Source organism: Danio rerio, chromosome 12 (genome assembly GCF_049306965.1).
Source record: "Danio rerio strain Tuebingen ecotype United States chromosome 12, GRCz12tu, whole genome shotgun sequence".
In the NCBI taxonomy this organism is placed as follows: domain Eukaryota; kingdom Metazoa; phylum Chordata; class Actinopteri; order Cypriniformes; family Danionidae; genus Danio; species Danio rerio.
The window spans coordinates 26,961,296-27,206,762 of NC_133187.1; the positions used below are offsets into that span (position 1 = coordinate 26,961,296).

General features: G+C 36.5%; 4 protein-coding genes, 1 long non-coding RNA gene and 2 other non-coding genes across 15 annotated transcripts; 3 read left to right on the forward strand and 4 right to left on the reverse strand.

The window, feature by feature from the left end:
• Positions 1-16,837: 16,837 nt before the first annotated feature.
• On the reverse strand, positions 16,838-21,316 carry cox7a2l (cytochrome c oxidase subunit 7A2 like). Its single transcript, NM_199974.2, is given in 3 exon segments — positions 16,838-17,189; positions 19,356-19,490; positions 21,142-21,316. Coding segments are annotated over 3 exon segments (348 nt in total). The 5' UTR covers positions 21,214-21,316; the 3' UTR covers positions 16,838-17,048.
• On the forward strand, positions 21,315-34,589 carry LOC141376807 (uncharacterized). Its single transcript, XR_012388007.1, has 4 exons — positions 21,315-21,459; positions 25,191-25,297; positions 29,555-29,743; positions 33,624-34,589. It is a non-coding gene; the product is annotated as an uncharacterized lncRNA (long non-coding RNA).
• On the reverse strand, positions 28,812-37,043 carry kcng3 (potassium voltage-gated channel, subfamily G, member 3). 2 transcript variants are annotated; one of them, XM_068218684.2, is made up of 3 exons: positions 36,179-37,043; positions 30,222-30,295; positions 28,812-30,143 (listed from the first exon to the last, which is right to left on the reverse strand). In XM_068218684.2, exons 1-3 carry the CDS (start codon positions 36,799-36,801, stop codon positions 29,650-29,652), a joined length of 1,191 nt encoding a protein of 396 aa, XP_068074785.1. In that variant the 5' UTR covers positions 36,802-37,043; the 3' UTR covers positions 28,812-29,649. The 2 variants fall into 2 exon arrangements, with proteins under 2 accessions (XP_068074785.1, XP_694001.2); XM_688909.8 differs by having other exon boundaries at positions 28,812-30,295.
• Positions 37,044-43,983: 6,940 nt separating this feature from the next.
• Positions 43,984-109,013, forward strand: mta3 (metastasis associated 1 family, member 3). Of its 8 annotated transcripts, none has more exons than XM_073917258.1 (21): positions 43,984-44,108; positions 44,285-44,350; positions 47,715-47,782; positions 51,074-51,167; positions 53,157-53,283; positions 60,029-60,092; positions 60,167-60,284; positions 71,874-71,976; positions 75,181-75,280; positions 75,379-75,567; positions 79,750-79,824; positions 79,958-80,016; positions 82,678-82,802; positions 83,269-83,426; positions 86,987-87,209; positions 91,655-91,747; positions 91,823-92,005; positions 92,086-92,117; positions 95,888-96,012; positions 99,789-99,808; positions 104,644-109,013. In XM_073917258.1, exons 2-20 carry the CDS (start codon positions 44,323-44,325, stop codon positions 99,793-99,795), a joined length of 1,971 nt encoding a protein of 656 aa, XP_073773359.1. In that variant the 5' UTR covers positions 43,984-44,108; positions 44,285-44,322; the 3' UTR covers positions 99,796-99,808; positions 104,644-109,013.
• A 2,902-nt stretch (positions 109,014-111,915) lies between these two features.
• On the reverse strand, positions 111,916-116,060 carry hcar1-4 (hydroxycarboxylic acid receptor 1-4). The gene is made up of 3 exons (XR_012388008.1): positions 115,101-116,060; positions 112,915-114,676; positions 111,916-112,789 (listed from the first exon to the last, which is right to left on the reverse strand). It is a non-coding gene; the product is annotated as a hydroxycarboxylic acid receptor 1-4 (transcript).
• On the forward strand, positions 116,053-116,146 carry trnai-uau (transfer RNA isoleucine (anticodon UAU)). Its single transcript has 2 exons — positions 116,053-116,090; positions 116,111-116,146. It is a non-coding gene; the product is annotated as a tRNA-Ile (tRNA).
• Positions 116,147-201,711: 85,565 nt separating this feature from the next.
• On the reverse strand, positions 201,712-205,107 carry zfp36l2 (zinc finger protein 36, C3H type-like 2). The gene is given in 2 exon segments (NM_207055.2): positions 201,712-204,141; positions 204,877-205,107. Coding segments are annotated over 2 exon segments (1,122 nt in total). The 5' UTR covers positions 204,919-205,107; the 3' UTR covers positions 201,712-203,061.
• Between the last annotated feature and the right edge of the window lie 40,360 nt (positions 205,108-245,467).

The window sequence follows — 245,467 nt, forward strand, 5'->3', positions numbered from 1 at the left end:
TTTGCCAAGATCCAAAGAGCTGTCACTATCAGTCAAGCAAGCCATCATTAGGCTGGAAAAAAACATCAGAGAGACAGCAAAAACATTAGGCATGGCCAAAACAACAGTTTGGAACATTTTTAAAAAGAAAGAGCGCACCAATGAGCTCAACAATACTTAATGACCCGGAAGACCACGGAAAACAACTGTGGTGGATGACCAAAGAATTCTTTCCCTGGTGAAGAAAACACTCTTCATAACAGTTGGCCAGATCAAGAACACTCTCCAGGAAGTAGGTGTATGTGTGTCAGAGTCAACAATCAAGAGAAGACTTCACCAGATTGAATACAGGGGGTTCACCACAAGATGTACACCATTGGTGAGCCTCAAAAACAGGAAAGCCAGGTTAGAGTTCTAAAGAAGCCTTCACAGTGCTGAAACAAGACCAACTTGTAACATAGTGATGGGAAGAGAAGAGTATGGAGAAGGAAAGGAACTGCTCATGATCCTAAGCAGTGAAGCATGGTGGTAGCAGTAACATGGCGTGGGCATGTATGGCTGTCAATGGAACTAGTTCTCTTGCATTTATTGATAATGTGACTGCGGACAAAAGCAGCAAGATGAATTCTGAAGTATTTCAGGCATTATTTTCTGCTCATATTAAGCCAAAAACATCAGAACTCATGTTCACATTGCTTCACAATATAGATGGAGAATGGCACAAAGCATACTGCAAAAGCAACCAAAGAGTTTTTGAAGAGAAAGAAAGTGGAATGTTATACAATGAGTCAATCCCCTAACCTAAATCAGATTGAGCATGCATTTCACTTACTGAAAACAAAACTGAAGGAAAAATGCCCTGCAAACAAACAGGAACTCAAGACAGTTACTGTAGAGACCTTTAGGGATGAAACCCAACATTTGATGATGTCTATGCGTTCCAGCCTTCAGGCTATAATTGACTGCAAAGAATTTGCAAAAGTATTAAAAAGTGAAAGTTTGATTTATGATTATTGTTCTGTCCCACTGCTTTTGGACCCTTAACAAGTGGGAGGCACATATGCAACCTGTTGTAATTCCTACAGCTTTCACCTGATTTGAATTTGTTCATTTCATTTAAAATCGATTTTGTTGATGTATAGAGCTAAAAATGTTAGAATTGTGTCAATGTCTAAATATTTATGGACCTAACTGTATCTCTCTAATCTAATTACTGTAAAATATCTGCAGATTTTTAAGGTCATCGAACCAGAAAATGCTAGTAGTTCCCAGATCCAAATTGAAGAAGAAAGGAGATTGAGCTTTCTCTGTAGTAGATCCTAAAATGTGGAATGGGCTACCTATGTCCATTAGAACAATTTCCAAAGAATCTTTGTTCAGAGAAAAACTTAAACTAGACCTTCTAGAAAGAGCTTTTTAATAGGGAGAACATTGACCGTATTGTACCTATCCTGTCTTGTTATTTATCATTGATGCTGTATGGTATGTTGGATGTATTTTATGTTGTTTTATCTGTTGCTGTCTGTTTTTGATAATTTGCTTTTAGGTTTGTACAGCACAATTGTCAACAACTGTTGTTTTATTGCGCTTTATAACTAAACTAAACTAAATTAAACTAAACTAAACTAAACTAAACTAAACTAAACTAAACTAAACTAAACTAAACTAAACTAAACTAAACTAAACTAAATTAAACTAAACTAAACTAAACTAACTAAACTAAACTAAACTAAATTAAACTAAACTAAACTAAACTAAACTAAACTAACTAAACTAAACTAAACTAAACTAAACTAAACTAAACTAAACGAGGGACTCTCCTATATATGCTGTGGTCTTGCCCTGACTTGTTAGTTGTAGGTATAATAATGTGCCTAGAGAGCCTAGACCTACCCTCTTAGGGGATTCCACAGTACTTGATCAACAAAGCATTATTTTGAGATTTGTCAGATTAGCCCTACTAGCAGCCATAAAATGTATATCTTTGAGATGGAAGGATTCTGAACCGCCTTCTACTTTCAAGTGACATATGCCTTTGGAAAAAAAAATATGTTTCGTTTGAAAAAGCAGCAAGATTTGTTTGTCAAATACTGGGGCAGCTTCATTTCTTACTTGGGTATAACATGACAGAATGCTTAGAACCTGACATTGTTATGTTTTTTGCTTATTGTTATTCATGTTTTATTTGTGGCACTACGGGTTGCAGGCTTGGGGCATGAATAGGGCAGTATGTGTGAAGATGAAAGATCTACAAATTCATCATTATATGGACTACAAGATCCAGTCATGCACTGCACACACACACACACTGGTTCCTAATCCTGGCTGATTGCTAACCCACAAAGCTGAAGCTGTTCATAACTGATTACATGGACCATAAAGAGAGCACTCACACACACTTCTGTGCTGAGTCTTGTTATACTGCTTTTGTGAACATTACATTGCGTTTCCTTACCTTGCCTTGCCTTGTTTGTGACCCTCACCTTGTTTATTTGTTTACGTTGCCTGCTGCTTTATAATAATAAAATATATTCTGCTGGCAGCACGGTGGCGCGGTAGGTAGCACGATTGCCTCATGAAGATCGCTGGTTCAAGCCCCGGCTGGGTCAGTTGGCATTTCTTTGTGGAGTTTGCATGTTTTCCTTGTGTTGGCGTGGGATTCCTCTGGGTGCTCTGATTTCCCCCACAGTCCAAAGACATGTGGTATAGGGGAATTAAATAAACTAAATTGGCCATAGTGTATGTGTGTGTGAATGAGTGTGTAAGGGTGTTTCCCCAGTACTGGGATTCAGCATGGAAGGGCATCCTCTGAGTAAAACATATGCTGGATAAGTTAGCAGTTCATTCCGTTGTGGCGACCCCGATGAATAAAGGGACTAAGCTGAAGGAAAATGAATGAATTAATGAATATATTCTTTTTTTAAGTAAGTTTACCAAAGGTCAAAATAATCATATAAATCCAAGATTAATCATTAACAACTTATTAATTTTCTATTGATTAATATTTTTAATATATAGCCACAAATAGTTTTAACAGTTCTTCATTTGGCAAATAGTTACCAGTAACCCTTGATGTTTGATTAGCTTTATCCATGATGTCAAAGCAGGTAAAGTTTACACTCGGATCAAAGTCCCATTGATTTCTCTCTGTATGAGAGCAAGCATCTCATAAATGTGATATTTCTGAGGATTATGATGTGAGATTACAGACCATGTAATAAACTTTGTTTTACCATTGTTGCCTTATGCCCATTGTGGATTGCATGATTTTTATTGTACAGTTGTCTCTTGAGCAGACTCTTCGGGCTTTGGCTTGTTATGTGGTTGTGGGTGTTTGTCCTATGAACAGTTGGTGTGGCTCCAAGCCAGCACAAATGCTGTAGACTGACACCCCATCCTCCCATTCCCCCGAGAAAACTGTCAGCACGAGTTAATGGATTCTAGGATTCTCAAGAGTTTCTCAGTTGTTCTCCACATTTTCAAAAACTGTGATGGCATGAATGAAAGATGAAACTCAAATGATAAGAACCATATCCATCAAGAGACCAGAAAAAGGTCACATAAGCCTGATCGTTGAAAGACTTTGTTAATAAAATAGTTACTATTTGGTACATAGTAGATATTAACAAAACGTTTTTCTGACTACATTTTTGAAACCACAAAAATGTACATTAACACACATTTGACTGCAGTATTTAGATAAAATGAATGATACAGGGTTGCATGACAACAACAACTTTTGTGCCTTTTCACATAAATGATATTTACAAGGACATATTATCTATGAATAAAGGGGTTTTCCATGCAGTTTTCTGATTTGAAATCAAATATGTTTGTCTCTGTAATGAATTTCACGGCCCTTTGGCCGCTGGGAAGAAGGAGGCGGAGAACCGACACAGTTTTAAATGATTTATTAATAACAGGGACGCCAGTTCCTCACAGAGACTGCTGTCTAAACCAAAACAAACGGACAGCAGCTCCTCACGGAGATTGCCGTCAAACTAAAAGCAAAAGTAAAACAAAATGCCCGGGCCCGGTCCTCCCTCGGCTTCCTCTGCCATCGTTCCTCTTCTTATAATCCAGAGCTCCTTCCAAGGGATTCGAGGCCGGTGCGCACCACAGGTGCATCCATTTACGCGCGGCCTCATTCCGTTCCCACAGCTCTCTATGATGCCCCCTCGCCACAGTCTCACTTTTCTATCTCAACCCAGGCTCAATCTGATTATGTTCCCACATACATTTCTGAGGAGAGCTAAATTTGTTCCAGGAGCTACTTTTATTGCAGTTTTTGTGAATCCACCAGAGGTCGCTGTGTATGCTTTTTCAGATCTCAAATTGTTGTGCCATTCACGCCTGCTGTTCTTGCGTTGTCGACTGACTGACCAACTGACCGATCCCCCACACCCTCCCCTTTCCCTAAACCCAACCAATATTGTTTTAAAAAGCACCAATTGACCTGCCGACCCACTTCCCTTAACCCAACCAACAGTTTTTTCAAAAGCAATTCAGAAAAAGAAAAGCCCATTGATTTTTACAACAATTTCAGATTTTACCACATTCTCACCCTGTTATTTACTTGTTTATTTGATTTTTTAGCTTTTGTTTTTATCTTTCCTTCTTTCTGGAACCATTCTTCATCGGACTAGAACCCCATTGTTGCGGTCAACTCCTCTCTGTATCTCAAGTGCGCCGTTGTACGCGTCGAGCTACCAGAAAAACTGATAACAGTGGAAAAGCCGTTCATATGAGGGTAAGCTGTCATCTGGTAAGTGAGAAAACGAAGTAACGTTCGTTTTAAAGATGAAATGCAGCCATGCGTATTTCTGGCTACATAATTCATGCTCTTCAGAAATGTATATAAAGCTACGTTTTCAGAATGAGCCTATGTTGTTCTATCTCTATATGGACAATTTTTCTGACATGGTCTGTAGCTCACTTTGTACTGTGTTGTACTTGTGATGCAAAGCATATAGGTTCCAGTTTGGTGTAGCACGATTTACAAAAGATATAAAACCAATGTACAATCAAGGTAAAACAATGTGGTTATGGTGGACTTTTCTTTTATGTTTCCTTTTGAAAACACTGGTAGGTTTATTTAGAGAAGTATTTTGGTCAAACTCAGTCCTGAAGGGCCAGTATCTGGCAGAGTTTAGCTCTAACTCCAATTCAACACACCTGAACTATATGCTCAAGCTCTTATTTGGTACACTGTAAATTTCATGTGTGTTATACCTACTCTCACCTGCAGCTTCTCCAAGATGAACGTCCAGCATTCTCCAGCCTCCGACGCTTAGACTGCAGCTCTTCACAAGAAATTTGGCCAAAGGAGAAATGGTCATGCCCAACTGATCCTGGTTTCTCTCAAGGTTTTTTCCTTCACTTTTGTCACTTGAAGTTTTTTCCTCGCCACTGTCGCTACTGGCTTGCTTGGTTTTTGGGACTTGTGGAGCTGTGCAGTGTTTGGACTTTCTGCAGTGAAAATTACACTGAATCCACATTGAACTAAACTAAATTAAACTTCAAGGTTTAGCTGCTTTGAGACAATCTACATTTTAAAAGCACTATAGAAATAAAGATGAATTGAATTGAATATAATGACAATCACCAGTTTCACCAATTGCTGCTGGATTGAGTTTTGGGGCCGGTTGCACCAGCAGTGTGTAATTTAAAATGTAGCTTTGTTGCAATGTAAAGGAACACTACTTACAGACTATTAAATTTTTTGTTTTGCACCTTTAAATTAAGATTAAACGCAGCTCTACACTCATACTTAAAGCAGCCTCTGGCCATGAATAGCGCCAAAAAAAAGATGAGAGTAAGATTAGATTGCATTGATGAGCTTGTGATGATAATGATAATGAACAAGTTATCACTTCATCCATCTCTCTCTGCCTCCCAGCCTTTTGCTTTTATTTGGTTATTAAATGTCCTCCAACTCCAGTTTGTGACAGAAGAGTTTAATTTTCTTTCGAGGACAGTTTTATTTTTATAATAATTCCTTACATTTATATAGTGCTTTTCTGGACACTCAAAGTGCTTCACACATTTTTGGGGGGAATCTCCTCATCCACCACTAGTGTGCAGCACCCACCTGAATAACGCGACAGCAGCCATATTGCGCCAGACCACACACCACACACCAGCTGATTGGTGGAGCAGAGACAGAGTGATGATTGATATTATGCGATGATTAGAAGGCCATGATGGACAGAGACCAGTGGGCAAATTTGGCAAGGATGCTGGGGTTAATCCCCTACTCTTCAAAAGACATACTGTGATTTTTAACGACCACAGGGAGTCAGGACCTTGGTTTAACGTCTGATCCAAAAGATGGCACTCACTTAGAAGTATAAAGAGACCCCATCATTATACTGGGCCGTTAGGTTGTGTATACTCTGCTGGCCTCACTAACTCCACTTCCAGCAGCAACCTAGCTTTTCCATGTGGTCTCCCATCCAGGTACTGACCAAGTGCACCCTTGCTTAGCTTCAGTGGGCGACCATGTGAGACTTGCAGAGAGCTATTAGCGCATGATCAATCAGTTAATCAATAAATTAAAATTTCTTCATGGTAGAATGTTTCTCCTGTTCCTTTTCTCTTCGATGTGTAGGTTAATAAAATAATTTCAAAATTAATGTTTTAATTTTGATAATGTCATGTTCAGTTTATGTGCACTTCAGGCTATTTAAGGAATTTAAAGGCTTCTAATTAGGTATTACCTCATTCAGTGTGACTACACATTTCTTTTTACAGAGATTATGACCAACTTACTACAATCTGCCTTAAGAACAAGTGCTGTAACCAAGATAAGTACAAATTTTCTGTTACTAAGCCATAGTATGGACTTACATTCGAGTTTAAGAAATAACGTACAAACAGCTAGTGCAAGTCGACACTGGTAATTGTAGAACCATTTCGGTGGAATTCATTGACAAGCTCAAGAAAACAGATCAGCATCACAAGATAAGCACACTGTGGTCATAAAGGGATGGACATAGTCGTAATGATGATGATGAAGTGATAAACCAAAGGTCTTCAAGCCTTTTCCTGGAGATCTACCTTCCTGCAGAGTTTCGTTCTAACCCTGCCTGTAATTATCAAGCACTCCTTCAGATCCTTATAAGTTGTTTAGTTGCGCTCAATCAGGGTTGGAACTGAACTCTGCAGGAAGGTAGATCTCCACAGGAACAAGTGTGAGGACCTCTGATTTAAACGATGCTCAATTGGTACTAATGGGCTCAAAGTGTGCTAAGAAAACCTCCCACATACCGTTAAACCACCACCACCACCACTCTAAACCGTTTATACAAGGCTGGAGATATCCATGCCATCATGTCATTTGAACAGTAAATATATCTATATATTGCTTTAAGTGCATACCTCTCAGTGCTGCTTGCAATCGGAAAGATGGTCAGTGCAGAAAGCTGGAGAACGCTGTGTGTGAGGATGAAAAATGATCAGGAGACATTCACTGATGAGACAAAAGAATAGAGGAAGCCAAGACTAATTAAACATCAAACTCTTTTCATCTGTTTCATTACACAGGTCTGTAATTAGCAGGAATCACTTTGTCTGTTAATCCGTTTGGTCTTTTTTTTTCATTACAGCAGTGCAATGCATTATCTTGACTGAACAGCTCTCTGTTTTTTTTTTCTTTTCTTTTTTTAAAGAAAGTTGGTGCAACCAAGAAGTCAGCAGTGCATAGGAACTATAAAGCACACTGCCTTCTACTGAACCTCAAGAACTGCAGTGACACATGTGAAAGATTGCTAACCTACACACTATTGCCAAAGAAGAGAGGAAGCTTTGTTTAAAGCCAAGTGAGCAGCAGGGCTACAGATGGAGATTAACAACTGCTCTCTCTCTCTCTCTCTCTCTCTCTCTCACACACACACACACACACACACACACACACACACACACACACACACAGACACACACACTCTCTCTCTCACTTTCAGATTCACAGACTGGGGTCCTCACACACACAAATAAACACACTCCACAACACACACCCCCATAATGTCTGCTTTGCCCTTACAAATGTTCCCCAATGGGTCTTCATAGAGGACTTCATTTTGTAATCGATGGACCCTTTTCACAAGACAGTATCGACACGTTTTAAGGTCAACGGCATCCTAAATACTTGGAAATTGTTTATATTTTGATTTCTTTTTTAAATGTATGAACAGTTATTTGCATTCATGTATGCATTATATAATGTTTCCATAAGGTTACAAAAAAAACTACCTCTTATACAGTCAGGTCCATAAATATTTGGTCATTGACACAATTCTAATATTTTTGCCTCTATACACCAACACAATGGATTTAAAAGGAAACAAATAAGCCATGCTTTAACTGGAGACTGTAAGCTTTACTTTGAGGGTATTCACATCCAAATCAGGTGAACGGTATAGGAATTATAACAGTTTGCATATGTGCCTCCCACTTGTTAAGGGACCAAAAGTAATGAGACTGAATAATACTCATAAATACTTGGTTCCAAATCCTTTGCAGTCAATTACAGCCTGAAGTCTAGAATGCATAGACATCACCAGATGCTGGGTTTCATCCCTGGTGATGCTCTTCCAAGCCTCTCCTGCAACAGTCTTCAGTTCCTGCTTGTTCTTGGGACATTTTTCCTTCAGTTTTGTCTTCAGCAAATGAAATGCATTCTCAATTGGATTCAGGTTAGGGGATTGACTTGGCCATTGCATAACATTCCATTTGTTTCCCTTCAAAACCTCTTTAATTGCTTTTGCAGTATGGTTTGGGTCATTGTCCATCTGCTTTGTGAAGCACCTTTCAAGGGGTTCTGAAGAGTTTAGCTGAACATGAACAGATTATATTGCCTTAAACACTTCAGAATTCATCTTGCTGCTTTTTTAGCAGTCACATCATCAATAAATACATGAGAACCAGTTCCATTGACAGCTATACATGCCCACGCCATGTCACTACTACCACCATGCTTCATACTTGCATCCAATATCTCGTTTGTCACATGGCGAATGCATGAACTGTTCCTGAATGAAAATGAACCTGCAGTTAAAGTCTGAAAATGAAAATGAGACACTCAAAATTACATGAAACTTCAGAGGAAATGTGGATATCACAGTGACACAATGACGTTCATCAAATTATGTGCTATAACATGTTATAACATAACAAAAGCAACTCATGGAAACACCTTAATTATATTATTGTCTTATTCAGATTAAAGCAAATAATAATATGACTGATGTCCATGTATAAGCGTAGTCACTGAAAAAAAATGCATGTTGTCAAAACATTTGACACAATTAAGTTAAATTAATCGTTTTTACAAAGTTAGGTGGATTGAACCAAACTATAGAGTTGTCCTAAAAACTGAACAATTGTGTTGTTTCTACTCATTTTAAATAAGTAGCTTGAACAAGCAGCAAAAGGCAATTTACTGTTACATAACTGAACAAAAAATCTTGAAATGCAAAACAGACCTACAAAACAAACACAGCGGATGATCGAGCCCATTCTTCATTCATCTATTCAGGCTCAATTAGGCGAACAAGAGAGATCAAGAGAAAAGGAAGCAAGTGAATTAAAGACGAGCTCTGTGTTTCCTGTGGCTCCATTACAGGTAATGGGCACAAATCAATCACAACTCTCAACATGCGCTAGCAATCACGTTTACAATCAGACTAAAGCCGGTTGGTGTATTCTTTCAGATATGAATTGTACGTCATGGAGAGATGAATAATGTAAACAGAATTAAGCTCATCCCAGGAAATTTGTGCACACCTGGAAAGAGTCCTGCAGCTGCCATGGCGATGAGTGTTTCGACGTCACAGGTTTGAAGTAGAAAAGATTAATATTGATTGTCTTGGAAAAAAAGAAAGTCTATTACTAGAACAGCAGTTCTTGGCAGAGAGATTACTGACCTCTTTAAAATGCTCAGTGTGGCCGATCATTGCAGTCTTCAATAGTAAGCAGGGCGGCTCAAAGATTTTGCCGGGTGAATCACAGCCACTCATTGTCAAAGATTTGTTTCACTTTGCTTTGTGTTTCTGACAGCATATCAAGAGCCAGTGTGCAGTTAGACAGTCTGTCAGCCTCTTGTTGTGTTATTACCTCTAGACTATAAAGAAACGTGGAGAAATGGGATCTAGGAACAATGGAAATCCTTTCTTTGCAGTTCTGCAGAGCTCTGGCCATTAAAGAGATGGATTCAAAGGGATTTTTGGAAGTTCTTTTGTGTACAGTGTCTCCTGTTGCCATGCGAACAGCCTGAGATGGATATTCAAAGAGTTGTTCAAAAGGGGCTTTGTAAACTGTACACTGTACATTCTTTTTTTTTTTTTTGGTTGTAAATAAAGATTATTAGAGTATGTTTTTCAAGAAAAAGGTTACTATAGGTAAAAAAAATTTGTTATTATTATTATTATTATTATTATTATGTAAAAAATAATTATTAATCAGCCAGATTTCTTCACTATAAACATTATTATGAGTGGATTATGACATTACAAAAGGATCAGTAATCCCAATTTAAAGGTGCAGTATGCAAGTTTGACACCCAGTGGTTGAACTAGGTATTGCAGTTCTGAATCAAAACAAACGCAAGCGCAGGTTACCAGATTGAGGACCAACGGGAGCATCCCTGACAATTAAGCCTAAATTACAATGTAACTTGCTCACCTAATGTTTTAGTGTATAATATATATTTTATTTGCTAATTATTTTATATATAATATAATAAAGTGGAACTGAATCTGCGTCTTATTTCGGAGTCTGCTACTGTCCAACGGAGGTCGCATTTCGGTCACGGAAGCTTACTTTAAGAGCCTTTGAATGAATAAATGAATGAATGAATGAAATATGAAGTTTTCCAACAATGCAAGCCAGGGTGCTGTAATATAATTGGCTAAAGTGCCAGTGGGCGCTGGGCGGGTTAAAAGAACCAAAACAAAGACAGATGTTCTGTAACTCACATTTTCAAAGCACAATATCTGACTTTAGCGTTGCTTTTCAGATAAACGTGAATGTTCACTTAGCGTATTTCTTAAATATCTGCAAACATATTATGGTATTTTTATGTCTAAGAAGAGTCAAAAACGTAAATACAGCACTTAATGTAAAATGTCCTCAGGCTAATCAAGATTTGATTTAATTTTTTTCTTTTGTAGAATATTAAAAGAATAGTTCTGCCAAAACTAAAAATTCTGCCATCGTTTACTCAGCCTTTCCTTTTTACAAACCTGTTTGATTTTCTTTCTTCTGTTGAACACAAAACGAGATATTAAGAAAAATGCTGAAAATAACAGCAATTAACTGTCATAGAATTTTTCTTCCTGCTAAGGATGTTAATGGCTGCCTTTATTGTTTGCAACATTTTTCAGAGTATATTGTATTTTGTTAAACAAAGAATGATTATTACAAAGCTTAGGAATTTGAGTCAAGAATTAGAAAATGTTCTGTTTTTTAGTGGACTGAGCCTTCTAAAAATGTTTTTAGCTGAAACAGTGGTCCTTGATCTACTGTAAGTCAATGGCTATCAGCACTTTGAGAGTATAAGAAATACAGGCAAAATTCGATCAAAAACTTACATATCTGATGTTGCACTAAGGATTGTGCATGAAAAGTTCATTCATTCATTCATTTTCTTTCTTTTCTTAACTTATTTAGCACATGTTTTACACAGCAGATGCCCTTCCAGCTGTAACCCATCTCTGGGAAACATCCATACACACTCTTACACTTTGGAAAATTTAGCCTACCCAATTCACCTGTACCGCATGTCTTCGGACTGTGGGGGAAACTAGAGCACCCAGAGGAAACCCACGTGAACGCAGGGAGAATATGCAAACTCCACACAGAAACGCAAACTGACCCAGCCGAGGCTCGAACCAGCGACCTTCTTGCTGAGAGGCAACAGCACTACCTATTGCACCACCATGTCACTGTACATGAAAAGTAATTTAAGAAACTTTGTGCAGAGCTATTTTACCTCCCAATTATAACGTAACGACATCCTTTGAGGACAAATAAAATGTCATTTTTGGTTTATTTGTATGAGTTACAATTTTATATGGAATAAGTGAAGGGTTAGTAAATGAGAAATTTCTTTGTTTTGTTTAACTATACATTTAATTTGAATAAATTACCCTCATAAGAGTATTTTAAACATTCTGTAACTGCCATTTTAACCTTTTTGTACACAAGTCATTATGAAAACCAAAAACACCCAATTTTACCACAATAAAGGGTTAAATCTTTTTAAACAAAGAAAATGACTGAAAGTCTATATCTGGAAAACAAGCTATTTACAAAACTGCAAATGTTCACTCTTTATTATGCCTAAATCACTGCTATACAGTAGGCTAATGTTTATTGCTTATTTATTTATTTCCTTATTACACAATTAGGAATTTCATTGTGTGACAAATGATGCGATAGTCAAATGACAGAAGATAGCCAAAGGTATGCAGTTGTTTGCACTCCCTGGAAAAAAAAAAAAATTATCATAACAATTGATAAATATTGCTATTTTTAGTCATGTCATGCTAATTGCTTAACTTTTTTTGACTGGCCATCTCAAACAATAAGCTGGGGAAGCCATTTTGTATGACAATAATACCTAAAGCTATTTATTTATTCATTCATTTTATTTTCAGCTTAGTCCCTTTATTAACCTTAGGTCGCCACAGCCAACTTATCCAGCAAATGTTTTACGCAGCGGATGCCCTTCCAGCTGCAACCCATCTCTGGGAAGCATACACAATCATACAATATGGACAATTTAGCCTACCCAATTCACCTATACCGCATGTTTTTGGACTGTGGGGGAAACCGGAGCACACAGAGAAAACCCACGCAAACGTTAAGAGAACAAGCAAACTCCACACAGAAACGCCAACTAACCCAGCCGAGGCTTGAATGAGCAACCTTCTTGCTGTAAGGGGACAGCACTACCTACTGCGCCACCGCATCGCCTACTTAAAGCTAAGTGTATTTTAAACAGTCCCCAATGCTATGGCCCACTAGGAAATCTGTCATGGCTCCTGACCCGATAGTGCATTGATGTCTAATGAATCAAAATGGTCAGTGCAAGAAACCAAACATTATAACTTTAATTCACAGCCTTAGCAAACGCTCCTGAGGTGTTCATGACAGAAAGAGCAGGTAATGTAAATATTGCTTGCTTACTCACACAGATTTAACATGTTGCTAAACTTTATATGCTAACTTACGAGGTCTCAAATAATTTTGCACCGCAATATTTGTCTGAGCATTAAATCCATAACAAAGGCTTTATGCTTGTCTGATGCCAGTCTTTTAACTGCAGAGCCTAAAATCTGGGAAATTTTCTTCATTGGCACCTAAAAACTGTGAAGCACTCTGGTATTCAGAATGCAGAATCTCTGAGCATTTTTGAGTCATCTCTCAAAACTTGCTTTTTTAGGCTAGCTTGTATGTGGTATTTTTAAATGTGATTTTAAATATCTTTGTTTTACGGTGTCACAGTGGCACAGTGGGTAGCGCAATCGCCTCACAGCAAGAAGGTCGCTGGTTCGAGCCTTGGCTGGGTCAGTTGGCAGTGTGGAGTTTGCATGTTCTCCCCATGTTCGCGTGGGTTGCTTCGGGTTCCTAACAAGTCCAAAGACATGCGGTACAGGTGAATTGGGTAAGCTAAATTGACCACAGTATACGTGTGTGAATGAGTGTTCGGATGTTTTCCAGTAAAGGGTTGCAGCTGGAAGGGCATCCGCTGCGTAAAACATATGCTGGATGAGTTGGCAGTTCATTCCATGGTGGTGACCCCAGATTAATAAAAGGACTAAGCCGAAAAGAAAATGAATGAATGAATGAATGAATCTGTTTTATTTATAATTGTTTTGTTTTGTGTAGTCTTGCATGCATCTTTTACTTCTTCACTTTTTATGTTGGTAAAGCACTTTGAGATGCTACTTTTAAAGTCACTATATAACATAAAGCTTAATATTATTAAGATCTCATTGTACAGTCAGAAATCAATAGCTTTCATTTTGATTTGTCTGTATAATTTTTACTTTCCAAGTGCCCGTTAAAGTGAATCACCAAGGGTCATGGTTGCTGTGATCAAATTACCTGCAAATTTTCATTTCTGAGTGTACTATCCATTTAATTATTTTTTTCCTAACATCTTATATTATCCTGAATGTCAGACGTCCATCAGATTTAAAAAATAAATAAATAAAAAGAGCAAACAAACAAGCATATCAAAAGGTCATTCTTTTTAATTTGGTTCCGTGTTCCTTTCAATTAAATGCAAATCTCAGAGGCCCAGAACTTAAAGCAAATTAATGTCAATTCCAATAAGGAGCACTTTTGCTTTGCTTTACATTATAAAATGGTGCACATCAGCGGCACAAGACCTTGAGAATTTCAAATGACCATAGATAGCATTCATGAATGAAATGTTCATTGCAACAATTCCATTGACCTTGTTAGTGATTCTTTTCTGGAATATTCTGCACGTTAAAAGCCCTTCCTATAGATTTCTCATTATTAATTGGGGCTTCACCACAGCACACTTAGCATGCCCGAATGTGCAATAAACACATTACACCAATCAACACTGCTGTAAAGTGTGAGTCTCACCTTATTTTATCCTCTTCCCAACAATTTTCCATTACCAAAACATGATTCGCACAATCTGCCGAGCATCACACATCTGCTTTAAACCTTCCTGTGCTGATGAGGTTTAAATGGGGCTGAGAGTGAAGGGTTTTTTCTCTGCCAAAATAATAAACACTCCACAAGCCTGTTCAAAAAGTATTCTTTTTCATTTTTCATTTAGAGGGAAATAGAAGTGTTTTTTCCTCTCATTAACAAAATATAGTTACAACTAAAGAGACAGCAGTAAGACGATAGAAGGATGTAAAAAATATAGGTATGTTCAAATGCTTTGCAATTTGGCACTGCTCAAGTTATGGCACATTTATTTTACAGAACTTTGCAAACTAGATTGTACCTGTACAAAAGTGTCATTATTTTTTCTATAACAATTTTATTTGAAGAGTTAAGATGCAAAACCTCTAAATGCCATTTGATATTTTTTCTCTAAAATAAGCATTTTTCTCAGTTTCCTGAGTGTAGGCTCAGTAATCTTAATTTTATATTGATGAATGTTTTTTTTTTTTTCATTGGCTGTCATTTATATAGCGAAAAAAAATGAAGACAAATGTAGAAGGCTGAAGAAAAATTCTCATTTCAGGAGAACATTTCAGACAGCATTTAGAGACTTTTACATCTAAACTCTTCATTTGTATCTTTCAGCATTTGCTTTTACTCATTTTGGTTTGACAGATTTTACACAAAAAAAATATCCATGTAAAATAGGGGAAAGCCTTTGAGGCACACACCTATTACATATAGTCTTCACTGACCATTGATTTTTTGTTTAGCATGCAGGCAAGAGAACTGTTCTGGAAAGTTCACAATGACATTTCATACTCATGGGGGTATTCCCAAAAGCAGGTTATGGGACATAACTGAATAAGCAATGTAGATAACCTTAGCTTTGGGTGGTAAAAACAGAGGAAACATTCGTGTATAAGTTGCCATTTGCCCAGAACATTACCTGCACTGGGGTAGGATATATTTCAGGGTAGTTAACCTGTTAGTTGTGTATCTCAATATACTTTAAAGCATATGTTCTATGTTCTCAATAATACACTATTGAAATGTTTATTTGTACTCTTGTTTACTTAATTTATTCTTATTTACATGGCTGATTTGCATTATTGTTATTGAGAGGATGCTTTCAATAAAATGTATAGTTTATGCAATTTTATTATGGAATTATATTTCACCTATTTTTCATAACAAATGTAAATGCAAAACCAACTAACTATTAAAAATATACAAACCTAAACAGTATATCCTGCAAGCACAGACTGTTTTCCATTGTGACTCATGATTTCGGTCTTTTGAGTTCACGGTTTACATACTTTAAGTTATATGGAGTTGCTCCGAAGAGCGGTTATGAAAACTTGCATTAAAAACATCCCTCAAGTAAGCAGGTTTATGGTTAATCAACCCAGAGCTCAGGGTTGATCATATGGCAAGTTAACCTTGATTTCTGAAATACCCCCCTGGATTAAAACTCCTAGTGAACAGGATTTTAGCCTCATATTTTTTTTCTGTTTGATGTCTTTGATTTCACTTAAAGTAGATCAGCCTCTTGGACTATGCAGTTGTCCTCAATCAGAAAGTCTCAATGTGCACATGCACAAGTTATTATTTGCCTGTTAAAACTTATTCAGCAAAATTACTGATGCGATTATAAAAAATGCATTCAATCATTTTTACCATCCTGGAGAAAACCTTTTAAAATTTTAATTTGAGAATTATTATAGCACCAGTTTCTTTATACAGATGAATGAACATTATTTTACCAGGTCTACAATCCACACATTTTAAATAAATTACAATTTTAATCAATTTAAGTCATTTTGAGCCCCTGTGGGAAGTTTAAACTGCACCGTATTAAATTAAAAAGCTGAGATTAATAATAATAACATCTTTAGCGCCTTTAAATAAAACATGTTTTACTTTATCTCCTTTCTTTTTTAATGCCTTACCCTCCTCTATGTAAATATTGGTGATGAAAATCAGGTTTCGCTATTCAGAAATGAATACTACAAAAACTGTTTTCAGCAAAAACCCAAGGTCATGTTTTTTCTAAAAGAATCAACAGAATAAAACAAGCTCCTAACTAAAGGTAAAATCAAGGTTTCACATGTATTTTTGTTCTCTTTCAAGCAAAAGAAATGGTCAACAAAAATAGCACGTGTATAGAATGCATCAAGAATAACTCTGCATAGGGCTGGAATTATAAAGATTTAGAAGCATGGCTTTAATATATACAACTAACAGCATTTCACTTGTAAGAACACAAGCAAAACAGCATCAAGTGACAGAAGCTTTGTTAAGTGTCTGTTGATGGTGATTAATGGTGGGAGGCATACTGATATATTTCATGATGAACACAGCTGATCAAAAATGACATTTCATCAAGCTGATGAAAAGAGGATGGATACAGTTCACTTCTTTTTGGGCTGTGCTGCTAAATAAAGAGCCACGAGACAGTAAAGTACTCCTCCGACTGTCAGTGCCATGGTGGACCTGTACAAAAGTCTGTCTGGAACACCTCGCTTTAGATGGACAGGAATATTATCTGAGGCCTGGAAGAAAACAGAAGGAAAAAGATTACAATGTGTGCTGCTTTCTGCTATTTACTAAACTAATATCTAAATATGATATATCGGTCATAATTTAACATATGGGCTGGTATACGCATTTTCGTAGATGCAACTGGAGAAAGCTAAATAACAGTGTAAACATCTGAAAGGTTTTGAGCTAGTCTCTTTCAGTCACATCCAGCAGTAGTTCAAAACGCAGTCCCACAGTGTTCATCAATAGATAGCAAAATTATTTTATTTCCAACATTTTTCAAAGTATCTCCACTTATGTTCAACAAAAAAATATTAGATTTAAAATGACTTTGAAAGCTATAGTTGCTCTTGTTTTGCACATATAGTAAGGGAGGCATTGTTTTGTGGTTGTAGTAACTCTCCTCTGTAGCTCAGTTGGTATTCTTACATGAAATGCAAATGCACAGAAAAGCAACATTTTGCTGAATAAACAGAGCATTTGCCTTTGCCTTACTGATTCAATTGACTAATAAAATCACTTGACAGAATTTGTTTCTCCTAATATGGAAGTCAATGGTTACACATTTTTCAAAATATCTTCTTTTATGTTCAACAGAAAAAGATATGCGAGTTTGGTCATTAAATATGGTATTTTGACACACTTTCAGATGTAGCTGGTACACAGAGCCATAGTTTACCAACGCAAACAGCAGTCGTTAGCACAGAACTTTCGAATAATTTCATTACTATGTGATTAAATAATCTGAGATTATGTCCTTGATTTTGCTCAGCTTGTTATCAACTATAGCTCTGTGTAGTAAGCGCTGCTTTAAAAGCAGGTGCTGGAGACTTACTACTAGGGCAGCACAGTGTTTCAGCATTGATATTGCAACGTGTGTGTCTCCAATAGTCCCATCACAGGATATGCAATATTGAGTTGGAATAATAGTTGATTAACAATTGAGAATACATGAGATTTGTGGAGTTATTGCAAAGTAGAACCATAACAGAGTGAAACTTTGTGCTTTATAGGCATTACAAGAGTGTGAAGCATTCGACACAATAACGTACAACATTTGTAACTTTAATTAAAAATAGTTTTACTGAATTATTAATATAATGAAGACTATACCATTTTCTTTGACATTTTATTATTCCATTTCTGTTCCTGAATACTGATTTACTCTTCGGAAATCCATAAAACACTGTTTATTTTTTTACTCTTTGCTCTGGGGTAATTATTCTTGCTTGCAATTGCTTTACTATTTTTTTCACACCCTTATAAAATTGCCTCAATCAATATAATTTAATTATTTTCCCCCTAAATAGAGCAATTCAAGCCAATATGTTAAATTATTTTCATATTGCAATATATATCGCAGAAAAACTAAATCTTGCAATGTCAGATTTTTTTTACAGAACCTGCTTTACTGACATGCACATCTTCAAATAATTGTGAAGCCCTACATAATGTTGATATTTAGGGGTGGAATATCCATTTATTTGCACCATTTACTGTTTTACATTATACTGTATTTTTTGCACAATATACTGTTTGTATCTGCAAAACTCAGTTTGCACTCCTTGCCATTTGCCCTTAAGTGTAATCGTATTATTTACAAATGTTTACTTTTTTACTTCTATTTTTAGATTATATTTTATGTATAATTGTATTATGTGGCGAGGGGGCGTGGCCGAGAGCCATGGGAACGGAGTAAGTGGCCACAGAGTAAGTGGATACACCTGCGGTGCGCACCTGCCTCGAATCCCACAGAAGGAGCTCTGGACTATAAAAGGAGGAACGATAGCAGAGGAAGCCGAGAGAGGACCGGGCCGGGCATTTTGTTTTACTTTTGCTTTCAGTTTGACGACAGTCTCCGTGAGGAGCTGCCGTTCGTTTGTTTTGGTTTAGATGGCAGTCTCGGCGAGGAGCTGCCGTCCCTGTTATTAATAAATAATTTAAACATGCGTCGGTTCTCCGCCTACTTCTTCCCGGCGGCCAAAGGGCCATGAACTTCATTACATATGTATTGTAATTTCTTTTTAAAATTCTAATTTTTGTATTAACATTATATGTTAGGCACCTAGGGTCTGGGAGTAACACAATTTGCTTTGTCTGTATGTCCTGTACATGTGGTTAAATGAACAATAAAGCTGACGTTGACTAAATCACTCACATAAATCAAATACACACACCTGAAATATTCTCTGGAGGTCCGGAACCCTGTTTTTACCCATGTACTCCACTGTGGCACTCGACTCAGATACCAGCTTAGTTGGGGTGCCGAAGATCATAGCAGGGGATTCGGAGGGTACATTTGCCCTTAAGCCCTAAAGAAAGTTTACAGACAGTTTAAGTTTATATACATATTTTTTTCAGTAGCTCTACCTCATATATTTACTCAAAGCAACACTGAGTCCAAAATGCGTAAATGTGTAAACAAAAGTGTGAAGTAAGCAGAGTGGATTAAAGCAAAAGATGTCAATATTTCTAGAGATACACTAGACAAGAATGTACACAATAACAACAAAAGGCCAAGTTGCACTTGAATCTGGTTAAAACCTCAGGCTAAAACCTGGCGGGTGCGGGCGGAAGCGGGAGCGTTGTCATCCGGAGGTGTGTGTGTGTTTTTGTGTGTGTGTGGTATGGCGAGTACACGACTGTCTCCTTCGTTCGGTTATCCGTGGCACTATCCACTCGCCATAGTGTGGCAGCTAAAATCCACGCCTACACTATCGAGCGTGTATGAACTGTGATTACTTTTTAAATTGCTGATTAGCTATTGGCCATTTCCCTCTCTGACTGAAGGCAGTCGACCAATCGCGACAGACTGTCATCGGTCCAATCAGCGCAGATTAGCTCCGCGCTAAGGAGGGGTTTGGGAACAAATTAATCACTGGACGATTCATACAGGAGTCGCTGGGATAATTAGGTAAAAATAAATGCAGATTATAAGACCATGAAAGTGTTTTTTGACCTTGCATGCATATTAGACTGTTGTTGGAGACCCTTACAACCAAGATATGACCCTATTTCATGTATAATATGGGCTCTTTAAGTTGGGTTTAAATTTACACATTCGTTCAGCGAGAACTTGTAACACGGTGCCTACATTGTTTACCACAATACTTTAAATATTCAGTCTTAAATCGCATGTAAGAAAGACAACATTAGCACAATTTATTTGACAGTAAACAATGTTGTACCGTGATTGTCATTGGCTGCTAATATGATATCCCCATTTAGAATTAGCAAAGAAAGTTTTTTTGAAATAATATTAAGTAATAAGTCTGAATGTGAAAATATAAAATACATTTGCCTAAATACTGGAAAACAGGTCGTTCAACGAACTAATCCATAGAGTAGCAAATAAGTTAACCAGAGGGTCACCTTACCTGGATCCCTTCGTCCTTAAATATATTGGAAGGCAGATATGCTATCTTCAGACTTCTACTTGATAATATATATTGAAACTACATTTGTTTTATTTATTATATAACGTTACTAAGTTTTAACATTTGAATCTTTAATAATATTAATTTGTGGTCGAGGAGTCTAATTCCCACCGCTCATATGATGTGAACCACGTTGACTCTTCACCTGTTTTTTATTAAATCGGAACTGAAATGGTCTACATAACTATTAATATGTCGTTATTAACTGTTTAAAACGTTTTACGAACAATCAAGCAAAAATATTATTCGATGTAAGTTAACGTTATAGCTATTTAGCTTGTAGCTAGCTAACGTTAGCAAGCTATGGAATGAATCTTGGCTAGCAAAGTCACCTCTCAAGTCGCTTTTATATAGTAGCAATCATCATCTCTAGTTTTTACAATAAAGTAGGCTATAATATTACTAGATAAGAGCATTGAACGTGTCTAGTGAAACGTTTAACACACATCAACGGTCACATGGAGCAGACAGCGGAGAATCAAGGTCACTGAATAAACCTTTCAGAAACGGAATCACGCGCACGTACCTGAGGGCTGTAGGCGGTGGATGACGCGGCTCCCGTCAGTCTTTGTGTAAAACCACTAAATTTGTAATACATTTCGATTTTTAGGTGGTAACCGACGAAAACGAGGTGACAGTGACCGTCGGGCAGACGCAGCTCCACCGGCTTTTCCTTGTGCAAGAACGTGTCGCGTGAATATGACGTCACTAAGGCTATGTGGCTTTTTAGAAGAAGTATTTGCTCCAACATCTAAAAGCCAAGTCTCATTTCCAAATTTAAAAGCTGGCATTTTGTTGGATTTCGTTAATACGTTTTTGTCTAAGAAGCCTTTTCACTGTTAAGGTGCGTATGTTAATTACCATTATATAAACAACACAACTTTTTAATGAATGGATTTATTGCTACACATATTGCTACAGTTGGTAACGTTAAAAAACTCCCTATCAAACTTGCTAATTTTCACAAACAAGCTTTGGAAGCTGGCAAGCCACAATTTCCCCCCTCACAAATCTATAATGTGTAATAATTTGAATGTGCTGTGGAGTAAAATAATCTATTTTTATCAAAGAATGGGTGGACAGAGGAATAGTTTTCGATTTAGATAAAAAAGAAGTTACTTTTACTTTGAGTTTTCTGCAATTTACAAAAGGGATATTTCACCCAGAGTATGATTGGGTTATAAAATCTATTTCTCTAAAACTATTATATTTGACTAGAACCTATGCTTTACAGACTTAAAATGTGAAATGCCTAAATTAGCCATTGGAGGTGTGGAAATTACTGAAATTAAATGTAATCATTGATACATTAGAAGATTAATAGATAAATTTTTCATCATAATTTTAATCATACATTTTTTGTCAATAAGTTAAGCTTCTACCCTAAAGCATTTTATAAGTGGAAATTAAATTACCCGTTTTTGTCCACCATTTAAATTTGGCCTGGTATCAATATGTTTTTAGTACCTAATAAGATGAAAGAACTTTATTTTTAAATTCTTCATATTTATTACTCCTGTAATTTTTTACTATCTAAATTTAATATAAACAATTCTTTACAATGCACATTCTGTAATTCCAATCTGAAAACAATAGCACATTTATTTTTAGAATGAAATTTTGGAGAAAATTTTTTGAGAGAAATATTTTGGCTTGTTTTCTCAAAAACCTTTTTGATTTTATTACAATTAATCTATAGTTTTTGATTTGGGAGTCAGAATGTAAGGAAGTAGACAATGTGTTTCCATCTTCACAAATGTAGAGTTATTGAGTCTTTGCCTAATTTTAGAACATTTTGTACTGACTTATCACTTTATAAATCTTTCGTTAAATAAGAAAGCTGCCAAAACGACTGAACTGCTGAAAAAAATAATTCAACTGTTAAATTAAAATGACTTTTAAATGATCGGATCCCTTTTCGTACGCCTATGTAACACTCGTGATACTTTATTTATGCTTTGAGATATTTATGTTTCATTCTTTTTATTTTGTTTTACTTAAATATTTGTTTTTCTTTCATGTATTGGTTGTTTTTTTATACTTTGTAACATTTGTGTAACTAGCTGTACAATGAATATGTATAATTTGTATTCAGGTCACACAATATTAGAACAAATTAATGTTTTATGTATCCCCTGTTACTATAACGTTAATAATAAAAAAAAATATTGTTACAGTTAATATATCTTATGGTTTTGGACAGTTATTTGTATAACTTAGGGAAAATCAAAAGTCGTCTTTTTTATGCTTTGGACTAATTATTTTTGCATACTTTAATAAAATATAGTTGTAAATAATACATATAAGAAATTCAAAATTATTCTTAAATATTAGACCGGTCACAAAATCTTTTTTGTTGTACGATATATATTGCATCAAAATATATTGTGATAAATGCTATTATTGTCATTCTAAGACCATTTTATGCCACTCATTATATAATGCCTGAATGACTATATATATATATATATATATATATATATATATATATATATATATATATATATATATATATATATATATATATATATATGATTCTCAAGAATATTTTAATTAATCATAGTGATTTTAAAAATTGAATAACTGGTTATTGGAATCAGAATGTGAAAACGCATATCATAAAAAATTAAAACAGGGCTCAGCATATAAGTACACCTCTTGCAAATCTCTCATTTAAATTAATGTTTTCTATAGGAAGCTTTACATTATTATATTTGTGCATTTACATTAGTTTAGTCAGTATTGAAGCCAAATCTGGAGCTTATTTCACAAAATAACTTACAGTAATGGTTAAAAAATTTGTAACCTAAATTAATATGTTAGGGAAAAATGTAAAAAAAATGTTAAAAAATAGCAAAAATCAAGAGAAACAAAAAATATAAAATATGTATAAATATGTAAATCTATTTTGTATATGTAAATCTATTTTGTTAAAATGCACCAATTTATATATATATATATATATATATATATATATATATATATACACACACACACACACACACAAACACACACACACACATATATATTTTACCTATATTCACTGAGAAATGGATAAAAATATTCATTTTCAAAATGTGGTGTATTAATTTATGCATTGTATGTTAACAAAAAGGTGCAAGGTAAAAAGGTAACAGAGACTGCGATATCTGGTAGCCTACCAGATCTATTTTCAGTTGTCCGACATCCACAGGAAAATAAACTAAAGTAATTTATAGTGAATACTATAGTGTTTTTAACCATACTGACATCTCCATTTTCCCCATCTTTGCCATGACGACAGTAAATAATATTTGACTAGATATTTTTAAGACACTTCTTTACAGCTTAAAGTGACATTTAAAAGCTAAACTAGGCTAATTAGGCAAGTTATTGTATAATGATCTTTTGTTCTGTAGACTATCGAAAAAAAATTTGCCTAAAGGAGCTAATAATTTTGTCCTTAAAATGGTGTTTAAAAACTGCTTTTATACTAGTGCAAATAAAATAAATAACTTAAATAAAATAAATAATAACTGGACTTTCCCCAGAAGAAAAATATTATCAGACATACTATGAAAATTTTCTTGCTATGTTAAACATTATTTGGGAAATATAAAAAAAAGAAATGTCAAAAAAATAAAAAAAAGGTGTGCTAATAATTCTGACTTCAACTGTATTTTGCACCACCAAAAATGAATAAGATCATGTCCATGTGTTGTGCGATAAGTCAATATATTGATTATTGTGAAAGGCCTATATAGCTATGTTCTTTAACCTAATAAAAAATAAATAAATAAATAAAACGCTTATCCTAAGAAAAGACAGTTAAATGGCAGGTTCCCATTGTGTAACTCCATGTGACAGCATGGTCTGCTATTGTCAGAAAAGGTCAACATGTGTTCACCGAACTCAATCTTTTTTCCTGGGCAATAATGATGGAGATGTGGAACCTTTTGTTGCCAAGATTTCGAGGTTTGCAGAAACTGAATGTGAAAAAAAATCATGTAAAAACTAACACCTAGATCATTTCATCTTTATTAAGTACTTCCTTTGTGTTCTTCTTTCCGCATTAATGAAAAAATCCGGCTTGAATCATAAACATTTCTTTATTTTCTTCATACACATAAATATAACCTTGTCTTTAGCAATTACAATACATTTTAGGTTACAGTAGCTACATAAGATTTCATTTGCATCATTATGACCTTTCCAAATAGCCACAAATATACAAACTGCTAAAGATGTGAAGGCATACATCTTACAGATGCAAATAACAACCATCGTGTGGTGTGACATCAACTAAGCAATGTTTCAGCGATTATTCAAACAAGATCCCTATGTTGACATGACAATTTAGGCTAAAGACAAACGATGTCATTAGAGGATAACCTGAATTAAACAATGCACTCTATCTTAATGGTGACATTATCATCAATTTAGCTAAACAAATTGTAAGTTATATAAGCTTAATTCATGTTCTTCTTGACGGTACTTTAATATAATGAAATGTTATTACAAAATCTACTGTATATTCCCCAATAAATCATCACATATGCAGCGTCAAACCAGCAAAATTTCATGTTTTTATTACAGGAGACACATTCAAGGGCCTCGAGCGTGGAAAAGAGGTTTGATTTTGTGCTTGTATTCAAAGAGGAAGAAGGAAGCGAGTGACAGCCCTCCTACTGCTGAGCGTGTGGGTGAGGTGTTTGCTAATCAATTTAGTTAACGCCTCTTGATTCACACAGTCGTGTATGGACAGGTTGCAGTAATGTCGCTGTCTGGATGAACAGCTGATGTTTGTCTTTTTGTGACTTGGTAATATAAACTAGCATTCTCTGAGCAAGACCTTTAACTTTATTTGAAATTGTACGTTCGGAGGGTGACTTAAAAATATGTGCTTCACAGTATTTGCTTCCATGTCTGTTCTGCCACTTTAGTTCCCCTTGCTTTATTGGGAGCTGAATTAATGATTTAGCGAGTCGGAGGGACCTCACCATGGAAACATGAGAATTCGTGTAAGCTCTTTCTAGGCTGGAGCACTGTCAGGACACAAGGTCCCGCCAGATGCCCGTTCCAGGCAGCTTGGCCATCTGTAGTCGTCAAATGCCACAGTTGTCCATTTCATACGCAGGAAATGCTGTTGGATCGGTTTTGTTCGTTCACACGGCAAAGAGGGTTACAACACAAACATTGGCTTATGTATTTCCTTTGGATCGTAACGCTTTATTGTGCACTGTCCAGCTTTGAGCTGGGGATTTGTCTCTTTTCTCCTGTTCTGTTAAGGCCCCGATATACTTCAAGCAGAACTGAAAAATTAATAGGTGTGACATCACTTAGGACAAAAGAGTTTAGGGAGTTTGAAAAAAAGCCCTATCTGATAAACAACTTCACACTACTCTATGGTAATTTCATGATAGGTAAGGGCGGAAAACTTCACCAGTCTAATGCATCTATTTCAGGGATGCAACAATATTGAAATTTCAACCAGTTCAACAATAAGCAATAGCTATGCCCAAGTGAAATCTGCACATGCAGAAATCCATAGATTTGTAGCCCATCGTTGAGTTTATTTATTTACTTGTGTAAATGTAAGTACATTTTTATTTATTCAGTTTAGTTTCATTCATTTAATTTCAGTAATATTATTGACTAATATGAAAATGTTCATATCATAATACATCCTTTAGTAGATATCTTATATATAGATGTATTAAATTAGTAGATACTTGAGATTTGTTTTGTTTACAATTTAAGGGGATCTAATTGGATTTGCATTGTAAACATTAAATAAAAGTTAAAACAGGTATTATTTTTATTTCATTTAATAAGTTTTAGTTTCAGATATGATGCTCCCAATGTCATTCTGCATAAATCTGCATATTTTCTTTAACAAAATTCTCAGTAGAAATAGCTAAAAAAAATTCCAAAGATCTTGTCTGGCCCTATATAACTCTTTAAATTTAAGCTGATAATTGATATATATATATATATATATATATATATATATATATACACACAGTTGAAGTCAGAATCATAAGGCCCCCTGTTTATTTTTCCTCTCAGTTTCTGTTTAATGGAGAGAAGATTTGTTTAACACATTTCTAAACATAATAGTTTTAATAACTCATTTCTAATAAGTAATTTATTTTATCTTTTGCCATGATGACAGTAAATAATATTTTACAAGATATTTTTCAAGACACTTCTATTCAGCTTTAAGTGACATTTATAGGCTTAACTAAGTTAATTAGGTTAACTAGGCATGTTTGGATAATTAGGCAAGTTATTGTATAATGATGTTTTATTCTGTACACAATCGACAAAAAATCTAGTTTAATTAAAGCTAATAATTTTCACCTTAAAATATTTTTAATTAAGAACTGCTTTTATTCTAGCCAAAATAAAACAAATAAGACTTTCTCCACAAGAAAAAAATGTTGCTCTGTTAAACATCATTTAGGAAATATTTAAAAAAAAAAAGGAATTCAAAGGGGTTTTAATAATCCTGACTTCAACTATATATGTGCCAACAAACAAGCATCTTTCTGCTTATTCTAACTGCTTATTACTGCTTAAAACACTTATTTTGATGGTGAAAACTCCCACACTGTTGACATCTTGTGCTTTCTCCATCATAAACTATTCTAAACCACGTCTGCCATATCCCATCATGCAAAAGGCACCAATCACAACCCACAAGGCCAATGCATCTAAAGGGTATCAAGAAATGCATCAGAAATAATCCATAATTTATTAGCTTAACTTTATTCGCTACTCAGCCTATTGCAAAAAAAATCAAACAAACATTTTTTGCCCAACGCCATTAAAATGTCAAGGATTGACAATCTTTTTAGTAAGTCGAAGTCTGAGATTGATCTTTTAAACTAAAAGGGTGGCACGGTGGCGCAGTAGGTAGCACTGTTGCCTCACAGCAAGAAGGTTGCTAGTTTGAGTCCCGGGTGGGTCAGTTGGCTATTCTATGTGAAGTTTGTATGTTCTCGCTGTATTTGCGTGGGTTTCCTCTGAGAGCTCCGGTTTCCCCCCCAATTTAGGTATAGGTGAATTGGGTAAGCAAAATTTTCCGTAGTGTATGTGTGTATGTCCTAGTCCTCCAGGTTGGGGTTGTGTAAAATTTAGATGTTATGAAACACCAACATGGTTAGGTCTAAATATCAACTTGGATATAAACAGCCCTGAGAGAAAGTAGGTAAGTAATTTAAACTGAAAGAGACTTGACACTCTTTTTACATTTAATACTGTAAAGCTGCTTGATGTTAAAATGACATGTTATGTAAATGAAAGAAACATGACCTGAAGTGGGTGCCAAATTGCTTAGATTGTACAAACATTTTAGAATGTATTTTCTTTTTTTAATTTAGCTATCAAGAGCAAAGCATTTAGTACATATTTACATGTTCATATACGCGCTATTCTTGTTCCAACATACACTACGGGTCAAAAGTTTGGGGTCAGTAGAATTTTTTAATGTCAGTAAATAATCTTCTCTTTTTCTCCAAGGCTGCATGTATTTAATCAAAAATACAGTGCAAATTGTAAAACGTTATTGCACTATAAAATAACTGTTCAAAAGTAGTTTATAATTTAATTGAATCATTTATTCCAGTGATTTTAAAGATTAATTTTCAGATTCATTACTCCAGTCTTCAGACACATGATCCTTCAGAAATCACTCTAATATTATTATTATTATTATTATTATTATTATTATTATTATTATTATTAATAGCATTATAAGTAATAATGACAGGAGTAATAATTTTATTTAAAATTATATACAATAAGAAAGCAGTTATTTAAAAGTGTAATAAATATTTAACAATTTAACATTTTTTTACATTTAATAAATGCTGTCTTGATGAACAGAATACATTTCTTAAAAAAAAACTGAGCTCAAACTTTTGACCGATAGTGTATATTATTATGCAGAACAATATAACACTGCAAATAAACATTGAACTTCAAATTTTCCTCTTAAAATAGTTTACCTCAGTATGATAACAAATTTCCAACAAAAATGGAATACTGAACATGTATTTTTGTGCTCCTCCTTTGAAGGAACTCCTCGGCAAGAAACTAAGGATTGGAGGGGCGTGGCAAAGACAATTTTGCCCCACCCGTCAAACTGATGTCATCAGAGAATGATTGCCATTCCAGAGTGGAAGCAAATAATATTTCTGGTTTGATGTTGAATGTCTATTTAATATACTGAGTGATCAAAGAATTAATACAAAGAAAAGAGGTGCTATTTTTTAAGTAGACAAAAAAAAGATATAGATAAGAATCTGTTGCTTATGTTAAATCTTTTGAGATTATTAGGCAAGTTTTATATACACAAGTGTAAATGGTCGGAAGGGATGCCTAATATCCCCCTCTTTAAGGCTGATTTAAAAAATGATTTTAAAAATCTTAAAGGACTTTCAAGTCGTAAAGCAACCAGAACTGTAAATATACTCCAAAAACTCCTCTATGGTAATTGCTATGTATACCCACTCTTGTTCTTAGTTTTTTCTCTCTGTTATTTTACTTTTATGATTTATGCTAAAATTTAAATATCATATTGTAAGATTTGTCATGCTTTTTATTGAAAATGTTTAGCATATGTGATAATAATAATAATAATAATAAGTGTAAGCAAATGGCAAGATTGTGTTTTAAGATTACCAAAACAAACTTTTAAGTGGATTAGCTTGTGTGAATTAACTGTTCACCTTAAGACTAAATATGTGCACTAGCAAAACAGACATAGTAAATTTAGATTTCATGCAGAAGATCAAAAAGATAGTCACTCCCTTTGTATATCGGGGCCTTTTGTCTCAAATTGTTCCAGATTCAACAATGTATCCTTGAGTATAGAGGTACTTATGTTATTATTTGGATTGAAAAGGTTCGCACGGAAATTCTTAATGCTGATTTTTCCCCCATTTTCACTTTAGATCTTAGTACAAAAATAAAGGCACAGAAGAGCAGGTGACGTTGCCCAGCTGAAGACCAGCGGGTTCGGAGGATCTCAGGACGGACTCTGCTACGGTCAGTTGAGAAACTCAGAGGAGAGACTTCGCACACAGCGTGCTGAGCGGAATTTGAGTTCGTGGTAGCACTGCACGAAGCTGTGGTAGATGAAGGTAATGGGCAGAGCCAGCAGCACAATGCCACTCACAACGCACACACCACCCAGCACGCGTCCCGGAATGGTGATGGGATACATGTCTCCATAGCCGACGGTCGTCATGGAGATAATAACCCACCAGCAGGATGCCGGGATGCTGGCGTAGTCCTCGTTGCTAGTCTCCAGGTCAAGGCCGTGCTCCAGCAGCTGTGCAAGAGCGCTGAATATGGCCATGGCCACGCAGACGAACACCAACAGCATGACCATCTCACGGTAGCACCTGCGCAGCGTCAGTCCTAGCGTCTGCAATCCCAGAAAGTGACGCGCTAGCTTGATCAGCCAAAAGATGCGCATCATTCGCAGCACGCGCAGGGTGACTCCTGCTCGCTGTAGCTGAGGGTTTTCTCCAGTCAACGCTGTCATTGCCACAGACACGTAGTAAGGGGTGATTGCCAGCAGGTCAATAATGTTAAGGGGGCGGCGCACAAACTCACATTTGTCCCGCGAGACGATGAAACGCACTATGCATTCGGCGGTGAACCAGCCAATGCAAACTGCCTCGATGATCCTGCGGGAAATGAGGAGAAGAGAGAGAGAGGGGGATATGGGAAGAAAAATAAAAGAGTGAATTAGAACAAGGTAATCTTAGAGTTCAGTACTAATTAAGATCAACTGACAGCATTTGTGGCACATTGCTGATAACCAAGGCACACGTTTTTGCAAGCATTTGTTATATTAACTACTGCATGGGCAGAGTTTAGTGTGACATTTCTAATTATATATATATTTTTCCTTTATCATTTATTGTTATTGATTATTTAAGATGTAAAAATAAAAAAATTTTGTCAAGATTTTATTACTAGTTTACATTTTTATTCAAATAACATCAGTAAATAGAAACTCTGTAATTTAGGGATCATTTTTGTTATTGGCATTTAGAAAATATCACAAAGAGTTTGCACAAAAGGCTATTGACTACATTTCCATGCACCCTCATAATGCTATTATATGAGATTTTGGCCCCATTCCAATTTCTGAAACTATTTTGATTAAGCTCATAATTATAATTGCATTAAACTATTTGCCATTGGCTGATTTTAATCGCAACTAACAAGCATATAAACACCTTAATCACTTGGACCAAACAGCACATGTGCTTGGATGTACAGTTCACAGAAACAGAATACTGAGCAGTGAGTGTGTGGAATTTTATTGTAGCACTCCTCCTCGCTTTTTCTCACTCATAGCAAACTAATGGTTGTATTGTGGTGGAAAGCCAGTCTGTCAAACTGACATTATCAGAATTATGCCAATTATGGCAATGTGAGCTAACAAGTAGTGTCAATGTTTATTTCAAGACGGTTTTAATGTGTATGTATTATAGGGCTGCACGATATTAGACAAATCTAACAGTGCATATTGTTTTATTCTGCGCTATATATTGCGATATGAATATTATTTCATCAGATGACTTGAATATCTCTATTTAGAAAGAATTTATCATTTTAGATTGGGATGATTCTGTCAAACAATGGTATCGACAATCTGCAATTATAGATAAATTCAATAAAGAAAAGGATACAAATTTAATAAACAGTGTTTTATAGTTTTCCATGGAGTCTTAACACTATTCAGGTATACAGTAATTGAATAATCAGATGTAAAATAATACTGCTTTGTCTTCTTTGTGTAAATGATTCGATACAATTATTCATTATTAAAGATACAAACAGAAAAGTTTCTAAGACCTGAATGCTTTTAAATTCCTCACACAGTCACAGGCCTCAAAAAACACAAAATGTTCAAGTATAATCCAGAGTCAACATTGCAGATCCTGCGATGTGAGTATTGCGAATGTGCACATTCCAATATCGATGCTGAAACGATATATTGTGTAGCCCTAATGTATAATAAATCAAATTATGAAAGCCACTGTGTAAATTATTTAAAAAATGAATGATTAGACACAGAATTTCATAAATAGATTTAGGCTTTAATATGTTATTACGATTTAATTTAAGCAATAATGCGACTTATTAGAGCTCGTCATTTAACAATAAAACAATCACGGTTCCAGTCACTACAAAACAAACAGTTTATTTTTACTAAAACTAGATTTTTCCTGTGTAAAGTTATATTTAAAGTAGGGTTGTCGCAATATCATTAATTTATCTTACGATACTATACCAGTAGTCAAATACTTTACTTCATGTTATAATAGGTCTACTTACATTTAATTCATAATTCCCTTAATTAGAAATTTTTTTTATTTGCACGTCTTTTCATGTAAAATTTATTCATTCATTTTATTTTCTAGATAACTGACCAATAAAAAATACATTAAAATAAAGATACAAATTATACCAAATTAAATTTGTTACAAAAGGAGCATTTTCCAAAAACAATTAGGCTATATGAAGTGGTCAAATACTGTTTTAATGTTTGCTGTTGCTATTTTGGGTTTTTCATCTATTGTTTCTTTCAGTCTTATCAGGTAACAATGCAAAGTAATTTAAAATTTGACATTGTGAGTCGTTCTTTTTAAGAGATTGTTGCAGTTGTTGTAGCTAGTAAATCATATGGACAGGAACAGATATGAGCCGATTCAGATGTGCGTTCGAACTGAAACAATAGAAAACATGCATTATGGCTTCAATTAAAGGTACGCATTCTACACTTTTTGCAACATTAAAAGGCTTCACAGACTATTAAAATAAAATGGTCTATTGTTGCACAACCATGTGAGCATTTTAGTGACTTTTCCACATACAACATTATATATTGTAGATAAACCGTTAATGACGATACTACTGTTTACAAACTACAGTGGCACCATGGAGCCATAGTATTGCGATACTACCATACAGGTAAATCATGCAACTAAAAGTACAATTACTCAGCATAAAACAACTCTACAAATTGCAGCTTAAATTATAGACAGGTTTTAACATAAGAATGCTTTTTAAGTAAAACAATAAGATTCACATTTCTGAGACAAAAACAAAAATGGGAAGACCAAACAATATGCCACAAATGCTGTGGATTCAGCTTAACTTGTATTGAACCTTGAATTATCCTCTGCCAAACACTCCTTTAAATATTACCAGTGAGTGTGACTTTATCAACAATAACCTCTACAAATGTTGCTTAGCAGCCGTTGATTAAATTTGATCTTGTCCATGTAAATATGTCATGCAATGTAGTTAGATCAGATTCCATGCAACCATGCAGCAAATGTGTTTTATGTGGAAAAAGTCCTCTCATTGAGATTGTGTAAACAGCTCCAGTGTGTTGTTGACAGTGGGGTGTCAGCGCGTTTGGAAGCTGAAATGCAAGAAGGCACGCTTGCTAACTAGTCCTTGAACTTCTGATCCAAAAAAAACATCCAATTTAATAGATTTTTTAAATATTTGAGTGCATATTTGACTCAATGTCCATTTACTATTTGAACAAAGACAGGACTATTTCAAAAGGCTGCATTTAGAAAAGACTTTGCCCTTGGATTTGCTCTTTCACACTGAACGGTTTTTACTGTGTCTTTGAAAGCACATTTCTCAAAAGCGGTGACTGACTTGGAATTACAGTCAGTACAGTTGCTTTGGCAAGAAAACAGGGGCAGGAATTACTGTGAAATAAGCAGAGATGTGATAAAATATGTAAATGTGCCCGCAAATGCCAGAGTGCTGGGTTAACAGTGAGTGCGTATATCAACAGTTGGCATTATGAACACAAAAATGATACATTTGGACCTTTACAAGCAACAGATGAATGGAGATTTAAAGACTAACACAAAACAAGAGAACGATATCCAAATAAAAAAAAACATATTTGTGTCATTTTTGGAAAGACTATAAGACAACATGCATGAACTGGGTTTTATTTCTGTTTCTTACCAGCTCGTCAACACGAATGAAAACACATACCTGAACCCTGAGACAAACAGAGGCCACTGTGGAATATGGAATCAAGACTCTACTGGATACATAAAGAAAAAACCTTAGGCTGTACTCACACATACTTCCAGACAGAGAGAGACGGGGACAAGGGAATACCCAAAATGACAATTTGACAGGGAATATGAAAACAAGACTGGACTTTTTCATCTTTGATGGAGAGTATTATGTAGATGTCATGTCCACATGACAAAATGTCTGTACATGGAATATGGAAAAGCTTATTTTAATAATTTCTAAAACTGGTCAAAATGCAGAGGAGACATTGCATGGGAGCACTGGAAAAGAATTTGTCATCGCAACATTGTTTTTGAACTATTGAACTACATGGATGAAATTCAAAAAATACAATGTATCCAAAAAACTATAATGATGCACTGAAAAAAATGCTTTTCTAACTTATCTTTTTTGTCTTGTTTCTTGTCTACATATCTAAAAATTCTTCAATTAAGAAGCATTTTCTAGACAAGCAAAACAAATAGTCTTGTTTTAAGGAATAATGTGCCAAATTAAGAAAGCTTTTCCACAAGCTAAGTAATCTGCCACAGGGTTAAGCAAAATAATCTTATGTCAAAACAAGGAACAAGTATATTTTGCTTATTTTGCTGGATTTAAGGAAAACTTACTTAGTTTTGATATATTATTTATTAAAACAAGGCAATATTTTTTGCTTGTGAAGCAAATGATTCTTGATTTAAGTATTTTTTTGATATTTTGACTAGAAACAAGACAAAAAAGCCAAGTAAGAAAAGCATTTTTGCAGTGTGTCATTTAATAAATTTAACCTTGATTCATTTGATTTAAATAAAACAAATATGAAAAGCTCAAATATAGTCAAAAACTTATAAATGCCATCTGAAATGTTCTCGAATGTTCTCAAACTTATGTGTGACAGAATAGCTTATTTCCATGGCCTTTAAAGTGAAATAACTGAACATTAACATACAGTAGGATGCTAAAAAATGCTCTTCAAGAATTTATGAAAGAAATGTGACAATCATGTACTTAAAAAAGTAGCAAAACAACTCTTACATTAATTCATATTAATCATATATTAATGTTATAATTTATTTATCAGAAAAAAATTTATAAAAATTTTTTGCCATCAATTTAAATCATTTTAAATTGTATGATAGGAATAGGAGTGAAAGTGTGCATAATATATTAAAAATGCAAAGGTGTTTCCTGAATTGTCACATTCAGTTCTGAATTACATAAATAATTCAAATGATTAATTCAGTATTTTTAGACAAAATTGACAAAACAAAGCCCAGTCGGCAAGTTTGCGTCAGAGGATCTTTTGTCTATTATCAACAATTGATTAAAATGTAATTCATTTTATTGAAAAAATATTCATTTAACAATCTAAAACAGTTGTATATATTAAACAGAGCTACTTATATATTTCCTGTCACTGTTTCATCATAACACTAGGAATTTGTGTTTGGCCTGTCTATGAACAGTAAATCTCTTGGTTGTGCTATTTCAGTCATTTAGACATTTATGACACTTTTGGATCATTGAGGCAAACCAGAATAATAATCATTTAACTTTTAAAGCTTTTTGTCATCCTAATAACAAACAACATAATTAATAGGAAATACAGTGGGGCAGAGTTGCTTTGCAACTATTTTAGTACATGATTGTCACATTATTTTCATGCACGGTTAAATGATACAATGTTTTCAACTGGTGTAACAAATCACTCATGCAACGAGATACATAGCATTTTTTTTGCTTTTGTCATAAAATTACACGGTTGGGGAAATAAATATTACAGCTCTAAACTCATTTACACCAAATATAAGAATATTGTATCAAATATTGTGACGCATATAGCTTAAAATAGTCTACTGGTCTCCCCATACTGTATGTTGACATTAAATATTTTTAGCGACGTCTACTGGCCAATCAAAGTAGAAAACTAAATCTACATCCATATACTTTGCAGCAGCCCCAATAGATGAAACTAAAATATTACGTCTTTGTTTTTTTATTGCTAACATTATTTTACTGTAATGTTTTTAAATATAAATAATTAACAACAACAAAAAATTCTTGAAAAACTGAATTCTTATAGTTATAATTTATTACATCAGGTTGGGTTATATTTATATTCACAATGTCTTTAGTCACGTCAGTAGGTTTTTGACAGATAATTTCAACTATAATCATATCACTTGTTTATTTTCTCTATTGACATTTAGATCAGTTTAAGTTATTTCAACGCAACTGTAATATTTCATGGGGGAAAAGTGTTTTGAACGCAGATTGCAAATCTACTGAGCATAAGCCATGGAAAGAATCTCAAGCTAAGTTCAGAAGGACAGAATTGAACCGTTAGTAAATATTTTCAGCCATTATGTGTAGAAATTAGCAGTTTCTTCTAGCCTATTATATGGAGCTATGGAAGTCTATCATGCTCATAAATTTCCAGTGAAAGATGCATCTATAATTTTACACAACCCATACCACAGAAGTTGAATTCATGCGTGTACCTGTGTTCTTCCACTGTATTGTTTTTTGCTGTATCCCAGTCCGGCAGAGTGCTCGCACAGAGAATGACCATAGACATAATGACAAAAACCACTGACACTGATGCCAAGATCTGCGCAGCGATGGAAGAGGCTGGCTCCTCAAAAGTCCTCCGCATCCTCTCCAGCCACCGCGCGCTTCCTCTGTCGGGTGCGAACCTGCTGACCTGCTCCTCCTCACCTCTAGACTCCACTTCTGCCTTCATGTCGTCCTCAGAAAAGTAAGTGTATGTGTCAGACATCCTATCCTCCAGTCGTCGCTGGCAGCAAAACTCCAAATGTGAGCTCTCCAGACCCCAGTAAATCATCTCGTTGTAAAAAGACAGCTCGCACATTTGCGGGACAAACCTGAGCTTTCCCGAACGAACGTAAAGCATGATGAAAACAAACGCCTCCGAGTGCCTGTCGAAGAAAAACTCGTTCCTTTCTCGGTCATAATCATCACAAACCTCCAAAACCTCCTTTTCTGAAGAACAGCTGTGGAGTCTGCTCACTCTTCGCAGAGGAAAATCCTTGATAACTTCTCTTGTGAACGCGTACTTGGTGCCACCGACGTTTAGGATACATATGTTCTTCCCAAACTTCATTTTGGATCAGACTGACATCGCCGATTCGAAAGAAAAAGACTGGAACGACGTGCAATATGGCTTAATGGTAGTCATAGTTGAAATCCAGTATAATTCTGTAAGCGTGAGTAAAACAAACGGCTCCAAACTCGCGAATCCAACTCGTCAAGTCAGATTAGAAGAGGAATTTTCCAGATTGAGCGCGTGTCAGTCAGGAGAACCGTGGAAAAGTGACTTCTTTCTTTGTGCATCATCTAAACTCCAGCCTTCAGTGGGCTGCTTCATACAGTGATGTCACAGACCGACAAGCCTATTGCGCTCGGTTATGCGCTCCCGGTGAACGGGCGTTCCCAAGCCACAAGCGACGAGTTTTCCACGACGCGCGCATGTGTCTGGGATTTACGAGGTGAACTTGATATTTACTTTACTTCTCTGCTGATAGGAAGAGAATAGAGCCAAAGGGCGCACATCACACTAGAGAACTGAATTAAATGTTCAATAATAAAATCAATATTGGACGTCTGTTTCCCTCTGGTTGTCCATTCACACACCCTGAACAAATCAAGGGACCACAAAAAACTTTAAATAGGACTTCAAAAAGATATTAATTTTTATAATCGCTTAAACTTTAAAAATCAACCTCAAAAGAGTGATTTGTAGACCCAGAAATGCCATGTAAATTAATAAAATAAACTGGAATTAAAATCTAATTAAATTTTTATTTCATTTAAAGGGCACCTGATGAAAATCATCTTTTGCACAGAACTGTGTGTAAGTATAGTGTGTCCACTGTCATATGGGGGTTATATAAAGACACTAAGCCTCTTTTGACAGCAACGTAATAACATGTCTCCGTAATAATGCATATAATCATATCATTAAGACAGGACGTGCGCAAAGCAACTGGGATTAAAAAATCTGTTCAGCTCTCTGTGATAATCAATCATCATCAAATGTGATCAAGTATGAGTTTTGCAAGTTTAAAACGTTTCTGAAACAGTGCATGTTTGTAATGAATTACAGCTATTTTACCATCTTTATCACTAAAGCCGCATATCAGTACAATTATAAAAAGAAGACACTTCAATCCCGATTTGTGGACGTTAAATCAGGTTAATTTTGTACATTAACAATACGGATATCCATGTAGCAGTGTATATTAACGTTTATCCTGTCACATTTGCCGTGCAAAAGCAGTGCAAAGTAAATGTGTGCGCTATGTGTGTATGTGTCTGTGTGTGTGCGTGAACTTTGTAACGACATTGTGTGTGAATCATCGAAAGGCTTGAATAAACTCCACAACAAATACATCAAATAATCATTGGGAAAGTTCTTACAATAGTATTTCTCACAAACCTTACGAGAGATCTGCTTTCTTCATGTCTGTCACTGTGCTGTTTTTCTGACACAGCTGAGGCGGAGATTGAGTCACACTCTAACAGGCACATGGGAACAGTGGGCAGGAAGGACTAGCATTAAAGACACAGGCCACATTTTTAATAAATAATCTGATGGGTGTTTTGAGTTGAAACTTAACAGACACATTCTGGAAACACAAAAGACTTCTCAACTTTTTTTTAAAAAGGGGTAAAATAGGTGCCCTTTAAGACTCTATGTTTAATCGACATACATTTATTGGGTTATTCTAAAATATTTTATGCTAAATATTTTAAAGAATATTTAAAAGGCATTGTTTTCAGCATAAACTAGAAAATATTTAATGTGTTTTGGCCATTAATTTACTCAACTACAGTGTTTTGGGGTCCTTTGAATATGATAGCGTCATTGTCTCCATGCAAACCACACAAATGGAAATGATGTCATGCACATGCAAAGGATTTGTTAACTTGACAACCAAAACAACAATGCCAAACTACAGAAATGAGCTAAAGGTACTGAGTGACATCTTCAACTTACTGGCCTGGTATGCATAATACAGTATTTTTAGGTATTTTCATAGAGCAGTATGATTTTTTACATGTTTTTTTTTTCTGTATGCAAAACATTTTTTTTTAAAAAATGCAAAGTAAAAACATTTCTGTTACAAGTACACATCATTGCTGAATAGCCTAATACCCACCGCAATAACAAACTGTGACAGAAAAATACAGTTTTATTGTGTTACAAGGTCACTGACAAACTATTTCACTCAGCATTCATCTCTGAAACTTTGCTTTGTCAGGTATTTCAGTCATCCAAGAACAGCTTCTACCTCTTTAAATTAGGAAACATTCTTTAAAGAAATTTAGTATGCTTATTAAATTGTATTCTTGTGCTCAAATAATGTTACAAACAAAATGTCAAATTATATCTGCCAATGCATGTAGTCCCAATCACACATCTCAAAATGCAACTGGTGCTCCTTATGGCAGCTTCAGTGATGTTTAAAAGGCGGTACTTGTGTGCCATACTGTGTGATGCTCTTTCTACTCTTCATAAGCACTTGAGTGCGGCGTCTATAGTATGTTACCCCTGTTGGTTTTAATGTCTGTCAAATTAGTTTTTGCTGGGTGAACATGAATCTGTAGTGAGGGGAGCAATAAAGCTTTTCAAAACTCCCATTCAGTTGAACCAACTGCTTCGCTGATTTGAAGCGTTCCAAACACCACACGCTGGTGATGCCTGCTGGTCAATGTTGTGTAAACGCAACAAAAATCTATGCCAAACATGTATTTTGTCAATGGTTTGGCACCAGGGAAATCTCGGCAAACCTGCATGATTCAAATGTCTTCAAGTGCAGAACTATAGAAATTTTTAAAGAGTTATGACATAAGGAAGCATTTTTTTATTGAGATCAAACGATTTCTTTGGCACATTTTTAACTTTTTCTTAAAAAGTTTTAAATGCTGTAATTTTTGTAAAATTGTATAACTTTATCAAACAACTAATTGCTTCCTTTGTATTTAATACTTTTTTTAAATTGCAATGTATGCTTTTGGTTGGCTGTTTAGAATCAGAACCGGTCTATAAAGCATGGCCAAATATAAGTCACATTTAAACCCCTGGACACACCAAACTGATGGTCAGCCATGATATTGCCAAGTACAATGCGATCCTGAATTAACATCTCACAGGTGTCAGATCCAGTTCGTGGAGGGCGGCAGCTCTGCACAGTTTAGTTCCTATCCTACTTCAATAGACCTACCTGTTTCAAACAAGCCTGAAGGACTCAATTAGTTTAAACAAGAGTGTTAAATTAGGGTTACAGCAAAACTGTGCAGAGCTGCGGCTCTCCAGGAACAGGATTTGACACTTGTTGATCCTGGAACATCATTTTTTGTTCAAAAAAAGTAATCCATACCTATTGCCAAAAATTCAAGACGAATAATAGTTGGATAACAATCATGTTGAAGTGTGTAAACCAGTGGTCACCAAATTTGTTCCTGGAGGGCCAGTGTCCTGCAGATTTTAGCTCCAACCCTAATCAAACACACCTGAACAAGCTAATCAAGGTCCTACTAGGTATAGTTGAAACACCCAGGCAGATGTGTTGAGGCAAGTTGGAACTAAACCCTGCAGGGACACCGACCCACCAGGACTGAGATTGGTGACCTCTGGTGTAAACCATAAGTCTAACCTTAACATAAAGGGTAAGCGTATCCCTTCATTCTGATTGGCCGATTGAAATGCTATTCCAGGATCAACATAGATAAACATGTACAGGAACATGTGCTATTGCTGAAATCAGGTTAGTGGTGCTGGCATGATTGGGCAGAATCTATCAGCTGTTTTAGATTAAATCTGCAATGAATTTGTGGCAAAGCATGTAAACCAGGGGTGTGCAAACCCAGTCCTGAATGGCCGGTATCCTGGAGAGTTTAGCTCCAACTCTAATCAAATACACCTGAACCAGCTAATCAAGCTCTTACTAGATACTAGAAACTTCCTGGAAGGTGTGTTAAAGCAAGTGTGAGATATAAGCTGCGTCCCAAATGGCACACTATACACTATGCACTCATGCACTATGTACTTATGCACTTACACACTCAACAGGATAGTACATGTATGTAGTGTCGTCCCAAATGGCACACTAATGTTTTTTTACTAAACGGAAATTCAAACCGTTTCCCTGATGACGTTTGACGGTCGCCAAATCAGTGAAATAAACGACCGAATTATCAAATATTACCTGCCGTGAGTGTTGCCGCATTCACCATCCGGAGGCGCTATAATCACTCTCGTAGGAGAATTTTGCTTTCTCCATCCAAAATAAATAAAGTTATCCAACATGTGCGTCCGATAGCTCCGCCCCTTCCGCTACGTAAGCAAACCTGCGGTCGTTGAGTGCGTGAAGTGTCCATCATTACACACTTCATTTTAGCGGCTGAATGAGTGCATCATCCGGGTAATTAAAGTGCACTTATTATTTTAAGATTTTTCAGTGTGAACACACTACTTACACTATTTATACTACAAAATGGCGTAGAATAGTGCATAAGTATGCGATTTGGGACGCAGCTATACTCTCCAGGACACCAGCCCTCCTGGACCAAGTTTGGACACCCCTGATGTAAACGAAAAAAAGCACACACTGCACATGAGATTTGGCGAGTGGCCTTTATGTGCTGTGTTTCAGCTCCACTCTGTGACCCACTGACCTGCAATGTTTATTTCCAACCTCAGCGCCACCAGATGTAGAAGCTATAAGCTCTACTGCAGGGGTGTCGAAACTCGGTCCAGGAGGGCCAGTGTCCTGCAGATTTCAGCTCCAACTTACCTCAACACACCTGCAAGGATGTTTCTAGAAAGCCTTTAAGAGCCTGATTAGCTAGTCCAGCTGTGTCTTATTGGGGTTAGGACTAAACTTTGCAGGACTCCACCCACTGATTGGGGTTGGAACTAATCTTTGCAGGAGACTGACTCTACTGGATAGTGATGCCTCCAGGAGCATGGCAGAAGACCTCTACTGCAGGGGTGACCAACCCTATTCCTGGAGATGCCTTCCTGCAGATTTCAGTTGTAACCCATATCAAACGCACCTCCCTGTAATTAACAAGTGCTGTTCAGGTCTAAATTAATTGGCTCAGGTGTGTTTGTCACGGTTGGAGCTCTGCAGGAAGATAGATCTCCAGGAGCATGGTTGAGCATCCCTGCTCTAGTGCAACTTTTTTTTTTTTCGTCTCAACACAGATGATGCAGGTGGCTCAGTAGTTAGCTGTCGCCTTACAGCAAGTAGGTCACTGGTTCAAGTCCCAGCTGGGCCAGGAGATTTTTTTTTTTGGAGTTTGCATGTTCCCTCCGGGTGCTTTGGTTTCCCCCACAGTCCTAAGACATGCATGAATTGGGTAAACTTAATTGGCCTTCAAGAGTTCACACTTAACTTATAATCAATAGAACGTAATTGACATGCTGTCCCAGGAGAGAGCCCTGAGCTCGTAATATCCTCGAGCCCAGGGCTCCCTCCCGTTAGAAGGGCTAGAGGGGAGTTAAAGCTCAGGTAGGTCTCGAGATCTCCCCTGCTTGTAGCCGTGTGAGAAGTGTAAACTAAGGTTGTCTTGGGTTAATTTGGTTTAGTCGATTGGCTATGGTGTATGCTTTTGGATGGTGGGAGGAAACTGAGGAACCCAGGGAAAACCCATAAGAAAACGGGGAGAACATAGAAACTCCGCACAGAAAAGCCTACAAGCCCGATAGGAGGTTGGACCAGCTGTGTTCTTGCTGTGAGGCAACAGTGCTGGCCACTGGGCCACCGTGTCGCCCTATGGAAAAAAAGGGTGGAAAGTAGGGGTGGAAGGGGGGGGGGGGCTCCAAGACGAATATAACTGGAGTGAAAAACTTTGGTTATTTATAATGCTTCCGTAATCATCTAATAGAGCAGATTACAGAGCTAATGAGGTGCCAGCCGTGTTGATCATAAGCACAAGATCCTCTCGAAATTATTTTATAAATAAATCACACACAGTGAAAGAATGTGTGTGTGAATGAGAGAGTGTATGGGTCTTTCTCCTCACTGGGTTGCAGCTGGAAGGGCTGCATAAAACATATGCCAGAGTAATTGCCGGTTCAATCTGCTGTGGCGACCACTAATAAATGAAGGATAGTGAGTGAGTCAATGCAAGGCTATGTGTTGACTTTTCTTAATGGTTGGTCTTTGGTGGCTGTTACTTGCTCCCTCGCTCATCTTCTTTAAGCTTAGTTCCTGTTTTATCAGGGGTTGCCACCGCGGAAGAAACCACCAATTAGTCTGGCATATGATTTGGATGCCCTTCATACCCGCAACCCAACCCCGAGAGTACACTAATTCATGAACCCCTGTACTGGAAAGGCAGTTTCATTATGTTTATTCATTCATGATTTTACCAAAAGTGACTAATTAATGAGGACTATTTGATTTTTAATTAAAGCTGTCAATAACAGCATAAATAGGCCCAGCCAATCACACTGTCCTTATGTGTTTGTGGGAGGGAGGACCCAGGAAGAGAATGTCACTAACCATTTCTGCATATCTAGGTTAACAAGGGTTGATGGAGCATTATTTTATTTTGAAGGTGATTCAATTATTGGTGGGGATAGTTCAGTAATTGATAGATATTGGTGGGGACATATGCCCTCCATCCAGGCCAAATCTACACCTTTGCTCTGGACTGTGGGGGAAACCGGAGCACCTGGAGGAAACCCACACAAACACAGGGAGAGCATGCAGACTCCACCCAGAAATGCCAACTGACACAGCCAGGACTTGAATCAGCAACCCTCTAGTTGTGAGGCGATAGTGTTAACCACTGAGCCACTGTGCCACCTTAATGAGGTAAATAAAAGAAAAAATAAATAATAATAATAAATTCACAGCAGATTGAAAGGCAAGTACTTTTTCGGTTGTTAAATATATTATTATTTCATATACAATATATTGTTTAAACTATTAAAACCTCAATAAAAGTATTTTTTAAGAACAACAGACACAGACAGATAAAGTAGCATGCTAATAAAACCAAACAAAGTGTCAGCATTTATTATTGGTGTTAACTGGGTTTTGCCACTCATATAAATAGGTTGCTAAAACATTGTGCATCGGGTTGTGATATGTTCAAAACTAAATTAAACAGTGAATCAAGTATATCAATCTTGTTTTCCACAATTGACAGCTTTTAAAAGACACTTATTGTCATAACAAAAAAACTGGCAAAATATGAAAACGTTATTTTAAATGATTTAAATGCACATCAAAACCATGATTAATTGAATTCTGTGGGTAAAACAGTCATGAGTGTCGTGTTGAGGTTGCAGTCTGTAGACTTCATTCACCCTCCTTCTTCCTTCCCTCCTCTTTTCTCTCCTCCTCTCATCTCATCATCAGGAAGCTGCTGCGCTCGAGCCTTTTCTAGCGCGTGAGTGAGTTACTGTATTGTACTGTGAATCTCGGGAGGGGGGCTGCAAAAAAATCTCCTATTCTTACTGAGGTCCACCCCCCTTATTTAAAACTTCTTAAGCCAGATTGCTTTCCAACAGGTCACAGGACGTAGATGCCTTCTTGATTCACATATTTATTTTGTTTTTATTTTAGTTTATGGTTTGGTTTTTTAACACTCCGGGAGGGCAGAAATGGCGGCCAACATGTACCGGGTCGGAGGTATGTCCGTCTATATTCTGAATTAACGCAAGTCAAAACACAGGCACCACCGTAAGACCTGACTGGAAGGCAGGGACTCATTTCAAGCGAATTCCCGAAACCGGCCGCTCACTTTTAAACTCTTTAACACGTGCAGTGTCCTTGCAAAAGAAAACGATAACGTGGATGCAGAATATTTTGGGTTCTGATTTGGGTCAGGCCTCTTAAACTATCATAGCCGCACTAGCATTTTAGCAAGCAGGCTATGTTGCTAGCTAGCCACATCATAAACAAATAATCACTACTATATGTAAAACAATCGGAAACGCGCACTTAGAGCACGTTTCTCTTAGATTTACCCACATAGGTTAAAAGCGAGATATGCTTGCTATTTAACCATTGCAATTTTAGACGCCGATGTTTTTCTTTGTGATCATTTGTCTCATTTTTTGGCACGTATCCATTAGTTACGGGTTCTCATTCGGCATGCAAGGTAGCAAAGCGAGCTAGCATTTAACACCCCTCACTCGATTTCCTTAGAGAAACCACATTCAACTTCTGCCCACTTATTTGCCGAAGCGTTAAGAATTTGCACTGTTTTGATGTGCATTTGTTGTCACGCGTGTAATTAACAGCGTGTATTTAACAATACCGTCGCGTCGTTTGTTTGTGCAATTAGCCGGCTACATGCCGCGGAATTTGACATTGTTTCATGGCGGCGATAATGCAGTGCCATTGAAAATGCTTTTGCAGCTGGACGAGCAAACTTCCTATGAATTCACTGCAAATCTAATAGCATTTGTAATAATTGAATACTTTGCGCGGTTACCTTATGACATGCTCCTTGTGTGATGTTATGTGTTGATACATGTGTAAGAATGTCATTTAAATGGCAATGAAGAGAAAATGCTTGTTTGCATGAATGAAGTGTTTGTTAATGAATGCACATTCTTCACCTCGTCGTCTTGTTTTTGACAAATGCTATATATACAAATGTATCCCAGAAACAAACCATTTCTTAGCCTCAGTCAAAGGCCAAGCTGAAGGTCTTAGTGTCTTGTCAGGTCACACAACACAATTGGTAATGTTTTAGAATAGTAAAAAAAAACATTGCATTATAAAATGTGCCATTTCTAGGGATTTTCATCATTACCGTAATGTAAGTGCAAGAAGAATTCCTGCAATCGAAATGATAATGTTATCAGTTATGCCTAACTGTAAGGAATGTATCCTTTACCCAAAAATTCTTTAGTGTGCAAAATTGTCCGAGGCATATGCACAGTGCTGTGACTTGAAATACATGGTGTTTAAGTTTACATACATGCCTTTAGTTGCCATGATGGCATCAGGTAGAGAACTTATCGATGGAAAAAGTAAAATTTCACAAAAAATGTATGTTGCTGGTTTACGAATGTGTATGTCGTTGCCAACAGGGCAAAAATAGCAATAATGAGATCTGTTGGTGTTACTTCCATGCTGTTTTCTAAAGTGTGATATGATGTCACAAGTTTCAGTCGCAAATGTTTCAATCAGAATGTATAAAGCAAATAAACTGATGTTTGAATCTGATGATAGTTTTTAGATTGTGTAAACTGATGTGCAATTCGATTTAATTCATTTAGATGAACAGAAATTGGTGCATGAAAGCATGTCTGGTGTTTAATGTAGTTTTCTGGCTATAAAAGCAGAAACAAAACCTGCTTCACTCCTTATTTTCATGCTTAAATATATGGTCCACAAGCTTATATCACAATATTATATATAAAAATGACAAATGGCTCATTCATACATCCAAACATAGACTCTCTTAAATGTTTACATGTCTGTACTGCACTTCAATACTGCAACTAGATCGGCATGTGGCACATGTTGTAATTCGATTTCTGTTTAGTTCGATTATGACATTAATTGGATTGTTATTTTTTTATTGTGGTTTACATGGTAGACTCTTAATCAGAGTATTGTCTCGAAATGGATTATTATTATCCATGTAAACAATAATGGATGTTTAAATCCATCTCATTTGGCTACTTTACTAATTTACTGAAGTGGCCAAATGAGATGGATTTAAACATCAGTTATTGTTTACATGGACAACAATTATCTGATTTGAGACAATACTCTGATTAAGAGTCTACCATGTAAACCACAATAAAAAAATCTAATTAACGTCATAATCGAACTAAACAGAAATCAAATTACAACATGTGGCACATGCCGATCTAGTTGCAGTATTGAAGTGCAGTACAGACATGTAAACATTTTAATCAAACTGGTACTGTTGTGTAGGATTTTCGCCGCATTTTGCGTCAAGATACAGTAGTCTATACCAGGGATGGGCAAACTTGATCCTCGAGGGCCGGTGTCCCTGCAGAGCTTTGTTCCAACACTAGTCAAACACACCTGAACAAACCAATCAGTGTCTTCAAGATCACTAGAACTCTATGATGAGGTCTATTTGAATAAGGTTGGAGCTAAACTATGCAGGACACTGGCCCTCCAGGATCAAGTTTGCCCACACCTGGTCTATACACAAACACACGGCTGTTTGACATTATTCTTTGCACCTACCAAGTCAGTGAAGGACTACAGACACCTGCATCGTGAAATGCAGAGGTGTTTTTCTCAATAAGGTGTCTGGTATCAAATTTCATTAAAACAACACTCTTGCAGCAGTTCATACTCGCATTCAATATTTCGTTTGTCTAAGGGGGCATACATGAGATATTGTTGAATGAAAGTGAAGTGCCAAATTGCAGTTAAAGTCAACAAATTAAAAATAAAACTCCAGAGGAAATGTGGATAGTGTGGTGGCCCAACGAAATTAATCGAATTATGTGCTTTTAACATGTAAAACATAACAGGGACATTCAAAAAGCAACTCATGTTAACAACTTAACCATGTTATTGTCTTATTCAGATTAAAGCTAATAATTTGATTACTGATGTCCATGTAAACGTAGTCAATGTTCCCTCCTTTTTACTTGTGGACTGGTAAACACAAATCCTTCATAATACAATTTGTAAACCTTCTAATGAATAAATATCAGCGGGAACCAGTCGTGCCCCAGTTCATTGTTTCGAGTTGTATTTAATGTAATTTTATACAATGACAGGTTCGGGATTTCTAGTTTGCATTTGTTTGGTAAAATTTCTTATCAAAGAAGATATAGTGTCCCAATTACATCCATGTTTAGTATATAGAGTTAGATGAATTTGTACAATAGTATAGTGATGTATATAATAGTATAATGATGTTCACCATTTTCCTGTTTTTTTGTGTGTGATGTTGTTGTTTTTTTGTTTTCCGAGTCTCTGAGACATTTAACTATCATCCAAACCCAAGTTTTGACTTCCAACAAAAATTTTTTTTCTTCTTCTGCAGATTATGTCTTCTTTGAGAATTCTTCAAGCAACCCCTATCTGATCAGGCGAATAGAGGAACTGAATAAGGTACATTATTACCCTCAGGGCTGGGAGGGAGATGTAGCTAGTCGGACAGTGGGTGTACTAGTAGGGTGTCGACACAACATTGTCATGACATTGACGTAAAAAAGCTTAGCCACTTCACACAGAGCTAAATTACTTGCATTTCTGTATGCTTCTTCCGTCAGTCTGTTGTGTTTTCACTCCAAACCTTGTTTGCCGAGAAACCATATCTGTGTGAGATACGCAAAACACCAGACTGCATCCAGGAGTCCCTTAGAGAAGTAGGCTGTGGTGTGAAACCGACATCTTTTTTTCTCCCCCTGTAGGACGTCTGTATTATGATCAAAGAAGATTCAGCTCTTTAAATATTAAATGCTGAAGGATTTTTTAAACAGCCCTTTTTAAACACAATGCATAATTCAAATTAGTCTTTTGCCATTCTGCTTTCATTGTCAGCATACTCCTTGCACACTATTCTCATCGATTAGTTATTAGATCTACTATATTGATATATTTTTTCAAAAGATAGACCTCGCTGTTTGGCATATTCAGTTCTCTTCAGGTTTTTTTCTGCTTTGGCCTTGCACATAAGCTCTGTCGAGCATCCAAACAAATGATTTCCCTGCGGCCATTGAGATGCACCTTGTCTGCATTATTTTTTTCGGCCAGACTTTATGTATTAATAGTCCTGTCAGATAGTAGAAGCAAACACTATATGTATTGATTAGATACTATATAGTTGAATGATATTGAATTATGTTTTGACTGCTAATGCACTTGTCTTAGAGAATGAATTTATTAATTTAGACATGAAAATATTTATAAAATGTGACAGAAGCTCAAAAATAAATGTTTATGTAATAATAAAAAATAATAATAACAAAATTGAAAAAATGAAAAAATTTTACCTTGATACATTTAAAAAAAATGTTACACATTAAATAAATCTTTTATAATATGTATAAACACTAACAAAGGTTTGTCAATGTTCAAAAACTTATGTGTTTTGAATTTTAAGCAATCTTTTTTTGATAATCAGAACATTTGCCAATGGTGATCATTTAAAAACCATCTGCCAGATATCAGTTGGCTGCCATTGTTTGCAATTAAAAAAGCATATATATAAGTCACCAAATATGTTTGAATAAATGCATCTGCCAGTGCTCATAATTAAAATATCTGTGTTCTGATAATGCTTAAATAGTGCAGGTGCATGAGATGAAGTAGCTATAGGTTCTTGTAGAGTATTGTGCGTACATACAGGCCAAATGTACATTTCCAATGTGTTGCATGTATAATATATGTATAATTCATGACCAATATATAATTAATGTATAATTCTCATCCACTTGAATGATCTTGTCAAACCCATCCGAAATGCAAATACACTGACAGTTTTCAAGAGACATCTGAAATCTCTTTAGCACTTGACTATGTCTTTCTGACGTTTTATTTACTTATTTATAAACTTTGTATTACTAGTAATAGTTTTTTTTCTCTTATTGTTGTATCGTTTGTTGCTTTTCATAGAAGCATCTGCTAATTAATGCATGTAAATATTGAATTTTGGTATTTATTTTAGAGCTGTCAGTTTAACTTAATTCAGTGAAGCTATTTTATTTTCAAACATCACTCAAAAAATGTTTTGATGCTTGTTCAATCTACATATTACCAATGAGCTGAATCAACACATTTTTGGAGTCTTTTTTGAGACAACTTAATTCTTTTATGTTCAATTCATTTAAATTTGTAAAAACAATTATTTTAAATTAGGGCTGAGCTGACAAATAATATTATATCATATCGCGATTTATGTCAAAAACAATGATAAGCTCTGGACTTTTCTACTCTATATTAATCTAAGAGCCAATCACACAGCAAAAATGTACAACAATGAGAATCTAATAGTGTGTTTATTGAAGATGTATTGTATATTCAGCCACCAAAAATTTATCAGCTGAAAATTTGTTATGCCATTAAATGTACCCTCTATTTTTTTGGCTACAGTTATTGTTGTGGTACTCTTTTAAATGTGTCAGCATTAACAACTTACATTAAAATATATATTAGGCTTTGGTCAATAGAAGATGCCATTGTCCATCGCAGATGGCCAATAGACATCATGATGCTGAGCCAGCATTGCGATCCTCTGCCCCGCCCCCCATCGCAGCAACCCGTTCACGAAAAATAAACACTTAGGCCCTGTTTACACTCATACATCTTAGTTTTAAGATGGCATTTTAGAACGAAAACGATCAACATCCTCACTGTCGTTTTATCTAGCCTTTCTGAAAAGATGTACCACTAAATTGCGTCTCTCTATAGTTGTTAAACATGATATTTAATTAATCTTGTCTCCATCTAATGACTTGTTGGTCTCTCGAATCTATCAGGTAACATGTCACAGCGTGTGTACACTGCTTCAATCTTTCGCTTTCACGCTTGTACTTAGTCATTTTAGCGGAAACCTCAGAGACTGTTGGTTGGTTCCTGTTGGTTGTGCATCTTTTTTTACCAACGAAGTGTGTCGATGCCATTATAACGACACCGATCACTCTGCCTAATATTGCCCGCGTAAAAAGTGATTGACGGGTGGTAATTTGTGTGTAACTTATATTAATTATTTTTGATTTGTTTATGGGTTAAACAAAGACCATGCGGGTCAGGTAGTTGAAACGATAGGCTACAAAGTTAATTTATGAATTAATTAATTTTTCTTAAGTAATTAACTCACCACTGCCTACGATGACAATGCCATTGTAGGATGCCAAATTGGTTGAAAGCGCCCAACTCTAACATATATTGTTATCATTCAACATGGATAATCGAGTTTGCATTTTTGCCATATCATCCAGCCCTTAATTGATTCATGTTGGAAAAACATAAAGGAATTGTGTGGAACTCAGCATTTTTTTACAGTGAAAAAATGTCTTATTTAATATTTATTATATAATTGATATGATTAGTTTCATGTAGTTTTAACTCTTAAACAAACATAAATCTTTTGTATTTTGCGTGTTAGATATTCCATCTTTTCTGCTTTGTTTTATTAAACTACTTGAGTCCAAATTTAATCTTGTTTTTAACTGTCGTACACAGTCACAGTGTTGTTTTTTTATTCTAGTGTTTTTCAATTAACCCTCAAGAGTGCAGACGCAGCGGGTGTTGATAAATTCATCACCGCGCTGCTGATTAAACATAATAGACTGCAACCTCAGGTTCAAGCTTTTTCGGTATTGATTAACGGAGGTGTTAAATTCAACATCCCAAGATACAGCATGAAGTTTCTCAAGGTGACTTTGTGTCTTCTTTCAGACTGCAAGCGGAAATGTGGAGGCAAAGGTGGTTTGTTTCTACAGGAGGCGGGACATCTCTCAGAGCCTCATCCAGCTGGCAGACAAACACGCAAGTGAGTGAACACGAAGCTTTTCTATGCCAATGTCAATGCATTGTCAAGGAAACCAAAGGGTGGTCTGTGACGTGGCATGCGTGAGTGCTTATTAGCATGATAATGATAAGCCATTTGAAATTGCTGATGTATATGTGTGTGCGTCTGTGTTTCTGGTGCTTGGGTAAGTCAGCATGGGAGTTGTAATCACTGAAGTAGCAGGACCAGATGCTGGTAATTGGGCAGCAGTGCTTCCTCATTTTCTTACTCTTTCAGGGGCCCTCAAGCATATTTGTCCTAATCAACTGGCCACCGTATGACCAGTTTGGCTTGGCTCAGTGTTTCGATGCTGGTTAAATGAAAGAATAGGAGAAATTTAAGTGAGATAAATCTGGGGTTTTTTTTGTTTAAGACCAACTGTAAGTCCTAAATATAGAAGTCATCTCATGCTTGTGTATAACCATATTGTATCATTTCCTGTAAAGTAAACAAAGTCGTAGTGAATGTTTTTCATATAGCCATCATTCAAGTTCAGATTTTGGTCTCATAAGAAAAAGTTTGAGCACCCCTGATTTATTCTGTTAGAAACAGAGCTTAAATAACAGACCTCTGCAACAAAATGATAACTTCAGGTGTGTTCTGCTTTCTGTGGATTTTTGTTTTTGCTCAAAGTTCAACGTGTGCCAAAGTAACCCACTAGTTTTAAAGTCATTTTTTTTGTAAGTATTTTTCAGCACAATAGTTTAACTACAAGAATCTCAGATTTAATTTGGTATATGACACATATTTAAGACAATTGTATTACAAATGTGTTGCACTTTTAAGTATACGCTTTTATGTACATTGGATTTTTTCATACATTTTTGAAGACAAAAATTAAGCAAATCTTTGACTGCCTAACTCTAGCAATATTAAAAATATCAAGGTTGTAGTTTTATGAAATATTCTTTAACAGTGTAAAATGACCCCCACCACCACCTCCAAAAAAAAAAAAATCATGCAAAAACTTTTCATGTTTTTTTATTAATATAGGAAGTTAACTGTATTCATTTTAAATGGAAATCTGTCTTTATAGTGACTTTTAATAAATGTAATGGGTTCTTGCTTAATAAAAGACAAACTTTATTTTTCTTATTAGGTGCATTTGTGATGTCTTGTTAAGTCACTTTACCCATCCTATTTTATAATGCTAACGATAATTATTATTTTATAAATTATAAAAACATGTTTTTAAAAGAACTGTGGTTTACCATAAATATGCATTCAATCATCCATACAAATAAATTTTTTTCAGTGTACTTCAGAGTCTACAATGGGGTGTATGCACGCGACCTTTACTTTTCAATAAGCCTGCTCAAATGCTTCCAGTGAAATATCATGCCATTATAAACTCAACTTGTTTAAGATTTTGTTTGTTTAAAGTCACTCATCTTCACTGCCTGATTAAGATACGATATAATGTGAGTTCGCACTGCATTAAAATCCATTGCTTAACACCATGCCTTTAAATTAGGGAAAGTTATTTTACCAAAATATTTTCAATGCTGCTCCTAACGTCACTTACATTTTAAACAGCCTTTCATCTTGTTTTATGCTTGAACAACTAAATGAATGCCTAAGTCTATTTAACAGACTATATTTTAATTAAATTACACTTATGAAGTTGTAACAGGAATTGTATGAAATTGAAAATAGTCACATTTACCTTTTAATCAGTGGCTAAAAAACACTTGCCGTGTATATAGCCCATTTACAACAGTTTTCACTTTATTGCTTAATGTTGTTCACGTCACAGTAAACACCAAATTGACAATAGGAAATCTGTCATCTTTAACAACTGCTTTGTATATTCAAAACCTATTTGCATTCGGCTGATTCGGTTGCTCTCCTCTTTTAATGCGCCCACTAATGCAAACTATCCGTAAAGTAAATATGTGTTTTTCTTTGACTCATTTGTATTCTGCACGCGTGGTCATGCCTTTTGACCTATATTTATTTCCCTATGTACAGAGGACCTGGAAGAAGAGAAGGAAAGCCCCCCAGAGTCCGACCTCACTGAAAAACAGAAACATCAGCTCCGCCACAGAGAGCTTTTCCTCTCCCGCCAGTACGAATCCCTCCCTGCCACGCACATCAGGTAAACCCACCCACATCCAAACGCTTGTAAATCTCTCTTAGGCTTAAATGTTCCGCTTAATCCTCGCTTTAAGTTTTCCGGCGGCATTTAAGGGAAGGTAACAGCCCCCAAGTCAGCACAGCAAAACCCTCGGCCTGCACCAGGCTCTGAGTCACTGTTCTGCATCCATTCTTTAGCTGACCAATGGCACCCTAGGGCTTTTGTAGCACCCGCTGTGATTCAGGTGATAAATGCATTAGCAGACTGGTGCCGGGTGGCAGTGCTTCTAATCAAAGGAGAAGCCTCCTATGAGAAACATTAGTGCTGGTGCCGGGGTTCGGAGAGGCCTGCTGTGCTTACTGAAATTGATATCAGCCTCCAAATAAAGGAAATGTCACTTCCTTTCTTCTTGCTTTGTTTCTTTTTTCTTTTGGCTTCTGTGATCCATAAATATTGAGCAGTCATTGTGGGAGACTAGATGGCCTTTACAGGGCATAATGTATTTTGTGTGGAACTGGACACATGTCAGGGCTGAGTTCGGTTTATTTATTTATTTTTTTTGCATTGCTCTGCATCCCAATCAAGAGATTTAATGTATGTATGGATTAAACTTAATTTATGCATAAATAAGAGTGAGTATTAATATCTTTGAAATAGAATCTTTGTAAATGTATGCATAATTTACACACTGGCTGATTTTGTTTTTATTATACATATATGATGGGTGTTATGCACCAAGCATTAGGGTGGCATGATTCCCAAAACTGTTGTTTCCTGACGAATTATTACTCCCCAAATCTAACGGAATACAACTTTGGGCATAAAACACAAAATAGGGTTGTGGATTTCCCAAGAGAAACAAACAAACAAACTAAAAAACGTTTGTAACTAATCCCCTTTTGTTGACAACCAAACTCGGACACTCAATTGAGAGTAATTGAACAGATGTATTGTAAAAAAGAAAAGTAGCAATTTAAATGAGAGTCTATTCAGGGTGGACACTGTTTAAAATAACAAACAAAAGAATCTGCAAAGTAAATAAACTAAATTACCTATAAATGTATTTAGAGAGGTGACACGGTGGCACTAGGTAGTGCTGTCGCCTCACAGCAAGAAGCTCGCTGGTTGGAGCCTCGGCTGGGTCAGTTGGCGTTTATGTGTGGAGTTTGCATGTTCTCCTCGCGTTCCTGTGGGTTTTCTCCGGATGCTCCGGTCCAAAGACGTGGATGAATGAGTGCGTATGGATGTTTCCCAGACATGGGTTGCTGCTGGAAGGGCTTCCGCTGTGTAAAACATATGCTGAATAAGTTGGTGGTTCATTCCGCTGTGGTGACCCCAGATTAATAAAGGGACTAAGCCGAAAAGAAAATGATTGAATGTGTTTAAAGAAAATACAGGAACATAAAGTCTAAAGTAATCAAAATAAATAGGCAGGCCACCCCTACACGCTCAAACTCTCAAAAAGTTACTAGCATACCTGGACATTTCGACAAGAATAAAGTTTGGTCATCGGCCGGAGGGGTAGGGAAATCCTGGAGATTTACATTCCCATCAACCGTCACATTAAACATGAGCTCCTTGAACTCTGCCGGAAGTTCCATTTTAAGCTCTCTGCAACCGGTCGCCTATCAGAGCCTGGATCAAGTTAACATGGGAGCCCATGGGATAACAAAAAAACAACACAAGAATGCAGGACAAAGAAAAAGACACATGCAATGGGCAACAAAAATAATAAATTAACTTTTGTCGTTACACATACAGTTCTGAAGTCATGGTTTTTGGTTTGATTCAGTGTAATCTACCGTTTACACTATTTTAAAAGGTCCTATGGAATTAAAATAAAGTTTTTTTAGATGCAAGTTTCAGTATTGTTAGTTTTAGAATATTTATAAGCTAGTTTGCACCAAAACAGTTACAAAATTTGCGTTTAGAGGATATAAAACCGATATAAACATGTGAAGCTTTTAGTTTGTCACTTCCGCCTAAATGGATCAATGGTTTTATTCACATCATACTTCACTTTCTTATCAAATCATGACTAATCAAATGCTCTCAGGTATCTGACGTGCCCCGCCCCCTTCAAGATGCTTCTTATTTGATGTGCTTGAGCTCAACCAATCTTACCGACAGAGCGGTGATAAAACAATTGTCTTTTTTTTTTTTTTTTAAGGGGTGGATCTACACTGTCCCACCCTCTCTTTGTGTTTCAGTTGAGATTACATCAAACACCAAATAAAAATGCACATTTTAAAAAAACTTCATGGGACCTGTAAAAAGGCCATGTAATCAAAAGGCTGAAAGTACTAAGCAGTTTAATCTTAACACAGTAATAACACCAGTAATAGACACAATACTTTAATTAATGATATGTAACTCTAATACAGCAAGAGGGGAAATGTAATTTAGGAAGGTGTCATTTAGAAAATTCTTTTATGAGTCTTAACTTTCACTTTAGACTCAGAATAGCTGCCAGTTAAAGATGGTATTCTGATGGCAAAGGTATTCTGACCTTATGTTACATGCACTCAGCTTATAGTTGCAGGTTCAAGAACAAAAATACCTCAGCATTGTGATCTGAGAGAGAAACGAGCAGAAGTGATGATTGAGTTTCTGTCACATCTTGTGTTGAAACCTGGTTTGCAGCATTAACTGAAAGAGACACTGTAAACTCTGGAGAAATTTACAAAGTAAAACCCTGATGGGACAGAATAAACTGTGGTAGACTGCAACCATAGTAGCACCAACAATATGCTTCAGGGGTCGTTCCACTGATCTGTATAGACTGTAGAATATTAAAGATCAGTGGGCTGTTCTCATATTTCGTCTTTTGCACGCACAAGTTTGTTGCTTCAGATCGAGATGCAAATAGGGAGTGACAGGTACGAGGCGTCAAGTAGGCGAAGAGGCGCAGACATGAGAGAGACATGGCAGGTATACCACAATCCAGTCAGATACCACTTCAAACTCTCGCTTTCCTTTCAAATCATAAAATAAAAAAATAAATGAATAAATAAACAAACTGATCAATACATAAGCTTACCGAACCGTGACGAGAACTGAACGGTTCGTTTGTTTTTCATGAGCCGTTCCATCCCTAAATTCTCCATGCACAAGTTGAGCTCACAACCTTTAGGGATACTACATGCTCACTATAAAGGTTTATCCTTGTCCACTATCTCAGCTATTCTCGCCAAATGTTATGGTCAAAATAAATGTATTTTAACTTGTATTTTAAATTAGTTTAGTCTTATTCTCTTTTTGTCATATGTTGTTTCTCTATAGTAGGTTGTTAATTCTTCTCCTTTGTTTCTTTTCTGACTGAAGCATTATTGACCATTATTGAGCTGGGCAGCCATTCAAATCTTTTTGGCTCGAGACTTCCTGTCTCATTCACTTTCATTGATATTTAGATGTAGAAAACAGCTTGTTATACTGCTTCATGTTGCAAACGGATATTTTCTCATTATATTATTCAACTTTTTATGTATAGTCATGAACACACTTGTTTGGAAAGCAAGTTTTCTGTCATTTATTATTCTTAGTCATTTCTCCTATAGGTGATTGAATTGGAAGTTCTTAAACAATCTCAAAACTGAGTGCACTTCTGCATTGCAGAAAAAGGTCTATAGCTTATAATTTAGTTAAGCAAATAAATATAAGGCATGGATACGTTTCTAAAAAAATCTACATTTACACTAATCCGAATACATTTGAAAACGCTGTTTTTGTCTAAAAACATCCTCTCTATCGTTTGCAATAAAGGAATTTCACATAAGATGCCTTAAACTACATCAAAAATTGAACTACATTAAAACGTCACTGCATAATGTTGAGGAAAAGCAGAGTTTCGTAAAAGGGTGGACAGTGTGATGGAACTGTTGCTGTGAGAAACACAGGAGTATGAACTTGCATATACGAGCGAGAATATAGGCTGGGAGATGTGCCAAAACAACAGCTCTGAATAAACATTCTGTGTCCTTTGAAGAAAAGCAATCTGAAGCATGTACAAACTGACATTAATCTTTAATAATGCTGTCAAAACGAAGCACCCCCCCCCCCCCCCCAAACACACACACACACACACACACACACACACACACACACACAAATTAAGCCACTTTGGAGAGGGTTTAAAAGATGTGTTTTAGTGGATCGAAGTCCAAAAACTGAGAGAGAATTGCATTTTTAAACAAATGTATTATTGTGGACATTGTGGTACTGGAGTATGTACTATGCTGATGAAAAGCATTAAAGATGCTGTATATAACTTTGTGACTCTTCTAAAGCATAAAAATACCACAATATGTTTGCAGATTTTTAAGAAACATGCTTGTGAACATATTTGTTTATCTGAAAAACTATACTAAAGACAGATATTCTGCTTTAAAAATACTTTCCTTGCCAGAATGTCTGTCTCTGTTTTGGCCCAATGCCAGTTTAGCTAATTATATTTTAGCAGCCTTTGTTTCCTTGGTGAAGTCTCTTTAAGTATGCGTCCGTGACTGAAAGGTGACCTCCAGTGGATAGTAACAGCCTCCGAAATAAGATGCAGATTCAGAGTTCCACATGAGGTAGTAATTATTTAGCAAATAATTTAAATATTAAGACTGTCACTGAGCACAATTTATGGTGTCGTTCAGCTGCAAGAAACAAAATGTAAATGTCAGGTGTTGGTTGGGACATAAACTCAAAATAAATTTTTATTAAATCCCCAATTTAAGCTTTACTTCATTTTAATTGCTATTTGTAATTGAATCAATGTAGGTTGGTTTGTTTGGCCCCGGTTAGATGTTTACGTTAATGTGGATGATGGTGGTGGGTAAACAGAGATGGAAAGAATAGGATTGTCAGATTGTACACCACTTCCAGAAGCTGCTGTAAAAAACATATTGCTGTGATGTTGGTAATGTGGTCGACCACATGGCCACATATCTACAAAAGAAATGTCCACCTGGCACCATCTTAAACATTACTAGACATGTTTTTGAAGCATTAATCAGGCCTGTCAATCTGAAATCATAAGTTTGGTTTAAAGGTAAAAAAAAACACATGCACACAATGATCTATTCCCAGTCACGATTTTAACTTTAGTTTTAAAGTTGTTTTTTTGTTTTTTAATTTTGACATTGACACAAAAAATGGCTGAAGTTTGAGTTTTCCTTTTCCAACCAGTCACAATTAATTTAACATTTTAATTTTTTTTTTTTTCAAAATACATGAGATATTTTTGCATTAAGTTACTTTGTTTGTAAATTATGGTGTATCAATCCCTTCTTAAAGGGACAGTTAACCTCAAAATGAAAATAACCTCATCATTAACTCTCTTTCATGTGGTTTTTAACATATGAGTTTATTTCTTCTGTTTATTTCTTCACAAAAGAACATATTTTGAAAAGGTGCTGGTTGGAAAAATGCTGGTTAAAGATATTTTGGAAAACACTGGATGTTTATTTTCATTGTAGGGGAAAAATTACTATGGAAGACAATGGGTCAACCAGGATTCTTCTAAATAAATTCCTTTGTGTTTTACAAAAAAAGAAACAGCAAAATAACATAATGAGTAAAATAATGGCAGAGATTTCATTTTGGGGTGTTTTACGTGACATTTTTACTAAAGATTAAATTATTGTAATACATTTGAGCAAGGCATCGTTGATCCCTGGATGAGAACCACTGCCATAAAATTTCATTAGTCTCATATTGCATTGTTCTTATTGGTGCTGATGTCATATGATTTATATATGATATTAGTATACGTGTTAGCTTTTGTTAGTGCTTTTATGTTTTAGTTCTCAGAAATATTTGTAAAGGAAACACAGGCCCTATAAGTGCCATTTGCATATATTTCAATAAATATGGAAAGCGAGTGCATGTTTTTACCTAAATTAATATTGGATATTTTTAAATGTGTGTGCTTGTAAAACAATATAATTTGCACAAAGAATTTATGGGGTTCTTCTCTAAAGAAGATGTTACTCCACCCCATTTACAGTGTCATTATGGAGGTTTTACATTATAACTAACATAGTTCAAACCATGGATCTGCGACAGAGAAACTACGGGTTTTGGGAAACACTCGTTGCTAGTTTATCATTCTTTTCCCAAATGATGCATCGTACTGTGATAGTTTAGCTGTGAGTTATGTCGATGTTTGGGAAACGCACTCCAGAATGGCTTTTAAAGAACACAAAAACTATTATTTTAAAGGATTCTTTTCCTATTTTTATGCATTTATTATTTGTATATTCTAACTCTATAAACAAAAAGCATCATTTTGTTTTATTTTGGCAAACTGTTTCTTTAGATGAGCAGTTTGTAGCTTTGAACACCACACTTTGAGAGAAGCTTCTGCGGCAGTGAGGCTTGTCTGTAGACGTGGCAATGTTCCTGATTAAAAGCTCTTTCAGAGGAGCAGCTAGTGATTAGCATCCGCTTTTCCACTGTCTAGTAGTCCCATAATGTTTTTGTTCAGCGCTCCCTCATTGTCTTGTGCCTGGCCTTATCTGTTTCCTCTCGCTGCCCTTTCTCCTTTAATTTCCTGAATTTTATTATAGTCCTCTCGCCCATCTGCTCTTTTCTCACCTTTCCATCTTTGCTCATGTCACCATCACACACTCACACATTCTTGTGCAATCTTGCACCTAGTATCTCTCCCGTTTTACTGCGCGACGTATTAGAGGACCCGTGGAGACAGCTGGATGCGGAACACAGCACATGAGGCTGAGGGTTTTAATCACTTATTATCTTTTTTTTCTGTTGGAAATAGGGGGAAGTGCAGCGTGGCCCTCCTTAACGAGACAGAAGTTGTGCTCTCCTACCTAGAGAAAGAGGTGTGTTTTTGTTTTCAATGCTATTTTATATCTTGTTGATTGGATGTCTAATTCGAGTTTTCATTCCTTCTCAGGACACATTTTTTTACTCATTGGTGTACGACCCAACACAGAAGACGCTATTGGCGGACAAGGGGGAGATTCGCGTTGGTCCACGTTTTCAGGCTGATGTCCCTGAAATGCTACAGGAAGGTTAGTGTTAGGACTGCACAATTTATTGTTTCAGCATTGATATTGCAATGTGATCATATACAATAGTCACTTCGTTCGCAGGATATGCAATGTCGAGTGTGGATTATAATTTATTGTTTGCATGTGTTTTTGAGGCCTGTGACTATATGAGGGTTTCAAAAGCATTCAGGCATAAGAAACTACCATTTGGAAGACTATGCAGTACTGTTTTACGTTTCAATTATTGCTCCAGAATACTCTTAGACTTCTCAGAAAACAACTTCATTTGTGTCATTTTGTTTATTGCATTCATCTATGCTTGTAAATCGATTTCCCTCCACAAAAAATGCTTGCAGTTGAAGGTTAACATTTTTAACTTTATCATAATTGTAAATATTCAACATAAAATGCTAAAGAAAAAAAGTTGCCATTTAAAGATCAAATTCACAAGCTCTATTTATAATTGCATACAAGACTTTTATAATAGTAATATAAATTACACATTTTTTTTTTTAGAATTACAGTGAAAGGAAACTACAGTGAAATTAACTCTTATTTAATGATCGTTAAAAGGGAGACCTTTTCTAAAATTATATATTTTTTAATGAACATGCATTCAGAGGTTTATTCATTTTTTTTGTCATATCAGTTCATCATAAATAGTCTAATGCACTAAGCGAGTTTTGTAAGTGTTTATTTACAGTCATGAATGTTTATGCGGAAACAGACAACATTGGATTTCAATATTAGATAAGTAACAGTCATAGATATTTACATTGTAAATATCCATGTGTAACAATTGCTTTCATATGCGTGTCTTCTCCATTAATTGTGTTATCCATTACTTCTCACTCTGAGAAATACAAGGTGTGGCGCACAGTTTCAAATACGCGTGTCTTGCGGTGACTGCAGCAGGCGTGTTGGTGCGTCCGTGTTTTTAAATTTAATGAAATTTTACTTGATAAAAGCACAACATTTCTCTTGAGTTCTCCTCTACTCACTGCATGTTGTTTGTGCGTTTCTATTGCAATGTGGGGGGAATTATGGGAGCCCAGAGAGGAGTGTCATGAAAACCAATTTTCATTCAAACAAATTGTTGTGAACTTCACACTGGAGTTAATCGATAAAATCGATTTATTGTTCAACCCTAATGTTTGTTAGGGTTGTTTATTCTTATTATTGTTTATTGTGTTTTATGCAAATGCATTCCCATACAGAACCATCCCATGATCTTTCCAAACAGAGCTATTAAAGCCTTATGGTGAAGTTGCCGTTTTGCAATATATATTGCAGGAAAACATCTCCAATATTGTGCAGCCCTATTTTGTGTGCTGTGTTTATGATAGGTATTGGTATGTTTTCAATTCTGTTGATATTTAACTCTTTTTGTGACTAGCTCAAACAAAGTGAACAAGTCAGAGTTGTTTTTTTTTTTTTTTGTGGCTGGTGGAGCAAGTGTGTTAAAATGTATTCTGAAAACTTACTAGGGCATAAATGCTATTAAGAATTTAACACAGGGTTGCATAAATGGCCTGCACTATTAAACAAAATGGGTCTAGTCCTGGTTTAAATTGAGAATACAATAAACTGTGTTTATCATCACTTTATTTACACTCACTAGTCACTTTATTTAGGTACACCTGTCCAACTGCTCGTTAATGTAAATTTCTAATAAGCCAATGACATGGCAGCAACTCAATGCATTTAGGCATGTAGACATGGTCAAGACAATCTGCTGCAGTTTAAACCGAGCATCAGAATGAAGAAGAAAGGTGATTTAAGTGACTTTGAACGTGGCATGGTTGTTGTAGCCAGTTAGGCTGGTCTGAGTATTTCAGAAACTGCTGATCTACTGGGATTTTCATGCACAACTATCTCTAGGGTTTACAGAGAATGGTCTGAAAAAGAGAAAATATTCAGTGAGCGGCAGTTCTGTGGGCGCAAATGCCTTGTTGATGCCAGAGGTCAGAGGAGAATGGCCAGACTGGTATGAGCTTTTAGAAAGGCAAAAGTAACTCAAATAACCACTCGTTACAACCGAGGTGTGCAAAGGAGCATCTCTGTATGCACAACACGTCCAACCTTGAGGCGGATGAGCTACAGCAGCAAAAGACCACACCAGGTGCCACTCCTGTCAGCTGTCAACAGGAAATTTAGGCTTCAATTCACACAGGTTCACCAAAATTGGACAATAGATGATTGGAAAAGCGTTGCCTGGTCTGATGAGTCTCAATTTCTGCTGCGACATTCAGAATGTAAACATGAAAGCATGGATCCATCCTGCCTTCACCTTCAGTGTAATTGTGCAATGAATATTTTCTTGGCACACTTTGCATCCATTAGTACCAAATGAGCATCGTGTCAACGCCACAGTCTTCCTGTGTATTGTTGCTGAGCATGTCCATCCTTTCATGACGACAGTGTACCTATCTTCTAATGGCTACTTCCTGCAGGATAGCGCACCATGTCATAAAGCGCAAATCATTTCAGTCTGGGGATTTGCATCATGGATGTGCAGCCCACAATTTTGCAGCAACTGCATGATGCAATCATATTGATATGGACCAAAATCTCTGAGAAATATTTCCAGTACTTTGTTGAATCTATGCCTTGTAGCATTAAGGCAGTTCCGAAGGCAAAAGTGGATCCAACCTGGTACTTGTAAGGTGTACCTAATAAAGTGGCCGGTAAGTGTATATCACAGTGTACAATAAAATCTTTACTTTAATCTTTTTGGAGATTTAAGTTTAGGATGACCATTGATTTAGTTTTTTTGTTTTTAAATGTAAGTATTTTTTTTTCTGTCATAAGCACATTGCAGCTGTGCATTTGCACCGTTCATTGCTTGCTTTTAGAATCTGATTGCTGAGAGCCTTTTGATATGTGCTGCAAGTAAGGCTCAATAGCAGATTATGATGGTTGCTATTAAAGTGAAGTTGAATCAAAGTGTTGATTGCAGAATTACATTTAAATCATCTCTCATTGCATCAGATATTTCTTTTACTTTTTTGCAGCATTAACATTACAAGCAAGCATGTTTCTTGCATGTAACAGACAATCAGGGGATTTTAGATTAGTCATCAGTGATGAAGAAATCCACTCACTGAACTGCGCAGTATTGAAATCTCTCTTTTCGTCAACAACAAAGTTCAGATGCAAAGTACAAAAGATTCATTTTGCAGTGTATTTTTTTCTTGGAGTGTGATTTGCACTGTAGGCAGTATTTGGATCTCAGCTGGAAGTCAGCATTGAGTTGTGGTGAAGCCTATATGATATATAAAGCTTATATTTGATGTTCTTCTTTGCAAAGAGCAATAAGAAAAAAAGCTTGATGAAATGTAGAGCTGTGGCAAAAAATCATTTGAGAAATCGATTCTGTGTTGATGCCGAGATTTTTAAAACGCATCTCTATTCCCTCTTGAATTTACTTTTAAGTTTAGTTTTTACCAGCGGATGGCGCTGTATGCTTTGGAAACTGTTGCACTCTACTTGCATCCAATTACTTGCAAATACCACTTAAACCTAAAATATTAATTATAAAGTTAGGAAATGTTTTAGTGAGCTGTTTTCATAACCTTATGATCTTAAAGGCAGCTTTCATGACTTTAATTTGACAATCAACTTCGAACTAAACGATGAAAACAAAAAACAATTACTTTTAAATGTTTTCAGTGTTTCAATTAATGTCATATGCTATTTCACGCAAGTTTTTAAAGCTATTTTATGAATCAGTGGCCCACAATTGTTGTAAAAATGCTATGTACATAACAGTTTGTTTGCAAGTTTTTTGCAAGGCGCTGTATGGTTTGCAAACAGTCATACTCTGTTTGCATCCAGTTACTTAAAATACCACTTTAACATAAACATTTCCTAACTTTCTAATTAGTATTAATTTCAAGTCTTTCAGTGAGCTGTTTTCATTAATCTTGTGACTTTAAAGGCAACTGGCATGACTTTCATTTAAGAATCCACTTCGAACGAAACGGAAAAAAAAGGTAATAACAGCATTGCCAATCAATGTCATATGCTATTTTTCAGACAAAATTTTAAAGATATGTGATGATAATGTTATCAATGGCCAACAAAAATTAATTGTTGTAAAAAAGCTACGTAACTAACAGTTCTTTGTTCGCAAAATTTTGAAAATGCATCTCTATTCCCACTTGAATCTACTCTGACTTTAGTTTTTACCAGCAGATGGCGCTGTATACTTTACAAACAGTTGCGCACTACATTTTAAATATTTTTTTATGAGCTATTTTTTAAGCTATTTGAAGTATTTTATCAAAGGCCAACTAATATTAACTTTTGCAAAGATGCATTGTAAATAACAGTTTTTTGTTCAAGATGTTGAAAATTCATCTTCATTCCCTCTCGAATCAGTTTTGTTTTAACCAGCCGATGGCGCTGTATGCTTTGCAAACAGTTGCAATCTGCTTGCATCCTGTTACTTAAAATACCGCTTGAATATAAAATTAATAATATTATGACGTTCAGAAATGTTCAAGTGTTTTAGTGAGCTGTTTTCATTAATCTCGTGACCTAAAGGCAACTTGCATGACTTTCATTTGAGAATCGACTTCAAACAATCAACAATGAAAAATTAACAATAAATTTTACATTTCTTTCTTAATTAAAGCCATATGCTATTTATCAGGCAAGCTTTCAAAGGAAGAGTATTTTATCGATTACCCATAAAAAAGAGATGTTGTAAAAATGATATGTATACAGTAGTTCTTTGTTTGCAATTTAAAAATCCAAAGTCCCGGTCTTTTTCTATTTACCACCATAAAGAGTTTTTATCTGTCTTACAGGTGCAGAGTGTAGTACTGCTCAACATTTTGGCCAAAAATTAGGAGACATAAGACAAAACCTGAGTGGTATTTCTTAGATGTCAGCTCGTTATGTCTCTTGGACTGTAGACCTGACCAGATTTAAGATTAAGTTACACTCATTGCTTTTTGCGAAGTGTCTATGGTTTGGAGCTGGTAGGTGATTTACTTTGTTTCTTAGCAGTAAAGTTTTTTTGGCTTAGGAAGTAGTAGTCTTAGACTTGTGTTGCGGTGTTCAAATTTTACGAGTTTGGATAGTGCGCATCGAAGCATCACAAGGAAACTGGCACATTTACAATATTGCAGTGTTCTACCAGCCAAGTGTGAAATTGCTCTTCTGACAGTCTGTGACCTTACTATTACCCATACTATAAATCTTTGACCCTGGTCATCTCTCGCAAACCTAAAAATTGTTCAGTCAACAGCTCTCTGTATCTTTCATACTGATGAACGATGTGAAGGAAGAACTTTTCAGATCTAGATTTCGACCTGCCTTTTAGGTAAACTTTTCCATCTATATTGGCAACAGCATCAACTTTTAAATTATAATTAAAGGGATAGAGCACCCAAAAATGAAAACCGTTATCATTTACTTATCTTAAAGGGCCATGAAACCCCACCCTGTCTTAGCTGGGTGTTTTCGCAATTCTAGTTTGAAAAAAAGTCAAGAAGCATAGTTTAGGTCGAAGTGTTGAGTGGCAAAAGAGGGAAGGGTTTGCATGAAAAGGAGTTTCAATACATGCACTACAGCTGATTTTCACAGAGGCAACACAAACACAGGGGAGATAAACAGTGACTACGTTTACATGGACATCAGTAATCAAATTATTTGCCTTAATTTGAATAAGACAATAATATGATTAAGTTGTTTACATGAGTTGCATTTTGAATGTTCCCTTCATGATCCTGTTTTACATATTATAGCACATAATTCTATTTACCTCGTTGCTTCATCACGCTATCCACATTTCCTCCGGAGTTTCATGTCATTATAGGTGTTTCTTTCTTAATTCGTTGACTTTAACTGCAGTTTGGCACTTTCACTTTCATTTAGGAACATGTCATACAAATGCCCCCTGTGTCAAACACGATATTGGATGAGAGTATGAACTGAAGGAAGAGTGTAGTTTTAATGCAACTTTTGATACCGCACGCCGCATAGGAGAACAAAATCCTCCACATTTCTCAGTAGATGAAAAGACTTGGTAGGTGCAGAGAATACCGTCAAATAGGCTTGTGCGGTATCCAAATTTTGATACCGTCAAACCGCCTCCATATTTTACCTCGGTATCTGGTATTACCGGCATAATAAAAAAAATTATGACGTAAGGCTCAGACAGCGTCACCAAACTGTTGGCTTGAGCCTAAACCATTCAGAAACCTAATAGCTTCTATGCGACCTTATGGCTCGTTTCCACTGACTGGTATAGTACTGTACAGTTCGGGTCGGTACGGGTCACCTTTATCAGGCTTGCATTTCCACTACCAAGGGTACCCTTTTGGTGGGCGTGGTGTAGTTTCAGTCGACGTCATTTTCGCTCGAGAAAATGTCTACAATAAAGCTGCACAGGTCGTTCACATCATATGAAAAGCACTTCTCACAAAACAGATGCTTTACACACATAAATACTTGTGTATAAATGTTTATTACTAACTTTTCTATAAACAGGAGTTGATTATAACTGCAGATCAATGACGGTGCGAAATAGCCTACTGTAACGTCTATAATTATATTAAATGCATAAATAAATGAACATATATGAACACATACAGACCCTTACAGTCTCCGATATGTTACCAACTACGGAAGAACTACACAAAGCAGACATTTCGTTGTTAATTAGGTTCAAAACAACACAAAGTATAGCCTACAGTCAGAGTAAACCTCTCATCTGTGTCTGCAGCACATGAAGCCTCTGTTAGAGAGTCATTCCATCATTCCCAGTTCATATTAGTCCAAAAGGTGATAATAAAGATTAAAACAAGGCAGTTTGTTCACGTTTGCTGAAGAAATAACGTGCTCCTTCGCTTCGCCTTTTTTCCCGCGCTCCACTCTCGCACTTGTCCTTTTCTTTCTGAATGTGTCATTCTCACGTTTGTCAGCTTCTCACAGGATCGGGTTTCCAAAGCTTGTCAATAATCAAGTGCATGTTATTATTATCAGATCAAGAAGTTTGCGAGCGCAAAAAAAAAAGCGAAACCACTCGGGCTTCAAACTGGCTCGTTAAAAACTACGCGGCACAGGGAGAATCTGCTCTTCTCCATGGCTTTGTGGCTGTTTATCATGACGACGACAGGGTTTGTTTGCAGGATCGACCATGGCTGCATATGTATTTATAATTCCGCTGTAATCTCTCGCTGTGTATTTCAAACATGGCGGGTCCTTTGTTTACATTCTGGCTTGTTGAGTCTACGAATGACGTATCTCTGTAAACCAATAGTGTTCAGCTGCGCGTGTAGCTCCAGCTGCAGTTTGGGACCCTTTCGAAAGGGTCCCGAAAAAGTGGTACGGTACGGTTTGGTTTGGTACGTCTTTTGACAGTGGAAACGGCCATAAAAGCGTACCGTACCATACCAATCAGTGGAAATGGGCCATTAGGCTCGTGGTCAGAAAGAGAGAGAGAGAGAGCACCAAGCGACGCACAGCATCTCTCTCTCTCTCTCTCTCTCTCTCTCTCTCTTACACAAACACACACACATCTCTCCCGCGATTTATTCAGAAATTTGCTCCCAAACCGTTGGAAATCTGGCCGGCTCCCGCGGTACTGCAGCGGGAATGCAGAGAGCTGTAATCGGGCCATAAAGATTATACCCGATAAGTCCCGCGTCCGACAGGTACATTTGGATTGACAGCTTTATAAAGCCTGAACCCGTTTACAGCCCGACATTATTCAAATGTGCTCATGCACACAGCTGTAATGCATTTTTTCAATAATGAGTCATTTATATGTTTTAACATAATCTATTTGCAACAAACGTAGACTATAGGCCACTTGAAAGTTGGAACAAAGAAATAAAATAAGTCCTCTGTAACATCGTAACATCTCAACACTGTAAATAGGTCTAGGTACATGCACTTAGCCTTTAAATTGGCCAACACACCAATGAAAAGAAATCTTGATTAACAAGTCAAATTAAAATAAACTCTAAATGATGACGGGTATTTTGGCAATAACGAAATTATGATAAAGGCTCTGCAAGATTTGTGTCTCCACTTCTCTTCACAATCTGGCATTAAGGCGGCGGTGAAGCTGAGTATTAAAAGAATAATGCCACCATTAGCCTGTATACTCTGTCTACATTATGATTATATGGTTTAATTAATATTTATTTATAATTTAAAAACCCTTTACTCACCAAGATTAGGCTACGTGTGTTTGTTTGTGGAGGAACATTATTAAATCCACTGGCTTTAGCGCAGTCTTGCACTCATGGTGCGTCCAGCAGAACTGAACACCCTTTCCTGCAGCTACAGGCCGAGATGCAGAGTTCTGATCTGGCTGATTTTGCAGGTTTTGAGTAGGATTGATTGTTCATCTTCTACCAGTCAGGAACATCCAATTAATTTTCCATGACAGCAGTTTCAGTGTAGCGAGTGGCCTCGTCTTTTTACCTGTCAGCTTGCGGTTTAGGGCTCTACCGTAATACGCAGTGTATTAGCGACCGCCGAAATACCTGACTGGAATGACCGCTCCTTCTGAACTAGTGACTGGCTTGACCGCCAACAAAATTAGGTTTTTTTTACTACATCGTCATCATTTGTTTCACCTTTGCAGGGATGGATTTTAATGCAGGGATTTTGATTTTTTTCTGGTCTCGCCGGGTTCGGGCAAAGATCTTCAGCTCTAATGCAGACCTCTCGTTCATATTAACCACGTCTTCCTTCTGTTCAGTCGAAACCGGAAATACTGCCAAACTGCAGGAAACTTTGGAGCACGACTCGTCACGTCACCACTCTCCCTCTCTCCCTCTCCCTCTCTCTCTCTCCTCCACACTGTCCCGTGATGACAACCACACATACGTTTTTGTAGGCATTAATAAAGAATATTTTATGACGGTATAACGGTATTGAAACTGACACCGTTGCTATTTTTAGATCCCGCGGTATACCATAATGCCGTAGTACCCCCCAAGCCTCCGTCAAACAGCCATGTGTGTATAGACTATCCTGTCACAGAGTGCGGCAAAAAATCATACACAGCAAAAATCGTACACAACGATAATAGTTTGATTAAGGTGTTTTCATGTTTACATTTAGAAAGCAGCATTTACAGCAAATCTTTGTCCTAAACATTGTAGTGATATTACTGTAAACTTAGTAACTTAGTAAACTTAGTTTAATCATTTTGACTAAGGTATGTCTTTAAAAACTGAAAGAGTCCTGCTGATGATACTAATTTTGCCACCTAAAACATAAAGAACATCGATAACACTATTACCAAATCTGTAGAGACAGGACAATCAACACTAGGATGCAACGATTATAGATTTTGGTTGTACGATTATAGTCTGAGAAATAATCACAGTTTCACGGTTATCACAAATATCATGCAATCATTATTTTCAATTCCACTAGTTTAGAATAAGATGAAAACTTCTTATATTTTACAGTGTTATTTATTGCCGCTCAGTAACTGATCAATAAAGCACAAAATAATATAAAAAACTAACAAAAGTAAATTTCTCTCTTTGTGCTAAAAAATAAGGGAATGTTTTTGACATTTAAACAGAAATAATTTTACACTGTAAATAAATGACAGAACAATAAATAAATAAAAATAAGAATAAATAAAAAAACAGTATTTGCCTAATGCAGGGCTTGAAATTGCCGGTGCTCCCAACTATAAAAATGTTGAAGCACCAGAAAAAAATTCACCTCTGCAACTTGTCAATTGAGACTTGATCAGGACTAACAAAAAACTGAAACCACTATCTAACTAATGCTGTGATGACTTGAAAGTGAATGTCTAATAATTATAAAATATTAATGATGACGAAGATGACAATAATATTAACAATGAATAACATTTCTCATCATCATTTTACCTTGAATGAGAGTTAACTGCTATAAAAAGTCCTACTGCTACTTTATGAAAAATAAATCTATGGTTTGCATAAAAAATGAAGCATTGCAGCAAGAAATGTTTATTTTGCACTATTGTTTTTATATGCATGTCAATTTAATAAACAAAAAGAATGGACAAAAGAAAGGAAGAAAAGTCTTACTTGTGCGCCTCTTTAAAAGTTTTGGTTTCGGTTTGTGTCATTTTAAATGCTCATTCTCGTTAACTGTGACTAATTACAGCTTGGTTAATAGTGAAATCGATTAATCGTTGCATCCCTAATCTACACAAACTGGAACCGTGTCTTTTTTTTTAAAAGAAGAGTGGCAAATCCGATTTCACCATTTCCAGATGCAAAAGCTCTCGGCTAAAAAATGTTCCTTACAAACACATTTTTGTCGCTTGTTTGCAGACTACTGTAATCGAGAGGGGTCTGGCTGCAGACCTGGTGCAATGCAATCTGGGCTGCATCCAATGCTTTTTAATGGGCTCACCTAACACCATCCCTAACTCAACCCGTCACAGTGACGTCACTAGCTCCATTTGAGTGCATCGTGTCTGTTATTGCATCGCTGAGTGATGCAGTCTTAGCTTGCATCATAAAGGCTGCATCCAGATACTATTGCTGTAATCTGCAGTCAAATGTAGGCCCACACACAGCAGTGCTTACATTTCTGGAAAATGGAAACAAAAACTTCATTATGGCACTTCGACAATTCTTCTTCTTCCACTTGTTTTAATCACGGTTGGCAACACAACGCGTTGTCTCTCAGCTGTCTAAACACTGTAACTGGTAAAAACAGTCTTCAAAGCTATATCATGAGTATTAATAAAGTTGTACCTTAATCACAATAGAGCGCACTGATTAGTTCGAACCAAGTCTTTCTCATGAATTAATGCTGGTAACTCCAAAGACGTCATGTTGTACCGGCCGGTACAGACATGCAGTCTTCTCGCTGGAATTTACACAATGATGTCATCATCGTGACGTAGCCTCAATTTATTTTCCAACTGGAAGAACAAATGTTTTCGAAACAACGCAAAAACAAACAATTTTAACTTTTTTTTTATTTTTACATTTTTATTTTATTTTATTATTTTTGTGAAATAATAGTGTTTTTAGCAGCGTGGGATACATATACTGTATGACTGTCAACATCTCAAAAATGTGTTTTGGTGTTTCCTGACCCTTTAAAGAGTTCCTGCTTCTGTTGAACACAAAACATTGTTGGAAACCAGCAGCCATCAACATCCGTAGTAGGAACCAAACACATATTGGAAGTTAATGGCTGCTATTTAAGCAGAATATGTCCTTTATTTGTTCAACAGAAGATATTCAAACAGGTTTGTGTGACTTATCTCTTTATATGGTTAAGAAAGAGGTTTGATTTGAACCGATGGATTTTGACCTTCTTATTTAGCATGTTATCTGTTCAGCATTTATGCTAGGCTGGATTAAGTGCTTTGCTCTTCATTCAAATGACAGCCGGGTGGGCTGATGATGATAATACCTGTCATCATCATCGTTCTTCATGATCTTGCTAAGCAGGCTGTCTTCCATCATTACCTTACGCCAGGTTTGATTTACATGTTAATTCCCATCGTTGCCACGGGAACAAGTTGCCTAGGTTGTCTTGACCGAAATGTGGAGAATGGCAGATTTTACTCACTGGTTTTTACAAAGCCAGCTCTGATAAACTTAAATGTTTCTTTAGGAGAAGCTGATGACAGAGACCAGTCCAAACTAGAGATGAAGATGTGGGATCCAGAGTGTCCGCTGACCAACAAACAGATCGACCAGTTTCTTGTGGTTGCCCGGTATGTCTTTGGAGCTTTCTATATATTTTATTTTTCTGTAGTTTTAATACACCAAATATACATTGCTCTGCATTATAACTGTTTTTATGCCTTGAGAATGTCTCTTTAAAGGGATATTCCACAAAAATTTGAAATTTCCTCTCAATTAACTCTAAACTGTTGATTTTGGAAAAAAGCAGCCATTGAGATCCATAGTTGGAACAAAAAATGCTATGGAAATCAATGTGTTTTTCTCCCAATGTTCCTCAGTATATCATCTTTGTGTTCAACAGAAGAAGTGGAAGATGAGTAAATGATGACAGAATTTTCACGTTGGGTTGATCCATTTCTTTAATCAGACATTGAAGTGTATTTTTGTATTTTGTCAGCATAAACTATATGTTGATGATTTGAAGCTGCTTATCTCTAAACCCATTTACTTGCCTCATACTTGTTTGGTTTCTATAGGTCTACTATACAAAGGTAATTGATATGGCTTTAGGAAAAATGTATTTTCCCACTCTGTGGAGCAAAATGGGCGAGATAACTGAAGTGTACTCAAATTGAATTGATTTGAAAGCTTGTATCCGCCTTTCCAATATCTCTGACAAATGGCAAGCGACAGACTGGAAGGCATTCATTTCGTATGGAGAGGAGCAGAGGAGATGCATGAAGCTCTAATCATATGTAAATTTGAGATTGAATTTGAGCTTTAGATGCATTGAAATATTTGGACTTCTTTGGCTAGATGGCTTGGATGTCATATTGGGATTTAACCCAAATTTGAACCCAAGGTTAGAATCACCTATATTTATTGACATCAAAAACAGTTGCGTTCCCCTACATTCTGATCCCTACCTTTATTTGAATTATAGTAATATTGAAGTGGTACGGTTCAAAATGGTGGAGTGGTGATGGGTTGTTTTTAAACAATTGATCGACTCGAGAATGATGAGTCCCTTTATGTAGTTATTCATTCATTTGCGGATGTGCACATTTGTGCAGGTGGGGTAGTAGATAAGTTCCTTTTTCGAATCTTCTATAGGGTTTGAGTCCTTTCTTCATCATGTGATAGACAGAAGCCAATCATATGCAGTCAGAGCTGGAAAAAGATTTAATCTGAGATTGAGTCCTCAGTTTTGAGTCACATCTTCACTTGCTTTCAATTGATGAATGAACGCCTCAAAAACACCAAAGACTCAAAAGATGAAGTAATCATGGGTCCTTTTAGCACAAACTGTGCTTTGGTTAAGCTTATATGGGACTGTCTATGTCACGTGAACGAACGACTCAAATTTAAAGACATGTCAGAAGAGGTAAGCCGAGCTAAAAGACAAAAGACCAAGATAAACAATTAATAGTTATTTTCCTTTCTCATAGCATTCTATTATGACTTTGTGGTGTGGTCAACGTGTTATGAAGCAACACGTAACATTCATTCATTCATTTTATTTTTGGCTTAGTTCCTTTATTAATCAGGGGTTGCCACAGCGGGATAAATCGTCAACTTCTCCAGCACGGATTATGCAGTGGATGCCCTTTCAGCTGCAACCCAGTACTGGGAAACTCCCATTAACACTCATTCACACCCACTACAGACAATTTAGCTTTCCAAATTCACCTATAGCGCATGTCTTTGTACTTGGAAACCCACGGGAATACAGGGAGAACATGCAAACTCCATACAGAAATGCCAACTGACCCAGCCAAGGTTCAAACCAGCGACCTTTTTGCTGTGAGGCAATAGCTCTACCCACTGCACCATTTTGGCAAATTGATAGATATCACTCGAAAAAAGATTTGTTTATCTCGATAAACTGGAATCAAAGGTCAGAGTTTGTAAAATGACCCAAACTTCCCATTACTACTCATTGCTTAACGCTATTGGTATACACTCATCACCAGTGTGTGCAACAGACCAGGGGAATAACAAAACTGGAGGTACAGTTGTTAAATACAGAGCCAAGACATGACACTATAATCAGGGTTCAATGCTAAAGATTTTTTCTACTGGTCCAATTGATCCAGTGGTTCAGATTTTTACATTCTTTGCACAAAATTGGACTCCACAAAATAAAAAAAATAAAAAAAAATAAAAAAAGATAGTAGCTATTTTCTAGCCACATATTTTAAATAATGTGTCAAAAATAACATGTGAATCTAGAATTTAAATATTTTAAAATGTTAACGAATCTTTAAAAGTATTTTATTGCAAAACAAAAGGTGGCTGACTTGCTAAACTGATGGCAATTAGTGCAAAACATCGCTTCATTTTTTTCGTTGTGTTGTACCCGATTAAATGTCTGCTTTCAAGATGTTAGAAACATGTTTTTTCTTAACCTCAAATTGTCGTGTTGCCATCATGTTGCCGTCTCTTTGCTGTACTGATTTGTACCAGGTTATGGAAAAAAATAACATTTAATCAGAAAAAAGGAATCGCAAAGCGTTATGGTGTTTCCGACATCACCGAGAAGGTAGCATTTAAAGGCTTAAACGCACAAACTGTTTCTCGATTCTAAGCCTGTATATGCACATAATTGACAAATCATCACAGACCAATTCAATTTTAGCGGCAAGACAACACTGACCCGATCAGGCCAGTAATGATCCTGTCCAGAGCATCTTATTCCGGCCTCGGCCATTGGGCAGTCCTTATTGTTGAGTCCTGTTTTATTAATACAGTGATGGTGCGCAGCAGTAAACCATGGTTGTCCTAAGCTCAAACAAACCTTGTTTTTTTGTGTGTTTTTTTTTATAACAAACAGCCACATACCAAGTAGCAAGAACAGGATCTGCTGTATTGTTTACAACTAGCTGGACCATTGGCCCGATGAAGCCCAACGGCTGACTGTCGGCTTGGTGTGTCCCGGCCTTTAAGGTGTAAAGGGTGTTGTGTAAACATACCGTTAGTAGTGTTTGAATGATCTCAATGTCTATTCTTATTACCAAAGAAACTCAAATATACTCCAAATCAATTAATTCGAGAGTTTGTGAATTTGCATCCAGCCACGAAATATGCATCTCATCCCAGTCCAAAAAATACATTTGCAATAAACGGATGCATCATGTTCCCCATGCTTTTTGTGAGCCCATCAGATCAGACCGGTGACCCCTTTTCGGGCTTTGACCCATGAGTTGGGAATCTCTGGTGTAGAAGCCACTGGAAAGTGTGTCAGCGAGGAAACCGATGGCATAATTAAATTTGCATGATGAAACTGTGTGCAGAGCGGTTGGTACGTTTGCCCGGGCGTTGGACTGCAGCAGCTCCGTCAGACAGCCCAGCTTACACATGAGCGCCGCGGCAGCCTCACGAGACATCACACTGGTACCCGTCCCATCAGCACCATCTGTCTCTCACTCTCTCTATATCCACCAGAGATGTGAAAACCCTGATTAATTCTTTTCCTGTCTGGCTTTCTGAAGTTTCACGCTATGGACACACTGCATCGGCACGGCTATGACCTGTCCAGTGCTCTCAGCGTTCTTGTTCCTCAAGGTGGGCCAGTCCTGTGCCGGGATGAGATGGAGGAGTGGAGCTCGTCAGAGGCCAATCTGTTTGAAGAGGCCCTGGAGAAATACGGCAAAGACTTCAACGATATACGGCAAGATTTTGTGAGTAAAATCAGAAAGTGACAGTTTACTGCATTGATTCACTGATGTAATTTTGCTAGCACTTTATTTTACAGTAGAGGGCGGTGTTTTTCAAAAGCATTGTAAGCCTAAGTTGACCTTACAATCATTGTCACTAGTACACGTCTGTGCACTTTTCATAGATATTACCTAGTGGGTAATAACTACGTACTCTATCTAAACCTACCCCTGTACCTAATCTTAACTTGCATATTACATTACTTTCTTACACAGTTAAGTACTTATTAATTTCACATTACATTATAAAGTGCATTATTTAAAAAAACAAACCTTATTATTTTTTAAAGAAATCTGTAAAGTTCTCCAAGAGATTAGTTGAACTTGAAATAAGGCCCATTTATATTGCCCATTAGAATGTTTCTCAATGTAGTTGTATTAATAATAATCATAACATACAAATAGCTATAATTATTATTCAAATTATATAATTATTAAGAAATAATCTGTTTTTTCTTCTGTTTTAATTTAAATAGTCATACAAGGAAAGTTGTCAAAAAAGAACTTAAAATAAGCTAAGAAATCATAAAAAGATAATTATAATTAAAGTTTCTTATAAGTTTCATTTAGATAGCCACATTGCAAGACTGAGATATTGCTTTTATAAAACAGTTTGACGAAATAGTTATATATATATATATATATATACACACACACACACAAAATACACATTCCTGTTATGCAAGTTCCATCTCACACTCAATACACTACAAATACTATAGTATAAATACAGCACTACAACATACAAAAGAGAGAGAGATCGACTTAGAATGTCATTTACCAGTTTCTTATCAGCTGTAGTTTGTAGTTTTACACTGCGTTTTTCTCCTCTAAGGGCTTATTTTGCTATTATTATGCGGTCTCTGTCACCAACCTGTGGATGGACAACATCATCTGTCTTTGCTCAGTATGACATAATGGATGCCGATTTGCTGTCCCTCCAAAATTATAAATATGAAAAATAGACACTATTTTTATAAAATTTTGTCATTGCTATCTAAACAACAACATTCTCACCTAAAAAAAGCCTCAAAATGTTGTCCAACAGCTGCAATATTTGTCAAATCCTTTGCTTGCCACTCATATGGGCGGAGTATTATACACAATTGAAGAGGCTGTATGAGTTTTGATATTGCAGAAAATTGTAGATTCGTAAACCAGATTGAACTGTTGTGTAAGCCTTTTTATGGCAAATTTTTACTTTAAAGTTACTTTTATTCAACCAGCAAGTTTGTTTTGAAAAGGATATGACACCTGGTGTCCTCTGAAAAATAAGAAGACTGTACAAGAGGCATCATTGTGGAAGACAGTATTTCTCAGCTTATGTTTACATTTGAACAAAACATTAAGAATTTGCCAGGGGTAATAATAATCGAACGTGACTGTATGTGTGTGTATTCACAGTGTTTTGTGTTTGATGTATAATTGTATTTCAATATATTTAAGTATACACAGTACAAATGTATACGTTATGTAAATACAAACCTTTATTTTGTATGCGACTATTCAAATTAATTATTTGACTGCATTACTAAAAGTCATGTAACTATTAAAATAAATTCTAAAAAATTAAAAATGGAATGATGGGAAGAAATAACTGAATTTTTTTAGGGTTCATACTGTGTCAAGAAAGATACATTTCATTGCTTTTATTTATAATCTTTGCTCACGACTTTGCCATGAGCTATTTTGTTACTTAACAGCCACAAAAGAGTTGCTGAAAGGTGAACCGAGAATCATTATGAAATCAAATCATGAGATGTCTAAATATGCTCACCCCTAGAAGAAAAAGATGTCTTGTGAGGCGCTGAAGGGCAAAATAAGGACAGTTTAAACAGGATAAGTGCTGCTGTTTAAAAAAAAAAACAAGCAAAATGAAACCGTTCAGAGCAGCAAAGCAAAAGTCCTTCAAATGACAGGATGGAGGAGCTGCAGCTTAGATGAAGTGAAGACATTATTTGAGGCTGAGCGATGGGAAGATTGGAGCAGCTGAAAGGATTTGGTTTTGGAGCGTGTTTCTTCTTGACCTAGCTTGAGCACATTTGATCTGCTCATTCAGAGACAAGGGTACTTATTTGTATGGGGGCTGGAGTGAGAGCTTTGGTGTTAGGTTGTGAACACGAGGAAAAGCTGTTTTCTATTGCTCTGAGAAATGGGGTTTCTATACTCTGGGGCTTTACTTCTCAAAATGAAATGAAAAAGTACAGCTCTTCTACTGAGCTATTTTGTTGAGCACAATAAGAACCACTTGTTCACAAATATCAGATTGATTTGGCAGGATGGGTCACAGTGAATGATGCACTGTTTTTTTTCTGCTCTTCTTTCTCAACTCTGTCTTAAAGCAGTCATCAGTAGCGATCGATTTATACTGGGATTAAATTGGCATGGGAGAGGATTTTTTTTTCTCAGAAAGTGCTAGTTATCACACCAGACTAAAACTCTTAGACTTTGCTGTTACATAGTGGAACAACTTTCCCAGTTTTATTTTTATTTTTTATTGGACTAAACCCGGCCCTGGATATGTGAAAAAAATTAGATGAGAAATGTTGTATTCAATCTTTTCATCATTTTTGTCCAATAAGCTTGATTTTGGAACTGATTAATCTGATCTGAGCTTAAATTATCACCTGAGAACCATATTATTGTCGATAATAATTTGTTTCTCAGTGAGCTGACGTTATTTTATACGGAGTATTCAATATGTCATAATTTTTTTTTTTCACGAAATATATTCTGAAGGAGCTGTAGACATTGAATTGAACCAAATTTTGGTTAAAACCCAAACAATAAAAATATAACAAAACAAACATAAACCTGAAAAACGAGTTGTGTAATAACAATGGAATTACACAAGAAAAAGTACTGAACTACTGAAATGTATTTAATACTTCATAAAAAGTATTTTTTATTGATGGCAGTTTAAAGACTTATCACATGTGGAGAAGTTACACATTGCTTAGGTGTTATTTTTAATTTTTAAACTGATTTTTTTTTTTTCAAAGCCTAAACAAAAATCTTGATGGTTCTGTGGGTGTCGTCTATCAAATCTGATTTTTAATTTGTGTTTTTTGTTGAATTCAAGTCGACTGATTGGCTGGCCTTTTTTACAACTTGATTTTTTTTTTCTCTCTTTCTGAAACCATTTAAGATTTTCCTTGGCTGTGTTTTGGATTATTGTCTTGCTTAAATGTCCACTCAGGTTTCATCTTCTTCATCCTGGTAGAGCAGATTTTGGACTGAAGCAGCTGATATTTTTCCTTGCTTAAGAACTACTGAGAGATTTCATCTGCTGTCTGGGCTTTCACTGCCTTTCTACAGTTACCTTTCTTCATATGTTAAATTTTCCATTTCATTTTATTATACATAACTTAATTTGCAAACAAATTAATATTGTTTTCTTTGCATATATGGAGTTATTTGGTTTTTACCAACATCTGAGGAAAATTTCTAGATGACAGCACCTTTAGAAAATATGTTTTCTGAGGAAAAGGGTAACATGTTGAATTATTATTTTCCTCTTTCCATATACATATTATATAAAGTTTACAGGATAAGTTTTCTTTTCAAAAAATATGCTGAAAACATACCACCTGGGGGAAGATGACCGTTTTAATAAAGAGAAATGCTATGTATGTATGTATATATTGAATAATGAATTTAACAACTTAAACGTAACTGTTTAAAATACTGTACAAACGGATTCATAGAGAAGATCCATACTTCGATTCCCATCATTATTCAATACTGGGTTCAGAAACCTTAAAAGCAGCAGAGAAACAGACACTAAAATACATAGCAGCACCTCAGGATGTTAATCTAAATGTTCTTCATAACACCAGCTGTCGGCACTGAACACCTCTGTGTTCATTTTTATACACCGCTCACCCTCGCATAGATGCTGGCCAAAAGTGGGGGCTCAGCCAGTTTTATATTAAGATTTCTTAAATTCTTTGCGACTGGTTTCATGCACGTTTGGTTGCGCTCAGCAGGTGCTCATGAATAATCATGCACGTCTGCATGTGATTCCAGACATACCACGCTCAGAATAAATATCCCATAAATTCCATCCTCTCAAAAAAGCTGTATGATAAGTGCCACATTGCCTCACAGCCTTTCTGACGTTTTAAATGACCTGCTTTATTTCAGCTTCCCTGGAAGTCGCTGACCAGCATCATTGAGTATTATTACATGTGGAAAACCACAGACAGATACGTTCAGCAGGTGAGCAGCATTTTCACATGACCGAAGAAGTTATTGTTTTTTTTTGAAGCAACCTTAATTATCTGGAATTGTATTTCTTTGTTCTGACCGTCTTTCATCTTGCTTCGTGCTGAATGTTTATCATTATGTACAGAAACGACTGAAGGCAGCTGAAGCAGAGAGCAAACTGAAGCAAGTCTACATCCCTACATAGTGAGTATGGACAAAAAAACATCTTCACATGAAAATTAGTTTCGACTTCCCGCCCAACGTAACAAGGGGGCGGAGCCAAGAGCTCCCCCGCTCTGTGTTTGGCAACAGACAGGCAGACAGAGAGAACCAACATGAGTGAGAGGACAAGCATTCAGCTGTACATGTACGACTCGGACACAGACCAAGCAGAGAGTACAAAATCATTTGTGTCTTTGTATAGTTTTAAAGCCAACTGTGTGCTAGTTTAAAGTTCCGAGCTTGTACACCAAAACTAATAACCACGCACAATGAATTAACTTTGACTGAGGCACCAGATGCGCTGCTCAGAGCCACGACACAGCACACCAGACACGCACATTCACATGTTATTGAAAATGAAACATGTTCAGATGGTGCTCTGTGGCGCGGCAGAAATATAAAGTGTCCCGAATTGTGGCTTGCTGCCGCCAACAGAAACCTGTGTTTAGGATTCTAAAATGCATGGCGCTGCGTGGCACTTCTAATGTGCGATCTGCAGGCAAGTTCGTTGTTTTATTTCCAATGGATGGACACGCACATGAGGCAACCTGCTCGCACTTTCCAGCTGCACCTAGTTAAGATCACAGGGAGCTTCTGTGACTGCGAGAAATGCAAACAGCTGAAGTGTAAGCTAGACGTAATGAAAGTACATGTTTGCAAACGTACCTACAAACAAAATAACTTGCAAACAATAATTCCGATAACAGTGATCATGTGGTGAATGCTGATCTTGTGTTGAGCCTTACATCTGAAAAAAGAGCAAGGGTGTTCCTTTAGTGACATCGCTATGACTCACGCTGAAAATGGCGGACGTGAAACAACAAACTGAGGATATGGTGATGCGCGCCTGTTAATCAATATTGGTGGGCGGGGGTACCGCACTCCTACGTCAAGTTGCGGTCGATTTGAAAACCGCTCCAATTGGTCCACCGTTTTTATGTTGTTAAATTGGGGGGGAAAAAAGGACTGGGTGTGTTTAAATCACCTCAATATGACGATCTGTACACTATACTTACACACGCCTGTCCAAACAGCTTGAAAAGTAGATTTTTCACCATAGGTGCCCTTTAAGGCTAAAAGTAGCTTCTAACTTGCAAATTTCGGAGAACATTGTTAAAATAATGGATGTGTCAGTCCTAGTTTATTGACTCTGTTAATCTAAGAGTGTTTCATAAGTGTTTTAGCACTAAAATAGCTCCTCAATCAGTGAAACATTAGGAACAATGAAGAGGACTCTTTAATCACCAACTGTCATAAAATGGTTGTTGCCTGCAATCTGCATAGAACAGAACACATTTGATCACAATGGGCTTGTAAGAAGTTCTCACCTTAATCATAGAGCGATTCTTATATGGTAAGAAATGGGTTTTCTAAATTGTTTTACATTTCAAATTGCACAAAAAGGACCAAAGCATTCAAGCAAATTTATGTTCTGTTAATGGAATTTTTTAGCAAACCTCCTAATTCCTGCAGCACAATTGCTTTGAGTGTCTAAAGTGGTGGATCTGTTCGGCGAAATATTTGACTGTGTGTCACTGCATCTTAATTGACTAAAACTATATAACTAGAGAAATCTCCACTGTGCTGAGCGAGAGCGCTTCTCTACTGAACAGTGCATCATCAATGACGTAAGTGTGCCCAGGCCCGAATGTAATGTGAGTGTGGGCCCCCGAGGGAGACGGGAGGGGGAACAAGCGTGCTTTGGCCCGGTTCAAGGCAACTGTACATAGTGTGAGTACGCCCTTATAAGCATCAAAAGTTGTGGATCTGTTTGGCAAAATATTAGACTGCATGTTACTGCATCCCAATTGACTACAACAATATAACTGAAGCAATCTCTACTGTGCTGAGCGAGAGCACTTCTCTTCCTGTTAAACTGAAGAGTCACATCATCAATGAAGTACGCGTGCTCAGGATCGAAAGGCAAAATGCAGTGTGAGTGCAGGCCATCTAGGGTAGGGGTGCAATCGCTCTTTGGCATGGTTTAAGGCAACTGTAACGAGTGTAAGTAGAACCTTAGTCTGTATTTTAAAATCTTTGTTTGAATATGGCAACATAATATTGCACCCTACGAAGTTTCCATGAATAAATCTCTGACTGAAACTCCTCCCCTCCTCTATCAGCCAGTCACTGTGTTATTATGCTAACATTATCAATCATAGCAACAAGGTCAACCGGGCCCTTACTTTTAGCTTAAAGCTTCAATTTAATCCTTAGTAAACATTTGTGGAAAAAAAATTGACAACAGGTTTTAAGAGAAACTCCTTTCCCTTAATGTTTTACTGCTGTTCAGAACCAAAACAAAAATGATTTTTTTTTTAATTTTTTTTTTTAGCTTGTCAATGAGCATAAGGCCAATCTTACACTGCAATAGTGGCACAAAAGTCAGAGGAGCCATTACTGTTTATTGTATCCCGGAGGTGGCATGAGTGCATTTACACAGCAATTACAACTAAAATCTTCAAGATGTCTGCTAATATTTTTTTATTTAAAAGTAAAGGAAATTATGGGAAATGTTACATTTAATTGATACATAAAACAAATGAAAATGTGGTGATATTTATTTTTTTCCATGGTTGGAAAAGAGTGTGTTATTTGTTTTTTTATAGTGTACGTAAATGTTATTTTCTTTTTGCCTCACAGCAATAAACCCAACCCAAACCAGATCTCTGTCAGCAATGGCAAGATGGCAACAGTGAACGGTGCAGCAGCAGGCACAGGCAGTTTCCACACAGCTGGAGGGGGCCGCGCATGCGAGAGCTGTTTTGGTGAGGAAAGGACCCTCTTCACCTAATTACAGTCAACACAGCCATCCAATCAATTCTCTGCTTCTCCCGGAGGACGTGTCACGCCTCTTGTAATCAATGGGGCTGCACACTGCATTTTCACCCTTTTATCTTCCAATCGGATCAATCAGAGCTGCCGCATCACAATCTATGTGAACAGCAATGATTAGTCTGGGTCAATATTACTTTTTAGTAATGAACTCTCAGTTGGGCGCATGAAAATGATTATTCCTCTCTACACATAATCCTTTCATTGTGTTGTATGCCATGTTTCTTTTCAGTCTGAAATTATATTTTCACAAAGGCTGAGTTTTCCGTCAGACATACTTGGTAATACAGAATTAATTGAATTGGTAGGAGATTTTGTTGGAAAAAAAAGAGACCCATTAGGTGTAATTAGATTTGTAGTTTGTTTCTGAAGGATTTATTTGTTGTTGTTTGTTGACAGCTGTACAGTCTGCTCAGTGGTACTCCTGGGGTCCTCCTAATATGCAGTGTCGCCTGTGTGTTTCCTGTTGGATGTACTGGAAGAAGTACGGTGGCTTGAAGATGCCAAGCAGAGCTGAGGGGGCAGAGGAAAAAACACCTCCAAGCCCTGCACCTAACGTAAGTAACTGTTTATACAGTATCTTTTTACCCCAAATTTGTGCAAGCCACTGTGTATATGCAATAGTTTTTGGCAACTATCAGATTTATTGTTTAAACCAGGGTATAATGAAGAAAAATGATTAAATTTTGTTCTGCATCTGAATATCAAAATCATATATAAGACTGATGCTGTGTTCATGCCGAATGCAGCAGGAGCAAATAAATTTCGCTATTTGCCCATAAATAGATACTTGAACATTTTGAGTTTTGTGCGTCAAATTCACTTCACAGTAGATGCGGATTCGCCTCATGGCCAGGGCTTCTCTCTGCCCGGTGACTCTAGCTTTATTGCTAAATGGCTAACATGGATTTTATTGAGATGGTAGCTGTGCGTTTTTGCAGGGTTCATACGGTCATGGAAAACCTGGAAAAGTCATGCCATTTTTCCAGGCCTGGAAAAGTTTTGAGAAAGACAGAAAAACCCACAAGTTTTAGGAAAAGTCATTGAAATTAAATTTCATATCTTCTATTGGTCTCACACAATCACCTGATGTGATTTCAGTGGTAAGAACTCACCAAGCTTGAACTTTCGAATACAATGAAATGCAAAACTTATCGCACATGCTTGAGTTTTTTGTCTGCCGCATTTACATGCCTATGAATGGAAGTTTATAGAGCGAAAAGTGCAGTGTGATCGTGGCTTTTTATTAGAAGTAGTTTTACCTACTATTACTACTTTAACAAACTATTAAGATAATCTTAAATTAGTTTGTTAAATGTCTGTGTATTAGAATGGAGGTTAGTTGTTTTTACTTTTTTCTTTTTTTTTTCTTGGCCAAAAACACTCTCATTATTAGTGCTGTGTAAGCATTATCTATTTTAAATAGACATAAAAATAAATTTAAACTATTGCGTGTTTTATGATATACTGTAATAAATTCAAACGTTTCTTATGATTTACCATGTGTATGTAGACTTTACATGAAACATTAAGTCATGGAATTTTTGTAGTAAAAATGTGTTTGAATCCTGTTTATGTGCTTTAGGGAGGCTGAAAAACAGCATATATTTGTTTGGCGCCGTGTCTAAGTCCACTAGATATTTCAGAGGTGTACCCAGCTCTGTGAGATCCTATACTCCTTCAGAAACTATACCTGGATCCTGGAGGCTTTCAGCAGTGCTTCAGACTGAGCCGAGCCCAGTTTGCTGAGCAGTTGTCCGGTGTTGGCAAGAGGATATCTCCTCGGGACACCAACAACAGGCACTATGTCATAATAATGCCCCTACAAAGGCAAGCTCATGATTGGTTATTCGCGTGGTGCGAATGTCTGCTGAAGTTCAGATCTTCCAACTCAAGTGATTTGTTTATAAAACGATCGATTTGTGGCACGTCAATCACGTGAATCGCGCCACTGGATGTCTTTTCACGACTTAACTTTTAAATCACTCAAGCTTGACCCCTCATCCGCGTCTGGTGTGAATGCAGCATCACAGTCATGAAATGGTCTCCACAGTGTCCAGACCTTAATTTTAAGGCATTATAGGATAACCTGGAAAGAGAGTAAACAGTAAAACAATAATGATGCCTACATTTACAAACATATATACAAAATGCTGAAAGAAGCAGGTGGTCTATCAAAAAAGTTTTAAAGTGCTTTTAGCACAGGGATCACATAATTTCACCAGCCATTTTGTTCAGAATTTTTCATTCTATTAAAAAAAATTGTGTACAAAACTAACGCAAGGAAGAGAACAAAACATAAATATGGATGATCATGACAACTGCTAAAACACCAGGGACCTCGTGTATCAACGCTGCCTATGCACAAAAGCTTTGCGTACGGCAAATTTCACGCTCCCGTTTGGATTTACTAACGATGAAATAAGCGTGAGTATGCATTGGTCCATGCCAACTTCATGTCTGGCGGACGTGCATTTCGTGTGTGGGTTTGTTTTTTTCCATTGGCGACTCCTTGAGGCAATTATGTTAAATTGCACACTACAAAGTATGCTTGAGCCATGCAGAGGCAGCTGTATGGGACCGGATCATCTGCATGTTCAGCAGGTATATAAGGTTTCTATACCATGCAGTTGACCATCCAAACATTAAAGCGCAATTTACAGCGATCGCCGCTTTTCCCAATGTAATCGGAGCGATCGACTGCACGCACATTGCTATAAAGGCGAAATCTGAAGACGAATTTGCATACGTGAATCGGAAACATTTCCATTCAATAAATGTATTATGTTAAGCGCATTTGAGCATCACATATTATTTGCACACACACTTATTAATGATTCCTCCTTGTCTTCCTCGTGATGAAGAGTAGGCAAAATCTGATATCTAGTAGGGGAAAGAAGAAGAATGAGTTCATCAGGTGCTGGATTCAAACCGGGTTCATGATTGATATTGTCAAAACATGTTGCCGTGTGCTTTACGAGCTACGCCACTTAAGCTGCTGATGTCCGCTCTCTTTAGTTTTGTTGTCTCTGTCAAACAGGCGGGAATTGGGAATTACTCTATTTGCACTTGCCTAAAAAGTCACTACAAAATTTTACACCTTTACATGGGACCATTTCTTTTTTTAATTCACTTTCAGTGTTCAGACCCCATTGCGTTAACCACGTCAGCTAAACTCTCCCTATTCAATTTTTTTTTTTTTCGTTATTAATTCTGGAGGACAAACTTGCAAATAACGTCATTTTTCTCCAATCTACCTCTGATAGGAGCATCTCCAATTCACATTCTGTCCAAAGTTTCTCTTTTTGCTTGATTTTGCCATTGCTTTTTCCTTTGGTTTTGCCAAAGTACAGTCATTACCATATTTATTAGGGGGAGGAGGCAGGGAGGGGTTTTGCGCTCATGCACGTGCGCTCAGATTAATGTTAATTCGGATATACAAAGAGAATATGCGTGGGATTCGCGTACGCAGTGTTCCATACATCTGAATTTTTTACTGCGTACGCACATTTACAGCTTTGTTTGCAATGTTTTTAGTATAAATTCAACGCAAGTCTTCGTGCATGAGGCCCCAGAGCTTTTACACAATATGTAAGAAAAGCGTCATCTGTAATTAGCCAGTCATAATCAGCTATTTCAGGATTTTTTCTGCTGTAAAGCTGATTAATTTTCATTGTTATTGAAATTATGAAAATCAGTACTATTAACTTTGAAGTTATTTGTTACCATTAATAATAATAATAATAATAAATAATATTGAAATTACTTACTTTTTGGTCTTTGTTACAGCATTTATTTTTATTTAAAACTGTCAAGTTATGTTATCTGTGAATTAAGCCACTCCAAGACACTAAAAACACACTTATTGTGAGCTGCTTAGTTAAAAAGATCAGTGCTGCACATAGCATTAAAAATTTATAGAGTATAATTACAGTGCAATGTCTTGTGCTTTAACAATTGGGAAAAACTGTAATGCATTCTCAGATATTTTAAGATGAATATAAGCTACCTTACAAGTACTTTCTGAAAATTGTCCTCCTTGTATTTCCCTGTTCTGATACTCTTGCTGTTGTTTTTCCAATATCAATCCAACATTTCCTCACCTGTCTCCTCACAGGAATCACGTTCTCGTGGCCACTGTGCCCGTCAGTCTTCCCACATGGTCCCCATCCGGAACAGTGGTAGCCCAAAATCCTCCATGAAGACCAAGCAGGCGTTCCTCCTGCAGGCAACGCGCCTCACCAAGCTGGCGCGTCACATGTGCCGCGATCTCATCAGGCTGCGCCGGGCCGCGCGCCGCCCCTTTGTGCCCATTAACTGTGGTGCCATAAAGGCGGAGTGTAAGAGCTCTTTAAATTCCTAACTTCAGCGTCGCGTACAAACACACACACATCCCACATTGTCCCACCCGCTCTGTTCCCCGACCACACCTGTCCACATCTCGCTGTCATCCCCCCCCTCCCTCCATCTTCCTGTCTTGTACTGTTTTTATTATTATAATTATTGCTATTATATTTTATTTTGTTTTTTGTATTCTCCCCACCCCATTTCCAATAAAGACTGCCTGTCCTCCATATTTTGCGTTTCAATCATCTTTTCAGTTCAGATTCACTTTCTTTCCCCCCACATTTAATTGACTTGGTTTAAGGGTGTCATGAGGGCTGTTTAAATTTGACAAGAACATTTTTAGCACTTCTCTCAGTTTGTTGAAGAGAGATTTTTTATGCGCGCACTACACACACACACATACACACAAATGCCCTATTATGCTTGCTTCACCTTAAATTGTAATTATACTTGAATTGCATATCATAGTCTGAGCCTTATATTTATTAAAGCTTCAGAAAGACTTGACTGTACATATAATGAAAGCTATATTTTGCACACTGTGATACTGATATTCAAGATTGACAGTAGGTTTACTTTTTTCTTCTTAAAAAATAATCTGTTTTACATTTTCCTCCCTTAATATTGTTTCCTGCACTCATATTATTTTATCACGACTATGAAAGACGAAGGAATATGTTTTAGTGGGTTTTATAGGCATATTTAGGGAATGTTTAAAGAACTTGATTCATGAATTTGGTTTTAGAGTTGGATTGGCACAAGATTTTAAAGTGTTAAAGTCAAAACATACATGTTTTATATCTGAATAGTTTGTGAATAGGTTTTGCACTCCTCAAAAAGCCTTAATGGCCTTTAATGGCAAGAGGTTGAAGGTTTCGTTGTTGGGATGTTCTCAGGATAGATACAGGCAGACAGATCTCCTTGCTTTTGCACAGAATAAACACCCTCTAATGTTGATGTGGGATTTTTTTCAAAGTCTTTTTTTTTGTAATGGTACATGGCATCATTTATGGTAAAAGAACTGTCCAAGGGAGAATAATCAATAAAAATTTGCCTCCAGAATTTAAAAAATTGGTTAATGTTTGTGTATTGATGCTTCAACTATAATTTGAGCTTTTTATTTGGTTGCGCTTTGCTTTTTGTTAACACTGAACTGCCTTAAAGAGTTTTACCACTGATTATACCCAGGAGAGCATTAATGTCTCTAAGAGAGGAATATGTCTTTATTTCATTAAGGGAGACTGCTGTACAACACAATATTTCATGAACTACTATGTAGAATAGCTAATTGAATTGCTATTATGTGTGCAACCAATCAATCATTCGGTAGCTAACATTGACAAGCTGCTCAGAGTGCATGCATGTAAATAATTAAATGATGAAGTGTTGGTTAACAACTAACTCTTCAAGAGTGTTTTTCTGTAAAGCAAGGATGATGGACAGTCTCATTATTGGTACAGTTTATGGCCTAATTAATTATGTTGGAAGGCATCATTTATGAAATATGAAGTCATGCCGTTGGAACAGGGATAGACAAGTCGTTCTCTTATTTATGAGTGCTGATGTTTAAAACCTGAAGTTCAAGAGTTTGCACACTAGTATGTCATTTGTCAAATTGCCAATTTAAAATGCTGATGGAGTTGGTCAATGGTCAAGTAATTGATTGGGACTTTGTGCCTTAGGAAGTGTTATGTTGGCACAAATAGAAGAAATGGCCCTCAAGGCAGGTTCAAAAGAAATCATCTGCAATGATGCCAATAATTTAAAGGTTCTCAAATGGTTACCATTTAATTATTTGGCATGTGGTTGGTGTTAATTAGGGTTGTCCAACCTTGCTCCTGAAAGGCTTAAATCCATTACCTACCATTATAGTTGCACAGAAACATTCTAAGGTCCAATATGTGCTACCGTAAACCACAGTCCACACTTTGTCTCTTTAAAAATATAAAGCAATGAATATGACAACTTGGAGTCTTATGGACTCAATAGTCTGATTTCACATGGCCGCCATTTTTAAAGCAAAATCTAGTTCAAAATCAAAAATCAAAATCAAATCCTGCGGTGGGAAGAAACCTGGAAGTTTCGCCTGGCTGTATATCTTATCTGCGAAAAGAAAGTGAAAAATGTATTATTTCTCCACCTTTCGAGTGACCCAACGGTCCATTCTGAATTGATAGTGAAAATAAAAAAGGGACTTCAGACCTAATTTTCAGCTAAGCTAAGAGAAATGGCTACAGTTTGCTAACGTTATCTTTCCCAAACAAACGTTTTAGATGCCATTTATCAAACTCAAATTAATAAACGATTCTTTCACTATATTAGACTTGTCACGATACTGAATTTCAGGACCAATCGCTACTGAAATAAAAAAAAGTAAATTTCCTGCTAACATTTAAGCGCTCGTTCTTAAACACAGCTGATTTGCCATTGTGTTGACCAGTGCTCAACAGAAATTGCTGTGTTTGGCCTTGAAGGTCATCAGTTCACTTCATCGATGTTTTGCCAAATGCAAACACAAACGAGCAATCTGCTGATGACTCGACTGATCTTCATGGCTTTAAAATGCTCCAGTGTCGGTGTATCTGAGCGTTGAACTGATGACCCTCACGGCCAATCACAGTCATTTCTGTTGAGTACTGGTGAATACAATGGCAAATTAGCAGTGTTTAGGAACGCACTCAACTGCGCTTAAATGTTAGTGGGAAATGGATGTTTTTAAAACTTCAGTACCAGGAAAACACTATAGAGAGTGTGCTATAGAGGATTGGATTGTTTTATCACTCACCTGGTTACACATCCCCACTGTGTTTACCTGGTCTCTAAGGTAAATCATCAGGGGCGATCTTGATTAAAAGAAGACCTTAACTAATCGGTGTTAAAGCTAAACTCTGCAGTGCAATGGTCCTCCAGAAACCAGTTTGGACACCACCAATGCTAATCAATTAAATGCTGAGTTTGATCTCATATACTTTTTAAGTTTTTTTTTCAAATACATCAGACTACATACCCAAAATATGCAACACACTTTCAATCAAACCCAAAGAGGAAGTTACAGACCATGGTAGCCAGGCTTTGCTCAGAGGAGAGCAGTTCCCTCTTGACAGGCACTTGTAAATAGGTCAGTTTTACAGGGAGAGCTCATATCAACAGGGAAAGGGAGCGAGTCACTTGCTCTGCGTTTGTCCAATCAGAAGTTTTCAGCTTCTTTTTTTTTTTTTCTGCATCGTCCCCTCCCATCATGCGAAAACTCCATTCTATGCTTCCATTTCACCTCTGTCTCCACCCCAGACACGTCTGTATGTATCCCCAGCCATAAGAAGTTGTTCTGACATCTGTGTCCTGACGCACGAGGGACCTGGGTTGGGGGCATGCTGTTTGGTTTGTCTCTCTTTTATTTTTCTTTGTTTGAATGTCTTGTGGGCAACCAAAACACAAATAAAACCATGGCTGAAACCATCCTATCTGAGTCCTTGTAGTTTCATGTGTCTCGTGTACCTGTCCATCACTCTGTTGCACGCACTCCGACAGGCCGAGCCGAGCGGCAATCATGTGAAATCTCTGACAGCATGAGCTCCATCGGCTCCTGCCGTGCCTTCATAACTTGTTGACATGCACACACTCATGAGAAAGCTGCCGTGAATGCAACATTGCATTTGTTTTCCTCTTTCCAACCTCATTTAACATGCTGGCTGACCAGGTTATGTTCAACATCTTGCCTGCCCATCAGAGACTATGCATGACAATAATCAGGTTTACAACGTTGAAATGTAACGTGCAAATGAGACAATGAATTATGGGGGTTTAATACAACTCGGAGGTGAAGAATACAGTTTGTTTTACACGTTGAAGTTGGAGAAAACATCGTCTCAGCACTTCCCCAAAGGCACAGGTTTCATTCAATTTAAAGAATGGATTTTGTGTCAGTAGATAATGCATCACCCAATTCAACTCCTTTTTTTCCACATTCGATATAAATTGTTGAAGAGGTAATGAATTGAAGTTATATCGGTACATCTTCAAGACTGTTTCTCTCCAGGTTTGCCAAGACAACAAGAAGAACTGCTTGAAGAGAACAGGTTTAAACAACTTCCGACACCTCTGGACTTTTAATGAATTTTAAGGCAAAGTTGGAGAGATTTTAATGGGTTCAATGTGGTCCGATCAATGTTCTGGAGTTCAGCTGCAAGAAATATGTTCACTAGGGCTGAAAGAATGAACAGTGTAACAAATGAGATTTGACTCTGCCTGCTGCTTCCATGAAAATCGTTGTCCGGTCAGAAAGATTTGTCACCGCAGGGTTGGTGTTACGCTGCAACATCCATCAAGCCAGCCTGTTCAGAATGCCTCATGTTGGTGTCTAAGTGTGAATGTCTCTTTCATGCTCTTTGACTTGCTTCTATCTCCGTTTGTCTGTTCTGTACTGCTGGTTGATAAATAGATATGATCCGGGTGTCCGAGGGCATGACAGGGAGACCTTTGAAGCCCAAATCTGCTCCAAGGAGCACCCTGACCAGCGTCTTGCAGTATCTTGGTGAGCGACAAGAGATCTGATTTGTCTCCACTGAGTTGTACCTCTCAGATCACAGTGAATCTTCTGTCATTTCAGAGTCCCGTCCAGCAACTCATGTTCAACGGCCTCATCGCACCCCTGGCCTACAGGTGCAGCCTCCACGACGCCTGCTTTCTTCTCTTCCAAGTCATGGCCCGCTTGGAATGTTGGGAAAACGAAGCTACCATCACCACAGCAGGGTTGAATCTGCAGAAAGGAGGGCTGGTGCTACAGGACAAGGTGGGTTTACTGTTAAAATGGAAACTAAAATGGAAAGAAAATGTGTAGATTTCTTACTACATACCTCTTTTTTGTCGTAGAAAATCCAGCTCATATTGTGGGGCCCATTCTGGTAAGTATCAGACTTTATTTATTGGTAACATTGGGATTGACTGAAGCCAGTTTCTGGAATTTGCTGGTGCTTTTTATTTCTCTTAAAATTGAAAGGTTACATATTAGATAACATCTTACTGGCTTTTGTGTTGTAACCAGGCAACAAGGCCACAGAATGATCGTTTGTGGGAACATCATAGCATGTTGAGGACATGACATGGTAGCTCGTGACCACAAGATCTTAGAGTAGGAACATATTCACATCCAGAGCAATCAGAACAGGCAGGAAATTGCCAGGGCCCCTTATTTTGAGGGTGCCCCCTTGGGATTAGCATTGTGCCTAGAGGGGTAATAAATGGTAATTCTACTCAGGGGGACCCACCCTGGAATGTGATCATACTGTACCAAGAGGGAAGGAATATTTGTATCGTAGGGGAACCACCCTTGTCCAGAAGTCATGGCCTTAAGTTGTTAAAGAAACATGGGTTTTGCAACTGTGGAGGAAACAGGGATAGAGTGCTAAGGGGCAAAATGTTTTTTGGCTCAATTTAATTCAATTCATGCTTATTTCTATAGCGCTTTTCCAATGTAGATTGTGTCAAAGCAGCTTAACATAGAAGTTCTAGTAAATTATCAGTCCAGTTTTCAGAATTGAAGTTTAGTTTAGTTCAGTGAAGTTAAAATTTCTCTGCTTAAAGTCCAAACAATGAAGAGCAAATCCAACAATGTGCACCTCCACAAATCTCAAACCAAGCAAGCCATTGGCGAGGAACAAACTTCACCAATTGACGAAAGTGAAGTAAAAAACCTTGAGAGAAATCAGGCTCAATTGGGCACGACCATTTCTTCTCTGGTCAAACGACCAATGCAGAGTCTAGGCACCGGAGGCTGGACAATGCTGGACATTCATCATGGAGAAGCTGCAGGTGTGAGTGGGTCACCGGCGGGTGATCAGGCTGGCCCATGGGATCAGTGCGAAGACTCGTCTGTCACTGTGGTCTTTCAGTCTCATGCTCTTCACTCCTCCATGACTGCCACAGGGTTCCGCTGTAAATTTCTACCACAGAGCAACCCTGCCTGAACACAGGTCCTTTGCAACCCCCAAAATTAAAGGACCAACCCCCACACCCTCACATTCCTTAGCCGTCACAAAATGATGTCATTGCCACAAGTTAATATGTCATGGCCTCAACATGCTATGGCATTCCCACAAATTAATATGTCCTGGACATAGACTATTCCCACAAGTTATAATGTTGTTTCTACAGCAAAACTAAATAAAAAAAAACATGTCTCCTCCTACACACCATCTTTTTGTGTTGCTCAGTTTTATGGGTGCTGTACTTGTCCCACTACATAGACTGAAGCAGGAAAGTCTCTAGATATTACCTCTGTTTTCATCGAGCTGGGAGATAATAACTCACTGGCATTTGTATTGCTGAGAAAAAGAGAGAGTTCATCTTATAACATATTCAGATTCAGATACTGTTGATGATGTGAATTGCTTCAGGTGACAGCTTCAATCTCCAGCTTCGGCGGTTTCCCACAGATTATTGCAGATGGATAAAATGGAAATGAGGAGTGAGGGACACCAAAACAAACTCAAAGGCAGCCGCTGTTTGTGACACGAGATGAATAATGTAAATATAGTGGATGGATCTTCACCTCATTTTTGGCCTGTCACTTTTAAAAGGGAAGAATATTAGAAGTTGCTTTATTATCTGCTGTTTATCACTGAAGATATTATTTTTATTTGACATGCAGGACCAGGCATATTTATTTAAGTTCTAGGTTGGGTTTCAGAGGAAAAACACCCAATATTGGACAACTGGGCTGTTATTAAGACTTTGTGCCTTTTGCGATATCAAAGTAACTAGAGTTCACTTTTTATTGTGGTAATAATGAAGGCCTCGATATACTTAAAGTTCTTTTGAGAGCTGAAATAAGTTTGAAAAGGCTGAGTGTTGGTATACTTTTTTCAGCAAGGATGTAAACGTGTCACTCTGCTCGTATGTACCTATATACACAACAACAATGACTGTAAATTACAAACATCTGGCAAACAGCGTTCTCTAGCCTCTTGCACATGGGATGAGATTCCCAGAAGTGCAGCTTTCTTTGCATTGTTTTTTATTACCCATGAGTCTAAATGGCTCCGCTGTGTACACTGATAAAAAACAATGTTTAATTAAAGAGGGTTCCCACACATCCAGGAAAGCCTGTAAATGTGAGTGTTGTATTCATAGAAATTGATAGAAGAGGCCAAATGTTGTCGGTGCCAGTAGCCTAGTAGTTAAGTGCGGCAACATATCACCCTGGTGCTCACGGTGACCTGAGTTCAACTCCCAGCTCTAGGTCCTTTGCTAATCTTTCCCCTCTTTCTGCTCCCGACAATTTCCTGTCAATTCTCTGCAGTATTCTATTCATCCAAGGTTTAAAAATCTCAAAAAAACATCATTAAAGAAATGACCAAATGTTCTGGAAATCATTCTTGTTATTTATTTATTTTTTGTAAACCTCTGAGGTTCCCCGTTCGTGACCAACTCCAGTCTTAAATGACCTGAAAAAAGCTACTGGAAATGTATTGGAATATGATTTTCTAAAAAGAGCAAGAAGATTTGGCATGATGTCAAAGAAGGCATAGTTTTAGAACACATCCTCCAGTTCCCTAATTGCCACAGAACAATGAAAGATCAATAATGTTTGGGAGCCAAAAAGTTTGCATTGGTGAGTGGTTCCAAACTGCTTAAATTAACTCGTAATGAGATTTGTTTCAGCAATTTTGTTAAAAATTACATCATTTCAGTTTGTTCTTCAACTTCGTTTGAAGAAACTTGCAGTTTGCCGTCTGGACAGTTACATTTCCCCACTTTGTAAAAGCCCCTCGATCTTTCTCTGCGTTTTATGGCAAGCTTTCTAATTTTGGCCTGCACTTCTTCAAGTGAATTCCTATCCCCCTGATCTCTCACTTGATAAACACTGGCTGTTTCTCAATTCCAAAAAGGCAGATAAAGGACTTGCGTTCTTCTGAATACCAACTTTGCCTGGTCACCTCGGAAGAACAAACTCATGAGACCGCAAGAACACACCACGTCCTGTAAGAAATGAGCCGCTGCGTTCTTCCTGATGGTCACATGACCTTCACATATTTTTAACGAAAAACTATTTAAACATTACAGCATTCATACAACGATTTTTTTCCCAAACATATTTTAATAAGATTTTAAGAGTAATTTTTACTTTCACTCTTTTATTTAGGGAAACTCCTGAGATCAATAAGTTATATCTTTGAACTTTAATAATAAATCTATATAAAATGCTGCACTTTCCACCTCCTTTATTCTGTCGCAATAACTTCTGGAACTTCTAGAGTGAGTTCTGAGCTCAAGTCTGCATCTGTGCATCCTCAATACCAAGAACGCATCTGGGAACTTTTCACGAACCCTCTGTCTTGCAGTCTTGAGTTTTGGTACTGAACTTTGGCGGTTCAGGATGCTGTTACACATGCACGAGGACGCAAGATCGCTGAAGAACGCAAATTGAGAAGCAACCACTCTCTCTGGATCAGCCTGCTACAATAGCCACACTCTATTGGTCAAAATGATTGACACATTTAAGTAGACTGCTCACAATATTTGTATGGTGCTCAGAAATTCTCAGCGTTTACGTGTTTAAGGCAGATAAACCCCATGTTAACTGTAGTGAATTAACAACAAACTGGGTTAAGAGGTTATTTTAAGATAAAAACCCACTTCGCCTTTAAGAGTCCCATCTCTTCTCTTTTTTCAGCAGCATAATGGGAGCAGCACCGGTGGCTCCAGCCTTCGTGGCAGTGGCTTGATGCTCCGTAAGAGACGACCCAACTGGATCGATGCTCCTGATGACAGCTTCTTCCTGGTTTCCCGAGAGACGAGGTGTGCAAACCAACCTCGTTGACCATTTTGGCATTATTTCCCATGGCATCGCACTCCTCAAAGCCAAACTTGTCGTGCCTTTTGTGCGCACTCATATAGTTAGCTGTACTCCCACCCGTAGCCTAGAGACAAACGTAATAGAAAACAGCAGGATAGACACACTCCACGTCACAAAGCAGCCCTTACCTTGTTCCTCCATGATTGGCACCTGCAGAGATTATCCTCTGAGATGGCATGACACATCTGATTAAGTTTCCATCATTTTGATTCAACCTTCACCTAGGAGTGACTGATCTTGGTGACAGGATTGGCACATGTGTAATTACTGCATTGGTCATACTCGGTGACACTGATGGGTAAGAGGGTCTAAGCCGGAGTTGTCAATCTAGGAAATGGGCCAGTCAATCCCAGACGTCAGTAACAAAGATCCTATAATTAACGATACCCATGATCCCATTAATCTGTGGTGGCATGGAGAGACAACTGAAAACAAATGATTATTGATGCAGATTGAGGTTAGTTTTTTTATCCACAGAGACTCCACAGGTAACGCAACACTTCACAAACACATCAACACTAACTGTCAAAGTCTGAACACACTTAAATGCTTGAAATTAACCTTCTGGACATCTGGTCTTTCTTGTGTTTTTACGTTTTGTCTGGTTTCCTTTATTTCACTTTTATTGCAGAAAAGCACTTACCCATACTTCCATTTGTGATTCATTTGTAATGATTTGTTTTGTGTTGTGTTTTGTATTTCTTAACTTATTTTGTTCATTTGTTTTTTTTTCAGCTAAAATACAGTATTTTTAAGTTTAAAACATTCAATTTTGTCTGCCTTTGTTTTGTTTAGCTTGTTTGATTTGATTTGAGTTTTGTTTTGGTTTGCTTGTTTTTTTTTAGAGTTTTGTTTGGTGGACAAAAGTAAAATCTAAAAGGGATACAGCTGTGGATACTATTTTTTACATTACTGAGGGGAGTAAGTTAAGGGTTGGGGTAAACATAGACTTTAATCAAGCACAATTTAACAATTTAATCTAATACAATCTTAGACGGCAGCTAGCTATCTAAGCTAAGCAGGGCTGCGCCCATACCTGCATGGGAGACCACATGGGAAAGTCTAGATTGGATACGCGGCCCGCCGGAAGTGCGGTATTCACATTAAAATAGAAGCAATTTTTTATTACACTGTTAACAATAATTAATATATTTACAGTACTGTGACGGTCGGGTTTAGGGTTGGGGTGGGGGTAGGCGTTAAAAATACAATTTATTGGGTAATTTAATAGATATTGTAAATAGTCCTCGGTACTGCTACTGTTTTTACGTTACTGTTATGGTTGGGTTTAAGGTTGGGGTGGGTGTAGACGTCAATAAAGTACAATAAATGGGAAATTAAATAATTAATATAAATAATTCTCATTAACTTCCAGCCGCAACCATATCCGATCTAGCAAGAGTAGTTGTGCATGCTGCAAATGTGACATCATTGCTGTGTTTGTGGAGACTCGCTTTGGGTGCGCGCGACATGATTTTGACTGCCGTAGCACCCTTTTTTTTTCTTTTTGACTCGAGCGAACAGTTCGCATGGCCCTACATTTGATTTAAGTTGAATATGAAACACAGTGAAGATATTTTGTACGAAAAAGGTACACCTGTACAGACATCTTTATGATCCGTCCATGCGTAATCATATGGATTATCAGATGACCAATCATTCTTGGCTAGAAATTACAACAGCAGCGGGAAAAGAGAAAAGTTTTTGTAAAAGTTTAAAAAAACTTGAGTGATAAGTTACAGGTACACAATTACAGAAATATGTTTTTCCAACATTCATAGGTTTTACACTGATGTATATATTACAGTTTTGAATTTAAAACAATTTAATAGTTACAAAACTAAAATAAAGTCACAAATTATTTCTTTAATAACTGGAAAATAATATTTGAACCTATCAGTCTACAATATACTAAAGCCCTGTTTTTTTAGGCTTTATTGGTGATGATAGTCAGGAGTGTCGGAGCATTATTGCTTTTTTAGCATATCAGTAGAGGGCAAAAACTAGCCAGACAGTAAATGTGTGGATCGTTGAGGTTTTATTTTAAAAAGTCTTTAGTTTATAGAATTTTTGAAGTTTTATTTTTTTTGCTTTTTATCTTGCCACAATAAAAAATATACTTGTAGAGTAACGCATGCTCTGTTGTTATTAACATTTTAATAAATTTAAAAGGTGGAACTGTCCGAGATATGAACAAAAGCATATGATGCATCAAACTTTAAATTGAAAAAATCATTAATATTTATAAAAATCCTTATCATTAAAATAATTTATAAAAATAGTTGAAAACTCTTGATATTACGATATTATTGAAATCGCGATAATAAAGATATGACGTAGTTCCAGAAACTTTCTACTTCTCTGTTTATCTGTTTGGTTTTATGGTGGGTTTCTTTTGAACACCCCCTGTCGTTTTATAAAATACCACAATGGCAAACACATCAAGTATAAAAGCCTTGTCCGTTTCGTGAGATGCGCGCGCGCAGTCAGAGGAGGTCAGCGACTTGGCACCAGGCAAAGTATAAATCAGGTCTTTAGTGAGACTAGCAGGGGGCACTCTACCGGCTGTCTGTGTGGGTCCTAATGTCCCAGTATAGTGAAGGGGACTCTATATTGCTCAGTGAGCGCCATCTTTCGGATGAGATGTTAAATAAAGGTCCCAACTCTCTATGGTCTTTAAAAATCCCAGGATGTCCTTCTAAAAAGAGTAACCCTGGCATTCTGGCGAAATTTTATTAATATCATAATTGGCTTCCTAACTATAATTGGCTTCATCACTCTGTCTCCTCTTCACCAATCAGCTGTGTGTGGTTTGCGGTCTAGCGCAATATGGCTGCCATCGCGTCATCCAGGTTGATGCTGCACAGTGGTGGTGGATGAGATTCCCCCAAACAATTTGTAAAAGATTTGTAAAAGGGCTTTGAGTGTCCAAAAAATCTCTATATAAATGTAAGAAATTATTATTATTATTATTATTATTATTATTATTATTATTAATTGCTAATTTAATAAATAATTGAATTATTCTTGTTAATGTTCGTCTGAAGCTGTATCCCTTCTAGTAACAAGTTTTAAGTTGTAAAAATTTCTCCTCTTTTGTTTTGCATTTTGATTGTTTGGTTATGAAGTTTATTTTGGTTTGCCTATTTAGTCTCACTTTTTAGTTTTAGTTTTCAATTCATGTGACATTTGTTTTTCAATACAAAAAAATCATAAAAATAACAGCTGCATCCAAACTTTTCATCGCTAAAATTCATCACAAAGTTCTTTGTGAATGTTCTTTCTTCACTTCCTCATAACAAAGTACAGGCATAACAAAATATTCAGCAGTGTTATTTATACAGGAGATGGACACCACAGCCATCCTCCATCATTTCTCAGTAATACATAAAAGATTAACTGTTATTTGCTCATGAGTCTCAGTCATCTGAAATGAAATATAGAAGGATTAATCGCTGTGGCTCACTTTTTACAAAATACGTAAAACTGCATGAATTTCACACATCCACATGCTAATGACTGACATCCCTGTTTGCAGTTTAGCGACTGTATGTGTGAAGTGTGTCTGAAATTCAGCTAAAGTTAATTGAACACAAACAAACATAACTGGTTTTGAGCGGGGGAAATTAAACCTATGATTTGCCCTGTTTTGACATGGATCAAAGTGTTTTTGCCTACTTTTTAGTGACTGTTTGCTTGTCTCGTTTTGTTGCTGCAGCTGTTAGACACCTGATCATGGTAAGATTGCACACACCATACACACATTACCTGTGGAGTCTTACAAAATGTATAGCCAAAAGACATACACAGTTAACCTTAACACTAATCCCGGTGGCTTTTGACACCTCAGCCTGCAAAATATGTTTGTTCTTGAAGGAACATTCCACTTTTCTTTAAAAAAAAATATATTATTTTACAACTTCTTCAGAGTTAAACAGTTCTTCTACCATTTTTAACCTTTCAGCCGATCTCCAGGTCTAGCAGGAGCATTTTTAGCTTAGCTTAGCATAGATCATTGAATCAGATTAGACCATTAGCATCTCACTAAATTCATATTTATATATATTTCCTATTTAAAGCTTGACTCTTCTGTAGTTACATGATGTATTAAGATTGCTGTCAAATGAAAACTTCAAACTCCTAGTCAACATGACTAGAAACTATACTTTCATTCCGGCGTAATAATCAAGAAACTTTGCTGCTGTATTATAGCTGCAGCAGGTGCAATGATATTTCGGAGATTCTAACTGGTGATGTAAGTGTACAGCTTGGTGCCGGGGACTGTTTTCAGATGCTGCGTAATATCATTGCGCCATTGTACTATGGCAGCAAAGTTCCTTTATTATTACGCCAGAATAAGAGTATAGTTCCTAGCCATAGCAACGTAGAAAATACCAACTTTTTTTTACATCCGTCTTAGTACATTATGTAACTACATAGCTCAGGAAATAGCACATTTTATTTATCTGTTGGTTTTAATACACAATGTAACTAAAGAAGAGTTTTAAATAGAGATGCTAATGGTCATATCTAATTCAATGCACTATGCTAAGTTAAGTGCTTCCAGAGATCGGTTGAATGGCTTCCAATCTGGTAAAACTCAACTCTTTAACTTTGAGAAAATTCTCAAATAAACCTATTTTCTACAAAAAGCGGAGTGTTTCTTTAATGCAGATAGAAATCTTCATAGATAGAAGTCATAAACGTTCACCCACAGCAGCAAGGGGTTTGGTTTTTAATATCTCTGGCATTGAGAAGTAGATGTGAGCTAGAGCTTAAAGAAAAATGCCTCTCCATTACAGCCACATCCATATGAGCCATGACTTGCGCAGCTCCCTATGGCCTCCAGCACTGGAGCGGATGCTAGGCTAAATTTAGCGCCCTTGCTCTGAAAGATTAGCCTTTAACTAGGCAGGAGACCCAGAGACAAATGGGATCTGGTCTGCGGAACAGTCTGGTTCTCAAGCGGGTTTTACACCACATTCACTTTCTGTCAGGAGTTTAAATATCACTCAGTTCTGCTTTCAGATGTTGGATAGCGAATAATAGGAAGGTTTCCTCAAATGAAACCATCTTTTAATTACATTTTTGGATACTCTAAAATGTTTTTCAAAAGCATACAGCCTAACCGCAGATATACTGAAGCTCTGTGTTGGGATAAAATGGCTGATTATGTGTGTTTGCGTGATTAATGAAGTAAACAGCAATGCTATAAGTGCAAGCACTGCATGCACACAGCACATTTTAGATTCACATTATGTGTTTGTTGTTTGAGACCCAGTTAAAGTTTTTTTTTCATTAGGGCCAATCTAATCTAAGGGCTGTCCCCTGTGGATGCCTTTCGGCCTCATTCATTTTACATGAACATTAGACCCAGGCGATTATTTCATTTCTCTCTGTTATACAGACTTGAGCATTAATTATGTCAATAAACCATGTTGAGTTCTAATTAATAATTACATCTGTAACATGCTGTGCTGAAAACAAACGTTGCGTGACAAACAAAATATGTAGATATTTTAAATACAAGTAATTGTGCTCATTCACCACTCAGGAAATTATAATAAGGCTTGTTGCTTCCTGTTATAGCTACAATATGAAATATCCTGTTTGCAGTCAGATGATTGCTCAACACAGTATAAGTGATACAATAATAACCTTTTAAAATGATTGCAGTGAATCCTCAAAGTCAAAGATGTCTTTAAATAAATGGATGTTTAATAAATAATAAATGCTGAAACCTTGTAAAATAAACCCTGCTGCTCACATGTTTGGGGTCATTACTGTTTTTAAATGTTTCAAAAAGCAATTTCTTATGCATTTTAATATACAGTTAAATGGTTATATCGTGAAATATAGATAGAAAATCAAAAGTATTTATTTGAAATAGGGATGCAAGTCATCACTGTCACTTTTGATTGGTTATAAACTTATTTCCAGCACTAGAACAAAGATAAAATAGCTGACTTAATATCTATTTATCACACAATTCAAGCTTTTTTATATTTTAATAACAACATTTCTAGCAGTTGGGATTTATAAATTACATCTCATTTACATGTTATAATTAAAAAATTTTAAATTTAGCTTTATTTTTTTATACCTTTAGACATTTTCTCCTCAGAATTGAAAGTTTTGACGATCTTGCATATTATGTAATGTAACTACATTTCTCTAAGAATTAGATTTATAACTTAATTTCTTAGTGATGGGTTGCAGCTGGAAGTGCATCCACTGCTTAAAACTTACGCTGGATAAGTTGGCGATTCATTCCGCTGTGGCTACCCCTGATTAATAAAGGGACTAAGCCAGAAAGAAAATGAATGAACTTGCAATTAAGTGTTTACATCTCAAAATCCTGAGAAAAAAAGTCAGAATTCGAGATCATTTTTCTTGAAATTCTGACTCACGCTCAAGTTTTACCTAAGTCCCTTTAAGGCAAATCATTTTACTCAGCAGTCATCTTTGAAACGCCTCTCGGGCAGGATGCTCGAGCGTTCTGTTTTTATAAGGAAACCTAAATTCTCCAAAATTGCTTGTCAAGCTCACGTTTGAATTTCTTATTAGGTATTTCCAATACAATTAAACAGCAACTGTCTCTTTAGTTTTATTTCTAAATGTCCAAATCACACAAAATCTGCAGAAACTCGCATCTGGTCCAAGCTCCTCCCCTGGAGTATTGTCAGTCTATAGCAATCCATGATTGGCTACTGTACTAAAAGGCAGGCTTTATTCGCCATATAGCAATCAATGATTGGCTCCTATACTAGTAGGCGGGGCTTTATTCACTATATTGACTGTTACACTTTTTCCTATTCAAAACTATACGAGTGGCATGTCTTGTGTATTCTATAGTCTTTGATATTACCAAAATCCCTTTAAGATAAGCCATTTCACTCGGCGGCCATCTTTGAAACCCCTCTCGGGCAGTATGCTCGGGCATTCTGTCTGAATGTGGAAGCATCAAATTCTCCAGAACTACTTGCTAAGCGTATGATTTATTTCATTTTGGGAATCAACAATAAAACTAAACAACTGTCCCATAAGTTTCATTTATAAATGTTTGAATCACACACAATCTGCAGAAACTCAAATCTGGTCCAAGCTCCTCCCCAGGAGTATTGTCAGTTTATAGCGATCCATGATTTCTCTTGTACTAGAAGACAGGCTTTATTGACTGTTACACTTTTCTCCATTCAAAAGTATACGAGTGACGTGTCTTGTGTATTTTATAGTCTTTGGCATTACACAACTGCAAATGTGAGTTTGTTAGTTAATGACCTCTAGACATTTGGCTGGTAGTCTATATTTATTCATTTACTAAAAAGAAAGAAAGAAAAAGAACAAGTGAACAAACTACCAGATATCTTGAAAGCTTAGATTAGCTTTTAGGGATTGACACAACCTCATTTCACAGGAAAACATATCTATTTTGGCAGGAACATTTTAACTTAGCTTAGCATAGATCACTGAATCAGATTAGACCATTAGCATCTCATTAAATTATTGTTTATATAATTTTCCTTTTTAAAGTTCGACTCTTGTGTAGTTACATAATGTACTAAGACTGACATAAAATGAAAAGTTGCTATTTTCTAGGTTGATATTGCTGGAAACTACGCATTCTGGCGAAATAATCAAGAAACTTTGCTGCTGTATTATGGCTGCAGCAGGTGCAGTGATATAACGGACATTCTAACTGGTGGTGCAAATGCAGAGCTTGGCGCTGGGGACTATTTTCAGGTGCTGCGTAATATCATTGGCCCTGCTGCAGCCATGGTACTACAGCATCAAAGGTTATTTTTTATTATTGTGGCAGAATAAAATTATAGTTCCTAGACATTTTCGTTTTACGTCAGTCTTAGTACATTATGTAACTACATAGCCCTGAAAATAACAAATTTCAATTATCAGTTGGTCTTGGTACAATACACTGCTAAAAAAATACCGGTTGCCTTTAAATTTTTCAGCTGAATCAAAATAACCTTATGAGTTCATTAAACTTATATTATGCTACACTGACTTAAAACAGCTTGCAAAACGTATAAAATTAAGTAAGAACATGATTAACTAAGTTTAATAAGTTACAATGAACTAAAAACATAACTATTTTATGTTTAAACAAATTTGTATCTTAAGTCATGCAATTTCATTTGTATGAAATTGTAGTATTAAAAAGAAGACCCATCCCTAAACCCATTTCCAAACATAATCATCTCTGGGGTGTGATGTAAAATGTCAAAGAGTTACAAATCGCCATAGGATTGACATCATGTCATTCCTAATATACATACAGTGTATATTTACCCTGCTCGTCACTGATTAAAATATGATTTTAAAAAATCATAACAATCTAGATGTTTGTTTTTTTAACTTAAATTAATAATTTATCATGTTTAAACCTGTTTGGTAAATTGAAGCAAGTTGAAATGTAAATTTAATTTGATTAAACTTGAAATTTGAAACCTTCTTTTGCTTGTTTACAGTATAAAAAGCTACCTAATGTCTTATTAAATCCAAGTTAGGCAAGATGCCAACAATTAACAAGGGTTTTATCTTTCTTCTCTTCTCAGAAAAGCCAGGAGGATGCTGTCCCGTTCACAATTGAGAAGAGCATGTAGACAACCATGTGAGCAGATCAGCCTGCGCAGAGTCCCCCAGGGGCCCTCACAGGTACCCATCCTGGCACCTCCTCACCCCAGTTTACGGATGCGCGGCCCAATCGTCATCCATGACTGACCCTCATCTGCATTGTTCCCTCAGCCTATTCTGTCATTTCTCATTTGCTGCTGCTGCTGCTACTGAACAGGCCACAAGCCACTAAACACTTCTTACTCTACTTCCTCTTAAAACCTTTCGCTTCCTCTTGGAGACAATAGGCACCTAATATTAAAGCATTTAGCTATTAAACCACACTAAAATGATGGCAGGATGGCAGCCTAAAGTGTTCAGTATCTCTTAAGTGCTCATTCAATTTCAATACAAGCTCAGCTTACAAACTTTTTATCTTGTAATGACTTATAACGTCATCTCTGGTTTGGTTTAAATCTGTGGCTTTGGGAACTAAACTTACAGGGTTCCACCAGTGGCCATGCCACATTTGTGTATCATGTACAGATTAACGCTGTTTGATGCTGACAGCTCAACAGACTCTTTTGAGACGTGTTGGTGTATTCTTTGTAAATTCTTTTAGCTCTGCATTGAATGGTTTTCATTCTTTTCCCCCCTCTGTATCTTCTGTGCGTATCATGACGAGTACACGTTTGTGAGCTGTTTTTATATCGTATTCAAGCGAGGACAGGTTGTATGTCGAGTTGCTGGCTATTCGGTGGTCTTAACTTGAGAGCATGTTCTATAGATTCTTTTAACTGGAGATGTTGTAATGATTTGTGCAAGTCAAAGCAGTCTTTGCAACTCTTAAATATTACTTCAGGACATTATGGTTCTGTTCTCATTCTTTCAGATGCCAGTAATATCTTTTGAATGTTTTGTAAGGCAGAAAATAAGCATAACATGGGGGGGAAACGACAAAAGAATAAACAAATAAAGCCAATTTTAGCCCTTAAAGGGTTAGTTCATACAACAACAACAAAAATATCTGCCATTAATTACACAGCCTCATGTCATTCCAAACCTCTCAGATCTTTGTTCATTTTCAGAACACAGGTTAAATTGCCATTCACACCGAGGACAATACATATAGGGCTCTATTTTAACGATCTAGGCTCAAAGTTGCTGTTTTAAGGATGGAAAAATATGCTCTGTCTAACAAGGTTGAGCTTATTCTCTTAATGAGTTATGGGCAGGCCCGGATTGGCTAATCGGGAGGACCGGGATAATTCCCGGTGGGCCGGTCTGTTTTTTGGCCGCGAGGGCCGGTGTCCCTAGCTGCTTGCACTCTCAGCAGTCACACTTTGTTCATCTATTTATTTATTTGACCATAGCTTTACTCTTTTTATTCAATATTTTGCCGCAGTGCCGCTCTTTTTATTTATTTTCTTGCAGCCTCGTGAGCAAAATGCAGCCTGAAGGTTAACTAATGTTAATGATGATGACGTAATGTAATTATCGACCCCTAACAGCGGAATATATGAATTCGAATAATTAATATTAATGAATATTAAACCTGCTCAATGAAAATCAAATGATTCACTACATTAACTAATCTGACATAACTTTATCAGAAATCTAAAAAGGGGAGAAAAAGATTGAGCCATCAAAAGAAAGTAATGCTGTGTCTCACGGCGCACAAGTCATTACTTATTTTTTATTGGCATTACAATAGTGCCATTGTGGTTCAAGTGGTAAGCACGTTGCTTTACAACGCCGCGGACCTGTGTTCGAAACTCACCTGAAAAATTGTTATAATTTTTTTTTCATTTTTATTGTAAAGACATATAATACTGTTAGGGTTGTTGAACATTTGAATTTCAAAAGCAGCTGTTTTCTTGAAAAAGACGTGATAGTGAAATTAGAAACTGAATTGGAATCAGTCGTGAACTGAGGTGGGCCGGTCTGGCTTGAAACTCCAGAGCTGAAATGAGTCCCACTCCGGCCCTGGTTATGGGTGTGTTCTGAACATAACCTGCATTCAACCAATTAGATTCTCAGCCCCCATTCCCTATAAGAGTCCGTTGTGTCGCACCATGTTGCATTTGCTATTTACATGGTAGACTTTGTAAAAGAAAAAACTGAAAGCTTCACTAGCAAGAAAACAGTTAAAGACACCATCTGCAGCGCAAGGATAAAGAACAACGCTTCTTCATTCAGCCTCTTTACTTTCTCTTTATTTTACTTTTACTCTACTCCTTCATTTTCGTGGAGTCAGGAAATGGTGTTGTACGCACTCCGATGAAGACATCCATTAGCCTACATAATTCATTTTGTTTGTTAAGCGCAAAGATGTTTCAAAGCCATTTTTGAATTCAGTTCTAATTTTCAGCAAACAAATAAACAAACAATAATAATGAAGTGTGTTCAAGTTATATCCAAACACATGTCCTATTCCTAAGCCCCATATGGTGATACATACGTCTCTGAAAAGCTGGACAAATCTAAACTTGTTTTTATTAAAGCAAATATTAATATGCATATAATATTAATAACATTATAGAAATGCAAATTGTCATGAGTAAACTGAAAAAAGCCCACAATTGCAATGCGCCTTAACACGTCTCCTTTTTAGACTAGAACACCCATGAGTCCATAAAATGGTGTAAATGGATTTACTATTTAAACAACGTGGCACAAAATGTGAAAATTAGGGTTGCGCTGGTCTGACAATAGCAACAAATCACGCCGAACACTTCTTGTGCCTTATTGCGCCGGGTGTATGATAGGGCCAATAATGATAACTATAGTTGTGTCCACACCAGCAAATGATTTAGTTTTAGTTTCTTTTCTTTTTTTGCTCTTCTTTTTGCATTACTGCCTTGTAACAAGCAGATGTCATCAGTGTGCTAAGTTTGTAGTGCATCTGACCAGTAAATCCAGCTCATTTAATTTATCGAACCAATCAGAAAACTTAGCTATAGCACTCAGTGTAGAGGAATAAAATCTATAAAAGTTGATTTTCCCCAGTATTTTTCAAAGAAAAACTATTTCGAAACTTTACTGTAAATCTGAGGTGCTTTTTATTCCTGTTTTTCATTTTGTCAACCTTGTCCATCAATTTCTTAACTTGTGATTAAAGGCATTCCTCTGCCTCCCTTACGCATTCTTCTCTCTGATTGCTGACATAACGTCATTTTATTTGCAAATCTATTGTCCATTTCTTTAATGGCTTATAGCACATCATGCTGGGGTTCATCTCAGTTGTTTTTGTGGGTTCACTGTGGTCATCTTCCTCTGTCTTTTTTACTTTGTGTTATCAGAATCCTCTTCATTTCTTGAGCCTCATTATACACCTTTTCATGTGTTCTAGTCTTTTTTTTCTGTGCCTTTTCAGTTGTTAAACCTTTATGTGTTCAGTAAGCAAGAATATATCAAAGATTTATATTCAAAACTATGGAAGGGTCGTTATCTTGCGTTTTCTCACTACTACTTTAACATTTTAAACCATGGTATAACTGATTGTTTTCAAGAATCGTTTAACATCAAGCAGTGAGCTATTCCATAACATCATCTGTAGCTTTAAATTGCGCAAGACCTTTCTATGTCAATGGATTTTGACTGTCTGTCAGTGTTTTATCACTTATTAGCTGGAAAAAAAAAATTCTAAATGTGATCCCAAATGTATTATTTTTCTAAATATTTATTGTTATAGCTTTATTCTGAACTATGCTGTTGATTATTTATTTATTGCATGCACAAAAGTATTCTCGTAGCTTCCTAAAATTATAGTTGAACCACTGAAGTCACATTAAACACTTAAAAAAAAAAGTGCTGCGTGTTCAAACTACTTATTTATAATGAGCTGAATTACACAATTCTTAAGTTTTTTTAGGAATAACTTAATTGTTTTATGTTCAATCGACCTAAATTCGTAAAAACAATTAAGTTAACTTTGTGTTGAGACAACATAAAATAATTTTGTGGAACCCTGCATTTTTTACAGTGAATGTTTCGACAGTGTTTTGGTACACTTGCTGCCTATGAAGATTGAACGAGCTCTAGGATTTCATCTAAATATCTTCGTTTGTGTTCTGAAGATCCTCTGAAGGCCTCAGGGGTTTGGAATGGCATGAGGTTGTGTAATTTTTAATGATAGAATATAATTTTTTTTGTTGAACTAATCCTTTAAGCAATTTAAATCTGAAATTGACCCTTTTACAGAAGTCATGATTGAAATTCAGCTATGGAAATATTCAGTGTTCAGGCCGTGTATATAGCATGTGACAGTAAAACAAGCTATTTTGTTTTCTATGCCTCATACATTTATGTTGTATTTCATTGTATGTCACATAATTATTGGAATATGCTAAATAAAAAAGCGCAGAACAGATTGTTTGTGTAATAGTATGAAGATTACAATGAAGATAGCATGTTGGTGACAAATACAATCAGAAAAATGACTGACAGTGGTATAGTGTGCCATTTCGATGACAAAAGCATCATTCATGCATTCAGGAGTCTTAAAGGGACAGTTCACATGAAGTTCAAATCATCGTTTTAAACCACTTTGACTTTCTTCTGATGTAGAATACAAAACACACACACACACACACACACACACACAAACAAAACAATGAATGACAATAGGATCCAAAGCAGTCGTGAGGCTACATAAGGTTACATATTAAGATGGTCCTCCAAATGAAATGTGACACACAATTGTTTCTTTATGAAAAAGAATAAAAGTCATGCATGGTGAATGTTCACAACAGTAATAAGATACTGTGGATGAGTGCAGATTTTCAAATGTGTCCCCTTTGTAAAACAGCCCTTGATTGGTATTCAATCATCCTTCATGTACACTATAGACATCACCATACCTGACATCCATTTTCTACTGGTTAAGCTTCATGTTGAACAAAGCCAGTTGAGGTTTTACCGGGGTAAGTTTGCATTTATTTTGAGGCTTAAAATAAATTTTAGGCTCAACAGTGCAGGTTGGTCTTGCTTGGGTTTTGTCGCCATGATGACTTGCACTACATGAAGACCCTGCTTCAGAGAAAGTTTTAATCTGTGTTTAGATTGTAAAAAAGCATGACCAATCACACTTGCATTAAAAAACATAAGATTATAATCTTATAATGATCTAATAATAAACAGGTATATAATGCTGTGCTTCCTACCTCCTTTATTCAGTCACAATGACTTCTGGGACTTCTAGAGCGAGTTTAGTGCTCAAGTCTGCATCGGCACCGTCGGTGCTTACTCGATACCAAGAACACATGCAGGAACTTTCATGTGTCCTCAGTCTTCCTTGAGTTTTGGAACTGAATGTTGGCAGTTGATGATTATGTTACACGAGAACACGAGGACGCAACAACACTGAAGAATGCATATTGAGAAACAGCTACAGACTTGGATGAAGCTGAAATACAGCTCATTATTAGTCAAAAATACCAAGTAAGTTTATTTAATATATTTGTGGTGGAGTTTATTCAAGCCTTTCTGAAATGATGAGTCGCACACAAATGCTGTTTGCAGTAAACACACACACATATTTACTGACACCATGCAGCGGTGGTTATTATATTGATAAGATTAAGATTTTACTGTTACAAACATGCTGTTTTAAAAATGTTTTAAACTTATAAAAATCACAGAGAGTTGTAACAAATATTTTAATCCCAGTTTATTTGCAAGAACTAAGTTTTCTGGACATGTGTATACATGATATTATAGAAACATGGCACCTGTAAATCAATTCAGTGGGTGAGGAAAACCACACTCCTACGTCGAGTTGCAGTGGGCCTCAAAATCACTGGGATTTGAGTCCTATTTTAATGTCAGGAAATAAAAAAAAAGACTGGTTGGGTTATATCACTCCAATATGACAGTGGACACACTTTATCCACACACAGTTTTGTTTAAACAGCTTATAAAAATTGATTTTCATCATTGGTGCCCCTTAAGAGGGTTGTACTTGTTTGGTTTTATCCTGTCTCGCAACTTAGAGTTAGCTCTGCTAGCTTCATGCAACAGGCCACAAATGTTTTGAAATTACATTGGACTTTTTGAATAAAGAACACCTGCTTTACATAAATATGTGGTCAACGGTTTACAAATGTTTGGCTACAAAACAAAACATGGCACAAAGTCCATGTGTGTACTGTTTACATTAGGTTTTCAACCCTGTTCCTGGAGATCTACCTTCCTGCAGAGTTCAGCTTTAACCATGGGCGTAAATCTGATTTATTCTTATAAGCAATTTTTTGAAGGGGACACAAATAATACCATCAAATAGTACTTATAAAGATATGTCCCCGCAATTAAAAATGGTTCTATCATTATTACAGCATGGAGACTACATTATTGTTATTATCAGTTTTTCTCAGGTTCAATGACAAAGCGAATCTTTCTTCAAAACTATTTATTACATTGTTTGTTGTGTTGTTTACAGTCAACAGACTGACACCTGTAGCAGAATAAATGCAGGAAAAGACATTTTCCATACTCATAATAAGTAACCTGTTTACTTATTAAAATGATCGATCATATTGTAAATCAGTGAGCCTGTAAAATCTGCTAAATGGCCACAACTCAAAAAACATTTAAAAAATTGTTCACCCCAAAAGAATTGTCATTATCCCTTTAATAAAGCACAACACCCTTACCTGACACTGTACATCTGACTGACCCTGCTCTGCATGATCCTTTATAATTTCTTTCTCCTCTGCCTGTTATTAATATTGTGACATTAGTATTTTCATAAGCACTCATTCTGAAAGCCAAGTTGCCTTAATATGTTAACTTTTTGTAATTGGCATTTAGCTGCACTGAAAAATGATCTTATGTCCATTTTCTCGAGAGGGTGCTCGCTGCAGAGCCATTTGAGGAGAGGTGAGCTCCAGAGAGGGGGAGCATGAGCTGTCGCTCCTCCTCCTGTAAGCTGTTTTAATGCGTACACCAACCCCACCCCTAACCCTACCCCCAGTGACATCACTCGTAGAAGAAGTGCAAAAAAGGTGGAGCTCAAGCTTAAGCTCCCCCTCTCTGGAGCTCACCTCTCCTCAAATGGCTCTGCAGCGAGCACCACTTGATTTTCTCTGTCATTTTATCCAATGCATGACACTGCAGGACAAGTTTATTCATGCGTTAGCACATTTTAAACACAATGGCAATTTAAAGGGCTTTACATAAAGAACACAAAACTATCATAAAAATAATCACAACAATAAAAACAAGGAATTAAAAAAGGGTAACATTTTGATTTCAAATTAATTATTTCACTTAAGAACAGAATAGAAATTTATTATACAAAAAAATACAGTGGGGTTAGTTTGGACGTAGCACAGTGCTCATTTAGCAAATACACAGGTAAATGATATGCTATTTGTGGTCGTTAATGTTAAGTTAACATTATGCCAAGTCGTCACAAATGAAACAATGCATGGGAAACGGCTTTGGCATTTTAAGTTGCAGTGCACTTTGCAACAAGCTAACTTTAACTAGATAAGTAATTTTAATAACTAATACAGCAGATTCCTGGACAATTACAGCAATAATCAGCATTTTTGCCGCAAATAATTTATGAATGAGTCTGTATTAACTACATTGAAGAGAATCGCTTTGTTTAAGGTGAATAAAATCCCCTACTTACTGATTGTCTACATTAACTCAGCCGCATCCGCACATCTGACTTCTGTGTGTGTGTGTGTGTGCGTGTGTGTGTGTGTGCGTGTGTGTGTGTGTGTGTGTGTGTGTGTGTGTGTGTGTGTGTGTGTATGTGTGTGTGAGTGTGTGTGTGTGTGTGTGTGTGTAGAGTATGTGTGATGAGCTGGGAAAGCACGTAGAGGGCCAAACCACTGTGAGGAAATGGGATGGGGAACTGTACTGTTTCTAAATGCACTTTAAATGATAAATACGGTTTCTTTCTACTGAAATCTGCAGGATGATGCAGGTTGGTTGACCCTGGTTTACATGTACTTGATGTTATTTGGTTTCTGCTTCAAATATGCTCACTGTATTTTGCAACACAAGGCTATCAGAGTTTATCAGATTTCAGAAGTCAACTTAGTCCAGTAAAGTCCACCAAAGTCCCTTTAAAGCAAAGTCATTTCACTCAGCGGCCATCTTTGAAACGCCTCTCAGACAGTGTTCTCGAACATTCTGTGTGAATGGGGAAACATCAAATTCAATCAAACTGTTTGCCTAGCTTATGGAATAAGCACATTTTCAGATTGCCAGAGCTAATGCGCAATCACACTCAAAAGGAACGAGATCACAACACCAACCTCTTTTATATCTATTCTACACATTATCATCCTCTGGGTAATGATCATCTGATCGCGCTGCTCTTCTGAAGTAATCCACAACTTGGTCTTGATGGCGAATCTCCTCTAGAAAGTACAGCGACTCTGTTAACAAGTTTGTGGGCGTTTGAGTAGTTGCAGTCATGTGATGTGCATTTGACAGGACTGACTGTACCTCGTGTTCGTTTAATGCAGATTACAAAACCAAAAAAACTTTTTTTGTTTTTAGGTGCACTTGGTTCATTTAAAGTACAAATTTTAAGCTTTATTTGGATCTTTATTTTATCTGTGAAGCAAGTATTCGAAAGCAACTAAGCCAAAAAGAAAATGAATGAATGAAGCAAGTATTCATTGAGATTCCAGTGAAAGCACACGTCTGATCCAAGCTTCTCCCCGGAGAGTCGTCAGTCTATAGCAATCGATGATTGGCTAAACAAGTGACATGTCTTGTGTGTTCTATAGTCTTTAGGTCCGCTCACTTTAAAATCTCTGGTGTCAACACCTCTTTGCTGACAAAATTAGCTGACTTTTATTATATAGACAAACAAAATGTCAAAATTATGGGAAGCTTTAGAAAGATGGATGAGTTTTCAGTTCTACTTTAGATGAAGAAATGTCTCAAATAAATTAATTAATTTAATCCACACGTGGAGTTATATAAACAACATTTCATGAATAATCCTGTGACATGATGTACGCATGTATATTACACATAAAAAGAAAAGTATCATGTGTGCTTAAGTTAAACATGCTTAAATTTCCTCAGTTCCTCAAAGAGATCAAGGTTTTTTGTTTGTCTTCGCACTCATCTTAAACTTCGTCATTCCCAATGAGTTGGATTTGCCTTTCAGGGTGTCACGGAACCAAGCGTTAATGTGGCAGTAGATGACTGGATCCAGTGCACTGTTCATGTAGGATAAAGCTAAAGAGGCATGGAGACACACAATGAGGGATTCAGAGCAAGGAAACACTTGAAGGAAGTTGCCAAAGATGACCGTAGGTAGAAAACAGAGAACAAAGATGATCACAAAAATGAAAAGCAATCTCACAGCCCTCTTCACCCTGCGGTGCGGTCCCTTAGACTGCCGAATGTTGGTGTTAGAGAAAACACGCACCAAGCAAAAAACCACCAAGGTGAAAGCCACCAGGACTTCTATTAGCTGTACTGAATTATATATTCTCATCTGAACTGATGGTGAGGTCCATGAGAGGAAACTGTGGCATGTGAGCTTTGAAGAGTTTTTTTGTGATGTAAGGACCGGACTGAGGGCAGATGGAAGACGAAGGAGAAGAACAATCACCCAAGTCATGCTAGACAACATTAATCCTTGTTTCACATTCATTCGACAAATACGGTGGTGTGGGTAAAGGATCCTGAAGAAGCGGTCCACAGCTAAAATTGTCATGAAAGCCATGCTTGCTGAGGAGTTTACTGATATGACATATAAAACAAGGCGGCAAATGGATTCGCCAAATATCCAGTCTTCACCACGAAAAAAATAATCGATGCGGAAAGGCATCCCAGTGAGGAGTAGGAGGTCAGCTATTACCAGGCTGAAGAAATACACATTGCAGGCTTTCCATGGAGACTTGAAAAATAAAATCCACACAGCAAACACATTTCCAGGCAACCCCAAAATGAACTCCAATATGAAAATGGGCTTTAAAATGGAAGAAATAAAGGAGTGAGGTTCCATGCAGGAGGTGATGTTACTCATTATGAGAAGCGGTGTGATCTTGTAACCTAAATGCAGACATTAAAAGGTTAGCCATCTTTTATTCACCTTTAAGGTGGTTAATTGATCTTCAGAATGTACAAGGATATATAGTTTATGAAATCAAAGAGATTTCTGTTCCATTATCGTATCAAGCTTCAAAACATGATCAAAATATAACAAGGAATTACCTTAAATCCAAATATTCATAATAGACAATAGATTTACAGATGTTTTGTTTTTATTATTATTATTGTGTTCAAGTAAATATGACACGAACACAAATGTTTAGGCACCACATAATGTAATTATTTAACTTTACATATCGATTTAGGCAGTGAAATAAGTTCAGGTATAATAAAATCAAATTATTTCCATCTAGTCCTTGATAGTTTAAAATAATTAAATAAATAGGCTATAACATTTAAAAGTTAATTAAATATTTAGACTCACCAGGCGGCTGGAACTGGAGTTGTCGTTTGGCAACGATAGCACTGTGGGCTAACAGTTCAGGAACATCATGTGATCTTTACGTTTCTTCTAATTAAGTTATTAGTTGTTGTTTTGTTTAAACAACGGAAAGTAGTGTTGTTCACATCTTCTATGTGGGTTTTGACTATACGAAATGCTGATTATACGAAAGAGGATGAAATAAAAAGGGCGAGGTCTTTTTTTCTGTCATGTTTCTGTGATGTCATTTCAGGGCAGCGCTTGAACTGTACTGATGGGAAATGTGCAAGCGTTTGAGATATGTCGAAACTACTGTATGTCGCATGTGATATTTCATTTTAACACAACGAAAATATACATTTGTAAATCAGTTTTCACTATATATAAAGTCTTCTCAAGAAACAGAAACGGATCATTTAAAACAAGGTTGAAAACTTGCTTATTAGACAAGCACTCGTATTTCATATCTGGAGTATAACGTAAGCTAATGCGTGCTGTTTTAATGTTACAAAGCAACTTTTGTAACTTATATGTATCTATATGTATTGCTTTGTCTACCTCGCATTCCAGGTTTGTTTTCACACAGATGCTTAAATGTCTCATTTTCACTTATGTGTTTCTAAATCTAAAGCAGGTAAATGTGTTAGCTAGATTTCAAAATTACGTAATCGCATTGAACAGTATTATTAATGCTTCAGAAAGAATTATGAATATAGCGTTAGCACAGTTTCGTTACATTACGAATCGTGTCTTTTGCATGAATTATTATTGAGTCTAATCTGTCTCCATAGGAAATTGTCTGTTTTGTGGGTATTATTGGTACGTCAAGTAACGTTTATTTAGTCATGGTAAAGTCAAAATAGACTAACGTACAGGAAGCAGAAAATACATACAACATGAAGTTCTCTTAATAATGTATTGGTCATAAACTGTGTTATTGCAATGAACCGCCGAAGCTCCAGTGGCGCAATCGGTTAGCGCGCGGTACTTATACAGCAGTACAATGCAGAGCAATGCCGAGGTTGTGAGTTCGAGCCTCACCTGGAGCAGTGTTTTGCAAGACATCACAACGGTTACCCAAAACCGTGCAATGTACAAATGGTGGACAGTTCTGAAAGGGCATTTAACTTGACATGTGCTGAAAGTAGATTTGGTAAGCTTAAAAATCTCGATTATCGATCTCGATTAAAACCCCTGGCACACTTTTCTCGGTGTGACAGTGTTGTTGTTAATTTGAAGACATTTCCTGTTCAGGCGTCTTCAATTACGACGGAATACAGTGGCCGTATTGGACAAGGTTTGGACACCACTGAAGTAAAGGATATTTATATTGCTAGCATGGTGCTATTAAGCTAAAGTGAGGTTCGCTTCGTGTGTTTTTCAACTGTCTCCTTCAATGACGATATGTATCCTCTAGAGAGCAGTGTTGCCTCTTTTCAGCAAAGCAAAACAGCTTGCAGACATTCGCCACGTGTTAAAACCGCAAAGCTCTGCATAGCTGTTTTTACCCTGAGGTGTGTGAGACTGTGAGGCATAAAATGCGTTCTGGAAAGGGTCATTCTAAATATACTGCTCAAATATGAACAGTTTATTTATTTATGGTTGGCCAGGTTAGCTGTATTGTTTCACAATGAAAGGGCCTTTATTTACTTAAAAACTTATTACACCGAATACGTCTACTTGTTTTTTTTTCTCCACTAAATTGTTTAACTTTACAGTGTTGTCTTTTAATAAGTTAATGTCTCATTTTTTCTAGATTAATCTGTCAACTGCCTTTTAAAACACTGAGTGAAAAAAAAACATGGCTCAGTAGCATCAACTAGCCTTTTAGGCTAGATGTGAAGAAAATCCAGTGGACAGATTGAATGCCCTAATGTCTATATTTTTGGCCCATTTTTGTTTTTCTGTTTTTTTATTAGCTGTTTTCAGAAGTTGTATTTCAATATACCTCTAGAAATTTGAATAAACAACATATTCAGTCAGTGTAATTTAAAGACCTGAGTTGAAGGGTGTCCATAGTGGTGGTCTAGCAAATGTAGTGTTTTGTTTGTTGTAGTGTTCTGAAGACTTCTGTAAAAGCTCTTTTACAGAATGGTACAGCATGGTTTGGAACAGCAAATATTTAGGGGCTTTTCCACTGCGTTTCATATCCAGTACTTGGTACTTTTTAGTAGCCTACCCCCTCTTGTGAGGTTCCAAGCAAACCATACTATTCATTTATTCATCCAATCAACACTACTTGCATCACTAGATTTGCGACAAGACCTGCTTTATTTAAATATTCAGCTGAAGCCACCGCAGTATTCTTGGTCCACATGACTAAACAGCTTTTAAACCACTGCAAAAAAAAAAGACACCTGATATGGTAGCATCATGGCCAGAAGATGTCCAGAAGTTGTTCTCTTTGGCAGCCAAGGAATGGATTCAGTGAAGCTGGATGGGGAAACCCAGAATAAAAATGTTTTTCAGAAAATCATGGCACAACTAAAGTGATTATCTCACTTAATTATACTAAACTGCAGGTAAAATTAATACGGAGTCTTTGAGAGATAAAATGCATTCTGGATAGCGTCATTCTAAACATACAGCTCAAAAGTGAACAGTTTATTTCTTTACTTATTTATGGTTGGTTGGTAAGGTTAGCTGTATTGTTTCACAATAAAATTTATTTTATCAACTTTAAAACTTTTTCCCAGTGCTGGGTTGCAGCTGGTAGGGCATTTACTGCGCAAAACATGTGCTGGATAAGTTGGCAGTTCATTCTGCTGTGGCGACCCCAGATTAATAAAGATAATGAATGAATGAACTTAAAAACTTATTACACCAAATAAACTACTTGTTTTTGTTTCTCAGCACAACTAAAGTAATTATCCCGCTTCGAGTTATACTAAACTTCAGATGAAATGGATGCCTAGTCTGTAAGGGATAAAATGCGTTCTAGAAAGGGATTTTCTGTAATGTGCCGTGCCGTTCTGGACCATTCTGAACTATAACACAAAGTGAAAAAGCAGCTTAAGGGGCTGTTCACATTTGTCGTCTTTTGTTCACACAATTTCGTTGTTTCCAGTGGAGATGTGCAGTTTCTATGCATATATTGGGAGTGACACACAAGCAGCTTGACATGCTCGCGTTTAATAACATCTCAATTTTTCAGAATGCCGCAAAATGTACCACAAGTCACATGACAAGAACTGACCAATCGGCTTTCACATTTTTTATAAATAAAAGTTGTATCAGAGCTGCAGCAATGGTTTGTCAGTGATTTGTCATCCACTGAGAAAACGGTTGATGGTTTCTTAGATTTGGCAGATGCAATGGGACTGTGAGCACAAAGCTGGTTGAAAATCAGGGAACAAAGTGACGCGCCTTGTGCTTTCCATGTGTTTTTAGATGCAATATGTGAACAGACCATAAGACAGCATTTTGCTGGCAAAAGTAAGTATTCTGTTTTACACTGTTGTTAAGTTTAAACTGCACAATGTTCAAAGTCATCTGTCAGTTAGTTTAACACTTTGTGACTATCTAGGGTAGCATTCATTCACTACTGTTCACATTATACAATAAACTGGTGACTGGGTTCAGCCCAGTTTCACACAGTGAGACTTTGAATCTCCAACAGGTCCAAATATTCATTCATTCATTTATTCATTCATTCATTCATTTATTCTCCTTCGGCTTTGTCCCTTTATTTATCAGGGGTCACCAGAGTAGAATAAATTTATCCTGCATATGGTTTACACAGTGGATTCCCTTCCAGCTCAAACCCAGCACTGGAAACACTCGTACACTCTCATATTCACACTCATACACTACAGCCAATTTAGTGTATTCAATTCACCTTATAGTGCATGTCTTTAGACGTTGGGGAGAACCAGAACCCATGGAGAAAACTGATTTTTTTGCTCCAATAACACTTGTCATAAAATAGACACCAGATATGGAATCTTGACAGTCAGCTCCATCTAAAAATATTTATATTCAATATTTGATTATAAAGAAGCACACTAAAATCAGAATTATAAAACTTGACACTGCCAAGTATGAGTTTGATGACAAGATTTCTAAGACCAGGTGGTCCAGGTCCTGCCTGACCAACCTTGAACTCGATCAATGTGGAAACTGGAGGGCAATGGTAATTTTGTTCTCAAATACCATTATATAAACAATGACAAAAACTATACTTGTGCTCAGCAATGAAGAATTCTTAGGAAGAGTAAAATATGGAACATAACACTACTAAATATAGAGCTTAAATACATCACTGTCTAAGGAAAAACAGGACATCTGGTCACCCTAAGCTGGAGGAGGAGCTCGCTAAATGTTTTTAAATACTATTTCCATGGTAACATGATGTCTGATTTCAAAATAGCTTTCACAGGATGAGTTGAGTTTTTTAGCTTTCAAATGGTATCTAATTTACAGAATTTATGGATGATTACAAAAATATGTGATTGGTAAAAAACAGAAAAGCTAGAGGACTGTGTTGAATGAGTTATTCACATAACTCATCCAGAAACATCTCATCTCAGCAACGATTTCATATGTTTCTACTTAAATTTATGTTCTTGGCGCACATTTACATGTAAACATCACATTTACATATAAACAGCACAGCCTTGTCAGATATTTTGGTCTGATCAGATTTCATCTCGGCCCCATCATTGCCAAAAGTGTCATGTCAGAATCCCACAAAATAACAGCTTTTGGTTCTTGATGGAGAAACAGTCCTAGAGTTTTCTGGAACAATTTATTACTATTTTTTTAAACCAGTCCTTTTGAACCCAGATTTATTAGACAACTGACAACTAACAAGCTGCAGAGAGAAACTGTAAAAGAGCGAAGCAATCATTTTATTCTTTTAGATCTATCTATCTATCTATCTATCTATCTATCTATCTATCTATCTATCTATCTATCTATCTATCTATCTGTCTGTCTGTCTGTCTGTCTGTCTGTCTGTCTGTCTGTCTGTCTGTCTGTCTGTCTGTCTATCTATCTAGAGATGCTATCATTTATTTTCATCAAATATTTTATTTAAAGGTCACCTATTTCACTCCAGAATGTGTCTATAAAGTTTCAGCACAAAATATTTATCAGAATATTTATTAAAGCTTACACAATGTGCCTATTTTGGTGTCTGAGTATACTGTAGCTGTTTTTTCTGTGGCTTTAAATGAAAAATAGCTGCCTCTCCCCGCCCACCAATTTGACATCTAAAAAAAAATATCATTATTATTATGTGAAAATAGAGAATACACAATCATAGTATGGTTTTTAAAAAAGAAAAACCACAACAAACAAACAAAATGGGTATACACATTACAAGTTAAAGAAAAGTTAGAAATAGTTTTAAAGTAATATTGCATTTCTCGAAAGTGGATACTCACAACGGAAGTGTGTATACAAATGCTTCCGCTGTGTGTGTTAGCAATCAGCCGGGATTAGGATCTGGTGTGTATGTGCAGTGCACGACTGGATCTTGTAGTCCATACAATCGCAGATTTATTGTTCTTTGCGATCTGTGTGTTTAAGATTAGATCGCTGGTGAATGTCACAATTTCAGTAAGCAAAATAGATATTTTTGGTTAGTAAATTTACATTTATGTATATAAAATTTAGTTAATAAGAAGATTAAGGAAATATATTTTCTTAATTCACAAACAAAAATTTTTCAACAAAACATTTTCCCATAGTACAGATAAGTCTTTATCAACATTCTCAGTTACAGAAAGGGAAAAATCTTTCCAAAGCAAATTAGAATAACTAAGAGAGTATTCACCGTATATGTACAATGAAAAACTCTAAATGAAACGTGTTTTATCTTATTTGTATTTGAGTAGATATTTGGGATGAGCCGTATTTTTAATAAAAATAATTCCAATAAAAAGTAACATTTGGAACTGATACAATTCCATTAAGAAATAAAGAGCATATTGATTTGTTTGAAGAAGTTACAGAGAAACAACATTTTCCTACCATTGTAGTGGAAGGTTTTAAAGGGGGAAGAACAGAAGGATACGGGAATCCCTTGGAATAATCTAATAACTCCAGATGTTATGGCATCAAACACAATAGCAAATTATTTAGGGGGAATGGGAATATTGAATTGATTAAGAAATTCTTTATAATTTAATAAATGGCCATTTTCTTTAAATAATTGACTACCCACAATTCCCACATGTGTGTCTACTTCTCAACATGTGTTATGTCAGATAAACAGCACAGTGACAGAGAGAGACTCGGAATGAAATATAGCTCATTAGTAAAAAAAAAAAAAAAAAACTAGTTTATTTGATGTATTTGTGGTAGAGTTTATCCAAGCCTTTCTGATCTGATGAGTCTCACACAAATGCCATTTGCAGTACACACACACACACACATATTTTAACGTCTACTGACACCATGGGCTGTGGTTGTTATATCAGTTAAGAATAAGATGGCGATTTTACTGTCTTTATTACAAACATGCTCTGTTTAAAAAAACATTTTAAACTTATAAAGCTGGATTCTTTTTTAAACCTCAGTAAATTTGAAAAAAGAGACTTCTTTGATTCACTCCAATATGACAGTGGACACACTGTTCATACACTATACACAGTTCTGTCCAAACAAAAGTTGATTCTCATCATAGGTGCCCTTATGTCTATTAACTGACTAACATTGCGTGTCAGTATAAAACTCGCACTTGTGAAAGTCCTAAATTCAATATAAGTGATCCCCCCAATGCCTTTTTGCCTTTATGTGCGGAATGAATAACCATCTTTAACTTCTCAAGTTTTATTTTATTGCCTTGCCACGGCTCATGGATTACCATTAAAACGCAATCAGCATGAGTGCTCATGTATGAGTGCGAACCCGTGCCGTGCCTACAAAGCGTTTGTTTGCATGAACACATTGAGTAATCAGTGGTCAAAGAAAGGAGAACTTTGTGGGAACAGCATCCTAAAAAATAGGTTAAGACACATTTTATGGAGAAAAGCAGTGAAAGAAAGTTGATAGAGGAAGCAAGATAATAGAGAGAAGAACACACGCACACACAATGAATGAGGTTGAGTGGATTGTCTGGATCAGATTTCTGTGGTAATGGTTGGGTGGGTCAGTGGTTAAACTGCTCTCACAAACACATTCCAGAGCTGAGGCAGAGCGCATCTGGTGTGCAAGTGCAGACAAGCAGAGCCAAGAGCTTCCTCACAGCAAATCTCGCTCTCTCTTTCTCTTTCTCTATCGGGCTCCCCTTCCACATCTTGCTTTTTTTTCCTGAATTCTTTAACACCATGGTTAACCCTCATGTTCTGTTTGAGGTCTTGGAGACCCCAGGGTCATTCAAATGGCCAAAAGCATGCTGAAATGAATAGATCTAATGTTGTATGCACTCTCTTTTTTACACAACCAGACAAATGTATAAAAAAAAGAAATAAAAAGAATGGTCCCATGTGACAACTCCTTTGAATTTCAAGTGTTTTCCTTCAGCTTAGTCCCTTTATTCATCAGGGGTCGCCACACTGGACTGAACCACCCACTTATCCAGCATATGTTTTACATAGCGAATGCCCTTCCAGCTGCAGCCCAGTACTGGGAAACATCCATACACACTCATTTACACAAACACTACGGCCAAATCCGGCCGAGAATTCTTTGCTACATGGGTAACACTTCTGCCTCACAGCAAAAAGGTTGCCAATCCTAGCTGTGACAGGCAACATTTCTGTGCGGAGTTTACATGTTCAGTTCTCCCTGTGTTCAATATTAACTGTCACAAGCACTTTAATTGTGCACTTCTCTACTTGAGTATGCACTGGTGTGGTTGGTGGCCTATTCCTATATAGTTGTCATTGTTTATCAAGGTATACAGTAGATTGAACGAATGGCAGAGCTCTAAAGAACTACCTGATCTTGTTGCCCCTTACATGCTCATTGACCAGACGTGAGCCTTGGGCTCATCTGTCCCTGAGCTCTGGGTTCTCTCCTGGGACACCATTTGAAACAACACCATCAGCATTATCTAAGTGTGAACTCTTGAAATTCAGTTGATACGGATAAGCTCATTATGGCAGAAATTCAATCGTTGAATTGAAAATTAAAGTTAAGCGACAACAATATAATGAAAATGAACATTTTTCTTTCAAGTTAAAAAAAAAAAAACTTTTGCACGGACTCAGAAATGTTAATAAGGATTCCCTTTCTCTCAGATCTTTATTATCCATGCCAGGCCAGTAGGTGGCAATGTCACTTTGTAAAGAAATACAAACTGTGCCTGTGTGCATATGGTCATATAGCTTTAGGGGTCAAGTATTCGTATGCGTTACAAAAGTTTTTTAAGGGAGAGTTATCAAAACAAATTAATTAAAAAAAAAAAAAAAAAAAAGATTTGTTATGGAGTTGCACAGTGGCTCAGTGGTTAGCACTGTTGCCTTACAGCAAGAAGGTTGCTGGTTTGAGTTCCGGCTGGTCAAGTTGGCATTTCTGTGTGAAATTTGCATGTTCTCCCTGTGTTCGCGTGGATTTCTTCTGGATGCTCCGGTTTCCCCCACAGTCCAAAGACCTGCGCTATAAGTGAATTGAATAAACTAAATTGTTTATTCTTTAATTCTTGCTATATCATGCCAGCTTTCTTGTAATCAGCAATCCATGGAAGAACATTGTTTATTTACAAATATGCATCACCAATAATGCACATGGTATGTATAATATTGCATTTTAGACCTGTGTATGCATTCTAAAAATGCTGGGTTGTTTTGAAATTTGGGTAAAATATCCCTTTAACCGCCAGCTCTACCCAATAGTTGACTATATATTGATTGTTTTTAATAATGACTGCTAAAGTGATTTAAAGAATAACTGTTTTAAATAATGGCTTACACACAGCATTGTTGGTTTACAAGAAAACCAAACAAATATAACCTTATTGCACTACTACACTTGATTTTGGTTTTATAGTAAAAAAAAAAAAAAAAAAAAAAAGAAAGAAAAAATGTTAAACAAGAATCTGAACTATTTTATGGCATACTTTTAATAAATTGGTCTTACACTTTATACTTATATAATATAACATTTTATTTATTAATTTCAGTACTTTCAGCATAAACCGACATATCAATCCTTTGGTAGAGGTTGATATTTTAGAAATTATGGGATGCGTTGAAAAAAAAAATGCATTGAGTGTGTTAGTTTGCAACATTAGGAGTTAAGAAATGCAATCCAAATATTTTTTTTTTTACTTGGTGGGGAGTTAAAGGGTTAAGAACCAATCAAACTGTTAGGTAAAAATAACAATCCAGCATTTTTACAGTGAGAGTATTGTTTTGAATATATTTTAAAAATGCATTGGAAAAATGTTTTTTTTTTAGTACATCCTTGTCATAAGCATACCCCTAGGCTCAACTCAAGCAAGATATTGGCAAAGAAACAAATAATCTATCTAAACAAGTGGTTATAAACCAAATTACAAACGGATATCATGCTTAAAAGTGACATTACTTCTGCATATGCTAGTTTCCTAAACAAACAAAACTACAACACTGAATTCGAAATACTGCCATTGTATTGTCTAGTAAATGAACTGCAAAAACCTATGTTTACAACTGCAAATAATAGTATTTTTTATGATGAAGTCTGGAAACTTAATTAAAAATTGTTGCGCTGACTTTGTAAACATGCATATAATAAAAATTCTAAATGAAAAAATAACTGCACTCTTAGACATTTGTTAAAATGAAATATAGTTAAAAAAACAATGAAGGTTAACTAAAAAGCTCTCTGTAGCTGTGTGTTTGTTGCCCATCTGTGATTCATGAAAACTTGGTGATCATAAATCTTCACTTTAGTGCTAGTTAACCAGTTTAGCGCATCTGTTACTCATATGTGGCCTTCAATGGTATGTCTATAATATATGACCCACTTACACGATGCATACGATCAGCTTTAGCTTCTTTACACAAACACACATGCCCATTACCCATAAAGCCATGAACAGGAATTCTTGTCTGGAAAAATAAGGGTTTACATCAGGAAACCGATGCTTGTCAGTGCTTATACTTTAGTTAAACCTTGACTTTGAACTACTCATTTGAACACTAATGTATAATGCAGTTACAGTTGCTCAGACTTACTCATCTTAGGCCACGTTGCGGCCTTTTGCAAATTAACTGATCTTTCGATATGACTTGTGTCAAGATGTTTTTGTGAGATACAGTGCTTTCAAATGACTGGAGGGCATCATAGAGACATTCTCGACTTACTTGTTTACATTGCTTGTGTTGTGTACTCTCTCAGCAACAGTAATAAGACCCTTGGAACATTTCGGTTCTGTTTTCTCTCACTTTGGCGGAGTCTCTAACAGCTGTTCGGGTGATTTGCACATACAACATTCTGTTCTTCCCTTCCTCCACCGAGACATCATCATTCTGTGGGTCTTCATAATCCTCTTCACGCTTTCCTAAAACGTCATAATTTGCAAAAATGTTGTTAAATCTCTTCACCTTCACAGATGAAATCTCAATCCAGCCTCATAGGGGGTGCGTCTGGTTTTCATTTTAGGTCTGACTCACAGATAGATTGAAGAACTATGTGATGAAATTCCTGATTAAAGCCTTGGCTGTGCTTTTTTAATTCTCTGAGAGTGGTGAATCTGGGAACAAAATGTGTAATTTGTAGTTTAACTCAAACAGTTGAGTGTTTCAACCATATTTTCAAGAACTCCTCTCTCAAAAAAAGATAAATTCTTGACCAAAAAACACCCCAAAAAACAGAACATGACAAAACTCGAAGTGTATTTGTTTTATATCCAGATTCTTGGAAAGCTTGTGATGTTTCAACATTCGTTAAAACCGCCTTGTGAAAAACAATGCTAGAGAAGTAATTTAATATTTATACAAAGTAGTGAAAACTGACACGCCAAGCTGGCCGGATTAAACTTGGAGATGAACCTAACTCTGCTTTCCGCATGATAGAACTGACATGTTATCATAATCACTCTCTTCTTATCTCTTTCTCTTTTTTTCCAGTGACTGAACCTCATTCCCTCTCACCCTTATTTGAGCCAAGATAACCTACGTCAAAGATATCACTGAGGAATGCTTCACAGAGGCCTTTTAATCACATTTTTTTATTGGAATGCATGATTGAAAGTAATAGGACTCACATGGATGCTATAATCGAATGAAAGTTTTGGACGTCTTCATCAAAAACCAAGACATTTGCTTTCTAGACTTAAGACAGCATCTTCAAGGAGCTGAAAATATCTTGAGCACTACATTATTTCTCAGACACAAATGTTGTCATATTGATCTCCTTGAGTGTCTGACAGGTTTCCACATGAGATGTATTGAGAAATAGTTTGGATAAATAATTGATGTGGTTTCTAGACATTTTCTTTCACGTTTTGTGTCAATTTCTTTGGGAATGAGAATGATGTGCTTTCTATGGCCAATGAAAGAGGGTCTGAACTAACAGTCCCCGGGCCGTGATGTTTCCAGCGGAGGACATGCTGTTCTGGTCCATCCAAATGCTTAGGAATAAGTATCCACCAAGCTGTGGCTCCAACGGACCATATATTCTGTCTTTTTTTCACTCCTCAGCCTGCAATTATGACTAATTTTAGATCCGCTGAGTAACAGACACAGAGGTCAAATGTCCACGGTTCATATTTTGAGCTCTGAATAAATGTTGGTCATATGAGAAACTGCAGATCTCTGTCTTTCGCTGTGCTGCCATCTCTCCTCCTTCTGCAAGGAATATGAATGGACCATTTTGTAGGTCACGCGTTAAGTACAAATTGTATTCAATGCGTTTATTCAGTGATCCGGCTTCCAATTCTTACTTTTTAAATGAAATATGTTATGTCAAGCCGCTCACATGAAAGGATGATGCTGCCTAACTTGAATGAACAAAGAATCCCGTGATTGTGGTTTATGTTTATAGGAAGTGAAATTATTTCCACTGGAAAAAAAAGGACAATGCTGTGGCATGATGTTCTTTGTTTGTCACTTCCCGTCACTGGGATGTTTTTCATTTGCATACATTGCGTCAGATACCATACACTGGATATTGAGTATGTTATTTTTTTTAAAGATTTAAAAAAAAATTAATCTCAAAAAAGGCCTTGGTAAGGATAAAGGCTATAAACCTTAGATGACATTTATGAATGAACTGTATTCAGGCCCGTAGCCAGGGGGGTTAAGGTGGTTCGAAAGACCCACCCCTCACTGAAAAAGGTCCAAAATTTGTCCCATACATAAGCTCATTTGTCCTATTTTGACTGTATGCTATTAAAAATAATGAAAATAACCCGAAAAAGGTTTTAAGATCAAGCAGAATCCTCTGTAGCTGTCGCTTTAGTGTGACTTCAGCTAATCAGTTTTGCTCAATGCCAACAATTATTTTTCAAGAGTCCGACATCCAGCTGTGCAAGAAAACATACAATCTGACATAAGTGAATTAAGTGACAATTGACTACAGTTTTCAATTTAAAACTTTAATAGATTCCTTTTTTTCTAATCATATATGATGTCATTAGTATTTTAAAAATGCATGTTTTTTCATATTTTTTATTTTAAATGTTGAGGAAATAGTTTTTACATCTAATCTTTTACAGCTAATGCAGCTAAAAATAGTGCTTAAATGTCATTAAAAAGCAGTATTTAAATCTCATAATTAAATAGACAATGAAGTGAATGACTCCAAAAAGTCCACTTTTTGAGAAAAAAGAGCCACCCCTTTCACCAGGCTGGCTACAGGCTTCTGGCTACATCAAATTTTAAATAGGCTTTGGGATACTTTCTGGAATCTTATTGGCATCAAGTCATTGGACTGGAGCAGACTGTCTAAACTCTAGAGACTGTAGCAGTTCAGTTTTTAAGCTCATGCCAATTTTCAACACTATTATTAGATGCTTTCTTAACTACTTTTTTTTCAGCAATTTATCGTAAACAACAGATATTTTATTGACTGAGTGGAAATTGTGCAATGCATATTAATATAATCATCAGACACTGTTCTCAAAAGCGCAGAGGATTGGATGATTAGAAGTAGTCATTTTAACTTATTTTTAAAACTAAACAACGAACGAAAAAGAACTTTACTGTGAGCGTGTTTGGACCTTTGCAATAAAATCATAAATAATAAATATATAATTCAATACAGTTGACGTCAGAATTATTAGCCCTCCTGAATTATTAGCTGTCTTGCACATTTTTTCTCCAATATCTGTTTTTTTATCAGAAAGATTTTTTCAACACATTTATAAACGTAATAGTTTTAATAACTAATATCTAATAACTAACTAAATTTATCTTTGCCATAATTACAGTACATAATATTTTACTAGTTTTTAAGATACTGATATTCAGCTACAATTTAAAGGCTTAACTAGGTTAATTATATTTGGCAAGTCATATGACTTGTATATGTTTGTTTTCTGTAAAATGACAATGGAAAAAAATATTGCTTACGGGGGCTAATAGTATTAAAAAAATAAATAATAAACACTTTTATTCTAGCCAAAATAATAGAAATAAGACTCCAGAAGAAAAAAATAATATTGAAAATAAAAACTTGCTCTCTTCAATAATTCATGCTCTTTATTCTTTCGGCTTAGTCCATTTATTCATCAGCAATCTCCACAGTGTAATCAACTACTTACTTATCCAGCATATGTTTTACACAGCAGATGCCCTTCTAGCTGCAACCCAGTACTGCGAAACATTAAAATACACTCATTCACATATATACTAAACTACAGCTTAGCTTACCCAATTCACCTGCACCGCATTCACTCAATTCACCTGTACCACATGTCTTTGGACTGTGGGGGAAACCGGAGCACCAGAGGAAACCCACGCCAACATTGGGAGAACATGCAAACTCCACAAAGAAATGCCAACTGACCCAGCCGGGACTCAAACCAGGGACCTTCTTGCTGTGAGGTGATGAGTCACTGTGTCACCACCTCTTAAACATCATTTGGAAAATAATTAAAAAAGAAAATAAAATTCACAGAAGGGCTAATAATTTTGATGTCAACTGTATAAGTAATAGTACATATATAGCATAGTTCTTTTGAAAAAGGCATCAGATTTCAGACAGAGCCCATGTGTCTCTTGTATGTGATTCATATCCTCAAAGACATGATCTGTACCATCAAAACCCCTTTTGTGATTCGTGCCATAAGCTTTATTTAAAGAACATCAAACAAATACACTGAAAGTGTTTTGAAACACGGACTGACTTATGGTAATGCGTTGGTGCAAAGCTTTGTACATTACATTGCGTGTCAATCCTAAAAACCATGAACATGTCTTGAGATCAACAGACTTTTAAGATGAACACATTTGAGGTTTCAAGGTTTTTTTGTTCCATCATCTGGTTTAGCTTGAAGCACAGCTTCCCTCCTTCCCACCTCCCCCAATTCCATATGATAGTCCCTGTGCTCTTAGGTCTACTAATGACATCACAGCACACATCTTGATGGACGTCAAACATTTTTCACCACAAGCAGGCTCAGATGGCACAGCTAATGGACTCCATATGAAGCATGTATAGAAAAAAAACTTGTTGAGGGGGAAGGGAAACAGAAAGAGCTTTGCTAAGCAGAACCAACCATGAGATTCACAATAAAACTGGTGCAACATGCAACATACAGTATCTTTTCCAGTGTATAATAAGATTAATATGTAGTATTTCAGCCAATATTGTGTGTTTGTTTATGGTACAGTAAGAAGAAATCATAGAAATGTGAAGAAATCAACAGTGTTACCACAAGCAACAGTTTGATGATAATGTAACTCTGATTTCAGTCTTTCACACTGTGTTTCAATAAACCTGTGGTTCAAACTGACAGTGATTAAATAACTGAAGATCACTGAGTCACTGTGCTATTGGTTTTTTAGGAATTCCTACTCAGCCACAGTATCCAACTGTATCTAGCTATGAATCACTGGCACTTTTACACATACAGGGTTTTCATGACTTGGATTTGCATTTTAGTTTGTGAAATTTATTATAAAAATATTAAACTAAACAATTAGTCTTTACAGATGTAAATGGAGTCAGACCTTGAGATTTTCTTGGTTTTATAGCGTTATATAGAGTGTGCTTAGAATTACAAAACTAACAATGAATTAAAAAAAAATCCAATTGATATACTTTGATGGAATGTTCAAATTAGCCACATCTATCAATAGCAAAGCCTATAAATTTGCCTAAGGGTAGGATGTTAATGAAATGCTAAAAGAGGCCACCAATGTCAAATCATAGAAACAAAAGTTTTAAACATGGTAGCAATGTGTTAAATCCAACCTGATCTCACAAGGAAACTTAACTGTTTTATGTTTTGTCAGTTTAGTGGCTAATTTGTTCGAATACATGCAAATTCAGTCGTACAAAATGAACGACTTTAAAAAGAAGGCATGGCACCCAAGTCCACCCCTAAACCCAACCGTCATTGTGGGATGAGCAAATCATACTAAATTGTACAAATTAGATAATACAAATTCATACGAACTAGCACCAAATCAAAACGTTATGAATTTCTGTAAGATTCACATTCATTTTCTTTTCGGCTTAGTCCCTTTATTAATCAGAGATCACCACAGCAAAATGAACTGCCAACTTATCCAGCACATGTTTTATACAGAGGATGCCCTTTCAGCCACAACCCAACACTGCGAAACACCCATGCACTCTTGCATTCACACACATACACTACGGCCAATTTAGCTTATTCAATTCACCTGTACTGTATGTCTTTGGACTTTGGGGGAAACCGGAGCACCCAGAAGAAACCCACACCAACAAAAGGAGAACATGCAAACTCCACACAGAATTGCTAACTGACTCAGCCGGGGCTGAGCTAGAACCAGCGACCTTCTTGCTGTTAGGCGATCGTGCTACCCACTGCACCACCATGACGCCACTACTGTGAGATTGTGTTGATAAAATCATGGTAGCAGAGGTTTAAAACACTCTACCAGTGTTTTTTTATCATGTTTTTATTATGTTCTTTTATATTCACTTTTGTGTTTTAACTTGTTTAGTCAATGATTGTTTTTAGTAATGTTTAATTTGTTTAGCACGTCTGCTAATGCTTATTGTAAGGCGACCTTGGGTGTCTAGAAAGGCGCCATTTACAAATAAAATGAATTATTATTATTATTACCAAAATCCCAAAACTTGATATTGACATGTTCAAAAATGCCAACGTGTTGAAAAAAAACTAGCAAAGATCTAAAATTTAATTAATAAGGTAAAACATATCAAAATCATATTAAAACAAGCTAGCGATCTCTAACACATGCCGTCAACATTCTAAGAAATGTTATTGTTTTAAAACAGGCTAACAATGTGCTACAAACATGCCACAAAAATGCTTGCAATAAAATAAAACATGTTGGTAATACTACAGGTGATAATTTTGCAACCACTTAAAGTAGCACAACAGATGGATTAAGGAAACTTCATTTCACAATCTGTCAGAAAATCATATAACAAAACAAAACATGTTTATATTAGAGGTGTCACAGTACCCAAAAGTCATGGTATGATGCATACCTCGCATATCATAAAGACATTATTTAATGATATTGAAGCTAAGTGCATTTATAGGTTATGTATTCAATTAAATGCTTGTAACGTATATAGTTTTCAATATGTTTGAAAAGGGAATTCTAATGTTTCACGTGGTGTTTTGAATGATTCATAACTGTGAATCATTATGCAAAGCAATTGGTTTAATTATCTTGAAACATATCTATCAGAACTCAGATGTGGGACAAGAGTTGCGAGGGATTACAGTAGCAAGTTGGTATGACAATAGCAACATGGCAGAACCCTTCCTAAACAATGCACCTCATGTTTTACAGACACAAAGATGCAATTTTGTGTGTGTGTGAATGGCTTCTCACATGTTGCACTACTGTTGTCTTATTTTGCCTTGGCACATCTGGACTGATTCGTCATAGCAGTGCATGAACCAAACAGCAACCTCTGTACATTAAGGGTTTGGGACAAATATTTATACCGTTATATTCATATTTTTAATAGATTGCTTGACCATATCGTCAATTTAATGTTTATATTAAAACTTCTTCTGAATTATACAACTTAAAACGTAATGGTCTTGAAAATGAAAGGTTTGAATGCTTTGTACATGTAAATAGCTGAGAAAGACCTAAAATGTAGTTTAATCAGCTATTTCATTCGCGTTGAGGAAGGTAAATTACGGAGTTTGTTGGTCATTTCTTCCTCCGCCTTCTTCACCTTATATGGCGTTGAACACGTGCGCTCAGTTTCGCGCTTATACTGCATCATCAGACGTTGTTTACGCGGGCGCGCCAAATTGAAAATGGTTGTAGATTTTACCTGAGTAATGCAATGGATTTTCGTATTTTTCCCCTCTGAAACTTTGTGGAAAAGCTGAACTCCCTCTCATCCCTCATATTACTATGGTTCAGAGATGGAAACGTCAAATGAAAGTAAGTGGTTTTATCCTTTCTTTATATTCAAACTAGTAAGTTATCACATTTTGTTTTTGTTTAGTTAACAACATCACACCAAGTATTTTCTAGTTAAAATATTAATTTGCTCACTAGACTAATCTTCTGGCTACCAGTTCCATTCTCCCCTAGTGTCTCACTTCCGCCTGGATCTTTCCAGAGCTCTGAGGAGAATATAAAAGTCTCTTGTGTTTCTTCCTGCAATCCTTTTACAATTATGCTGTTTAGTCATCCAAAGGCCACAGTTCCCTTTAGTTCATTGGTTTGATTCAAGTATTTGGTTAAACAAATGATATAATCATTGCTCAAGAAACCAATGAAGTCTTTGTAGTAGGAAAACAATTTTGACATATTCATCAAGGCAATTTAGCAAAATCAAAATGAATTCAGTCAGATTAAAGGAGTAAACTAGATGTCCCACATAGGAGTAGAACTAATATGTTTTAATCGCTCTTTTTTAAAGGCGTACCACAATTGCATCCACAAGTTTCAGAGTCCACAGTTTCAGAGGTATGATTACTGCTCTTACTGTGTTTTCAATAATTGAGTTGTTTGAATGACATGTTCCCATTAGCTAAATATGCGTGGGTGTTTCTATTTGTTTTTTTTATATACACCGTATCATTTATGTTTAATAACACAGGCCCAAGGCTTGGATGCCATGTACCCCATTCATCATTAGCAACATTTATCAAGCAAGACAGCAGATGGTGGTAAAAATGTGAGTAAAATATTGATGCCATTTTCTTCTCTCAGGTTTAGCAAACACGTTATACTTACAACACAACAATTCCCATAAGATTGTCAGTGTATATTTTGAAAATGTTGTGCATTCTGGATATGCTTCATATTTTTTATAAACCTAAGCAGTGCATTTCTTTATATTATTTATGTGTGTGCAGCAATGTGCTTTATTTTTGCTTTACTCCAGATGCCAATTATTTAGTATTTCTCAGTATATTTATACTGTAAAAAACATCTCAATATCTTAAGGTTTCTCTATTTTGTGATTCACAACTTTTTTCCATATATTTGCAGTTGTGGATTGCATTATGCACTTTGATTTATGTCAATATATCACTTAAAACTATTAAAATATTAATAAAAGTTACTTTTTCAAACTTTAGAAGGTTAATAGTTGTTGGAAGTAAGATTTAAGTCCCATAATGAATTCAAAAGCATAAAAAACAGAAAAATGCTAATTCAGGTTGGGATCATGCTAACAACATGCTAATTCAGTTTAGAATAATGCTAATTACATGATAATTTATACTAGAATCATGTTAACCACATGCTAATTAATGTTGGAATCATGTTAACAACATGCTAATTTATGCTAGAAACAGGCTAACAACATGCTAATTTATGTTGGAATCATGCTAACAACATGCTAGTTCATGCTAGAAACATGCTAATTCATGTTGAAATCATGCTAACAATATGCAAATTCATGCTAGAAACATGCTAGAAACATGCTAATTTATGCTATAAACATGCTATAAACATGCAGATTCATGCTAGAATCATGCTAGTGTCATGCTATTACTGATCACAGACACAGGGATCAACTCTAAATCTTTTTACTTTGATTTGCTTTAGTCTTTAAAGTGGTTACATTGTTGTCTGCAGGAATCTTAAACCTTATTTTAGCCAACTTGATACTTTTAACTACTTCTCAAGCCACCATAAAGTTTGCCCTAAAATTGTTTCATCTAGTAGTTTTAAAATGATGTGCAGTCTAGATATGCTTCATAAATTTTTGTTTTTTTTATAAACCTAAGCACTGCATTTTTTTCATATTATCTGTGTGCAGCAATGTACTTTCTTTTTTGCTTTAAGCCAGATGGCAATTATTTAGTATTTCTCTGTATTTCTAAACTGTAAAAAATATCTGCTAATTAATGGTTTTCTTGTGATTCACAAATGTTTTCTATTTTTTTACAGTTGTGAATTGCATGGCACCTTGATCTCTGTCAACACACCACTTTAAACCATTAAAAATATTAATAAAAGTTGTTGTTTGTAAGATTAAGGTGCCATAATGAATTCAAAAGCATAAAAAAAAAAATAATAACATTAATCACAAAATATTGAAAAATGCTAGTTTACGGATGCTTTTACAGTGTATTTTCCCTTTCTAGTAATATGGATGATTGATGTTTTTATAATTAAAAGGAAATGGACTATAGATTTAGCTGTTAGAGAGTTAGTCAATATCTGCAGCTAAACAAATGAACACTAATTAGCATTGTTGACATTTTGTATGGATTGAGATTCTGAGGACTCATTTAAATCTGAAGATCCCAGTACAGAATCAGAATCAGAAATTATTTATTGCCTTGGAAAGCTTGATTGACATGTTCACACGTATAAGGATTACATTTTCATAACAGAGCTTCTACAGTGCAACAGAAGTACAGAGAGAGGACAAAAAACACATAATAAATATTTTTTAAAATTAGTAGTAAAGTAGTGAATGCAAATATACAAATCAACATGTGTATGTACAGGTATATTACTATATACAATGTTATATGTGTAGCTGTTATGTGCAGTATGAAAACACCTGTGTTAATTATTGTGCGAATCATGATAACTTTTATTAGAACTCGTACGCTGACACCTCAGCAGACCTTTATAGCATCCGTCTGCATCCTCACAACAAAAATGAGTGTGACACATCAACTCTCTCATTTTCAGATTATGGCATGAGACTGGTTTCCTCTCCAAAACATGAAAACTCTTTTGTCTCTCCAGGTTCTTAAATATAGTAACTAAAACTTCAGAGGGCTGAGTGTAGAAAGAGAAGGGAAAAATGGAGGTAGGAAGGGAGGGAAGTAACTGAGGTTTGTAAAGTGTACAGCTGGAAAGCACTGCAGCAGAAGCCAAATGAGTTAATTGTATACTGCTCTTGGCGATCTGGTACATTGTAATCACTGCACTGGGAACTCCCCATGCTTCAGCAGAACATTTGTTTCCTCTGGGACAAATATGAGATCTGTTGAGGCTGCTGTGGCATGTGTGTAGCTGGGTTGACCCTGCACTAAAATATGTGCCTCCATCAATCCTATTTTTAATTAGCGGTAGTTGTATAATGTGCTAATGCATATTCCTGTTTCTGATTGGATCCCATCTGTAATCTGAGCCAAAAATAAAACGCTCCATATCAGTCAACACATTTTAAATGAACTTTACTGCTGTCTGTTGCTGCATCTCAAGGATGAAATGTTTTGAGAGCGCTGTTAATTCCATCTTATTTTTAATGTAAAAATGACTGCAGCTAATTGTAACTTCAATGTGTTGCAGAGCTGATCCTAGACTTCTGAGGGCCCTAAGTAACTCTAAGAGGAGGCCCTGTCAGTGCAAAAATAAAAACCTCAAAATGACTCCAAACCGTTTAATTTGTTTATTCAGAGCAGATTCACTGTCAATAACAACGAGTTGAAACAGTCAGTAATATGATAAAATGGGAAATTAAATATACATTGATTAAAGTACTATTTTTCTTTTCAGTGAAGAGCAATGAACGAATATCTTAATTAAACGAATATCATAATTATTTTTTAGGGGTTTTCACCTTTAATGTGATAGGACAGGAAAACATTGGGAGCAGAAAGAGGACCTCGAGCCAGTAATTGAACTTAGGTCGCCGTGAGCACCTTGGTGCCATATGTCCACGCACTTAACCACTAGGCTATTGTTTTATTTTTTAGTTTCACTATAATAATAATCACTCCAGTTTTGTAGTACAAGTAGTCATCTAGTGATTTAATTATACCAGGTGAAGAATCTGAAGAATTTATTTCTTGACAGTCACAGATAAATATCCTTCCATGCTGTAAAATAATGTGGACAGATGTCACAAATATAGCAAGTCTAATGTGTTCAGACTACATGATATCAGCCTGATTTTGTTTTATTACACATAGTGATCAACAAGTAAAAATTTCAACACATTTAACATTGCAATAACAAACAATTGCAAAAAGGGTCTAAAAGTAATATTTATAGGTGTGCCAGACTGAAACAAATATTAACTCACTCCTGAGTCCTGAATGTCATTATGTCACGTAAGACAAGCATCTGAAAAAAAAACCCTCACAGAGTGCAGTTCTTACTGTTAACTAACAGTTGTTAGAATAATATATGTACTAATTTTAGCATTTTATTAGCATTTTACTGAAAATGTAGTTACATTGCATCGCTACTTGTTGCTAGATACTTCCCAGTACTTAGTTTTTTACATAACAATGGGCCAGCTAATCCATCTTCATGCTACAGACCCCAGGTTTGTCATATCTGTGACACATACTGTACCAGCAAGAGCACACAGAAACTTTATAATACACAGCTTTCAAACATGTTGATATTAAGATTATTGGTATTTTGTATTGGTGTTGTAACATTGAATTCGTTTGTGAATCTTTGTCAACAAGCTTCCTGCCCTATTAGGTTTATTCATGGTTCATTCATTCATTCATTCCTTCATTTAGTCATTCATTCATTCATTCATTCATTTTCTTTAATCAGGGGCTGGCACAGCGTAATGAAAAAACAACTCATCCAGCAAATGTTTTACGCAGTGGATGCCCTTCCAGCTGCAACCAATCAAAGCCGAGCCGCGCCGAGGCTTGAACCAGCGACCTTCTTACTGTGAGGCGACATCGCTACCCACTGCGCTACCGCGCCGCCATCATGGTTTGTCTACAATCTTATTTTCGAAATTTGCTTCTTGCCTTTTTTCATGCACGTCGTTAGGCAACAGCAAGAGATGATTTCTCAGAAAGCATTGTGTAGTCTGGCATGTTTCTTTTCCACAACATGACACAAATTTTGGATTTACAAATACACTGACTTACGTGACAGACAAAACATGTTCAGTCTGAACGTGGTGTTAGTTTGAGTTTGTATGTAATGCCACCTGAGAGTGCTCACACACATGCTTAAGGGTCTGTCTACAGTATACAGCTGTCTCAGTCGCCTCTCATAACAGTATTCATGCAAACACGGACCCAGTTTTAAAAATAGCTGCAGTCTAATAAAGGCAGATGAACTGGTGGGTCAGGGAGGTGAGGTAAGGTGAAGAGAGGAGCAAAACGGGGGGTGACTACCTCAAGTAAACATAGGCCCGCTTTAAGTATGTTTTCATTGAATTACTAGAGAGAAGAGATGCGATTGAATTTCCTGCTGATCCCAGGCTGGTTCTTCAGGTCCAAGGTTTCGTTTGCAGGCTGTTTACTCTCGATGCACACAGATGGTTTAAGCATCAGCTGATGGAATATACTGACTTGTTTAGCAACTTATGGTTGAAGTGTAGAGTACTACACTCCTATAGATAGCTGTATGAGTCGGCCAACAAGGGGTGCCAGATGCCACATATGCAGTAGAATTTCAGTTGCATATCAAATTATGTTCTTATTTTACACACTGTGTTTTGCCATGGATTGCGTATACTATATGGAACGTGCAATTCATTTGTGGTACTCAAAAGCATTCTTTTGCTTTTTCCCCTGGCTACCAAACAGTAAGCTGCCCAGAATTTCACACGTTTTGTTGAATAAAATATTGTCTACAGTAGGCCTTCATAGTGCATTGGATATCACTGCATTTACTGCAATGTAAACAAAACTTTTTGTGTTATATAATGGAATATTGCGCAAGTATGAGAAATGGGGATGACAGGTGTTCAGAATCTGTTGCGTGGGCAGAGACTGTGGGAGCCGGATCATGCTTTTTAAAGTTTTAGTGTGACATTTTATGACATTTCTCTTTTATGCTCTTGTTTTTACTGGAAACACTGTTCCTGTTGAAAAAACACTTTACACGATTGTTCAAAAGCTTTTTGTTGGTAAGATTTTTTTTTTAAGGAAAGTAACACATAAAAAAATCCTATTTCGACTAAATGCTGCTCAGAATGTTCTGTTTACTAGAATCAAAACATTTCAAACTTAAATTAAAGTTACTTTAGCAAAATACCATATCACAATGATCTAAAATACTAATAAACAATTTAGCATTATTGCTGATCCAATAAGTGCATCTTTGAAAAGCTTAAGAAAAGGGGCCTCTGTCAAAAACATTAAAATCTTAGCAACCCAAAATTTCATGGTAGCCTACATATACAAGTGCATCTCAGAATGAGAAATTTTGATTCATGACAGCTCAAGAGAGATACTTGGTTCCTCTGAGCTAAAGTTGAGGCAAAGCCGATCTTGCTGGCGAGCTGCTGGACAGCAGATAAATATTTGAAGAGAAATGAAAGAAGGAGGCCTGAGCCAAGTTCAGGGTAAAGTAAGCTTTCCAAATATTTAAGGAGTTCTACAGTGAAAACACTCCTCTCACTTCAAATAAAATGCCAGTAGAGCTCGCGCTAATAAAAGCTCAGGAGGATTATTTATTTTTTGAACAGATAGGTTGGTTTAATGAGAAATAGGGCAATGAATGTGATTGTGTTACTCATTAACTCATAAAATCTGGCTTTTGGGCATGTGCCCAAGGTTAGACAGCAGCCTTCATTAGAGTTGACATGGCACCCTCATCCACTAGGGGGTGGTCTCATGTCACAGGACATTCAGGCAAGGAAAACACAAGTTGTTTTTATAACTAGTTGTGCCATAGGGCATTTAAAGAAACTTCTTTTTAGCTTCATGGTCTACATTAGTTGGTTTCCAAACCCTGTATGGACAAGCATGTTTTGCTTTGTGCCTTCAGAGAGATCAGCTCATTCTGTGCATCAGTGTAAGGGTTTGGCTGTGAAGTCAGCCCGGTGCTGCCTGCTGGAGGAGTGAGGTACAACTGAGCCTCACTGCCCACAGGGGTCTTCTTATCGCCTCAGTAATCACTATAAACTCAACAAAGCAGGCGTCCTGTGGTGGAACGTTCCGGAGTCAAGTGTTATCTGAGAGCATGGTGCTGGATGGCCAGCTGACTCGGACAAACATTGCAGCCAAAGCACGGTCAGAGACTCACCCAAGACAGGAAGAGCTCTGCAGAATAATACTCCCTGCTTCATATGATTATCTTAAGCATCAGTGGCTACATTCCTCTATTTATCTTAGATATCATCAATGTGGTATAATGTTTCTTCTTTTTTCTTTTTTTAAGCTCAAACTGGAAAAAATGAAACAAATGAGGTAACTCAGCTTTTACGATACTGTGTTCAGTCTTGAAAGACATTTTTATCTAAGGCAACCTGAAGTGTATTCGATATACATATTTTATCAGTATCACTATGTGTTTTCTTTGATAATTGAATCCATATTGCTACCACCTGTTGAGCTTCTTGGACTATACTATGTAGCACTGGAAGAAAAACAGTTGAAGCTCTAATATCTGATTTGTACCGTTGTTATACACTGACTAACTACCAAAAAAAGGTGGTGACAAGAAAGACTGCTAATATTTAGATGGTGTACAGTTTTGGACTTGCGGGGGAAACCGAAGCACCTGTATAGGAAACCCACATGATCACGGGGAGAACATGCAAACACCACACAGAAATGCCGGCTGACCAGACTAGGCTTAAACCAGCGACATTCTTGCTGTGAGGTGACAGTGCTACCCACTGCTTCATCACATCGCCTGATTGTGATAATGTGGATGGCAAATAAATAGTTGTTATTGTCATCTTTATATAGCATTCTCGGTGTGAACAGGTCTTTTGTCAAGGTAGTGCAAATACATTCAGTTGACAAATATTTCAACAATTTCAGTCTGTACAGTTCAATCAGTAGGTCAGTATTAATTGAATAAACTCATTGGCCTAAGTGTATGTGTGTGTGTGTGTGTGTGTGTGTGTGTGTGAATGTGAGAGTGTATGGGTGTTTCCCAGTACTGGTTTGCAGCTGGAAGGGCATCCGCTGTGTAAAACATATGCTGTATAAGTTGGCGGTGGCTGTGGTGACCCCTGATGAATAAAGGAATAAGCCGAAGGAAAATAAAAGAATTTATTTTGTATTGAGAACTAAACTGTGCGTAGAGATCTGAAATATCGTACTCAGGACAGTACTAAATAAGGCCTATGTAAATTGTTTGAGCAAAATTGAAGCTATAATAACCATCTTAAAGGGATAGTTCACCCAAAAAAGTTTATTATTTATTCTGTTGAATAGGGCTGTGCGATTAATCGAATCGCAATTTAAAACGTAGTGGTTAAATTGCAAGAGGCTGCGATATGTAATTTAATTTTCCCCGCCCAGAGCAAATGTGTGACTGCTGTCTGTGTGTGATAGTCTTACTAGCCAATTGAGTGAGCACACTTTTGTTCTGCCCAATCAGAACTGTGCAATCGAACTATGCAGGATGCCTACAAATTTTTTTTTTAAAAAAACTTAAAGAAAGCACGAACAATTGGTATGATGGTGTCTGCTATTTTGGAAGCAATAACAGGCAAATTCATATCAATGAAAAACAGCATGTCAGTAATATGGGAATATTTTAATTTTCAAAGTCATAGACATCAAACAAAAACAAGTCATTTTTAAGAGCTGTCGCTGAATCGTTACCACGGTTTACAGATTATTGAAAAAATAAATAATTAAAAAAAAAAATATATATAATGAAAGTCAATGCATTATTCAATAAATCTTACATTGTGTTCAACAGAAGAGCAAGGTAAGTATGAGTAATTGATAGCAGAGTTTTTGATAACAAAATAAACTGATTTTATGACACAAGTAGAAGTGTTATTTGTGTTTGCATTCATTTTATTACTCTAACATGTACTCACACTATCAAGTCCAAGGCAGCAATCCAAAACAGTGCGTCTAAATCTAAAAGTTAGCTTGATGAGTGATACACTGCTGATATGATCTTATCACTGGCACTCCTTACAAACAGGAATGATTGCAAGCGTGTAATAAACATGTCATTTTATCAGCAAAGCATATCGGCATAATTTTCATTATGAGGCCAGTGATGTTGTTAACAATTTCACATCAAAGCAGGAAATTATGAATTTAGCAATAAACTTTGATTTTGAATCCACCATTTTAGCAGAGATTAATACTTGTTTGCTTCACATGTTATTGTTCATTGAATGCCTTTCGTGCTTAATCATGCATTAGCATTTTACCTGAAAGGCTGCTTCAGACAGCAAATGAGGTCAGATTGAGATTGTCTATTTGTATAGGAGTTCCTTGAGTTTGATATTGATTGAATCTGGTTGTAGTTTGATTCATTTGATAGAGTTTTCTACCTCCAAAAACACACTTGTTTGAAGCCAGACCAGCAGTACTTTTAAAAAGTCCACTACATCTGGAAACAATTAAAGCTTCACACATTTCTGACTGTACAATAAAAGCCTCTGACAAAACCACTTTCATTATTATATCCATTAAAAGCATTAAATGGTTACTTTTTTATAAAACAGTAAGGTAGAACATTCTTTCTATTCAAACAATGATTATTCATACAATTGTGTACCTAGAAGAGATCTTTTTTATTTTATCACTGCAAGTGTTGCATTGTAGAATTTTACCATTTCTGAGACATAGTTCGTGCCACAAAAAATCAGTCACCACTTTCTTGGGAACAAAAACAAGTCATTTTGACGGATGACTAAGTCATTTTTGATCCGGAAATGGAAGTAAATGGTCATGAAAACTGTTTGGTTACCTCTATTCTTCAAAATATGTAGGTTTTCCACAGAAGAAGCTCCAGCCATACAGGTTTGAAAGGAGTCAAATTTGAATAAGTGTTAACAGAATATATTTTTGCAAACTATCCCTTTAAGGCTTATAGCTGTGGTTTGAGCTCTTCGCCAAAGCTGCATATGTTGAACCCATCTGTTAAATGTTATAGATGCCACTAGAGCTAAAGAGGAAACTGTTTATTGGCTGTAAAATGCTGGTGATAGAAGCTCAGTTGAGAAGTTGACGTGGGATAAAACAGCACCCTCAAATACCTTCCACCTAATGTAGCGTAATGCAGCCTGTCAGTGAAATGGTAGTTTGGCAGTATTTCTCCGATCAAAGCTGACCTGTTTTCCATATCTTGACTCACTGTGAATAGAAAGAGGGCACACAGATAACCTGAGCAGAAATATGTTAAAGAGGTAAAGGGCTTTCCAGGTGATAGCGCTGCCTGTTGCAAACATGATATTTCAGTACCATATTAATTTATTGGCCGATATTAGACTATTTGCATTATGTTTGTATTTATTGTAATCATTTCAAAATCAGTTTTATTTTAAAAGCACTTTACAGAGATTTTTGTAAAGCAGCTTTATTAAAAATAATGTATTAAAAAGGCAAGTAATGATTCATGAAAACTTTAAAATTGAGATAAGCCAAAAGTGTGTTTGGCAACATTTCATTTGAAGTATCTTATTGTAAGGTTTGATCATATTGTAATTTTGGTTTAATGAGTTATTGGGCTCTATTTTAACAATCTAGGGGCAAAATCTGAAGTGCAGAGCACAAAGGCATTTCCATTTAAGAGTCATTTTTGCAATTTTTTTACATTTGCTATTTACATGGCAGATTTTGTAAGTGGAAAATCTGAACGATTCACTAGCGAGAAACAGTTAAACAGATCACCTGCAGTACAAAAATGAGAGAATGAGCCTCCTCCGTTTGGCCTTTACTTTCACTTTCTCTCTTTTGTGGATAAAGAAATGTTCTGTAGGCCTACGCACATCATCCATTTGCCTACAAAATTAATTTTGTTTATTAAGAACAAAGATTTGTTTAAAAACTATTTCTAAATTCAGTTCTAATTTCCAGCAAACTAATAAATAAACAATAATAACGAAGTGTGGTCAAACAACTGTTATGTCCAATGCTATGCCCCATATGGTCCAAAACCTGACAGGTGGACAAGTCTAAGCTTGTTTTGTAATAAAACAAACATAAATATGCATTTAATAAATACTACTACTAATAATAATATTAACATTATATCAAAGCAAATTGTCATGAATAATCTAAAAAAGCCCCCCCCGATGGAGGCAGTGGTTTTTATAGTTATGTAGAAAGTAATATTTTTAAAGTATTTTAATAATTTAGTTTTTTTCATCTGTAAAGATATTTGTGTATTGCTGTACATCCTGTGTGTATTAAGCAATGTGTAAGCTTTTAAGGTGCACAAATAACATGCTTTGCGCTGAACTTTAGACCTGCTTTCAGCCAGTCTATTGAATAGTTTTAGTTCTCTTTTTTGGACCAAACACCCATGAGTCTGCAAAGTGGCGCAAATGGATTTGCTGTTTAAACAACGTGGCGAAAAACAAGAAAATTAGGGTTGCGTTGATCTGAATTGTGGAAACAAGTCTTGGGCCTTTTGCGCCGGGTGTATGATAAGGCCTATTGTATTAATACTAAATATTCTTTTTGTGTTCATTTTGAAGCATTTATTTAGACAAAATAATATACACTATTTTTAAAAAACACTATTTTTGCACATTTCATAGTTATCAGTGATAAAATCGTAGTAATTTGCAACTGGTTTTGTTGTTTTATATTTTAACAATTTTAACAAATAGTGTTATTCTGTTGTGGTGAGTCAGAAGGCATTGAATCCATTTGCAAGCTTTATTAAGAGCACACATACAAACAAACACAAAGGGGCAATCCAGGAGACAGAACGTGGGACAGGCAAAAGTTCAAAGGCAGGCAGATATCTTACTGGTCAGAATAACAGGCTGGAGATCAGGGGCAGGCAGATGTCTTTCGTAATCGTAGAACAAGCACAGGGTCAGAAACACAGATCAGTCCGAAGCAGGGAGTATGGAACGCTCAGAAATGACAGCCAGGCAAATCAAGACTTCGCAACGAACCGGAGCGTGAGTGTGGTATATATACACGAGAGCTGATGAGTTGCACCTGGACCGTAATCAGTGCCAGGTAGCAGGGCTTATGGGATTTTGAGTCCGTGAGTCGAATCAGAATTCTGGCGATGGTTCCCTATGGTGGTGCACAAGAGGGTTGGCATCGCCCTCATTTACAACAGAACCCCCCTCCTGCGAGCGGCTCCTGAAGCGAGAAGGCACCTGACGCCGGGGTCTACTGCGCTGTCGGGGGGCTGGTTTCTCTGGGAACCTTTGATGAAACTCTTCCGTGAGAGTTGGGTCTAGAATATCTCTAGCATTCACCCAGGACCGTTCCTCTGGACCGTACCCTTCCCAGTCCACCAGATATTGGAGGGCGCCACCCCGACGTCGAGAGTCCAGCACTTCTCGAACGAGGTAAGCTTCCTCGCCCTCGATCATGACAGGTGGAGGGGTCCTGGTTTCCGATTCCTCCTCAACCGACTCCTCTCGTGGACCACCAGCGGGTTTGAGTAATGACATGTGGAAAGTAGGAGAAATACGATAATGATTAGGCAAGGTTAAGCGAAAAGACACTGGAGTAATCTGGCGTACAATTTTGAATGGCCCTACATACCTGGGACTGAGTTTGCGGCAGGGCAATCTCAGACGAAGGTCTCGTGTCGACAACCACACCCACTGCCCCGGTTGATACGTGGGTCCCTGGCGTCGGTGACGGTTCGCCTGAATCTCTCTCCTCCTGACTGCCCTCATGAGATGTCTGTGAGCCTGGTTCCAGACATCCTCACTCTGCTGCAGCCAATCCGTGACAGCAGGTAACTCAGTGGGTTCTCCGGACCATGGAAACAGGGGTGGTTGGTAGCCAAGAATACATTTGAATGGCGTAATACCCGTGGCTGGCTTTATTAATGAATTTTGTGCATATTCTGCCCACATCAGATAGCGACTCCAGTCGTGCTGTTGCTGATGACAGTAGGAACGTAGAAATCGAATGACTTCTTGATTCATACGTTCAGTTTGGCCGTTGGATTGAGGATGGTACCCTGAGGTGAGACTAACATTAATATTTAGATTTTTACAGAGAGCAGACCATACCCGGGAAGTGAATTGGGATCCCCTGTCTGAGAAGATATCATCAGGTAAGCCAAACATTCGAAATACATGATTGCACAGGGCTTCTGCGGTTTCAAAGGCAGAGGGCAATTTGGGCAACGGTATTAGGCGACAAGCCTTGGAGAAACGATCAACCACCGTGAGAATGACTGTGTTGTTCTGGGAAACAGGGAGATCCGTAATGAAGTCCACCGCTATATGGGACCAGGGCCGTTGCGGAACCGGTAGCGGTTGTAACAGGCCAGCAGGGGTTTGGTGAGATGCCTTCGTGCTTTGGCAAATTTTACATTTCTGAACATAATTAATTACATCCTTCGTGAGGGACGGCCACCAGAAACGGGCTTTGACTAACTCCAAAGTTGCAGTGATGCCTGGATGCCCCGAACTGGGAGTGTCATGAATATGGGTCAGTAATCTGGTACGTATGTTATTGGGTACAAAAATCAGGTGATTCGGACAGTCTACTGGAGGGTTGTTTTCTCGGTTGGCCTCTTGGATCTCGGTAAGTATGTCCCACTGTACTGGAGCCACTAGTAAGTTCGTAGGAATAATGGTTTCATCACTAATTGGGGTTTTATCCTCTGATAGCCTGGATAGTGCATCTGCCTTACTGTTTTTACTCCCTGGTCTATAGGTGACAATGAAGTCGAATCTGGTGAAGAACAAAGCCCAACGAGCTTGTCTGGGATTTAGACGTTTGGCTGAGCGAAGATATTCCAGATTCTTGTGGTCAGTTAATATGGTGAATTGCTGACTAGCCCCCTCCAGCCAGTGTCTCCATTCTTCCAGGGCTAATTTCATTGCCAGTAATTCGCGATTTCCCACATCATAGTTTCGTTCTGCGCTGGTCAATTTACGGGAGAAGAAGGCACATGGATACATTTTGGATGGTTGACCCTGACGTTGAGATAACACAGCACCGACTCCTGTGTTGGATGCATCCACTTCCACAATGAAAGGTAGGTCTGGGTTGGGATGACGGAGAATAGGAGCTGTGGTGAATTGAGTCTTCAGATCGCTAAATGCTTGGCGTGCTTCAGAGGACCAGGATAGTTTGTGGGAATTTCGTTTGGTCATGGCTGTTAATGGTGCGGCTATTGAACTAAAGCCTCTGATAAACCGTCTATAGAAGTTGGCAAAACCTAGAAATCGCTGCAACTCCTTGAGATTCTGGGGTAACGGCCATCGTTGAACTGCCTGTACCTTCGTATCATCCATGGTAATCCCTTCTGCACTGATGACGTATCCCAAAAAGGCGATCTGTGTCTGGTGAAATTCACACTTCTCTAATTTGGCGTACAGACGATGTTGAATCATGCGTTGCAACACCATACGTACATGTTCAACATGTTCCTTCATCGTGTTTGAATATATGAGGATGTCGTCGATGTAAATGATGACCCAGCGATCCAGCATATCCCGAAAGACATCGTTCATAAAAGATTGGAACACGGATGGACAGTTTGACAGGCCGAAGGGCATTACCGTGTACTCATAGTGCCCCCTAGTGGTGGAAAACGCGGTCTTCCACTCGTCACCAGCACGGATTCTGACAAGGTTATATGCACTGCGAAGATCAAGCTTGGTATAATATCTAGCCTTTCTTAATTGTTCCAGGGCAGGAGGTACGAGGGGTAATGGATAGCGGAATTTTACGGTGATTTCATTGAGCCCTCGGTAATCAATACAGGGACGTAAACTGCCATCTTTCTTCTTTACAAAGAAGAATCCAGCTGAAGCAGGAGATGTAGAAGGTCGGATGAAACCCTTGGCCAATTCCTCGTCGATATATTCAGACATTGCCTTGTGCTCAGGTTGTGACAGAGGGAATATTCGACCCGTTGGAGGACTTGAACCTGGAATTAACTCAATAGCACAATCACTTGGTCGATGTGGGGGAAGTTGAGTAGCTTTTTGTTTGCTAAAAGCTTCATGTAAGTCATGGTACTCAATGGGGATTAGTTCATCAACGAGTTCAGGTAACACATTGGTGGTTCGTAATGGAATTTTGTGAATGGGCTGGATGCACTGTTTCATGCATGACTCACTCCACTGCAATATCTGTCCGTCCCTCCAGGAGATATGAGGGTCTTGTCGCCTTAACCAGGGCAGTCCCAACACCAGTGGATGATTAACTGAATCAATAATGTAGAATTGCATTTCTTCAATGTGTAGAACACCAACTTGTAACTGTAGCTTATTCGTAATCATACGGATGCGTCCTTCACCCACAGGACGACCGTCTAGTGCTTCCACTGCAAGACAGGAATCATATGAGCTGAGAGATAGTTCGTGACATAAAGCAAATTTCTTAGATATAAAGTTTCCGGCAGATCCAGAGTCGACAAGAGCCGTAGTATTAATCATTCTTTTATCAAATTTAATAATCACAGGAATCAGTACACTGAAAAGTGCAGGAACATGGGAAGGACTCACCGATTGAACTGGTGTCTGAGGTCGTACGCTGCAGGTGGATTTCCTGTGCCCTGATTGACCGCAGTACAGGCATAGATGATTTTGCAATCGATGCATTCTTTCTTCATGGGTGAGACGGGTGAAACCCAGTTGCATGGGTTCATCAGGGGGCGTGTCACTTGAAACATGGAGCTGTGTGCGAGGATTTCTACGGCTGCGAATCAGATGATCAAGACGGATGGTAAGTTCAATGAGTTCGTTCAATTTCTTTCCTTCGTCACGGCAAGCCAATTCAGATTGTAGATTGATATTCAGACCCCGTCTGAATAGTGTCTTCAGTGTATCCTCAACCCAGTTAGTTTGAGCGGCGAGAGTGCGAAATGACAGGGCGTATTCTGCAGCTGTGTTACGCCCCTGTGTAAGAGAAAGTAACTGCTCACCGGGGCTTCTCCCATCTGCTGGGTGCTCGAACACTTCCCGAAATTGCTTGAGAAAAGTTTCAAATGTGGGATAGTTACATTCCTCCTCCTTCCATATCGCTGTAGCCCATTCCAGCGCTTTCCCCGTTAACAGGTTGCATACAAAAGCCACCCGACTAGAATCAGTGGGATATAATGCAGGTTGTTGGTTAACAAATAGTTTGCATTGCAATAAGAAGCCTTTGCAGCGAGAAGGTGACCCATCAAACTTTTCAGGAAAAGCTAATCGGGGACTTACGGTAGCCGGAGCATTGGAGACATGCGTTGGTTGAGAAGCTGTCATGGTAGCAGGCGGGGTAACTGCAGGATTCGGATGACGGAGTTGCTGCATAGCTCTCACCAGTTCCTCCGTGAGAGAAGTTAGATGGGTGAGTTGTTGATGATGGGTGGCTAACTGAGTGGCTTGAGCGGAAAGTTCAGTCGAGACTTGTGCTAAAGCTGCTGGATTCTGTAGTGGCGAAGTCTTCTGTTGTGGTGAGTCAGAAGGCATTGAATCCATTTGCAAGCTTTATTAAGAGCACACATACAAACAAACACAAAGGGGCAATCCAGGAGACAGAACGTGGGACAGGCAAAAGTTCAAAGGCAGGCAGATATCTTACTGGTCAGAATAACAGGCTGGAGATCAGGGGCAGGCAGATGTCTTTCGTAATCGTAGAACAAGCACAGGGTCAGAAACACAGATCAGTCCGAAGCAGGGAGTATGGAACGCTCAGAAATGACAGCCAGGCAAATCAAGACTTCGCAACGAACCGGAGCGTGAGTGTGGTATATATACACGAGAGCTGATGAGTTGCACCTGGACCGTAATCAGTGCCAGGTAGCAGGGCTTATGGGATTTTGAGTCCGTGAGTCGAATCAGAATTCTGGCGATGGTTCCCTCTGGTGGTGCACAAGAGGGTTGGCATCGCCCTCATTTACAACATATTCTATGCTGAGATAAAAATAATAAAATAATTGTGTTAGTTCCTCCCAAATTAACTAACATAAGATACTCCCGAATTAAAACTGAAACTTTTCATTTAGCCTCGTATTCCAAACCCAAATTACATCTTTGGAAAATACAAAAGAACTTATGATTATTTTATGAATGAATGAAAAAAAAGTAAAACAAACAAACAAACTGACAAATCAGCTTGTTTAAAGTCTTCAATTGGGACACAATCACATATAGACATTGATCAGATAACATAAACATAAGCTCAATTAGAACTATTTGATTCATGACACTAAACCTCATTGATTCTTGTGGAATTCAAACTTGTTCTCAATTGATACCCACAAATTACTCTTAGTGGCTCTTAAGCAACCCAGGCTCATTACAGATATGTACCCAGGTCTACATTTCTGTATTTCTGTGAAATATGAAGCCAGAAGTATGTTTTCTCGTAGTTTTTGTTTTGCAAATCCACCAGAGGTCACTATGCCTGCTTTTTGATCATCTCAAATTTCTCTTGCATGTCCACTTCACGCTTACACCCACCAGAGGACCCAATATACACTCCAGGCCAGCTTGCTGTCAACTAACTGACTGACAAACTGACCCACCCACTCCCTTCCCTAAACCCAACCGATAGTGTTTTTAAAAACAATCTAGAAAAAGAAAAGCAGTTGCGGATGCACGATTTTACTTGTTTTTAGTCTGTCTCTTTCTCTTTATTTTTTGCTTTTGTTTTACCTGCTCACTGGAACCGTTCTTTGACTGACTCAAACCCTGTAATCACAGTCAACTCAGCTCCACATCCAAAGTTCATCAGCGTATGCTGCGAGCTGCTGGACAAACTGGACAAACTGAAAAAAAGAAATCCATACAAAGACATACCGCCCTGTAGTGTTTATTTTAAAGATGGAATGCAGCCATTTGTACCTCTGGGTACATAATTTGCGCTCTCCAGAACTGTAGGCAGGGGTGCTTATCTACAATGAGCCTGTGTTGTTCCTAAGCATCAAGCAATCAGGAAAGCTTCTGTGCCCAAATGTAAATGCTACAAACATTGTTTGCAGATCAATGTTCACATGTAAATAAAAGTCTAATATAAATCACTTATCTCTTATTTCTTATCAGATGACTTGGATTAAGCCACTCATTCTGAGTTTCTAATGTATTTGAAGCATTAGAGATTTTGGTGAATAGACTTTAAAAGGCAATATTTCCCGTTTCCATTTGCCCTCCAAAGAGAAACAAATTTCATATAGGTTTGGACAGAACCTCTTGGGATGAGTAAATTTTGACAGAATATTTACTTTGGGGTGAATAAATCCTTGAATTGTTTTACTCTTTGCTTTTTTTTGACATCTCCTCTCACTGACCACTCCAGGACCCCATAGAAACATGAAGGACTTTTCTGGACAGCTCTTCTTAACGCTATATCTCTGCCATCTTTCCACAATTTTGTCAAAAGATGAACGTCATCCCTTTTGGAAGCGTAAAAGAGTTCGGGAGTGGGGGTTGCTGTTCATCTGTGTTTATGGTCTTACACCAGTGCTTTGCTACGGCTAGTTTCCTATGTCCTTTCCAGCGTTGAGGGATGAGTCCTGTGTGGGGAAGTGACCCTGTTTGCCGGCAGCTCTGCTAGTGCTGGTCGCTCAGCAGGCGTTTTTGGTCTGTCCACCTGGAGAGGGCAAGGGGCAGTGGGGAAAGGGTCAATGACACTGCTCTCTGAGCCGTTTCCTGTGTTCTTCCACATCTGCAGCCCACTGGGGTTACATCACTCAGCGTCATCTGCAGCTGTCAGCCCCAGCACACCAGCTTCCCCAATGTGCCCGGATCTGGCTCCTGACCCCCTTCCTGCCAGCCCACACCACTCAGTGGGCCTGTGCCACCATCCCCCCTCCCACCAAACCAGAGATAAACAGCGGCGAGTCAGATTACCCAGAGTCCTCGATCTTCTGAAGCAGCCCATTCACAGGCCTCTGGATAGCGATAAGAAGATGAATCACAGCACTGTTCTGAGCGCTTTGTGGATGCCGCACCGCTCCATCTAAGAGGCTCTCTTTGTGTGTTGATGCTTCAGCTATGTGTCTATCTGTGTCCATGTGTTTCTGGAGTAAGTATGTGTATGCAGTGGCAGCAGGACTATTTCTTGTGAATTAGAGGAGCAGGTTAGTGACTCTTGAAACTGTAAAGAATGATCTGACTGGTCTGAACAAGAACATTGTGAGCAGGGTTCAATAGGGATGGCCTGCTGGACAGGAGCCAGATGATGGAACTTGCTCTAAAGCATAGAGCTTTCAAACTCGATTCCTGGAGGACTGCAGCTCTGCACAGTTTTGCTCCAACCCTAATCAAACACAGCTGATGAAACTAATCAGGGGCTGCGTCCGAAACCTCATACTTCCATACTATATAGTACGCCAAAATCAGTATGCGAGCTGAGTAGTATGTCCGAATTCCTAGAATTCGAAAAATCAGTATGCGAGAAATACCCGGATTACTTACTACTTCCGGCGAAATTCTAGAGTACGCATCCCATGCATGCTGCGCTATCCCATGATGCCCTGCGAGATAATTCATGAATGGGAGTGAAGCGACGCAAATTACACAGGTAGGTTGCGTGACCATGACAAAATGGCGGATGTAGTACGTCCGAATTCCATTCATACTTTCACAATCATACTGTATATAACGTACTTTTCTAACGGCCGAGTAGTACGTTTAAATTCAAATGCAGTACCTACTGATTAGTAGGTGGTTTCGGACGCAGCCATGGTGTTCAACGGTACTTGTGACCAGGGCTTGACAATAACACCTGCCAACCCGCCAAATGCAGGTAGATTTCAGCTGTGGCAGGTTAGACAGACACTCCCACTAGCCACTTTGGCTGGTTGAAAATAATTTTTATATTGTAGTTTTCTTAAAAGCAAAGTTCGTCAATAAGAATGCCCATTGATGAATAGCACGACTGACTAAAACAACTGACTGTGTTCGTGAGCAGGTGCATACCGAATTAGAGGATGATCCCGAGCATGGTGAGACTCTCACTAACGAGGGCTTTAGTGTTGCAGGCACAGGTGATGTGATGAGTGCTAGTGTTTAAATGATTGTGTTTTCTCGATTCCTTGTGCGAAACAACTGTGTCTGGAAGCACAACTGATTTGATCTGTTCTCTTTGAAATAGACTAGACAAAAAGCAGTAAAAAGGTTTTGTTGAATAAAAAGTGTATGTATCTTTATTTAGCTTGTTTTGAAAACTGCTGAGCTGAGAAATTTTTTATGAATTTGTTAATTTTTGGTGTGGCCAGAGGAAATTTGGTAAATCGTTAGTGTTAAGACCTGAAAATTCATATGAAACAAGAACTAATTGCAATACGACACTGTGAAACCACATGTATGCATATAAATATATTTTCCTAACAACACAAAAGTGGCTAGTGATGTTAAAAAAACTATTAGCCACACTGAATGGTGATCAAAAAAGTTAATGTCAAGCCCTGCTAGAGACTATTAAGCGGGTGTGAGTTAGAGCTGGTTGGAGCTAAACTATGCAGAGCTGAGTTTGAGACCATTGCTCTAAAGGAAAAGTTCTGTGAAATTGCTAATTGACTTCTAATAGTTCTCCAAGCAATAAGAATGTGTTGAAAATAAAGACGCACAATGTTTCAGGCAATAATATTTGATCAACGTTCAGCATTTCAGCTTTAGCGTGAAAAAGGCAGATATAATAAAACAATTCTTGATTAATAAATTATGACTATTATTCATAATTTTTCTTTGGGTAAGACAATTAAATGCTTGGCAAAACAAACCAAAGTCTGTGCAATATATTAAATGATAGAAACAATAAAAGAAAAGACGTGAACAAGAGAGTCAGTAGCATTTAGGATCATATGCCATTGTTTTACAGATAAGGTGTGTTTAGTGGATTTATATACACACATATACACGCAGATAAGACAAAACATTACGACCAATTGCTTAATATGCTGTTGGATTTACTAAAGGCAAACAAAACTTTGGAGGTCATGGTAACACATCATCAAAATATGTGGCAGGGTGCATAAACGTTCCCCAGGGAACACCTTTTGTTTTGAAGGGGTATACCAGGTCTGTTTAGATACAGTAGTAAGCATGTCAAATTTACATGCCAAGACTCAAGGTATCCAAGCATACTTGGTGCATCATTTCCCTGGGTAGGTATGCAGTGATGCACACATACAACTATCCATACAAGAAGTAAAAGATTATGTATCTTTATTTGACAAGGTGCCAAGTGTTTTCACTGCTACAATGTCCAATTCTAGAAAGGGGTCACATGTGACGTGAAATATTAGTTTTGCCTTTGACTAGTTTTCATGTTTTGTATACAGATCTTGCACCTAGCTGACCTTCATTTAACTCACCACAGTTAGTGACACACATTTCTTCTGTGTTCCAATGCAAATATCCTAACCAAAATGGTAATTTTACTCAGTACGTATACAATGAAGTGTTGTTTGATTATTTGCATATTTATGTTTTTCTTCGAGTGAGCGCTGTGTTGTATATCTGTGTTACGAGTTAATATATTATGTAAGTGAATGTGACAATTAGAATTAGATACGTTTTTGCATCAGGCATAAGTTAGTGCAGCTTTGAACAGGGTAAGGATCTGTATTTCGATTTGTAAATCGCTCATCAGCAGAATGAATCAAAAGATTAAACTAAACTTTGCTGAGGAACATGTTGCATGGACAGAGATCTAACCCAAAGTTTATTATCAGTGATGGTGTTTAGTTTATTGGGGTCTAGTAAAAAAGATTGTTTATCATAAAAATTTGGAAAACTGAAAAGTCAGTGAAACAAACAGCAACAAACTGCAAAGTCAGTGAAAGGTGGGGGTAAAGTGTCATGGTTTGGTGGCTAGATGGTAGAGAGAAGGCAAATGTTTATGACAAACTCTCAGCATCATGCAGTATTTCTTTTCTTGCATTCATCATTTAATCAGCCAGTAATTTTCATGCAGGACAATGAGTATCGTAAACTAGTTTATTGAAGCTGAAAACATTGAAACAATGAAATGGCAGCCCAGAGTCCTGACCTAAATCTGATTTAAAATCTCTGGAAAATCTTATAGAAAAAAACAGTTAGGTAACTTACTCTGTCAACTCTGAAAGTGACTGAAGAAGAGATGTGAGAGACTAGTAATCTCCCCTGAGAGACTTGTGATGTCCTGTGAAAGTCTAATGTTGTCCTATGATCAACTAATGTCCTGCGAGAGATTAGTAATGTCCTGTGAGAGACTTGTGATGTCCTGTGACAGACTAGTGATGTCCTGTGAGAGACGAGTGATGTCCTGTGAGAGACTAGTGATGTCCTGTAAGAGACTAGTGATGTCCTGTGAGATACTATTAATGTCCTGTGAGAGATTAGTAATGTCCTATGGAAGACTAGTGATCTCCTTTGAGAGAATATTGGTGCCCTGTGGTGAACATGTGCTGAAGTCAAAGTAAGAGCTTGTACAGTTCCTAATAATTTTGAATGATATTAACTTTTTAGATGTAATATTTGTTTGTGTTACAATCATTGCTTTTCTGTTGCTTTTACAAGGTTTTTATGGGTTGTTTGCCTTGGTTATCTTGTACCTACATGGTAGAGCACCTGGATGCTGCATGGATGCCTGGTTGCCTGCATAGTAGAGTACCTGGATGATACAGCTAAGTTTCTTTTAAGGTTTGAAAAATTAGCATTACGTTATTGCTAAAAACAAAAGGTTCATAAACTGTTGATCTATCATATTTAGAGAGAGAGAGAGAGAGAAAGAGAGAGAGAGAGAGAGAGAGAGAGAGAGTATTGACTAAAATTACCATTTTGGTTTAGGTATTTGCATAGGGTCAGTTGACTTGACGCGGCAGGACACACAACCATTTGTATACCACTGACTGTGGTGAGTTAAATAAAGGTCAGGCTAGGTGCAGGGTCTAGACAGACATCAGGTTTTGCCCTGTCAATCCATCATTAACATGTTTTATGAGCCTCTGTTGGGACCACAGACTTGCGCAGCCATAAAGTACAGCAACCTGTGTGTCACTCTCGAATGTGCACTTGGCAGAGTCTGTGGCCAAGATGTGGCCGGATGGAAACTCTATTTACAGATGCTCTGTCAGCCCAGACCAAATTCAAAATGTTGGATTTCCCCTCTTGCACTGGATTGCTATGTTTGTAATCAAGTTACTCATCGACATGGCCGGAGTCATTGGCATTTAGTTATAACATATTCATTCAAGTCATAATGTGGAGTTTGTTACTCTTTTTTTATATATAGTTATTGCTTCAAAACAGTTTAATCATGATTCAATGCTATGAACCTTGACTTAATAATGTTCAGCCTCTTTAAAGGAAATTTACATTTGAAGACTGCTCTTTTGTACTGAAAGGGTGGTGATTATTTGTACCATAATCAGCAGGATTCAGCAGGTAATTATGAGTCATTTGTCATGAAGTGGCAGGATGAGCAGAAAGCTCAATTGTATCTTTCAGTAAATCTCCGTCTTAGCCGAGTTTCCACACCCTGTCACACCTGATTTTGATTCTCATGGGTACGCCAGCCTCGAGTAACCCCACTCACCCATCTTTTATTTAAGCAATATGTAGAGTTGAGCTAATCATTCAACACAACACAGATGGGCCAGATGGGTATGAAAAAAGCATCTGTTTTCAAAATCCCAAGAATATCCATAAGAACAGCTATTGTAGCCATCCAGAGGGTGTGGTGTGTGAACTCAGTACCAACTTTGTCCTAGATTTTCTGCTAAAATGTTCCTAAAATGCTTTGAAATGATCTTAGATGCATTAACACTGTGAATAAAAAAGCTCAATTTATATACATCAAGTAATTTTTATTTTGGTCAAAATTTGATAAGAATTCATATTGATCTTTTAAATGTGTTCGATTGATTTTTCATCTAATATATATATATATATATATATATATATATATATATATATATATATATATATATATATATATATATATATATAATTTTTTTTAACATAGACTTATTCTGAAAACATAGCCCTTTATAAACGAATGCTACGCTGACTGCTTACTTTGGTATGAACGGCTACTCAATGTTACTAGTTTGTCCGGTAGCTTGCCATGTATGCCGACAGACTTGAGATGTAGAGAGGAGTTTACAACGACGTCAGGGTTCAAGTCAACTGTGAATAGCAGTTCCAGATAGTGGGTTAGAATAAAACAAAAAACAAAACATCAAATAAACATGTAAATAACAGGATGAGAATGTGGTAAAGTCTGAAAATGTGGTAAAAAACCAGGCGAGAGCTTTTTTTCCTGGATTGCTTTTTAAGCTGTCGGTTGAGTTTAGGGAAGTGGGTGGGTCAATCAGTGCTTTTGAAAACATTATTGGTTGGGTTTAGGGAAGGAGGAGGGTCAGTCAGTCGGTCATTCAGTCAGTTATTCGACAGCAGCTTCTGGTGGATTTAAGCAAGAACAGCAAATCCGAATGGCACTTGCAAGAGAAATTTGAGACCTCAAAAAGCCTAAACAGCGACCACTGGTGCATTCAAGAAAAATGAAAACTGCAAAAAAATTTTACCTCCTGGGATGTACTTGGCACTCTCCAGAAATGTATATAGCGGTATGTTTTCATACTGAACCTGGGTTGTATTTTTACTTTGGTCACAATTTGATACGAATTCATATTGATCTCACACACACACACACACACACACACACACACACACACACACACACACACACACACACACACACACACACACACACACACACACACACACACACACACACAAAAGAATTGGAAAAGTCAACAATAGTTTTGATTTGTTCTCTGTTATATCCGGTTTTGAAATGTATGATTTTTTAAATCCCAAATGCAGAATGTAATTATTACTACAGACACAACAAACCTGATGGCAGATCAGCATAAAAAAGACAATTTCTCTTTTATGCCCAGGCTCTGTGCCACAGAACTGGCAAAGCCTGCATAGGAAAATAGTTTCCATAAGATGACTCCCATGGGTTTATAAATAAAGCACATACTGAGTGAGTTACTCATAATCTCCTCCATGAAAAATCAATCTGACTTGTTTGGAGAGAAGTTGTGTGGGGGTAATAGAATATTGTAAACCGTGCTAACTTGTACCATCTGTGAAAATCTCTCTCTGAGTTTCGGCTTTTGTAAATCTAGAGCTATTTTGGTGCTAGCCATAGTGATGAAGGACATATGGACAGCTGCAGGGGAGAATGATTCAGATGATGATGGTTTTCCTGTTCAGTTTGAGATGTTATGGTTTGGCATCATTAACGAAAGCATATCTGACTTAATGTTTTAATTGGTTAGACATGCATTAATGCTGAATGCATGTAAACACAAAATATACCACACTGTATTGAGTTAAAACACTGACTTTTCTATTTAATTATTATCTTATATTAGCAACAAAAATAATAATATTTCCATATCCCCATGTCTGCTGTTCAAATTTTATATCACTGTGCAATAGTTTGCGCAATCTGACAAATCTGTCCCATTTAGACGGTTCATTTAAAAATGAACGCTCTTTATTTGCATTTTGCGTTTGATTTGTAATAAAATACTCTTAATAATTTATAGCAAAAGCAAAGAGAGGATTTGTTTCATGGTAAATAGTTAACACTTTGATGGTAGCCTATGCAAATACATGCCAACTTCAAGTCTTTAAAATATTAGAAGACCATCTGCTTAATATTAGTTAACAAGTTAGAGATTAAGGAAGCCAGAATGAAAATCTGCATATACCTAGGCATAGCTGAGAGCTCAGCAAGTGGAAATGACATAGCATGAGTCTCAAACATAATTGTCTAAAATTCTGGTGAAAAACTGAACAAAACAGACACACAGGAACCTCACTATGATTGAATTTCCACAATGTTTCGTGATTGCACCAAACATCATTTTTTTCCTTTTATTGTTACATTTATCTAAGCTTGTATTAGAGTTACTGTGCATACGGGACTTTTTATTGTTAAAAAGAGTAAGCAGTCCTGTGAAGCAGGCAGCCATGCATGACCACGCAACATCTCAGGTCACAGTGTGTCAGAATGCAAAATGTAGCATATACGGATTAAAATAACTATAAAACCACACAGAAGAGGCATAATGTCTGTTTAAATGTATGTTTTGTTAGTTTAAAGTGTATATTGTGAAACTAGTTTTTTGAATACGTCGACAGACACATGTACACTGAATATAAGAGCTTTATGCATGTTTATGCATCATGTCAAATACTGTGAGCAAACTAGGATACTCTATTGGCATAGACAGCTCACTTACTTTTTCTAGCTAAAATAAACCTCTACCACTTCAGCTGAAATGATTTTTATTTGTTATACAGTATATGACCCTCCTATTGTAGTCAAAATTAACTATGAGGGCCAGTTCCTATGGTTGAAAATGGACTGGTACAACTTTCTGGAGATTTTGTGCACTTCCCTAGGCCTGTAAACATGTTGTATTGATACATTTTATGCCAATTTTAATGGAATATATGTAACTTTAAAGTGTACTCACACTAGGCTATTCAAACTTTGCCCGTATGTATTTAAGCCTCATATCCTTCCTCAAATCGTTTGTCTAATGCACAGATGTCAAACTCCACACAGTTTAGCTTTTATCCCAATTAAACACACCTGATCAATCTAATTGAGTCCTCCAAGCTTGTTTGAAACCTACAGGTAAGCATTCTGAAGTAGGGTTGGAACTAAACTTTGCAGGTCTGCGGCCCTCCAGGAACTGAGTTTGGCACCTCTGGTTTAGCGTGAGTGCTCCATGCATGGTTCAGTTGTCAGGTCCTGGCCTGGTTAGAAGAGGTGGGCCAGAACATGGTTTGGTTGTGCCCGGGCATATAGTGTGAGTGCAAAGTGCACTCGAGAGCGAAACTGAAGGGACTTAAACATTTAAGGGACTGTTTCAATTGGATTTATCACTCATTCTTATTTGCATAGGGTCTTGTTTATCAAAGATGCAACCACCCCCAACGCTGCATTTTACCTGCTGACTATAGCAAACTTCCTAATACATGCATCACAATGACTTTTATGAAAATTTATGAGGGGCAAATGCAGTGGATCTCTTCGTCTCTGCATCACAAACGACTTATAATAATACAAAACAATATCAATAACTATACAACAGGCAGGCAGGGGAGTGGGGACAATTGAGCAGGGGCTCGGTTCAAGGCAAACGTGCAAACTAGTGTGAGTACATCCTTAGTTACTGTGTTTAAAATACAACATAAAAGTAACTGAATACAATTACATTTTAAATGGGTGTTAATTCAATTACATATAGTTATACATTCAATTTAATTGCCAATTAATCTGAACATGAATTAAGGATTGTGAGACTCAATCATGACTTAATTTATGAAGGTTTGCTAATTTGCATTGCTATTGGTCTTAAATTTATACTTTGTTAGCAGACTGTCACTGTGTTTTGATAATATTATTATGTCACTAATTTGTTCTTTTGGTAAATCTGGTGTCTGCAAATGAAGTATATACTCGTATAGACTTCTTATAGATTCTGCAAAATTTCAATAATAGTTACAAAGTAAGGGGGATACCAGTTATTTTTATTCAGTGAAGTATTTCACATAACAAATGCTTACATATTCTCCACATGACAAAATAATAGCTCAATTTATAACAATTGCACTGTTCAAATATGTACGTAGCCTTGAATCTTAACTGTCTGTCGTATACCTGGATGATCCATGACTGTTTTTATGTTTTGTGAAAGTTGTTTGCGAGTCCCTTGTTTGTCCTGAGCAGTAAAGCTGTCCGCTGTTCTTGAGAAAGTCCTTAGTGTCCAGAACATTATCTGGTTTTCTAATTTCATCTGCATTTTTTACCTCTTTCCAACAGTGACTGTATGATTCTGAGATCCAGATTCTGAGATCCTTTTTTTTTCACTAGGACATCATGTACAATTATAAAAAAATATGTGAGAACATTTTTAAAAATATGTTTTTAACACTGTCTGCAAAAATATGCAAAGAATAACCTCTATTTGGGGGATGGAATTTTTCATTAATGGAGCTTTTGTGCTACCTTACTAACATTTCAAGCTACTCTAATTAGTACTTTACTACTCTCTAGCAATTGGTAGCTCTAAAGTTATGGTCAAAAATATTTATAGAGGACAAATAAAGTGTAAATGTAGCAAGATATAGTATAACTTTAAATTAAAAATCAAACCAAACTATACAGAAATAATAATAAAACTGAGCTTGCAAATCTACACAGAATCAGGAAATTAGTATCCATATGCAATGCTCCAAAAACAAAAACAAAAACAAAAACAGCTTTGTATTAGAATGAGAACAGAGGCGAAATACAGAAGCAAAGGCAGACAAAATTTATATGTGCTCACAGATGTATTTTTACATAGAAGGATGTGCAGAAATCCAAGAGCTGGAGAATCTTCTCTCCAGATGTATTCCATCTCAGGAAGATCTCCTCTCCCCTGACCCAACTCCCTCCTCTGTCTCTGATGTCGTAGGCCATACAAACGCCTCCTCTCATAAATATTATTTCAAAATGGGATTTAATAACCTGCCTATGACGCATTCTTCCCTCTTGAGATTCTTCAGTGGACATCAGAGAACACCATTCGGGGATGAAGAATCGAAAATCTGAGACTGAACTCGAACAAATATCTTGTAACAAATATCTTACAATACTAAACTACTCTAAAAATAAAGATTCTTTGTTCCATGAAAAGGTTCTTTAGATGGCTCAAATGTTCTAAAAGGGTTCTTTCAAAAACTGTTGCCTAAAACTTTCATAGAACATCCAAAATTGGTTCTTTTGTCATGACTGACTGCATTCAACCTCCATTTGGAACAATTTTAAGACTAACTTACATTTAATCTAAGCTTACTTATAAAGTAGCTAAACGCTGCAAATGACTTCAAGAGCAAGAATGTACAAACACAATGCTAAATCAGGCACAATAAATAATCTAAAGGTACCCCGAGGTTAGCCATCTGGATTTCCCATTTCATCATCCAGAAAAGTTTCAGCCCCCGTTAACGTCGAACCACCAAATATCTAAAGCTTTCTATCTTTCTCAGCTTGCTCTTTTTTTTTTTCACCGACCTTTGTCTTTCCTTCCAAGAGTTCATTTTTCACACTGTAATGCATTAAACTGACAGGCTTTAAAATAGAGGCAGGCGCAGGGAGGTTTTCAGGCTTGATACTGTGCGCAGGACACCAAGGGGGAAAAAAAAGATGAAGTCCAGACCTCTGAAAAGCCCCACATGTGCAGTCCAGGCAGGGGAGGGTTTGACCCACAGCCTCTCTAATCTCCAGCTGAATTATCCAGAAGAAATATGTTAGAGCTCTGCATGTGTGTGTGTGTGCGCACAGGAAAAGAAGAGGGCAGGTCAGTGGAAATAAGTTATGTAACTGACTCAAGGGACACAGAGGAATAGGAGGTCATAGGAGGGGCCGACAGTGAAGCGGTAGGGAAGGGGGAAGGAAAACTAAACACAGAGCTCCTGTGACACCTAAACATGGTTTTATTCTGCTGCATCAACACATTAGACCTAAACCTCAATCAATGGACCGAATTCACGCTGCTTTTTTCCCCCCTCCGGCTATTGTATACTAAAGCTGTTCGATTTACTAAAGAAAGGTCTATGCCGCCACCAGCGTAGCAAAATGAGCACAATGTTCCTGTTTACAAAGAGCCTCTTAGAAAGCAAATTGATTTCTCACACTCTTTATGGCCGTATGCTTTATCCATGTTCTGGGCAGCCAGGTTTGCATGCTAGCTCCGATCTGTTTTTCCTCTTTATTTCAGGGCCGTATTCATCTGCTTTCGCCAGTGTTCCTCTGTCTTTTAGCGAAAGCAAAAGGCTTTCATAAGAGCCGTGCAGCTGTTTGTCTGCATAAGACTGGACATCAAAAGCGTCTTTGGGAGCTCTTTTCTCTATTAGAGAGTATACAGGGGTTTGGGGCTACATTCCACTAGATCATTGTTCCCAGAATGCACCTTTATCTTCAACTTGGGGGACCCAGCGGAAAGGGGGTTTTAATCACCGTGAAGCCTTTTCAGAGAAATATTGTAAGAGCTTGTGAGCACATGAGAGAGACTGAGTGTGTGTGAGAGAAAGAGAAGAAGAGGAGAATTGGTTTTCTTCTTTCTTCTTCCATTCAGGTACCACAGTCATCATTCTTACAGCGGTAATAGTAGTAATAGCTGGTAAGACTTGGTGAACTGGATTAGATCTTGCATTTGTTGGGTGCATTAACAAACCTCAAAAGTGACATAATGTACTCTGTTAAACTTTGTTTTTAGCCAGGATAAGGGGAAAATACATCCTTCAGTTTTGTGCATGTGTGATCATGAACAGCTAGATCTGCTGGTCATTATCAAAGTTAACCCCAAAATGATCATCTCGGACTCCACATCAGTAGGATTAAAGTAGTTTGATTGCAAATGTATTGTAGCTGTCTTCAATAAGCCTGATCATTTTTTACACTTGAATATATGCTGAAAAAGTACTTGGACATCTAACAGCATTTCAAGAAAAATATATGAACAGCAAATTTCACTTTAACATCTACATGTTTTTAAGGCACAAAACACTTTTTAGATAAACTCAGTAGACTTATATCACTTTGAAGAATTATAGCCTTTAGCTGCGGTCACACTAGAGTTTGAGCTTGTGAAATTCTGTAGTACGGCACTGCGAAAAGTGGTGGGATTAACCAAGATAATAAGACATTTAAAAAAAGCAAGCAATTGGTCCACATTTTGACCCTTGCTTGGTCTCACGCAGTCAAGTGATGTGATTCCGCAGGTCAGAGTTCACCGAGCTTGAACTTTAAACGGCAGGGAACTGTGAAACTTGTCACTTGAACTTGTTTTCCGGTCTGACGCATTCGTGTGCGTATGAATGGAAGTCTATGGGGAGAAAAGTGCAGTGTGATCGCAGCTTTACTCTGCTTAACAAAGATTATTGGTTTTGTGAAGTTTATTTATAAACTAATTTCGAGAGGTTCACGTGCTTATGATTGACCACAGCTGGTCCTGCATTAGATAATGCATCATTCACCAATCGGATGGTTCCTAACTCACTATAAATAATCAGAGTAGGTATGGGACAAAAACCTCTTTCAAGGTTTACCACGGTTTGGAAAATTCAAGGTTTTAAAACCACTAAAATGTTTTGTTATTTGTTATAATATAAAAGGTATTTGTAAGTTTTTTTAAATGTGTTTTTTATGTGCTGTAAAAAATCTGTGCTTTTAAAACTCACAAAAATAGCAGAAGTCATTGATTTATTTTAATTATTTAGTCTGACATCTTTGCTTTTCCAAAATATTATAAATGTTGCCTAAAATGTAAAATATTGTGTTGAATGGGGGGTAAAGTATTTTTTTTTTTTACCCAGACAATTAAATAGAACTTATTGTAGAGCAGTTATTACAATAGCATGAAACTATGAAATTTATATTCAAGGTTATCATATCGTCAGAAACTTATATCGGCCCATGCCTAAATCAGAGTTTCTTACCTTAGTTATCTTCTTCCCCTTCTCCTCGCTCCTTTTCCTTGACAGTGTGGCACGGCGGCCCAGTGTTTAGCACTGTTGCCTAATAGCAAGAATGTCATTGGTTTAAATCCTTACTTGGATTTGAAATCCTTACATTTCTGTGTGGAGTTTACATGTTCTCTGTGTGCTCCCGTGGGTTTCTCCCAGGTTCTCTGGTTTCCATAGTCCGAAGACATGCGGCATAGGTCAACTGAACCAAATTGCCACCATTGATAAGCTCTTAATCAGCAATTCCTAGCCATTAGCCACAAATACGCGGGGGAGTTCTCGAGACTTTCCTGAGCTCAAACATCCCTCTCACCTTAAACGGAAGGAAGCACTGGGCTTGAGGATCTTATGAGCTCAGGGCTCTCTCCCAGGACAGCATGCCAGCATGCTGTTTATTTAGCAGCCACTATTTTCCCCAGGGATTTCTGCAAAAGCGCCTCCTGGCCCTCAGAAGAGATTTACTACAAATCACACGTGCATCCTTAAGAAGATGTAAACGACGTTTGCAGCTTTGTTCAATTGCAGCTTTATTCAATCATGTTTGCGATTGCAGTTTGCCAAGCCCTACCACTGTAGGCAGGATCTGGCAGCACTGTGAGTTTCTTGTTCTGCACATGCAGAACTCTGATACATGTTTAAAAACCAAACCTTATTAAAGCCCAATCCCAATTCTACCCCTTAGCCCTTTCCCTTACCCCTACTCCTCATTTTGCATATACATATGAAGGGGTATGGGTGTCCTAATTCTCTTTAGCTTAAAGGTGAAGGGCTTGAAACTGAGATTTTTCAGGACCACATCTGAAACCAAGAGGTACGAAAATTTCCCAAAATACACCATCTACAAAGGCAAAATGGCTGCACACAGAAGCCAGGAGATGCACAAATTAGTATTTTTTGTCATTTTTACAAATTTTTACAACAAAGTATATGTTTTATTACATTCATAACGGCGTTCGTGTTTTACTGTTATGCCTTTCATATATACTATTTAAAAAAAACTATTATAAATTTAGCTATCTATAATAACTCCTGTATAGCAGTCCCACAGCATATTTTCACATCTGACACACGAATACCCTGTCATAAAATTCTAGTGGCTGGGAATGATCTTTATACAGTGTCTGGCATAATGTTAATGTTGTTTTCGTGTGTTTATATCGTTGAATGTGGCCACAGTGTAAACACAAAGTACAGTTATGAGCTTATTGTCACATTATTTTGTGATTTCTGTGATTTCCTGAAGATAAATGCTAAAAAAATGACGCAACTGGAATAACTAGTTGCTGTCATCTATCTCATATAAAATTATGCCATATGATGACGTGGGTGTGGGTGTTGTAGTGCTGTCCCGTTCTTAGGGGTAAAATTTGAACCCCTTCCTTTTTACACTCTGTTTCAAGGGAAAGGGGTAGGGGTAAAAAAATAGAATTGCAATTGGGCCTAAGTACTAGTTGTTTAACTGGGTTTTGTACTCACTGCGTAGCCATAGAACTTTTGCAGTTGTCACTACCCGGTTTTTCAGGGGTAATTCTGTTTAAGAATTGAACTGTGTTTACTGAACTGTGTGTACAGAACAGGATTAAGATCTAAAAGTTAAACTGACAACTGAATTTAGCTGCAGGGTATATGTGGCCTGTGGCAGTAATTTTAAAACACATCAATTCATCAAATTAATATATAATTCAAGTCTAGACTTTTAGCTTTATCTCATTTGCATTCATGTACTCAAATATGTTTGCACATTTGAATACATGCTGCTAAGTACATAGACGCGTGACACCATCCTAATATTTATATAACCTTATATTTACTCCTAAATATTTGCACCAATGTAAATGACATAATATAAAGTACAATGAAAAACAATGAATTATAATTATAATCTTTTTTAATCAATGTTGGCATCGATGAAATGTTAAAATTGTATGGAACTATGTGAACATATATGACTGTTATTCAGATAGCATAACACTTTATTCGACTTAACAAAATAAACATGGACTTGACATTGAAAACAACTGTCACAGATAAACACACACATGCATAATATTTTCATGGTAATTGAGTATACAAGTGTCACACTGAGCCAGTCCTGTTTGACTGGTTTGTGTGTTACTGTTCACAGTCATGAAGCAATTACACAACTGTTTTTCTTTTTTTTCTTTTTCCCCATCACAGAGCTTACAATATCTCATGTCAACACTGAGAGATTTTTATTTGTGTCTGTTTGTGGGGGGCAAGTCTTAGCTGGCTGGAGCTGTGTGACTGTTAAAAACAGGTGTGGGCATGTCTGTTGCTTTAGGATCAGTGCTGGATCTCTTTCTACATACTACATATCATTCCAATTCCAGCCAATCTCAGCTGTTGCAGGGCTGCTCAGAAGATCAAGCCCCTCGATCTTCAGAGTCCTGTGATTGTTTGTCGCAGGAACGTCACGTAGAGGTTTTGCAAAGCTGTGTTGGAGATAAGGGTAGGGAAGACAAAGTTGTCAGGGGTACAATTGATGGCCCACTTTGTTCTACTTTCCACAGTGAAGTTTTTTCTTCCAGTTTGCTTGTAAACTCCAGTGTTCTCCCTGGTTGAGTTTTACTGGGATTAGTGTTCCCCTCTGGGAGTCTTTCTAAGTCATGTTAAGACAGAAAACATTCTGCACTCTAGACTGCACTCCAGAGACACAAATTTTACTCCAGTGATCCATATGCTGCTTTAAAATAAGGTCTTTTATCCCTTGTTTACACCTGGTGTTAAGATGCGTTTTGCTGATCTGATCATAATGCTAGATTAAAAATACTATAGATGCAAATATGGTCTAAGTGTTTCGAGCTTGTTCACTTTCAACTCTCAGTTCTACAATAATATGTTAGTTTTTTTTTCTAATACAATTGGGTACTGTATATTCTATACCGTACATTAGTCAGATATCAAACCCAGGCTCAGTATAAAAAAGCGTGCCACTATATACAATTCTGGAGAGTGTCAAACATATCCCAGGAACTACTTTTCTTTGCAGTTTTTGATTTTGGGAATTCACCAGAGGCCACTGTGTATGCTTTCTGAGATCTCAAATTTCTCTCCCAAGTGCCATTCATGCCTGATTTTCTCAAATAAATCCACCAGAGGCCTATGTAGACTGACTGACTGACTGACTGACCGATAACCCCTCCAACACCCCTCTCTAAACCCAACCGATATTGTTTTCAAAAGTACCGATTGACCAGTGCTCACCCACTTTCCTAAACCTAGCTGACAGTGTTTTGAAAAGCAATCCAGAAAAAGAAACCCCCCTGATTTTTACCACGTTTTCAGATTTGAATTTTTCTCAAATAAATCCACCAGAGGCCTATGTAGACTGACTGACTGACTGACCGATAACCCCTCCAACACCCCTCTCTAAACCCAACCGATATTGTTTTCAAAAGTACCGATTGACCAGTGCTCACCCACTTTCCTAAACCTAGCCGACAGTGTTTTGAAAAGCAATCCAGAAAAAGAAACCCCCCTGATTTTTACCACGTTTTCAGATTTGACCACTTTCTCACCCTGTTATTTACTTGTTTATTTTATTTTATTTTTTGGCTTTTGTTTTTGGCTTACATGCTTACGTTCTTCTCTGGACTTGAACCCACAAACTGGCAGTGTTGGGTAAGTTACTTTTAAAAAGTAATAATTACCAATTACTGATTACTACTCGAAAATTGTAATCTGATTACATTACTAATTACTTTACTTTGAAGTTACTTTTAAAACATATAAAATATACCCATAAAAATACTAAATAAACTTTCATTTATTTTTTTGTCGGCTTAGTCCCTTTATTAATCCGGGGTCGCCACAGCGGAATGAACTGCCAACTTATCCAGCAAGTTTTTACGCCGCGAATGCCCTTCCAGCTGCAACCCATCTCTGGGAAACATCCACATACACATTCATTCACACACTTATACACTACGGACAATTTAGCCTACCCAATTCACCTGTACCGCATGTCTTTGGACTGTGGGGGAAACCAGAGCACCCGGAGGAAACCCACGCGAAGGCAGGGAGAACATGCAAACTCCACACAGAAATGCCAACTGAGCCGAGGATCGAACCAGCTACCCAGCGACCTTTTGCTGTGAGGCGACAGCACTACCTACTATGCCACTGCCTCGCCAAATAAACTTTCAGTAACTTAATATTCACTAAAAAACATTTCAATTAGTTGATCACAGCAGCTTGCCATTTTCAAAAGACATAAAGAGTTTTGCTATCACTTGTTCCAAACCTGTTTGTGTGTTTGTTTTTTGACCACAAAAGAAGACATAAACAGGAAACAGGAAAATTGGATACCTCCATACACTCTCAGAAGTAAAGGTAAGAGAGCTGTCACTGGGGTGGTACCTTTTTAAAAGGTACATATTTGTACTTGAAGGGTCCATATTGGTACCTCAAAGGAATATATTAGTTCCTACAAATTTTAGGAGGGACACTTTTGTACTTTTTAGGTACTAATATGTACCCTTGAGGTATTATTATGGACTTTTTAGGTACAAATTTGTACCTTTTGAAAAGATATCCCCCTAGTGACAGCTTGCATACCTTTATTTCTGAGAGTAAAGTATGAAAAAAAAGTGGTGTTCTGTGTTTTGCTGAGATAATTAGTCTACCGAAATGTGTATATTCCATACAAAGTATGAAGCTGATCGGTCAGTTTTTGTCAATTTTTGCGTTTTTCTACTGGTGTGCCTGGAAAATGCGAGTGCACCGCGTGCAATATGTATAAGATGAGATGTGAACTGTCCCAAGCAGCTACACATCTCTTCACATTCAGAAGATACCTTCACTTCCGAACCTGCTCAAAAATCCAATTTAGCCTGTTTAGGCTGAGTTAGGCCACTGTGTTTTTGAGTGCCGGTGATCTCCTTGGTGACGAGTATTGTTGTAGAATACTTTCTGTTCAAGTGCTTGAACAAGTTTCTGGTTGAGTTAAAAGCAGTCGAAAGTTCTTTAGAGACTGGACATAGACTGAATTTCACAGCAATATTACAGGTTTTACACTCAATGAAATCAAAGTAATGTCTGTATTTCCACTTGAAGAAGCAACCACTCTCGACAGCAACCATTTCAGCTTGTGTTCTCCCACAATATAAAAAGTGCATGCTTATTAATTGAAGTTGCAGTAGAAAACGTGATTTAAAAGAAGCATTTTTCTTCTAAAACTATAATTATAACGTAATGCAATTACATTGACTTTAGTAACTGCAATCAAATTACACAAATTTAAAATGAAATTCGTTACATTAATGCGCTCCTCAAAAATGTAATTAAAATACAGTATCGTGTTATTGTTGAACGTGTTACACCCAACTCTGTAAACTGCTAAAAGCAGGAAAGCCGTCCACAAAGGGGTAAGCTGTCAGCTGCTAGAACGGAAAGGAACAGCATCATACTGCCCCTGTTTAGTTTATTTTAAAGACGATACATACCATATGTACTTGGCTACATAATTCGCGATGTACAGAAATGTATAGGGATACGTTTTCAGAATGAGCTTTTGTTGCAACTATCATCCAGAAGTAATGTGAACAAAGGTCACAGTGTTTTGCTTTCAAACATAAATGTACAATATGTGTGCATAACTCAAGCTCATTATCTGTACATATCAGTCTGACTTCTAGACATTTATTACAACCTTCTAAAAAAATATTTGACTTAGTTTACATTTTTTGCTCTGTGGATGTTATTGGCAGACCCGTTACGTAGCTCATTTGGCTAACTCAAATCAAGTGCTGCATAACAACAGTGCTATGGATCAAATGTTAAACACAAAAAAAACATAAAGGGACATTTTGGCATTGCAGGTTTAAAAATCTGATTGTATTTATATAACAAATTACAAGCTCTAATTAGGTAGGTTGCATTATAGAGTCCTGCAAGCTCTTTCAGGGGTTGTAGAAAAGTCTTTGACCATTGTTTTTGTAGTATATACTCAAGTGATCCAACCAAATTTGTTTTCTAGATTGTTTTCTATTGTCGTCTTCTGTGTTAAACCTCACAAGCTTTTTTTGTTACAATAATAGTATCAGAAAAAGTGGTTGAGACAAAGATCAAACTATCAGGTTTAAACAGAAATGCGTCTCCCTCGTCTTCTTTTGATTTGATCAACCAAACTTAATATCAAGTATAAACAAGGCCATATGCCTTGCAAGAAAAGCAAGTCTACAACACTGCAGGATTCCAAACTAACTATTGAATCCAGTGAAATATAATTCCATCTAGTATATGCTGCATTCATGTTCAGTTTTATGTACTTGATGTTGCTCAACATGACACATGTTCTTCACACCTCAAATGAATGTGTCAGTTAATTGACGTTTGTGCCTCACATCTAAACCAATGATCCTTATAGCACCCATATATGACGTTGATGGAGTGTCTGAGGTCACGTAATGTGCACGTTCAGACACGCTGAGATCTTGGGTGAACCTGTTCTACTTTGAGGTTTTACATCTTTATTATTGTGACTTCTTGACACTGCCTGGGAAGAACAAAAATAACGCCTTTTTAGAGAGTTAGGATACTTCAGATTATGCCTGTTCATGCCTGTTAGTTTATTTTGGCACTCCGGTGCGCAAAAAACTTGCATTTGGCTCTAGTTGTGAGCACGCATCATGTTTTAGGAAAATTCCGTCTCGCCAGTTACACTGTGTGTGTGTTTTTGAGCTGGTCCATTGACGGACTTTCATGTTCGCTTGTACATAGCAATGGCATGTCAGCCACACACCTGCTCCAGACCAGAGGACCTCATGGTGGATTTATATCAGGCTGCTTTTGATGCTTTATTGGGCTGCAGACCTGTCCAGATGGGCCTTGTAAAGAGCCCAACAAACCCGCACACCTCCTGCCTGGTCGATCTCCATAAACCACCAAATGAGATTCACAACACAGACAGCAGCAACGAGAGGAAAATAAACCCGACATACAGACCACAAAAGCCTTGACCATCCACCCCCACCCTCAGACTGGACAGCAGGAGATGGGACAGGAGGCAAGAGAAAGCGAGCTGTAAATACCCGCATGTCTGTCTCCATGACAGCCTGTGGGACATTCAAGGACAATCCCATGAGGCTTCATTGCCAAGGCCTGGTGAACATTGGCATTGTGGACCGCTAGTGTGCCCACTCCTGTTTGTGCATTAGAACGAGCAGGGATTTTAATCAAATGAGTTGTTGATGTGAAGTTTGTGTTTTAGAAGGACAGTATCTTACAGTTAGTTATGGGTTAACCTTTTGATTACTTTTTGAAATTTGATTTGATCCTGGTCAAACATAAATTTGCCATGTCATTCCATGTTTCTCCAATTAGTTATTATTATAAATCAAAGTTGATCATTTAATTTGTTATATTTTTAAGTCTTCAGAATTAATGCTACAACAATATTCATTTTCATAAGCATGTATCCAACTGCAGATGTTACTTCCCCATATGTCTACCTCACAATTTGAATATTAGCATATTGTTAATGTTGCCCATATTGTTGTTGTTCTTCCATAGAGACGCTGTGTGTTTTAGTGTGATGAGAACCAGGGCTGAAACTTATATGGTTGAAATATGTGGATGGATGGATGAAATTATTAGTTGTTTGTTTTAAAGTAGTTTGGAGGCTGAAACTTGTGGTTGTTGAGGGGTGTTACATTTTGAGCACATACTTATGTTTAGCCAATTACAACTAACTGTTCTTTGTAGAACTTTCTAGAAACCTTCCCAGAGTCAGAGTATTTCAGAGAGATTTGGACAGAGTTCCTAAAGTAGTAAAGAGTTTAAGAAACATAATGTGTTTTAACTTGCTCTAGTATGTCGAATAAAATAATAACCTAATAAAATAGTATCCTACCAGGCACACAACATCTAAGGTTAGATTTAGGTGTGACGTCAAGTGACCAAAATTTATTGTCTAGCCAGTCTGACAACGTTATTTTGATGTCCAAAAACGACATCAAATGATGTTAATACTTGATTGATTTTAGGTTGTGTTAGAAAGTGACCAAAATCCTACGTTGAGCCAACATTTTAAACAAACACCATATTGATGTCACATACTGACATTTATTTGTCAGGTATGGCAACCAAAATCCAACATCTGATAGACATCATAGTGGTAACGTCCACACAACATTAAGCTGTAACATCAATAGATGTTGATATTTGGTTGAATTTAGGTTAGACGTTAGACATTGATGTTGGCCTGACATTGGTTTCTGATGTCAAACCGATTTTCATTTCCAAATAAAATGCAAAATCCCATGATGTTGGGATACAATGGCAATTTCACTTTATGGTAATGCCTTGTGCCTGATGGGATAATATTGCTTCTTTAACTTGATTAATTTAAAAATGTGCTATAAAAATGCTCTTCATTGTCATGAGACTTATGCGTGTTACACAATACAACATACACTCTCAGAAGTAAAGGTACAAGAGCTGTCACTGTGGCAGTACCTTATCAAAAGGTACATATCTGTACCCAAATAGTCCACAGTGGTACCTAAAAGGTACAAATTAGAACCCATGTACCTAAAAAGTACCTTTGAAGTACTGTTATAGGCCCTTCAGGTACAAGTGTGCCTTTTAAACAGGTACTGCCCCAGTAAAAGCTCCTGTACCTTTATTTCTTAGAGTGTATGTTGTATTGAGCAGTATTGCTTAGTATAAGTAGTATGTTTGATTTCAGAATACTTGATAAATAGTAGGTGAGAAGTACTCATTTGACCTACTACTTTCACCAAGATCTTGAAGTGTGCAATTAATGGACACTTTACTTTCTCATGAGGCCACGGGGGCAATTAATGAATAGAGATGAAGTGATACTGGTAATAATGACAACATGGCTGGTGTAGTATCCCATATTCAGACTATATGATTTTTCTTTTGCACCTGGCAGTTATTGGATTTCAGTTATAGTAACTACTCAGCAGGCTCATTTCCCCAAACCCCAAAGGCTCAGGTCCAGCAACTGAAGAATAGAAGATGGTGTGATTGAAAATACGTTTGTGATAATAGAGATGGAAAGTAGATGTATAACTTATACATCTGAAGCAGCTAAAGGGTGTAAAAGTACTGTATTCATTCAGTTTACACCACTGTAATTCCTATTGTGTTGGATTAGACCAACTCTGAAGTAGAAGCTATTTTAGTTTCCTAGAAAAATTATTTGTTCCCATTTCCATACCAAAAGTTCTAGGAGCTATAAAAAGGGAAATCACCTATAAAACTACTCAGAGATTATGTGCTTTTCACTAACAGTGTCAGTTACATAACTTCTCCTATCCTCTTGCATTCCTGAACTTGGAAAAAAAAATCCAATCTTTGTGGAAGTAATTTAACATTTCACTCACTATTTTATACAATAAATTCAGACATTGTGCTGTTTTTTTTTTACTCTACCACTAAGGCATTTGCTTTATGACAACAAACAAGCTAGTATGGCACCTTTTTTTCCTGAAATGCTGCACATTAAAGCTTTACGTGCCACTATATCCCAGCCAGGAAGAATGGACATGGAGATTCGCGACCCGAGATCTTAATTCCGTCAGGGAGCGCATTCACTGTAAATGTTAATGACAGTTTTGTCATGCAGTTCATTACCGCACCCATGACTCCTCTAGGCCCTCGCTCAGAGAGACAGAAAAGAGAGGGAAGGCCTTTAAGCTTGAAAGAGGCAAGAAAAAAGAAACCTTTTTGAGAGCAAGCACAAAAGACACAAGGAGATGCTGAATGTGGTGGCTGCCAAGCGCTGGGAATTCATGATTGGGTTTTCTCCCTCCTCATTGGCAGTGGTTCCTGCTTGAAAAGAAGGTCGAGGGGGTAAGTTTGCTTGAAGCGACAGATTGCAGATGTCTGTATTGGAGTCTTTGAAAGTGTGGCCCCCTCCTCTCCTCCACCCCCAGGAGAAAAGCCCCATACAGTACACTGTTCTTTACTCATTCTATCACAAGAGCGCAGGAGGACCAGACACTTTTCTAAAAGAGTTACCCTTGAAAATCCCCAGAGCTGAACACAACATGCGATTTTAGCTCTAGCTTAGTATGCTGACAGCGCGGTGAGCACCATAGACATCGAGAGCGACACGTTCCCCTCAGAATAGCTATGTGGCTTTTTTTGTGGTTTCTTTTTGAATTATTACATTTGGTCCCCCTGATCCTAAATATGTGGTTACGTTCTCGTCTGCTGAGATGCATTTCATTTATTTGTACTTTGCTATAATTTAACATCACATTGAAATTGGCAAGACTTTCCCCTATACACTTTTCTTTTTCTTCCAGTTCTCGAGTGGTCTCAAGTCCATGTTTATGGCACATGTCAAGTGTTGACAGTGTAACCCAGATAGAGGGATGAGAATGCAGATCCCAGCTGACCTTTCCCCTACTTTCCACACACTATGTTGGCATGGCAGATAAAACACTAGAAAGGTGAAAAGGACTAAATCAAGTAGTGTAATCTTAAAATTAACAGATTTATTTTGCACCACTAGTGGCACAAGGGGGAATTGCAAGCATGTTTGTTTGTAATCTACAGAAATAAACAGCACTTATTTTTTTGCAGTTATGTTTGTTGATGATAATGTATATTCTTGATAATTACACACATATTGTGGGGTAGTGGCTTTTAAAGGATAACTTTGTAACCCATTCCCTAAATGGTGGATTTTGGTACCATAGAATAGCATTATATACTCACCGGCCACTTTATTAGGTACACCTTAGTAATTTTGGTCCAAATAGACATGATAGCATCTTGTACTTGCTACAGATTTGTTAGCTGCACATTCATGATGCGAATCTCCTGTTTCACTACATCCCAAAGGTGCTCTATTGGATTGAGCTCTGGTGACTGTGGAGGCCATTTGAGTACAGTGAACTCATTGTCATGTTCAAGTATCCAGTCTGAGATGATTTGCACTTTAAGACACGGTGTATTATCATGCTGGAAGTAGCCATCAGAAGACGAGTACACTGTGGTCATAAATAGAAATGGTCGGCAACATTACTCGGGTATGCTGTGTTGTTGACACGATGCTCAATTGGTACTAATGAGCCCAAAGTGTGCCAAAAAATCTCCCCCACTTCATTACATCACCACCAGCAGCCTGAACCGTTGATGCAAGGCAGGATGGATCCATGCTTTCATGATGTTGATGCTAAATTCTGACCCTACCATCAAATGTTGCAGCTGAAATTCAGACTCATCAGACCACGCAACATATTTAAAATCTTCTATTGTCCAATTTTGGTGAGCCTTTGCGAATTGTAGCCTTAGTTTCCCATTTGGGTCTTCTTCTGCTGTAGCCCATCTGCCTCAAGGTTGGACATGTTGTGTGTTCAGAGATGCTTTTTTGCATACCTTGATTGTAACAAGGTGTTATTTGAGTTACTGTTACCTATTGATCAGCTGGAACCAGTCTGTCTGAGGCATTTGCGCCCACAGAACCGCCACTCATTGGATATTTTCTCTTTTTTGGACCATTCTTTGTAAACCCTAGAGATTGTTGAGCGTGAAAATCACAGTAGATCAGCTGTTTCTGAAATACTCAGACCAGCCTCTCTGGCAGCAACAACCATGCCACGTTCGAAGTCACTTAAATCGCCTTTCTTCCCCATTCTGATGCTCTGTTTAAACTGCAGCAGATCCTCTTGACCATGTCTACAGGCCTTACTCTATTGAGTTGCTGCCAGGCCGATTAGAAATTTGCATTAACAAGCAGGTGGACAAGTGTACCTAATAAAGTGGCCAGTTGGTGTATTGCCTACTCATAAAGTGCAGTGTAACGTTTTGCGAGTGATAAGGATGATCCAAAGTTGACAAATGACAGCAGTAGTGTTGCTAATTTTTGATTGTTAAGGAATAAACATAAAATGAGAGTGTTTCTTCAATGACAGACACTTCAGTTATGTTTTAGGGTTTGTTTTTTTTCTTTTGTTACAAGTTCAATAAGAAGTTCAAAATTAAAGACATTTTTACTCTTTCTTACTCATTTATTTGTTGCTCTTTAAACACCCTGCATTAATTGTTGTATCCTTAACTTTAGTTTTGCGTGGGTCAACCTGACTTAAAATGAATCACATTTTCTAATTTTTTAGAGTCCACATAACCACAGTTTAGAAAACATATTTTATCAGTCCACTTTTGCTTAAACCTCTTCATGGATGTGTGTCAAATTGGTTGTATAATGGGATGATGTGGTGGAATTCTGCTAATAAACCCATCGGGCAGGTGGCCTGAAGTGGTTCACCACAGTAATCCCATAGCCTCTGAAATTACGCAGGCTAGCTGAGTAATGGCAGCTTCTTGCTTGCAGGAGTCCAGATGGTAAGGCACCTCTAGTAGGGGAACGGTGAGGTTCCACTACATCAATTTAGAGATGCCAAACTGCCCCAGGGGTCATGAAACACAAATATTTTCATCAACCCCCACACAGATTCCCAAGGGGTTTTACACGTCCTTCGAATTCAACAGTTGGGTATGTTAGGGTTAGGGTTTGGTCTGCAGGCCAGGTTCTTTATGTCAGCTTTTCCTAATTAGTGGTTATCTGGTGGACGGCTCTTTCATGCTTCATCAGCATTTTGACCACAAAGATCTTTGCCTGTGTGCCATCATGTGTCCATGTGATCATGAGTATGGTCATTTAGAGGTTGTCTGTGGTTAACCTCTCTTGTTATGTCTCTGATGAGCCGCGGGAGGCAATGGCACAGAGAGATAGAATATCAGAACAAGTGCGAACAGACACTCAGGGCCTTAGAAGTAAAAATAGAACAAGAAATGTGCACAAGCTGTAGGCTCACAAGGTTATGAAACAACTCCCCAAACACAACAAGTCACCCATAGAGAATGTCTCATTTCCTTTTGTCTAAAAGTGCTTGCTTCTATATGTCTGTCTGTCAGTCTGTCTGTCACTAACATTGGTGGACACATTACTTTAAGAAAGTAATTAGTTATAGTTCTATATATCCATCCAAAATTTCAAAAACATTTGTGTTCAACAGATGAAAGAAACTCACACAGCTTTGGAGCAAGTGAAGGGTGCGTAAATGATGACAGAATGTTCTTTTTGGGTTCCATCCATCCATTTATGTCGAAAAACTTGGATATCCCCAATATTAAATATGTTGTAATATGAAAGAAATTGACATTTTGTATCCTTACTTTCTCTCACAGACAGAATGATGCTATTTGGCTGGATCCTGCCTTAACTCACTGCATGCTGATGATATACGCTCACCGGCCATTTTATTAGGTACATCCTACTAAAATGGGGTTGGACCCCCTTTTGCCTTCAGAACTTCATAATCTTTTGTGGCATAGATTCAACAAGTTTCTGGAAATATTTCTCAGAAATGTTGGCCAATATTGACATGACAGCATCACGCTGTTACTGCAGATTTGTTGGCTGCACATCCATGATGGGAATCTCTCATTCCACCACGTCCCAAAGGTGCTCTATTGAATTACGATCTGGTGATTGTGGAGGTCATTTGAGTATAGTTGACACCAAATTGTGACCCTACCATCTGAATATCACAGCAGAAATCGAGACTCATCAGACCAGGCAACATTTTTCCAATCTTCTTTTGTCCAATTTTGGTAGCCTGTGCAAATTGTAGCCTTAGTTTCCTGTTTTTAGCTGACAGAAGTGGCACTTGGTGTGGTCTTCTGCTGCTGTAGCTCATCCGCCTCAAGGTTTGATGTGTTGCAGGGCTCGAAATTAACCTTTTTGCTTGGTAGCACCGGTGCTCCTAACTTAAAAAATTTAGGCGCATCAGCCAAAATTTAGTCGCACCCACCAATTAAGAGAACCGTTACTACACGTTTTTTGTAAACATATTTATTGCATTTGAAATCAACACTAATCAAACTAACAAGCAAAATATATATATATATATATATATATATATATATATATATATATATATATATATATATATATTTATATTCATATATATATATATATATATATATATATATATATATATATATATATATATATGAAAATATGTCTCAACGAAATCCCGTTATCACAAGAAAATACATTTTTAAAACATAACTGAGTGTGCAAAAAGTACACGGACCGCTCACCGGCCCTGCACGCACTGCTTAACATGAATGAATCTGTAAACAAGAATCTGCAAGTAAAGTAAATATTACGCAAAGTACGAGTAAAAAGTAGCATTTTTAAAAGTACTCAAGAGTAGTGAGTATTACACTGTGAAAAGCTGATGCGTTTACATATAATTTGTGGATGTGTGTAAACGTAACTTTCTGTAGTGCATCTAGTTATTTATTGCCCAGCAGGCACACAACATCAGAAGACAATCATATAAAGTTAGATTTAGGTTGTAATGTCAGGTGACCAAAATTCAATGTCTAGCCAGCGTCTAAGGACAACGTTATTTTCACGTCTAATAATGACATTAAATGACAGTGATATTTGGTCAATTTTAGGTTCTTAGAAAGTGACCCCAACCCAATGTCGAGCCAACATCTTAAACCAACATCATATTGATGTCAGATACTGACATTTATTCATGAGGTATGGCAACCAAAATCCATCTGTTAGACGTCATTGTGGTAACATCCACTCAACACCAAGCTGTAATATTATTAGATGTTGATATTTGGTTGGTTTTAGGTTGTACGTTGGATATTGGCCTGACGTTGAGTTCTGACATCAACCTGGTTTTCTTTTCCAAAAAATTTGCAACGTCCCCTTGACGGTAGAGTACAAAGTCAATCTGACGTCATGTTGACGTCTTGTGTCTCCTGGGTGTTTAAGGCCATTTTGGTTATCATACAGTAAACATCTGTTATCTTCTCATCATTGACACGCATCTAAACAGTCTCTGGGTCAATGCGTATAAAGATTTTGGACATCTTCTTGGACACTTTTAATGCCTCCAAACAGTTTGCTGCAATTACAAAGTGCCAATGTCTTAAGATCATTATGATGCGATTACCCTTCTATGTGCGATTTGATTGGACAGGAATCACAGGACTGATAATTTTTATTCTCCATAAACAAGAAAAAATAAAATAGTGACTTGCGGTTGAAGGAAAGTACAGCTTTAAAATGTACTCAAGCGAAAGTAAAAGTACACAATTTTAAAACTACTTAGTAAATTACTGTTCCTGACAAAAACTACTTAGTTACAGTAATTAGAGTATTTGTAATTAGTTACTTTACACTACCTTAATTTCATGTTTTTATCGCATTAAATTATGACTTGCCATTTCAAACATACATCACAAATCAAATCAAAATAAACCAATCAATTTGAATTTAAGCCCCGGTTTTCTGTCACCGGTGTTCTCTTCCTCTGCTGCCATTCTATCAGCTCTATTCAGTCTGGTCATTCTCTTCTGACATCTGGTATAAACTAGGCACTTCTGGCCAAAGATCTGATACTCATTGAATGTTTTCTTTTTAGACTATTTCTATGTAATTTCTGTAGATGGTTGTGTGAAAATACTAGTAGATGCTGAAATACTCATACCAGTCATCTGGCATCAACAAAGCCACTCAAACAGCCCTTATTTTTGCTGTTTTAATGCTCACTTTGATCTTTAAAGATTGTCTTGACAATGTCTACATGCATAAATGCTTCAGGTTGCAACATCAACCAGTACATTACATTACAACAGTAGAACAGGTAATATATCTAACGAAGTGACTGTTTGTGTATTTGTATAGCCAAAACTCTCCTTCCCTAGCATTTCTTTGTCATTTACTAGTAGTTATGGAAAGTTATGCAACCATATCACAGCCTAAACTAAAGATAATCACATGCCTTTGATGAAAAACTTTGTTGACATAATATCAGAACTAAATCCGCCTTTGTAGGTATTACCTTACCTGCATGAGATTTGATATTTAAAGTCAAACCCTTTTTGTTTTTCACTCAAAATACAGTGTTTCCTTTTTTTGTATCTTCTTTTCCCCCCTCTCTGTCCAGTGTCTTGGTCTGAACCCAAGTGTGATTCCACCCTCTTCCTCCCCCAGTGGATGCATAACAAGAGATGTGAAGAATTTGAGCCTCTCCAAATGCAACTTTGGAAGCAAACAGCAATAAGAAATGAGTTAGAGTTTAATAAACCTGACCTTGAGAAACGCAGTGATGCAAATTTTGTCATCAATAGCTGTTCACTTCTGTAAGTCCATACCAAAGATTCATACCAAATGTTAACCAGGTTTATATGAACCATACACCAGACTGCTTTTCAAATTGACTTAAGTATGGTTCGCTGACATGTACAAAAACTTGAAAAACTATTTTCTTACAAATTAAGCAAATTAAACCAACATAGGCTCATTCTGAAAACGTAGCCCTATATACGTTTCAGGAGATTGTGAATTATGTAGCCAGAAGTATGTATAGCGGCATTTCGTCTTTAAAACGAATGCTATGGGGCGGTATGATGCTGTTTCATTTCGAGCTTACCAGATAATCGCTTGACTCTATATGGACGGCTTCAGTGCTTAATTTGTAAATGGAACTTCTGGAACAAAACCAGGAAATAAAAGTTATCGTGATTGACATCCACCACACAATTTCATTTTTCCCGGAACATGACGTTACTAAAGCGGTTAATACAAAAATAATTATCAAATTTCTGAACGATCTTTAACTATTTTGTGCAAAATAACATTATGGGTCAACAATGGGTATACAACAAACAAACATGTAGCTACAAACATAAATCGTATGAAACATCACTATTCAGTTTACTAACACCACTGACATTCAGTTCACTATAAACCTTATGTGCTAAGTGAAAATGACTCACTCAGTCCAATCTTAAAGAAGAGCCCACAGTTATCTTTTCCGTCATATATTCTGGCTGACTTGAGATCGCTTTGCTTCTGTCTTCCCACTACCCTGATCCATTTGCGCAGTTTCATCTTCTCAAGATCTCTTTAGATCTAGCTCATAATCAGATTTATTCATGTTTTTAAAAAAAATAATATATACTTGACTGCCTCTGGTATTTTAAAAATACAAATTTTATTTAGGTAGCTATGCCTTTTTTATTTTCGCTGCTAACCAATGTGAGTGATTGTAAATGTAAGAAAGCTGATTGTTCGAAAGTGACAACCTTAATGTGTGTGTGCGCTTACACAATCCACACAGCTGTTTTTCACTCTGACTCATTCTCTCTCTCTCACACATACACATGCAGGTCAAAAGTAAAGTTACCCATCAAAAGTAAATGCTGGATCAGTTAAAATAAATACCGAAATGCAAAGCACGAAAATCTGACATTTCCTGTTACCAATTTGTCCAGTAGCCAAGGGTCAATTGGTGCTTGTGAAAACACCATTGGTTGGGTTTAGGGAAGGAGGAGGGTGGGTCAGTCGATCGGGCAGTCAGTCAGTCATTCAGTCAGTCAACAGCAGCCTCTGGTGGATTTACATGAGAAAAGCAGGCGCGAATGGCACTCATGAGAGAAGTTTGAGATCTCAAAAAGTGTACACAACCGGCCTCTGCTGGATTCGCGAGAACCAAAACTTCAAAACCTTCTTTGATGTATTTGCTGCTCTCCAGAAATGTATATAGCGGTACATTTTCAGAATAAGCCTGGGCTGAATTGAACTCTGTCATATGTGAACTAAAAACTGTAAGTGTAAAAGTTGCAGAGGCATTAATTGGATGATCAGAAAAGGCAGAGCTCTCCAAACAAATGCTCTGGTATTTTTTCCATTACTTCATAAAAAGCTGCAAGCCAAGAATTGTTTGAATTACTAAGACATCCTTACATCATCTGTGATTTGTCTGATAATGATCCGTCATGATCTTTTAAACATACGAAAGGCAGAACATGAACTCAGATGTCTGCACAGTCTGAAGACGTGCCCAATGTTCACAGAATTATAGCCACAATTGAGCTGTTGACCTGCAAAGGTTTACGATTCCATTATCTCATGGTCAACCATTAATCATGGGTTTACAGAGCGGTATAAGGTTACAAGGGTTAAACTACCAGGCATACCTGAAAAAAAACATCACTCTCTGTTGCAATGTTTGTCTTTTTAAAATGTTTCAATGTCACAGCTAAGACAGAGTTTGATGGTAATTCATACTAATCTTCGTTCATTTCTAGGGCACTAAATCCCTGTGTGTGTAAAAACTACACTTACGCACAGCTGTTTCACCATTTTATGGTCCTGCAATGACGGCAGAGCAAACGCTTGTCAGTCTAGCCTTAGTGCTTATCAGGTGAGGGAGATATTACGAGATGGGCCTGTAAAAACAAGCGAAGCAGTACAGCAGTAAGAAACAGCCTAGAATTCAGACGAGATTGTAAATGCAATGGCTTCACAATAAAAAGAAGCACGTTTACTTTGGAAACAAAATGTCTGGAGAAAATGAGGTACATTTGAAATATACTGTAATGTACTGTATGTGGAGTTAGACATTATAACTCATGCTGCTCATTGGTTTGGTTGCAAGCCATTGTGGGTTCTGTTATTTAATTCGTTTACCCAATTTTTGGAAAGTATGGCCAACTTAAACTGTTAGGTTACATTTATAAGTAAAATATTTTTTAAAACAACCCCATATTTTTAGTGTACAAATGATATTGTATTCATTTATATAAATTTACCACTAATTTGCCAAAGCAATTAGGTTTTCCTGTGAGATCATGTTTAAATCATTAATAAAGGGCTTGTAAAAAATCTTCCAAGACAGTTTTAATGTGACTTTTATAACAAAAAGAACAATTGGAATCAGATGTTAGAATAAAAATCAATCCTTGCGATACTGAAGTGCCTATACAAACTCTGATTTCTCTTGGATATAAACACTTCCACACAGCCAGCTTATGTAGTGTCAGTTCCTTCCTCTGAGTTATAAAGACTTTGTGGTTTACCCTATAAACACTTCAGTGTGTTTTCATTTCTTTATCATTACATCAGATGTGTGATTTGAGACACATCCAGTTCAGAATAAGACTCATCAGTGACTATGAAGCTGAATCCAGAATTACTAAGTGAAGACATGAGAGGTGTTAGGCTTTTGCTGTAGGTAACTCTGCGGTTAGATATTGGTATCTTTCCATATCTTCTCCTTCAGGGTGAGGCGCTGTGTGAGCGTGTCCTACTTTCTGTTCAAATGAGTTATGAGCTGTCTGATTAAGTAATACACACTGGAAGCCTTGAGGGTTTTGCTGATGTTTAATCTAAGCATATTATTAAGTGTATAGGTGGTACTATAGGTCGAACAATTCAACTATTTGTTATAAAATAATAGGATGTTACACTCATCTGCAAACAATTTTGTGTTTAATAGACATCTAAACATAGACAGCTTGGCTAAAACAAGGCTTGAGCTGTCAGTGAAAATCTAATAGACGTTTAAGAATAACCCAAAACCAGACTAGTCATCAAATAGAAAAATTAGACAGAATTTATATGTGTAGTCATTTAATTCTGTTTATTTAATGACTATTAGTTTTGGCCTATTCTTAAGCATCTATTAAATTTTCACTGACAGCCCAAATTTAGCTTTTTTTTTTTTTAGCCAAGACGACTATGTTTAGATGTCTATTAGACATCTATTAGGTATCTTTTAAAAACACAAAAAAAATTAGCTTGATTGAGTTTTGGTTTGATATAATGATACTGATCTCCCTATAAGATGTTAAAATAAAAATGCTAATTTTGTTGCATTTGGGCTGGCGGACTTGAGTAGACTCCTGTTATTCAATGCACAGAATGTCTTGAATGTCTGTGTTTGCATCAGTATGTGTGTTGTAAATCTGTCATCATACAAAGCTGCCCTTCAGAAGACTTGAATTTGAATTAAACCTCTTGATTGATTATTTTTACAATGTCGTTATGAAAATGATTTAAGTTTTAGGAGATATCTTTGTGCTTTGAAAATAGTCTGTTTTATGATAAAATACTTTTTTTAACTATTTTACAGAAAATTATTTGTATTAAGGTACATTTTTAGTAAACAACAGTTATCAAAATTTGAACAACTTAAATGATAAAAGTTATTATAACGAATAAAAATCTCAGAGTTCAAAGAAAGCAATATATGCAGCATTAAAATTGAATTAAACTATTAGAATTTTAGAGAACTATGAGAGACTGACCCATTAGGTATACCCACAATTGATTAAATCCCATGTTTAGCCAGACATACACCAGAGCCAGTGGTACATTTCAGAAGAAGTGTCCAGTTAATGACATCTCTGAAATTGCTGAAACTAAATTAAAAATAACCACCATCTTCATAAATAAACTGCATTTTTGAAGTCTAAACAACTGCATACTTGCTTTAAAAACTCTTTAAACTACAACACATAAATATAATGTAGTTTTTTTACATTCAATTGAGTTTTGTCCTGTGACACTCGGTGTGTCACATATTTAAAATGTGAACCAATTCAAGTAGCAATACTGGTAGAACATCTGCTGGAAGGACCTCTCAGCCAGTCAAATTCAAGAACCCACTCTTGAACTTGAACTTGAATGGTTTGATTAATCTAAATTGAGCAGCATAAAAGTGGTTTGTGAGAGCATATAATATTAATGTATATATTATATGGATCTGAACTTAAACAAAGTAATTATCATTTTCTTTTATTGTAATTGCAGAAACTGCCATGGGATCCTTTCGAATGTAAGTGCATTTAACCATTTTCAGAAATGAAAACATCTATAAATTAATCACAGAGTGTTTTTGCCTAGAAGTGATTTTTATAGGCGAGTCTTATCTATGTGACTTTATCCTTTTATATGCAATCAACTCGAAGTGCAGTAAAAGTGGTTTATCCTGCTCCCTCCTCGAGGAGCAAAGTCCCAGATTGTGAGTCAGACAGGAAATTGTTTATGCGCACTGATATTCGCTCTGAGCTCAATCGTCCTCCAGCCGTCTCATGCCTGTCTGTTGATTTGTGAGAGCCAAGTCACAGTGCGATGACTGTGTGGTGTTAGGTTTCTTTCCAGTCCCTGGAGTATGCGAAAAATGAAGCACACATGCAGCACAAGTCCAGAAGAACATCCAAACAGCCTGAGTTGTGTAAACACGAAACACAGAAAGGATGGAAGAAGTATCTGAATGAAGCCTGAATGTGGACTCAAATAAACATCTGTGGAGCGGTCCAGACTCAGTGTCTTCGGCACTCTCTGATGGTTTTTACCACTGAAGTGTTGCAAAAGGCTGTGGCCAGTGCTGTGGGCTTCAGATGGTGACTGTATCTCATTGTTCAGGAGTTGAGAGTATGTCTGCTCTTTCAGTCACAGTCCGGGCTTTTGCGTGTGTGAATTATCTGTTGACAGATGCCCGGGTGTATACGTGACGATCATTCGATGCAGTGTGGTATTTGCAGACAAATGTCTTCTGAAATTCACATCGTGTGCATCGCTCATGCCTGCAGATGCCTGCAGTTGGTATGTGACTGTCAAGCATGTATATTCACCTTGTCAGTATACCTGCCAAAATAATAATTAGTCACGTCTGCTCCAAAATCCAGTGGGGTCCACTCACTGCATACCGAATACAAAAAAAAAAAAACACAAAACATCACTCTTCACTTGAGGCTAATTATTGATTCTGACACAAGAGAAACACACTTTAAACTTTTTGTGACTGACATTTTTTTCCAAAAGCAAACAAGTTAATAAAATAAAACATAAAATAGTGTTTTATTTATATTCTTTTAGGTTTTATCTATCTAAAAAAATGCAAAAGAGATCCTAACAACATACTAATTCATGCTAAAAACGTTAGCATCATGCTAATTATTGCTATCAACATGTTAGTTCATGATAGGAGTATAATTTATGCTTGCAACTTGTTTATAAAACACTAATCTTTCAATTCTTGTTTGAAAAAATGATAGTAGACATACATTCTTTTTAAAACATACTAGCAACATTTGAAATTATGTTTAAACATCCTAATTTGTGATGGAAACATGCTTACATGCTATAAACATACAATTAACCAACTCATTCACGTGGCATTGTCTCTACTGGTGTAGTTAGTTTTATCTTGATTTATCAATTCCGTTGGTCGCTATTTATGTCTGTCTTTGAGTTTTACAATTATTTTAGACCCCTGATTTGAAATGCAAATGACAACATTGCAGATATTTAACCAATGAAAAGTATCAAAAAGTTCTTGAAAATAAACCTTATGAAACAATGATGTATATTTTGCAACAGAGCTTATCAAATATCAAAAATACAGAGTCAAAATACACACAAATGAAGATCAGCTGCAAGGAGATGCATTCACGATCCTTGAATTTAAATGTAATGGACAAACTTAAAGAAAAGAAACTTAATGAAAAGTATTAAAAGTGCTTGCGACTAAACCTTATTTGGATTCTGAAACTGTCAGTAACTGATATGTTGGCAACAGAGCTTATCAAATATCCAACATACAGAGTTAAAATACACACATAAATGAAGATCGACAGCAAGGAGATGCATTTATAACCACTGAATTAAAAGGATATGAGTAAATTGTGAATATTTAATTAATGTAAAGCGTTAAAAAATTCTTGTGACTAAACCTTAATTGAATTTTTTAACTGATCAGTAACTGATATGTTAGCAACAGAGCTTATCAAATATCCAAAATATATATTATATTATAAATATAATATAAAATACACACAAATGAAGATCAACTTCAAGGAGATGCATACATTCATGACCCCTGAATTTAAATGTAATGGGCAATATTGTGAATACTGAAACTAATGAATAGTAATAAAAAGTGCAAGTTACTAAGCCCTATAAAACAAACTGTTTTAATGACATATTTTGTAACAGAACTTATCAATTATGCAAAATACAGAGTCAAAATACACACAAATTAAGATTAACTGCAAGGAGAGGCATTTATAACCACCAAATTAAATAATAATGAGTAAATTGTGAATATTTAACCAATGCAAAGTGTTAAAAAGTGCTTGCCTCTAGACCTTATTATTGGATTCAGTAGAGTTTCATAGCTTTGCCCTGCCTCCATTTTGCATCAAGTGCTGCAAGCAATCTTCTTGTTTGCAATAAAAACAATGTTTGAATTAATCTAGATTTTTTCAAAGTAAAAAATGTAAATGTTGATGTTTTATGAGTTTAAGAATTGGAGAAAACTGACTTAATGTAGCATTTGTTATCTAGCCATAGCCAACTCTGTCTTTATTAGACATTGCATAGTACTTAATAACGTAAGACTTAGGCCAAATTTATTCAAGGACAGGAAAACTGAGAGCTCACGTAGCTACATTAAGCTTTAAGACATGCAAGTTGAAGAATATGCTATGTGATGCACCTAATAACGATGAACAAATTGCTTATCTCTCTGTGTTTTTATTTGTCTTCAAACTAGAGACATCCAGGCATCTTTCTTCATCCTACAGAAGGAGGCCTGGTTTAATGATTGCATGTGAACATCCTATTTCCAGTCAGGAGGAACAGAAACACTATTCTCTCTCATCAGCCTAGCGCTCAAGGTCAGTTTCGTGTACGCTTCATACTGACGTCAGTGTAGACTCTAACATAGCAAACTGTATGTTAATGTGTGTGTGCTTGACCTATTTAGCAGCCAGGGTTTCAGGGGGATCAGAAAGGTTGCTTAGTCCTGCTTGAGTCAACATCATAAAACTTGAGCTTGGTGCTGGTGTACGACATTCAAGATAAGTCCATTTAAACTGACGTATCTGGCTAATGCTAGGCAAATAAGAGCATGGCTTTAAATCACGCTTTAGCTATCAGTAGAACAATATAACGTCATTAGGTATCAAGTCACTTCACATCTAAAGCTAATGGAATCAGTGTGCATCTTGGGGTAAGGTTTTGCTTATTTCTATTTATTTATTTAAATTCAAAACAAAGTGGAAGACAATATTGGGAGATAACATTTCACAACTAAGAATTTGAAGAAAGAAGGCTGTACGTGTACGAAGTCACATTGTCACATAACACACCACAAACAAACTATTTTCTTAATTTTATTTATTTTAATTTGCTTATTTTCTTATTTTCTGTCTTGTTTCTAGTCCAAATTTTTAGAGATTCTGAAATCATGAAGCATTTTCAAGACAAGTAAGCAAGCAATTTCCTGTTTTCAGAAATAAAATGTAAAAAAATAAGTGAGTTTTTCCTTAAAACAATGAAAATATGCCAGTGGGCTAAGCAAAATAATCTTATTTCAAAGCGAAAACTTGATTATTTAGCTTACCCTTTTGGCAGATGGGCTCAAGGCAAAACTAAGTGTGTATGGGTGTATTCAAACTTGATTTTCCCAAAATTCTCCCACCCCAAAATGATTTTCACGCAGCATTTACACTTTCATTTTTAAGTGAAGATACAAAGATTTAAAGATGCAAAACAAAACAAATGGCTTTTATAACATAAACTGTAAAAGACGTATACATCACCCATAGGTTTCTGAAGAACACAAACGAAGCTACAAGTAGGCATGGTCAATCGTCGCCATTTTGTTCGCGTGTCATTACACCAACCTGTTTGAGGATACCAAACAAGGGCAAAGAGGCGGAGCTACTGACACCTGCTAGCATTTTGCTTAGACAGGCTTTTCTTTGAACGCTTAATACTTCATTACCTGTGACTCATTTGTGTTCTGACCACATGTGCTTGGTTGTACACTCTATCAATAAAGTGTTTAGACTTTTAAAAACACTGTTATTATACATTGAGCCACTAAGCATTGTTCTTATGGCATTTTTCTACAGGAGGAAAACGCAAATTACTTTCAAACACTTCAAATATAGACTGTGTTAGTAAATGCAAGGATATTTATGAAATCCAGGCTTACACTGTATGGCAATGCTTCATTTGACTGTTCTATAGCCTTCAGCTAATCAATCTGTCAGATTCTGGAGTGCATTACAGCTCTAAAGAAAAATATAAATGAGAAATACATTATCTTAAATAAAACACATCTATAGAGAGGATATAAGTATATAATTTCACTCACCTGGGAAATGGAGGCCACGTGAATAGTTTGTAAGCACAATAAATAAATAATTTCAAAAAGCAATTGACTGTTTAAAGCCACGTAAAACAAAACAAAAATGCTGAGTTCAGTGGCTAATCAGCCGAATTCAGCTGAGGTGAAGTGAGAGGCCTAGCTGGCACTCAAATGGTTATGCCCTTATTTATGCAGACTTAATATAACCTAATATAAACAAAACGGATAAGATATAAAAAATTACCCCTCTTACAGTTGTCATGAAAGGTAATAGCTATATGAACCAAAATGGTCCTTTGTACCAAGTTATAAACACCCTTTTTTATGCTATAAAGTTGGCCATTTTAACAGTGGGGTCAATAGAAATCTGCTCACGAGCAGGAGTGAGAGTGGGACAGGGTTCCCACGGGTCCTTAAAAAGTCTGAAAATGTCTTAAATTAAAATCCGGGAAATTAAGGTCTTAAATTGTCTTAAATTTTACCGTAAAGTGGCTGTAGGTATTAAATTTTCAGCCGGTGTGCTTAATGACAATAGGGAAGCACAGTGGTCCACAGTAAAACATCTAATAGTTGATTTATTTAGTATGTGTGAAACAGAAGAGAAATGACAGTCTGCGTGATTTATTAGCTTATCATGGTAGGTTGGCTACAGAGTACAGACGCTTACGTTGGTCTGCACCTGCGTTCTGTCATTACACGGTTGTTGATGTGAGGTTCAAAATGCAAAGATGGGAAAGTGTAAATTTAACGATGTGGCAATGAACCAATGTGTAAATTCAGCAAAAATACCTTTTCGTTAGGGACCATGGGGCTCAAAGCCGTCGAGTCGCACATGAAAGGAGCAAAGCAGCCGCGGGACGTTGCAGCAGCTATTCATAGCGGGTCCAGGTTAATCCTTGCATTGTTTGCAGCTCAACCTAACAATGTTACTAGTTCAGACTAGAGCTGAAGATCTTTGCTGGGTTCGGACTTTATTTCTATCATTTTAGATGGGGTCGTGCCGGGCTTGGGCTTGCGCAATAAATGAACAGTCATGTGGTGCATTTCGATTAGCGCGAGGAAGTAATGAAATTGTTTGTTACAACATTGAAATCCATCCCTGCAAAGGTGAACCAAATGATGACAGAGATGTCAAAAAGAGCGAATTTTGTCAGCGGTCAGGCCAGCCACCAGTTTAATTCGAACAGTCATTCTAGTCGCCAAAGTATTCCTGCAGTCGCTTATATACTGCGTATTACGGTAGAGCACTAAGGAGCAGTGTCCAGCGAGCTGACAGGGAAGATGACGAGGTCACTCGCTGCATTGAAACCGCTGTCATGGAAAATAAAATGAATGTTCCTGACTGGTAGAAGATGAACAAACAATCCTACCCAAAACATGCTAAATTAGCCAGATCCGTAGTGTATCCCGGCCAGTAGCAGCAGCAGAGAAAGGGTGTTCAGTGCTGCTCAGTGAGCGAAGGACTGCACTAAAGCCATTTACAGTGGATTAAATAATGTTCCCCCACAAAAACACATAGCCTAATCTTGATGAGTGAAGAATTTCAAATTATAACTAAATATTAATAAAACCATAAAATCATAGTGTAGTCAGAGTATACAGGCTAATGCTGGCATTATTCTTTTATTATTTAGCTTCACCATTGCCTTATTGTCAGGAGAAGTGGCAAAACAAATCCCACAGAGCCTTTATCTTAATTTCGTTGTTGCCAAATACCCGTCATCATTTATCATTCATTTCATTAATTTTCTTGTCGGCTTAGTCCCTTTATTTATCCAGGGTCGCCACAGCGGAATGAACCGCCAACTTATCCAGCAAGTTTTTACGTAGCGGATGCCCTTCCAACCACAATCCATCTCTGGGAAACATCCACACACACATTCACACACACACTCATACACTACGGACAATTTAGCCTACCCAATTCACCTGTACCGCATGTGTTTGGACTGTGGGGGAAACCGGAGCACCCGGAGGAAACCCACACGAACGCAGGGAGAACATGCAAACTCCATACAGAAACGCCAACTGAGCCGAGGCTCGCACCAGCCACAAAGCGACGTTCTTGCTGTGAGGTGACAGCACTACCTACTGCGCCTTATTTTTATTGGTGCGTTGGCCAATTTAAAGGTTAAGTGTATGTACCCAGGCCTATTTAGAGTGTTGAGATGTTAAGATGTTACAGAGGGCTTATTTTATTTTTATGTTCCAACTTGGCCTGTAGCCTATGTTGTGGATAAGTAATGTTAACGCATATAAACGACTCATTCATGAAAAAAAGACAAAAGAGCTATGTGCATGTGCACATTTGGATAATGTCAGGCTGTAAACGGGTTCGGGCTTTTAAAAAGCTGTCAATCAAAATGTACTTGTCGGGTTCGGGCTCTATCGGGCCTAGCTTTTATATCCTCATTACAGCTCTAGTTCAGACGCCCTCTCACAGTCAGCTATAACAGTTTCATTTCACCACCAGACACCCAAAAGACAGGTACTGTGGGTTATCCATACTGTGACGAGGCACAATTTATTTAAATCTAACGAGAACATTAAAATGAGTAGCCTATTCCAAAGAAATTATAAAATTTTGGGGTCTTAAATTATATTTGTTGAGGTCTTAAAAAGGTCTTAAAAAGCATTAAATTTTACTTTAAAATGGTTCAAGAACCCTGTGGGAGATTGCCGCATGTTTATAACACATTTTGCAACAGAGCTATATGAAGATCAACTTCGTGGAGACCCTTGGGATAAATTGTGACAGGCAACATTAGTATTATGATAAGAAAGAAAATTAGGTATGTTTGTGTATTTTGTCAGCTTATCCCCTCATGTCCTGTTTTTGGTTCATTTGGAGGTGCTTAGTGCACTTGTGTACCTATTTAAGTCAAACCACACCAGAGTTTGTTTAGTATGTTGACCATGGCCCATCTTTTCAGGGGTTTTAGTCTACTTGTTTGATTCACACCAAAGTTTGGATAGAGTTCACACTTGCTCAAATGAACTGTAATTACAGACTTGGGTTGATTCTAATCAAACCAAACCTGATAAGTAGGAACCCACCCATTATGTCACAAACGCAAGAAATAGTCTCACTTTTGAGATACTGTATATAGCTTTAATTGTTCTAAATAGTTTTGCATCTACAGAAAAATGCAGCCTCCCTGCTTAGAAATTTGCACATCAGGTAAAAAAGAACTGCAGTCACAAACTAATTAACTAACCAGCTGAATAACCAACACAGTCTCATGGGGGGGACCTGAGCACCCGGAGGAAATTCACACTATTACAAGTAGAACATGCAAACTCTACACAGAAATGCCAACTGACCCAGCCAAGACTTGAAGCAGCAACCTTCTAGTTGTGAGGCGATTATAGTACCCACTACGCCACCGTGCTGCCCAACAAACTAACAAAAAACAAAAATTAAATAAAGTCTTTTGTTTAAAAAAAACACAAGCTGTGAGAATTCACATTTACATGTAAGTCGCAATTATGAGAAATAGACTCAGTTTGAACATAAAATGATGGTGAAAATTAAATTTACACTTAAATAAAATAGACATTTTTAAATTGTGTGGACATAATTTACGATAAAAACTATTAATGTAATTAAAAAAAGATAATCTAATAGTCCCTCGTGTAAGATATAGGCCCAGCTTCACAAAAAATACTTTTTACATAATTTTACATTTTTGAATTTTATTTCATTTTATTTTCGAAAAACACATTACTAGTATGCATGTTAATACAAAACAATGGCACTGAAAAATTTGAAGATTTGTTACAGCAAGTAGCATTTTAATTAAGACAATTCAGGGGTTTTAATATATGTTGAGATCTATATTTTGCCTTATAGATGTTCGCAAATAATGTAAACTTAAAAAAAATACGTTATTTATGGAAGAAAACTGATGAAAATCTTAGTTTTGAGATTGAAAGTACTAAATAAATAATCACTTTCAAAAAAGGTGAACAATTTGTGAAAATTTTAGATATAATTCTCTAATATACCTAGAACTGCAACTTTGGGATACAGTCTGTACAAAAACTAAGCAAGTTTAGGCAAACAAAGCAACAACTCCAAATTCACAGTTAACTTTTATATTCTTCCTGAGCTGAAAACAGACTTCCACAGCCAGCAAACATGAATTGTGTAGTGTGAACAGGTTGTGCCATTGTTTTTGTGTTGTAGTATTCTGACTCAAATCCCAGATGGGCCTCTCATTTCCTTTAGTTTAGACCCCTACTGAGTACGCTGCTCTTTAAGTGCTCTTTGAATTCATTGTTTTGCACTATGGGCACTGTGTGACACGGCAGATTCATAGTGCCTGACGGTTTATTTCTGTGTCCCTGATTCTATTATCCCAGTAAATCCATCCACTGTAGAGACTTCCATCCCTTCCTCTTGAGTCCATATGGTGGAGTTTGTCTCGATCCAAGTATCACTTTTGCTTCATTGGAATCCGGCCATTCTGGAGGACATGGGCGTTACTCTGCCATTTTTGGTAACTTTTTTTATTATTATTATTATTTTTTAACTTTATTATTATTATTATTTTAGAGGGAACAGAGGACAGGTGTGTGTTTATTTATAGATTATAATCTCTGCATCTGTGCAGTTATTTGTCTTAAAAAAATATATAAAATTTTTCAATTTACTGTACAATTTCTTCTAGCAAAAAATAAATTATAAACCATCACAAAAGCTCTAATGGTTTCTGCTACAAATACTGTACCAATAAAAAATATTGCAGACCATCAAATCATAACCATCAAAACCAAAAAAACTGATGGTTTCTAATGTGTTTTAGGATGTATTGGTTTAAGAATGCCAAGAATAAGGTGAAAAATTACCAGTAGGGACCCAGAGGAAAATAACAGTTTCCATTAAAATCAAAACAATTCCCACTACTAAAACAATCAAAACCTTAACAAAATTTGATATAGTTTGTGCTGTTTTTTTTTATTTCTATGTGATATGCATATGCCCATAGCTAGGGGGGTTGGATGGTTCAGAAGACCCACCCCTCAACGACAACCCAGCAATCATTTTTTTTGTTTTAGTTTTTAAAGTATGTCTAAAAGATGTCTAACAGACGTCTAAACAGTCGTCTTGGCTAAAAACAAAAAAAATGAGCAAGGTGTGAACACTAAAATCAGACCATATTGAAATTGATTTGAATACTATTTAGGCTACTGTTGTTATCCATGAATTTTCAAATGTACTTTTTTTTACAAGAGAGGCTACAAAAAATTGTGAACCTCTAACGTATTATTATTATTATTATTATTATTATTATTATTATTATCATTATTATTATTATTATTATTATTATTATTATTATTATTATTATTATTATTATGTTTTAATTATCTTTTATTTAAATGGACAAATTCTGACTGAGGAAGGTTAGCTGTGCTGGCCAGTTTGTTATTTGCCTAGTAAAATATATTAGACTATGTTTTTTTTTTTTTTAAATCATTAAGAAATTAACAGATGCAGGTAAAAAATGACATATGTGGGTATTGAATATTTAGGCTGTTTTGCAGCATGCCCGCCAGCCCCGGTCTTCACTTTTATAATATACCCCAAGAAGTTTAATTTTTTTATTAGATTTTATGTGGATGCACTTCCACTGCAGAATCATCCCAATCAATCTAACATTATAAATTCTTTCCAAATAGAGATATTAAGTCATCTGGTAAAATTGTATTTGTATCACCATATGTATATCGTAAGATAAAAAATATCAAAATGTTAGATTTTTCATTATGGTACAGCCCTATAGTGTATATAATCATGAAAACTTGTATTTGGCTTATTCAGTACTCAAATGTTATACACATTGATAAAATACACTGAAAACATGCAATCAGTTTAGTATACAACCCTCCCCTATTAGTTAAGCATGCATTCTTTCATTTTTAAATGAATTTATTTTTATTTTATTTGCAAAACCATGATAACTATAATTTAATAATGTCTTTTGTGGCAAATTATTTAGCACACACTAAAAAATATATGACTGAACTCTTGATGAACATGATTGATGAACTCTTAAAACTGTAAAATCATAGAATTTACCCCTAAAGGAGGAAACCAAATCAAGGAGGACAAAATTCTTATCAGGCCAGTAAAGTCTCCGTCCACCACACCCGTCACAATTTGTGTTTATGAATGTGATGTGCTGGAGTGTTTCTTATGACTCACTGAACTATATTGTGTTGCTTTCCCCCGGTCGTGCTCAGATAACGCTTAAGACAATACGGCTACTACAGCGGCCGAACTCATGGGGTTATGAGTATAGGACTGTTTGCTGAAGGAAGGAAGTGTTCACTTAGTGCTTTTTAGACTTCAGCTCTTGAGGAAGAGGAGGAGGAGGGTGGGACTTCCTTGCCTTGTGCAAAGAGCCACTGAAACTTGCACCAAGCACACATTTCTGACAACAAAACAGGAAAGGCACAGAGCAGTTGGTTTGTTTGTCACAGGTGCTCCGTTACTGAAGATAAGAATGAGCCAAAGTGGAGCCTGTCCTTCAGTGCAACTGGCATATTAGTGGAAAAATAGAGTTTATACAAGAGTAGTGTGTATGTATATACAGCAGTCAATAGGGTTGGGCTGATAAACAATATTATATTGAATTGCAATACAATTTATGTCAATAACAATGATAGGCTTTGGACTTTACTCTATATTTATTTAGTAGCCAATCACACAGCAGAAATGTGCAACAATGGGGATCTAAAGTATGTTGATATTAGAGATGTACTGAATTTTTGGCCATCAAAAATCTATCGGCCGAAAATATGTTATGCCATTAAATGGACTCTCTAATTTTTGTGGCTTCGGTCATTGTTGGTGTACTCTTTTAAATCTGGAAGCATTCACAAGTGATATTGAAATATAGTTATTGTTCAATATGATAAATAATTATCAAGATTGCATTTTTGCCATTTCGCCCAGCCCTAGCAGTCTATTATATAATCAAAAAAGACACTTTTGGAGTTAAAACAAACTCATTTTAAATTTATCAAAGTTTTTCAAAATTGTGAATGGGTGTTGTTCAATCTTTTAGACAATTTTCATAATATTTTTTGATGCACTTTAAATGTTGACTACTATTTGTGTGTGTTATTAAATCAGCAACATATATAATATAATAAATATATAATATAATATAATATAATATAATATAATATAATATAATATAATATAATATAATATAATTCATTCATTCTTTATTTTTTGTTCATTTTTTAATCTGGGGTTGCCACAGGGGAATGAATCGCCAACTTATCCAGCATGTGTTTTTACGCAGCGGACGCCCTTCCAGCTGCAATCCATCACTGGGAAACATCCATACACTCCCATTCACCACAGACAACTTAGCATACCCAATTAACCTGTACCACATGTCTTTGGACTTGTGGGGGAAAGCGGAGCATTCGGAGGAAACCCATGCCAACACGGGGAAAACATGCAAGCTCCACACAGAAACTGACCCAGCCGAGCCTCGAACCAGCGACCTTCTTGCTTGAGGCAACGGCACTACCTACTGTGGCACTGCGTCACCACTATATTATATTATATTATATTATATTATATTATATTATATTATATTATATTATATTATATTATATTATATTATATTATATTATATTATATTATATTATATTATATTATATTATATTATATATTATATTATATTATATTATATTATATTACTTATGTTATATTAATTTTATTTTTATGATGCGCAGCAGGTAGTGCTGTCGCCTCACTGCAAGAAGGTTGCTGATTCGAGCTTTGCGTATTCTTCCCGCTTTCTCGTGGGTTTCCTCCGGGTGCTCCGGTTTCCCCCATAGTCCAAAGACATGTGGTACAGGTGAGTTGGGTTAGCTAAATTGTCTGTAGTGAATGAGTGTGTATGGATGTTTCCCAGAGATGGGTTGTAGCTGGAAGGGCATCCGCTGCGTTAAACATATGGTGGATAAGTTGGAGGTTCATTCTGTTGTGGCGACCCCAGATTAATAAAGGGACTAAGCCGAAAAGAAAATGAATAAATGAATATTATATTATATTATATTATATTATATTATATTATATTATATTATATTATATTATATTATATTATATTATATTATATTATATTATAAAGAATATGAAAAGTTTTATAAATCCAAGGCTGATCATTTTAGCTTTTTGGAACAACTGTCAAAGAACAGAACTCTTACTCAAATTTTGATAAAATGTATGTCTGCATGACTGAAAATGGCCTCAAGCTTGCTTCACATAAATCACAAAAGAGCCGCACTGTAGTGGAAAGAATCCAAGAGGAATAAGCTCTGCTCCCAAGAGTCCCTAATCAGCGACCAGAGTGTTTTCCTGCTTTTGTGAGATGTGCTTCATTAATGCCTGACAACCTTTCTTTTACACACTCGCGCACAGAGGACTCATGCACGCACACACTGGATCCACATATGTTCAGATTTACATTCACATATTAGCCAGAGCAATCATTGAGGCGTTTATCAACCTTATCATACATACGCTTGTGAGAGGCCATACATTACAAACCCTCAAAGTTAAACAGCTTTGTCTGAGAACTTCTCGGGATATAAATATTTGCAGAACTCCTTATCTTCCCCAGCAGACCCTTCACACTGATACACGTCTGCCTGTGCTTTCCTAATTACATTTCTTGCGTTAAATACTGTGTCAGAAGATTTCATATCTTGGCCTGCAGGAGAGCACACTCAAAAACATAAAACATTTGGTGTAACTTAATATCATCATGACACACACTTCCACATGTTATTTCAACTTTCGAAAGTTCGAAATTAGTTTTCAACCAATGAGATCTAATCCCTTTTATTTGAATTATCTTGGCAACTTATCTCAAACAGTTTACTCTTGCTGAGCCAATCAATCTTAATTAATCAGTTTGGGCAACTAAAATGTTGTGTTAGCTATTATAGCACTGTAAGAAATAAAAAATGAAAATGTACTTATTATTGACAACCTTAAGTGGTTCTAAACCTTTATGAGCTTCTTTATTCTCCTGAAAACATGTAGAAGAGGATATTTTGAAGAAGGCTGAAAATATTAACCATTGACATCTAAAGTACATACTCAAAAATTATGTTGCTGCTTCTTCAAACTACTTATTTAAGTACAGTGCACACTGTAAAACGTGATTAGTTACTTAAAGCGAGTAAACCAATTACCTTAAAAGCAACAAGTTGACTTTACAAAAATAATGTAAGTCACCCCATTGTAACTTGGAACTGTGAAGTTTAATTTTTATAGCTATGCTAATTTTACTCACTTTTTAAGTCAACTAATCCCTTTTTACAGTGTCAGACTATTTCAGCACATCTTTTTTCAAATAATTACTGCAATTATTACAATATCACATATTTGGTGTTTGATTAAGTCTAAAAATTCTATTGAATTTAAAAGACACACTGGAGTCTGGAAGACCAGATTTATATTACTGTATGTCGTTTTGCTAGATGCAGAAAAGCTATAAAAAACAACTATAATAAAATATAATATAAAATATAATAAATGTTTATTGGAAAAAGTGATTACTTTTATTAAAAATGTGAGTGCAATTTGCATAATAATAAAAATTAAGTGAGCTTAACAGTTTCAAGTTACAATGAGTTGACTTACATTATTTTGTGAAGTCATCTGGTTTACTCGCTTTAAGTAACTAATCACTTTTTACAGTGCACTATAAAAATGCTGGGTTCCACATGATTCTGTCATATTGCCCCAACATAAATAGATTAGGGTAACTTATTTGTTCTAACTAAACTAAGTAGATTGAACATAAAACATGTCCCAAAAAACCCTAGGAATTGTGTTGGTTCAGCTCATTTTAAGTAAATAGTTTGAACAAGCAGCAAAAAAAGAATTCTCCGGTTTCCAGCTTTGTTCGAAATATCTTGCTTTGGGTTCAACAGAACCTGTTTTAAACAAGTGAAGGGAGAGTAAATGATGCAACCCAGGCTCGGTCTGAAAACGTACCCCTATATTTATTTCTGGAGAGGACCAAATACATCCAAGGAGGTACTTTTTTTTTGCAGTTTTTGTTTTGGCGAAATAACCAGATGTGTATGTGCATGCTTTTTGAGACGTTAAATTTCTCTCACGAATGCCATTCACCCCTGCCCACCAGAGGCCGCTGTTGACTGACTAACTGACTAACTTAACCCAACCTTCCCTAAACCCAACCGATAGTGTTTTCAAAAGTACTGGTTGACTATCACCCACCCACTTACCTAAACCCAACCAACAATGTTTTCAAAAGAAATGCAGAAAAAGAAAAGCTCTGACGACAGCCTCATTATTGCCATATTTTCAGATTTTACCAATTCTCACCCTGTTATTTACTTGTTTATTTTATTTTTTGCCTTTTGTTTTTGTCTTAGCTGCTTTCTGGAATAGTTCTTTGCAGGACTCGAACCCTGTCGTCACATTCAACTTTTCTCTGTGTCTCAAATCCTCCAGTATATGCGGCAAGCCACTAGACAAACTGGTTAATGTGGAAAAGCCATCCCTACAGAGGTAGGCAGTTAGCTGGTAAGAGCAAAAAAAGGAACGCCATCATTTCGCAACATAACGTTCCTTTACGTACTTCTGGCTACATAATTCACGATCTCCAGAAATGTACATAGGAATGAACCTATGTTGCAATAATGACAGAAAATTCAGTTTTGGGTGAACTATCTTTTAACAACATTATTTATTGTTTTTAACATACAAAAATATCAAAATTTTAACTGTAACACTCTTCTTAATCTCAAAAATAAGTGAGGATTAAACTCTTACAATACTATCAACATTTTATCCTCTTAATGCCTGCTGGAAACTACACATCCATTACCTAACCTACGGTATGGCACAGCACAGCTCAGCTTGCTTCAGTTCGGTTTGGCTCAACTCAGTTCACATTTTCACTGCAATTTAGTATCAATTTAGTGGGATTATCACTATATTTGTACTCAACCATATTGCCATAACATTATCCTTTTCACTGGCTATGAACGTGAGGAACTCCTAGACATCTTTTGCTGACCACAATGCTGCATTTTTAAGTGTGTTTTTCTTTTGATTGTATTAAAACAGTTAGTCATATGAACCAACAATACATTCAAATCTGATGAGGCTAATATTGATGAATCTTAGAGCAATCTGGGATCAGCAGTGTGTATACATTATGTTTTAGTAATGGTGCGGCTCACGTGGAACCAGGTGTAATTAAAAAAGTATCAGGTACTAGATATAAAAAGCAGTGGAAAATCCTCCAAACATGCTATAGAATGCTGTGGGAAAGTGTCTTTAGTTACACCAACAAACCCGATTCATGACATCCGAACACAAAATAATCAGATAAATTTTTTACTCCTTGAAAATGGTTGAACATAATACTAATATGATTTTAAAAAAAAATTAAGAATTGCAATGTCAGCTCATTCTAATCAAGTAATTTGAGCAAGCAGTGGTAATCTTTCTTCTTCTTCTTTTTTTTATGTAACATTGTAAATTCCAGTAAGGCCTCTTTTGAGAAACTGTGCATTGTTGCACTCCTGACTGGGAGGGTCTATAAACTCACACAGATCGCTGTACGGGGCCACCGCTCCCCCCTCATACTTCACTTTCTGCCATTCACACAAAGCAGGCCTCTATTGAATATTCTACCAGCAGAGGAGACCAAACTCCAGCACATTGTAGTAGAAGAAAAGCAGGAGGGCAGGAAAGCAGACCAGAATAGAGAGTAGAAAATAATTTACAGGATGTTGCATGAATAAGCCCTGTCCTAAGGTTTAAAATTAAATCTGCACTTTTTTTGAAATTATCTTCATAATACAAAGGTATTTTAACTTATTTTTTTATTTTAAATGTAAAAGTATTTTAACTTAATGTTTTAATTTTAATTAAGTCTGTTCATTGAGTGTGTTCAGCCAAAATTTTATGCAACAAACTAGTCATAAAAATATTGAATGACAAATTCATATGAATTAAGTTAGTTGTTCAATATAAGCCTAAGTAAACACTGCTACTTTATATGACAGTCAGGTTTATTTTTTATCATATTTAAACAGATCAGTGAACACTAACAGAAGCTCTAACATTTGTTTTTCATGCAATTTCTTATTATTTGCTTTTTGTTGAAAATATAGCTACACTAGGTACATAAGAGTATTATAGAAGATTTGTTTATGGTTCCCTGAAGAAGCTTTTTGTGATCAGCCACCATTTATATAATGCAGAAAACCAAATTATTTTAAATCAGAATTTAGTTCTCATTTAATTTACACCGCTACAATGCTGGTTTAGTGTCAGTATTTATGTGCAATACACTCATTTATATTGAATGTGTCATTTGTTTTATGTCTTAAAGGGCTAGTTCATTCAGAAACTTTAAAAGGTCATTCACTTACAGGGGGTATTAAACATTTACATTATTTCCCGTTAAACACAAAACTGGAATCTGAAAGCCATCAATATAATAACTACAGATTTTCAACACTTTTAAAGAATATTTTTTGTATGCTGCACACACAATTTTGTTTTTGAATAATTTGACCAATAATGTTGTCTGTTTGATTTCATTTTTGGATGTTTTAAAGTATTAAAGTTTAGGATGTACAGACATTTAATGGAGTAAAATAAATCTTCCAGTATCACATTTGACATGTCATCATTTCATTACAGAAGATGAATATATTGATCTTGGACTTGGAACAACAATTCATATTTGCTACAACAACTTGCTAAATAAAACCCCCTGAGAACATCCAGATCTTGTTCAAAAATGCCTTTATTAGAAGTTCTATGGAAAATATTAAAATAATAATAATTAAAAAAACAACATACAGTACAAATTTACTCTGCACACTTTGCATACACACTCCAACTCCAGCTGACGTTGACTCGTTACATTCAGTGTTGCTTTACTTCATCTAAAAAGTAATAGTTATTAACCAGCTACAAACTTAATATCCCTGGTCAGCTCAGCAAGTCTAGAGAAGCACAAAGTCAGAGCATCTTTCATTAGGAATGGTGCGATTGAACGATCTAAAAAGTAGAAAAATAAACAAGGAAATAGCATCTCAGTCACCATAAAAAAAGGCATCTTGATCTATGAGCTACATTCAATTCAACTGGCTTTAGATATACACCAAAGCAACTGCTGTGTTAGGTTAAACTATGCGGGATCCTCGACCCCGGCAGGCACATATTAGCTAGTTATTAACCTCTAGATAGGAGAGAGTGCTACATTCTCTGGCACTAGACTGCAATCGTCACGCAACTGTGTGCAAATGGATACTTTCTCTCGCTTTTTTGGTTGTTATCGTTGCTAAAAAACAAAAACCGAACGAAAAGTCATACTTTAAGGTGTGAAGTGAGTTAGTTATTCATGGCCAAAAAGACCTCATTAGACAGGCTACATTCTAGAAATGCCCATAGATCCTCCCTCCCGCACAAGAAATCACAGCGTGACCTCATCAGACGCTCCCACTTTTTAATATATTTATATATAATATACACACAGTAAACAAAATTGAAATAAATAGCATACAATCTTAAATTATTTACCTATTTACAGTAAAACAAACGAGTTAACAAAAATATATTATTGTGAGACAAACCCAACGGTTTTCCAGGTTAATATTGGCGATCACAATTTTTAACAGGAATATAAGTGTATTGCTTTTTTTAGATTCGATAAATACCATATGGACTCAATTTATCCTTGAAGGCTATACTTTTTCACATGACAATAAATAAGTTAAATAGATTTCAAAGCATGATGCAAAATGCAATGATACCACACAGTTTTAAAAAGAAAACGAAAATCTGCAATGACATTCCATGACCAACTTATGAGTCCCAGTTCTTGTGCTCTCACACTACTTCCAAACTTGTGGAATGTTTTCCCAAGATTTACTTCTACGTTTGCCTTTTTTTTTTTTTTGCTCGTAGACTGTTGAAGCAATCATCTTGGTTAAAGGAAAAAAAAAAGAGAAAAGAAGAAATACAATATAATCAAATCTCAATCATGAGATGAACACCAACGGCTGAGACTGATATTTGACCTGAAACTCATGTTGGCACTACTTGGATAAAAGGCTATAATAAGAATAGCAAGTCAATCGTCTGAAATCGACAGCCTGCTGAAGATTGGCAGACGTCTATTTGCGTCCATGCTGGGCGACTCCGAGCCGCTGATTGTGCCAGAGGAACAGCAGGAGCCGCTTAGATACCCTTCAGGATCTGAGAGGGAATCTGGCGGGCTTGGTGGAGAATCGAACACTGGAGACTCTGAGAGTGGATACATGGAGGGCAAGTGGCTCATTTTGAAAGGTGGTGAAGGCGGGCAGCCGTTGGTCTGGATGTTACTGTACAAGCTGCTGCTTTGGGTATGAGGGATGATTGGGGCAAGAAAAGCCTTAAGATCCTGATCGGGGAACGTGAAGGCGTTCAGGCAGGGTGAGGTGGGAGTGAGCGAGCAGTTAGGTGGTGGGGGCGTTCGTGATGTTGGGTTGTCAATCAGAGCCGTGTCACTGCTGCGGGAGCTGGAGAAGCCGGAAAAGCTAAGGCTGTGGTGCAGCTTTGGTCTTTCCCTTGGTCTCAGGAATAGGTTCGAAGACTCCTTCTCTCCAAGGATGCAGAGCTCCTGGCTGAGCCTCGCTTGAGTGTTATTTGTAGCAGCTCTGCGCTCATCAGCGTTGTGAATGAAGTGGCAGCGTGGGCCGTACGGGCAAAAACCAATAGTGTGGAATGTGCGACATGGCTCGGTCTTGTACTTAGGGTGACGGGACAGATTTCTCAGTTCGTGATAGCCATGAGCAAACTGACACTTTTCTCCATACTTGCAGGAGCCGTTTTCCTCAAAAGGCCTGCAGAGTTCGGTTTTGTAGCGGGTGGAGTTGATCTGAGAGCCGGGCTTTTGCTGAAGCATTTCCTGAAGCTGTTGACTGCGTTCTCCCGCGTCACTGAACGCGCGGTCTCTGTACTTGTTTTCTTTATTCATGAAGGCAGGTGTTGAGCTCTCAAACCCGATCTGGAGCCTGTTGCTCATGTTGAAGTCCATGTGGTTTGTCGAGTTACTCCTGAAATAACCAAACGACCTGTTGCTGTTGGTGTTGGAAGCAGCAAGCGGGACCCCAACATTCCTCTTTTCCAGCATATTGTGGAGATAGATTGCATTCGAATTCGGGACTTTTTCCTGAAGCAAACACAAATTGTGGGTATTAGTATCGGTTTACCCAACTAAAAAGTAAAAAACATATACATTTTTTTTTTTTGTATGCCATATTAGCAGAATTGAATATATACATGGCAACAGAAAGTAAATTGTGCGCGTCAAATGACAAAACTTTGAATGTACAGGTCTATAAAACACACATTTACATTTACACATATGGCAAACGCTGAGTTTAACACATTTCTGTGTTTGTCACAGTTTTATTTGTTCTCTGGAGTTAAAATTGTGAGGTTTAAAATGTAATAATGTTGACATCATTATTTCGAACATGTAATTCATTAACAAAACTTTTATATATATAGGTTTTCCTAATAACACTAACTACTAATAACACTACTGGTGTAGTTTGTAACAACAGCCCTGCTTGAAAGTGTACAATTGGGCTCTACAAAAAATAAAAATAAATAAATAAAAATGTACAGATAAGTAATGCGCAAAGGTGTCGAAGTTAAATAAAAAAAAGTTAACACAAGTGAAAAAAGCAAAAGAGTCGACAAAACTCCTTCCTTGGAGTGCCACACAACACTAACAGTGAGTTGACTGGCGAGTGGTCACATATAGTAAACATGCAGCTCTCAAGTTACAAGTTTGCCAACCCGGATAAATTGAACAAACAAACAAAGATAAACTAAGAAAACAAACAACGGTGAACTTAAAGCCAGTTTATACAGCTGATTTTAAAGCACAAACTCTTACCCTGTCGAAGTCATATATGGAAGACAGCACCGAAGCAGACATTTTCTAAAGTGAGTTCCAGCTCAGAGGAAAAAAAAAGTTTTCGGACCGAGAAGGATCCTTGTGTACTCGGAGAAATCCACGGCTGAATGGGGTTTGCCTCTTGAATCGGAGCAGGGGAAGGTCGCTGGAGTTCTTTGGAGAGGAGCCGCACAGGTTTTAGGGAGTGTCGTACATGGGCAAAGTTTGCACATGTGTATAAATGCGTTGCAGCTGTTGAAGGGCGGAGCTCGACGAAAGTTTCTACAGTGCGCTGAAGCCCCGCCTTTCCCGTCACGTGGTGTCCGTCAGATCGTCACTGCCCCTTCCAGACTTGAAGAGCTCTAGTGCGCACTCGCTGCCTGCGTGCTTCAAGGAAATCAACAGTGCATAAATTCAACTCAGGTGCTTGAAACTGGATTCTCCTTCAGCTCTCGCAGGATTCCTTTTTAAGGCCGAATTTTAAATAGTATCTCCATTTAAGGTACTTCTAAATTCCACATCTCTGAGTAATATTGGCGCTATATTGTTGTTTATGGAGTTTTATATACAACCCTGGTCCTCCTAAACACATACATATTTTTACACATACTTTAGGTCTTCAGGACTCTACACTGCCCCCTGTGTTTAAATGTAACGTTACATTACTGTAGGTTTTGCAATGCATGATGATAACTGGATGTTTTTTTTAATAATTATAGATAGAATATAATTGATAAATTATCTATCTATCTATCTATCTATCTATCTATCTATCTATCTATCTATCTATCTATCTATCTATCTATCTATCTATCTATCTATCTATCTATCTATCTATCTCAATATATACATCCATCAACATATCCATCAACATTTCCATCCATCCATCCATCCATCCATCCATCCATCCATCCATCCATCCATCCATCCATCTATCTATCCATCCATCCATCCATCCATCCATCCATCCATCCATCCATCCATCCATCCATCCATCCATCCATCCATCCATCCATCCATCCATCCATCCATCCATCCATCCATCATCTATCCATCTATCTATCTATCTATCTATCTATCTATCTATCTATCTATCTATCTATCTATCTATCTATCTATCTATCTATCTATCTATCTATCTATCTATCTATCTATCTATCTATATCCATCAACATATTCATCCATCAATATATCCATCCGTCAATATGTATACAAACTGCAAAACCTTGTTGATAACCTGCAAAAGGCTTGTCTTGTACTCAGATACTTCACTAAATGCATTGATGTCTAACTTTACTGTAGTTTTCAAATGGCTGTGCAAAATAGTATATAGTGCTGTCTTGAGAATTTTCAGGACGTGTTACTAAAATCTGAACTTATTGCATTGAAAAACCTCAACAGAGTAAACTGTCATAATGAAAACATGACAGCCATTTGACTATCTAGTTCATAAACAATGGTGTCAGGACTTTCTCTTTCTCTTGATGACACTGACACTTTTATTGACATGAATACTTGCTTTTGAGGGATGAGCTATCCATTTTGAGCAAATGACATGCTTTTGCAGGTTATCAACAAGGTTTTGCAGTTTGTATACATATTGACGGATGGATATATTGATGGATGAATATGTTGATGGATATAGATAGATAGATAGATAGATAGATAGATAGATAGATAGATAGATAGATAGATGGATGGATATATTGATGGATATGTTGATGGATGTATATATTGAGATAGATGGATGGATGGATGGATAGATTTGTGGATGGATAGATAGATGGACGGTTTCTTTATTTCACTGAGTGGAAACATAACATGAACTCACTGACTCATTGAGGCTCAGTTTGTGGGATCCTTCTTCAGGGCCTATTTAAGTTCAGTTCATGTGAAATTTCCAAATTTCCTTTCCCTTTCTGCCTTTAAATTGGCAGTCTCTCTTTGCAGTCCTCACCACAGTGGCATCCCTTATGTAGGACGATCAGATGCATTATGTAATACGTTACAGGAGTTTTGTGTGATTTGTCAGGTGGCTATATAACTTATTATTTAGTATTTATTAACACTGCTCATACTTGAAATTTCTGAAAATCAATCATAATATTAGAAAAGTTAGCTTTTACACAGCTTTTAAGACAATTTTTTTATTGGTATTTGATAAATTTTTTTAAATATTATATATTTTTTTCTATTTAGATTTAAAAAAAAATTTTTAAATGCATTTTGACTTTCTTGTAAGACAAAATATTTTTAAAAATTACATAATAAACAAACATTTAACAAATAATATACAAAAAATAAGTAAATCCATTGCAATTGTTTTTGCCATTTTGACTAGCTTTCAGAAGACAATTAATCATTATCTATTTATATATTTTTTGGCTTAATTTAATTCACTTTTATGCAAAATATTTATATGTTCAATAAGTAAATGATGAACAAATGATAATAAAAAACAAAGAAAAAACATTAGTTGCCCTTTGTTACTTGCAAGTCAAAGGTACACCAGTATAATTAGCATGCATTATATAGCATAACATGCTATACAAGCTTCCCATTTGGACAGTGTGTATATAAACTAAGGATAAACCCCCTCATACTGGATAGGAAAGTGGCAGAACACTAATCATAGCAGATGCACTTCTTGGCTACAAACCCTTAATTTAGAGCTTTAAACGGCACGCAAAGTGCAAACCGTAGAGCTGGAAGGGTTCATGGACAACTGAATCAACCCACCGAAAAATAAAACTCTCAAACAAAACTCTGTCCACAGAAACCACTCATCCATTACTCTGACTCCGGTTCTGGCTGAGCTGTTCGGATCATTCCAAAACATTACATCATCACAGAGAGGGAACATCGCTACTACGGCCAAAGCGGCTGCCAAGGCGTCTGCAAAGGACTGTACACTGCCTCCTTTGTGATGTCCACAATGCGGATCCATGGTGACCACTAGGTAGAGAGGACGTCCAATAAGGGAACCAACGCTTCGTGTCTTCCACCACAGCACGTGGTAATGTTGAATTTCGTTTTTAAGCCATGTTTTATGTCAATGTTATTGCTAATATGAAAACATAATGTAATAAATAAGCAAACATTTACTAAAGGAAGTAAAAATTTTAAAATAAAAAAGTTGAAAATATCAGGATGGCCTCAAGATGGAATTAACGCTTTAAAAGTGAATTATTGGATCAACTTAACTTTAACTGGTTACACCTAAAAAGCTTTTTCAACTTAATTTCTTAATAAAAACTGTCAATTTAATTATGTGTGTGTTCAGTTTTGAGTAAGAAATAACTGAAGTGAAAAGGAATTCAATGAGAAAATAAAACTTCATCGTGTTACACATCCTCTAGCCACATTTCAGTTGAATGCACATATAAAAGTATAGAAATAATAAATAAGGGCGTTTTTGACCTAATGAGGTTAAAATTTTAGAATAGGTAGAACATGTAATAAGAGAGGACTCTCATGAGGAAACATGTCTTCCACCGCAAACATGGAAATGCTAAATTTAGTTTTTAACTATAGTCTATGGAAATGTTATGGTTAATATGAAAATATAAATAATAAATAAGGAAGTATAAACCAAAAGGTCATTCTTTGACTGTTTAAAAATGCCACTGATAAGTTGCATGTTAGCTTATTTGTTTATTTATCTACTTATTATTTTTATTAATTGTTTTTTTTTTACTGTAAATTTCATTAACAAGACACTGAACGTTTTTATCATTTTTTAGTCCAATTTCATGTCAATTTTATACAAGATATTTATTTAATAAATGAATAAATATTCAATAAAAAATGTAAAAAGATAAGACAGCACGACAACACGGTGGAGCAGTAGGTAGTGCTGTCGCCTCACAGCAAGAAGGTCACTGGTTCAACCCTCAGCGGGGTTAGTTGGCAGTTCTGTGTGGAGTTTGGATGTTCTCCCCGCATTCATGTGGGTTTCCTCCGGGCGCTCTGGTTTCCCCCACAGTCCAAAGACATGCTGTACAGGTGAATTGGGTAGGCTAAATTGTCCGTAGTGTACAGTACGAGTGTGAATGAGTGTGTATGGATGTTTCCTAGAGATGGGTTGTGGCTGAAAGGGCATCCGCTGTGTAAAACATGTGCTGGAGAAGTTGGCGATTCATTCCACTGTGGCGACCCTGGATTAATAAAGGGACTAAGCCGAAAAGAAAATGAATGAGCGAATGAATAAGACAGCACATTTTAATTTTATTATTTCATTCATTCATTTTCTTTAATAATTTCTTATTATTTAGGAGCTGACTGTAGCGCACGCCATGTAAAATGTCCCGGATTTTTACATGTCGCACTACCAGTATTAATAATGGCCTGTCTCCACTGAGTGGAACTACTTTTTGGGTACCCTATGCAAAGGGTACCATAGCTCAACAAAAGGGTACCAAAAGACAGAGCTAGACAATCAACTGGACACTATTGGTTTACAGGGATACGTCACTCGCTCCTGCAACAAGTCAGGAGAATGAAAACAAAGAGTCTTCCATTTTTAAAAACACAGCTGAAACATTACACTGTAATAATATATACATTTAAAACGAGCCATGGTCGACCTGAGCTCAAACAAACCTTGTCGTCATCTTGATGAACAGCCACAAAGCCAAAGCCAAAATCTGCCTTGTCCGGTTGTTGTTTTACGAGGCCGTCTAAAAGTATGAGAATAATGAAATTTTTGAGCTGATGAAAATAACCTGCGCGTGATTATTAAAGTGCTTCTGACATCTGATCATTTCAGAAACTGACAAACGCTTAAGTGAAGTGTGAAAAAACTAACAAGAAGCCATAAAAAACAAAGATGCAAATTATATTTTCAGCAACCTAAAACATGAACAAACTACATTAAATAACTATTATCATCACCTTTTGGACTATTATAAAGTTGGTACCATTGGTACCCTTTTGGTAGTGGAAAATCACGCAAGCCTCATAAAGGTGACCCACACCGACCTATAATGTAACACTCAGTAGAAAGGGGCCATACAGCAAGGCTTTTAATAATTACACCAGTCAGATCGTACTCTTTACACCAGGGGTGGGGAACCTTTTTTCTATCAAGGTCCATTTACATTTTTGTAACATCGTTTAGGGGCCATAGTAAATTATAGGGCTGCTCGATTATGGGAAAAATCATAATCATGATTATTTTGGTCATAATTGTAATAACGATTATCAGTTGAAGTTAAAATTATTCGCCCTCCTGTGAATTTTTTATTTATTTATATATATATATATATATATATATATATATATATATATATATATATATACACATATATATATACATATATATAAATATTTCCCAAAGGATGTTTAACAAAGCAATTTTTCACAGTATTTCCTATAATATTTTTTCTTCAGGAAAAAGTTTTTATTTCGGCTAGAATAAAAGCAGTTTTTAATATTTTGAAACCTATTTTAAGGTCAATATTATTAGTCACCTTAAGCTATATATATATTTTTGATCGTCTGCAGAAAAAAAAAAAACAATTAAACAATGACTTCCCTAATTACACTAATTAAGCCTTTGAATGTCACTTTAAGCTGAGTATCTTAAAAATATCTGGTAAAATAGAATGTACTGTCATCATAGCAAAAATAAAAGAAATCAGTTATTAGAAATGAGTTATTAAATTTGTTATGTTTAAAAATGAGTTGAAAAAGATATTGGGGAAAGGGTTGCTAATTCAGGAGGGCAAATAAATCAGATTTTTTATATGCACAGTTATTTTCATTTGTAAATAAGGAAAGGGAAAAAATACAGTAGAATAAAATTTTGAAACAAACTGTGCTTTAAGCATCTTCGCTGTAAGAAAAAAACTTCAGCTGCAAAAGCCCTTCAGTCAAGAGCAGTGAGGGATTTTGTCCTTTTTATTGTTTGATTAATAAACAAAACAGTCAGCAGCAGGAATATTGCGCACTGTCACTTTAAGAATAGTGTGGCTCTGATATGGTTTCTCTTTTCGCATGTCTTTTGATTCTCAACTTGTTTGTTTATTACACAAATGAGGGTTAATATGAATAATCACTAAACACCGCGCTCTGACACAAATGTGCGTGTATTTGAGCATTAATGCGCTCGCACTGAGATGGCGTTAGATGTGTGTGCTCTGCTCGTCTACGAGGCTAAGCGCGCGCGCACACACACACACAGAAGCATGCTATTAAAAGTATGAATGATTTGAACTTATATTAATGAATGATGCGCATCCCGAGCTGCAAACTTTACATTACAGCACATGCATTTAGTCATTTTCACGTGAAACTGAGTTTTGCAGAGCAACAAATGTGTACAACTGTCACTTTCTATAACAGAAATTTATTTATTAATTTTTTCCTGAGGGGTGATTTTGAATTGATGGATGGGGCCGGATCAAATGGTCTCGCAGGCCACATACGGCCCGGAGGCTGGACGTTCCCCACCCCTGCTTTACACCATCATTGTAAATTAAACGCCATGAAACAACACTTCACTCTAAAACACAGTAACACCAGGATTTTTAACTCTGGCAAAATTGCTGTGAAGAAAAGGTACATATTTTCAGGTAAAAATGGTGGTGTATTTCATAGGAGAGGACGGGACAATGAGGGAATGAATGCCTTCAGTCTTCCACCACAACACATGGTAATGTTGAACATTCTTTCCCTGCTGCTGTGACTGTTTGAAGAAGCCGCTGCTTCAGGTTGCATTTTATTTGCATGTCGGCCCCTGTTGAGCGAATATGGACCACTGATGATCCAGGTCCTTGTTTTTCGGGCCTGCAGGCCGTAGTGCATCCAGAAGCCATGTTTGAGGTCTGCTCTGCTTGTTTATGTACGGTTACACCCAGAGCTGAATTTAACCCCAGCTTCCCTCTGCTTGCAGCACCCAGAGCTCTGCGATGGAGATGAGACCGGTTTGGGTCGGTCTGTGCCGCTCGCTTACTACTAAGCACAACTTTTGCTCCTATGTGTTATTATCGTCAGAGGCGTCTCCTCTGTGGCAAAATTCTTTTTTAGCCAGGATTTATTTTTTATTTCTTTTATATGCTAACGTTGACCTTAAGGTTCATGCGAGGTACTTTTTAGGCATAATTTTAGCGCAGATGTGAAATTATTTAATTTATAAATGAGGAAATATTTTACAAAAATCTTTGAAAATGAGGAAAATATGATAAAGAGATTTTGTATTATTGTTTTCATTTGTAAGACAATTTAATCACTCATTTTCAAAATGTTCACCTTAAATGGGTAAACATATTAACAATAAGGAAATATTGAACTAAGAATATTAAAAAGAAAACAAGTATTTTTAAGTAATCTTCAAATTTTTTTATTTAGATTTTCACTATAAGGAATCCATTAATTTGTTAATAAACAATTATTCAAAGAAAACACTTTATAAAAAAATAAGTAATTGTCATTTCAGCTGTGATAGACATTTTATTTATTTTTATTATTATTCCCCTAGCATTTTATTTGTTTTTACCCACATTTAGTGGCTTGTTTAAAAATTCTATATTTGATCAAAATTTGTTGTCAATTTCAATTGATTTTCATGTCAATTTAATGGGAAAAAATAATAACCAAATAAAATTGAATAAGTTAGAAAACAAAAAATAGTTTAAAGTAAATAATAAGACATGAAAATATGTTAATAATAAATAAGGAAAATTTTAAAAGAACTAAAAAAAAACTTTTTAAATAAACAGTTTACAAAATTGTCTAAAAGGAAGAAAACACATTAGTTGTCAGTATGACATTCTCATTTTCACATGTGACATTTTTTTAATAGCAATTTAATAAAAATTTGTCTTATTATACTATTATACATCTTGTATCCACCCTTGTTTTTAGATTACATTTTGGGAGTCTCTTCTAGACTGTTCCTCCCTCCTGGTCATCCTGCCACAGAGCTGGTATTCTGGGCTCTAGTGTGCCCTCCTGGCCTCGCCACAGCAGGCAGCCTTTCATTACAGCTGCCGGAGGAGGTGCCCTGGAGATCCCCATCGAAGACACCATCACCACACCCCAAACACCAGTGCCTCTCGCTGCTCTGAACACCAACAACAGCAAAACACAAGCATCATTACTCAAGGTAGTGAAATTACATATCAATCTAATCAAACCTGAGAGTGTTAATTAGTCATACGTTTTTATGAGAAATAATATGCAATTATGATTCTCATGTTTGTTATTTTAACAGCTCATAATTATATTACTCTATTTTCTACAAATAAAATTGTTAGGTGAGGACCCTACACACCTATGCATAGTCCGCGTGTAGGGTAGAGAGGTACCGGGCGAGGGAGATGCGCAAATAGCATATTATGGAACAAAGGCAAGATTCACATATCAATCTTGCCATAGTCTGTAAGATAACCAACAGTACAAAATTGGTTAAACTGATAATGATTAATATTTCTCGTCTGTATCGTAATGCACTGTACAAAACTTTTATCTCACTTACTTTTAATGAGCAATTGCACTCCCAAAGAGTGATCTCATGCATCCAAAAACCACTGCATGCTAATTGCGTTTTTTCTCCATTTTCTGAGCTCCAAATAAATGATTATGTATGAAAAAAGGCCCACAGTGGGCCCATTTAAGTGTGCTTTTAAAGCCCCCAGTGGCTTCTTTTCTTTTAAACCCCATTTCACAAAGTTGCACACTATTTCCACGAAACATGTCATTCAACTTGGAAAACTTAGCAAAATGTTGTGAGCCAGTCTGAGTTTGAAAGTGACCCAGGCCTACATGAGTGGCCAGACGGATGTCTCTTCTCAGTAAAAGACAGTTGACAGCTCATCTGGAGTTTGCCAAAGAGACACTTGCAGAATTCACAGACCATGAGAAACAATATTCTGTGGTCTGACGAAACAAAGATTGAACCCTCTGTCTGGAGGAAATCAGACACCGATCATCACCTAGCCAATACATCTCCACACTGAGCATGGCGGTGGCCGTATCAGGCTGGGGGTGTTTTCAGCATTAGGAACTGGGAAACCAGTAATAATCGAAGGAAATATGAATGCAGCAATGTGCAGAGACATATTTCATGAAAAGCTGCTGCAAGGTACTCTGGACTTTAAAACTGGAATAATGGTTCATCTTACAACTGTACAACAACCCTAAGCACACAGCCAAGATGCGAATGTCCTTGAGTGTCCCAGCCAGAACCCAGACTTTAACCATATTGAACATCTCTGGTAAGATCTGAAATTGGATGTGCATCGATGCTTCCCTTCCAAAAATAGTTGTGCCTAGATTGTAACTTGTAGCACTTAAAAAGACGAGGCTGTAATTGGTGCTGAAAGGCTTCAGCAAGGAACTGAGTAAAGGTTGTAAATACTTATGCGTGTGTTATTTTTTATATATATCTAAACCTAATAACTGGTTTGGCCACCCATAGCAGGAACAAATGCAATCAAGCATTTTCAATAACTTGCAATGAGTCTGTTACAGCACTGTGAAGGAATTTTAACCCACTTATCTTTGCAGAATTGTTGTAATTCAGCCACATTGGAGTGTTTTTGAACATGATCCACCTTTTTAAGATCATGCCACAGCTCAATTGGATTCAGGTTAGGGCTTTGACTAGGCCACTCCAAAATCTTCATTTTGTTTTTTTTCAGCCATTCAGAAGTGGACTTGCTAATGAGGATCATTTTCCTGCTGCAGAACCCAAGTTCGTTTCAGTTTGAGGGCACTAACAGATGACATTCTCTTTCAGGATGATTTGGTAAAGAGCATAATGGTTCAATTTATCACAGTATGTTCTCCAGGTCCTGAAGCAGCAATTCAACACCAGACCATCACATTACCATCACCACCACATTTTACTGTTGGTATGATTCTCTTTTTCTGAAATGGGGTATTACTTTTGCTCCAAACAAAATGGGACACATCTTCCAAAAGTTCAACTTTTCTGTTGTCAGTCCATGGAGTATTTTCCTAAGAGTCTTGGGAGTTATCAATATGCTTTTTTTGGCAAAACTGACACAAGCTTTTATGTTCTTTTTGGTCAGCACTGATTTTTGTCTTGGAACTCTGCCCATGCAAACCATTTTTGCCCAGTTGTTCTTATGCTGGAGTCATGAACACTCACCTTAACTGAGGCAAGTGAGGCCTGCAGTTTTTTGGATGTTGTTTGTGGTCCCTTGAATGAGTTGTAGCTGCACTCTTGGGGTAATTTTGGTCGGATGGCCACTCCTGGGAAGGTTCTCCACTGTTCCATGTTTTTGCCATTTGTAGATAATGGCTCTCACTGTGGTTCGCTGCAGTCCCAAAGCTTTAGAAATTGCTTTATAACCTCTTCCAGACTGTTGAATCTCACCACTGTTGAATTGTTTTCTTTCTCATTTGTGTTTGAATTTCTTTGGATATTGGCATGATGTCTAGCTTTTGAGGACCTTGCTCTACTTCACTTTGTCGGACAGGTCTTATTTAAGTAATTGTGAACAGGTGTGGCAGTAATCTGGCCTGGGTGTGGCTAGGGAAATTGAACACAGTGTGATAAACCAGAGTTATGTTTTAATTAACACAATTTTTCACACAGGGTTATGTATGTTCTGTATTCCCTTAATAAATACCTTCAATTCAAAACCGCTTGATGTTTACTTGCGTTATCTTTGACTATTATTTAAATAATTAACAAACATGCAATAAATTAACAAACATGCAAAAAAATGAAAAGAAAAAGGAAATCAGTTAGGGAACAAACCCCTTTTCACACCCCTTTATTTTTTTGTAATATATTTGCAAAGATTTCGAACAATCTTCTTTCAAGCTGTGTGGTACTGGTCGCATTATTTCGAGGAAAAATAATTAATTTAATCATTTTGCAACAAGGCTACAAAACAACAGAATGTAGAAATTGGGATGAAATGTTTATTTTCAAGACAATGCAATAAAATAACAAGGAACATACATCACATACATCACAACAAGCAGACTGAGTAATTGTTTCTTCAGGGTGTTTTCCTGAGATGAGCTCCGGCATCCCTGTGACAGGAGCAAGTGGTTTGGGAACAAAACGGATGGATGTCATGTGTGGAAACACAGCGCCCCCTGCTGAACACACAAAAAAGCTGTGACTGTGTCCAAAAGCTGGAAAAAGCTGCCTTCAAAGGATACATTTCAAGGTAGGAATGTCATCAGAGGAAGTTCAACTCTTAACCTGTTACATCCCAATATTTTCCTCTTCAATAAGACTATGTGCATTTTACTCCTTGGACATCCCTAACACAAAAACTCCATGTCTTCTTAGATTGTGTGTTGGTTAAAGGGATCGTTAACATAAAAATGTTAACTCAGCCATCATTTGCTCTCCTTTTACTTGTTTTATTTGTTTAATTGCTGAACTCAAAAGAAGATATTTAGAAGAAAACAAATAACATGTAACTTAATAACATGCCATTAGATTTTTTCCTATGGAAGTCAGTGGCATGGGGCAGATTTAACCAATAAGCGAGGTAAGCAGTCGCTTAGGGCCCTAGAAAATCTGGGGGCCCCCAATAAATATCTAAAAGTATCAATTATACCTATAATACTGTATATAACTTTTTTTTTTTAACCAGTGGTGTAAAGTACTTAAGTAAATGGACTTTGTTACATTACTTAAGTATTTTTTGGTTACTTTGTACTTGTACTGAGTATTAAACATATAGGCAACTTTTTCTCTTTATTCTTTTTTAAAGTCATTTCTAGTGAGATGTTAGTATTCTATTAATTCAGTATCCACTTAGTTATCACCAAAGATATGTTTTGTTATAAATGATTCAAGCTTGTGCAAATGGTTTCCAATGTCACTGCCGGATCCGGCAACAAGTCAGCTGACTTTGCTTTTGAGTGCAGCCCACATCTGACTTCTAATTTAGTGAAGTATGTACTTCATTATAAAGGTTGTGCATTGTAGAGAGAGAGAGAGGGCGAAAGAGAAAAAAAGAGGTTTAATTAGCTGATGTTTTACAGTGAATTATAAATATTTTAGCTGTAAAGTATGACTGCAGTTAATAGATGACAATTTAACTAAGGTTTTGTTTGAACAAAGAATGCATATTTAATGAAACGGGTAGATTTTTAAAATGTATTTATTGATTGTTCTATGAGCTTGCCATATTTAAAAAAGCTCACCAGAGGGCAGTATAATCATACTCTACATGAGTGTCTGCGTGAGTGTGTGTGTGTGTGTGTGTGTGTGTGTGTGTGTGTGTGTGTGTGTGTGTTGGGGGTTGGAGGGGGGGGGGGGGGGGGGGGGGGATGGGCTCTGTACTCCTGATGTCCAGATTTCTAAAACAAAATGCAGTAATTATTTTTTTATTTGCTTGAAAGCTAATGAAAGCTAAACTCCTCAGACTTGATTGTGAAGTTCTGCATGATTTCAGGTTGATCCATTCTCTTGCTTTGCTAAATGAACATCTGTTACTGACTTAATATGATCAAGGTCACATGATTATTAGATTAGTTATGCAATATAGAATACAATATAATGTGAAATAATAATAATACAAACAATCAAATATTTGAACAATAAATGCAGGTTTTTATATTATTACCTCTATTATCTTGAAATAGTGACGAATATGAAATGTTTATTAAATAAGTACAATGATAATAAAATTTGTAATACAATATACTCTTCTTTTTTTAGAACAATGTTATATATTTTGTGTATTTGCATTGCATCCTAAATTACAGATTTAAACTTTAATACTGTTTCTTTTGGGGTAAACTGAAAGTCGGACTTGTGTATTTGCTGGTGCCAGAGGGTGGCGCTCTTTATATCTCTCTCACTCAGAATCAGCTTAAGTTTTTATTAAATGGGAGAAGAATAAAGCCGGTGTCACGCTACAGTTTGCAAAAAGAGGGGGTGTAAAACAAGATGATAAAATGATAACTGATAACCACTGATAAAGCGAGCGATCTATTTGAAATGTGAGAGAAGTCACGTTTTTATCTTCTGTTGAACTGCATTCACGTCACATGAAATTTCAGGTCAGCGTTTACAAAGCTTCTTTTTTATAATTTTTTTGTATAAGCTGAATATTTATTAAATCAAAATAATAAGAAATAATAAGAAAATCTTGCAATTTCGACATCCACATCGTAGCAGACACACTGAAAAATAGTAATGCAATTTAAATAAAAATAAAAAAAGATTTCTAAATTCTAGTACTAATATTTTCAATAATAATAAACGCCATCACCACCAATAATAATAATAATAATCTTAAAAAACACTTTGCTTGAAAGGGGTGTTCATAACACTCTTGAAACTTACAATCATGATATGACATGTCATGAATGTGAATTAGATTTTATGCGTGCTTATGACAACTGCTATTAAGTGTAATTTGCTCAGTTAAGTAAGGTCAATTTAATTGCAAAGTTGACAAATACAAAATCACAACCTATTTTGTCTTTGTCATGACAACTTGACATTACCAAGACAACAGAACTTGTCATAAACAGGATTGTCATGAAGCTATCAATATGTCATGATAAGTCATTAAATATAAATGACGCTGTTAAAAAGAATTTGACAGATTAATGACAATTTTAATGGGCCTGTTAGTGACAAATACAGTTTGTTCCACTGAAAAAGTAATAAAAATATTCATAACACAATTATAACAGCCCTATGACAAGTTTATACATTTAAAATGAGCAAATGACACTTAACAGTTGTCATAAGCATGCATAAAAATTCATTTACATTTATGTTGTGTCATGCCATGATTAAAAATGTTCAAGTAAAGTGTTACCATAATAATAATAATAATAATAATACATTTTTAAATAATTTATAATATCTTATGAATACATATAAAATAAATAAATATATAATTATATTAATAGTATTATTTATAAAAACAACAACAACAACAACAACAATGCTACTTCTACTGCTACTTCTACTAATGGTAAAGGGCCTTACACCCAGCGCAATAAGGTGCAAGATGTGTTTCTATGACGTGTTGCTTTTTTTTAGACCATAATTTTCCCGTTTTCCGCCACGTTGTTTAAATAGCAAATCCATTTGCGCCACTTTATGGACTCATGGGTGATTCAGTCTAGATTAAAGGTGTGTTAAGGCGCATTGCTGGCGCGTTGCTATTTTGAGTAAGTAAAATAAATCACACAATAGGCCAGCTGAAAGCAGGTCTAAACTCCAGCACAGAGCACGTTCGTTGTGCGCCTCGCTGAAACATTGCTTAATACACATGCAGCATGTACAGCAATACACAAATATCTTTACAACAAAAAAATTAAAGGAATAAAATATTACAAAAATTATTATTTATATTTACATAATTTTTTAATTATGTTAAAAACCACTACTTTCATTCCTTCTTCATCCCGGGGGGCTTTTTCAGGTTATTCATAACAATTTGCTTTTGTGTAATGTTATTATTAGCAGTATTATTTATTATAAGCATATTTATATTTGTTTTATTAAAAATACAAGTTTAGATTTGCCCACCTGTCAGGTTTTAGACCATATGGGACACAGCATGTGTGTTTGGAGATAACTTATTATTGTTCATTTGTTAGTTTGCTGGAAATTAGAACTGAATTTAGAAAAAGTTTTGAAACAAATATTTACGCTTAATAAACGAAATTAATTATGTAGGCTAATGGATGTCTGTGCATAGGCCTACAACACGTTTCTTTATCCACGAAAGAGAGTGAAATTCAAAATAAAGAATGAGGAGGCTCATATTCTCACGCTGCAGAAGGTCTGTTTTCTCGCTAGTGAAGCATTCAGTTTGCACTTACAAAGTCTGCCATGTAAATAGCAAATGTGCCATGGAGCGACGCAACTGACTCTTAAAGGGAATGGGAGATGAGACTCTGATTGGTTTATTCTCAAAACACACCTCTAACTCATTAAAAAAATAAGCTCAACCCTGTTAGACCATGCACCTTGTTGCAAATAGCAAAAGCAGATTCTGACATGCCCTTAATGCTTTTGTGCCCTGCACTTTGTGCCTAGATCGTTAAAATAGAGCCCTTCATGTTAATTTTTAAAAAGTAATTTTTTAAAAGCATGGCATTTTAAAGTTCTTTCAGATGAAACATTATTCTGAGGTCATCACTCTCTGTGGTCATTAAAAATCCCTTAGCACTTCTCATAAAGAGTAGGGGCCCTATCATACACCCAGTGCAATAAGGCGCAAGATGTGTTTGGCGCAATGTGTTGCTGTTTTTAGACCAGCGCAACCCTAGTTTTCCCATTTTGCACCACATTGTTTAAAGAGCCCATATTATACATGAAATAGGGTCATATCTTGGATGTAAGGTTCTCCAACAACAGTTTAATATGCATGCAAAGTCAAAAAACACTTTCATGATCTTATAATCTGCCTTTATTTTTACCTAATTATCCCAGCGACTCCTGTATGAATCGTCCAGTGATTCATTTGTTCCCAAAACCCCTCCTTAGCGCGAAGCTAATCTGCGCTGATTGGACCAATGACAGTCTGTTGCGATTGGTCGACTGCCTTCAGTGAGAGAGTGAAATGCCCAACAGCTAATCAGCAATATAAAAGTAATCACAGTTCATACGCGCTCGATAGTGTAGGCGTGGATTTTAGCTGCCAGTGGGTTAATGTAAATACAGTCGATAGACTTGAAAATACAGACGTCTATCTATTTTATTGAGCAAAAACTCCAAAAACTGTTAAGGAGATCTTCTAGCTTGTCTCTGCTCTTTTCACAGACACACACACACACATATTGCACACGCACACACACACACACACACACACACACACACACACACACACTTAACCCTGCTCCGGACGACAACGCGCGCGCACACACACACAAAAACACACACACCTCCGGATGACAGCGCGCGCACACGCACACACACACACACTACTCCTCCTCCACTGAGCTCCGTAAACAAAGCAGCACGCGTCGCGTTTTAAAAGTGGCTTTGCACCCGATATGAGAATAAAGCGAGTTAACCTGATACAGTACACGCGGTTACAAGTAACAAATCACAACTAAATACATTTGCAAGCTCGAGTCAACGAGGCAACTTTAATCGCACGTACTTACACTTGAGAAATGGAGGAAGAAACCCATCCTGACATGTCCAGCAGTAAGTTACACTTTACTGATCCTTCCTTTTACAAACGCCGATGAAGTATTCTTTGTAGCATGTAGTTTGCAGAAGTTTCCAGTAGTTTCCAACTGCTTGTCTATAATGCTGAGGTTTCATCTTTGGGTAGAGACTCAATTATATCCATCTGCAGTGTGACTTCAATCGACCGGCATGTTTGTGTGTGTGTGTCTGGGTTTCTATGTCAGAGGGCGGGGCCGCAGGTTTAAAATCTCCCGTGTTTGCGCGTGCACGTGAATAACTTGGTTTCGTTTGTACGTCATGGCGAAACACCTAATGACTCGGTATCAAGGCGACTCGTTTGAAGCACTATGAGTCGACTCTTTTATAGATGAATCAACCGTTTTAAACACTGTACACTAACAGATTTAAGCCTTAGCTGGATACTTCACTTCACTTAGAGCTGTGTTACACACTACATGGAAGGGCATTTTCAAAAACCCATAAAATGGGCTCTTTAAATAGTGAATTCATTTGCGCCACCTTCTGGATTCATGGGCGTGCCGGTATAATATAAAGGTGTGTTATGGCACATTGTTGGCATGTTGCTTTTTTGAGGAACTTTAATAGACTGCGGAAATTGGCCAGCTAAAAGCAGGTCTGAGGTCCATAGTACACTGTAAAAAATGGCTGTGATTTCAACGATAAAAAAACTGTAAAAATGCTACAGTACAAGTCCGTAACCTGGTTAACGGTATGTTTCCTTAATATATGGCGAATAATCTTAAATGGACTTTCCCAAAATTCCCTGCATGGCACATCACCTTTTATTCATTTTGTTGACATTAATATTTATCTTTTTAGTTGTTTCCCCATCAGTTATGTACATTAGAGATTTATGTTACATCTAATGTTGATAAACAATGTTTATTTTATGACTTTAATTTAATGCGTGTGTGTGTGGTGGGGAAGGAATGATCGAACACCCAGAAAGAGAGGAGAGCCTGACCACTTACAGACTCGACACGCATAGACACGCACACGAGTGCCCAGCACAAAGCATTCACAATAAAAAGTTTGTGCTTACCTGATATTGCCGACCCTGTCTTCTTCTTCCCACAAAACGAACTTTATTACATCGTGTTACCATACTGGTGTTTTAGTAGTTGTGTGAATCACACTGAGCACCTTCTATATGCTGATGCTCTTTTCTGCTTGTGGGAAAAGTTAATTGTGATGAGCATTGGCTCATTATGTAACTTCCTCATTCAAAATATTGACATATAAGTACTGGCAACCACAGCTGCAGATTTTTTACCGTAAATTTTATGGATTTATTTTTTACAGTGCAGATCGCACTAGTTATGCACCTTAAAAGCATACACATTGCTTAACACACACAGGATGTACAGCAATACACAAATATCTTTACAAATACAAAAGAATTAAAGGATTAAAATGTTACAAAAATTATTATTTTCTACATAAATATAAAAAACTATACCTCCATGTCTTCTTTATCTCGGGGGGCTTTTTCAGTTTATTTATGACAATTTTTTATTTTTTTCATATATATGCTTTTTTTTTTACATTTTTTAAACTCTCACCGTTTTCACTTTATTACAACCTACAGCACATGTTAGATTAAAGTGTAGTAACATTACAGCAATATTTATACACAAAATGAAGTAGATGATAGCATTCTTTGTTTTACATTTTCCCAAATGTTCAATTTCTACACCCAATTCAAAATGATTTCAGAAATCAAGAATTCAGGAGCTCTACACTTCCACACAACATACAATAACTTGATATTGATAAAAAAAAAGTGTGTCCGGCAGTTCAAATTCTTACAATAGAAACAACTAAAGGAATAAAGTCCAAGCACACCACATTCACACAACTGCTTACCCTGTCTTTATTTAGGCTTTAAAAGCAGTGACTATTTGCTGACTGTTGAGCCCATGAAACTTTGATCTGGCACATTAATGCTGCTGAGTGGATTAATGTGCAGGGCGCAGGAGCTGCTCTAACGGACACTGGAAGTGAAAAGCTGTCTCATGCCTGATTGGCCTTCACATCGGCACAAACTCACAGTGAACTCTGACCCGCGTCTACGCCTAAGTTGTAGTGACACTCTGGAGGTGACATGGCAGAGCCGAGCCGACCGAGTGCTGCTTTGTGCTCACTTTAAGAGGCCGGCGGTAAATAATTCAGACCTAGCAGTCGCAACAATGCAAACATGTTGTTATTAGTGTTTCGCTTCAATATTCATAGCTTAAGAGAGAGAGAGGACGGGTGGTTGGGGAGTAGCAATGTCTGTGTGTGTGTGTGTGTGTGTGTGTGGTGTATATGGTCATTTGTGTGGTGGGATGGGTGCTGTGGATGTTTTCTTCACAGCTGTTGGCACCTCACACTGTTAAGATGAGACACTGCAGGGAAAACATGTTCTATTTTTGTAAAGTACTTGAGAATTTTGAGATTTTTTTTGGTCTAGTATAAAGGAGACATCCACAAAGCACTTTAAATCATTACTTTTGTCGCAGTTTATTCATTTTTTTTATTCATTTTCACTTTAGATTTTGATTACAGTACATATTTTAAAGACTACGATACATATTTTGGAATATTCTAAAGTTTTTTTCTTGCATTGAGCCATACATCTTTATTTCACCAGCATTAAAACACTAAACTTTAACATTTTATTTATATCTGCATTCTAAAGTTTTTATTACATTTGTTTTTATTTGTTTTATTTAAAAAAAATGTTTTTATTTATATGCTGCACACAATATTTTCTGAATTATAGTGATAAAAAGATATTACCAAAATCTCCGTTTTTTAATATTTTATAATTAATATTTTATTAATCGCAAGTTATACACCACAAACAGAACAATAAACAGGGCAAAGCACATTCACACATTTAAATAAATAAAATTAAATAAATTAAAATAAAAGAACAACAACATTTAAACATTTTGTAAAAACAAATATCCTTGTTAAAAACATTTGACTCAATAATGTAAAAAAAGAAAAAGAAACAATAATTTGAAACTTGAATTCAATCAATGTTCATATTCCTGATCTAAAATATATGCAAATTAGTGCGGTCTTATTTGCATATTTAAAATAATATACTAAAACTCTTGTAGTACAAAAAAAAAGTGCAATTCTTAATGGAAATAATCAAGTCGAAAAGTATGCTATTGGAAATATTAACTTTTTTCTTCATATTTTTTTATTAGACAAGGCAGTGGCGCAGTAGTGCTGTCGCCTCACAGCAAGAAGGTCGCTAGGTCGCTGGTTTGAACCTCGGCTCAGTTGGCGTCTCTGTGTGGAGTTTGCATGTTTATTTTATACCTTCGCGTGGGTTTCACCAGGTGCTCCGGTTTCCCCCACAGTCCAAAGACATGCAGTGCAGGTGAAATGGGTAGGCTAAATTGTCCGTAGTGTATGAGTGTGTGTGTGAATGTGTGTGGATGTTTCCCAGAGATGGGTTGCGGCTGGAAGGGCATCCGCTGCGTAAAAACTTGCTGGATAAGTTGGCGGTTCATTCCGCTGTGGCGACCCCCGGATTAATAAAGGGACTAAGCCGACAAGAAAATGAATGAATGAATGAATGAATGAGTTTTATATTAAATGATATTATATTCATGCATGAAATATGAGCATCTGGTGCAATACCATAAACAGTCATAGACATGCCATGCACTGTAGTCTAGGTTTAGAGTAAATGAAACTTAACCGACTGCCATTTTAGTAAACGATAAAATAGGTTATGACTCGTCTTTGTAAAAACATAAGCATGTTTAACCCTCCTGTCGTGTTCACATCCTGCCCCTTACTTTAGTGTTCCTGGTCAAAATTGACCGCTCTGTTTTAACTGCTCTTATATTAGCACAAAAATAATTTTTCTCCACCAAATTTTTATTCAACATTCTTTAGCTGTGAACAATGTCTCAAAGTAGTGCTTTACATGAATTTACAGAATAAGACATAAAATAACTGCAATGAAAATAAAAATTTGATCCATCTGAAGGATTTATCAACCACCAAAATGCTATCCTTTCCAGTGTTCTGAGTGATCGAATTTTCAGTCCTTCGGTGTACTAATATAGGGTATAGGGACTGAAGGTATATACGGTGAGCATAGACACAGAACTAGCGCTAGTTACACTTTGGTCATTTTTAAGCGCAGTAATAACAGTCCAATATAATAAAATAATTTTTGCTAAGCTAAGCTAAAAGCGCTCCTGACTCAGAGGTTGGCTGAATGGAGATTAGAAGAAAGAAAGAAAGAAAGAAAGAAAGAAAGAAAGAAAGAAAGAAAGAAAGAAAGAAAGAAAGAAAGGGAACAAGGTTCCTTCTCTGTGCTTCTTTCCAGAGAGAGCGATAGAAAAAATAAATAAACAAAAATAAGAAAAGAAAGGAAGAAAGACACACACAGCTGGATTCACATAACAGACACCTGTCTAGTCTGTGAAGATATGATACACTGTTTTATCAGGAAGTTGATTCACGTTGGAGGATCCAACACTTCTTTGGCAATTCATAACTTATTGGTTTAGTAGCTAATCTATATGAATTTGTACAATCTCATACATACAGTTTTGTACAATTTGTTTATCCCAATGACGATTGGGTTTAGGGGTGGGGTTGGGTGCCATGCCTCCTTTTTAAAATCATACATTTTTTTTACAACTGAACTCGTATGAATTAGCCACTGAACTGATAAAACGTAAAATAATTGTTTCCTTGTGAGATCAGGCATGAGCATCAACACATAAGCACGTAAATAAGATGTCTACCTGCAAGAGTCATTGTTCAGGCTGAAGTGAGTGAGTGAGTGAGTGAGTGAGTGAGTGAGTGAGTGAGTGAGTGAGTGAGAGGGTTGGGGTAGTGTGTGTGGGGATGTTTTCTGTCTGATGAATGAATATAGCCTGGATACCCATTCATTTTCTATGGCGGGAACACCACAGGTGTAACAAGGTTGATTAAAACACTCAAAATTCAGTGAAAGGGGTGATCATCAATTTTATATGTTCTAATGCATAGTGTGGAGGATATCATAGGGCCTTGAAGCAATCAGATGTAAAACACAATATTTATGATTGATTTAAGTTGTAAATCGGTCAGATTTGACCCGAACACGACAGGAGGGTTAAGAGAGAATTTGCGACACCAGTGGCTGGTTAGTGAACCACAGCCAGCAACTTATTGTTTATGCTCATGCTTTTGCACATGCAATATATAATTGAAGATAATTTAATGCCTCCATATTCTCCTGGCAGTGCTGTTTTTAACCTACACTGCAAATAGATTACAGAACAAAATTTTGGTTACATACTGTAGGTTTAAAATGTAACACATTTTATTTTATTACTTTTGAATTACATGTAAATTTAAATGCATTTTTTTTTATTTAGTTAATGATTAAGAATGTTAAGACAAGCCGTACTCTGAACTTGAGAGTTTTTTTATTTTATTATTATCATTATTATTATTATTTATATATTTGTACTTTTATTTTGTTTTATTATTTAACTTTATTTTTTAATTTTATTTTTTGTATTTAATTATTATTATTATTTTATTTTTATCTTTTTTTTTCATAAGCACCACCCTATTAGAATTGACAGACATAACTATGGCTGCATTTACACCAGCACAATTTCTTGTAATATTTGACATAGATTGAAAAAAAAATAAATAAATAAAATAAATAAAGAAAAAATATCTACACAAAAGCACTTTATTTCTCATCCATGTCAAAAATTCAGAGGCACAAATTCCCAGTATCAGAGCATCTAAATCTAAGCCCTGTACACATATTCAATTCCTTTTGGAATTCAAAACCACCACAATGCAAGGGCAACAGCAGAAAACCTTTAAATGTCACCAATTTGCAGACTTGTATAGACTAAATGCAAACTCTAACAATTGATTTTGACCAATCATTTTAAGTCCCAGTTCATCTCTAGTATAGTGTATACAGCTATAATTAATGACTTTTTATAAGTAACATGATTTTTTTATACTTGTTAACTTATTTTTATTTTTAGTTCACATTAACTACAATCAGGTTTTTAACATCTCCAAATTCCCAAGTTTGCTTCCATTGTAAGCTCCCTGTTTTCTATGAATAACAGGAAAATAGAAAATCATTTTTTTTTGTAGTAACCAACCACCATCATGTCGCAAAAAAAAACAGTAAAGAGCTTAATTTACACTGCACCCACTATGTTCTTTTTAATACACACAATACTCTGAAACTACATAAAACAACAAGATTTGATCCGATACACACACACACACACACACACACACACACACACACACACACACACACACTCTGCAATTTTCATTCTCATTATGCCATTTTGCTGCAGAGCTTGCTAACACATTCTTCCGCTAAGCCTCGGCCAAGCTGCTTAGAAAACACTACAAATACCATATACAATGTGTTCTTTAACTTAAATATCATGGAAAGAATAATCTTTCCCAGATAAAGATCCAGTACATCTCAAATATAGATTAGGGAGTGGTTTTTTTTATGATGAAACTAGAGATGGATCTGGATTCATCTAATCTTAACTCTCCTCCCCAGATCCCTTCATTTCTCCCTTGCCGTAAGTCTCAATCAAACTTGCTCTGCGCCTTATTTTTTTAATACAGAGTCTCTCGCCGGATTAATTTGTGTGCCGAACTGAGCATCAGCAGCTGCTCCTTATCCTGATCATGGCCGCCGCTTCTCCTACAATCCAGAGGAGACCTGAATTAATACTCGGGATTATTCCACACAATCCCGAGGAAAAAAAAAAGCGTGGTCCTGCTGCCAGGCCACTTGACTGGTGTGTGCCAGCGGGTGCTGATGGGCACCAGTAATGAGTGTGTCTTAAGCCGCAGCGCTGCTCAGTTTAGATGCTGCTTCTCCTTCAGAGCATTTAAATATAAAGAAGAATAGACAAGTGTTTATCTTGTCCACTAATTAAAAGGGGGTCGCTGAACACGACTGCCGTATGTTATCGCATGAATATCCATGCAAACAAACACGCTGGTTGACCATGATCCCCAATGAATTTGGGTTATGCATTTTAGAATTAAACACATTCGTTATGATTATGTTTTGAATCAGAGAAAGTGTTAAATTGTTTAATTTACATGTATACAGCAGGGAAAATAAGTATTGAACTCGTCACCATTTCTTTCAGAAAACAATTTTCTAAAGGTGGTGTTGACTTGAATTTTTCACCAGATGTTGGTAACAACCAAAGAAATCAAAATATGCAAATAAAATAAATCAAATTCGTTTACAAATTCAGTTATGTGTAATAAAATGACACAGGGAAAAAGTATTGAACACATGAAGAAAGGTAGCTGTAGAAAGGCAGTGATAGCCCAGACTGCTGCTGAAATCTCTCAGAAGTTCTTCAGAAACTCTCTGCCCTTCATCATTGTAAATTAATATCAGTTGCTTCAGTCCAACACCTATATTAACATTATGATGAAGATGAAACCAGAGTGGACATTTTAGCAAGACAATGATCCAAAACACAGCCAAGGAAACTCTTAGATGCTTTCAGGGAAAGAAAATCGAACTGTAGAATGGCTCAGCCAATCACCTGACTTGAATCCAGTAAAAATCACCAAAAAAGGCCTTTAATATAAAGTAGGCTATCAAATACGTTTCAGTAGTTTAGTATTTCTCCTTCTGTCCTTTCAGTGTTATTACACATAACTCATTTTTCAGATTTTGTTTTGTTTTATTTTTATGCTTGTGTTGTTTGAGTTTTCTAATCAAAATTTGGTTTAATGTCATGTTAACAACTCCTTTAGAAACAATATTTTTGGGGAAAAACATGACCTGTTCAATACTTATTTTCCCCACTATATAATATTATGACAATTTTACATATTGCATAATACATATTCAAGTATTATTTTATTAAATAATGTTATATAATGTTATCAATAAGTGTGTTTTAATGGTTGATGGTGTGTTTTAATTATAGTATATTTTTTCTTATATATAATTGAAATAAATTTATATATATTTTTAAATTGAATAATAATGCTTGATGTACTCTGTTCGTGCAAAGCTCTAATATAGTATTTCTTTTACATTTGTTTTATTTAACATAGCACATTTTACTTAATAAAGTGTTATTATATATTACATTTTATTGTTTTATATTTTCACTATATTTATCACTATATGTTATAATATAATACAATATACTACAAAATGTTATATTTTACTATATTATAATAGTTTGTAATATAATATCGTTTTTAATATGTTACAATTTGTAATATCTACGCGGGTTATTTTATTATATGTGTATTATTACTTTTTGACATATTAATATTAGTCAAAAATATTTATAGACTGGGTTTATCAGTCCAAAATTCATAAAAATACACAAAGACAATAAACAAATTCAATTTTGTTAAATAAAATGTTGTGTATAAGTAACCATATGGTGTATTAGTGTGCTGTATCACCCTACAAACAAATTTTATATTTAACATTTTATTGCGTAAGGCTTTACATTTAAATTTGTAATTTATAATATATTACAGTGTATTATATGTTAAAATAGGACTTCTTATTAAATGCTATATTTTATGTTCATGAGAAAGTGTAATAGTATTTTAAAATGGCATTAAAAAAATACTTCAGTCAATTATCTTTATGATTTTGTTATATTAAACTACAAAGTGTAAAATGTGGTTATTTGTTTGGCTATCAAATGAAATGTTCAGCTTGTGCATTATTTCTTAAAATGTACAATTAGAAATAATGCACCAGACCTAATGCACTTTTAAGTTTTTGTTAACTAAATACATGATTGTTTACTTTATTCATAAAAACATTAATAGACAATGCAGATGATTTCAAAACCATTAAGATGATATGAAACAATTATTGTTAAATAATGTGTAAGTAAATAAATTCAAAGTGAATTTGATTTTCTTTTTTCAGTATTTCCCAAATGATGTCTAACAGAACAAAGGTATTTCTTACAGTATTTCCTATATTTTTTTCCTTCTGGAGAAAGTCTTATTTGTTTTATTTTGGCTACAATTAAACAAAAATTTAAAAACATTTTAAGGTTAATATTATTAAAATAATATTAACATTTTATTTTTCATTTGTCTACAGAACAAATCACTGTTATACAATGACTTGCCTAATTAACCTAGGTAAGCCTTTAAACTGCAGCTGAACACTAGTATTTTGAAAAAATATCTAGTGAAATATTATGTAATGTCATCATGGCAAAGATAAAAGAAATCAATTATTAGAAATTAATTAGTAAAACTTATCATGCTTAGAAATGTCTTTAACTGTATCTAATTTTATTTATATATACAGTATATATATAGCAAATAAATGACATGATTACAGTAACTGCAGTTATTCTTTCTATAAGCATTCTAAAATGAAATATTTGAATTATTATACTAATTAGCAAATGTTTAGCACAAAAATCTATAACAGAAAAAAAAACTATTGCATTTTATTACGAAGTAACTCACATAATAAGCTAAATTATGTACAGTAGAAACACTCTAAGTATCTGTAAAAACCTTCACGATTTAGATATGAATAAAACTTTATTGTTTGATGTATGTAAGAGCTTCTGAAATGTAAATTTATGGCTAAGTGCAGAAGGACAAAACTTTTTTTTTTTTTAAATCTGCCTTTTAAAAAAAAATGTTATGATTGAAATCTACCTACAAAAATTGATAAAGTGCTTTAAAAGAAACACTTCACATTGAATTTGAGATTACAAATTTTCTTTACATGACACTACAAAAACACCCCCAAAAATCTAAATCTCAAAATTGACAGTTGCGTAAAGTGTTTTGTGTGTGTCCATAAACAGCAGGTATACAGTGTTGAATGTATGCAGGGTCAAACAGGCTCTATATGTGACCTAAATGCACATCTCGTGGTCAGCGGAAGTGAAAAGCTTTGTGTCTGGTCTCTGCTGGCACATAATCACAGCCCCAGATTTATGAGCAACCAGATCCCTCGCCAGGCTTAACGCTGTAAACAACTTGGATCAGGCCACAGATTTAAGTACCACTTGCACTTGGTACTTTTGGTCAAAGAAGATTAGACATGACAATTTTTAATTTGTTTCTGAATCCGTTTTATAAGACGATAATGCCTTGGCTGTCTTTTTATAGCAGAAGGTCTGATATAAGAAGCCGTCGAGCAGTTTGAGCAATCAGAGATGAGGAGATCATTGGGAATCACTGGCACTTTACAAATTAAACTGCTGCAAATGAAAAATCCTGCACCGCTGCTGCTGCTGCTGCTGCTCAAATCAAACTTTAAATCTGTACTATACATATAGATAAAAATAAGAAACACCATCACACGCAACATTTTTGAAGTGTAATGATACCCCTTGTGTTGGGTGTTTGTACTGAATGTAATGTAAAATAATGATGCTTTCATTGATTATTTAAGTAAAAAATAATATTACTAATATACAGTTAATGTCAGAATTATTAGCCCCCCTGTATTATTAGCGCCCTGTTTATTTTCCCCAAGTTTTGTTTAACGAGGAGAAGATTTTTTCAACACATTTCTAAACATAATAGTTTGTTCTGTAGACTATCGCAAAAAAGTTAGCTTGAAGGGGCTAATAATTTTAACTTTAAAATGTTTTTTAAAAAATTAAAAAACTAGCAAGAATAAAACAAAGAAGACTTTCTCCAGAAGAAAAAATATTGTCAGACATACTGTGAAAATTTCCTTACTCTGTTAAACATCATTTGGGAAATATTTGAAAAAGAAAAAAAATTCAAAGGGGGACTAATAATTCTGACTTCAGCTGTATATGGACATTATATATATGGAAAAATAATGTGATCTGATTTTATGGATTTCAATTCTTAATTTGTTTGGGTGTTTGTTCTGTACAATGTGTAACACAAAAATAAAGGCAATTTAATTGAGTGTATTTGATAAAATAATATCACGTGCATATATGAAATAATGCATATGGAAAATAATATGACCTGATTTTATGAATTTATGATTTATAATTTTTGTAACACATAATTAAAGATCATTTCATTGATTATTTTAGAGAAAAATAATGTTATTTATACTGTGGAAAAAATAAATATATAAAAATTTATAAAATATATATGATAATACGGGTAAAGTAGCTTTAAAATGAAATTAGGAAAACTTCCTTCACAATTCCACAGTAGTTGTACTTTACTGCAGTTTTTGTATTTTTATGGATTTGGTTTTTATAGTGTGTACGGAAAAATAATTTGATGTTATAGATTTGCGATTAAAAATTTGGGTTGGATTAAAATTGCATTTGCCTTTTATAAATTGTTGAAATTTCTAAAATTACAAAAAGTTTTCTGACATTTTGATTTAGATTTTTTGACAACAAAATGCTGTTTAGAGTATTTTATGGTCTAATTTACAAAAACTGTGACGATTTTTTACATTTTTATTTTTATACAATAACATAAAAATTTTGTTATTTAGAGTAAATTTATGTTCTAAATTACAAAAAGTGTCATGCTTTCTGACATTTTTATTTTCACTTTTTGACAACAAGATACAATGGTGTTTAGAGTATTAATGGACTAAAACTACAGTGTCGGGTATTTTGACTTTTTTTTTTGACAAGCACATACAAATGAGTATTTTATGGGCTAATATTACAAAAAGTGTCATGTTTTCTGACATTTTTATATTATCTTTTGACTTTTGACTTGATAAACGTTTTGTTGTTTAATGTATTTTATAGTCTAAAATTATACGAAAAGTGTTTTCTGACATTTTGATTTTCAGTTTTGGCGACAAGATAAATATGTTGTTGTTAAGAGTATTTCAAGGCCTAAAATTACAAAAAAGCGTCATGTTTTGTAACATTTTTATTTTCATTTTCTTAACAACAAGTTTAGAAAAACTATTTAGTGATTTTATCCTGAGATTCAATAAAAACTAAATAAATATTTGTCCTTCTGACCAATTTCGGGAAAAAAGAAAGAAAAAAAAAGTGTTTGGAATTTCGCTCAGTAGTTAGCACTGTCGTCATACAGCAAGAAGGTAGCTGGTTCGAGTCTCGGCTGGGTCAGTTGGATATAGGTGAATTGAATAAACTAAATTAGCTGTAGTGTGTGTGAATGAGTGTGATTGGATATTTCCCAGTACTATGTTGCAGCTGGAAGGGCATCTGCTGTGTAAAACATATGCTGGATAAGTTGGCGATTCATTCTGCTGTAGTGACCCCTGATTCATAAAGAGACTAAGCGGAATTAAAAATGAATCTGGAAGAAATATTTTTAGTAGTTAAAATAAAAATAAAAAATTATGTAAAACTAAAAAAAAACAATGTAATATTATTTTGACTATATATTTATTAAAATAACTGTTGTTGTTTTTTTCCTTCAAATTTTGATAAATAACCTACACATAACTATGTTCTGACAGCTCTGCTCATATATTTGAGTGCTTAAACAGAGCGTTTGAGCTGCAGAAGTGCAATCTGTCCTGAGACGCCCATGATAGCTTATCTTGTAAACTTGAATCTCTGATCCACACAGACAAAATTATTCAGGCCTGGCATGTATTTAAACACCACAAATCTCTCTGGGACCTTTTTTCCCCCAGCTTTGCCCTCGGTCTCATAAACATTTTCTTATCCCCCATGAGCAGGAGCTGACATCCGATGAGTTTTTCATTAATAAGACAGCACTTAATCGCACTATAAACAGGAATAACCCGGAACGACAGTGACAATAATAATCATATTTCTGTGAAGATAAGACAGGGAGTAATAATCTCAGCGTGACACGAACGTTATCCCAGCTCCAGCACATTGTTGGTGAGGATCTGAAACTGACAAATGACAACACAAAGCCCTCATAAATGCTGTGCAACAATTAAACACTGCTAATAAGAAGACATACATGTCAGTGCCATTCGAATGTGGGCTCCAATATACTGGTTTCAAGATACATAGTGACCTTAAGGAAGAAACTGCAGGTGAAAAGGGAAAAAATAACTTGTTATTGGCATACTTTCGCAGTTGATTGATTACATTATTACAAATTATTTTGTAAAATGTAATGTTTAAATATACAAATCAGGCATATGTTTAATTATATATATGGAAATAAATATCTTTCTAGCACAAAAAAATCTGAATTTTAGATGAAATCTGGTTCAATTCTTGCTTCTTTTTTAAAACATTACAGTTTTCGGAAAATTATTTTTTTTCCATCCCAGGCTCATTCTGATTACGTCCTCCTAGGAGCTACGTTTTTGTTTTCGTGAATCCAATGTGTTTGCTTTTTCAGATCTCAAATTTCTCTCGCAAGTGCCATTCGTGCCTGCGGTTCTCACATTAATCCACCAGAGGCCACTGCCAGCTAAATGACGGACCTACTGATCCCAGCAACCTCCTCCTTCCCTAAACCCAACCGATAGTGTTTTTAAAAGCAATCCAGAAAAACAAATGCCCTGTTTTTTTGGCAGCCTGATATTTTTACTACGTTTTTAGATTTTACCACATTCTTGCACTGTTATTTACTTGCTTTTGTTTTTGTCTTACCTGCTTTCTGGAGGTTCTTTGCCGGACTCAAACCCCATCATCATTGTCAGCTCTGCTTTGTGTCTCAAATCTTCTGACATACGTGGCGAGACACTGTACATAATGGTAAAAGCAGAAAAGCCATCCTTACGGAGGTGAGGGGTCAGCTGGTAAGCGTGAAGAGGAACGGCGTAATATTAGTTTTGAAGATAAAATGCAAGCCATACGTTTCTCTGGCTACATAATTCGTGACCACCAGAAATGTATATATATAACCCAACTATATGTTATTATAGCACCTTCCCAACTTCTGAGATTTGTGAGTACTGTTTGTTTTGTGTTTGATTTGTTTGTAGTACTTTGTACTACTGGCTTGTTTAACCTTGTTTGCCTGTTGACATAGATTTTTTGGATTGTCCCTTAAATGTGGTTGTTTGTTCTGTAAATAGTTTGTAAATAGTGTATATAATATTGGGATAGTAAGGAGTTTGATGCCATTTTATTTGTAAAACCTGTTGACCTCTGTTTTTTTGTTAGATAGGGTAGTTATTGTATTTTTTTCTTTCATTTTTGATCAGATGAGGTTAAGATTTAAAATAAAAAAAGGTTTGTTATTTTAGCCTTGTCAGCTCCTGAATTCAAACCCCAATAAAATTTTGATTTTAGATTTTCTTTGTCTTGTCTTTCATGTTGTGCACCATCCCTAGAAGAGCCTATGTCATTTATTTTCACTGCATAATACAGGAAGTAACGTGAAAGCATAAAATGTTTTTAATCAGGCTCATTATTTATTGAAACATCCTTCTAAAAAACCTTCAGAACACATATATTATTTCATTCATTTTCTTTTCGGCTAAGTCCCTTTATTAATTTGGGGTCACCACAGCGGAATAACCCACCAATTTATCCAGCACATGTTTTACGCAGCGGATGCCCTTCTTGCTGCAACCCATCTCTGGGAAATACCCATACACTCATTCACACTCATACACTACTGACAATTTAACCTGCCCAATTCACCTGTACTGCATGTTTTTGGGCTGTGGGGGAAACCAGAGCACCTGGAAGAAACCTACGCGAACGCGGAGAGAACATGCAAACTCCACACAGAAACGCCAGCTGACCCAGCCGAGACTCGAACCAGCGATCTTGCTGTAAGGCGACAGAACTACTGCACCAACATGTCGCCGAGAACACAGATAATAAAAGTTCAAATTATGATAAGTTATAATAACTTTGATTTTTATCTAGTGTATGTCAGAGCAGTTGAAATGTATTTATGGCTCAGTGCAGGAGGAAAATAAACACATTTTGAAAAAACAGCCTTTAAATAATATGTATTTTATTTCAAATCTACAATCACAAAAAAAACAGTGTGACATAAATAACACTTAAAAACACAGCAAAAAGCCCCAAATCATTTAATTTATTGGTGCATGAAAAAATGTCTTGCTTTATTTTGCTGAAAGGAAATCTTTAACTGACCCAGGTGAATATAATTCAGATATTAAATAAAAGGCCTCAATCGGACAAAGCATCTCGCCTCGGGTGCTGATATCCTCTGAATGCCTGCTGTCGGGAGTGATTTTGACCACTGCTTGGCAACCAGATAAAACTGATGAGTCGTTTAACCTTGTCTTCTTTCATCTGAAATTGTGCTACTGACAAAGACGTGACTGCAGCATCAGTGCATAAGTCCCATTTTGGGTTGAATTAGAAATGAAGCCAATTTTTTTTTTTTATCTCTTAATGGAACTTTTAATGTATTATTTTATAGTTTTACAGTTTTTCTCAGTCACTTTGGTGCATTTCTCAAAACACTATTTGCATTTGCACAACAGGTAATGCATTTCTCAAAACAATTAGTCATTTGTTCACATCCTAGTAGCAGTTTCTCATTCCTTCCAACAAATTGTGAATGCTTTTGGACATGCATCAATTGCTTTCATACAACTCTCTGCTGTTTATAACATTATCATTTGCTTATGTCATGTCAGTCAAAATGAACTAAACTTGTGAATGCTGAATAGTCACTCCATATAAAACTAGTCTTCATTTCATTAATTGAGTCATTACAGACAAAAATGTTGAATTAATTGTCAAAATCTGTCAAGCTAATTTTATTTAAAAAAATGTAATCTTTATTTTCCTGAAAATGTCTTCAAATTTGAACAGTTTCATAAATGATTTACAGACGTGTATGTTGTAGGTTCAGTTCCAATATGTAATGCAATATTGTTTACAGTTGTGCTCAGCTCTACCCAAAGGTGGTTTATGTTTGTTGTAAATAAGAGTGTATTTATTCTTTTACACAATGCTGTGAATAAATTAGGATTGTAAAGAGCAAATGCAGTAAAAATGTGAAACATTTAAATACCTCACTAAATGCAGTGATGTCTAACTTCACTGTTGTTTTCAAATAGTATATAGTGCTGTCTTGAACGTTTTCAGGAAGTGTCTCCAAAATCTGACTTTTTTGTCAGATTTTGGAGACATTGAAAGATTGTACAACGTAAACTATCATAATGAAAACATGACAAAGTCATTTGACTATCTTGTTCATAAACAGTGGTGTCAGCACTTTTCATTTTGATGATACTGACACTTTGATTGACATCAATACTTGCATCAATACTAGATAGATAGATAGATAGATAGATAGATAGATAGATAGATGGATGGATGGATGGATGGATGGATGGATGGATGGATGGATGGACGGACGGACGGACGGACGGACGGACGGACGGACGGACGGACGGACGGACAGACAGACAGACAGACAGACAGACAGATAGATAGATAGATAGATAGATAGATAGATAGATAGATAGATAGATAGATAGATAGATAGATGGACAGACAAACTAACATAATAAGACAAATATTAAACTTTTACTCAAACCCAGAAATAATAATTCCAGTAGCTCAAGAGTAACTAAGAATTTTCAAGTGGTTTCTTTATTGTTTTCTAAAGCTGTATGAAGGGAATGAGTCTCTTTTTCCTTTCCCTTTAGAATGATTCACATGAATTTTCTTAGACGTTTTGACGCATCTGAGTTTTGGGAAAACATGATCAACGGAGGGACAGAAATCTCTTCCATTTAATTTAAAAGATCTTCAATTGTGTTCTGGAGAAGAACACAATTCTTTTGGAATGATGATGAAGGTTTTCATTTTAGAGTGAACTAACCCTTTAAACTGAATATATTATATAACAAGACTTTTTTTACTCTAAGCTATTGATTTTTGTCCTTTCTGACACATTTTATGCCAAAAAAGGAGAAGAACATGATCAAATTTAGGCAGGATGCAAAACTGTTTTTCCCATATGAGCATCAAGGTCCAACGTTTCTGAACCTCCTAACTGTAAAAGCCTCATCTGCAGCAATTTCTTCTCCTTCAGGAAAAAAAGACAGACACACACACAGAAACCAGTGGTCGCTCCATGGCAGAGGCCTGCATATATTTGAGTGGAAACATTCACTATAGAGCTTCAAAAAGAGGGAGCAATGAGGAGAACGACTGGCTTAAAGATAAAAGGAGTGACTATGAGAAAACAATGGACCTGTCCAAAGAGCAAACAAACTTTCACCTTCTATTCAGGTTTGGATGATTTCTACCAAATGTCTTTTTTTGTATGTGACCCCAACATGCCGCCTCTCCAGACAAACCCACAATCAGCCTAAAATCAGCCTATATTACAGAGAGGAAAATACAAAGGGAAAAACAACCTGAAACGGACGGACGGACGGACGGACAGACAGACATAGGTATGTGTGTGTGTGTGTGTGTGTGTGTGTGTGTATGTATGCGTGTGAACATATGGATACTTTCTCATATCATATATGGAAGTGTATTTGTGTGTTCCCACCAACTCAAGCGAAGCCTTGGATGAAGATGGGATTATGATTGAGATCATTTGCAGTGTGCGGTTACAGGCAGTGTTTTCCGGTGAGGAGGCACACTCTCTTGCTGTTTCATTTATTATGCAAATGAAGGCTTCTTTCAGAACAATGAGAACGGCCACAGAGGGGGGCATCATCTGGGTCATGCTGGGTTTTAAAGCTCTTGCTTTTGTTTGCTGTTTGGCATAGCCTTTCTCCATCAGAGGGTCATTAAACAGTAAAGTAGGACATACCGGAGCTCCACCGCAGAGGAAGATGAGCGGCCCGCTGGAGCTCTGCCCAGGTGCTTGAGTGGATGGTTAGAGATCATTCAATTAGCACATGGAGAATTTCATGTAAATCAGTGCTGACATTGTCATCGGGAGCCTCTGAGCTGAGAGGGTGACGGTGTGTGTTCCTGACATTCAGGCGCAGATGCTATTAACCCTCAGCCTGTGCTGCTTCAGCTGTGCTCCTGCTAAGAAGTGCCCATCGCTGCATCTCCCCCCCACAAACTGGTCCAGTGAGGCACATTAAACCAGGGTGACAGGTCTGCTGGTCCACAGCCAGGCTAATGGCTACACCGCCTGTGAGCGCAATGCTTTACGCAGAGTGTGTGAAACGCTCAAAACATCCTCCTGTGAGCATCTGAGTCGCCGTCACGCTGAAGTGTTAAAGGGGTAGTTCACATAAAAATATACATTGGCTGTTAATTCACTCACCCTCAGGATATCCAAGAATTTTATTTTTGATTCATTATTCATTTTCCTTCGGCTTAGTCCCTTATTTATCAGGGGTCGCCACCGTTGTCAACTATTCCTGAACCACAACCCAGTACAGGGAAACACCCATACACTCTCACATTTACACACACTTATACATTATGACAAATTTTATTTACACTTTCACCTGTAGCGCATATCTTTACACTGTGGAGGAAACTGGAGCACCAGGAGGAAACCCAAGCGAACATGCAAACCTCACACAGTAATGCCAACTGGCCCAGCCGGGCTTCGAACCATTAACCTTCTTGCTTTTGGTTCGTTGTGATTCATAAAATCACAAAAAAAGTATACTGGGTATAGGGAAAATGAAATTAATACCCCAAACCCTTTTTTTCCTGCATGGGTTAAATCTTATTTTGCTTCCTGTTTCCACATTGTCTCCATGGGTGTTTGTAGGTCTGTGACAGGAGCTGTACAGGGGTCCCTTAGGGCTTGGTTTTTGGCCCTCTGCTTTTTAATGTTTATTTCTGTGATTGCTCGGCCTTCATTACTATTTTTAAGCCACCAAAATCAAAATGTTTAGTATGGGTTGTCATTCAGACTGTATTTCTCAGATTAAGACATGAATGAATGAGCATTTCTTCGATAAGTTAAAACTAAAGACATTCTTATCAGTTGCCACAATCAATTTTATTTTGTGCCCCAGGGCTCAGTTTTGGGCCCTCTGCTTTTTAAATTTTATTTTTTCACTACTTGGTTTTGTGATTGCTTATTATTTTAACAACCACATTTATCATTCATTTATTTTATTTTCGGCTTAGTCCCTTTATTAATCAGGGGCCGCCACACGGAATGAACCACCAACTTATCCAGCACATGTTATACGCTACGGATTCCCTTCCAGCTGCAACCCATCTCTGAGAAACACCCATACACTCTCATTCACAGACATACAGTACGGACAATTTAGCTACTGTAATCCAATTCACCTGTACCGTATGTCTTTGGACTGTGGGAGAAACTGGAGCACCCGGAGGAAACCCATGCGAACACGGGGAGCACATGCAAACTTCACACAGAAATGCCAACTGAGCCAGCCAAGGCTTGAACCAGCAACCTTTTTGCTGTGAGGCGACATCACTACCCCCTGCACCGCCACACCACCCAACCCACATTTTATACATTAAAAAATCTTTGATATCTATTATGATTCCTGAGATTAAGACATGGATGAACGATCATTTCCTCTTCCTATAGTGGCAAAATGGAAGACAAGTCTTTTGTTGTCCCTCAGGTCTCAGTTTTTGGGCCTTTTAGTTTTTCATGTTTCTTTTTCAATATTTGAGTATTTTTTTGTGATTGCTTGACCTTTATTATTTTTACCCAAACGTTACGGTATGCAAATTTATATACATTGAACATTTCCTCTGCCTAAATAGTGGCAAAACTAAAGACATACTCATAAGTTGGCATGATAAAATGCTTAAAGGGCACATATTTTACCCCTTTTTTAACGAGATGTAAGAAAAGCCTTTGGTGTGTTTAGAATGTGTCTGTAAAGTTTCAGCTCAAAATAATAATTTTGGTGTCTGAGTATACTGTTTTTGTAGGCTGTGGCTTTAAATGAAAATAAGCTGCTTCTAGCTGCCTAGTGCTCTTGTGTGTTTGCTTCTCATCATGCGTTATGTCAGATAAACAGCACAGTGACAGACTTGGTGACAGACTTGTATGAAGCTGAAATACAGCTTGTTAGTCAAAAATATCAAGTAAGTTTATTTGATGTATTTGTGGTGAAGTTTGTTGAAGCCTTTCTTAAATGATGAGTCACACACAAATGCCGTTTGCAGTACACACACATATGTGTGCGTTTATGGACACCATGCGGCTGCGGTGATTATATCAGAAGAATCACAGTGATTTTACCGTCTTTATTACAAACATGCTGTTTTAAAAATGTTTTTAACTCAGAAAAAATTATAAAAATCGCAGAGATGGAAACAAATATTTTAATGCTAATTTAATTTGAAAAAAAGTTCTGTGGACATGTGTATACAGGTTATTAGAAAAATAAACATGGCACCTGTCAATCAATTCGGTAGGCGGGGAAAACCACACTCTCATGTTGCAGTGGGCCTCAAAATCACTAGGATTTGGATCCTATTTTAACATCAGTAAAAAAAAAAGACACTTTTTTTGTGTTCATATCACTCCAATATGACTGTGGACACACTATACCTACACACAGTTCTGTCCAAACAGCTTACAAAAGCGGATTTTCATCATAGGTGCCCTTTAAAGCTGGCCTTCTTATTCTGCTTGTTGAAGGCTCTTAAAGACCAAGAAATGCATCATTTGATCAGTTTGTTTGAAGTGCTGATGATAATTCTAGACTATGTTCTATGCTACCTTTCTTGGTTGCTGAAAAATTGATAAATTAGTTAGTCATTTCTCTAATGTTTCCAAATCCCCTCTTGACAGACTACAACATGGACAAAATGGGACCAGATCATGTCATAATATTAGACCTATGTCTTTGCATCAGCAACAGGGTTGGTTCTGTTGATTTTAAAATTTAGTTTCTGACAAGTAATACATCGTCCAGGCAAACTTGCAACACTTTCTTCAAAAAATCTTCTTTTCTCTTTTTCCTCGTGTGCCATACAAATTTTTAATTGACATGACGAAGTAAGTTATGTTGAAAATGTTTATTTTCAGGCCTTGAATTACATGTAAGTAATTGAGTATGAATAAATAATTTTATTACTAAAATATTTTGGGCTATAAATGTATGTGCTCATCCTCACACAAGGTAAAGTCCTCAGATGAGTGCTGCCTCAAAAAAATTGTTGCTATTCAGACAAACTCCTGCAGGGGGCAGAAGAAAACCAAAAACACACCGTGGAAACATTGAAAATAAACCAGCCTTTACATCCCATTACAGTAAACAAATGGTTTACGAGAGAAAGCAAGTATAGGTACTGACTTTTCAGCTAATGAGCAGTGAAAGTAGGTTCTAACCTTTAAAGGGATAGTTTACCCAAAAATAAAATTCTGTCATCATTTACTGACCCTTCACTTTTTCCAAACCAGTTTGAGTTTTTTTTTTCTTTTTCTGTTGAACACAAAAGGAGACATTTTGAAGAATGTTGGAAATCTATAACAGCTGACTTTTTGTAGTAATTGTTTTTTTTCTACTCTGGATGTTGATTTCCAACAGTCTTCTTTTTGTGCTCAACAGAACAAAAAAACTGATAAAGAAAGTGGTTCAGAACAATAGCATGAGTAAATTATGCAAATGAGTGTGTATTGATGTTTCCCAGAACTGGGTTGCAGCCGGAAGGGCATTCGCTGTGTAAAACATATGCTGGATAAGTTGGCCGTTCAATCCGCTGTGGTGACCTCTGATGATTAAAGACACTATAAGCTTTGTCTTTCGGATGAGACGTTAAACCGAGGTCCCGACTCTCTGTGGTCATTAAAAATCCCAGGATGTCCTTCGAAAAGAGTAGGGGTTTAACCCCGGCATCCTAGCCAAATTTGCCCACTGGCCTCTGTCCATCATGGCCTCCTAAGCAACCCCATATTCAATTGGCTTCATCACTGTCTCCTCTCCACTAATCAGCTGGTGTGTGGTGTGCGGTCTGGCGCAAAATGGCTGCCGTCGCATCATCCAGGTGGACGCTGCACACTGGTGGTGGATGAGGAGATTTCCCCCCCATTGTGTAAAGCGCTTTGAGTGCCCAGAAAAGCGCTATATAAATGTAAGGAATTATTATTATTATTTTAAGCTGAAGGAAAAAGAATGAAGTTTCATTAATTTAATACATGTAGTAAAATTAAAATACACTAAGCCTGGAGGGCTAAAAAGTTTAAATGTAATTGTTGTGATGAGAATTAGCCAGTTTTTAAATATTAATATGGATGGGTACAGATGAATTAAACATTTTAAATAAAATGATATTACCAAAACTAAAAACAACATATTCTTAAAACTTTTTCTTGTACATTTCCAACCATTTCTGAGAAAATTTATTAACATATGTCACAATATGTAATATTGTTCGTTTTAAGCATATTGTAACTTGTGTGTGACAAAAAAATGTGACAAAATGTAACTAAGACAACATAAAAAAAATAAAATGTACTAAAAAATATATATTACACAGACAGACAGTTTTGCTCTAATATACAGCATTTAAATTCAACAGTTATGTAAATAATAATAATGCTGGTGTGTGATTTTAAAGGTTGATTGAGCTAAAGAGTAAACAGTCTTGTGCTGGAGGTCAGTCTCCATTAGTAAAGGTGGACTAAAGAACTGTCATTGTGGGCTGAACAATTGGTGATGTGGGTGGGTGGTGATTGACAGGGTGGGCCGAGATTGTAATTAGGCAGTCAAGACCCACCCAGACCTCCTGTAGAGACAGGATTGCTTTTCTGGTCACACATATGCTTGTGCATTGAGGATATTTTAATTTGGCAGTACTGACACTTATTGACCATATTCCACTAAAAAGCACTAATTATAAACTGAAAAGCATTCATTTCATTTTTTAAAGTCTTTAAAGAGACTGCTGGGATATATTTGTTATTCAAACTTCATTAAAATATCATTTAAACTTTGCTTAAACATCTAATATAGACAATAATGCCTTCTAGTGTCTAATTGTCAGTTTCTACTTTATAAATAAGTAAAAATGTTTAGTAAAATTGTAAAATTCTCTACCTTTAGGTTGTGTAACTAATATTGTTTCTGTAGTGTTATAAAGTGGATTTACAATACATGCTGTCTGAATTTTATACAATAAAAACAATCAAGCTTATATACAGTATAAAGTGAAACTATAATCTTTTAAAATGTGCATTTGAAATGCTTTAAAAGTATTTATTATTGACTGATAAATTGCTGCCACTTGCACATTGCATATAAGTAGTCTGCTGTAGTGTTACGAAGATCCCACCAATCATTTCATCAATATTTCATCTTGTTGCATATTTTTGCTCAGTTTAGAATCAAATTTACTTCAGTGTTTTGATATTCGACATATGCAAACTTTGTTAATGCTTTATTGATTATTTGTAAATTAAAATAAATTAAAAAAGGAGCCATTCAGTGCTCATTACAAACAACTTATGCACAAGCAGAGAAACATAATGTACAAATGTACAGAAGGCGTTCATTGTCATTATTACAACTACTAAACACACATGACAAAAACACAAATGAAAGTAAAGCGGTCAAACTGGGGCCTATTCCATAAATCAAGCTTAGAGAAAAAGCTAGGCTTATTTTGCTAAGTCAGGTTTATTAATGGCGGATTCGATTTAAAATTTCGATCACTGATCAAATTTACGATAGTTCAAACTCAGTTACTCTGGCAACTTATGATGGTAAACTAGCCTGGTCCTGGGCAGGTTAACTCTCAGGCTAAGTCTTAAGTTCAAGCTTAATCAAGGTAATATTACTATTCGCCTGCTGTAATTTGATGCCATTTGAATTCACTTAACCTCTTAATAATGATTAAAGCTTTATAGTCACTTAGTATATATGTATGTGTATATATATATATATATATATATATATATATATATATATATATATATATATATATATATATGTATGTGTGTGTGTGTGTGTGTATATATATATATATATATATATATATATATATATATATATATATATATATATATATATATATATATATTAGGGGTCTAACTGTTCACAAAAATCACAGTTCGGTTCGATAAGACACAGTCACGGTTCGGTACGTTTTCGATACAGCAAAAAAAGAAAAAAGCCAGAGGATTTCTCTGATTTTAATTTTTTTAATGTATTAAAACTAACATTATAAAAGTATGATCCTGTGTTTTTTTTTCTTTTCTTTTACTTTAAACCGTGATCGAGCTATACTTCTGGGGTTTCTGCTAACAGCAAATTAAACAAATCCTTCTTTATACTCAAAATCATAAAGCTTCCTATAAAAAATAAATGCAATGATGTAGTAGTTAAACAAATAAAATAAAAGAACAATTTAGTTTTAAATGGAATTTTAATTTATTTTTAAGTATTTTTTTATTTTCAGAAAGATGAGTGTCCACCTTTTCTTCAGACAGCACAGATTTGCCTGATTTGACTGTCACGTGCCATGTTAGTGGATCTGAAAGCAGGATTTATCTGACTGAAATGGGTTTATGAAGGAATAATGTAATGGGGCTCTATTACATTTAACATTTTTTTGAAACCCGAAATTTCCACTACTGATTAAGGTCTAACAGGGCTCGAAATTAACGCTCACCGGACCTTCA

Excerpts from the sequence above, each read along its gene's own strand:
- mta3 (XM_073917257.1), top strand. The coding sequence starts at position 44,323 with ATGGCGGCCAACATGTACCGGGTCGGAG. Across the intron at positions 47,783-51,073 it reads GAATAGAGGAACTGAATAAG|ACTGCAAGCGGAAATGTGGA; the intron begins GTACATTATTAC and ends GTCTTCTTTCAG. Across the intron at positions 53,284-60,028 it reads CTCCCTGCCACGCACATCAG|GGGGAAGTGCAGCGTGGCCC; the intron begins GTAAACCCACCC and ends TGTTGGAAATAG.
- kcng3 (XM_688909.8), bottom strand. The coding sequence starts at position 36,801 with ATGAAGTTTGGGAAGAACATATGTATCCTAAACGTCGGTGGCACCAAG. Across the intron at positions 30,296-36,178 it reads AATACAGTGGAAGAACACAG|GATCATCGAGGCAGTTTGCA; the intron begins GTACACGCATGA and ends CATTTCCCGCAG.